At 37.6% G+C, this 266,059-nt stretch overlaps 2 protein-coding genes, 1 long non-coding RNA gene and 1 other non-coding gene across 9 annotated transcripts; all 4 read left to right on the plus strand.

Annotated features, from left to right (window-relative positions):
* Nucleotides 1–16,508: 16,508 nt before the first annotated feature.
* On the plus strand, nt 16,509–83,569 carry Spart (spartin). Of its 6 annotated transcripts, none has more exons than XM_074043537.1 (9): nt 16,509–16,613; nt 52,622–53,430; nt 60,439–60,636; nt 62,777–62,944; nt 67,991–68,114; nt 71,639–71,833; nt 73,061–73,219; nt 73,397–73,487; nt 81,752–83,569. In XM_074043537.1, exons 1-9 carry the CDS (start codon nt 16,550–16,552, stop codon nt 82,023–82,025), a joined length of 2,082 nt encoding a protein of 693 aa, XP_073899638.1. In that variant the 5' UTR covers nt 16,509–16,549; the 3' UTR covers nt 82,026–83,569. The 6 variants fall into 6 exon arrangements, with proteins under 6 accessions (XP_073899638.1, XP_073899641.1, XP_073899640.1 ...); XM_074043540.1 differs by lacking the exon at nt 16,509–16,613 and adding an exon at nt 35,219–35,325; XM_074043539.1 differs by lacking the exon at nt 16,509–16,613 and adding an exon at nt 45,531–45,686.
* A 6,152-nt stretch (nt 83,570–89,721) lies between these two features.
* Sohlh2 (spermatogenesis and oogenesis specific basic helix-loop-helix 2) lies at nt 89,722–225,194 on the plus strand. The gene is given in 21 exon segments (XM_074043547.1): nt 89,722–89,943; nt 91,662–91,735; nt 104,536–104,646; nt 104,729–104,769; nt 105,584–105,601; nt 125,764–125,862; nt 126,073–126,126; nt 138,868–138,944; nt 144,333–144,350; nt 163,623–163,638; nt 176,277–176,491; nt 184,002–184,063; nt 184,146–184,250; nt 186,200–186,299; nt 188,129–188,239; nt 214,680–214,827; nt 215,005–215,099; nt 215,680–215,773; nt 215,775–215,793; nt 219,769–220,025; nt 221,643–225,194. Coding segments are annotated over 21 exon segments (1,818 nt in total). The 5' UTR covers nt 89,722–89,860; the 3' UTR covers nt 221,664–225,194.
* LOC141413084 (U6 spliceosomal RNA) lies at nt 116,178–116,284 on the plus strand. The gene has a single exon (XR_012437908.1). It is a non-coding gene; the product is annotated as a U6 spliceosomal RNA (small nuclear RNA).
* A 20,236-nt stretch (nt 225,195–245,430) lies between the features above and the next one.
* Nucleotides 245,431–255,030, plus strand: LOC141411319 (uncharacterized). Its single transcript, XR_012436091.1, has 3 exons — nt 245,431–245,583; nt 252,735–252,789; nt 253,856–255,030. It is a non-coding gene; the product is annotated as an uncharacterized lncRNA (long non-coding RNA).
* Nucleotides 255,031–266,059: the final 11,029 nt, after the last annotated feature.

Here is a 266,059-nt window from a genome sequence, read left to right on the forward strand (position 1 = left end):
ACTAATTTTTTTGCCCACACTGTCTTTGAAACGTGATCCTCTTGATCTCTCCCGCCTTAGTACTATGATAAAAGGCATGAGCCACCATGCATGACCCAAGGAGACACTCCTTGATTCAAACCATTTTTCACTTACATAGATAGCAAAAAGAAAAGTAGCCAAATGTGCTAGCTCCCTGGGTTCTTTTTATCACACACATCAAAAAGTATGAGTGTGACTCTCTACAACAAAATTAAAGATAAGGGCAAAATAGTTTCTGCCAGGTATCAAGGGGTTGGGGGGGAGAGAGAGGGGGTGGGGGTAGAGAAATGACCCAAACATTGTATGCACATATGAATAAAAAATAAAAAAAAGGATCAGTGTGAAACACACACAACAGCAACATGAGTTGTGGGACATGCTATTACGAAGAAGTCAGTTCTAGATTGTAGTCTACAGTACTATTTTGGTGGGGAAAAGGGAGAACAGAGCAGGAAATGCCATATCGCTTCACAACTGGGCAAGCAATAAAAAATGTCTCATGCCAGGAGAGTCAGGGAGACAAGTGGGAGGTAGACTCAGAGCAGTACCTTCAGGCGTCCCATCTTCTCTTTTCAGGAGCATTCCAAAGCATTCTATCAAGACTCAGGTTATACGTGATTCACACCTTTGTATGTGTGGCCCATGTGAATACCTTCAAAGTCTTGCAGGCACCATAGCAAAGTTGTTCCCATACAAGGTCCAGAGGAGTCATGAAAGGGCTCAACAGAAGGGAACTGCAGAATACACATTTCTTTTCAAGTGCACATAAAACATTTACCAAGATAGATGCCTTTGGTCTATAAAACAAGTCTTGATAAATTTAAAAGGGATGAATATATGGTGGAAATATTTTGTACTAATGTATGAAAATGGAAAAATGAGACATATTGAAACTACTCTAAGAATTGGGGGAGGGAGAGAGTAAATTTAATTAAGATATGTTAGGCACCTTTGTAAATTTCACAATGTACCCCCAGTACAACAATAATATGATAATAAAAAATGATTGAAACCATACAAAATATATTCTCCAAACACAAGGTAATTAAATTTAGAAATCATCAATGGCAGGTAACATGTAAAATCCCCCAAATATTTGAAAAGTAAGCAACTCACTTTATAAATAATTCTTCAAAAAAGAAGTAACAAAGGAAACTAGAAAATATTTTGACTGAATTAAAACAAAAATGCAAAATATCAAATGTATATGAGTTGACCAAGCTGTTCTTAAAAGTAAATTTATAGGCTAAACACCTATATCACAAAAGAATAAAGAGTCAGTAGCCTAAGTTTTACTTTAAGAAGCTGCAAAAACCAAGGCAAATAAAGCCAAAGCAAGCAGAAGGAAGGAAGGAAGAAAACAAATTTTACTATAATACTACAGGAGTCAAGATCATGGTACCGGATAAACACACAAATCAGTGAAACAGAATCGAGAACCCAGAATAAATCCTTACATTTACAGTCTCTTGATTTTTCCATGAAGGTATCGATATGTTCACTGGGCAAGATAGTCTTCAACAAATTATTTTGACATGATTAGAAATCCAAATGGGAAAAATATTTAGCCTCACCTCATACCATTACCAATTTCCTCAAAATGGATCACGTATCCAAATGTAAGTACTAAAACTACAAAGTTTCCAGAACAAAATGTAGGAGAAAACAGAGGTAAGGGTAGGGTGGTGGCTAGACAACCTACAAAGTTTGTCTCTTAACTCTTGTCAGGCCTCGCACAGGTTAACTGAAGATAGAAATAGTCAGAGGTCAAAGAGCAAAAACATGCAGTGAAACATTTATAATAGCAGTGGGTTATGACCACACATTGTCTTGGGTTTTATGGATTCTTGAATAAAGGGAATGTCAGAATATTTAAGAATTACACAATAAAATTTTGAATTGGAGGGCCAGGTACATGACCCTACCTAAGGAATAAACTACAATTGAATGTTAGTGAAATATTTTGCCAAAGAACACACAGAATGATATTGTTGATATACCTAACCAGCAAAATGAATGATGAGAATACAACATTTAGCAACAATTGCTTTTTCTGATGGACTTTATTCAACAAATATTGACTGAATATGCACCATGTGAGCAGGTTGCCTGCTGTCCTAGAATTTACATTCAGGAGGGACTATGCTGATTTAATGAGTGATACAGACCCTTCTGATTAAGGTGAGAATTTCATAGACCTACAGAGCCAGAAGGCACTAATTGCCAACATTTTTCTAATCCTTTCAGAGCTTACAAAATAACTTCATTTCACATTTTTCTGCATTTGAGAGGTTTGCAAAAGTTAAGTGACTGGCCTGTGTTGCCCAGTGTGGTAGGCTGAATAATGGTGCCCAGAGATACCCGTGCCCTAATCCTTGGAAACTATAAGGAATGTCCCCTTACATGGGGAAGGGTTTTGGAGATGGGACTCAGTTGAGGATCTTGAGTTGGAGAGATTTCTTAGTACTCAGTGTCTGTGTTGTTCTTTTCTTGCTGAAATCTTTCACATTTTTCACATCAGGTAGTAGGATTTACAGCAAGTCAGTCTTTTTCTAAAGAAGAGTCAAGAAGTCTTCACAAAATTAAATGATTTCAAATTTTACTTCCCAAATTCACAGCTATAAAAGAAATTTCTACTTTTTAGTTATCCAAAAATGCAACCACATTGGACTTGGGCAGCTCGTTATTCCTTGGCTAATTAGCATCCTTTATTAAGAATGACTACAATTTCATTAAAACCATAAAAGAAAGACTTCTAGTGGGACAGACTCAATAGATCCTGAAACTATCCTATGACTCTAAAATCTTATTTTCTGTGGGAATTGTAGGGTTTTGCACAGTTGCACTGAAGTATAAATGATCAAAATATAACCAATGATGAGTTTCTCACTACTTGGACCCATTTTTGTTTCCAATAAATCCAAATATGGTAATCATAGAGTTGTTTTTTGCCAAAATCCCTACAGCCAACTTCCACTTCATACCACTGAGAATGAAAGAAAATTGAATTTTTTCCACAAGAAAGATTAGAAAACTAATTTCCCTAATGCTCTATGATTCACATAAGCCAACATTAACAGATTATACATACTCGAATTTCAGAATTCTAGTGATTACTTAAGCTTCATGATAGAGTTTCAGAAAGAGACAAGAAGAGCAGTCAATTCTACTCTAGAAAGACAAGTTGCATTACAATTTAAAGAGAATGATTCTTTTTGTCTTCACAGGACTTCGCCAATGTATATTCTTTGGGATAGGTGTGGGAAATTGTTTCAGAGAATCAGAAAAATTGCCTAAGAAAGAATAATAGGGCAGTCTGGACAAGGACAGGAGAAGATTCCCATTTTATATGGTCTTGTGGGTCACCTTCAATAATTTCACAAAAGTGAAGTTGTAGGAGGGCCTGGAGTCAAAAATATTTAAAATACAAACCAAATATAAGCTCTAACAGTTAAAAGGAAAGAAAACGAACCTAAAATCCACTTTCCTTTGTTTACCACTGTGACTATACAACGAGTGCTTACAACAATGATTGACACATGGTAGACTCAATATTTGTGGAATGCATGCATGTGTGCATGAATAGGAAAGTGTTTGCTTCCCTGAATGTTTTTCTAACAACTAATAATATGTCTAAATGGAGCAAGACTTATTTACTTCTGACAGAACCAACATCACTCCAAACAAATATTTTTGAGATGTCAGCATGCATAGGATACTTTATAAAGCAAAGAATACTTTCATTATAACAGATTTTCCTCTGAAGACAATGCCTTCTCCAAGGGAGCACATAACAGCTTGTTATCTGTTTGTGATGAAGAATTGTATTATGGCTTTATATGTTTCATAGCAACTAATTGTTTTCAAGGCTGCCTTGCAGACTCATTGTTATGGAAGGGGAGAGAAAGCAGAAAATTTGGGTACAATGATTTCTATCCTTGCATAGAGACATGTCACGAGGACGAGTGCAGTTATCTGTAACCAGTATGCATCATATAATGTTCTTCATTACAAATGAGTTGAAATCTTTGATTAGCATTTGATATATATGAGAAATATGGTAAGCATACAACTTCCTCCTAAATTTTAAGTACTGATTTTCCAGGAAAGTCCGAATCGAAAGAATTTGATTTCAAGCAGTGCCCTCAAGGTGACTTCCACTGCTGTGATAAAGGTGTGTTGGACATCTGGGAATGGTGTCATGGGAAGAAAGGTGCATCACACACCTCCGTGCACATGGTGACAATTGGGCAGCACAGTCTCTGCAAGAAGAATACCTAAGCCAGAGGGAGGGAGAAACAGCACGACATACAATCCCCCAGTCACAGCCACAGGGCAGTTAGGGACATACCTAGAAGGTGCAGGCAGTTAGGGACATATGGAAGGAGCGTAAAAGGATCAAGCAAGGTAAACTCCCAGGGAGCTGCAGAAACCAGGTAGGGAGGAAGGGAGCCTGCCTGTCCGAGCAGTTGTGGACTCCAGTGTAAATCTGGCACATGCACACGGTCAGGGGTAGAAGTGTAGATTTCAAGACAGGGGCAAGAAGATCAGCAATGAACAAACATCAGGAAGGGCACCTTGGGTATAGAAACAGCAAGTTGTTCACAGCAGACGCAATCAAGCTTGGTCTTCATTTTATAAATCTTTTTATCATGGCAAAATGCACATAACATAAAATTTACCATTTTAACTATCTCTATGTGTACAATTCAGTGGCATGAAATGGAGTCACAATGTTAAGTAACCATCACACTATCCATTTCCAGAAACCTTTTATCTTCTTAAACAGAAACTTTTACATATGTACATATGTATACATAACATACAATAATGTACCATTTCTCCCTTCTCTCGGTTCCTGCTAAGCTCTATTCTATTATGTCTCTATGAATTTGCCTCTGCTAGCTACCTCATATAAGAAGAATCATATAATATCCATAATCAGATATAATATCTGACTTATTTCACTCACTATAAAGTTTTAGGGTGCTGTGGAACATGTCAGAATTTCATTTCTTTTAATGGCTGAATGATATTTAATTATATATATACATATATATGTGTCTATATATATGTATATATATACAAGTGTATATATATACATATATATACTGCATTTTGTTTATTTATTCATTTGTTGATGGACACCATACATGGTGGCTATAGTGAACACTGCTACTGTGATCATTGGCATGCAAGTATCTAAATTCTTGTTTTCCATCCTTATGGATATATTATTAGAAATAAATTATTGGGCTATGTATTAATTTTACATTTAACCCTTTGAAGAACACCTATGCAATCAAAAAAACTGTTTTCAATAGCAGTTGCATCATTTTGCACTCCCACCACAAATGCACAGGATTCCAATTTCTCCATAGCCTCACTAACATTTGTAAAATCCCCTCCCCTCTGTATTGCCAATACTGTGAACCATGCAAAGGTCAACTTAGAGGCTTTGATTGATCTAACATAAATCGTAGCATATACAGATGTACTTCCTTGTATACAATGTTGAGCCATTTTCTTTTATTTTATAAATGGTACTTAGCCTACTAATGAAAGCCAGACAGCAAAAGGCAAGTCATCTTAATATCAAAGAGGAGAAATCCTTCACAGGTGTCCAAGCAGTTGCAGAAATAAAAGTTGAAAAAATGGGATAAAATGGAATGATGTACATGAAAATGTATATCACTAAGTGATATTCTCCATTTTTTTTCTTTTTAAAAAATAATTAGTTGAATTATTACCATGAGTTATAGTCTGCAATTTTGATAAATAATGTATTAATTCAGTCACATACTTTCACAAAGACTTTGCATATTCTAATGAAATTTTATGCATTACTGATTGACCTTTAGTCAATTTTACATGACCATGGAAACCCACAGTATCATTCCTAATACTTATTTATAAAAAGTTCTATTTCATTTGAGGGCAAAATGAAGTCATTCCTCACATATTTTATATAATATTAGTTATGTAAGTAATTCTGCAATTAAGAAAGAAACAAAGATTCCCAAAGTCCATATCTGCTCATATATAGCAAGAAAGATGATGGGGTTATCCAAGTACTGAAGATTTATTTTTTAAAAAAGAGGTGAACCACAAAGAAAAAGGTGCTCATATTTTCTTACATTCCTACATTATAGAGTCATTCTGAAGCATCCTTTCTGGTCATGAATATAGTTGTTTTTTTTTAATGCCAGTCACCTCTTTTAATTGGGACCTAAATGAACATCTATTTATGCTACTTCCTGCTACAATAAACAGTTCATTCTTCATTGCACTTAACTATTATCTGCTAGAAATATATGATGTGAACTTGTGTGTTTTTATTGTATAACATCATGTTGGAAGAGGATGAAACTTTCATGCCTTTCTCCTGACTTGTCTGCTCTTTGGCTACATGCACTTGTGCCCTTCTACTTTTTATACTCTTTATGATTTTGTTTATTTGTTTGGTATTTATCCCCTGATAGATTATGCTGAATTGTAAAAGAAGGACTGTGTAGAGCAAAGCATGGAGTTCTTAATAACGACTTCTTTTTTTTTTTATTCCTTTTAAAAAATTTTTTTTGGCCGCACTGGGGTTTGAACTCAGGGACTCGCACTTGCTAGGCAGGCGCTCTACCACGTGAGCCACTCTGCCAGCCCAGGCATGGAGTTCTTGAAATTACAAAGCAAAAAGAAAAACCCAGAGTGTGGTGACTTCATGTAATTATTGTCTGACTTGGTCCTGACCCCAGTTTTATAATCTTGAATTGATGCTAAGAGCCTCCAATGTCATTCTACCAAATTCTCTTTTTCATAAGTTAGAGGGAGTATCAGTTTCTTGCAACCAATAAATCTTAAATGATAGACTAAATCATTTCTGCTTATGGCTTATCTCATCTATGTGCCGGTTTTTACTAGTTTCATCTTTTAGTGAATCCCTGGAGAAAACTGAAGGGAGACTTTATGGAATGTGCATACCAGATATGGTGATATATCTAGGTCCCACACTGGGTAGTCCATTAGTTAATAAGCCAATTTCTTGTAAACAGCTCTGTACCATGAAAGGAAGTTTTTCTGCTGCTAAGAATAGTATCTTAATTGATACTAGAAATATTGGAAAGTCTCCTTTTTGACCAAGGCTGCTTCCTAGAGGAAAAAAGTAAAGATTATTCCGGGAAGAGAAAGTACATTTTAAACAGCCACTGTTTATGAGATATAATTTAGCCTTATCTTATTTTCTATCTCTTTCTAATTAAAATAGACCAATGTTTCTATAAGATGTAGCACACTGTCATTGAAAAAAAATACCTTTAATTATACCCAAAGATTTTTAAAAGTCAGTTTTCTTAAAGGCTGCATTAGATGCATGGAAAAGGATCAGGTCCCTAGAGTTGGACATAAATAAACAGAGAAGTGTTGACTAGACTGAAAACTGAATACTTAACTTTGACTATTAGGATTTAAGAGCATTTAAAATATAAAATTTCAAGTATGAACATTCATATTAATTTCAGGGCTGTAGAAGACAGCAGAATAGTTTTGTTGCATTAAACAATTCATATCTGAAAGATTTTATTAAATTTTAGGGAAATTATTATTATTTTTTTTTGGCAGCACTAGGGTTTGCACTCAGGGCCTTATGCTTGCTAGGCAGGCGCTCTTACCGCTTGAGTCACTCTACCAGCCCAGGAAAAATTATTTCACACAAGAGTACACTATCCACACATTTAGTGATCTGTGTTTGTGTTTGAAACAGGTATGTTACCTTGATATGTTTCCAATATGGGAAACAGAATGAATGAGTAATAACTAAGTTGTATCGAAGCATTTTAACTGTGATGGTTATCACAGTAATTTTTCTGTGGGTAACCACATGTAACAAATATCTTTGGTAACTGTACAAAATGCTTCATTTTATTTCCTTTTTTATGTCTTCAAAAGGAATGCTACTAAAAGGAAGTAGCACTCTTGACCCATATCTAAATTTTGGCAATGTTATAAGTATGCATACATTTTAGTAGTAACTAGGAATCTGGCTCTAAAGTGAGTAAGGATTCCTGGATTTCGCTGGACAACTTTAATCATTCAACAACTCTCTAAGACCTGTGACTTAGGTACAGGGAAAACAACAATGGACATACAGACATGGTTCCTGTTCATGGCATGAACATTTCATTAGAAAAATAGAAAATGTTTTTTTAAAAGAAGCCAAAAAATGAGACGATGATAGATTTTATGCAAAATAAAATAAGGCAGTGTAACAAGAAAGTAAAATGATAAATGCTTGGGTCAAATGGTCAAGGAAGGTCACCAGAAGAATCTGACATTTTCTGTTGAGTCCAGAGTGACATGGAAGTGTTAGTATGGAAGCCCTAAGACAGAAATAAAGTGATAAGTTCAAGAAACCAACAAACAATAGAAGACAACTTGTCTTGTCTGTGTCACAGTGAGCAAGATACAGAACAATTTACCAGGAAGTCAGTTAAGTAAAGAAGCCAGGTCATGGAAGCTTTGTAAGCTGAAATATAATGGGAGGTTTTAAGCAAGAAAGAGATTCGATCTGATTTACATCACTGGAGCCAATCTAGAAAGGTGGAGGGTAGAGTGGCTGGGGGATTCCAGTGTGAACGCCTCTGCAGTAGCCTGGGAAAGAGATGATGATAGTTTGGTCAAGGATGGAGTAGTACTGACAGCAGGGAGAGAGAGATTTAGGATATGTTTACATGGGATAGATGATAGAAAGAGAGGAGTCGAGAATGACTCCTAGATTTTGGCTTAAGTGGCTGAATGGTACAATTTACTGAGATGGGGGTCAGTGGAGGCAAAGTGGGTTTAGGGGTTGATATCAAGAGTTCCATCATGGGCAGGTATGGTGGCCCACACCTGTAATTTCAGTACACAGAAGGCTAAGACAGGTTGATCTTGAGTTTAAGGCCAACCTAGGTTACATACTGAGACCCTGGCTCTAAAGCAAGAGTCCCATCATGTGATGATGTTGTCTCTTAAACAATCATAAAAACACCACGACCAGGCAATTAAATATGGGTATGGAGCTTGGAGATCTATAGTGACAGCGTTTGTCTACATATAGGATATTTAAAGCTATAGATCTAAGTAATGTTACTTCAAGAGTGTGTGTGTGTTCCTCCAACACTGCCACCCTGAGAAGCGTGATTTATATGACTTTCCAGATTTATAGAAGTTTGGTTTTGCCCAATTTAAATTCCATATGTAAATTTTGGACAGCAAACCAATATTCTTCATGAAGAAAAAATGTTGTTATCCTGTCTACGATATAGACCCAGGACCATGCCACACAGGCTCTATGTCCATCAGACACATAAAATGAAGCAGAAGGAATGAGCAAGGGAATGGGAAAGCTTGTGTCTTGTTGTTAGGCACCTTTTTAAATACAGCATGCATAAAATGCAATAGAAATGAACAGAGAGTAGCATAGGATAAAATGATACTGCTTGTGAAATACCTTCTCCTATCCCCCACCATCAAACGCAGCCCCTCACCAGGTACACAGAAAGCCCTGCCGTAGAGAAGTTCGGGGTCTGGAACAAAACCTGACATCTGCAGCAAAACAAGGCATCCTTTGATGAATTACAAACACCAGACTGAATTTTAAATAAATCTGCCAAGGAGAGTGGTAGAGTTGCTGAATCCTGAACTCTCACAGCAATTTCTCTAGTAAGAGAATCCACACGCACTTAAGAACAAAGGAGGATGCTTCAGAAAAAATGCATGACCCAATATGTGAGCACAGAAAGCTATTCTATATACTGCTGGAACAGTTCTTTTCAAAATCCACCCTTTCATGGAAGCCATCAGAATCGTTATTTAAAAAACAAAAAGAGAAGAACACTTTCTTCTGAGAATACAGCCCCAAGGAAGGCAGCCTTAGAGCCAGCAAAATGTGATTGTGAGGTTAGAAGTAAGCCTGGCTTTCTCTCCTCTATCTACTCAAGAATGTCTCAATTTCTTTTTTGCTCAGAGTCACAATTTCCTTTAGAGAGCAAGGCTTAGGGATTTGGCACAAATGTCCTCAAGAGAAGCCACACCTTAAATGATACCAGTCTTTGGTACTGAAATGACTCTTTAAAAGCAGTGAGGCAGTACACAGGAAGGGAGACAGCATGAAATGCTCAGTATTTGATAGTGAGGATGAACCTAAATGGAGTCTCAAACTGCTAATTCACCACTTTGCCTTTCAACAAGCTCATTCTGCCCCCTGCTGGCCAGGAGAGCAGATGTTTTGGCTGGCTTTGACTTAAATTGTTCCACTGTCTGACGTTGGCCTGGCCCTCCATATCTGTGGGTTCTGCATCTGTAGATTTAATTAATTGTAGGTCAAAAAATGTTTTTAATTGCACAGACATGTACAGACTTTTTTCTTGTCTTTTTCCTGAAATAATACAGTATTACAACTGTGTATATAGTTCAGAATTTTTTTTAGATTTGGGAATATTTGTATATAAAAATGAAATCTTAGGGACAGGACCTAAGTTTAAGCACAAAATTCATTCATGTTTCATATACACATATACACACATACACATAGCCTGAGGCTAATTTTATATAACATTTTAAATAACTTGTGAGCTCCATCACATGTGGACAGATATGGAATTTGCCATTTATGGCATCATATCAGTACTTAAAAAGTTTAGGGTCTTGGAGCATTTCAGATTTTAGATTTTTGAGTTAGGGATGCTCAACCTGAATAAGTAGAGATAATTTAAAGTATATGTGTTGGTTATATGCAAATACTATGTCATGTTATATAGGGATAGTTACAGATTTTAGTACCATTTGGAGGGTCCTAGATCCATCTCCTCATGCCAAGGAGCATGGTAGAGATATTCCCTAAGGAATAATTGTGTGATTTTGATGGAAACAGAATAAGATGAAGAATCTTAATGTCTCAATCTATCAGATTAACAGAAATTGAGCTTCACCAGTTTCAGTCAAGGTTTTTAAAGCTTACGTTCAACAGAAACAGTACCTTGGAGCCAATGATCTTTTTTGTTTTTTTCAAAAGACAAATGAAAGTCATTTAAAGTGTAAATAAAGTTAGAAAAAAATACAACTCCTCCCTTCACCTTAATGGGCACAATTTGAGTCTTTATGACTTCTGATCTCTAGCAATGTGTATGCTTAGTTTTAAATGGCTATAATTATATATACATATTTATACCTACACACACACATACTGCACTTCATTTCACTTTTATCAGTCATAGTTTCTATTCTTATTACATACCAAATACAATTTCCTTATCATTTTATTTATTTATTTTGGTAGTACTAGGGTTTGAACTCAGGGTCTTGTGCTTGCTAGGCAGGTGCTCTACCACTAGCCCTTTTTTGTATTGAGTATTTTCAAGATAGGATCTTGAGAATATTTTCCCACACTGCCCTCGAATTGCAATCCTTCTGCTCTTTGCCTCCTGAGTAGCTAGGACTATAGGTATAAGCCACTGGCTCCTGGCTATCATTTTAAATGATTGCAGAAAGTCTATGAAGTTGATGGATAATAAATTACTTAAGCATCTTCACTTATTTAGGTGTAGGGGCTTTTACCAGTATTTCACCTAAAAGGTATATAGAAACCATTTACATTTCCTCCTTGAATTAATTCTTTCACATAGCAAATATGGTGACAAAGGCTTTGGAGGAAGAATAATTCGAGATCAGATTTCAACTTTGCTGCCTTTTAGGCAATGCGCCCATGAGAATATTAACTATCTCCTCTGAGCTCAGGTGCTTCTTCTTTGTGATGGTGCTAGTAAGTCTTAAATGAGAATGCAGATACAGCATGTAACACGTATTTTCAATGTGTTAATAGCATAATGAAGGGCAGCCATTGTCTGCAGCAAAAATTTAGTATGATGTACAGAATTTCCCGATTTGCTACTTCCAAAACACAGTTCAGTAACCCCGTATACCCAATGCCTTTCAGAAGCCACTGTCTTCCATTTAAAGAGGAATTTTTTGCTTTTATTTCTTATTAACAAGTAATAATTGTATGTAATAATAAGGTTCAGTGTGATATTTCAGCACATGCATACAGCATGTACTAATTAAACCAGGGTAATTAGCATTTCCCTCTTCTTGCCATTTCTTTTATGCTTGGGGTCTTTAAATTCCTCTCTTTTAGAACTTTACAAAGTATATAATAGATTACTATGAACCATAAATTACCCCACTAAGATATAAAACATTAGAATTTATTACTTGTATCTATGTTTTGTTATTTGTTATTCAAACTTCCTCTATCCTCCCTCCCCAGTCTCTAGTAATCACAATTCTGTATTTAGGTCAACATTTTTTTTAGCTTCCACCTGTAAGAGAGATCATATAAGGCTTGTCTTCCTGTGCCTGGCTTATTTCACTTAACATACTGTCCTCCAGTACCATCCATTTTGCTGCAAAGGACAGGATTTCATTCTTCCTTATGGCTGAATAATACTCCATTGTCTATCTACACAACATTTTCTTTATCCCTTCACCAGGCAATGGGCACCTAGGATGGTCCACGTCTTAGCTATGGTGTCACCATAAACAAGGGTATGCTGATGTCTCTTGGGCAACCTGACTTCATTTCCTTTGGCTTATATACCCAGAAATGGGAGAGCAGGTCATATGACAGGATCTATTTTTAGTTTTTTGAGGAATATCCCCGGTAAAGGGTGTGCTTTTTGATTGTTGGAATAGAAGCCAAGGTATTCATCACATTAAGACCAAGTAAGAAGGGAAGATGGTCTTCATTAAGCAGAGCCTGGGGGACTGTTTGGAACATTGACAGATGAGAGATTCTAGACCACGCAGGAAAGTTGGAGAGTGGAGAAAGAGACAGCAAAAGGTGTTGCCCAGACAGTGAATCATAATCCTTTCATGTTCTTCAATGAATAAAGAGTAAGAACGCAATTATGTTTTCATTTTTTTTCCCTGTGGCTGCTAAATTCTGCCTCTGGAATGTGGCTTTATTCTAAACATAAACAATGTGAATCCCTAAATGTATGCAGGTGACATCATCATCCTCACTCTTGTTAGTCATAGAAGTATACAATATTTACTCACAGACACGAGATCACTGAATGAAGAGGTAAAATCTCTTTCATAATGCCTGTTTTCTTAGAAAGATCACTCTGGTTTACCTGATGTGTATACTTTCCAAAGAATTAAGCTCCTCCCCTGGTCTTTTAAGTAGCTGGGTCTCCAGCTAGATGGGGCCAGTTCCTCGTGCTTGTAATTGTCTCAGCAACTCAATTCTAGGTGTACACAACAACTACATCACAAATCGAGGTTTCATCTTGAGTGAATCTAATTCTTAATAGTTTCTCAGGAGTTCAGTTTTTTAAAAGTTCAAATAGGATTTTTCTTACCTTCTTGACCTGAATACCCAAAGAAAAGCCAAGGACAAACAAAAAAGTCTGATTAGTACAAGGTTACAACTAAATTGAAAGCAAAATGTAAAACAGCAAAAACCACCAAGTAGGTCAATTCACAAGAGTCATGTATATTATCAGTTCCATAAATAAATAAAGTCCCTGTCCAGAGAAAATAATTAGGAAATGTCTATCTTTGCATTTCAGGTGGCAACAGAAATGGTTCAGGCACTCACACATCCAGACAGAATGGCCACTTCAGTGACTCAGTCTTATTAAGTAGTAAATCTATAAGAACTCTTTAAAAAATTAATTTTCTGATCTCCACTAGTCTATACTGATGGAAGCCATAGAGCCAGACCATATCTTCTGCCAGGAATAATTCACAACACAGCTTCTAGAGTTAAGGCAATATGTTGAAAACATTTTGGAAGTTGATGAAATCTGTTTAGCAAGATATTACAGGTATTTCTGGAAATGTGGAGTGTCAAGGAAATATTAAGTGAGCAGCTTTTTTTAACATAAAAGTATTTAAGCCATTTTATACAGTTATTCTTTCATTCATCCATCCAATCACTCATTTTGGCAGTACTGATGTTTGAACTTAGGGCCCCATACTTGCTAGGCAGGCACTCTACCACTTAAGCCACGTTCCTCCAGCCCTTTTGGCTTCAGTTATTTTTCAGAAATGGTTTCAAGTTTTTGTCTGGGGTAGCCCCAGACCAAGATATTCCCAATCTCCACCTCCCAAACAGCTTGGATTACAGGTGTGAGCTACTGTACCCGGTCTATTTAAGCCATTTTAGTGGAAGGCTTGAGGTTCCATTGTATAGATTAAATATAAAAGAAAGTTCCAATTCAGAAGCACTTGGTGAAAATAGTTTGGAACCTTGAGATGGAGGCCAACATCTAGGGTAGTGGGGCCTGGAGCATAGTTAAGTTCACCCTAGATAAACACATGTGCATGCACACACACACACACACACATCACAGGCTATAAAATTTATGCAAGTTTTTAAAATGTAATAAATAACCATGAATGGGAAAGAAGTGCCTTAGTGTCTTGGAGAGTGGGTGATAGATCAGTATGGGATAGGTAGCTGTTATCTTCAGTAAGCTGGTTTGCAAGTGAAGCTCGGATCTTTTTTAGCACAAGGATGAAATTATCCCCAACACATCCAATCAGCAGCAGCAACAGATGTTAGCAGTGCTCTGCTTCCAGCCTCCTAGATTGTTCTCTTCCTGCCAAATACCAAGATCCTCTTCATACGCAGGGAGCAGGGAAGGAGGGGTCCGCAGGTAACAGAAGGCAGTGTGCAGGAACAAATCTGATTTCAGCATCTTGAAAGAGGACCAATATTAAGACTCTAGAATTATCTTGTCTTTCTTGTTTGCTTTAATGTTGGCTCCTAACAGAACATCAGACTTGATTCCTTATACTAGCAGATGAAAAGTGTAAGATATGCCTCTTCTTCTAGCATGGGGTGATCAGCCTTTTAATGCGTCCTGTAAATACCCTTCAGAACAGTTGTTTGTTTGTTTGTTTTCTTCTTCTTTATGTGCTCTACCACAAATTTCCCAGGATAACTTATTCTGTAGATCCATCTTGGAAGATAGAGACCTGAGAACTCAATGATTGTGAAGGCACATTAACTGAAGAGATCTTCCTGAGATTAGGGCTATAACTTGTTTTGGTGTTACAAAGGAGTTTTACTTAAGAATAAATTTGTTGAACAGAATCCTTCCCTCTACAAACTTAGGCTCATGCCCTGCTTTAGGAGCTGGAAACTTGATACAACAGACATTATACCGCACCTCCATAAGCATTAGCTAAATGCTCGGCATTATTTTGTGTTCTGGGAATTGCAGAAATGCCTGGCAAAGAGTTTTGTACTACACTAGCTGAAGGATTAAAAGATAATGTGTGCTAGAGACAGTCCTAATCTGTTACAAAAATAAAACAAAGAGAAAACACCATGCTAGATATTAAAATGTAAGTTTTGCAGTGATTGAAATCCTTGCATAGAAATAGTCAAGAGCACAGAGAAATCAGGAGGAAATCAGTTAGGTCTAGGTAGAAAGCATGTTGACGTGAAAAGAGCAAAAAGCAACACCATGACCATCAGCACTTTCTGACAATGATGAGGAAGGGAGAGAAGAGAAACCGTCTCCTGAGGCCCATCACTTACACTGAGGCCATGTCCCCACAGGACCTCTGATGAAAAGCAGCTGTTCTCACATTGTCACCCTGGGTGCAGCATCAGAACCAGTTGGAATGGGTTAGAAATGTTCAGTCTTAGGCCCTGGTTTACCCACTAAATCAGGGACTCTGGGGGTGAGGGCCAGCACTATGCATTTTAAATTTTTCAATGGTTTCCAATGCCTGCTACAGTTTGAGAACAACTGACGTTATTTAATTAATTAAACTTTCTATACTGCATATCCGTGGGATGTGTGTGTGTATGTGTATGTGTGCGTTTATGTGTTTGAATATGTTACCTAAAAATTTTTTAAAGGATATTAACGTTCCTGTTTTTGCTTGTTTTAACTTAGTGGTGTTAGTGGAGAGAATAATAAACAAAAGTGGTTGCAATAAATGACAAGAAGTAATCTAAAATGATAGGAAAAGACTAACAGGAAAATATACACACTTTTAAAATTTTCTTTTACTTAACAGTTGTGTTGAGGATGAATCTCTTAAAATTCTCTTGATGTAAAAATTGTATTTGTTCCATTTGGAAGCAACCTTGGGTATTTCAGTTGCTACCTTCTCAATTCATAGATGAGAAATCTGAACAGGGTAAGGTTTTACTGACATGCCGAGGTTCATGATTATGGGTATGAGGAAGAGAGATCTCAGGTAAAAGTTTAAATAGAATAAGTGTTCTTGACTAGAAGAGGGTGATAAAAATGCTTCTCTACACTTTATGTTGTTTTATGGGCTCACTTATGCTCCTGCTGTATTATTGGAAGAACACATGCTCTCTCAGGAGGTCAGCGCCTGGACCAGCACAGTTGATAGGGCCCCAGCTGCAAGGCTGCCTTTGCCAGGGGAATGAATGAGTCTTTTCACTCCTGTTTTTTCTCTCTCCCGGGCCAGGCACATAATCAGCACAGGCCCCCACTTTCCCTCTATGTCACATTCTTCAATTCTGGAAGGAAACCATAAGCGACTTGGCCAGAAAGGATTGCTCTTCAGTGAGTAAAAAGATAAACTTATTACTATCACTATTCACCATTGATTTACTTATACTCTCTCTTCCTCCTTCTTTCAGAAGGTATTTAATGGTACGGGGGCTTTATTTTGAAGGGCTGGTTCTGCCAGTCTGCTACCAGATCTCCACATGTTCAGGTGAGGGTATGGAAACTCAGGCCTGGATCCATGTCTTCATTGTTTCTACTGTACCAAGTTTCATTTCCTTTCCTACAATGAGGGCTGCATAAATACTTGGTGAACGAGTGAATGTGAGAGAATAATGAAGGAAAATGTTAATGTAAATATAGGGAAATTTTCTTGTTTGTTGAGTGAAAAGGATAGTTCCTGAGAATTGAATCCTTTGTTTTTACTTAACTTTTAGAAGTAAAGGCAATAAGAGGGTCTGGAACAAATTAAGTGTTTCCTTCTGCCTGGGCCTCTTACTGTTTAAAGTTTTACAAACAATGAAGGTGGGCAAGATGTTGACACTTGGGAGAAAAAAGACAGAGGCAAATGACCTTGGAAGAAAAATCAATAACTGACTTAAATTAGGAAAAATTAGAAGTATTTAAATAAAAGAATCTGCAAATTATTTTTTAATTTTTTAATACTATGGTATAGTATATTAGCATTTTTAGGTTTGACTTTTAGTAATAACTAGTAAAAAGGTAAGACAAACATATATAATACACAGACAGCTTGACTTCTCTAATATTAAACTTCACATATGATAAACAACTGATCAAATTAATACTCTACTAGGAAAGGCATACAAATGACATGTTAGAAATAACTTCTTATTGACATTTTTTTATGTAAGGAAGGGAAAAAATATCTTGTCAGGACAATCATAGAAATAGTGGGAAAATAGTATTCTATTATATAATAAACATGATCTCACTAAATTCTGTCATTTTTATGATCATTTTTTTCCTCAGGCAGTTCAGGTTGATTTGTGTTCCTCTGAAAGCTCACTTCAGCCTAGCCAGAGAGGAAACACGACTGTGTTGTTTATTTTTGCAGCCTCAGCAACTAATATAGTGGTGACACACTGGCAAAATGGAAGGGAAAGGAAGGAACAAAGTAACAATCTATTTTTTGTTAAATCTATTTTTTTTGTTTTGTTAAAATATTACTGAATGTTTTCTTCAAAGAAAAGCTATAAGCTTTAAAGTTTTACAGACATGATCATTTAACTACTGGCATGGATTGATATATGTGTTAAATCCTTTCCTTGATTATAATATTTCAACCTAAAGCATATTACAATGAGACTAAGGAATGCCCATATAAATCGTGTACCTTAAATATGCAGAGGCAAATGATTTTTCAACCTTACTCTGAGAATGTTAATTTTAAAAGCTTGGGAAAATAACTCAAGTATCTATTATATACTTGGAACAATATACATTTTGATAGAACTAGAACCCTATACCAGATGCCTAGATTATCATGCTGTTAGGTGTGTTGATATCACCTATGAAGCAGCAATTGTGTTTCTCAACAAGCCTAAGAAAACACTGCCATTTACCCCTCTTTTTTCCTTCAAAGTAAACTGTTTTAAAACAAAACAAATATGCATGTAGGTTTTCAGCCTTTTATAAGTCATATATATCTTAGATCTTAACTGCACTAAAATTTTGGTAGAATCTGAGTTGAATGTCATAAATGGAGTCAGGGAATATGCACATAATAGGTGCACAAATATTTGATAGTCATTGAAATTGCCCATCCAGAAAAATCATTTTATATGGACAGAGAGTTGAAGTTGGAAGAGAAATTTAAGGTTATTTTTGAAATGATAAGAAAGGGTAGAGGGAGGCATGCCAGATAATAGAGGTGGTGAAGGTAGTAGTGGAGCTGAGGTGGTGTGACAGTTTTGGTGTAGGTATAGGACAAGGTTCCATGAAGTTTAAGGAATTTGAGAAAGATCTAGAAAACAAACAGCTGTGAAATGCAAACTGTGTTCTGGAACACAGTTTACCTGGTAGAAGTCAGGTAAAAATAGAAAAAGAAGAGAGATAAGGCTGAGTAGGATCCTTAGCCTTGAATGCTTTTCTAAAAAACTTTTAGATTTATTTTCCAGGTAATATGGAATAATTCAAGGAGGAGAGTGAACAGACTGTGTTTTATTTTATTTATTCTTTTTAATCTTTTTTAATTTGGATATATTCACAGGGGGGATTAATAGTGACAGTTCTGATTAGTCTTATATTGTATATTATTTACATTGCCCCCATCTCTCCCTCTCAGCCCCCTCCCCACCCTACTTAAAGCAATTGCAAGAGGTTTTTTAGTTCTGTTTCATATGTGAAGTCCATCAACTGTATACCATCATCTTAATCTCCTTCCTTCTCCCTTTCCCCTTCTATTAGTATCTCCCACACACACACACACATATACACTATGCCTATTTTATAGTCCAATTTATAGTTTCAATTATTAATATTTGAGTTGATGTTCAAAGGGGTGTCTCAATGCATGCTCACTGTGGGTGTGCTTTACTTTGTTCTGTTCAATCCCTTCAAATACTCTCCCTTACCCCTTTATCTCACACACCTCCATTATTCAACAGCTTTCAGTACACATCCTTATATTGTCTACCTTTACATCTTGTGGTATGCGATATTATTGATGCTCTGTCATTCTCTTTTCCTTTCTCTCTTTCCCCACATTCCCCAGAGTAGTTCCACTGTTATAAATCTGTTCTACAACTGAGTTTGTATATGATCATGCTTATTTTTGTGTATATGTTTATCTTCAGATCTATCTTCCATGTATGAGAGAAAATATGTGTCTTTTGTGTTTCTGCTTCTGGCTAACTTCACTTAACATAATTTCCTCCACTTGCATCCATTTACCTTCAAACCCCATGTCATTATTTCCTGTGGCTGAGTAATACTCCATTGTGTATATATACCACAATTTCATAATCCATTCATCAGTTGTAGGGCATCTAGGTTGTGAATAGTGCTGCAATGAACATTGATTTTCAGGTGTCTCTGCTGTATCCTGTATTACATTCTTTTGGGTAGATGCACAGGATCAGAATCACTGGATCATATGGCAGTTCTATCTCTACTTTTTTGAAGAGTCTCCATACTGCTTTCCATAGTGATTGTACTAATTTGCATTCCCACCAGCAGTGTATAAGGGTTTTGTTTCAGCACATCCTCACCATCATTTGCTGTTGTTGTTACCCTTAATTCTAACTGAGGTGAGACAAAATCTAAGTGTTGTTTTCATTTGCATCTCTTTTATAACTAGAGAAGTTGAACACTTCTTCATGTGTTTACCAGCCATTTGTACCTCTTCCTTTGAGAATTCCCTGTTTAATTCATGAGCCCATTTCTTCGTTGGAATGTTGATTCCTTGGGAGCTGAGTTTTTTGAGTTCCCTGTAGATTCTGGATATTAGTCCCTTATCAGATGAGCAGATGGCAAAGATTTTCTCCCATTCTGTGGGCTGTCTCTTGAGCCTGGTGACTATTTCCTTTGCTGTGCAGAAGCTCTTTGGTTTGAGGCAGTCCCATTTGTTCATTATTTCTCTTAGACGCTGAGCCTTTTGAGTTCTGTTTAGGAAGTCGTTCCCCATACCTATCTGTTACAGTGTATTTCCTACTGCTTCTTGGAATTGTTTCAAAGTTTCAGGCCCTATATGAAGGTCTTTGATCCACTTTGAGTTGATTTTGGTACAGGGTAAAAGACAAGGATCTAGTTTCAGTCTTCTACATGTGCATATCCAGTTTTCCCAGCAGCATTTGTTGACGATGCTGTCTTTTCTCCATTGTGTGTTTTGGGCTCCTTTGTCAAAAATCAGTTGGCTATAGATGCATGGGTTTATGTCTCAATCTTCTATTCTAATCCATTGGTCTTCCTGTCTGTTTTTGTGCCAATACCATTCTGTTTTTATTGTTATGGCTCTATAGTGTAGTTTGAAGTCGGGTATCCTGATGTCTCCAGCTTTGGACTTTTTGCTCAGAATTGCTTTAGCTATTCAAGGTCTTTTGTGTTTCCATATGTATTTCATGATTTTTTTTTCTATTTCTGTGCAGAATGTCACTGGAATTTTGATAGGGATTGTATTGCACATGTAGATTGCTTTTGGTAGTATGGCCATTTTCACAATGTTGATTCTACTGATCGATGAGCATGGAAGGTCACTCTTCTGATGTCTTATTTGATTTCTCTCTCCAGTAGTTTTTATTAAAAAGGTCTTTGGTTTATTTTGTTAAGTTTATTCTGAGGTATTTTATTGGTTTTGAGGCTATTATAAATGGGATTGTTTCCTGATTTCTTTCTGAGTCTTTGTGTTGTTGGTATATAGAAATCTACTGATTTCTGTATATTAATTTTGTATCCTACTACTTTGCTGAAAGAGTTTCTGATTTCTAGTAGTTTTTTGTTACAGTTTTTGGGGTCTCTTAGGTATAGGATCATATCATCTGCAAATAGGGATAGTTTGACTTCTTCCTCCCCTATTTTAAAAGGGATTCAAACAGACTGTGTTTTAGAGAACACTGTTCACATCTGGAGGAATGGCTCATTTTGATCAGAGAGAGGAGGCTTTCTCAGAAATCCAGATAAGAAATGAAAAGACCAGGGCTGGACATGGTGACCCATACCTGTCATCCCAGATACTTGGGAGGTAGAAATCGAGAGGATCATGGTCCAAGGCCCGCCCAGGCAAAAAAGTTAGTGAAAGTCCATCTCAACAAATAACTTAGGTATGGTAGTACATGTTTGTAACCCCAGTTATTCAGGAAGCATAGGTAGGAAGATCAAAGTCTGAGGTTGGCTGGGGTAAAAGCAGGAGACTGGATTCAAAAAATAACTAAAGCACTGGGTGTCAATGGTTCACACCTGTATTTCTAGCTACTGAGGAGGGAGAGATCAGGAAAATCATGGTTCGAAGCCAGCCCCAGGGAGGTAGGTCTCAAGACACTATCTCAAAAAAACTCAGCTCAAAAGAGGGTTGATGGAGTGGCTCAAGCACTAAAAGTGCCTGCCTTGAAAGTGTGAAACCCTGTGTTCAAACCCCAGTGCCACCAAAAAAAGAAAATAAATCACAAGTCTGATAGAGGATTGGCTCTATCAATTGCTCAAAACCAGTTTGAAGGTTTTGATGGTTGGTTCTGCACATAAAGAGTTAAGGAGACCTGAGAATGAGCTTTTATCCCCATAGGTGGGCACTTTATAGTGAGGAGATGTCTTTAGTCTATACATGCATTCCACAAATATTAATCAACAACTATTCTCTTGCAGGCATTGTACTAGATTCTGGAGCTACAGAGATTAAAAGATATAAACATTAGTCTGTGGTGTTAAAAATTAGATCTATCGTCATCAAAATATTGCAACATATATGACCAATATCCTTCATGTATGCTCATAGAAATGTGGATACTTATCAACAGGCAGTTCACAGGAGAAGAAATATGAAGAGATACTTGGCTTTCCTAGGGTTCAAACGAAGTTTGCTTTAAATAAAGTAAAAAAATATGTGGGGAGAAAGTCTGGCAGATCAGTGAAAAAGAATAACAATAAAAATACATCCCAATTTTATAGACACACTGACAGTGGTAAAAATTAAAAGTGGATATGCGAACCTGTTATTAGTGATTCTCTCCAGACAATGAGCTATAGATCTAGTGGGTTTTACCTGATTTTTTGTACTTTTTATCTTATATTGTACTTTTTGCCTACTCTAATTATGTGTTGCTTCTATAAGCTAAAAATAACCAGTAATGCTATTTCTACTCTGATAAAGTGCATTGAAGACTAGAGAATGGAAGGAGAACAGTACTGACAGTGGAGGGCAGGTAGAAGGGGTTGGAAGTGGGGACTGTTGGTTGGAGTTGCTAGTGGTTCTGCATCCCATAGCACTGAAAGACAGCCAGGAAGTTGTGGAAAAGATATTGGCTCTTATCCTAAAGATAATAGGAATCCAGAATATCTTCTGATCAGGAGAGAGACATGGCCCACTGTGACAATCTCTGAGGACAGTGTGGAGAATAGATGAAAGGGGGTTGAAGAGGGACAGGAAGGTCATATAGAAGGCCTCCACTAAAGTATTGTTCACAGGTAGTGGGGCCTGTCATGTCAACTCATCATGTTACATTCACAGCCCTTCTGTGCTTCCATTGTCTCACTGCAAACAGGCAATGAGAATAGCATCTATCTCAAAGGCAGATGCATCATAAAGATAGCAAGTGTCAGTTCCTAGGCCCCCTCACTTGTACCAAGTATTTACAAAACCCAAGTATTTATTTTTGTAATTACTAACTTTGATCTATGTAAGTTTTTTTGTCTATTCTTTAAGTGGACTGTGAAATTATACATGTTTCTGGCCTCATTTCTGACAATGTGTAGAATGGCTATCAGGATGAAGTAAGCTGATGTGTGGAGGATGTGTGGACAGTAACCACAAGCTCACACTACCTGTTCTAGGTATGTCTGCTGTTTTCATTATGTGGAGTTGGATTGGGGAATGTATGCAGTCTAGATGATCCTTGGGTTCTGGCTTTGGCCACAGGGTGCTACTCCCCCAAATAGAGACTATTTAGTTTAAAAACAAAGGAATGCAAGTTCAAGTTTTGGAATATATTGCAGTTTAGGGTACAGGTAAAATATTCAGTGAATGCAGAAGTCAGCAATCGATAGATGAGATTAGAACCCAAGAGAGAGATTAGGACTATGCATGTGGGAATTATCCAGATAGAAAATATAGTTAAAGCCACAAATGATAAGTCAGTTAGGGGAAAGTGTTAAGAATGAAAACTAAATAGGACTCAAGAAAGAATCTAAAGATAGGAACCTTTAAAAAACAAGCAGGCTCAATAGGCACAGGCAGGAGATCTCGAGTTCAAGACCAGCCTCAGAGACATAAGAGTTCAAGGCCAGCCTGGGCTACCTAACAAGACCATAAATAACTAAAATACTAGCTAAATAAATAAACCCAATCGTGATGGTAGTTACATGTGTCTATACAGAAATCTATGGAATTTCAGAGTATTATATACTGCCCCCTCAAAAAAAAAAGCAGTATATGTAAAAACTAGTAAAATCCAAATAAGGTCTGTAATTTAGTTATTAGTACTGTACCAATGCAAATTTCTTGGCTTTGATGATGTCCTGTGGTTATGTAGGATGTTATCTTTGAGGAAAGCTGGGTGAAGGATACATAAAACTATTATTTTTGCATCTTCTTATAGACTTTCTTTCAAGATAAAAAGTTAAAACAAAATCAGGCTGCTGCACTACCCTCGTTGATAGACTGGGACAGGTCCATTTAGACATGCTGAGACAGGGCTGTCTCAAATCTGCTGAATAACATGGAGTAAGCTATTGTGTGCTGCTATTATTTTATGGCTATCTTCAGCAGTGATCTAATTTCAAAAGAATGTGACCAGCTGTGCAAGCTAAAACAACTGGGACTTTCATGCTACAATCTGTCTCACTAAAAATCCCAAATCTTTATGAGGGAGAATCAGGCAGAGACAGAGAACAGTAGATGGGAAAATTAAGAGAGGAAGGAGAGATAACTCTTCAACCAATATATGACTTATTCCCAGACACTGGGAAAGAGAATTCAATTTCATTCAGATACTTCCATAGAAAGAATAATATGGGGAGAAATAAAATCCACTAGACATCTTTTTTATTGTTACTGATTTCAGAAAAAATCAATTTGTCCTATTCTGATAGCTCCTTGGGTATATAAGAACAATTTGAAGTGATTTAGTTCCATGCTACTTAAATGTGATCTGTAGATCAGCCCCTGGGGATATCCCCAAAACACAGAATCTCAGGTCTTTCCCCAGACTTATTGAATCTGACTCTGTATTTTTATTTTTTAATTAATTTTTTTGGTGATACTAGAGTTTGAATTCAGGGCCCTGTGCTTGCTAGGAAGGTGCTCTAACACTTGAGCCATGCCCCAGCCCTTTGGTTTATTTTTAAAGTAGGGTCACCTTTTTCCCAGGGCTGGCCTTAGGCCACAATCCTCCCTACTTGGCCTTTGCATAACTGGGATTGCAGTTATGTACCACCATGCCCAGCCCTGATTCTGTATTTTTAGAAGACAGTCAGTGTATGCACATTGACGAACATGAAGCCCTGACTTAGTCAATCCTGCCTTTCTACCACATTCATCATCACCAACAAAAAGTTAATACACAGGACAATTACTGCCAATGCTTTAGAAAATAAACTTGCATAACCAAAAAACAGTGGAATAAGATATTATTTTAATTCCCTAGGAAGAAATCTCACTTTTAAAAAGGTCTTTCCCTCCATGTTATGGTCTGCTTTGCTGTTGCTGGTTTGAGACTGGTAGTGGAGAAGCAGCAGGCTGTGGGGTGTGGGCTATCTCAGGCCCCAAGAAACCCTGTGCATGAGCTTTGTGAGGGGCAAGACCTACCCCAGTGGCCTATTCAGTTTCCACCTGGCCAAGGTCTTGATCTTCCTTTACAGCCTGGTGTAGAGGCCTCCTGTGAAGGATTGATTACATAGAGATCCCAAAATGGAGAGTGGCAGTAGGAAGTCTACATCTGAGATATGTCCTTAGATGACAGCAAATGTACATTGCTACTGTTGCTTTGTACAGTCTTGTTACATGACAAGCTTTAGCTCCATGACAGTATGTCTGTCCTTAATGTATTAGAGAAATACAGCAGCTCCCATGACACTTCTACACAGAGGAGTGTAACCATTACAGATTTCTTTCTCATAATGCCTCCATGGCATCTCAAATGGTCCTTTGTCTACAGAGGTATCAAAGGACTACTGAGAATTGGAAAATATCACTTTGCATTGAAAGTCATGACTACTCTCACACACCAGTACTGCTGAGCCATTAATGTGAAAATTCAGAATTTAACAGGGTAAGGGGCCAGGAGAAAAAATTTTTTACCACATTTATGCAGTAAACTTTTATTTGGCAAGTTATTTCTCATATATGGCATATATGGAAAAACATACATGTTCAAAATTTTTCACAGATCTATACAACCATGGTAGAGAGAAAAACCCATAGGATGCTTCATTCTGAGAGTGAAATGAGGCACTGTGTATATGAAGTATGTATATGTATATGTATATGAATATGAATATGAAATGCCTGCACAATTCTTGGTACCTGGGAGATACTAAAATATGTTAGCTTTCAACTCTTTGCTCCTCCTGTTCCCATGTACACAACCTTTCTCTCCCCCATCTCAGGTCACACCTAGTGTAACACTCAGTTTCTCTTCACATAACCATTAAGGATACTCTTAATGCCTTTCTTTCCACCTCTGCTCCCTGCTTGCCAATGCCAGCAGATGTACTAGGACAGATATAAGACCTGTCATTCTGGGGTTGCCCATTTAGTTTTCTATATTTTTCCTAAAGGCAAACTCCAAATATCAAAATTGTAAGTTCTAGGGGAAAATATTTTAATTCATACAAGTGAAGGTTGGGTGAAATAGGTACCATTCATTTAGCATACACTGTGCATATACTGTGTTCAAAGAATGTTTCTTTAAACTTAACAACTTCATGTTTATACTATTCCAGATACTATCCTATGTTTCTTACACATCCTTACTCACGAAGTTAGTTACACCTGTTTTAACAGTGAGAAACTGGAGGTAGAGATGGGTAAACCAAACTTGCCCGAGGTCACATAGACAGCTAGTGGATGACTCAGAATTTTAACTCAAGCAGCTGTCTTCAGCTACACTCTTGCCATCACCAATCTGCTACCTCTAAAGGGGCATGGAGTTTTGCATACATTATCATATTTATTTCTAAGCATAAGTCCATGAAGTAGTTATGGCTTTCCTAATTATACAAAGTTGAGAACTGAAATTTTGAGGATAAGTGACTTGCCTAAGCAAGTTTCATGTAGGCAGTAGGAATGACTTCCAGGATTCAAATATGGGTATATCTGATAGTGCTGAGTATCTCTCTGTTTTTAGAGCTAACCTAAAGAGGTTACCTCCATCCTTGGCAAGATTACTCTCCTTACTAATATATTTCATATTTTCCTAAAAAATATTACCTCTTGGAATAACCAAAACATGAGACAAAGTGATGTACTTGAATATGCATAGGTTTTAAAATCAAAGACTACAGTTTAAGTTATAGCTCTTAATGAATAAGTGTGAGGGGGTTAATTTGATTAAAGCATGATATATGCAGACCTGAAGTACCAAGGCAAAACCCCCTTGCACTACCAATATATTATTTTTTTAAAAATGAAGGCAGAAGGGCAAAATAGGTCTTTTTCAGCGGTGGGTACCAGTTGGAAGTGGGCAGTCACAAAGAAAGGGCAAATGAGGGTGAATATAGTGGATATATTTTGTATCCTTATATGAAAAAAGAAGAATGAAACCTATTGAAATTGTCCTAACAAGGAGGGGAGAGGAGAAGGGGGAGAATGATGGAGAGGGTAAATCTAACTGATATAATGTAACCATATATGTAAATATCACAATGTATCCCCCTGTACAAGTATTATATGCTAATAAATTTTGTAAAAACACTTAGATAACCAATCAAAAAAATGAAAATAAATTAAAGCTTTTACTAGTTACATGAGCTTGACCATGTTATTTAATGTCAATAAACTCTACTCCATATGGTTTTGAGGGAATTCAAAAATGTTGTATAAAAACCATTCATGCTGAGAATACAATATGCAATACATTAATTTTGACAAAATAACAGTTATGAATAGTGTTTGGGAATCTTGGCTTTGTGAGGTACTTGCTGTAGAGTTTACATAAACTGGAGATTTTATTTTATTTTTCTATCCAAGGATAGCCACATTATTGGTTCACGGGGGAGTGTGAAATAAAATGAATAATATAAAACAGTCAGTAGAAGATATTTCACTTGGTTTGAAAAATATTTATTACTATGTCCCCAAATTTAATTTTGCTGAAAATTATTTTATCTAAATGAGTTACTCAAATTTCATAAGTTCTTAACTTATTCTGATGAAATAATTTATGAATTTGGCAAAGTAGGCTTAATACATATATATATATATGTATGTATGTATTTTCTGTGGGTTGTTTCAAACTGGATTTTGTTAGCATTTTAATTTTTATCTTTTTGGGAATGCATAAGAAACACCCCACTGTTATAATCAAGGCTTGCAACTCAATAGAATTCACTGATCCTCAGCTATGCTGTGATCTGACACCATGGGGACTTGTCTGCATGTAAATGAAACTGAGGAACATTTCTGGGTGGCAGAACTGGCTGTTTGAAAAGAAATAGGCACCATAAAGAAATGATAAATGTTTGCGAAGATAGATATGCTTAACCTGATTTTAACACTACACAACATAAACATGTGGAACATCACATGCACAATTTTTATGCTTGTATATGTTTATTAAAAATAAATTTGATTTAAAATTTAAAAAGAAAAAAATTGGGTGCTGGTGGCTCATGCCTGTAATCCCAGCTATGCAGGAGGCTGAGGCTGGAGAATCATGGTTCAAGGTCAGCCTGGGAGGGTAGGGGGTAGTTTAAGAGACCTCCATCTCATGGGCATGGTGGCACATGCCTGTCACCCCAACTATAGCAGGAAGCATGCATAGGAGGTTTGCAACCCAGGCGAACCTACGCAAAAAGAAAGACTATCTCAAAAATAACCAGCACAAAGAGGGCTGAAAGTGTGGCTCAAACAGTGGAGTACCTACTTAGCAAGTGCTGAAGGTCTGAGTTCAAATACCAGTACTACCACCAAAATAAGAAGAAGAAAGAAACATGGAATCTCAATATCTATTTCTATCCTAAATGTAAATATTTTAAATAGGCAATAGCTTTTTTTGTTTTTTGGTAATAGCAATAGCAATTGTTCAAGAAAACTGAGTCTATAGGAAAAATACATAAATTTAACTTTAATTTCTCATCTTCAAGTGTAAGTGTTAATCATGGCAATAAGTCTTTGTAGCTTTGTTAGGAAGATGAATGTTTTTAAAGTTTGTATTGCTTTGAGAAAAAGGACTTTATGTTTAAAGAAACAATTTCAATTAGAAATCCAAACATGGACAAAAGAATAAGAAATACAGAGTACCCAAGAAATGAATATGATTAAATTTTAAAGAATTTTTTGGAAGAATTGTTTGAAAAGTTTAACTACAAAGATGTAGCCTTTCTTGCCCGAAGTATACTGCATGCATCTATGGAATTATCACAATGAACCCCCCCCCACCTTGTATTATTAATGCATGGTAATAAAAATATTTTAAAATTCCCAAAGAGTAAAGGGGACAATAACCAAAAAATACAGATAGTATTGATTTTTTAAAATGTAACTATTGGTATATTTTATCACATCTCATTAAATAGAAGATTTTTTCTTTTTTATATTTCCATAAACAGTGTCTATGAATATGGGTGCTCTATGAACTGATACACTTAAATCAGTGTTAAGTTGTGAGCAATGTTTCTGGTCAGCAGCTATAACATCAGCTTATTTGAATAATAAGGCTTAGATGGACCAGCCACAAGTATCAAGAGTCCCAGAGACAGAATTTCTGCATCATTCCAACTGTCCATGTATTGTCAGAAAAGTGTTAGCTGTTCTGGAATTGGAATCCCCCCAAGATAATAAGAATGTTCAATAACGAGTTCCCCACATTCAGTGAGTTTTACCAGCAACTCATCACATATTTTCTTCTTGGCTGGCCCCAATAAGTACTCTACACAAGAAAAAGAATGGGCCAGAGTCTGACTGATATCACAGTCAACCAGCAGTAAAAGTATTCTCTTCTCATTTTTCTTGTAATCACTAATTACAGAGTAGTTGGGAAGCTTTTATAAGCCTATACCGAAGAATACACTTACATAACTACTATTTCAATATCGCAGAAGATTTAACCAAGTTGCTGTTGTTACCAGTTCTTTCACACTTCACTTCTAGGTTCTGCCTATAAACAAATGAGTAGTGTTAAGAAAAAAGTTCTGGGAGTGACTTGCTGCAAAGCTTCATGGAAAATGGCAACCCTACTCTGTCTACTGTTTCAGCCAGATCCTTACTAGCATCTCGGGGCCTTTCTCCAAGATGGCCATATTTTCACTTCTTTCTACTCATGTCCATCAACTCACCTCTGAACAAGCAGGGAAGACCACTTCTTACTGGTCGGGTTTAATTTGTGCTCCCAGAAAGTGAGCATTGGTGACAGCCATCATCATTTACAGGCTTGGATTGCAACATTTCCATTCATATATATCCTACTCTAAGAAGCAGAGGACAGCCCCATTCATCTCAGGGACAATGCCATTAGATATCTGTAGGACTAAGAGTAGCTGTGTCCATACTCTGTCCCACTTTGAGGAGGGAATCATAGCCTGATGGTGACCTAAAACACCAGCATCTCTGGGAACATGGGAAGCTCAGGCTTTACTTGGAAAATGACAGTTGCCTTTCTCAACTGGAGGAGGAATATTCTACATGAAGACATTTAAATTTTTATGACAAAAATAGGTATAATAGGGATAATTATTGAAACTGAGTCTTCAAAAGCACTTCTCTTTTTTATATTTCCCCAAATGAAACAAAGCACGTCTAACATACAGAACCAATTATATTTTAAATATTCTACACCTCAGTTCAGTAAATAATGTATACTTTTTAAGGTTAGCTTCCTTTTGCCTTCTTTTGCTAACTAGAAACTTCTCAGGGTTTTACTCCTGCATAGTTTTATGAGATAGTTATAAATTCACTTTGCTTCCATTGCAGTAACCTACATAGGAGGAGATAGTGGCTTGCTATTCTCTCTGTTGTTCAAATGTTTCAAACTTTTATGTTGTTTTGACTTGAAATAGCTGTCACCTTCTATGCCCCCCTGAGGTCTCAGAGGCAGGCTAAGGTGGATGTCTAAATTGAAAAGGCTCCAAGGTGTTTCCCACACCTCTATGGCACTCAGAATTGTATTTTTCTACCATGATAACTTCATACAAAGCACGTGTTGTAGACTCACATACCCAACTCTCTTTTAAAGGCTGTTGTAACCCCATTTGCTTGATACACATTAGATGTTTAATAAGTATTACTTGAAAAACTGAATGAGTAAACGTAGTCCTGAAAAGATTTATCTCTGTCAAGATTTTTATAGTAAACATTTCTACTTCCCCTTTTTAGTTATTACTATAAGTATATTGGAACTGAAATTTATTTTCTTGTGAACACAGAAGTTGTAAAGAAATCAGTCCAATAGGCTAGAATTGGTCCTAAAAGTCACACTCACCTGAGTGAGTCAGGGGTCTCTAAGACCACATGCAGGCTCCATGATTCACTAGAAGGATACACAGGACTTGGAGAAGCTGTTATCCTCATAGTTTATTACAGTGAGAGAGCCTAGATTAATGTTGGCAATGAGGGAAAAGTATATCAGGCAGTCTGGGAAAATCATCATAAGCTCCAAGGAATCCTTTCCCAGTGGAGTTGCTCAGGCATGCTTAATTCTTCTAGCTATGAAGTATGATAATATGTGCAAAGTGTTACTAATGGGGAACCTCACCTAAGCCTTGGTGCCCAGATTTTTGTCAGGGGTCAATCATGTAGGCATCAAGTGTTTGTGTGACTGAACATAGCAACTCATAACCTGCTTTCAAAGCAAAAAAGAGGTATTCTCTGTAGATCACCTTGTTAGTATAAATTGTCTGATCAAATTGCTACTGTATGGCCCAAGGCCTTGGGCATAAAGTATACAAGATGCTCTTATCAAACAATTTTCCAAGGGTTCAGAACTCATTTCCCAGGAGATGGCCAAAGGCTGGTACTACAGACAAGCCCTTCTTGGGCTTTTCAGGGTCTGTCTGAACAATTAAAGTCTGCAAAGATGTTAACCTTTTTTTCAGTACTTGGGATTGAACCCAGGGCCTTGAGCTTGCTAGGAAAATTCTCTACTTGAGCTGTATTCCAGCCCAGGAGATTTCTTCTTTATGGCAAAGATGATGATGATGAGCATCTTATTATGTAGACAAACTTCCTTTATGCTTCTTTTATTATAGTCTTCTACCTTCTTTCTTCAGAGGATATCAAACATATGTTAATCAACTAATTGCCTGATTAAAACATGATATACATTACTTTTTTTAATGGTATGATTTAAAGCAGAGTAATGTAACCCAACTGTCATCTAAGGGCACTTCACTTTATAAAATTTAGATAAGATCTGTGAAAAAGAAGAAAGCATATTATGACATCTAGAAGCAGGTCTGATACTATTGGCCAGTCCTTGATGTTGCAAGGAGCTGGCCAGTGACTTACATCTAAGCCTAGTGCTTATCTGATTGAACATCACAGTTACAATAGAACATGTACGTCAAAACTCCTCTGGACTATGAAGGATCAAGAAAAAAACACATCCATTCTGAAATTGTATCTGAACAGAAGATATAAATGTTGTTCAAAGCACAAAAAAGGCCAAACACCCCCAATCCTGGCTGAGTGGCTGCTGCATCTTAACTAAATACAGATTTAGAGTGTTTCTAAGTAAGATTTATTAAGAGCCCCAATCACAGAATTATCCCTAATTCCTGGCAATATCCAATCCAGAGAAAAGCCATGCATCTTTATACCCTCCACCAAAGTGACCTAACACAAGCCCAAATCTCACGAGTCTTTTGAGACATTTCTTACTGACATGTCTCCATGTCTCATGATGTGTGTCCTCCCTGCTTCAATGAGTGATAAGCCCAATTTGTTCAAACATCAGATGTATTCTGGGAGGGCTTTGACATTGACTTTGAACCACCTCCTCTTGTAGAAAGTATGATAGCAATATATCTAAAAGTTCTTCAAAGGCTTATAGTCTCAAGGACACCTCTGATTGTGGATCTTTGTTTTCCCTAATTTGGTTCACTTCATGGATTCTTTCAGCATCATTCTTTATCTTATTTTATACATATTTGTCTTATTCTGTATCATGTAAACAAGATGTCACTATGAATCCCCCTATAATGAATATATCCTAATAAAAATTACAATTAAAAAAACAAGATGGACATTGAGGCACTCTCCGAATTTCTAGCCAAAACAAAAACAGCACTTTTGGCACACTTCACTAAAGAAGTTGGGAAATTTGGGCTTCTTACATCTTGATAGCAAAATACAATCTAAAGTGCAGAATTTGAAATGTTGTTCTTCTGCATCCTTTGTCAATTCATCAGGTCCTTTGGCTTCCCATCTCTCCTCAGTTTCCATTGCTCCTCATTCCCTACTCCAGTACTAGTGCGAATCTCTGCTCATTTCTAACAGATTAACAGTGCTGTATTCCCTCATCGGCCTCTTACTTGTTTACATCGTAGGGACTCATCATGGCTCCAGATAGCTTACCAGGTATTTTCCTAAAGCAATGAAGTTGCTATAATAAGAATTTTGTGTGCTGTTAAATTCTACCCCACTATATTGTTGTAAGTATAGGTAAATAGAAAATAAAATCATTTACTGGATAATCCATTAGCCTTTTTATAATATAATATATCAAAAGTTCAGTTTGGCTAGGACAAACCCAAATGGAATTAGTAAGAAATATGAAAGAAATTGTTCTGATACTTTAATCAATAGAATTTTTAAATGGTAGGTGTATTTTCTAAAGATTCAGTACTTTAAATGGAAATACAGAACTTACAAAGCCTATGTATGTATCTCTGACTCTAGGAGTAGAAGAGATTTTTTTTCTTCTTGTGATTCAGTTTTTTAAATGCTATACCTGTCCATCATCAATTATATTTGATGTACAGGGGGAAGTTATACTTTACTAAGAACATCAGAGTTATGGATCTGTTATCAAAGGCATGCTTTTCACATAACAAAGAGTTCAAAGAAGAAAAATGTTATGAGATCATAGGTCAAAGACCTAGCATCCTATAGAACTTTGGGACATTATTATCACATTAGCCTTCAACATAATGTGCCCACTAGAAGTTTTATTTTAAACTGAGTCATCTATTGATTTCAACATGAGCTTGGAGCAATTAGATTACATCACCAGTGATAACCTCAATCAATTTATGAGATGGATGCCCTGACACCTAACTCAATTCATAGCTAAAGTAATTTGGACATTTCTCCTTTCAATGACACTTACCATGTGATGCACTAGGTTTTCTAATATCCATTTACAATGTTGTATAATAAATGAAAAAGAAAAATACTGCATCTTTTCAGCATGTGGATAAAAGAAACAAGACAACCTGAATGAAATTGAATCTAGTATAATTTAGGATGAAACTTTTAGCAAACACATTTAAGTAAAATACAGGCTTCTGCACAAAAGTCTTTGGCACAATTATCCAGGAATTGTAATTATAATGGATATTACATGCCTAAATACCTAAATATATCATTCCTAAAGTTCACTAGCACATAGGCTTTTCTTCTGAGGACATTTATGTAATCAAAACAATGCCATATACAATATTGTTTTTGTTAGCGATACTGTAATATTGTTAAAATAGTATTCATATTTGCTCCATTTTATTCTGTGAACTAAATTTTTAATGAAGAGAACATTATTTCATCAATTTATTGAACACAGAAATAATATTCTGAAAACAGTATTTAAATTTGCTTAGAACAAAACCATTGTTTGCTAATTATTACAGTATTTCAACAAGGAAAGAAGAACATCAAGTATTATGAATATTTACTGAACTTTACATGAGTTAGTTCAGTTAATTTAGATAACTTCTCCATATTACAGATGAGAAAACAGTCTCAGAGTGATAAACCTAGTAGCAACTATGAGAAGAAAGTGGACTGGAACCCAGGCACTTGGGTTTCAGAACGAGTGGTCTTAGTAACTCAGCCACAGGTATGTGGTGTATGTCAGTATTTTTAACTGAGTCATGCATACTGCTGGAGATATGCAAAAATGTTACAAGGATTTGGGAGTTTTATAATAACCAATATCTACATCTTTAATATCCTAGCATCTTTTTTTCTACTCTCAAGTTAAAACTCTCACTTTACAGAAGAAGTCCATAGCCTCACCTCCTTAAATCTTACTCTAGTGCATTGTGTAGGGTATACAACCTCAAGAGCATCAAATAAAAGAACAATTCAAAATCCTATTTGGTGGAAGACACTTCCAAACCACAATAACTAAGTTTGTGGCTTCTTGTCTTTCCCTGTTTCAGGTAAGGGCCTTAGAAAAGAAGATATTTTGCTCAAATGTTACTAAATAAGATATACTATAGAATGCATGTGGGGAGTGAGTGAAACATAGCAACTTTTATTTAAAGACCTCCCTTCCTCTTCCAATTCTTCACTTTTATTGGAAAATGCCATTTTTTTAAAATTTTGAGACAGGGTCTCCCTATGTTGCCCAGGTTGACCTTCATCTTTTCTCCCTCAACCTCCTATGCAGCTGGGACTATAGGCACATCCATGCCTGGTAGGAACGCATTATTTTTTACAACAATCTGGTGAGAACTACAGTTAAGTATTAGCAGCTGGTCTGTAATCAATTATTCCTATCCTGGAATGCCTAGGTGGAAATGCCCAAGTCAAATTTCCTTGTAAATATGGTAATTGAACCAAGGTACATACTGGTGGAAAGATAACTAAAGAGTTCTTATCTGTGAAATGCTTTTAGCAGGGCACACCTGGACTGTCCAGATGGCTTCAGGTAAATAAACCTGGGATTTATGGATGCACATAGAATGGCCCTCTGGAAAACATCAATATCAGCCATCTATTTATGTAAGTATAAGAGAGAGAGAATTCAAGGCTGAAATAGCTCTGCTTGTGTAAGTGGCTGCTGGCATTCCTTAGAGACCTCATGTACTAGGCTATGGGTCAGAGTGTGTTCTAAGGAAGTAGATGGATTGGCAGTTTCAGATAACTCCAATATTGCCTTTTGACCTGGTGAAAGTACAAACCTGGGTCTTCAGTATAATACACTAAATATTAAAGATGGCCCTTCACATATTTTCTAATACAAGTGATTATGTTCCGATAATCTCAAATGTCATTTCAGCCTAAACAAATACAAGTTGTGTGGTGCTTGCTACTTTTACAGTTTGGGTGACCTTCTGTAAGAAAAGAATACAAAATTATGAACAAAAGTGAATCACAAAATTATAAATTTTTGTAAAGTGGACAAATATGACAAAAAAGTTTTAAAAATCCAGAAATATTACATAATTTTTTTACATTATTTAGGTAATTGACTCTTTCATAATACTATTTATTCCTTATTTGTCTCTTTTCTGTTAAACAAACTTTGATGGCAGCCAAGGATTCTGGATTGAGTTGCTGCACTGGGTCCAGTGGTCCAAACCAACATAGTTTAATCACAGTAACTGAGCTTTAATTGGTTGCAGAAGGTCTTGTAGCCCAATGAACTGCTTAAGCTATATACTTGAGCCACAGCTAGTTGGCTAGTTGACTAAGCTGTGGGTAAGTAAGTTGCTCTAGGCCTCGCTTCTATTTTTTTGTAAATGCCATCAGATCATACTGTTGGTTGGAATTCTCAGAAATTTACAGTTCTTGGAGCAGCCTGATTCATGGATCTGTTTTGTTCAAATAAACTCTATAAAATTTAATTGGCCTAAGGAATTTTCCTTTTAGCTATACTCATTGCTTCTGCATAGGAAAATGATTTTGCAAAGATTCCACAGAGAGAATAGAGATAAAATTCATCTTTTCTTCTAGCATGGTTTATCAAGATCAGTTTTTAAATATAAGTTAGGGAAGTTTATTTCAGTTTCATAAGTTTTATAATGATAATGTTTTAAGTATTTAAAATTGTTCAAAAATTGAAAGGACCACTAATATATGCTTTGGCCAAACATTGGTGAGCAAACTCAATCCTTTGCATATATTTTTCCAAATTTGATGACTGGAATAATTTTCTACAGATTGACTTCTGGCCCAATACAACTCAAACCTTGTTCCTTCTCCACCTGCACATACTTCTAGTGCTGCGTACTTCACAGGTTCAACATCCTTAATCTGAAAATGTGAAATATTCCCAAATTGAAAGCTTTTTAGTGCATGACACCATAAGTGTAAAATTCCTTACCTGACTTGATGTGATAGTCAAAATGCAGACTCACCAAAAATGCATCAAATTACCTTCAGACTATATGAACTTATACACAAATGAAATATAAATGAATTTGTTTAAATCTGAGTCCTAACTGTAAAAATATCTCATTAAGTAAATGGAAATATTCCAAAATCAGAAAATACATTAAATCTGAAACATTTCTGTTTCAGATTTTCCTTGTCTGTTTCAGACAAGGGAAACTCAACCTGCGTGATGCAATCAAAAAGCAAGACCAGTGTCTTTATGTTATGGTCAGGTAAACACCCAGTTGGTAGTAGGACTATTCCTGAAGGTCAGTGCTATGCTATTATAGCTGGCATAATAATAATAATTTAACCATACATGGAAGTCTCTGTACACATAAATATATCTCACAAAACAAAACCTAAATGTACATCCAACTCAACTTCTTTTTACCCAGATACCAAAATGTCCACAGCAATTTTGACACCAAAGACAAGAAGGGAACTCAAATGGAAAGAGTCAGTGGTCTTAACTGATGTGACTAAGATCTTCTTTTTGTGAATTTTACTAAGATACACATGAGCATGTAAATGTATTTCAAAAGCTGGATTGAAAGGAGTCTGTGCAATAAGGAACCCTATGCCTAAACAGGCAATTCATATTATGCTGATCATTTAAAATATAATGGTAATGTTTTTCAGAGCTACCAAGTTAGTCAAACTATAGGAATAACTATAAAATTATAAAATCAATAAGTGAAACTTTTACCATGATTTTAAGTTTTTGTGCATTATTTTTTATAAAAGGTATTAAAAATCTAGTTTCCTGAGATTTTCTCTTGTAGTTTAAAGTTAGGGGTTCTGTAGACCATACCATATCCCAGATAAATTGGTATTATTTAAAATTAAAACATTTAAAGTCTCTGGAAATGGTCCTAAGAGCACACAGCAAATGAAGAAACATTTATTCAAAAAAAAAAAAATCCAGGGCTGGGATGTAGCTCGATGATATAGCACTTGCCTAGCATGCGCCAGGCTCTTGGTTCGATCTCAGCACCAAAAAAGAAAAGACAAAAAAAAAAATCTAAAACTCAGTAAAAACAGTGAAAGTCTGTTTTTCTACAGCCAGCAGTTGGAGAATTATCTTTCCAAGAGAGGAAGAGTGTCAGCAGATCTCCTCCTACCTTGGCTACCTGTTGCTGAAGCTAAGTTCCAAATGAGTGTGACTGAGAGCTGGGGGCTCCCTCTTCTGCCCAGGGACCATTAGTGGATGGAGACACTACTTTTGGCCTGGCAATGCTTAGACTATTGCAGCCTAAACCACCACAAATTGTCAGTGTTTGTAAAGTCTTTTTGGTGTACTTTGCAGAACTTAATAATGGGAGTGAATAACTATTATCAGTTGGCATAAAGTATTTTTGCAATCAGGTGATTTCTGATTTTTATGACTTAAAAAATACAAGAAACATTTAGTGCATAAAAAACTAATTTGGATGATATATCATGAAGTGATTTGGGGCATGTAATTTGGAAATAGATCAAAGAATTGAGTTACAATGATACTATAAATCCTACCCACTCCATTTTATTTTGTTTATATAAACTTTCTCAGACTTTATATTTACTAATGTTAAAATAAAAATAGAATTGATGCTCATTCACAAACACTAAAATCAAAATAGAATTGATATTGATTCTTATACCATTCTAGAAATAGTGCTACTCATCCATAAATACATGAAGAAATAATTGAATGAAAAGTCCCTGTTGCCTCATCAAGGTGTACGTCCAATAAATATGTACTAGTTCAAAAATATTTATCCAAACTTACAATGCACATAAGACAAATAATTATTGTAGTTACTCAATCCAGGATACATCTTTTAAACTGCTTTTGATATAATTTACATACAAAATTTATTCATTTTAAATGTTACACTCAATGAATTTTAATGGCCATCCATCACCATAATCTAATTTCACAACAGTTCCATCCTATAAAACTTCTTGCCAATTTACACTTATAATTAGGGACCCCAGCCCTAAGCAACCACTCAATCCAGAATACATCTGTCTATATAAATTTGCCTCATTAAAATTTACTAAAAGGGATCATACAACATATACTTCTGTTTCTGGCTTCTTTCCCTGAGCATAATGGTTTTAAGTTGCATCTATGCTGTAGCAAATGCTAGTACTTTTCCATCTTTGTGATCTATATCCCATTGACTGGATACAATGCATCTAAAAAACCCATTCATCTTTCACTTTGGGTTGTTTTCACTTTTCAACTATCTAAACAATGTTACCATAAACTTTTGTGTACATGTATATTTTTATACTTTATAATTAGGTACATGTATTTGTATTATTGTTTGTATCATATATGTATTTTTCCAGATTGAGGTCAGAGCTGGCATCAATTCAAATCAAATTTTAATTTTTAAGTATGCAAAAATTGAAAAATTCTGTCCATCTAAATAAAATAAATAGTAGTGGAAGTAGGTTTTTTTCCAGATGTATATTGGTATCTGTTTATTGAGTACACTAGGCTAAAATGTCTTTGTGAGTATATCTTACACACACCAGGTACAAAACAAGTATTAAAAGATCTCTTTGAATATTCCCTGAATATACCTTGAGAATTTAACGTGCTACATTTTATTTTTATTAGCATATATTAATTGTACAGGGGTTTCATTGTGATATTTCCATACATGTATATAAAGTACTTTGATCAGATTTACCCCATTACTCATAACCCTTTGCCCCCTTTTAGAAACTTTTTTTTTAGACAAGGGACTATACTTTGAGCCACTCCACTGGTGGAGTGAAGGATTTTGTGGGTGTTTTTTGAGATAGGGTCTAGCGAACTATTTGCCTGGGCTGGCTTGGAATGGTGATTCTCCTGAACTCTGCTTTCTGAGTAGGTAGGATGTGACTCGCCCGCCCCTGGCATTTTTAAAAGGTTTCACCATTCTATTTTCATACATACGTATTAAGTACTTCGATTTTATTCACCCTCCCATTCACGCTGTACTTCTGCTCTCCCCTCTCCCACTGGTACCTACCCCCAAACAGTTACCATTTTACACTTCTGACATTCAATTTTTTAGGTCTAGGTTCCACATATGAGAAAACTATGTAATATTTGTCTTTCTCAGTCTGGCTTATTTTGCCTAACATGATGATCTTTGGATCCTCATTTTCCTGCAGATAACACAATTTCATTCTTCTTTGTGGTGGAATAATACTCCATTGTGTATATATACTACATTTTCCTTATCCATATCAGTTATTGGGCACCTGGGCTGACTCATAGTTTTGATACTGTGAAGAGTGCTCCTGATAGACATGAGTGTGAAGGTATCTCTACTGTATGCTGCCTTTCATTCCTGTGGATATATGTCCATCATATGGTATTTCTGTTTTTAGTTTCTTGAGGATCCTCCCTAATGAGTTCCATAGTGACTGCACTAATTTATGTTCTCATCAGCAGTATATAAAGGTGCATTTATCATCACCAGCATTTGTAATTATTTGTTTTCTTGATAATAACCATTCTAATTGGAGTGAGATGGAATCACAATGCCATTTTGATTTGCATTTCCCTTATAGCTAAGGATGTCGAACATTTCTTCATGTATTTATTGGCCATTTGTACTTCCTTTTTGAGAACTGTCTATTCAATTCATTTGCCCATTTATTAATTAGATCGCTTATTCTTTTAGTATTTAATTTGGAGGCATCTTTGTATATTCTGTATATTAATCCTTTATTTGATAAATAGCTGGCAAAGATTCTCCCATTCTGTGGGTTGTCTCGTTTCCTTGCTGTGCGGAAACTTTTTAATGTGATGCAATGAATTTGTAAATTCTTGCTCTTATTTCCTGAGCAATTGGAGTCCTATTCAGAAAGGTAGTACCTATATCTGTATCTTTAAGTACTCTCTAACTTTTCCTCTAATGGTTTTAAATTTCAGGACTTACACTTAGAACTTTCATTCATTCTGAATTAATTTTTGTATGGGTTGAGAGATGAGGAGCTAGTCTTCTACATGTGGATATCCAGTTTTCCCAATATCATTTGGTGAAGAGGCTCTTTTTTCCTCACATATGTTTTAGGCTCCTTTGAAAAAAATTAGATGGCTACAGCTATGTGAGCTTATTTCTGGGTCCTCTGTTCTATGCAGATGTCTAACAGATGTCTACATGTTGGGTTTTGTGCCAGCACCACATTGTTTTTGTTACTGTGAAACTATACAGCAGAATAATTTAAGGTCAGGTATTGTGAGATCTCCAGCATTACTCTCCAGCATTACTCCAGCATTTTGCTCAGGATTGCTTTGGCTATTTGAGGTCTTTTTGCTTCCATAGGAACTTAACGATTGAATTTCCTATTTTATGAAAAATGGCCTTAGAATATTATGGGGTTTGCAGTGAATCTGTAGATTGCTTTCAATAGCTATTTTCACTATACTAATTCTGCCAATCCACAAACGTGGGAGGTCTTTCCATTTTTCTACTGTCACCTTCAATTTCTTTTTAAAAGGTCCCATAGTTTTCATTATAAAGATTTCCCACTTCCTTAATTAGGTTTGTACTTAGGTATTTAATTTTTTGAAGCTATTATGAATTGGATTGTTTTCTGATTTCTTTCTCAACCTGTTCATTATTGATATACAGAAAAGCTATTTATTTTTATATTGATTTTTTGTATCCTGCTACTTTGCCAACAGTGTTAATCAGATTTAAAAACTCCATTTTAAGATCTTTTAAGTACAGAATGGTATCATCTGCAAATAGGGATAATTAGATTTCTTCCTTTCTTATTTGTATCCCTTTTATTTCCTTCTCTTGCTTTATTGCTCTGGCTAAAAATTAAGACTATATCAAATAAGAGTGGACAGAGTGGGCATCCTTGTCTTTCCTGACTGTAAAGGAATGGTTCCCGTTTTTCCACATTCATGAGGATGTTAACTACGGGTTTATTGTCTATAGCCTTTATTATGTTGAGGTAGTGTTCTACTCCTAGTTTTTTCAGAGTTTTATCTTGAAGGGATGTTGAATTTTGTCAAAGGCTTTTTCTGCATCTATTAAAATGATTGTGTAATTTCTGTCCCTTATTCTGTTTATGTACTACATTGTGTTTATTAATTTGCATATGTGGAACCATCCTTATATTCCTGGGATGAAACCAACTCGATCATGTGCATGACCTCTTAAATGTGCTGTTAATTTCAGTTTGCAAGTATTTTGTGTTTATATTTATCAAGGAAATTGGTATATAATACTTTTTTTTAATTGTGTCCTTATTAGGTTTGGATATTAGGGTATTATTGGCTCACAGAATGAGTTTGGTAGCTTTCTTTCCCTATTTCAGGGGTTAGTTCGAGAGGCATTGATGTTCTTTAAAGGTAGAATTCGATAGTGAATCTTTTCTTTGTTGGGAGACTCTTCATTATCACTTCAATTTCATTTCTGTTATAGATCTGTTTAGGATGTTTATACCCTCTTGGCTCAGTTTTGTATCTAGAAATTTATCCATTTCTTCTACATTTTCTAGTCTATTAGAATATAGGTTTTTTAAAATATTCACTGATGATCTATATTTCATTGGTATTTATTGTTATGTCCCTTTTCTCATCTCTAATTTTATTAATTTAGGTCTTATCCTTTCTTTTTGTTAGTTTGTCTAAGGATTTGTCTATCTTATTTATCTTTTCAAAGAGCCAACTTTTGTTTCATTGATTCTTTGTAGTGTTCTTTTAGTTTTCATTTCATTAATTTATGCCCTGATGTTTTTGGTTTTTTTGGTTTATTTATTCATTTGTTCACATTGTTTGAGCCATCTCTCCCTGCTGGCCCCCGCCCCCTCCCTTTCCCTGATCTTTATTTTTTTTTTTTTTGTTTGCTGCTTTTGGGTTTGGCTCATTCTTATTTTTCTAAGAGCTTGAGGTACATTTGGTAGGTTATTTATTTGAGATTGCTCTGATTTTTAACGTAGGTACCCATAGCTATAAAGTTTCCTCTTAGCATTGCCTTTGCTTTGTTCCAAAGATTCTAGTAAGTTATACTTTCATTTTCATTTGATTCTAGGAATTTTATTTCCTCATCCCCTTATTTTTTCAATGACCACTGATCATTCAGAAGTGAACTATTCAGTTTCCATGTGTTCAAATATTTTCTCATTATCGATTTTTAGTTTTATTGTGTTCTGATAAAATACACGAAATTAGCAACAGTGGTTCATTCATCCTGTATAATATCAGCTACTCAGGGAGTACAGATTGGAGGACTGAAGTCCAATGGCAGCTCAGGAAAAAAAAAAAGTAAGTTAGTGTGACCTCATCTCAACAAAAAGCTGAGCAGTGATAGTGTGCATCTGTAATCTGAGCTACACAGAAGACTTAGATAGAAGGATCACAGTCCAAGGCTAGTCCCAGGCAAAAACATGAGACCCTACTGGAAAATAGAGCAAAACAAATTAACAAACAAAATAATGGGGGAGGAGGCAGTTTGCTGGGAGCTTGGCTCAACTGGTAGAGCTCCTGCCTAGCAAGTGCAGGGCCCTGAGTCAATTACAAAAAAAGAGGCAGTATAAACTACAAATAGAAAAAATTATAAAAAAAAAGAAAAAAATGAAAGTATTTTCTGAGGACAGTATATGCCAGCTGGGCTCTGTCAGTACAATAGGTGTTCTCTAATCTCTAGCTCTCAGTTCTGTCTGTGATTTTCCTGTTTATTCATGTATTCCTCTGGGCCCAGGAATGCCCAGGTTTCAGCCTGGTGTGGTGTTCCATGATTGGGTAAGGTACAAGTCCAGGTGCCATGGCTGGAATGAGGTGGGGCAGATCAGATCCTGTGGAACAGCAGCAATTCCCAGGGTCTGGTTCCTCTGGGAGTGGAACAGCTATGTCCCACTGCAGGGGTTCTGTTTTTTGGGGGGGAAGAAGTTCCAGGTACCTGAGGGAGCAGCTGGAGGCAGGGGGAGTGAAGGGACCTCTGAGAATAGCTCATGGGGCAGGGAGCACTTTGCCAAGTGTGCCCACTCTCATGGCCTGCACAGGGAATCAAATGGCAGCTCCACTTTGTCCACAGAGAGCGTTTCCCTTTTCTACTTAGGTCTTTGGCTTGATGTTTCATTTGCAGAGTGGCAGGTGGATAGTTCTTGTCACATATATACACTGGGCCTTGGCAGTGGGCTTGGGGATGTAGCCGGTTAGCTTGCGCTCATGCCCCCCTCCAGGGATGAGGAACCCAGGAGTCAGCTGGCTTCTGCCTGACCAGAGCAAGGTTTGGCAGCCTCTCCTCAGCCTGCCTTCCAGAGAGACTTGTGGGTGGCTCTTGTCACAGAAGTGATTGGACTGGAGGAGTAGGTTTAGGGATGAAGTCAGTGAGTGAAGACTGTCAAGGCTGCTTGTTTCTGAGCCTGTCTGTTATTCTGGGCAGGGGGCATGGGCACCAGTTGGCTTCTGTCTGGCTGTTGTAAGGCTCACTTAGCCCTACGGCTGTTGTTTTGTGTTTGCAGTGCATGCAGGTGACTGTTGCCACAAATACACTGGGCCTGAATAGTCTAGGGGTGGAGAAGGTCTGGTTCTGCTTCCACAGGGCTGCTCTGGGCTCTCCCCAGGCAAAGTTTTCTTGTTCTTTTTAAAATATAAAGTTCTTATTTTTTTATTTTCTCCAGCCACTAGCTGGCACTTCCTTTACTGGTGCCTTCTTCTGGCTTACTAACTTGTCTGTCTTTCCTTATAGTCACATACCTCAGGTTTTATTTCTGGTTCATGGAGACACAAGAATGTGGTGGGTTTCTGCAATATGCCATCTTGGAATCCTATGGAAGGACTTTTTTGTAATGGCAGTATCACTTAATTCTTTGAATCGAGAGACATGAAGACCTATTTGCACAATTCTACCTAAGAGTGGAATTACTAGGTCATGTGGTACTTCTATACACAACTTAAAAAAAAAAAGGCACTGATTTCCAAAAAGTGGCTATGTCACTTTCATTCCTGCTGGTAATGCCTGAGGATTCCAGTTTCCACACATCCTTGCCAAACCTGTTACTATTTTTTGATTAGGCATCCTAATGAGTGAGAAGTCACATCCCAGAGTGGTTTTGATTTGTGTTTCCCTAAAAACTAATGGCATTGACCATCTTTTCATGTGCTTTCTGGTAATTTGTATATTTTGTTTGGAGAAATATCTACTAATCATTTGCTCATTATTGTGTTATTTTTAAAAATTGAGTTGTAAGTGTTCTTTTTATATTCTTCATAAAAATCAAAATAGTGATTTGCAAGGGCTTTTTCATAATCTGTGTATTTTCAGTTTCCTTATAGTATTTTTTGAAGAGCAGATGACTTCCAGTTTAACTCCCTCTCCCTCTGTATAATCATTCAATAGTCCCATCATTAATTTTGATGGAGGGGAGGAATAATTCATTTACAAATCACTGTCATTCTTAGACAAGTAATTTAACTAGACTTAAATTTACAGGGCACTACATATAGATTTCTTTTTAAATGCAGACCCATTCCACAGTATGTTAGCACAGCATTTTGACTAATTTTGAAGTTTAAAAAGCACGTTCACTTTAATTTTTCCCTTTTAACATTCCATATTTCTAAGTGATTTAGGCATTATTTATCCTGATGAGTGAGAAATTTAGCATTCTGTACGATACTGGTGGACATACACACCCGCTCTGAGACTTACAGGAGGCTCACTGTCCTCTTAATAAGATAGTCACAGTGGTGGATTGCAGAGTTGCTGGTTGGCTTGTTTTTCTAGACGCACAGAGCCCAGCGCTCCCTCTAGCGGCCACAGGCTCTCACTGCCCACGAGGCTTGCACAGGCCAGACTCGCGGGGGAGAGAGATTGCGCAGGCGCGGGTGCAGCCGACGTGGCCGCGGGAGTCCCTGGTCGGGGGTCCGAGCAGAGCCGCTGCACCGCGAGCTTCTCCGGGGCCTCTCGCCGTCGCTCTTTTTCACTCCCGAAAGTTTTTACGGTGTCTCGGGGTTGCAAGCGGACTGACGTCCTCCGGTACACCTTTTAGCAGGTCTCAGTGGGCAGAACTTAGTGTGGACCGGCTGGTGACGCGCTGGTGGGCAAGCCGCTCCAGTGGGCGTCCCTTGGGAGCGAGCCTGCGCCGGCGGCGCGCGCGCGTGACGTGGCACGCGTCCCGGGGCGCTTTGAGAGGGGGGCGGGGCGTTGCGAACGAACCCCGGACCCGCGCCGGAGGGTGGCGGCGCCTGGTCACCGGGAGCGGCCGGGGCTTTCGCGGTCGGGAGGGGAGCTGTTGGGCAGGCGCCCGGGTACCCGACATCTGGAAGACACAGGTGGGCCGGGGGAGATGTGGTGGGGAGCAGGCCCGCGATGAACTTTCAGTGAAGGGAGAGAATAGTTTTGAGAAGCGTCTATAATCCCATGCCGCCTTTAAGGAACCTCCGCACTCCTTGCCCGCCCCCAGGGACTGTCTGCATACAGGGCCGCCCCTCCTGCCCCCCAACTCGCGGTCTCCTCAGCATCTCCACGCGCGGCTCTCGCGGCCCCTTCCCACCCGCTAGAGCATCTCCACGCTCGGCTCCAGCCGCCCCACCTCCGCCTGAGTTTGGCTCGCAAAATCGCACTGCTTGTTCTCTCGGCCCCAGCGTCCAAAACCCACAGCATCTGGGGGTGGGCGACATGGATTCCACTCTGAATGTTTGCAAACGCTCCCAGGGATTGAGCAGAGGTCCCGTGACCGCAGTTTCCCTTGGAACGCGCGCCGTTTCGTGACACTGCATTATTGCGTTCCTGTGGGACCGGCCGCTTTCGCCTCTTGGTTGCACTTTCCTGAGGATCCTCCAGGTTTGCTTTACTGTGTTAGAACTTGATGAGGCTGCGTTCAAGATCGTTTCTGCCGCGAAATAATGGTCTCAAGTATCCAAGAATTTACAGCTTTTCTTTGAAAAAGAAAGAAAGAGGGATATATATATATATGAGCGATAGTATAGGACTGTTTTCTGATTCGCGCTTTTTTTTTGTATTTAACTTTTATTTGGTGGCTTTATGGGACTTGTTTGAAGCAGGAAGGCTTCATATTATGTTGCTTGTGGTTTGCTTCTCACCTGTGGCACTTTCTGAAAAATAATTTCCCTAGAAAGCTAGAATGGGTTAGGATGACACAGAAGGATTGCATATCTATGTTAGCTCCCCTGATTATCATTTTTTCCGTTTCTCCCACCTCAGTAGGAACAATGATTTGGAAGGGATCTGCTGCACAGTGAATTACAGCTAATAAATGAGAGTTGTACATTTCTGTATCAGTGAGACATAAAATCTCAAATGTGCTCATTTCAAAAATGTCAAATACTAGGGCTGATGGACCAGTTAGCTTGATTTAATCATCAATTTCACATTGTATTAGAAATCAGGCTGTAACAGCACTTTGTACCCCATGATTATGTACAACCTTAGTTTGTCAGTATTTAATTTAAATAAAGTATTTTTAAGAGACTCTCCCCTTTTTTTGTAAATAGCCAGACAGACATTAGATCAATTTCTGCTAGCTCCATGGAGATAAATGAAGTATTTTTAAAAAACTGTGATGTTGCCTGTTAAGTTTGTTTATTACTTTCACTTTTTTATGGGATTAAATCAAGAACTATACTTTGCTGGTATTTTAAAAAATGTATACATGCGTATAGTTCTATTTGAAGTGCCTTTTCTTTTATTAGACTGCTTAAATAATATAATAAGTATACCATCATTACCTGGAAACAGATTTTGATTTATGATTTGATTATATTGGTGAAGGTGCTATTTAATACTTCAGATTGACATTTCAAACACTTTCTATTCTCAACTTTGAAAACTACAGCATGTGAAATCATTTAATAATGATTTTTATCTTGTTAAGGCACTTAATAAGCACTTAATTGTGCTTAGGAATATGATAGGCCTGTGTTCTCTTGCTCCTGTCTTACTCTGTGCCTCTTTGTACCCCAAGGAAGGTAAAGTGTAGAATGTTCATCCCATGGTTTCTGAGGGAAGAAGGGTATTAGAATCTTTGGAAAGGGAGATTTACTGATGACACAACAAGACAGAATTCCAGGGAAAGGAGGTGTCAGTTTTGATCAGGGTCTGGGGTAAGTTCTTATATGGGCAGTTCCATATGTTATTATCTAAATTGGGGACTGAATATGTTCCCTACCATGAAGTTGCTGCATGATAAGGCCAGCCAGTGGTGTATGTATTTTTCACTTTAAAAAGTGTGGTTATATTACTGAAACTAAACCACAATTTCTGTGATGCTTTCATTGTGTAGATTGCTGCTGAAACAGTTTTCTGTCACTTAAATTTTCCTATATTATAAGTTTTCATGAGTCTGCAGGCAAAGAATTTCTAAATTGCAATGCCCAACAATGGTAGCCACCAGGCACATGTAGGTACTAAGAGCTTGTGATTGGGCTAGCTGGAATTGAGATTTCCTTTAAGTAAAATAGATACTGGGTTTTGAAGACTTAATATAAAGAAAGATAAACTATTTTGCTAATAATTTTTATATTGAATACATGTTCAACTAATACTTTCGATGTTAGTTGGATAAGTAGAATACTGCCATTGAAATTAATTTCACCTGTTTCTTTTTACCTTTTTAGTATGGTTATTGTAAAATAACCGTATTATAATTCTATTGGACAACGCTGCGTTACATAAAGTGTTTGTTATTTTTTGCAGTACTTAGGGTTGAAATCAGGGTGAGGCAGGTGCTCTACCTCTGGAACCATGCCCCAATCTTTTTTTTTTTTTTGGTGGGACTGGGGTTTGAATTCAGGACTTTGCACTTGCTGTTTTGGCTCTTTTTTGGAATAGGGTCTCGCTTTATAATCCAGAGGCCTACACTGCTATCCTCCTATTCATGCTTTCTGAGTAGCTGGGATGATAGAACAGGTTTTATTGTTTGAGAGGAGGGGTTTGAGAACTTTGAGGCAGGGCTGGCCCTGAACTGGGATCCTCCCAGTTTGTCTCCCATGTAGCTAGGATTACAGAATAAGCCACTGTGACTGTCTTTTATTTACTTTTTTAAAGTTAGTAATTAAATTTTTGTCATGTATATATTTTAAGCAAATTGCTTTTAAGACTTGAAGTAACAGTCAGAAGTTCTACCACTCCAACCTCACTTCCTCCTAAAGGCACCTTATATCAATTTTCTTACCCAATTCTTTTGGTCTTTCTGTATCTCTTTAACAGTATACTTATATTAACACTTTAAAAATTTTCAGTTTTAGGCATTGCTCATTAATTTCCCGGTAGGAAAAATGAAGTTTTAGCTCTTTCATCCTTACGTCAACCACATGCACACACATCTGTCCATCTTCCCATCTTTTCAATATGGTTTCATAATTTTGCTAATGTCAAGACTCATTACTTATTATGACACTATCAAGACAGACATTAATACACTTCTATGATTACTTTTTGTTTCTAGCCCAACATCTTGTTTTCCCTGGAGTTAATAATTGACTTGATTTTTATTACTTTTTCATGTATTTATCATTAATTAAACCTTTGAATCCTCCTACAGTTGTATAGCTCTATTCTCAAAACTTAGAAACACATGGAGTATTTTATCAGTTTAGTTTTCTAAAGAAATTTTTTTGGAGTCTCTTTAACCAATCTGGACAGGTTGCATAATTAGTTACCTTGGGAACTCTATCATCAAGTTTTGGATTTCTTTCAGCAAACATGGAATCCAGGAAACAGGATGGATACTAGCATACCATTTGACTGGGTTTGGAAGTTATTTTTACTGAGAATTTTGAATTAATTGTACCATTTTTTCTAAATTCTACTTAATTGCCTTTTAGGTTCTTCAGCACTCTTCAATCTCAGTCAGTCTCTCTCAGTATAAATCTTTGAAGATGACCATCATTTATCCATTGTCTTCTTAAATCTGCAAGTTTATGGGTTTTGGTTCTGGGAAATTTCATGAATTATTTCTTCTATTCTTTCATCCCTTATTTTTTCTCTGTTCCTGAAAGCTTTATTAGTCAGATATTGGACCTTCTAGATTAGGTCCTACTTTTCTAGTCTATTCTCTCCTGTTTTCATCTGTCTTTTTGATTTGCCTTCTGGAAATTTTCTATAATTTTTATAGCCTTGGCTTCTTATCCCTCTCAAGTTTTTTTTTCCAAATATTTTATATTTAATTTCTGAGAGCTCCATTTGTTCTTTGACTATCCTGTTTGGTGTACATATGCACATCCTGTTTTTAATTTTATGGATGCAGTGTTTCTTGAATGATAGGGTTTTTAATTTTTTTCCTACATGTTGTCCATATCAACCAAATTGCATTGCTTTTATCTTTATTTTTAATCTTAGATTTTTTCCTCACATTTTTTGATCCTTGGCTGTCTACATGCATATGCATGTACACACACACTTACCTAAGGGGGTTATGTTCCAAAACCCTTGGTGTTTGCCTCAAACCATGGATATTACTGAAGTCTGTGTGTATAGTGTTGTTCCTATACATACATATCTGTGATGACGTCTAACTTTTATAACTAAGGTACATGATAAAATGAAACAATTACATGCTCAAAAAAAAGTGAGTATGGTCTCTCTAAATCTTTTTTCTTTTTTTGGTGGGACTGGGGTTTGAACTCAGGGCTTCACACTTGCAAAGCAGGTGCTCTACTGCTTGAGCCACACCGTCAGTCCAATTTTGCTTTGGTTATTTTGGAGATGTGGTCTCTCCACCTGTTTGCCTTGGCTGGCCTCAAACTGTGATCCTCCTGATCTCAGCCTCCCAGGTAGTTAGAATTATAGGCATGAGCCGCTGGTGCTTGGCACTCTGTATTGTACTTACTCTCCTTGTAATGATGAGAGATGATACAATGCTTGTGCAATGAGATGAAGTAAGGTGAATGACAGGAGTTATGATTTGGTATTAGGCTGCTATTTAACTCCTGATGTATTGTCAGATCATCTGCTTTGGGTGATCCTGGATCATTGAGCCATGACGATGTTGATCTTTGGATGTCAGGACCAAATGATTTCCATGGTTGGGAATCTTAATAGGTAAAGGTGTTTTTTGTTTGTTTTTGTGGAAACCTTTTGGAAGAGTGTTGAAATTAGAAGTTGTTGATTGTCCTTCCTTGTTTTATGCCCCTGGTACACCCTTTGCACTTTGTTTTATAGCCTGGTATATCCTTTGCACTTTTGTGAACATAGGTTCTATAAAACATCTAAAAGAGCCTAGTTTTATCGCAATTGAAGACTTGTTTTAGATGGTATCCTCTTCTCTTAATGAACTTCTTTAACTCTCAGAAGTGTCACAGCAGCTTCCACGTTGGCAGTTGTAATTTTTATATTTCTCAGTCCAAACCTATTACTGAATCTGTGCAACTTCCCCCTTATTTACAGGAAGTAGCTTGGTGATATTTTTTTAGGGGATTCCTTGATCTGAAGTCTTTATACAAACTCAGTGCTTTCTAGTGTAACCCACTGCCATCAGTCAGGGCACATTTTCTGTTCCTGTCTTCTACCCATGAATTTAATGCCTTTTCTATCCTAACTAGGCACTTTTCATACACTATGGCCATAACTTTGAACTTAGAGGTACAACAGCAGAACTAGCGTACACTTGTTTTACCTTCACAATTTCATGGTTGGAAGATTCATTCTTACTATAGGTCTTAACAACCTCACCATTTTTTCTTTTGTTATTGAGAGCTTTTACTTTTTCACTTGAAGGAAGCACTTTGCAGCTTCTCTTTAGCACTTCCAGATTGCCTGCATCACTGTTTTGTGCTTTGGAGTCATTTTAAGTAAAATAAAAATTACTTGAATATATGCACTGAAATACCATGGCACTTTATCTGATAGCCAAGACAGCTACTGAGTGACTACAGAGGAATAGCATGGACACACTGGACAAAGGGATTGTTCACATTCTAGTTGGGATGAAATGAGATTTCATCACACTGCTTACAACAGTGTGTAATTTTAAATTTATGAATTTTTTAATTTCTATAATATTTTCAGACTGTGGTTAACTACATTTATTGAAGTCATGGAATGATAAACTGTAGATTAGGGAGGACTACTGTACATATTTCTGTGATGCATATGTATCCATTTCTTTTGTTTATTTTGTTTATATATCTACACATAGAATTGATGGGTCATAGAGTGAGCAAATGTTCAGCTTCAATAGAAATTGCCAGGTTTCCAAAGTGGCTTTGCCATTTTCCATCTTGTACCAGCAAAGTATGAGAGTTCCAGTTACTGTCTTTCTAACACTGGTCAGTCTTTACATTTTAGCCGTCTGATAAATGTATTGTTTTGAGTAACTGTGGATTTTGGTTTTGATTTCCTGAGGCAATAGTGTGTTGAACACCTTTTCATGGGTCATTCGAGTATTCCTTTTTTTAGGCTGCACAGTTGCTAGGTAGGCGCTATACTGCTTGAGCCACACCTCCAGACTTGAGTATTATTTTTTGTGAAGTGTCTGTCGATGTCTTTTTCTCAGTAAGAAAAATAGTTACCCCTTTTTAATAATCTTCTGAAAGTTATTTTAGTAGGGTTTGAGGAGAGAACAGGGCTAATCTTCATATGGGTAACCTGCTACCTTTAAATGAAAACTAACTGGATATAATCTGGCTTAATATTAAGTATAATTAATTTTAGAATAAGACTCTTATTCTATGATGTATGATAGGGAACTACTTTATTATAAGAAACTGGAGCAAAAATTACTTAACAGCTGTATTCTGATTTGTTCCTTTTAATTGATAAGTTATTTAGAATTAAGCATTTTCTTATCCATCAATTATATATTGAGTGTTTTCTCTGTGTCAAAACTATGAGTAGGCTTGGAAATATAGTAATGTTTTCTGTCCTTGAAATACATTCAAGTAGGAGAGATGAATAATAAATAAGTAAGTAGCTAAAGAAGATAATTACAGCTAATGTTTCCTATTTTGCAGAAATGGAGCAAGAGCCACAAAATGGAGAACCTGCTGAAATTAAGATCATCAGGGAAGCATACCAGAAGGCCTTTTTATTTGTTAATAAAGGACTGAATACAGATGAATTAGGTCAGAAAGAAGAAGCAAAGAACTACTATAAGCAAGGAATAGGACACCTGCTCAGGGGAATCAGCATAACATTGGCAGAGCCTGCACACGAAGGCCCTGGGTGGGAGTCCGTGAGACAGATGCAACAGAAAATGAAAGAAACGCTACAGAATGTACGTACCAGGCTAGAAATTCTAGAGAAGGGTCTTGCCACTTCTCTACGTAGTGATCAAGAGGTGCCCAAGTTATATCCAGAATTTCCACCTAAAGACATGTGTGAAAAGTCACTGGAGTCGCAGCCCTCTTGCTCACCTCTCCAGCATGCTGAAGTAGATGGAAGCACTTCAGCTACAAGTGCAGGGTCAGTTGCTGCATCGTCTTCTCTGTCCCTGCCATCTCCAAGCTGTCCAGCAGAAGCTCCCCCTGCTTATACTCCGCAGGCTGCTGAGGGGCACTACACTGTGTCCTATGGAACCGATTCTGGGGAATTTTCATCAGTTGGAGAAGACTTCTATAGGAATCATTCTCAGCCACCTCCTCTGGAGACCTTAGGGTTAGATGCAGATGAGTTGATTTTGATACCAAATGGAGTACAGATTTTTTTTGTAAATCCTGCAGGAGAGGTTAGTGCACCTTCGTATCCTGGATACCTTCGAATCGTGAGGTTCTTGGATAATTCTCTGGATACAGTTCTAAATCGTCCTCCTGGATTTCTTCAGGTGAGTGGGAAAAAGATGTAAACATAATTTGAAATATATGTAGAATACATATATTCTTTGTGAATATTTATAATGTGTTCAGGATAAAAAATACAAAAATAATTATAAGTTCTTTTAAAATACATTCTGTAAAATTTAGGATGCCAGAACATCTATTTTTGTATTTGATATAAAGTCTTGTTTTGTTTTTTAATTTGTGGTAACAGAACCTGAGGAAGAGCAGTTCTTCCTTATGTTTTTCATTCATTGTCTTAAATTTCAAAAGAGATTTATGCAGTTCTTATGGATAGAATTACACTGTCTAGAAGACTGGTTCTCAGTCAGGGGCAATATGACAATTGTCTGCAGACAACTAGGGGGTGACTGCTACTGGCATAATAGGTAGAGGCAAGAGAGCTGCTAAATATCCTCACAGAACAACCACCATTAGCAAAAAAAAAAAAAAAAAAGAAAGAATCCAAAATTTTGTCTGAAATCTCAATTGTGCCAGTGTTGAGAAACCCTAGTCTGGAAGCTGAAACTGCAGATAAATTTACCAGAATGCAATTGGTCCGTGAGCAGTGACCAGTACTGTAAGTAAAGGTTGGTGTCAGGCATTGCTGTGGATTTACTGCAGTATTCTGAAGGTGGTAGTCTGTTGACAATCTGGTTTTGTTTTTGTTTTTTGGCAGTACTGCCTCATGCTTGCTAAGCAAGCCCTCGACCAGTTGAGCCATGCCTCCAGCCCTTTTTGCTTTATGCTGTTTTTCAGCAGGTTCTCATGTTTTTGCCAAGATCAGGCTTGGACTTTAGTCCTTTTACCTATGCCTCCTGCATGGCTGGGATTACAGACTTTAGCTACCACACCCAACTTGTTTGTTGTGATGGGATCTCACTGACTTTTTGCCTGGACTGGCCTCGAAGTGCTATCCTCCTTATCTCTGCCTACTGAGTAGCTGGGGTTACAGGCACAAGCCACAGTGCCTGACCTAACAATCTGGTTTTAAATGGTTGGATGCAGGTACAGGGAGATGGTTTTTTAAATGAGGTTAGAGTTGGTATACATTGAGCACAACAAAGGGGTTGCATTGAAGAGAGATCACTATTTAAGCAAATCAGATGTGTTTGTCCAAAATCCAGATAATGTGGTTTGGTTAAGGGACTGGTTATTTGTATTCACTCCTCCTTAGGATATATTCTGCTCTCTGTTTTTTGCAGTTTTTACATGGGGTCATCTTGAAACTTGTTTAAAGACAGTTGGAGGCTCATTAGAAATGTGAGAAAGAGATACTTTGGAGCATTGTTGAAAGGAAAGATTCATTACTGGACAAGAAGGAAGACTGTAGTTTATTTTGGGAAGAAGTCTAAAGGTTAAAAAATGTAGGATAATTGTGGTCGGGGAACGGAGCTGATAAAAAAACTACAATTTCTGCTGATCTGGTAATAATGCTGCATTGTGACAATGGAATTAAATAATGTTGGGGCCTTGGCACTGCAGCTTCAGGAAGTACATCAAAAACTACTTGCTTACATGAGCTGGACCATTACAATGATTGGTGCTTTAGCAAAGGTTTGTCTTGTCTTAGTACTTTGAATTTGGTGTTTAATCATTGCCATACCTTCTCTTTTGATCCTAAATAAAAAATCAGATTACACCTAAAAATTGAGTCTCTTTAAATTAATAGCCTCTCATTTGCATGCGTTCAGGTTTTAGTAGCAGAGTATCCCAAAAAGGAGTTCTCATATGTGTTTACTGAATGTGTTATTCCTAAAAAATAGACAGTAATAAACCTGCTAGGTGATAGATACTAGATATAATTTTTCCATACTATAAAAATCACTAATGGTCTGTTTAAGAAATGAGATCAAGATTATTTGTTTTTAAGTAGGCAGACTTGGAATTCTAGGACTTCAAAATTCTTTTTCATTTGTTTTTTAAATATTCATCTAAAGTCCATTAAATCAGTAGCTAGTTTACACAGAACTTGGACGTGAGATTGCCCACTGAAAGTACAACTGGGAGAAGTCAAATTATGAAGATAAGCTTACCAGTCTATACTAACTGATCTTAAGAAAGATCTGTGATGTTTAGGAGATCTGAGGATATTCCAGTTCAATCAAGGTTACTAGATGTAATTAATTTTAAAGAAATCATAGAATAGTAAATAAAACCTTTCCCAAGCTTTAGTCATTTTAGAATAACCTTCACAGTTTTTTTGGTGAAATCTTTATCCCAACTATTACTTTATTAATTTTTTATTATCTCATCTGATTTGTTAATTCTGTCATAAACAATAACAACTTTAAAATTAAGGAAAATATTTTTCTAATGCATATTAAAATTTGTAACTACCCAAAATTTAAAAGTTTGTGAATTACCTGATAGAATTTCACATGATTTATCTTTTACTACTTTGTAAAAAATAGTAATTAGTAATTACAACCTGTCTGAAGTTTGACTTTAATAAAAGACAGAGTTACTTTTGAGACAAATTGAATACTCATAAGAGAAAAAGACTTTGAAATGTTTCTTAGACATAGCACAGGAAAGAGCCAGCCTCCAGCATTCCAGTTCCTGCATGTCTATATTCAAATGGTCAGAGATGATGGTAGTTTTTCAGCTTTCCATCACTCACGTGAAATCTCTCCTGCTCTTTGACTTGTGTACATCACACATTTTTTTTTCTTTTATTATTCATATGTGCATACAAGGCTTGGGTCATTTCTCCCCCCTGCCCCCACCCCCTCCCTTACCACCCACTCCGCCCCCTTCATCTCCCCCACCCCCTTGATACTCAGCAGAAACTATTTTGCCCTTATTTCTAATTTTGTTGTAGAGAGAGTATAAGCAATAATAGGAAGGAACAAGGGTTTTTGCAGGTTGAGATAAGGATAGCTATACAGGGCATTGACTCACATTGATTTCCTGTGCGCATCTGTTATCTTCTAGGTTAATTCTTTTTGATCTAACCTTTTCTCTAGTTCCTGGTCCCCTTTTCCTATTGGCCTCAGTTGCTTTTAAGGTATCTGCTTTAGTTTCTCTGCGTTAAGGGCAACAAATGCTAACTAATTTTTTAGGTGTCTTACCTATCCTCACCCCTCCCTTGTGTGCTCTCGCTTTTATCATGTGCTCAAAGTCCAATCCCATTGTTGCCACACATTGTTTTAATAGATGAGCTTCTCAAGTTGCTTTATAGTAAGATGGTATTCTGCGTATTGGGCCAAGCTATAGGTATAGTAGTTTGGTTACTGAAAAAATTTAATGCATTAGAAATGAACACATTTGGAATTCAGATTTAAATTTAGTCATTTCTGAATTTAGGTATCCAGAATATTAGCATAAGTCTGAGTATCTGGACATGCTGACTTCCCCAGATGACATTGCAGGAGAACTTTATATCATTTTACTTTAATTTCACAATACACAGTGAGTCCCTAAACATAACTTACACTATTCTAGCTGTCATGTCAGGTTCTCATGGGCTTAGTAAATAAAATAAAATTCTATACAGTGAATGCTGGGTTTCAAGTTAAAAATAATTGTTTTAATTCTCTGCTCTAGACTACATGCGCTCAAATAACTTCACTCTTTAATTGTTGACCCTTGAAAATATTTAATTGACCTGGATAGTCCTTGATTTTCTTATACATAAAATGACAATAATACCCACCAGATTCAAAATGCAGACAACCAAAGTGTCCGTCAACTAACGAATGAGTCAAGAAAATGTGGTACATATACACTGTTGAATATTATTTGCATAAAAAAATGAAATCCTGTCATTTGTAGAGATTGTTATGTTAAGTGAAATAAGCCATGCACAGAAAGACAAGTAGTATATGATTTCACTCAGGTGGATTCTAAAAAAGTCGATTCCATAGAAGTTGAGAGTAAAATGATGGTTACTCGAGCCTCGGTGGGGGGTGGGGGGGGTGAAGGGGAAAGGTTGATGGGACAGGAAGACAGGAAACTGTGGTGTGCTTCTGCACAGTAGGATGACTTACAGATAATAATGTTTTACACATTTCAAAAAACTAAAAGAATTTTTTCTTTTAAATCTATTTTTTTCCTTTATTGTTGTAATGGGTGAGGGTACATTGTGGCATTTACACAGGTTCTTACAGTGTACCAAATATATCATACGTGAATTCACCTCCTCTGCCATTCTCCTTCACCCTCCCTCCCTACTTCCCTTGACTCCCGGAATAGTTTCACCAGGTATCGTTTTTCATTTTTGCATTTACATACATGTGTACACATTTTTTGCACTGTAGTCACTCTCCTACCCCCTTTCCCCAACACCAGCGCCCCCCCCTCCCCGCAGGACTTGTTCTGCCCTCCTGTTGTTCTCTGATTTTGTAGAAGAAAAAAGAGAAAAGATAAAATGAAAAACATGGCATTTTAGCTTGTTTGAGATAAAGGTAGTTACACAAGGAGTTTCCTTGTGATATTCCCATGTGTATATGTATTATAACTCCAACTGGTTTATCTCCTCTAATTTTCTTCATTCTGCCTTAGTCCCTTCCTTATGGTAGTTTCAGATTTCTGTATTCATTCTTGCATAGAGAATATATTGACCCTATTCAAGTTCTTAGTTTCCTTGCCCCTCATGTACATGACCTCTCCTTAGTGTGATCAGTGTTTCATAATACTGCTGCATTGTATTAGGACTGTATTCCACATATGAGTGAGAACATGTGGCTTTTGGCCTTCAGAGTTTGGCTGATTTCATTTAAGATGATGTTCTCCAGTTCCACCCATTTTTCTGTAAATGACAAAATTTCATTCTTCTTTCTGGCTGGGTAAAATTCCATTGTCTATAAATACCACATTTTCTTAATCCATTTGTCAGTATTGGGGCATCTTGGCTCTTTCCATAGCTTAGCTATTGTGACTAGTGCAGCAATAAACATGGATGTGCAGGTGCTTTTGTTGTAAGCTGGCTCACAATCCTTTGGGTATATCCCTAGGAGTGGTATTGCTGGATTGTATGGCAGGCCTATTTTTAGCTTTTTAAGGAGCCTCCATATTGTTTTCCATATAGGTTGTACTAGCTTACATTCCCACTAGCAGTATATAAGGGTTCCTTTTTCCCTGCATTCTAGCCAACATTTGTTGTTGTGTTCTTGGTGGTAGCTCTTCTAACAGGAGTGAGGTGGAATCTTAATGTGGTTTTGATTTGCATTTCCTTTATGGCCAAGGATGGTGAGCATTTTTTCATGTGTCTTTTAGCCATTTGGACTTCTTCCTTTGAAAAGGCTCTGTTCAGTTCATTTGCCCATTTCTTCATTGGGTCATTGATTTTTGGGGAGTTTATAGCTTTTTGAGCTCCCTGTATGTTCTGGTTATTAACCCCTTGTCTGATGTATAGTTAGCAAAGATTTTCTCCCATTCTGTGGGTGGCCTCTTCAATTTAGAGACCACTTCTTTTGTTGTGCAGAAGCTATTTAATTTCATGTAGTCCTGTTTCTTAATCCTTTCTCTTAGTTGTTGAGCCACTTAAGTTCTACTGAGGACTTCATTGCCTATGCCTGTTGTTTCCTGCTTTTTCTGATACTAGCTTCAAGGTTTTAGGTTTTATATTAATGTTTTTAATCCACTTTGAGTTGATACTTGTACAGGATGACAAACATGAATTTAGTTTCAGTTTTCTGCAGGCAGATAATCTAGTTTTTTCAGCAACGTTTGTTGAAGAGGCTGTCTTTTCTCCATCATGTATGTTTTTGGCACCTTTGTCAAAAATTAGGTGGGCGTAGCTGTGTGGATTCATATCCAGGTCTTGTATTCTGTTCCACTGGTCTTCATATTTTGTGCCAGTACCATGCTGTTTTTGTTTTTTTTTTTTTGTTTTTTTTGCCATGGCTTTGTAGTGTAGTTCGAAGTTTGTGATACCTCCAGCATCACTCTTTTTGCTCAGTATTATGTTGGTTGTTGGCAGTCTTTTGTTCTTCCAGATAACTGTAGGGTTGATTTCTTAAAGAAAGAATTTTGAAAGTTTTCACCATGAAGAAATACAAATGGCTGGCAGAGTGGCGCAAATGGTGAGTGCCTGCCTCCCAAGGGTGAGTTCAAAACCCAGTGCTGCCAAAAAACAGAAAAAAGAAAGAAAGAATAAATATTCACGGAGGTAAATATGTTTAACCTGACTTAAACACTATGCAGTATATATGCATCAAACATTATATGTACAATATTTGATTCATATATATAATTTTTGTTCTTACATATCAGTTTAAAATAAATTTTTTAAAAAATTGATCAGTTTCATAAGATGTTTCGAGCATTAAATTAAATCCATATTTATGTGTGTAGTATTGGAAAACAGTTTTGAATTTATTACCACAAAAGGGATGTCTGATGAATAATTGAAAAACCTTAATTTACTTTGATCATTTATTTAGAGATAGAATCATTATTGGTTAACACTAGGCTGTTTATGGCTATCAATTTTAAGACTTGTTAGTTTTCTCCTATATGCAGAGTCTAGATCTAAAAAGTGAATAATAAAATGCCATGATTGTAAAAGGAGGGCTGTTTGGGGGGAACCAAACAAAAGGAGGGGTAGGGGGAAAGGACAGGTGATGGGGGTGAATATGATTGAAGTACATTATATATAGGATGGAGATGGCATAATGAAACCCAATAAAAACTGTAAAAGGAGAGAATAAGAAAGAATAATAGGGGTGAATTTGGTCAGAGTACATTATGGAAATATCACAATGAATGCCTTATACAATTAATATACTCTTATTTATTTATTGCAGTACTGATGTTTGAACTCAGGGCCTCGTGCTTGCTAGGCAGGTGTTCTACTATTTAATATATTCTAATTTTTAAAGTTTTTTAAAAGACTTAATGGAACAATAACATTTTCATCAATTTTTACTGCAAGATCATCAGACTAATGTGATTAATTTTTGTTGGGGATTTGCTGATATTGATGGTTCTGTAAAATATTTTAAATGTATTCAAACATCGAAATGTTTATTTTGTAGTATTATAATTTTTCTTTTTCTTCTAACATTCAGGTTTGTGACTGGCTGTATCCTCTAGTTCCTGATAGATCTCCAGTTCTGAAATGTACTGTGGGAGCCTACATGTTTCCTGATACAATGTTACAAGCGGCAGGGTGCTTTGTGGGGGTAGTCTTATCCTCTGAGCTACCAGAAGATGATAGAGAACTCTTTGAGGATCTGTTAAGACAAATGTCTGACCTCCGGCTCCAGGTAACTTGTATCATCATTTTAGGATGAAAATCTACTTTAATATGAGTACCTGCCTAGCAAATGCCAGGCCCTGTGTTCATACCCCTGGACTGAAAAAAAGAAAAAGAAAAAAAGGAATTGTAATAAACCCTTAATGTGATCAAAATTAGGAGACTGAGTATATAGTTTTCTTCTGTGTTCCTAACACCATGCTGGAAATTTGTTGTATAGTAGTTACAATTCTAGGCTTTGTAATCAAATTTCCTAGGTTTGAATTGACACTCTTCTACTTAGTGGATTTTTAATTTAGCTGTTACTGAATTACTCTGTACCTTACTTTCCTTATCATAAAATGGGAATAATAATGTCCACCTCACTGGGCTGTGGTGAGGATGAAAGCAATGTATTAGTGCTAGCAAGTGGTATAGCTCTGTGAATGTTAGCTATTGTTTTTACCACCACTCTAAACTGCTTGAGTGGAAAAATGGACTAATGGGATGAAATCATGACATTCTGAAGGTAATTTTAGCTTTAGATTCACATGGGTTATATTGGACATATAGGTGTATGATTGGCATTTTAGGAGTAGATTTTGATTGAGAGAATTTATCTTCTCATGACAAGTGAAGATTAAAAATACGTGATTTAAAATATGATAAATGTTAGCTTTTTGTTGCCGTGACAGATACCTGATAAAAGCAATTTAAAAGGAATAAGGGTTTGTTTTGGCTCACAGTTTCAGAGGTTTCAGTTTATGGTGGACTGACTGTTGCTTTTAGAACTGTGGCAAGATAGAAGGACATGGCAGAGGACAGCCAAGAAGCAGAGCAAGAAAGAAAGAGGAAGAGGCTAGGGACAAGATATACCTTTCAAAGACCTGCCACCAGCAATTCACTTCCTCCAACAAAGCTCTACTTCCACTGCTTCTACTACATCCCAGTATCATTCAGTTATGAATCTATCAGTGGAGAGCCCCTCATGATCCAGTCACCTCTCAATGATTAGATCCACCATCTTGGACCAAGCCTTCAATGCTTGAGCCTTTTAGGGGACACTTGATATCCAAACCATAACAATCACCCTCTGAACTTTCGTTATGTAGCCTGTTTCCTCTGTCAATATGCTTATCTGTCAGGGAGCTAAAACAGGTTATTTTTGACAAGGTTTCTTTTAGGTGTTCCTGCCCATCCTACTGTTTGGCAAGAGAGGAAAAATATTTTTGACTATGAGTATGAACAGTTACCTGGAACTGAGTGAGGCTGACGGCATGATAATATCTTTTATTTTGTTCTTTAGTCAGCAGGTATTTGGAATCCATTATTAACCAGGTACTGTGTGAAATGGTAGAGTAGCAACAGTGAGAACAGGAATTCAAAAATACAGTCTTCAGTGTATTCATGGGGAGGAGTTTACAAAGACTGGAACATGGTCAAATGGATCTGGTTCATCTTTGCCTTGCTTCACATTGGCATGCATAGGTATTCATTGACCTACTAAGGAGCTATTTTACCCTTTATCTTTATATTCTTGAGACCTATATTACTGCACTTTAGGAAAGAAATAGACTTTTAGGTTACAATTTATATGTTTATTTTCTTTTTTCAATTTTATTTTTGGTTGTATGTTATTTTAGTTTTTTCTACTATTCCAGAACTTCAACCATAAACAAAAACTAGTTGGTAGTATTTTTACTTTTCAAGTATTCATTCAGCAAAATGTGTGCTAATGAAACACCTATAATATTAAACTCAGAGAGCAAAAAAACAATGTCAGCCTCCCAACAATGTAGAATAATTGGAAATGAGTATTGTTAATTTATTAACCTTTAAACTCATTTTAGTCTTAACAGTTCCTAAAATTTAATTAAATACAAATGTAGCAGCATCTGATTTAAAGATAACATACCAGCAACTTCTGTTTGTTGTCTTTAATACTTTGTCTTTTTATATTTCTTTTAGGCCATATGCTGTAAACCAAAGAACTCAGAAGTGTGGTGAGATAAAACAAAAGTTTAGGGAAAAGAAAAGCAAAAGTAGTTGTTATTTAGAGACTATCAAACACTGATACTTGAACAAGTATATGAGAGCATGGTATAATGTATTCAGAGTAAAGTCATCTATGAAGGTTTGTTTTGAACTAAGCTTAGTTCTTTATTTCTTAGGCCAATTGGAACAGGGCTGAAGGAGAAGATGAATTCCAAATCCCTGGAAGAACAAGACACCCTTGTGACTCATCAAAGGAAGCTTCTGGCACTGGTGTAAGGCAGTTGGGTCCTTCAGTAGACCAAGGCAACAAGGACACACGTCATAAAGGAAAACGTGGAAAAAAGGTAAAGAAAAGGGTAATAATGTGTGTGTCTTCTTTTTTAATGGTAGCTTTCACCAGTTTCATGTATTTATATGATCATATCCAATTATAAAACATATCAACTTGTACAGAGTTACAACTGATCACCTGGAATTAGCTTGAATCTTTCCCTTTCAAAGTATTTTGTATGTAAACTATTTAAAAAAATATTCTGTGTTGGGGGATATATTTTTCCTGTTATTTGAAAGATTTTTGTATTTACTTTTTCATTTATGTTGTGTTGTTCCCAACTTTGCTCTGTTCACCAAGAGCTTGGTACTAGTGGTACTAGTACTACTGCTACTCTTTATTCTTTTTTTTTTCTGGTGGTACTGGAGATTGAACTCAGGGTTTCATGCTTGCAATTGCTAGAAAGGTGCTCTACTGCTTAAGCCATGCTTCCAGCTTTTTTTTCTCTGGTTAATCTCGAGATAGGATCTCACTTTTTGTCCAGGCCAGCCTGGACCATCATCTTCCTATTTTATACTTCCCATGGTAGCTGGGATGACATGACAGGTGCACACAATCATATCTGGCCTTATTCTTTTTGCCCTGGCTGGCCTTGAACTATGATGCTCCCAATCTCAACCTCTCAAGTAGCTAAGATTACAGGTGTGAGCCACTAGCACTGGGCTTCTTGTTTTGTGCTGTCATTTTTATTATGTCCCTTACTTTTTCATAAAACTTAAATTTTATATTGAGTGCTAGATGTTATTAGAGTTTGCCTTTCTTGTCTCAAAGAATTTACTATCCAGTGGAAAGTACAGATTAGCAAAGAGCTAATTTCTATCTATTATCTATTGCAGTCTTTAGATAGACGATAAACCCTAGCCTAGTAGATAAGTAGGTGGATGAGTGGCATGGGAAGCAGTAAAGAACTTCATCCAAGAGGACATAATAGCCAAGATGAGTTTGAAGAGAAATGAGAGTTGCCCATACAAAGAGCAAATCTGAAGAGATTCTAGGCAAAAGTAGTAGTATGAACAAATGCAGAAGCAAGCAGCAGTGTGTGGTGATCACATTACAGACATTCAATATTGTTCATTGCTGTATTCCATGTGGTAAATGCTCTTTAATTTTTGCAATTAATATCACATGAATATTCCTCATTTACTTGGAAAGTATAACTGTGGTTCATGTTATTAGGCCAGCATTATGAGAACTTTTAAGAGTCCAGAATGATATAAAGAAATACGTTGTATTTTTTAAAGATTTTTTAAAAGTTAATCATAAGAAACCAAATTCAAAGGGAACAAAAGACTATGTAGCAAAAAGTAAGTCTGCCTTGCTTTCCTGTCTACCAGTCACCTAGTTCCCCTTTGTAGACTTACTGTTACTAGCTGCTTCTTTTTTTGTTTTGCAGTACCGGGGATTGAACGCAGGGCCTTGTGCCTGCTAGGCCAGTGTTCTACCATTTGAGTTATACTCCTAGACCTTGGTTTTCAGTTATTTTTTAGAGAGGATGCCACATATTTGCCCAGCTTGGCCTCAGACCCCAATTACTCTACACCTGTGCTTCTGTGTACCTGGGATTACAAATGTGTACCCCCACTCCTGGTTTGTTTGTTGAAATAGTCTTGCTAACTTTTTGCTCAGGCTAGCCTTTAATAGTATCCTCCCCATTCTCTGCCTCTGCTTTCTGTTCTTCAAGATATATTTTATACATAGTCAAGCAAATATAAATACGCATATATATATAATTTTTGGTTTGGGCAGTACTGAGGTTTGAACTGTGGGCAGGTACTCTACCACTTGAGCCATGCTCCCAGCCCTTGCATTTTTGCTGGGGCTGACCTGGACCATGATCCTCCTACTTATGTTTTCCAGGTAGGTGGATGATGGGACCGCACTACCCGTGCCCAGATTTTTATTGGTTGGGATGAGGTCTTGCTAACTTTTTTGCCTTGGCTAGTCTCAAACCACAAGCCTCCTGATGCACAGGGTCATTAAGCATAGATGCTCAACATCACTTGAAACAAAATCAATACTAATTATGATATTTGAACATACCCTTTCTCATCTGTCAAATTGACAACATACAGAAAGACTGACGTCCCTCTGTGTTGACCAGAGTATGAGAAAAGAGGTACTGTAGTCCCCTTTATCTGCAGGGCATATGTTTCAAGACACCCAGCGAACGCCTGAAACCACAGGTAATACTGAACTCTACTTATACTTGTTTTTTTTTTTTCCTATGCATAGGTGCCTATCATAAGGTTTAATTTATATATTAAGCACAGTAAGAGATTAACAACAATAGTAAAACAGAACAATTAAAACAATATGAGGTGTGCGCCACCATACCTGGACTCACATACATAATTTTTAACACAAATGATAGCAATAAAACATACTACTTCGCTCCTTGCTTTTTAATTTAACAATATATTTGAAAACCCTTTTTAAAAATTCTTGGTTAGAAAAATCAAAGATACTGAAAGGTGTATGCAGTGAAAAGCTTCATTCTCACCTTGTCCCTGTCTAAACAGGGTACCCTGCCACTATAGCTAATCACTTTTATTAGTGTCTTATGTATCTTTGCTGAGTTTCTTGAGGCAGACAGAGCAACTTTAAATTATTTCTATCCCCCTTTTTTTTTAAGTATGAAAGACAACAGTGCCATAGACAGTGTCATATATGTTGGGCATCTTTCAAAATAGAGAATTTCCTCAGTCTTTTTACAGCCACCTGACATTTCATCCTGTGAATATATCTTAGTTTCTTTAACCAATCTCTTATTGAGGGGTACTTTACCTGGTTCCAGTATTGTTTATATTACAAATACTGCTTCAGTGAATTAACCTTGTTAGGTCTATTGATTTATATGTGTGTGGGTAATCAGATAAGTTCTTAGAAGTGATGTTACTGAGACAGAAGATAAATGGATTTGTAATTTTGACAGATTTGGCTAAATTGCCCTCTTTAAGGATGATGATTCTGTTCACTTCCATTAGCAGTGTGTAAGAGTATGGTATAATAGTCTCTTCCCACCATTGGAGCTCAGCTATTCATGGTCAATCACATTCTGAAATATTAAATGAAAAGTTCCAGCGATAAGGAACTTGTAAGCACCATTCTGAGTAGTGCGAAGAAATCAAAACTAATTCTGCTCCATGCTGCCTGGGACATGTCTCATGTCTTTCTTCAGTGGATCTATGCTGTCTGTACATGCTACATGCCCATCACGTCATAGCCATCTTGGTTAAGATGTATTGTCACAGTATGGCAGTGCTTGTGTTCAATAACCCTTACTTTACTTAGTAATGGCTCCTGAAATGTAAGAGTAGTGATGCTGTTAATGTGGCTATGCCAAAGAAAAGCTGCAAAGCACTTGTAAGTGAAAAGGCAGAAGTTCTCAGCTTAATAAGGCAAGACAAAAAAAAATCCAGTGGTGAGTTAGCTAAGATTTATAATAACAGTGAATCTTCTGTGAAATTATACAGAATGAAAAAGGAAATCATGCTAATTTTGCTTTTGTAAAACATAATTGTTCTGGTTTACTATTGTTCTTAATCTCTTACTGTGCCTAATTTATAAATTAATTCTTATCATGGATTCTTATGCATAGGAAAAAAACAATATTAGTAGGGTTCAATACTACCTGTAGATTCAGGCATTTGCTGGGTGCCTTCACATGTATTGTACTTATTTCCTCATACCATGGTCAAACACAGTGAGTGAGCAGTCTTTCTGTATTTTGGGAATTTAACATATGAAAAACAATATGCTAAAATACCATTGCATTTTATTTTAAGTGATGTTGAACATTATGCTTAAATGTCCCTTGAGTTTTGCTTTCTGTGTATTTTTTATTCATATCCTTTGTGCCTTCTGATTATTGGGTTGATAGTCTTTTTCTTCTCTGTTTCTAGGAGTTCTTTATATATTAGAGACATTGGGCTATGTCAAAGATAGAAGCTATAAACATTTGTCCCAGGTTTTCTTTAGATATTACTGATGAGTACTTTTTTCCCCATGGAGGAGAAGTGTTTTTGTTTAATGCATTTAATTTCTTATTTTTGCCAGGCAGGGTAGTTCACGTGTGTAATCATAGCTATTCAGGAGGCAGAGATCAGAAGGATAATGGTTCAAGGCCAACCTGGGAAAAAAGTTGGCAAGACCCCATCTCAGCCTGTGGCTGGATGTGGTGGCAAGTACCTGTCATCTGAGCTATGTGAGGAAGCACAGTTTAAGCAGGTCATAAAGTGAGACCTTCTCTCAAAAATAACCATCAGAAAAAAGGGCTAGCAGAGTGGCTGAAGTGGTAGAATGCCTGTTTAGCAGGGACAAGACCCTGAATTAAAAACCAGTGCTACCCCTCAAAAAAAATCTTATTTTTATATTTTAAGTGATGATGTTTTGGTATTTCTGTTGAGTACACTGATTTTCAAGTTATTTTGTAATACTGTGAGGTGTGAGTTAGCCTGTTCCTCAGTTCGTAGGATGACTTTGAGATTTGAGGTGTTGGCCCTTCTCTCATAGTAGTTGTTAATTTAGTAAAGTGCCAGTATTTCTGTGGTCCTCATTTTACTTAAATGGAATGGCAGGTCATTGTCTGTTTACAGATTCTTACTTATTTCAAACTAAACTTTTACTTGATCTTTGTCAAAACTAATTTATTTAGCTACATCCCTCTTTATTGATTGAGTCATTTAACAAATCTTCTAACCTGACCATCCTGCACATACTAATTTCCAGGGATGATATCTATGAGTTCCTATGGAGGAACTCATAGGAAAGAAAAAAAGTTAGCCAATTTGAATATAATTTGATAAATGCTGTATTGGAGTTATATTGGTATTAGACATTGACCAGTAGAAGCTTATATAAGACCAAACAGTTTTTAGCTTCATGGCAGTTCTGGTATTGCATTTCATAAGGCATGCAATAATAACTAGGTTGATTGGAGATATTTTCATTAATTATATCTAGTATTTGATGGCTTGATATTTTATTACATAATACTTACAATATTCACTTTTCTAGTGCTTAACTAACATTCACATTTTGAAACATTTTCACTATTTAGACTAAAGATACTTCAAGTGAAGAAGTTAATCTGAGTCACATTGTACCTTGTGAGCCAGTTTCAGAAGAAAAAGCGAAAGAATTACCTGAATGGAGTGAAAAAGTGGCTCAAAATATTTTGTCAGGTATTGCATTAATGTTAATTTTTCCCCTATATCTTGAAACTTTTGGAACCCAATAAAATCGTTTATTACGCAATACTTACAAAGATAATATTTTGGGGCTGGTTTAATATCTCAAGCCGTAAGAGCAGCTGTCTTGCAAGTGTGAGACCCTGAGTTCAAACCCCAGTGTCCCCCTGCAAAAAAATGAAAAAGAAAGATAAGATAATATTTGTATTTTAGCTTTAAATAACCAATGTAGAAATACTTAAAAGTAGTAAGAACTGTTTGTTGTAACATCACAAATTGTCATATATGTATAAATTCTTCCTAGCATATTACCTGTTTTATTCTTGGGAAAATTGGTAGTGAAAAGCTTCAGGTATTCCTAAACTGTCATCCCTTCTCCTCTTTCCCCTACTCCTGTAGTCTGAATATTTATGTGCCCTCATTTTTTGTGTGTTAAGATGCTAACCCCTGAAGTGATAGTATAGAAAGTACAGCCTTTGAGAGGTAATCAGGTCATAAGGAGGGAGCCATTATGAATGAGACTAGTCCTTATCAAAGAGGTCTCAGAGATGCCTTGCTCCTTTCTGCTATTCCAGGGTACAAGAAAAAGTATTGTTTGTTGAACCAAGAAGCAGGCCCTCATGACTCTGCCAGCATCTTGGTCTTAGACTTACCAGTCTTCAGAGCCATGAGAAATAAATTTGTTGTTTATAAGCCACAAGTTTATACTATTTTGTCTTAATAGTACAAATAGCTTTAAGTCTTTTTGGGGGGTGAGGAGGATGGTAGGACTAGGGTTTGAACTCAAGGTTTTGTGCTTGCCAGACCCTTACCCCTTCCCCAGCCCCAAAAAGTCTAAATGCCTATGAAAAATATGAAGAAAAAAAATGTTCATCCATCTTTGGAAGTTTATTCTGTTATAACAAAATGCCTGAAGCAGTTACCTTTATAGAGAGAAAGGGTTTGTTCTGGAGGTTCCAGTACATAATTAAGTGGCCCCATCACTTTTGGCCTCTGTTGAGAGTGACAGACAGCAATTGTGGAGAGCAAAGGAAATGTGGTATAGTAGATTGCTTATGTCATGAGCCAGGAAGCAGAAAAAAAGAAAAAGACTGGGTCCCATAATCCCCTTTAAGGGCACACCCCAAGGACGTTATCCTGGATAAGGCCCCACTTTCTAAAGGTCCACAGCAACTCCCAGCAGCACCACCTTAGGGATGAAGCCTTTAATACTAGCACATGGGCCTTTGGGGGACACTGTCCATATGCAAATCAGAATAGGAAGCAAAGCAGTATGCCACGTAGCTGTGCAGGCATAGTAACTGAGGGTTCTAGCCAGGCTCTTTGGGAAGCGGGCCTGGCTATTTAATTATGAATAGAAAGGGATTCACATGAATTAGTCTGAAACCAGAATGATCTTTACTAACTTATGTCTTTCTACTTTAATTGGTTAACATTTCAACTTAGCTTTTCAACTGCAGTAGCTCTCTGATTTATCTTTTTTTTTTTTAAATACTGCCAATCACCTTTCAGTAAGTCAAATTCATGACCCAATAAAAGGGCTTTTACCTATTACTTAAGCAGCTGTCAATTCATCTTTTTATCCCTGTACTAAAGCAGAATAAATCTTCAGCATAACCAACAAGCTAAAATAATTAGATAGAAGCTAATAAAATATTTTTCCACTTGCCAAAGAACTGTGCTTGAGATAAGAAGAAAAGATAAAGCTAAATTTTCAAATATAATTGTGATAGTTAACATTGACCTTTGAAGAGACTTTCAGAGAAATTGCGAAGAAAAACTCCACTCTTATTACCCTAAATCTTATTACTGTTAACTAAGCTACCAAGCACTACTAGGAGGTCAGTATGAGACGACTTGCTGGTCTCTCATTTACATGTAGATAACTAGATTTAAAGGCTGTTTCCCCCTTGTTCTTTGAGTTTATACTGTTGTAAGTTTGTTTCATTTATTACTGCTCTGTAAAAAAAACACTCTAAATTTAAAGGCTTAGAACAAAAAAACACACATAATGTTTTTGTTAAGGCATTTTTTGGGCCAGATATTCAGCTGCAACAGAGATGGCTTGTGGCTGCTCCATAATGTCTAAAGGCCTCCCTCATCTGGGAAGAATCCAAGGCTAGCTCTAGTGACCTGATAGTTAGGAACTGAAGTCACACATCTGGCATCTGGTATGGGATAGCTCAGTATCAACAGCTGCTGAATAGAGTGCTTACATGGAACACCTCATAGCTTGACTTCTTCACAAAATGATGGCCTGAGGTTGGTCTGGCTTCTAATGGTGACACAGTATTTCCAGAAAGCAGGCAGAAACTGCATCACCTTTTGTGACACACTCATTGAAATTTCCAGCATTGCTCGGTTATAGACAAGTAATAAGCCTGTCTGTATTCAAGGGGACATATATAGCCCACTTCTCAGTGGGAAGAAGCGCTACTGGAAAAGACAGAGCATCCTTAAAGCCAGTTAATACTAAGAAATCTCTTTAGCGATTCAGAAGAACTCTTAGCAATGCATCATTTAAAATGAGCAAAATTATATTCTGGAAATACTCAAGAGTCCTTTACTATTTAAGACCTCAGTTTCTTTATGCCAGTAACTCCTTTCCTTCTTATTCTATATCCTCAAGCCTAGAGTTCTGGGAATATTTTTCATAGGTGGTGACGGTAAGATCATTTAACTGTATATATCTGTGTACTTTTTAATAGGTAGAGTGAATAGTTAGTCTACCAAGTACTAATGTAAGTAAAAAAGAAAGAGGCATAAAATATTTAAGATTTAATCCAGGGAAAATTAACCTGATCTGTCAAAAAACTGCTTTTTACTCATGAAAGCTCTGAATAAAAATGAGTTATCAGTGATCTGAAATAAACCTAGCTGTCTGATTGGTTCCTATTCACTGTCAAAGGATAAGTACAGATCAAGGTTTTACTAATGTAAAAGTGTGGGAAATGTTAAATAACTGCTTAAAACTTACCTATGTGGAGTATTGGTTTGAGAATCCTAGACTTATGCTTTAAGAAGATAGCTACCTTACGTTTTCAATGGAGAGCCTTAAAATACAGGTTCTTTGGTTTCTAGTTTACACCTTTCTTCCTCGGGATTTCTTGGGGAAAAGTGGTGCCTGGACTAAGACAAAAAGAACAAAAATATCTGAGTCCTCCTGCCAAATGCTATCTTAATGGCACCATTATTGATAATTAGTATATAGCGGTGTACCACAATAAACTGTGGTAACATATAGAGATACCTACAAGTTGTAGTGACAGCTTAGAGTAATGTGGAATTCTGTCATGGAAAGATATATGATATAAATATTGAAAGATAAGTTGAGTTAGAAAAGGTATATATTCCAGGCAGAAAAGTATAACTACAAAGGTAGCTTGAAAGTTCATGGCATAGCATGTTTAGGGTCTGAATATTGAACTTTTATGGTTTTCTTCCTGATGTTATTTATTAAGAGGTTTAAGATATAATTGGTCTTAATACTGTGCATTTAAATTTTTTCCTTTAAAAAGGTGCTTCCTGGGTGAGTTGGGGCTTAGTCAAAGGTGCTGAATTTACAGGCAAAGCAATCCAGAAAGGTGCTTCTAAACTCCGAGAACGGATTCAACCAGAAGACAAACCAGTGGAAGTTAGTCCAGCTGTCTCGAAGGGACTTTATATAGCAAAGCAGGCTACAGGAGGTGCAGCAAAAGTCAGTCAGTTTCTGGGTAAGGTAACTTTAAATGACTTTCTTCTTTTCAGTTAAATTTTTAAAAAATTTCTTAATCCGTGATTAATCTAAACATTCATTTAAATGGTTTAATATCATAAAGAATTAAGACAAAGCATTCTTTGCCTTGCTAATCATAGTACTACCTGTAGATCAACAATTATCAGCCTATCTGGGAGCCTTAGAAGTACAGGTTTTCAGGCACACATAATCAGTTCAGAACCTGCATTTATAAGATAACTAGGTGATTCTTTATTGCATTTTAAATTTTGAGAAGCTAGCTAACGGGTTGTTTTGACCTGATGGAGAAGAAAGTATGTGTGACTTGGAAGGAGTTCTGAATGTATTTGCTATACTTTGAGTCCATGCAAGGAATATAACTCATTCTTCAGAGACCCACAGCTCACTGCATAATGGTTGAGGGTCCAGAGGGAGGGGTGCCTTGTCTAAGAAGTACTGCACTTGTGGTTCTAATGCCAGTCTTCCCTAGCACCTCTTTCTTTGTCCTTTGAGAATCACAATACTAAAATGTGATTTTTTTTTTTTTGGTGGTGCTGGGGTTTGAACTCAGAACCTTATACTTGTTAGGCAGGTGCTCTACCACTTGAGCCACCCCATCAGCTTTTTTTTTTTTACCTTGGATATTTTTGAGATAAGGTCTCGTGAACTCTTTGCCCAGCTTGACCTCGAACCTCGATCCTCCTGATCTCTACCTCCCAAGTAGCTAGGATAACAGGAGTGAGCCACAGGTGCCCAGCAAGATGTGATGTTTTAATATGAACAAACAGGTCCTTAATGGTCTACCACTAAATTTGCTGAGCTTATCTTTTTTTGATATTTAGTATTCTTTAAATCAAATTTTGGGTTGTTTCCTTTAGAGGTTTAAATACTGTGCTGCTATTTGAGATATTTGCTGAAGAATTGTAACTTCTTGAGAAGAAATCGTAACTGTGCTTGGCTATAAAATACTAAAGGTGCACCTAGCAGTTTGTGTTGCAGCAATCATAGAAAAAGGTGGATGGGTTTTCTTTTAAACAGAAGTGTCAAGAAGAGCAGCATGTATATCTAAGAGACAAGGTGATCAGTAGACTCTGTAGTCCTTAAGTAGAAATAGTAATGTTATGCAGTAAAGCAATTTTAAATGCTCATTTAAAAATTGCTGTAAATGTGAGTAGTAAAATCAAGAGAAAAATAGTTTTCTAACCTTTTTTTATGGTTATATTAGTTGATGGAGTTTGCACTGTAGCAAATTGTGTTGGAAAAGAACTAGCTCCACATGTCAAGAAGCATGGAAGCAAACTTGTTCCAGAATCTCTTAAAAAGGACAAAGATGGGAAGTCTCCTCTGGATGGTGCTATGGTTGTTGCAGCAAGTAGTATTCAAGGTAATAAAAAGGCCTAGAATTTACTTTTCTTCTCTGTTCTGCAGTGCTAGGGATTGAACACAGGCCTTGTGCATGCTAGGCAAGTGCTCTACCATTGAGCTATATCCCTAGCTATCAGAATTTTAGCTAGGAAAATCTGCTTTAAGTTGATTTACTTACTTTTAAATATGTTTACAGGATTTTCAACTGTCTGGCAGGGATTGGAATGTGCAGCTAAATGCATTGTTAACAATGTTTCAGCAGAAACTGTACAAACTGTCAGATACAAGTAAGTTGAATTTTATTTTAAAGACTGGTATCATTTGTTAAAGTCATAATGATTAGGATGATAACGAGTTATTTTTTGAACTATCTGATAAAATCATTTGTTACTCACTGTTTTCTAAATAAGGAGAAGTATAATTTTAATATATTAATAGAATTCCTGCAACTTTGCTTTATGTTACTAAATTTTAAAGTGTTCTTAAGTAGTACAAAATATAGTGGATTTACTTTTTTTTAAACACCTACAATTTCTGTATGCATTAACTACATATTTCTGGTTTTGTTTTTTAGCAGTTCTGGGGTTTGAACACAGGCCTTGTGCTTGCTAGGCAAGAGCTCTACCACTTGAGCCATGCCCCCAGCCCTAACAACCTGTTTTTGATGATGATGTTTGTGTGAAAAAAGTTTGATTAAACTATAGAATCTCTTTTAATATTAATCCCATCTGGGTACCAAGACTACCAAATTATGACACATCTTGACTCTAATTGCCACTAAACATTTATATTGAAATAAATAGATAGTAGGTCTCTTCATATATTAAGAAATAGACAAACTTAGAAATGAATAATTTGTGTAAGCTTATCTGATAAATGGAATGTGATTTCTCTTTTAACTTTGAGATTTCTGGGGAGTGACAAAATTCTAGTCCTGCTGAGTTGCTAGGGGAGGTATTTACAGAATAGCCTTCAGGGTTCCTTCTTTATCCTGGCACACGGCCCATGACCAAGTGTCCTTCCCGCAGGAAACTTGTTTATACTGGCAGACACCCTTGTTGCTCTTGTCAGACCTGTATCCAGTTCCTTTTAATACCTGTATTCCTGCTAAGATAGTCACTGTCTAGGAGGGCGCTGACTGGAAGGAAAGTTAGGTTTGGTTGTGATGGTCAGGTGAGACCCAAAGGAGGCAGCATTACAAAACACAGGAAATAGTTAAAGCATTTTAGTCAGATCTACCCGAAAAGAGGGATACCCACAAGGGCTGACAGAATGTCTGGAGAGAGCAAGGTATACAACCTTGAGTGGGGAGAGAGGCAGAAACAGAGACGATAGACATACATGCAAAAGGGAGGAAGAAAGAGGGAAAGAGGACTGGTGGCACTGTATCTTTATTAAGGTCCATGAGCATTATCCCTTTTGCTTTCCAGTGGGGGGTTGTGGATTGGCTAGTTTATAAAGAAAATATGTGAAAGGGGAACTTACACGCCTCTGGTGTTTACCATTAAGTTTCATCATAGTCAGCAACTGTGGGGTGTTTGGAGTTTTAGTCAGTGAGATGAGAAATGCTGGGCTATATCACAAACAACTACACGGGAAGGGGAAATTTTAACTAGGCCAAAGGTGATAGGATACATTGAGTTCCAACCACCTTTTATCAGGCCTGAAGATGGATGCTACAGCAATAGCTCTATTAATTTTATGACAAGTAATATTTTTTTAAAAAATTTAAAACTCTATTTTCTAGTTCTTTTTTTTTTAGTGTTGTATGATTTTTATTAGAGTATATTAGTTTTACAAAATAATGGGTTTCATTATGACATTTTTGTAAATCTAGAGTGTACTTTGAGCATATGTTCTTTATTATTTTTACCTGACTATAGGATCTTCATAGTAAGTACCAGAGGAATCAAGATCTAAAAAACACTCTGGTGTGAAGGACATGAGTTGCTTTAACTTTGAATTAGTTTGGATATTAATATTTATTTACAAAAAAAGTAATATTAATAGTGTTCATGACTCTTGGTCATTTGTGTTAATTACTTCCTTATTGACAACATTTATTTGGTTTATACTTACATATCAGGCACTGTGTTCAGTGCTTTTCATGGGTATTAATTAGCTTTCAACATTATTATTTTCTCCATTATTCAGGTGAGGAAACTAAAGCATAAAAAGTTAAATACCTTGTTAAAGATTATATCCCTAGTTAAATTGTAGGCCTGGTATATAAACCAAGCATGTCTGTCAGAACCTGTACTCTGAAGTGCAGAGAACAGTGCTGGGCCCCCAGTGCCCTTGGCGGGTAATCTGCCAGTTCAGTACTTTAGAGTTGTTCTCTAGCACTATCTAACATGTCTTTGATTCCCTTTGGCTTAGGAAATACTAAATGTAGATTCCATTGCAGGTTGGTTTGATCTGCCCAGTCTGGGGCATGCACGCCTATGAATCACAGCAATGTGGCATATCACATGGATCATCAGTTTTAACTAAAAGAGTTGAAAAAGAAAATTATATAGAGTACATCCAAAATGTTTGGGTAGAAATATAAAAACTCAAGTCTTGCAGCTTACTCTTCATACTGTGGAACTGACCTCTGACTACTGTTCATTAATTTTTTTTACGCTCCTGAGTTGATTTTTATGGATCAGCTGGAATTAGAAAAATAGCTAGGCTTTTGTTTTTGTAGCAACAACAGGATCAGACCAGAAGTCCCTTTTAGACCAAAAATGAGTTGTTTTGATTATCAGTATCATTTGTTAGCACAGATAACTAGGCAGTCACATTAAAAAGTAGGAGTGCTTGTTGAGGTTTTCTCAGAATTAGGAAGTACTGGGTTTTGGTGTAAATTTGAACTTCTGGTCCTTAGTAAGGAAAATGTAATATGATAAACTGAATATTTTAATAGTGATTCTGAGCTAATTTATTTCTATGGCATGTATTGGTATTTTTTTATCCTTTCCTCCCCCAAAAAGTAGGTGAGAATTTAGTTCCATAGTTTTGTATGTGTTACTGTAAAGATGGTTTGGTCTTAGTAGTAACTTAATTTCTACTATTAGAATCTTGGAAAGATGGGAGTTGCAATCTGAAATGAAGGATTTTATCTAAATAATCTTGTTTTTTCATCTGTGGAGATAATCTGACTCAGAAGTAGAAAACCTTTTTAAGAGAAAATGTCTTTTAAAGAGTATTGAGCCAGTAGTTACTTAGTGATAGAACTGAACAGATGAAAGATAGTGATTCCTACATTTTATTTACTACTACTTTTGTTTACATAAATTTACGCTTGTACATCCTTCTTTATTTACATTTATTGTACTGTCAAAAAGTACAGTGAGCATTTGTTTTTCTCTTCTAATCCAACTGATGATAATATAATAAAATTTATATTCTCATTGCTTGTAATAAAATAGTACTCTACCAAGTAGTTGTTTTACGTTTACATAAAGTATTGATTTATGCCTGGGAGAAGAACAAGTGCATTATCTAACTTCCTAATTTGAATTCTGGTAGTATAAGGCAGTACAGGAGGTCAGCTACAGTCTTAACATTTATTTGGGTAAATATATAGGAACTATTAAGACTGAAGTTTATTTTTGTCTGTTACATTAATACTTTTGTCTTATGTTTTGGATTTAGAAAAGTGAAGACCTACATGAATAATGAAAAGCAACAAGTAACTTTAAACCTACTATACTTGATTGCAGTATAGTACCTCTTAAATAATTTATCACCCTTCTACATAGCTTCTTGATTTCATCATTAAGCTCCTTTTGTTCCACTTTAAATTGTTTAAAAGAGAATAATATAATTCTAGTAAGTTAGATCTAATTTTATTTTCCCCTAGAAATATTTTATCTTTGAACATACATTCATGGAAAATAAGCTGAAAAATAAATATTTTCCTGTAAGAAACTTACTGCTTTATGGTACAGTGTTTTAATGGTTTTTTTAGAGTGAAATTTAAATGTTCCTTAAATTTGCAGGGGGTAAATGGGTAACTCCAATGGCTGATGCCATATTTCCCAAAACCAAATGTACATGATGTCTACTCAGGAATTATATAGAATCAGTCTTCCCTTTTCTATATGATATCTGTACAAATACTTAAAACACCACCATTTTACTCATCACCAGTTTTTTTCTTCTAAGTATTCTCTGTTCTTTAAATAATTCTCTATATAATATGTTTCTAGATCTGTCATTCTCTTTATCTTCTATCTCCATTTTGTTAGGGACAAATTAAAATTTTTCAGTCTTCTCAAAATATGGCATCAGAATTGAATCTAATAGTCCATATCTGTCATAATCAGATCAAATATAATGGGATTTCCTTCCCTTGTTTTGATCATATTTTGCACTTAAATACATTGCACAAGACAGAGTATTATGTTTTTGGTAGCTGTTATTGACTCATATCAGACTTAAAAAATGGTTAGAAGTCTGGACCTATATCTTATCTTTGAGCAGTTAACTACTTTTACCTAAAATTATAGTGCTTAATTTATATTGTTTAATTTCACTTTGATTTTGACCTGTCATTAAGTTAATTCTTCATTTTGGCTTTTTCTGTGTATTATAGTAACTAGTCTTCTAGCTTGTGTTGTCACTAGATTTGAAAGACACAACTTTCTTATGTATAGAGTTTTTTTCTAGAAATTTTCATAGACAAGGTCTAATCCCATGCTTACTTACCTTTTCTCCTGCTTGATCTTGTTCCAGTATTTAATGCTTATTAAGATTGAAGGGATTAGCAGTCTACAAACTTAACAGTGTCCTCATTTAGCTCACCTTTCCTGTTTGTCTTATCAGTCTGTTTTTCATGGTTGTCTTTCAAACCTATTCCTTACAAATTGATTCTGTTTTTTACTTTTGTGTTCTGTTTTCTACTCTTCATGGTAATCTCATCTACATGGATAGATATAGTTACTACTTTTGCACCAACAACTCTCAAATCTATTTTTTTTCTGTTAACTTTTGTCTTAATCTTTAGGGTAAAATCCCAATCCTAATTACATGCCACTGCAGATTTTAGTTTTTTACTATGTCCTGTTGTTTTTTATATTGATTCCTTCATCTCAAACCTCAATACCATAGAAAAGACCAACATGACTTCACATCTACCTCACACCTTGTTTCCTTTTTCCTTGCCACCAGTCTTAACAATTTATCATGCAACCAGAATTAGAAGGAGCTTGCTAAAGAATAAGTTCAGTCATGCCATTTGGTCATGATCATCCTTTATCTAAATTTTTTAATTTCCCATTGACTTCTAGATAAAAGTTAAGTCCTTGGTTTCACCTACAAGGCCTTTCATGAAGTAGCTACTCACTACCTGTCTACCTTTAACGAATAGATGAATAAAAAGTTATTTCTGCTTTAAATATTTCGGGTTAATATTTCTGAGAATAATTTGCAAGTTTGCAAATTATTGATTTACAGGCAGATCTATTTGAAAGATGTTACTGCTGACATGCTATCATTCATAAAATCTAGAATCTACTAATTTTCTCTCTGTAGACATCACTGAACACATTGGAGAAATTGCTGAAAACTGATTAAAATCATGTTAAGTCTCATTATTTTATTTAGAACATACTGCATATTCGTTTTCGTAGTTCATGTGTCTAAAATTTAACTTAAACTCTAATGAAAGTTAACTCATTAAAAAATAAAAGATCAAAATAAGCTTTATATTCTTGCCATAGATATTCTTTCTAGGAGTTTTTAACAATGTAGTTTGAATCCAAATGAAGAAAAAAGGACTGAGAAATTAAATTATCTAGGAAGAGAAAAATTAGGGAAAAAAACCTATTAGGAAACCTGTTCTAAGGTATATTGGGAAGGAAAATTGATAGGTAAGGTTATATTGAAAAGTAAACACGATTGTGAAAAGCCACTTAAAACATACATTTAGAATTTTCAAAGTGTTTTCAGATACACATTTTATAAGATGTTGAGATGCAAAGAGGGGGGAGACTTGGCAAAGTCATGTGGCCACTTGTGCAGTTTGTGTTATAAGACAGTGTTCTGACTCCTAGTTTAGGTTTTTTTTTTTCCCCCTAAGTTAATAGGAATTGTTGTAAATAGCATGAAAGAATAAAAAAAAATCAGAATCATTTATATTTAATATATTATTATCTAAAAATGTAGCTTTTAGAATTGTGTTACACATAGAAATATCATTAAGTGCCATGAGAGATATCAAACTGTATCAGTAGAGGAGGAAACCTTCCCAGTAGCCACAAGAAGAAGTTTATAAATCTGGAGGATTTTCTGTACTTGCAAACACAACTGTGGCTAAATTTCTCAGTTATCATGTCACTTGATTGTAGCTCACACAGTCTTGGAGAAGTATATGTACCACCAAGAGTTAGCTCACTTTTTCAGTGCTCAAACTATCACCATCCCATGGTCTTCTCATTTAGTCATTGTCATTGTCACCTGCAGTAGTTTGCATGACTGGTGTTTCCTTAACTATGAGGCCTATTGTCTCCTGTACCATCAACAAACTCTTTGGAATGCTGAGGGGTTGCAAAACAAGAGGGACTTGCGGAACACAGTTTTAGGAAGCTTTTCTGTTGTATGCCTGCTGAGAAAGTATCCAGTCCAGAGTTGTACAGACTTAAGGTTTGACTGATCATAGGTTCTGTCTATATAATTATTATGGATTATAATTACTAACATTAAATAAAAGACAGAATGGAATCATCAATCAGGGCCACAGTAAGATTATTTCATGCTTACAACACTGGGGTTGGAAAAAGCCAAGCACAGATAAGCCAGTAAGATTACAAGCCACTGTTCTAGGCCAGGCTATCAGTGATGGAGGATTTGTTCATTGAAAAACTAAATCCAGCGATAAATGTAAAATGTCCAAATACAGGTCACACAGGGCCTATTAAACTTCGTGTGCAAAAACTGTAAAATTTTTCCTTTTTGTTGTTTAAGCATTCCATTATTTGGGGAGACCTAAAGACAAGAAAAGTTTAAAAGCCAGGTCCTGGGAAAGAGGTAAAGAGTAAAACAAAACAATAGGACTATGACCATTGGTATTCTTGTACAGGAGTTCAGATTGTATTTTTTAGGCATAATATACTAAAGAAAGATATTGATTATTGTTGATAATACTCATATGTTTTATAATTTCTCATCTACTTTCCTATACATTTTCTTTTATTAACATATATTTATTACATAGAGTAATGAGTTTCATGATATTGCCATACATACATATAATATACTTTAATTATATTCACTGTTTCCCTTTCTTCTCTGCCCCTCTCCCTTTTCCCCTTCCACATCCCTAATAGTCCCCCTTTCACTTTTATGACCCCCTCCCAATTCTACATATGAGATACTTAATGAGACTGACTTGTTTCTTTTAACATGATGATCTCCAGTTCATCCGTTTTCCTGCAAACTATAATCTTGTTCATCTTTTTTGCTGAATATAACTCCACTGTATATGTACCACATTTTCTTTATCCATTTGTCCTTTGATGGGCACCTATACTGATTCTATAACTTGACTGTTGGTAAATAGTATAGTGATGAACATAGGTGTGCAGGTTTTCTGTATTTGACACTCAAGAAACTGAGGGTAAGTACACACCTATAATCCCAGCATTCAGGAGTTGAGGAAGGAGGATCATGACTTAGAGGCCAATGTGGACTACATAGTGAGGAAGGAAGAAATGGAGGGAGGGAAGGAGGGAGCGAGACAGGATAGGAATTGCTCATTCCATTCATTCATTCATTAAATACTTATTAAATATCAGTCATTGTTACAGATACATAGGGTACATTAATGAACAAAGCAAAAGATAATCCTCCCCAGTGGAGTTTATATGTGAGACAAATAAGTAAGATGTTAGCAGTGGTCATAAGTAAGTTCTATGTAGAAGGTGCTACATTATGGAGGAAGAAAGCAGTTCAAAAAAGAATTTATTGGCAGTGAGATGGGCTGTTTAAACAGGTTAAATACTGAAAAGATAATAGCTGGGTCACTTGACCAGGTGTGGCAGTGAACCTTGTGAAGTCCAGATAGAGACAAGCCAGGACAAAGGTCCTAATGCCTTTGGTGCTTGGTGTTTTAAGAAATAGCAAGAAGGCCAATGAGTCTGTAGTAGAGTGCCAATGAGAATGTAAGAAATTGACTGTTTAAAGGCAAAATCAGACTCCCCTGGATGAAAAAGGATATAATGACTAGGTTTTATGTCCTGCAGTTGCTTCAGTGAAAATTTTTCCTTATATTCTCAGAAATGGAGACTTTTTTAAAATGACTGGTTAACAACTTTTTTATAATTTACATTCTATTCAACAGTCTATTATATCATTCTCAGCTAATCTGGGATCATTGTCACACATGGTTTTTACTATAAGAGAAAATACAGCTTTGTAACTGATTTAATTCTCTAAGTCATTAATTAAGTTGAAATCTAAACTTTGTGCTTTCAGGTATATCACAGTAATCATATAACTTCTTTAAAACTAATTTCAGAAGACCTTATTTATAATTTCATTGTACATTTTCTCATCTTTTTTAAAGATACGGGCATAATGCAGGAGAAGCTACACACAATGCAGTGGATTCTGCCATCAATGTTGGGGTAACTGCCTATAATATTGACAACATTGGTATCAAGGCAATGGTGAAGAAAACTGCAAAACAAACAGGACAGACACTCCTTGAGGACTACCAGATAGTTGATAGTTCTCAGAATGAAAGTCAAGGAGCAGTAGCAAATGCAAAAATGAGAGGAGAGAAGGATGAGCAGACAGAGAAAATAGAGAAGAAAGAGGCAAAGAAGAAAGATAAATGATGAAAGTGCTGGAAATTACCTTTACCAAAGCCTTATCAAAAGGAAGAAATTTTGTTAAATAGGCAAATGTAGAATTTTCCACAGATTAGTCAGTATTTTTAAATATATTCTTTCTTATAAAGTGACTCAAGTTTTGGTGCATGTGTTCTACTTACAAGGAAAATAATCAGTATTCTAGAAGTTCAGTAAGTTTATTTTTTCCCTAAATGTGGCTAAAATATTTTCACAGTTAAAGCTTATATAGTACATGTGCTATAAACCTCATTAAACCTGGTGTGAAACTATTTTTGTATCTGCTAGCTTTCAGAAAGCAAAACAGAAACTTACATATTTACATAAAATACTGCCTATAGTAACCTTAGTTCTATTTATACTGGGAAGGAATGACTTAAAATATTGTCTCCTCTTTTTGCACTAATTGTGGATCTTTTTACATGCCCATCATTGTCAGTGTATAAGCTAAATAAAACTATAATCTTAAACTAAAATAATTCTCAGATAACATTTTAAAAAGACTTCTTCAAATTAGGAAAGAATCTGATCATGAAAAATAAAGTGAGATCCTATAAAATTATTTGGTAGCTTGCCTTGTCAGGAAGTGAGATGGTCTTTTTGAGTTAAAATGAATACAAAAGCATCTTTAAGGCTTTTCACTTGCATCTGATAGTGATCTGTTAAGAGCCTAGGAAATTTTGTAGTATGATTGGAATAGTATTAAACTTTGAAGTAATTATTATCAGCTTAGTTGGAGAAAAGTACTTAAATCATTTTACCACATCTGCTTCTGTAAGTTTTTCTGAAAGGCTAAAAATCTTTAAAAAAAACTAAAATATAAAATCAGAGTTGAATTTACAGATGGGTAAATTAACTTGGTTTTGGATTCAGTCATTGGAAGTCATTAAAAGGCCATTACAAAGAAGAGAGGTTCTGCCCAGTGCAGATTACAGGCTCACACCTATAATCGTAGCTACTTGGGAGGCCAAGATCAGGAGGATCAAGGTTTGAGGCCAGCCCAAGCAAATGGTTTCTAAGACCCCCTTCTTCAAAATAACCAAAGAAAAATGAGCCAGAGGTGTGATTCAAGCAGTAGAGCACCTGTTTTGCAAGCTCAAAGCCCTGAGTTCAAACCCCACTTCCACCAAAAAGAAGTCCCTACTCATGATCAAGATAAAGAATGAGCCCAATAGTTTCCACTTTGATGGAAGACATGATAGATATTTACTGATTTTTTTTAAGCTACAAATGTTTGTAAGTAAATAAATAATGGCATTTTATTTTTGTTTATTGATTTTTAAAAGATTGGTATTGGTTTGCATAGCTATAGTCTATTCATTTCTGAACCTCTAGTGGCTACTTAATTTACTACTTTTATTCAAAATTGGTTAAAGAATGTACATTGTGAATAAAAATTTTCTGAATTGCTTGGCCTCAAATATATTCATTTGTGCTTGTATTTCAAGAACACAGAATTAGTGGAGCTTTTTTGTAGGGTGAAGGATGATGTACTAGTTGTTAAAATGGAAATAAAATTGAATTGGCAAATAGTTTTTGTCTCTGCTTTTTTCAAGTTTAAAAAATGGAATGGCAAATGGTGGACCCCAAAGTTTGGAAAATTACCTTAGTCCAGAGGTCTGCAAGTATGTCCAACCAGCTACCTGCTTTAAAAAGTAAAGCTTTAAAGTGAAGCATAGTTACACACATTTGTTTACATATTAGCCACGGCTGCTCTCTACTGTACCACCAGAGATGAGTAGTTGCAAGAGACTATACAGCCCACAAGCATGCAGTATTTACTGTCTGACTCTTTACAGGAAAAGTGTTCTGACCCCTCTCCTAGACTAAAGGAACTGGAGCTTCTGTTCCCATAGAGTTGGAGTATAGCACTATCCAGGCATGTGAATGTATTCACCAATCTGGAATCTCTCTGAACCCTATTATTCAGAGTTCTTAGGGAGGCCCCATTACACAGACATAATTTATTGACCATTGGTGATTTAACCTAATCCCAACTCTCTCCCATCCCCATGGAGGTCAAGGTTGGAGGGACAGAGCTGAAAGTTCCAACCTTCCAACTATTTTGTTGGAAATAACCAGCCCCCATCTTCCAAGAGTCACCTTATTAACAAAAACACAGGTATGGTTAAAAGGAAATTATGAATAATAACCATTTTTCTTAGAAATTTCCAAGTGACTTAGGACCAAATATCTATATTCCCAGAGCACCCTTTGTCTGGGTGCCCCATGGGCCACAAAGCCATCAAAACTCCCTAGCCTAGATTTCATTGTCTACAGGCTTACTGCAATTTTAATGTGTTCCCTTCCAAATTCATATTGAAACTTAGTCCCCAGTATAACAGTATTAAGAGATGGGTCTTCAGGAAATAAATAAGCCATGAGGTCTTTGTCCTCATGGGTGGGATTAGGGCCTTAAGAAGAGACTGGAGGACACTACCAAGGCCCTTTTTAGCAAATGTGAGGTCATGGCATTTGTCTGCTTTGCCCTCCGTCCTTCCACTATGTGACGGCACAGCAACAAGGCGCCATCTTGGAAGCAGAGACCAAGCGTAGTAACACAACCTGCCAGTGCATTGATCGTGGAACTCCAGAACTGTGAGAAATGTCTGTTCTTTAAAATTACTGAGTCTCAGGTGTTTTGTTAACAGCAGCAGAAACACACTAACACAAGGCCTTTTACCTGTCTGCAAGTAAAAAACAACTATAAGTCATATTTATGGCTATCAGGGTTTTTCCTTACTTTGCCTCTGCTGATTGACCTTTCCCATGCAGTACTGGGTGGTGCACCTCCAGACACCCAACTGACTGGAAATAATGACAGCTAATGGTTCTACTAATGTTTATATAGTGTCTACTATTTGACAGTAGCATTCTAAGTGTTTTTATGTAGATTAATTCATTTTAGCCTCACAACTTGCCAATGATGTATATATCATTAAAATTTTCATTCTATAGAATAGGAAATTTGAAGTACAAAAAAGTTAACTTGCCCAAGATCAAAAGGAATAGTATGAATCAGGATAAAAGGTCATGTACTTCAAAATGAAAGGCCTAAACAGTAGTAACTGCTTGGCCAGCCTCTTCTTGTCATTCATGAATGTAGGTAGAGAGGACAAACAGTTTAAATAGGTTTCCCAGTTACAGCTGCTATGTTTTTTTTATTACAATTCCATTGGCTTAATAGTTGGCATAAAATTCCCCAGGATACTAGAAATAGTTCATCAGTCCTTAGTGTGAGGCTTTTGCCTCTTTCCCTGTCTTCATAGGTATGTTAAAGGAAGCTAAATGTTGGGAAAGGCTCCTGCAGTCTTTTGACACCGTCCCTCCACCCCACATCAGAATGGCTCTTGAGCCTGGAATACTTCCTTCCGGAGAGAGATAGAGACATACAGTCTGGGTATTGTATGGGAATATCTTTGCATCTCAGGCTTAATGAATGTTCCTTTGTTCAGACTATACATGTGTCCATGGCCTTCAGGCACATCCCCAGCTTTCAGTATTTCAGAATACACTGGGGAAAGGGGTGGGGTCAGTCTTCCTCAGCACAAGAGGAGTGTGGGGCAAATTGCCCTGTGTTGGCTACCTGGGGAACACAAAACCCATGGGAAACCCATATACACAATTGGAACCCATCTTGCTTTGTAAGTAATGCAATGAGTGTATTGTTCCATCCAGTGTTCAATTGTGTTGTGTTGGCTGGTGCCAACATGCAATGGGCAAAGAAGTGATAACTGGCTCATGGTGTTCTTCTTGGCATTAGGAAAAGCCAGGCTTAGCCAGGTGCTGGTGGCTCATGCCTGTGAACTGAAAAAAGGAGGATCACAGTTTGAGGCCAACCAGGCAAATAGTTCATGAAACCCTATCTCAAAAATATCCAACACAAAAAAGTACTAGTGGATTAAGTGGTAGAGCATCTGCCTAACAAGTATGAGGCCCTAGTTCAAACCCCAGTATTGGCAAAAACAAACAAACCTGGCTTGTTAACCAGGTATCACTTCATATTCTATTTCTTATGTAAGTTTGGTAAATGTTGCCCTGCTCAAAGAGAATCTAGTTCTGTCTTTTCTTAACAAGCTAAAGACTTCAGTGTTTTTAAACAGACTTCCCAATGGGTTTTGCAATTTTGTTTTTTCTTTAGCAACAGAAATAATTCAAAAAGAACATTTCATTAATTTCTGAAGAGATTTTTTTCCAAAAAAAAAATAGTTACAATATATATACAAGATTCAGGATCTTGTAGATCAGATGAAAAAATAAGACTGAAATAATGTCTTAAAATATATTCTTCTATGCAAAGAGCTGTCACCTGTAAAGAAACAGCTTGATCACTCTGGAGGTTATTCAGTGGAGAAAACAATTACTGGTATGTTCTGTAATTACCAATATGTTCTGTTAAAATTTAAAAGATACATTTGGAAGTCTGTTCTAGAACAAACTGCTAGAGTGTGCTATGAATGAAGTAAGATCTTTGAGATACAGGTTAGAGTTCCAAAATTTACATGTTTAAAAAGCCTCCAGATAATATACCTTTCCACTGTATAGGCAGAAACTGAGTTGGGAGCTTAAAGTGCAAGAAGCTTTGGTTTTCAAACTCAAAGTGAAGTCACTCTGAGTGATGATGACAAGATCAAAAGTATGTTTGTGGAAGAGAAGTGGAAAAAACAAGTGATGAGAGTTGTAAATTAAAAGGGTGAGATTGTAGAATGCGATCAGTCATTTGGAAGTCCAATCAACTAGGACCCTTTTTGTTGTCATAGTGTAGATGTTAGGGTATGAGGCCAGCCACCTTCTGAGAGGACAAAGGATACTCGAGACAAAGGAAGTCACAAGGCGAGGTTTATTTCTAGCTGGCTAGGGTCCGAGCATCCGCCTGAAGCAGCACGTTTCAACAAGGACCCTGAGAGCAAAGTTTAAGCAGGTCTTTTACTCTTTAAAGCATCAATCATCGTCACATAGGAATTCCTCATGCCCCTGGGATCACATTTTCCTGATCTTGCCCATATCCTGGTGGTGGGGTAATATTATTTATTGGGAACTGGGGAAACACCAGAGGTTTACTTATCAGGTTACAAGGAATGAGTTCTCCCATAAATTAGGGGCTAGTAGTGGAATAGAAACCTAAGGTTTAGATAAGAACAGCAGGGGAGTCCTGTTTTGGAAAGTTTATTTACAAGTGGAGACAAAGAAAGGCAGGAATGGGTGCTTATCTCTGCATGGTGCCTTTCATCTCAGTCCTGAACTTTTGCATGGCTCTAATGAGCAATTCCTCACAGCTCTGTCTGAGGTTACAGCTTTTAATTGACAGTTTACCATGTTTTACAACCCTGTTTCAAGGCTATCTTCCTCTACACGAGGTTACCCAAGGGTCATGCCAGTTATAGCTGATTTTTAGGCTAGGTGGGCTGCAAGTTAAAGTACCCCAACATAGACAAGGAGTGACTATGAAGTCTCTAAATGAAACAAAGAGGAAGAGTAAATGGTGTGTTAAAACAAGAAGGTATGTGGACTAGAGAAGCAGGTTGTTTATGTGTGGGTGGAAGACTAGCCATTTGGAAGTGGTATTAGAGATGGAAAGGATTCTTCACTTTGAACCAGAACAGCAGGAGCTTGTAGAGAAAAACCAAAAAAAAAAACATTAGTTCTTGTCTTTAACATTTCAAAATCTATAGGTTAGGTGAGCATAAGGGAAATTAAAATATATACATAACACACGATTAGCTTTCTACCATCCCCAGGTCATTCTCACCTCCCCTCTATCTGAAGAAGAGGAAAAACCCACTAATAGAAGACGTTCCTTAGCTCCAACATTTATCTTGAAAATTATTCTAAGGTTTATTTAGTACAAACTTAAAGTATAGCAACCATAGGTCCCTAATTTTTGCTATCAATTCTAATATTTTTTCCACAATTTTTTTTCAAAAATACATTGGTAACCAACCAAATAAGTATTAACCACATGGTGTGTATTTTATGCTTTTTTTTATCTTTGAAAGATTTTTTCCTTTCATACGGATATAGCATACTTATTGTTCCTCTCTTCTCATCACTAGATGACATAGATGAAATACAGTAAAATTCCTTACCAGACAGACCACTTGGGCTGATTTCTGCCAAAAAACATGGTATCCTACTCACACTTCTCAAACTTATTCAGGAAATGCATCAGTCAGAAAAGCTGTTGTCTTAGTTTCCTGTACCTAGTAACACAATAGCACAGACTGGGTAAGTGATGACAAGTTTATTTTGGTTTATGGTTCTACTCCAAGGTCAAGGGGCCACATCATCTTGCTGGCAGAGCAAGCATGATGAGCAAGCATCACCAGGTGAGAACCAGGGAACAGAGATCCCTAAGCAAACTGGCTTTTAGAGTGGACCCACTCTGGACATAAGCCATTAATTTATTAATCAAATGAGTGGATTACTCCACTTATGAGAGCAAAATTCTGATCACTTCTTAAAGGTCCTGTAGTCTCATCTCTCAATATTTTATAATAAGGATTAAATTTCATCATGACTTTTGGAGAGAACAAAACATATTCAAACTATAGAAGCTAGTGTGTTAGGTAGCAGGTAGCCATGAGTGATGCGTGAGGTGGGATGGATAGATGAAGAGATGGGGAGAAATTATTTTAATAAATATTAAAAGGGCCAGATGCAGACTTTGGAAAGAGAAAGTAAAAACTGAATCAGAGCTGCTAGCCCTCTCCCACCTACTTTTAGATGTTTAGTTATAAGAACAGGGAGGCATAAAGGGGCTATCTGTATCTACCTTCCTCTTTGAAATGTTAACAAACAGCAAGTGCTCCTTCGATGGGTAGAAAGATAAAAAGATGGCAAGTCTAGAGAGGGGAAGTCCTAAAGCACACCTATTGTCCTGTGTTTTGGATGACATCTCCCTGTTTTAGCACCCATCTTAGCCACTCAGATCCATTATCTTAATGACTGACATTGCTAGACATGACCACGTGTATTCCCCCAGCTGGGAAAGTATAATACCAAATGAAGACCACCATTTTGAGTCTTTGCTCTCATTTTCCTTTCCCCTCATTTTCCCCCATTTTTATCCTCTTAATAAACTTTGCTATCATTTTCACATCTTGCCTGAATTCTTTCACCAGATGCAAAGATAGTGGTAGATAGCTGTGCTGACTTTTAACGGGATGGGGGGCTGGGAGGATGACTAAAACCCAGATATCTCATATAAAGACATTTCAAGTTGCAGTGGACAGTCCACAGATTTGCCTCCAAAACAGAATTTCCTGGTGGAGACTCAGAAGACTTTCTGAGTTGAGGCAGTGCTCCTCGTCTGACACCCCTAACTAGGGCCTCTGGTGAAGCAAAGCAGGACACGTCCACTCTTGATCCAGCATTTCGCTAACAAGGCCTATCAGTGTTTAGGAAAGCAACAAAGGCCCACAGAAGGCAAGAAAAAGGCGGATATTTTCGACCCTTTACACTTAAAGGGATGTGCAGCCATTCACATCCCTTCCGCCCCCCAGGGCAAAGCAAGTCCTTCCCTCACTTCGGGAGAAGGACTGGTGCCACAGCCTTGGAGCCTCGCGAGACCTACTCCTCACTGCGATCCTAATGAGCGCCCACTTCTCCTTATAGCCCCTCCTTCCCCCAGCGGCGGGCGACGGCTTATGACGTACGAGGGACGCGAGGGGCGGGGCGGCGCGGAGCCGGCGTCTGTGAGGCAGTTAGCCATGGCGACGACCCCTAACGATCCTTCTTCCCTCCTGGGTCTTGCGTGTCCTTTCAGCTCTTATGCTCCAAGCTGTGCCGAGGGGAAGGGCGCGGGAGGTCCCTGACCTGCCACTATGGGGGAGGGAAGAGGCGACAGCTTGGACGGTATGGGCACCGGCCGCCTTAAACTGGAGCTGCTGGAGGAAATCCAGAAGAAGTGAGTGGGCGGTGCGCGGGCTCCCGCCGCTATGTGCCCAGCCGCGTGGGTCGCGTCTTCGCCCCCAGGGCTCCCCGGGGTGTCACTGGTGGCCTGCGCCCACGCGCGCCCCGCCCCCACGGCCGAAGCTGTGGTAGTCCAGGGGTACCGGGCACCTCCCCGCCACCTCCCAAAGCAGTGTTTAACGCGACAGATTAGTTTACTTTTCAAAGTGAGCAATGTAAATAGATTGTTCTGCCTTTAGGATCAAATCTCGCAAAGGGCATGTCTGTTATATACCGCAGTGCTTAAAATATTTAGCGGGTTTTGATGTTCCACAAAGCTTAGGCTTTTCTGTACCTTTACAAGAACTTCAGAAATGCTCATTCACATTTTGTAAAATTGGGGCCTTTGTATACTTTTTGTTGTTGTTGTTTTTCTGGGGTTTTTTGTTCTGCTCAATATGGACCCCGTGACCTTGCCAATGCTAGGCACGCGCTGAGCCACTGAGGGATATCCCTAGTCCCAAATGCTTTTTAAAGTAATATTAAGCAAGGTTGTTAGCCTGCGTAGTGGCGCGCGTACACCTGTACTCGGGAGGCTGAGGGAAAAGGGATCCTGGGCAACTTAGCCAGGCCCTGACTCAAAATTAAAAAGGGTCAAAGGTGCAGAGATGTAGCTCAGTGGAAGAGAGCACTTGCCTAGCTTGTATGAGGCCCTGGGTTCGATCCCCAGCACTAGAAAAAAATGTTTTAAATGATACTAGCACTTCACATTAAAACTTTGAACATTCTCAGTATTTTTCAGTAGATAATATTGGTATCCACATAGGTCCCATGAGAATTGGACTGTTCTGCAGTGTCCCATAGTGTGCTTTTCTTTCCTCTATCCTACTCCAGTCTCACTAGTAATTGCCCAAATTGCCCTAGTCTTAATCTTACACCAAACTATAAGCATTTTGAGGACAGGTTCTGTGTGTTCTCTGAGGCAGTAAAGGATCAGAGCAAAAACTTTAGAGGAAGTCTATATAAATTTAAGGATCTTGTTTAACCTCTTTAAGCCTCAGCTTTCTCAACTTTTAAAATTTTTATACAAATGTTCTACTTCCTGCATTTGTTAGGATGGAATAAAATGTAGTGTAAAGCATTTAGCTCTGCTTTTTACAAAATAAGCATCTAGTGGAAGTTTGCTGCTGTTGCCAAGTGTATTGGCAATGCACTTGTTCACTGTACTGTTTTTAGCACAATGCCTGTAACATAATAGGCATTCAAAATATTTATTGAATAAACTTGTCTTTATATGTACTGTGATTAATTAGTGTGCTGTTTACTGATGCCCTAAATGGTTAACCTCTGGAATACTATAAAAAAAAAATGCTCTCTGTGTGTTTTTTTTCTGGTTATAAGTTCTTACCTATTCTAGCTATTCCTTTTTATAATTTGCAGCTTTTAATTTTCTGGGTTCTGAGAATAAGATAACCCAATTCTTTAGGATCATATTTAATTAAGAGTAAATAATTTTCAATGGTTACCTGGGGACTTTGAGCTTTAGTGCATATTTAATCCCTTCTGGAAATGACTAATCAGAAGCCTTCATTTGCCTAACTGCTGATTTACAATCAAGTGTTCAATAAATGATATTTCATAATAAATTGTTCTAAAGTACTGGTGGGTTATATGTACTAGTTTTCTTATGTTATTTTTAATTAAATCATAGTTAACAAATTTTTTTAATAACAGGGACGTAGTACAACTCTCATTACTTGAAATAAGACACAAGATTACAGAACTGGAAGCCACTGACATTTTTGAAGGTATATAAGTAAATATTTATATATGTGACTCTTGTATAATTATTGTTCATCTTACTATGATACCTGTGGTACATTAAATTACATATTTTGAATAATAGTACCAAGATTTTAATGTTGGTTTTGGGTGGCATTAATAATAATTTGCAAGTTTTCTATTTAGCCTATGTCACCCTCTTCATATCTTAATTACTGAATATGGAATGTAAGTAAAATCTGTACCTGGGTTTTGGCTATTTGTATTGGAAGAATATGTGCATGGGAGAATGGGGGGGGTTGCATATATCACACATACCCAAATATCTTTAATTTTTTTAATGTAGCCATTTATTCCACAAATACTTATTGAGAATCTGTCATATATCAACACTTTGAATGGAAGACCTTTCTTTTCCCATTCTAAAGAGGTTCACTTAGTATTGGGGAAAAGTATCAAACAAATCTGAACATCAGAGGCGATCTAAATATAAAGAGACATGGGAACTTAAGGAAAAGGAACCTGACCTATTCCAGTGAGGGCTTAAAGACTGTTTCCAGAGAAGGCAGTGCTTGAACTGAATGCTAAGGAATAGGAGAAACTTCTCCTATTAGGGTGGGCTTTGGTTCTTAGACCAATTTATACTTCTGTTTTCCTCTATAAGAGAGCCATGATCAAACAGGATTAGTGGCCAGATAAGAAATAAAATGCTACTTTGCATAAGTACCAAAAGCCCTGTTAAATCTCGATTGGAGAATATGGCTTTGTTCAAGGCTACAGTAGCTTCCTGTACCTCTATATGTGTATTTTAGCTGTAACTGACACTGTAGGGCAAGCCTCTTCGCTCACTTATCAATGAGTTGCATTAGCAAGGGTAACTGAAATATTCTCATTTATCCAGTTACAGAAAAACAGAAGGCATGCTCACAGATATATATGCAATGCAATATTTGTTCCCATTAGTAAATACTGTGCCACAAATCCTCCTTAGAAGGTGTGAGCATGAAGAAAAAGTCAGGATGGCAGGAGAGCAAATTCTGTATTCAGTGGGCTAAAGCTAAAGCCTAATGTGATGCACATAAATATTTACTCCTTAACATTAATCAATGACAACTGTGTCATGTGAGGTGGTTATTATTATCCCCACTTATGGAAAGATGAAATTCAAGAATTTAAATAATTTCTAAGGTCATACAGCCAAAAAGTGACAAAGCCTATCTACTATTAATCCTCTTACTACTACAGTTGCCCTATTCCACATTAGCACTCAAGGCAGTTTTGGTTATGTACTGCTGTGTAGTAAACCACCCTATAATTTAGCAGTATTTTTTTTCAGATAAAGATGTGGTGCATGCCTGTAATCCCAGCTCTGGGGAGGGAAAAGCAGAAGGATCATGGGTTCAAAGCCAGTGTGAGCTACATAGTGAGACCCTGTGTCAAAACAAAAAGCAAGCAAATAAAAAGCAACCACAAGAACCAACTCTTTTTTTAATTTTTATTGTTTTATTATTCATATGTGCATACAATGCATTTCTCCCCCCTGCCCCCACTCCCTCCCTTACCACCTCCCCTGCCCCCTCCCCCTCCCCCCACCCCCTCGCTACCCAGCAGAAACTATTTTGTCCTTATCTCTAATTTTGTTGAAGAGAGAGTATAAGCAATAATAGGAGAGAACAAGGGTTTTTGCTAGTTGAGATAAGGATAGCTATACAGGGAGTTGACTCACATTGATTTCCTGGATACCACATTTTCTTGATCCATTTGTCAGTAGTGGGGCATCTTGGCTGTTTCCATAACTTGGCTATTGTGAATAGTGCTGCAATAAACATGGGTGTGCAGGTGCCTCTGCACATGGGTGTGTCACAGTCTTTTGGGTATATCCCCAAGAGTGGTATAGCTGGATCAAATGGTAGATCAATGTTTAGCTTTTTAAGTAGCCTCCAAATTTTTTTTCAGAGTGGTTGTACTAGTTTACATTCCCACCAACAGTGTAAGAGGGTTCCTTTTTCCCCGCATCCTCACCAACACCTGTTGGTGGTGGTGTTGCTAATGATGGCTATTCTAACAGGGGTGAGGTGGAATCTTAGTGTGGTTTTAATTTGCATTTCCTTTATTGCTAGAGATGGTGAGCATTCTTTCATGTGTTTTTTGGCCATTTGAATTTCTTCTTTTGAGAAAGTTCTGTTTAGTTCACTTGCCCATTTCAGTATTGGTTCATTAATTTTGGGAGAATTTAGTTTTTTAAGTTCCCTATATATTCTGGTTATCAGTCCTTTGATGTGTAGCTGGCAAATATTTTCTCCCACTCTGTGGGTGTTCTCTTCAGTTTAGAGACCATTTATTTTGTTGAGCAGAAGCTTTTTAGTTTTATGAAGTCCCATTTATCTATGCTATCTCTTAGTTGCTGTGCTGCTGGGGTTCCATTGAGAAAGTTCTTACCTATACCTACTAATTCCAGAGTATTTCCTTCTCTTTCCTGTATCAACTTTAGAGCTTGTGGTCTGATATTAAGATCCTTGATCCATTTTGAGTTAATATTGGTATAGGATGATATACATGGATCTAGTTTCAGTTTTTTGCAGACTGCTAACCAGTTTTCCCAGCAATTTTTGTTGAAGAGGCTGCTTTTTGTCCATTGTATATTTTTAGCGCCTTTGTCAAAGACAAGTTGGTTATAGTTGTGTGGCTTCATATCTGGGTCGTCTATTCTGTTCCACTGGTCTTCATGTCTGTTTTTGTGCCAGTACCATGCTGTTTTTATTGTTATTGCTTTGTAATATAGTTTGAAGTCAGGTATCGTGATACCTCCAGCATTAAGAACCAACTCTTAAATCTGTGGATTGACCCTGTTCATTTGATGGTTGCTGGTTGGGGTCTCTTATGGTTATAGTCCATGTTGTCATGGGCTCATTCTCCTGAAGGTTCAACTGGACTGGTCATTCCAACATGACTTACTTAAGTGACTGGCTTCTGATGCTGGGAGCCCAGCTAGGACTGCCTATTAGAAGTGCCTCTTGTACTCATGTTTTCTCACAGCATGGTGGCTAGGGGCTAGGAGGATGAATGCCAAGAGCAAGCATTCCAAAAGGCATAGTAAAACTGCCAGGCCAGTAGAAGTCTTCTACTAGAATGGCACAGTGTTAAAAGTAATATATGTATATGTATATGTATATACATATATATATGTTAATTTTTTTGTCAAAACAGTCACAGATTCAAGGAGATAAGGAATTAGACTCTACTCATCAGATCACGTTTCAGGGCTGTGGGTATAGCTCATTAGTAGAACACTTGCATAGCATGCTTAAGGCCCTGAGTTTTAAAAAGTGTCTCATAGCCCTACAACATATGAGATGGATACGTTTTTTCCAGTCATCTTTGCAAAGTAAAATTTGCCCCAGGGACCTTAAACATAAAACCATTTAGGGAGAACACTAAGTAATTCATAAGAATGAAGCATAAATTGTAATGAGAATGTGATAGGAGATGAGGTTAAGGTTTATAAAGGAGTCAAATCAAGAAGAGTGTTTAATATAATGCTAATGAATTTATATTTATCCTGAAGGCAGTGGGGCAACATTGAAGGTGTTATAAAATAAATTTATTATTATATTACCTTTTTGAAAGTGATACGTGTACTGTTGGCAACTGTGGGTGCACTTATTGTTTAGTTAATTCCTTCATACTTTCCACTCTTCAAACCTCCACTACCTCTCTCCCCATTTCCTCTGTTAGTGAGCTTGCTTTACTCTTCCAAAGAGAAAGGAGAAACTTCAGAAGAAGACTTCCACATGTTCACACCCACAAAGCTACACACCTGTCTGCATCTTTGCACCCCCTGTTCTGTCCTGTGCCTGTGGATGGTCTGGCCTAATTCTTATCTCAGGTTAACCCTCTACCTGTGCATAGGTCCATTCTACTCACACTATTCAAAGACATCACTGCAGTGATGGTCCCTTCTCTTTGCCGTAGCATCTGTTCTCCTTGATCCATTGGATCATCCCCAACACATACATGTTTACCTAACGCACAAAAGACAAAATTCTTTTTGCCCATCATTTTCCAACTCTCATTCCCTTTTACTGCCCCTGTATAACAGAACTCTTCAAAAATGGTTTTCTATTTCTACTTTTTCCCATCTATCCTTATTTAATCAAATCTGGCTTGTCACTGAATTAAGTTTTAGGTGAAAGAGCAACACACCCAAGTACAAATGACTTCATATTCCCATGGTGGCTCTTGGAGCTGTTTGGGATTCGTAGGAAACTATATGCAGAAAGCTGGTTTTATGTTTTAATTCTGAATTTCATCATCTTAAAGCTTAGTAATAAGACAACGAACAGAAGAAAACATTTAAGTGACTTTTTCTTAATGAGAAGAGGTAGTATTTAGTGCTTTTAGTGCATTTTCAACTACCTTTCAAGAAAAGCATTATCCCATTTTATGGATTAAAAAACCAGTCTTCTAAGTGACTTTCTCAAGGCTACAGAGATGATAAGGGATTGGTCTAGAATTTGAATCCAGGCTTTCTGCTTTCAAAGCCCATACTCTTAGCCTTTTCTTTCTACCTCTTATGCTTAAATTTGCTCCTCAGTGTTTTTCATCTAGAGGAGTGAACCATGGTTCACTGAAGTTTTGGGACATTTGTTCTTTTCGGGGTAAAAATGGGTCAAATTTGTACAATACAAACATAATTGACTCACTTTCTCTTGAACTCACTCCCATCATAAATTTTGTTTTCATTCAACTGAAACTTCTCTGATCAAAGTCACCAGTGATTTCCAGTTTGCTGAAATCAACTCTCAGTCCTCATTTTACTTGACCTGTCGGTGTCATTGTCACAACTGATCATGACCTTGTCCATAAAACCCTTTGGTCACTTGGCCTCTAGTATACCACACTTTTAAGTTGTCTTCCTACCTACTGGGCCCTTGTCATTTCTCTTCCTAATTTCCAGAAAGATTTAGAATGTCCCAGGTCTCAGTCCTCTGACTTCTCTTCACTTCTTAAGTGTTTTCTCTGGTCATATGGGATAAAATACTACCACTTACTGACAGGACAAATCCACATCTCCATCTTTCTCACAACCCACACAAGCTCATCTTAGAAACCTAACCGGGGGCAACTGGAGATGCAGAAAGGACAAAAGATAGAAGACAAATGTGCACAAAGCTGGGGTCAGGTGTGCTGGGCACTTGGATGGAGACACACAACAGCCACTTTTACTTCTCTTCTTTTACTCTGCTTCTTTTCTTTGTTCTTTAACACCTTACTTCTTTTCTATTCTTTAAAGTCTTGGTCCTTAGACTGGCACTGTCCCATGTTTCCTCTAATCTCTAACATAATTTGTAAAGTCTTGGTCCTTAGACTTGCAGACACACAACAGCAGCAGCCCCTCTCATGTCCTCCTCCAGCTTGTCTTTTATATACAGTGGCAAATAAGGAGATGGAGTCACAGTTCTCCGGAGTGGTAGCATTGTAACAGGAGAAACCTGTGATCACTACTCTCTGAAGTAAACAACCTAGGAAAAGCAGCCATGCTGCATTTTGCCCTCGCCCCCTTCTGTGGCTGGGGCCATGCCAACCCAGTTTTGCTTATGTCAGGTTCTCATAGGCTTCTCATAATCTGCTCCCCACACATCTTGAACCTCTCCTTTGAGTTGTCATAATCTAATTTCTAGCCTTAAGTTTCTTTGGTTATTAAGTAATATATTAATACATGAAACATTTTTAAAGTTCACCTTTACATGCTAAATTCTTTTCATAAGTTTCTTTTGTCTTCCATATTTCAAAACAAGGAAAAGAATACTTTCAATAAAACATCAGAGGCGTTTCCATTCCTGCAGAAAAAAAAACAAAGATGCCCGCTGTCATTACAATGGAATATTGTTCTAGTCAAGCAATAAAACATTAAAAATAAATGAGTGATAGTTATTTAGATAGGAAAGATACAGAATTATTGCAATTTTCAGGTTTTTATAACAATATACAGAACTTTCTACAGGTTCAACTTAAAAAACCTAGTGCATTCAAAAAAGGGTGGTTACAATGATGAAAGAAATGTTTATTTTCAAAAAATGTCAGCAATAGCAAGTTAGGAAATAGGGTTTTTGATGATCCTAACCGCAATGCTAACGCAGTCCGTAAAATATCTGATTGTATTTTTTGGGGGGGGGCGGGTACTGGGGCTTGAATTCAAGGCCTATATCTTAAGCCACTCCACTTTTATTGTGATGGTTTTGTTTTTGTTTTTTATTTTTTGAGAAAGGGTCACACAGACCATTTTCCCAGACTGGCTTCAAACCATGATCTTCCTGATCTCTTCCACCTGATCCTAGCTAGGATTACAGATGTGAGCCATCGCTCCTGGCTGATCATTTGTTTGACATCAAATATAGCAGGACCTATAAGAAGAGACAACACAGAAGACTAAGCCTACAGAATAACATTGTAATCTGAATTCTTACCTTAAAAAAACAAATTCCTAGAGGAAAAAAATCAAGACAGTTTGCACTTAGTGCATGTTTTGCTAAACGTCCGAGATTTGTTGATGGGTGACACGAAAAACAGCACAAAGGGTGTTGGGGATGTATCTCAGTAGCAGAACATTTGCCTACCATGTATAGCCTCTGGATTTGACCCCACACCTTACAAAAAAAAGAAAGGAAAAAAAGTCACCTTATAGTTAGTGAGATAAACTTATTGTTTGCTAGACATCAGGAAATTTCTACTAGAGACATATTTGTGAATTCATGAATATGTACTACTCATAATACACAGCTATTACTGTGTTAAGACCTTGACATCTGAGAATCTGTCTTGAAGGGGGGAAAATGCTAGGGGCTAACCTGTAAAAAGAACACTTAACTTTAAGTCAGATGGCCCCAGAGTTTAATATCACAGCTGTAGAACTTAAATATATATAACTTTAAATAAATTTATTCAATTTCCTTATCTGCAAATTGATTAAAAGACAATAGTACCCATATGGTTGTTTGAGGAATAATGTGTTGAGATTCTTAGCATCTTCATTATTATCCGTATGTTATTAAGAAGAGGGACTTGTACTTTTCCTGTATGGGCGGAGTGAATATTATAAATATGCTCATGTTCTCATCAACTTAATTTATTGATATGTCTTAATACCTAGAGTTTTTCCTTAACTTGAATATTATAAAATTAACTGAATGAATAGATACACAGGTATAACTGATAAGAAATTGGAGGAGAGGAATGTCTAAAAGACGTAATAAAGCTATAGTCATTAAAACTGAAAAATGAATTGAGAATAGATAGTATGTTAGTCTGCTCAGGTTCTCTTAACAAAGTATCACAAATAAGATAGGTAAAACCACAGAAATTTACTATCTCACAATGCTGGAGTCTAGAAATCTGAGGTCAGGTGTTGACTGGGTTGGTTTCTTTGGAGGTCTCTCTCCTTGGTTACTTAATGCCATCTTCTCCCTGTGTTCACATGGTCTTTATCTCTGGGTTCTGATATCCTCTGATAAGGTCATCAGTAGTATTAAATTAAGGTTCACACATATAACCTCCTTTTACCTTAAATCACTTATTTAAAAGCTACTAAATGCCCTGCTACTGAATACAGTCACATTTGGAGGCAGCAGAGGTTGAGGTTTGGGGGGATAAACTTGGTGGGGAGGTGACTGATTGGGGGAGCTTGTTAGAGGTAAAGGAATGGGAAGAAACAATTTAACTCAGAATAGAAACAAAGTCTAGCTTATTAAAACCATGTTGTAATGCCATAAAAAACAGGACAGAGTTAGGTTCATCTAATTTAAAAAATCCAGTCTTTTTAGTTAGTCTTTCAGATATTTATAAAAACAGGGGAAGACTATTTTTCTTTATGATTTTAGGGAATGGATTATTTCAAACAAAGCCTGCTCCATACACTGAAATGAGAAAGTACCAAATGATCAATGCAGGCTTCCATAACAAAATACCACACACTCAGTGAGTTAAACAGAAATTCATTTGCTCACAGTTCTGGGAACTGGCAAGTCCAAGACCAAAGTACTGGATGATTTAGTTGCTGGTGGGCCCTCCTTTCTACCTTATAGACAACTGCCTTCTCACTGTGTCCTCACCAGGCAGAGAGATTAAGAGACAGAGAGATCAGAGCAAGTTAGCTTTCTTGTATCTCTTCTTATAAGGATACTAATCCTACAGAATAAAGGCCCCAGTGTTATGACCTAACCCTTTTATCACCTTCTCATAGGTCCTACCTCCAAATACAGTCATTGAGGGATAGGCCTTAAGCATATGAATTTTGAGGGCCACATAAACATTCAGTCCATAACAGTAACAAAGCTTTCACTTTACTATTACTCTCTCCTCTCTACCAAGGAAATAACGTTAACCTGCCTGTCCCATTTGGGAAAGATTTCCGAGCAAAGGAGCTAATTGCCAGTAATGTTTTATTGGAATTTAAGGGAGCTAAATGAATTTTAGTTAAGTAGTGAATTTATAGTTCATTTGAAAATCAATTTATAGTTAAATATAACATCAGCAAAAAATGTAAATGAATAAAGACATCTTTTCCTGGTTTAAGAGTAATAAATCCCTGTAGAAATTATGTATGACTTCAGAAAAATTAACTTTCCTTTAAGAGAAAAAAAGGCATATATGAGAAATCATACAGCCAACTAGGAAAAGTATTAGTAGTCCAGATGATGGACACAAGGTCTGTTTCCACTACATTTGTATTCTTTGCAATTCAACTGGAAAACAAATATGAATAGGACTTAAAGAGGCAACTCATGAGTATGAAAAAGTCAAATTGTCTTTTGGCCAAAAAAAAATCTGAATTGAAACACATACAATTTGTTGCCTATCAAAGAAGTAGAGATTAAAAGGAAAGACAGAGAAACAGGCACCTTATACATTACTTGTAGTAGTACAGTGCTGCCTCTTTGGGAAGCACTTCTGAGACAAATTTCTTATGTGATCATAGTGATAAAAATAGTATCAATAACAACTAACTTTCATAGCATTTTCTGCATAACCTGAAGTGCCCTAAGTATTTTACATATTTAATAAATCCTCCCATTATCCTGAAGCTAGGAACTTTATCCTTATTTTATATGTGAAAAAGTGAGGGCACAAAAAGAAAACAACTTGATCCAAATCACATACATATGCTACTAAGAGGAGGGGTGACAAACTCACTAAGCTATTTTGGGGATTTTTAAATTTCATCCTGAAATCACCAGAAAATTGGGAGAACTTTACTCCCAATATGTCTCCTCCTATTTTGGGCATGTTGGCTTTTTGTCCTTGCTGGTGTCACTGCTTGAATATCTTTTTTTTAACCGTCTCTGGATTGGGTCAGGTGTCATTTCCCCCAAGAAGCATTTCCTTGCCTTCAGTCTTGATTTCTTATCCTTAATTTTCTTTCAGACTGGATGTACCATGTGTTCCATAGCACCCACTTAACCAAGAATGTTCTCAAATGTTGCAGCTGTCTTTTCCTCCTGACTAGTCCTGCTGCTCAAGGGCTGTATCTGATTTTTATTTTTGTATCTCTAGTGCCTGCTAGAGTGCCATGTTAGGTTTTTTCCTTTCCATGTTAAAAACATTTTCATCTTTTTTATCTTCAGTTTAACAAAACTTCATGACTGTAATCATTACAAATGTATTGAACAATATAAACACAACTGAATTATTAAAGTCCATGCAGGGTGCCATGGTTTATTATGTCCCACAATTCAGGTGTTGCTAATATGATCTATCGATCATATTAGAGGTTGAGGCTTTTAAGAAGTGATTTGGCCATGAGTGTGCCTCCCTTTTAAAAGGATTAAGACCTTTCCAAAAGAGGACTCTCACTGTGAAGGAGAATAAATGACAGAAATGGCTCTGGGATTGTTAAAAAAAAAAAAAAAGACCAAAGTAACTTTGTCTTAGATAAAGGAGACAGGAAGACACCCTTAAAAGCAAATATCTAAGGAGACATGAGAACAGATAATAAAGTACAGTGGTCTTTCTCCTAGATAAGGGAGACAAACATTCTTAAAGACAAACATCTAAAGAGATGAAATATAGACCCCTAAAGGAAAGTAACACAGCAAAGTTTCCCGAGATAAACAAAAAGGGGTTATCACCAAAATAATGAGTGGTGGTCCTAAAATGTATATGGCAGGTCTCAAGGACAGGATGGACTAACAAGGGCCTCCTGGAATGCCCAGTCCCATAAGGATGAGGTTGATAAAAAGTTAATTAAGCAGCTAATTATAGATGTGGCTACAAAGTAAAATAGTTGGACATAAGTTTGTTATTGCCCTATATCATCTCCTAGACTTCAGCCATTCTTTGACTTAGCTCTTTCACTAAGTCCCATCCTTCAGGATGCTTTGCTATCCTTTCAGTAAACTTTGTGCTTGCTTTAACTCCTGGTCTGGCATCTTCAGTCATTAACTACACCAGGACATGAACTCAGAAACAACACTCCAGTATCAAGAAGATCTCAGGTCCTTGTGTTTGAGAACAAAGCATTGGACAGATTGCAAAGCAGTAGCAAACTTTTATTGAAAGGAAAAGGAAAGTATGGGTACTGCAGAAGAAAGAGCAGAGGGCTCTGGCCAGATGAATCAGAGCCCTGATTGATCTTTGTTCAAAGGTCAATTTATAAGTTGTAAGGGCAAATTGGGGAGGGGGGAGCAATCTAGACAGTCTTTGCAGGAAGGACTAGGATGATTGACAGGTTTGATTGATAAAGTCTTGATATGAGACATTCTGCATATACACTTAGGCTGATTCCCAAGTTTTTAACTGTATGTTTGAAATGTGAGATGTGACTAATATTCATAAGGTCTTAAGTAGAGGGCTTTACCTGAGGTCAGGTTGAGGACAAATTCCCCTTTAATGGGAATTTTTCAGCGTGAGCCAGCCAAGAGATTTCCCTGTCTTTTGGGAAACTTACATCTGCAAAGGAATTTGCAACTAAGGGGATGTTGGAGGAGAATTCTGGGTGAGGACAAGGAGGAATTAAGCATGAGGGTGACCTTTTTCTGAGGGGGGTGGAGCCCCCTGGTAGGCTTCTTTCCCTATTTCTAGTTTGCCTCATTAATACATTGTAGTTTATTATTAGGCTTACCCAAATTTGATGATCTTTAGGTCAATATTTTAAAGTAAAATAGAGGCAAATTTATAAACTATACTCATGTCAAAAATAAACTATTATTTATTTTTTTGGTATCCATTCTTGCTTTGAATGTCATGGGAAATGAGGTAGAATGACAAAGAGAGACTTCAGCTAACCAATTATCAAGAGAATTCCATCTGGGCTCAGTGGTTCCTATTGGAAAAATGGTCAGTTTTTAGGGCTTTATTTTATTTTCCTTCCCTAAAGCATTTGGATTAATTACTTTCAGTTTCAGTTTGGAAGTGTGGTTAGGCACTTACTTTGGTCAACCCACATTTGCCTAGTAAATAAAGGTATAAAGGAAGCCTGTGTCTGGGTTAAGGAGGTTGGCAGTGGTATGTGCTATTATTCTCCCCTAGACTCTTCCATTGACCATTACGTAGCAGAACTTAGCTCGGTCTTGTAAAGACCATTTAAAGTTTAAAAATAAGCTGGCTTTTTTTTCTTTTTCTTTCTTTCTTTCTTTCTTTTTTTTTTTTGTGGTACTGGGGCTTGAACTCAGGGCCTTCACCTTGAGCCTCTCCACCAGCCCCATTTTTGTGAAGTTTTTTTCGAGATAGGGTCCCACGGACTATTTGCCCAGGCTGGCTTTGAACTGCAATCATCCTGATCTCTGCCTCTTGAGTAGCTAGGATTGTAGGTGTGAACTACTGGCGCCTGACTTTTTTTCTTCATACAGTCTGACTTTCAAGGTTTTGGGCCTTGAAGCTGGACAAAGACCTTTTAATTCTAGTCTGCATCCTACTCCCCCATGCCATTCCCAACAATAAGATAAATGCTTTGGCCTTATTATCCCAAGGATTTTAGTGAAAGAAACCAGCTAAAGAGAACAATGCCTGAAGAGATGGCTATATGTACATGGTATTATTTATCAGTTAAGTAAGGTAAAACTGGGTATAAAACTCCATTTCCTCCTTTAATAGCTCTTCATCTATCATCTTAAGAATGCTATTTGACATCTCTGAGCCTTAGTTTCCTCATTTGTAAAATGGATAATAAACTTTTTAAAAATGAGGACTAAATTAGTTAACATGTGAAGCATCTTGTGATTTACATGTAACAAACACATAAGTGGTAATTATTAAACAGAGTTCAGAAATCTTTTTCCAAAAAAAAAGTGGGGCTGGAGGCATGACTTAAGTGGTAGAGCATTTGCCTAGAATGCCCAAGACCCTGAATTCAAACTCCAATACCACCAAAAAAAAAGAAAAAGGAGATGGAGGTAGCAAACATGACATCGGATGGGAGGTTGTTCCTCTTTAGGGTGTTATATGTGAATATTTTTAGTTCCAAGTAAAGAAACATGTTTCTGCTATTTCTTCTAATGAGGACTTCCTAAGGAGGTAAAGAATAAAAGAGGTGAAGAATAAGGAAAAAAAGCAAGTATGATAGTCGTAGTGAGTAACCTGACTTATGACATATGGTAACCTGAGGGTGGGTCTGCAATCTGACATAACTAATAGAATAATGTTAAGGTATTAACATTATTTCCTTGTAGTTTTATCTGTATCGCTAATAATGTCAAGTAGAGAAACACAGTAAGATTGAGTTGGTTTGTGTTATTTTAATAAAAGCCATCTTTCATTTATTCATTAAAAATGATCTTGATTTTTTTATGAAAAAAAAATCAAGTGATCTTGATTTTTCCCCCTTTCCACTCAGGTGGTGAATGGAAAACCCGTTATGAGACCCAACTCGAGCTGAATGATCAACTAGAAAAGCAAATTATATCCCTTGAAGAGAAAATGGAAAAATTCCGTGGGAATCCTTCAGGTACAAAAGCAATAATATGTATGTCTTATAAGTTGAGTTGAAACTGATGAAATATCAATTGCTCATATTTGCTTTGTTGTAGACAGACTATCTTCTATTCGTGTCTATGAACGAATGCCAGTGGTAAGTAAAGGATGGTTGAACAAAAGGAATAACTAGGGAAATTATGTACATCTTTCCCAGATTCTAAACAAAGGTTTAAAGACTGGCAAAATCCAAATAAAATATTTTGTTAGTTGAGCTGTTTCCTGGTATTCAAGGAATCCAGTAATGAGGAACAAAGCCATCAACATAATCTCCCTCTTACAAAGTTGAGCAGGGATTCTGGTGAAGGTAAAACAAAATGGAAGAAAGGAATCTCACTGTTCTGTCAGGCTGACTGGAAATCAGAATGTGTCTATTCCTTCCATACACATGCGTACACACACTTACATATATACATCTACATGTGTGCACATACATAAATAATTATATAAAATAGTATACAACCTAACAGAGAACCCATGAAATTAAACTCTATAGTGAGCCTAGAACCTTGTGCTGACCCAGCTGCTTTTTCACCTGGTTGTCCTTAGTTATTTCTTTCCCATTTGTGGGAGTTTATTACTTGAATTTATGTTTTATACTTTATATGCCACATCCATTGGTCTTTTAGTCATTCAGATTTGCCCTTAAGATACAGAGAAAGCCCAAAGCACAACTTATGTTGAGCCCAGAGCAAGCTTAGAAATAGCCTTTTTCTTAGAACACTTGCTGTATTTTTATTTCAAAATATCAGAAAAAGCATGGAGAACTTGTGAAAAGCTAAAGTACATTTTTGAAAATGAAAATACAATACTCAGCTGAATTTGTAGGATTTACATTACAATGGCAATAATTTGTCTTTAATAAATATATATAGTATGTAAATTAATTTTATGTCCCTTATGCTTTACAGCACCCCCATGAGATAAAGGTTAGTATTTTCTTTAATGTATGTGTCTAAGCTTAAAAAGATGAAGGGATTTGCTCAGGTCTACACAGTCTGTAAGCTTGGAGCCAAATTTTCTCCCCCTAAAAAAACCTGTACTCATTTCACTGTGCTATACTGTATTGCTTGTTATATTGAAATAACAGCAGATAGTTTTTGAATAGCCATTGGTAGAGCACTAGGTTGATATAGTCACAGGGCTCCTGAGGACTAGAGCACTTATGGATATTTTTCTTTGAATAAGTGTAATCCTTTGCATTTTTGCTAATAATGAATTGAGAAACAAGTCTCTTTCTGTTATTTTCAAGCCAGAAATACTCATATTTCTATGTCTTGGAAGACCAGGATAATTAATTTTTTTTTTAAACTAGAAAACTGTAGGATTTCCTTACCCTCTGCAATAGAGTCATAGCCCCCTCTTGTGGCACTGAGAAATTGCTGCTCAAGCTGCTTTGAGTGTAGTGCCTTTTTTTTTTTTCTTTTTTGGCTTTACTTTTCTTTTCTCTCCTCCCCTCCCCGCCCCCTTCCTTCCCCTCCTCTCCCTTCCCCTTTTCTTTTCTTTCTTTCTTTTTTTTTCTTTTTTGTGGAACTAAGGTTTGTACTCAGGGCTTTGCACTTGCAAAGCAGGCTTTCTACCAAAATGGACCTCCAATCCATTTTGCTCCAACTGGAAATGGGGTCGTGGGAAGTATTAGCCTGGGCTGGCATTGATCCGCCATCCTCTCAATATCAGCCTCCCAAGTAGTTAGGATGACAGGTGTGACCGCCACTACCCAGCTGTCATGCCTTTTCTAAATTGCAGATGGATGTCAATGCTACTTGTAGAATATGAAGTATAAAATACTCCCTAAAGAATATAAAATATTCGTGCTACCTGCTTCTTGACAACCCAGCCCCAGTCCTAAAGAAATTGGGTATGAATAACCTCCTGCTGATATGACATGGTAAAGTACTTCAAAGTATATTTAAGAATAAATTAGTTGGTTTTCCAGCTGCTACCTGAGACAGACTCTGTAACACATTCATGTTGACAAAAATTATTTTTCTTGGTAGATTTGTGTTATTTTTTAATAAAGTGTGGTTCTCTCACAGGTTTAGATCCAGAGGAAGAGAATTATATTTCTCTTCAGTAAAAAAAAAAAAAAAAAAAAAAACTGAGGAAATAATAGAACAACCAAGGTGGAAATACAGACCAAGCAGAAAGAGAATGAAAATTTAGCATAAGTGGAAATTGTCCTCTGTATTCTCTGGGCAAATGCCCTGTACAAATATTTAGGTTTTCTTAAACATTGAAATGCAGGAATGGTTTTCTTTCTTTTTTTTTTTTTTTCTATTTGGAGAGGTTTATTTGACGCACAGAGCCTGCTGGGGGAATTGAAGACAGAAAGGTAAAGGGAGTGAAATTCACAAGCAAAAACTGTTGAATTGTGATTCACATGCACACTGGAAAGAGGTGAGATTTTGAATGGAAACATACCTTTGTCTGAAATAGGCAAGTCTGCTAGAACCTTAGAGAAGATAGGCCTACCATTTGGACTCCTTTATCCTTTTTTCTGTTTTGTTCTTGTTGAGGTTTTTTTTTTAAAAAAAAAAAAAAAAGAAAAAGAAATAAAAAAGAAACCTAAAGCCAAATGTAGGAAAGGGTCTAAAAATCACAACTGGTTCAGGAATGGTTTTCTGAGCAGCAGGGATTAGGAATCTAGCTAGTGGACTATCATAGAAGTATCTATCCATCTCCTTAGCAAAGAGTACTGAGATCCTGTATCCACTCAAGATATCTCTCATTTCTAAGGACAAAAGATATACCAAGTTTTGATCTTTGACATAACAGTATTTGAAATTCGGTCATGAACATAGTTTTAAGTTTCCCTTTAAGTCGGTAGAGAAAAGGGCTTAAGTTTATTGTTTTTGTGGCATAGAGTAGAATTTACATACTTTATACATTTCTGACTCTGTCATTATTGTGGGTCATTCAGTCTTTAAGAGCAGTCTATGCAGACATACTTGTGAAATTGATGTCAGTTACTTTTTTGAGTAACTTCAAAGTGTAGGCTTGCGTGTGGATGACAAAAGGTATAGATACTAATTTTGACCAGTATATGTGCTGCACCCAGCAGTGTCTCTTAGATCAGTGATGCTTATCTTTGTGTATGACAGACTGAAAATGTACTGGTTTTCTGACCATAAGTAGGAAGAGAAGGAGAATGGATCCAGGTTTGCAGTTAGCTTTGTCACACAAGGTCTTTTAAAATGACACACATTTCATTTTAAAGTATTATGTATTCATTTGATATTATTTGAAAAAATAAAGAAAAAAATGAAATCACAAAAGTAAACAGTACGTACTGGTGACGGTTCATTATTTTAGTAATTTTTGTATGCATGTATTGATTTTAAAAACCAAACCAATAAATTAATCAGCCAAAAAAGTAAGAATAAAACAGATTTCATTTAATTTTTGTGGTAGTTGTTGACATTTTAAATAGAATTATAATCTTACTACATGGGCAATTTTGTATCCCATGCTAATGAAGGCAATTAAATCAGCTTTTGTTTCCTTCATGTACATTTTTTATTTTTTTGGTGGTACTGGGGTTTGAACTGAGGGCCTTGCACTTGATAGGCAGACTCTTTACCACTTGAGCAATGCCCCTAGCACTTTTTTGCTTTAGTTGTATTTCAAATAGGGTCCTAGCCAGCCTGCACCTCAATCCTCCTCTTTACACTTCCTGTGTGGCTGCAATGATAGGTACTCCCCAACATACCCATTTTTTTCAATTGGTTGAGATGGGGTCTAATGAACATTTTGCCTGTTACGGCCTCAAGCCACAATTTTTTTGGTCTCTACCTCCTGACTGGCTAGGATTATAGGCATGAGCCACCACACCCAGGTCTTCATGTACATTTTAATAAAAGACTTATATTCCATTGCATTGGATTATCTATTTTCAATTACTTTTCTCTATAATTAAACATTTTAGGTTATTTTTGCTTTAATTTTGGATAAAACATGCTCCATGGAGAATAATATGAAAACAACAGTACACGTTAGAATTAACAAGTATTTAGAACATTCGCATTTGTTTACTTCAAATATTTTAACAAAAGTAATTTGTAAACAGAGTTATGGTCCCTTTTGTTCTCCTCCCTGTCTCCTTCCCTTTTGCTTTTCATAGGAAAGTATCATCATAGACTTGTGCAAATCATTCCAGTTTATTTTAATACCTTTCTAAAAGTATTATGTGTCTAAAATGAATATGAAAAGTGTCACACTGTACATTCTACATAGCCCTTTGTGTTTCCATAGTAACACATGAAGACACAGCAAATTTCATCTGTTGTATAATATTCCACCATATGTATATATCTCATTTTACTGTACGCTGAAGAATTTCAAAATTTTCATTGGGGCAAGCATTGTCACAGTGAGCATCCTTACAGAGGTTTCCAGATACAAAGTGTTCCTTTGGGACTTGGCAGATTTTCCTTTGGAGGGCTAGATAAATAGACTAGATTTTCAGATTTGAAGCATAAGACTTCTGATCTCTGTTATAGCTATTGAACCCTGCTGTAGTAGTGGGAAAGAAGCCACAGGCAATACCCCAAGGAAGGTGGGATACATTCTAAGAAATCTTGGTTTACAAAAAGAGGAAGTGGCTGGGTTTTTTGGTTTTGGTGGTACTGGGATTTGAGCTCAGGGCCTCAGGCTTGCTAGGGAGGCACTCTACCAGTCACACTGTTTTGCCAGCCCTTTTTTATGTTGAGTATTTTTGAGATAGGGTCTGGCAAACTATTTGCCCAGGGCAGGCTCTGAACTGAGATCCTCCTGATCTCTGCCCATGAGTAGCTAGGATTACAGGAATAAGCCACTGGCATCCAGCTGGATTTTGTCTTTAGTCTATAGTTTGTCAGTGTCTCTGCAAACTTTGGTAGGTAACAGAATCACTTGGGGCACTTTACCAAGGCCAGGTTCTATCCTTCAACCAGCTTGTCACCTCTGTGTTCTTTCTTGCTTGATGTGTCATTCTGGTACACACCAAGTCTGACAACCCTGCTCTGGGTGTACACATACATAAAAGTGGAATTTTAAAATCACAGGATATGTATACTTTGAAATTTTCAGATGATGATAAAATCACTCAGGACTGATCTACCTAAAGACACACATATCTACAGTTATTTCAATATATCTGGAATCAATAAGAGGAGTGATGGAAAAATGAGGCTGAAAATATATACAGGAGTAGATAGTCAAGGGTTTGAATTCATATTAGGGAATGTGAGCATTTTATATTTATGATGGGACACAATTAAAGTATTTTATATAGCTTTAAAAATTCCCCTGATCTCCCAATAGGGAAAGGATTCCCATATGTTGGTGAGAATTGAGGCAGAGTAATCAGTTAACATTCTTCACAGTCTAGGTAAAGGTAAGAGAAGGTGAGTTATTAAAGACCAGCATTAAATTTTGGGAGAGGGGTAGTATTATATGTGGATGGAATAGAGAGGCAATTAAAAATATTTGTAGGAATGATCTATGAACACATGAATGCAGGGAAGAGGCTAAGAGAGTATTTAAGGAAGATTGAGGGTTCTACCTTGAATAACTTCAGGATTGCAGTGCACAGGACTATAGGATTCAGAGTCAGTTGGGATGTTAGGAAGTCATGAATATAGTTTTTTTGTATGCATTACACATGTGATAGTGGTCAGTAAATGGCTGGAAATCATTCCAGGCTATGGAAAGTTGCCTATGAAAATAGAGATCATGGAGTCCTAAGTGTCACTTGAAGTCGTGAAAGCACAAGAGAAAAAAACGAAGTAAAAAAATAGAAACCCTGAGGAAACACTAGCATTTAAGATATTGGCTAAGAATAAAGGAAATGCAAATTAAAACCACACTAAGATTCCACCTCACCCCTGTTAGAATAGCCATCATTAGCAACACCACCAACAACAGGTGTTGGTGAGGATGCGGGGAAAAAGGAACCCTCTTACACTGTTGGTGGGAATGTAAACTAGTACAACCACTCTGGAAAAAAATTTGGAGGCTACTTAAAAAGCTAAACATTGATCTACCATTTGATCCAGCTATACCACTCTTGGGGATATACCCAAAAGACTGACACAGGTTACTCCAGAGGCACCTGCACACCCATGTTTATTGCGGCACTATTCATAATAGCTAAATTATGGAAACAGCCAAGATGCCCCACCACTGATGAATGGATTAAGAAAATGTGGTATCTATACACAATGGAATTTTATGCAGCCATGAAGAAGAACGAAATGTTGTCATTCGCTGGTAAATGGATGGAATTGGAGGACATCATTCTGAGTGAGGTTAGCCTGGCCCAAAAGACCAAAAACCATATGTTCTCCCTCATATGTGGACATTAGATCAAGGGCAAACACAACAAGGGGATTGGACTATGAGCACATGATAAAAGCTTTAGCACACAAGGGAGGTGTGAGGATAGGTAAGACACCTAAAAAATTAGCTAGCATTTGATGCCCACAACACAGAGAAACTAAAGCAGATACCTTAAAAGCAACTGAGGCCAATAGGAGAAGGGGACCAGGAACTAGAGAAAAGGATAGATCAAAAAGAATTAACTAACACACACACACAGGAAATCAATGTGAGTCAATGCCCTGTATAGCTATCCTTATCTCAACTAGCAAAAACCCTTATTCCTTCATATTATTGCTTATACTCTTTCTTCAACAAAATTAGAGATAAGGGCAAAATAGTTTCTGCCGGTTATTGAGGGGGTGGGGGGAGAGGGAGGGGGCGGAGTGGGTGATAAGGGAGGGGGTGGGGGTAGGGGGGAGAAATGATCCAAGCATTGTATGCACATATGAATAATAAAACAATAAAAATTTAAAAAAAAGATATTGGCTAAGGAAGCAGTTTGGTGAAGATGAGAAGGAGGAATATTGAGAAAAGATAAGAGGACAAATGGTAGAGTGGCATCACAGAAGCCAAGAAAGGAGAAATTTTTATGAATGTCCCACTAAAAATGTTCTTCAAGCAACTTGTGGTGCAGGGTAGGATAAAGCATATGGTCTAGAGTTCAGACAAATTGTGCAAAAGCGAAGAAAGTAATCTAGTACCAATTAGAGTATAGGATATTTGGAGAAAATGTGGTAGAGTAGGAGAGCAGGGCTGAGAAAATAGTATAACCTACCTCACCTAGAAACATAGCTTTGGGGATCAGACTGTTGTAGATCAAATTAAAACTACAGGATACTGAGGAAATTATTTTATCTCTCTGAGGCCTAATTTCCTTCTCTATAAAGTGGAGTAAATGAAGTTTCCTTGCAAGGTTGTTGTGATGATTATTAGAGCCAGATGAGACAAACGGAATAGCACCTAACACAGTAAATACTGTGTTAGTTCCCTCTCTCCCTTCCCTTCATCAAGGAGAAGTAAAATTTCATTTAAACAAGTGAAAGTAAACTTAACCCATTTGAAAGGACTAAGAGCAAGAGTAAAGCTCAGAGATGTGCAATATTGTTTTGCTTATTTGGCTATGAAGTAAGTTGTGGACATTGTGGGACCTTCTCAAAACAGCAGTACAATCTTGTGGTTCTCAGTACCTGTCCAGAAAGTAGAGACTTCAGCAGGGATTGAACACTTAGTAAAACTCTTACTTCCCATGGGCTGGGTAGATACACGTTTTATAGCTACTTCTGTTTGCATCCATTAGAAAAAGAACCTAATCACCAGCTAATGTTCCTTCCAAGAATTTCCAAGTGTATCCAGCAAAGACCTATAGTCATTCACTGGAAGACTAGAATCTGTCTTAAGAATTCCAAATAACTAAAAATTCAGGCTAAATAGGCTTTGTTGTCTCTGATGAACATTGGCTATTTTTCAGGTTCTGGCTTGACACTCCAAGCTTCCTCATTCATTTGTAGTTAGGATACAAAGATAAGGATTCAGCTGAGCTTTTATCAGAACTTGATGGCTCTCAGTATGATAGCCCCACAGCTGGTTCCTAAATAATATTTTGAGTAACATTTCAGTGCTTTACTGTCACTACTAAAAAAATGATACAATGTCATTTTTCTTACATTAACTTATGTAGGCCTGTGGAATCTCTATGATGCTGTACTATAACTAGGAAAGTGATTTGTCTGCTTGCTTATTTCCTTGTGCTGTTCAGCACAACCATGTGCTTAGTTGCCTGTTGATACATGAAGTTGAATTTCTTTAATTTTCAAACTGCATGAGGGTCACATAGAACATTTGTTAAAAGTGTATATTCTGAGGTTTTGTTGTTGTTGTTGTGTAGAGATACTCATTTGGTAGATCTGGAGCAGCCTGGAAATTTTTTTTTTTTTTTTGAAGCAGGGTCTTACTATGTAGCCCACACTGGCCATGAATTCACAATATAGGTCAATTTCCCTAGTCCTAGGATTATAGGCATGTACTACCACACCCAGCTTGGACACTGTAATTTTTATAGGTATCTCAATAGGTTATATTGCAGAGCAAAATTTGCTAAATTAGGGGATCTATAATCTTCAGAAAAATATTTGCAACAGAGCCTCTTTTGTGACAAGAGTTACTTAAAGAATCTATCAAGCACCACCATGTCCCTGGGGTCAACTTTATTATAAAGTGGAAGTCCTGCTCCTATTTCTCTTTGTTACTAGGTTTTCTGTCAATGCACTATGCTTGTCTTTCACTACACCCAGACAACTTGGATCCTTCAGGGAAACATCTCACCAGTGTATACATTCTGTCAATTAGATGGGTGTAGTACAGGGGATTCTTCCTTCTAAGTCATCAAGACTAACTGGTGGTGGGAGTCATGGGGCAGAAGGTGTTGGAACAGAGTAACATTATTTAGGAAAATATTTAGTCTCACTTCAAGCATTCTCTGGAAGACTCTTGATCAGTTTATAGAAAATCTATTTAGAGAAAGTTAATTTCCTGAAATCCAAATTCCTAAATATATTCTTAAGAATATGCCTTTATTTAGTAGCATTTTAAGGAATGTTCAATATATTAAAAATCCAAGACGTGGTTATAACTTAGCATTTACTATCATTGACAGGTATATTCATAAAAAGAATATGTCAGGTCATGAGTTTACAAATAATAAGGATTCTCCTTAAAGCAAGTTTTTGGTAAATTTGAAATTGTAGGTAAATTGACAACTCTCAAATTAATCCTTTGATGAATTAAATTTGAAATGTGATTTTTTGTTTTTTTTTCTGGCTTACCTTCCAAAGTGTGTTTCAGCTTTCCACAAGACAGATCATAAGGCCCCTCTCTTTGCCCTGCTTAACAGGAAAAGCTTGAAGGAAGAATTGGTTTTAAGTTTTACAAAATTTCTTTAAACCATTAGGTCAGTGTCTTTATCACACACTTAGCCCCTCATCCTCTGTTTTGGTCTTTTTAATGTTCAACATTCTGTCTTCTAGTTTTATTATGCATTGACACACTCTTCTTTCTTCATCTTATGCCCTCTACCACCTTCCTACTGTAATATTCATTTCTCTCCTTTATCATCATGCATATTCTCCTTTTAGTTGGGCTGCCTCATGGGCAACCAGCCCACTTTGGGCTCACCTGGGACCCATTACTTTGCTGCACACCCGACTAGTCAGTCCCACTGGGCTGAATTTGGTCATTTCCACCTTCAGAACATTCTTAGAAAAAATTCAAAAGTCACTAGTATACATTTTAGAGTCAGATAATTAGTTATTAAGATGAATAATTCTGGAGCATTATTGGCATTCATTAGTGTATTTCATTTAAAATACATTAAAGTAAAACACCAACCATATAGTGAAAGGATCATGGGTTTTCAAAAGTATGGCATAAAGTAAGCAGGAAGTAGAATTCACTGCTCTGGTTGATATGTAGATCAATCCAAGACTTCCCCCTACCGTCAGGTAGTCTGGTGCCAACCTCCTTTGGTTTGTGTTCTCTCCAAGGAGACAGATGTATAGTTTCAGAAAACTTAAAACAGATTTTATATGTACAGTTGTCCACAAGGGGGCACTTGGTATTTAAGCATGCCGAGTGCTGCCTTCTTTCCTTGTTGGAATTGCCTTTATTGAAAAGTATTGTCTGTCTGGGAGCTGTGATTAACTAAATTATATTATTGTGTTTTTCTCTGGTAAGCCTTCAGTGGAGTGTTTTTCCCCCTCTCTCCCCCTCCCCCCTCCCCCGCTTTCTTTCTCTTCTTTTTCCTCTCCCTTCCCCTCCCCCTCTCCTAGTTCTTTTTTGTGTATTCTTTAGTATAGCAATTAACATTGGTTTTAAAAAAAACAAAAAAGGTGGTAATAGAGCTTCCTTTCTGCTTGAGATGGAGAAATAGAATTTTTTTTTCCTGTTTAAATCCTAGGTACATTTTATATCAGGTATGTAGTGTCATGAAATTTCTTTTCTTATCCTATGTTTCAATCTACTCTTAGAAAATAGCCTTTTCAAAACAAACTAAAACAACATAGGAGAAAAATGATGATTTCAAATGCTAAGAATTAGTGTCAAAAACACATCTTTTATGATAGAAGAGTTAAATGTTTGTATGTGATTTTTTTGGGGGGTGGGGGTTAATTTCTAGTAGTGATGCTAATTTATCTTTAGTTTGTCTCTCCAGGCTGCAGTTTTCTAGTATGTGGCCATGATTGTATAATCAGCTAAGCAGGTCCTGGGGAAGCTCAAAAACATTAAATTATGTGTTTTCCCATGAGTTGGAAGTGATGATAGAATCTGTCCCTTTAATAAAGTCATTTTTCAGATATCTAATTTACTTTGTAGTCAGTAAAATTAAAAAATAAAAATCTAGAATGAATCTTAAAGTTATTATAGTATAATTTATATTTTCTGAAGACTTCAGCTGTGTACAGTAATTTTACAAGTACATAATCACAAATATCGTGCTGCTAATAGTATAGGGTATTTAATGACTGGTGTGGTTCTTATGATATTCAGAATGTGTTCTTGTTTACTTCACAGAATAATTTATTTTTATACTGGCTTTATTCCCATGAGATTGCCAGAATGAACCATCCTAGTTTTCAAAGTTGTGGTATAATTTCAAAGCACAGCGTTGCCTGTTACTCAACACATAGGAAGCAGGTACTCGGGGAGAAGAGTGAAGTGAGTCATAGGAATTCTGAACCACACCAGCTAGAAATGCTTGTGAGTACAGTGTTGAGGCTAACCAGAGAAGATAAAATACTTCATTTCCCTGTGTAGAGTCTGGAGGGAACCAAAAAGCATAGAGCTCATAGACAAAGGGGTGTATTAGAGGCTGGAAGAAGATGGAATCAAGTTGTTAATGTAATAAAGAAAGTCAACACAGGCAAGGGATCCATAGCTGTGTGGAGCTGCTGTTTAGTACATTTTCCACATGGTGTCTAAAAGGCTTATGAAATTAGTACATGATCAAATTTTTTTTTTTTAATGGTACGGGGGTTGACCTCCAGGGCCTCATGCTTGCTAGGCAGGTGCTCAACCTCTTGGGCCACTCTGGTAGCTCTGACCAAATTTTTTTAAAAATTGGTAGATTTCCTAAACTCAAACAATGGGGCAGTGCTCACTTCGGCAGCACATATACTAAAATTGGAATGATACAGAGAAGATTAGCATGGCCCCTGCGCAAGGATGACACGCAAATTCATGAAGCGTTCCATATTTTTCCAGGAACTAGAGGAAAGATCAGTTTGAGAAGAATCAACTTAGAATGTAACACATATGTACATGAAAGGAATGCGAGGAATCTCCCTGTATAGCTATCCTTAATCTCAACTAGCAAAAACCCTTGGTCCTTATTATTGTTTATACTCTGTCTTCAACAAAATTAGAGATAAAGGCAAAACAGTTTCTGCCTGGAAGCGAGGGGGTAGGGGAGAAGAGGGAGGGGGCAGGGGAGAGGGGGGAAAGGGAAGAGGGGGTAGGGGGGAGAAATGACCCAAACATTGTATGCACATACGAATAAATGAAAAAAAACAATGGGGCAAATTGTTAATCTCAAATGTGATCTATTTTAAGAGTCATAGTGTTTGACTATAAAATTATCAAATATTATTGAAGTAGTAGCACTGTTGTTCTTTTCAAAATGTTTAAGTGGAATGATTTCCATTTTAGTCAAGAGTTTTTGATCATGAAACTAATAAGGGAGACAGTGGGTATCTGGGGCCTTTGCTCTGAGAGAAATTATTTTTTTAATTAGCTACCACAGTACATCATTAGTTATATTCATTTTTACACACTCCTGTCTCTTTTCCCTATCTAAAAATTACTAAAATACTTCCACCTAATCAAATCCAGATAGCCCATGAAAAATTGAGAAATGATGCTTGATGCTATTAAACTGTTGGGTTTATTTGTATAGGTAAAATATAATGTTGGTTTTGGTAAACCTAAGGTTGAAGTGCCAAGGAAATTGTTAGGAATGGGCACCCACGGCTATTTTTAGATTTGAACATATCTATTAACAGAAAAATGATAGTTGATATTTGAAAGAACTTCAGCAGATAAGAGATTTAAGCCAATTTTGGAAGGCTTATAGCTGGAGGAATAGGAATTTACTTGAAGAAGTTGAAACAACAAAGAGCCTGCAGAGAGGGATGTCAATGACCAGGCAGGTAGTCTCCAGACCTACTTGGAGCTTTTGAACTTGGCAGCATAGGGTATGGAAGAAGGCAGGGATGAGAAAGGTGAGCAGTTGGCCACTAGAATCCCCATGCTACTCCATGTAGCCAGGATGCTTCCCTTCAATTAGGATTCTGTTTTCTGGACCTTAGAGCTTCAGATGTAGAAAAGAAAAAGAGTGAGATACAGGTCTAAGAATGATGGCTTAAGTGAAAATATGTAGTCTGAATAATGGAAATCTCGACTGTTTTCCCATGCCCCATTCCTAGAAAAACCTAACTTGAATTAAACCTTGTGAGGTGGGAGATTAGAGGATTCTTCAGCTGAAAAACTGAAATACACTAAGGAAAGACAATGTGGTGGCCCAAGCAATGCAGCTTACAGACTTCCCAGTACAGGAAGATTAGTTGACTGAGGACCCCAGGTGCCGGGGCTTTGAAATTCATCAAGGCCATACTTCCCAATGGCTGGTCTCTGCCTCTAATCAGCTACAAAGGTAGACTTACTCCTGGTACACATTTTTTACTAACTTTGGCTTAAGGTTTCCTAATAGCTTTGCTGAATCTTTTACAGACTGCATGATAGCCTAGGATACTTTTGCTTCCAGCTAGTCTTCTAGACTTGCATTTCAATGAGACTGCTCTCCCATCTTCCTTCTGTTCCTTCCTATTTCCTTTCACATGGGTATTCCTGATGATCCTTACACATTTAATCCCATCTTGGTGTCCACTCCTCCGAAGACCAGTGTAAAGTCAAGGGTACTGAAAATGATCCAAGAAAACTGGGAGTAAGACAGGGATTCGTGACTGTCTCACTGACTGTGTATCTAGCAGGGGATCTGTCCTAATTGGTAGATGTGACACCTTGGATCTGGCCCAGGTGGCAATTCAGTTGCTAAAGACTTCACTAATGATGACCTTGGGAAGTGTCATGGAAGAGGCATGGAGCAGACATTTGGAAAATATAGGACTGCTGCTAAATTGTATTGATACCTGCACAAGGATAATGAACAAAAGACTGAGAATTGTTAATAAGCAAATAATATCCAAGTGTGAACTAGAAAGCCTTTGTAGGCCTCTATCCAGCAGCAGGAGGGCAGACACAGAAGAACACAGGCTGAAGTCTTCATTGTGAGAGCTGCAGAGCTCAGGCATGTCTGTTATGTGAAAGGTAGGGAGGGCCCTAATAGGTATGACCATGCAGACTGTGACAGAATATCTAAATAGATACTCCTGAGGATGTTGACTCTACAGCTCCTCCTGGACTTCATGGGCCTGTAGAGTGGCCCTCATAAAGGCTGGAGCACCTGTTGTGCTAGAAAATGCCACAAAAGCCTTTTCCTAACAAGGGATCAGGTATCCCTTCAGGTGACACCTCACCTCTTTTTCTGATTACCAGGCCGATTAATAAGGTTGATGTTCAGCACATGTCAAAACAAAACAAAGCATAAACAACAATAGAAATGAAGAGCAGGAGGCTTAGGGCAGGTAGTCTAACAGAAAGCACATTTCTTTGCTCATTTACAAGACCCAAGCCACAAATCATTGGACAAAAGGTGGCTGGGATCCTAGGAGGAAGGGCTCCACACCACCAGTCCAAGTATACATTGTGACATATCTCCTGTCTTCCCAAAAAGAGACCTCTGGCTGATTACCTCTTCCTGTAACTATACATAGGGAAAAATGAAGAAACTAGACATTTCCAGAATGATTGAACACAGGGTCTGAGCTGACATTCCCCAGAGTGGAAATTTATGGCTAGTCCAAGTCACAGTCCCCACAGTCTCCCCACCTCTGCAGTGATAATTTTCCCAGTCCCTGAGTAAATAATTGGAATAGATGTATTAGAAGGTTGAAGTTAACCCCACACATTTGTGCCTTCATCTCTGAAATAAAAGTGATCATGGTTGAAAAGACCAAGTGGAAACTTCTGAAACCACCCCCCTCATCCTCGCCAAGATCAAACGAGAAGTCGGAAACTCTTGGGTTTTTTTTTTATATTTTTTATTTTCATGTTGTTGTTGTTGGGCCTATATTCCACATATGTGGACTTTGACTTGCTGAACCTGGCGAACTTCCTAAGGTGATGGTTTCTAGTTCCATCTATTTACCTGAAAATAACAAAATTTCATTCTTTGTGGCTGAATAAAACTCTATTTTATGTAAATACCACATTTTCTTAATCCATTCATCAGTTGTGGGCATCTTGGCTATTCCCATAGCTTAGGTATTGTGAATAATGCTGCAGTAAACATGGGTGTGCAGGTGCCTTTATTGTAACCTGACTTACATTCCTAGGAGTGGTATTGCAGGATCATATGGCAGATCTATTTTTTGTTTTTTGAGGAGCCTCCATACTGTTTTCCATAGTGGTTGTGCTAATTTACATTCCCACCAATAGTGCATGAGTGTTCCTTTTTCCCCAAATCCTCACCAACATTTTTTGTTGCCAGAAACATTTTCTTATCCAAGAGAAGACAGCAGTGATTTATGACACAATTAAACACTTAAAAAGATGTAAATATACTGGTGATTATCATAGCTCTATTTAATTTACAGATCTGACCTGTGCAGAAACTAGATGTAGTTTAGAGAAAGTTATAGGCTATCACAGACTTAGCCAATTAGTAACTTTCATTGCAGCTGCTTAGCCAGATGTTCTATCACTGCTGGAACTGATTACTGAGGCTTCAGGTACAGGATTTCCAGCCATTAATTTGGAGAATCCATTCTTTCCATTCTAAATAGAAGAGAGGATCAAAAACTGTGACTTCTGCTTTCAGTTCCAGCATATATGGAGCTTGAACAGAGCAAAGTGATAAACCCAGGCAATCACAACCGTGATCAGCTTACCTGGAATAGAAGGTGCTGGAACTGTAAATTGATAGGAGCATTTAAATGGTAAATTTTGATGAATTGCTGAAGGAAAAATAAGCAAATCTACTTTTTCTTTTTAGTGTCTCAAAAACCAATTTAATCAGATACTAACAATGGCTGACAACAACATGGTAGAATAGTGACTATATAGGAACTATAAATTGTTGCAACCCATTTAGAAAATTATTTGGTATTATATACTAAACTTGAAGGTGTGTATATTTCATAATTGAGCATTTCCACAAGCAAATCTACTTTTAAAGTTGGAGACTTCAACTCCCCCTGACAGTAATAGAAAGATCTATGGATTGATTGATCAAGCAGCCAGAAAAATCACTAAGAATGAGATTGATCTGAACAGCATAATCAACGAACCTAATGTAATTGATACTATAGACTATTCCACCCAATAGCATCAGAACACAGATTCTTCTCAAGCTCAAAGATAACATTTAACAACATAGACCATATTCTGGATTCTCACACACACCCCCCATTAGATTCTCAAGATCTGGGTTTGTAATTCTCATTGGTATCCCTAGCATAATGTCTGGCACATAGGAGGAACTTAATAATGGTTTTTGAATAAATAGTCTAAAAGACTATCTAATCAGGATGGGACTAGCAGCAAGATACAGATTCATCACAAAGAAACTATATAAAAATTTTAAGCCTCAAAGGTTACAACTGCAACAAATAAACTTTCTTTTTGTCCTAATGTCTGCCACTTGATTAGTATTACTAGCTCCCTGCTTTCATGTTACTTCTTTAATAACTTGCAATAACTTCTAGTGGTTAGATTCCTGAGCCCAATATTGCAAGCCTTTTTAACCAGGCCTTACTTTGCCTTTTATTAATTACTTGAATATTTTTCTTCAACTCTGAATCACTTCTGACTTAAGAATATGATCAATATATTGCTCTCCCATCTCCCTCTCTTTTCTATCTAAGTCCTTTCAATTTTGGTGATCTTATATGCTCTACCCATATTAATTGACATCTTTTAAAAACTTGTGAAGCATTTGTTGTTTCACATTTGGCATTTAATCACATATTACCTTGCATTTTAACTGCTAGTTTGCATGTACATATTTAGTATAGGTCCTAAAGTTTGAGATCACATCTCATTCATGTCACCTTTAATATAAAAAAATTTGTATTTCAATGGGTTATTTGTAAGTGAACTTGTTTTAGAACTTAGAATGAGTGTTCCTATTGAAATAATGTTTGAAAGGATTAGATTCTCTTTTTCATCTGTAAAAGTTATTTAAGACATCGTTTAACTGACCAATATTATTATCATAACCTAACCTTCAAATCCCAGGAGCGATGGCCTATATAAGTAGCATTTTGAAATACTTCCGTCACTCTCTGTTCAGCCCTTCAAATGTTCTTCATACTTTGGCATTGTGTATCACAAGGATAATTTGTGAACTTATTTCATAATTTAAAATAACTCAGTTTACCATCTTACATATGTTCAACTTTCATTGATTTTTCTTCTGGAGTAAGTTTATATTTGGCAGAGGGAGCTAGAAGTCATTCATAATGCCAGTGTATTATTAACTTGTTTTACATTTTACATTAGTTATACAGGGGATTTTGTTGTGACATACCCATATTACCATCATTCTCCCTCATCCCTTTTTTCCCTACTTAAAATGATTTCACAGGCTTCAATATTCTATCATTAACTTTCAAAGAATAATACCTATCTGAGTAATATCATCCTATTATGTTTTAACAAGGATGCTAATCAAATATGGATAGTAGGGAATCATCACTTCTAAGGGATTTATCACTGTTGTTATTTTGAGAGACTGGAATTTGTCCTGTTTCAGCTGATCTCATTATCCTCTTAATACAATTTAAAAAAAATGTTTAGTAATTATTAACTTGTATCTAAGAGAGAATAAATAAATCATTTACTGAATTAGCTGTATTTCAGGAAGGTGGGGTTTGAAAATATTTTGCAGTTTTGCTTTGTGGAGATTTAAATTAGCTGCTTCCATTTCTCTTTGAATGTTTCTTTTAATAGATTTAGTAACCTAGATCATGACCAATAAGAATTGAGAGAATTTAACCAAAATATTTTTAATTTGTAAGAATATGAGAAATAATTATAGTTACTGAAAATTATCAGTTATTAATTTAGGGATTAAAATCTAAAACCAAGTAGGTATAATGTGTTATTGCTCCTCCTCCTTTTCTACTCTCCTGCCAGTGTATTGAATAACTTGATTATGAATAATTTAACCAATCCTCCAGCCTCATAATTCTTTGGGCTGCTTAATTCGATTAGTTCCCCCCACTCTTTTCAATATCCTAGATAGCATGGCCAAATCCTTGGCTTTAACCTCTCCTTTTAGAGGATATTTTGTTTGGTTTGATCAGCATTTCTTCAGCCTTCTAGAGCAGAATTTCCCTTCTGAAAATTATATTTCTCCCCCCTCAATCAGTTTACCATTCAAGGAGTTTTCACTGTCTTATGTGTCCCTAGAGTCTAGAGGTAAGGAGCTTATACAGACTGGCCAACCATAGTATATCTCTTCTCCACTTATCCCAATCAAAGTTGATTGATTCAGAGCTGGGCACAGAAAACCAAGGCCACTAATTCTGGATTTGTGGTGGGATGGTCCTTTTTTGCAGAGTACAGAGCCCAGTGTAGTTCTTTGAAGGCAACATTTTGGGCTAGCCAGTATATAGTAACCCTCATTTCTACAGCCACCTTCTTCCTTTCATTTGGGACAGAGAATCTTCAGGTTTTTATGATTGAAAGTTTGAGTCACAAGTAAGAGCCTATGTGAGGCAAAACTTGAATTCCTTCATTTGGGTATTGAATCTTTGTGGCATAGAGTAGTAGCAGGTCAAGACTACTAGAACAAGGCTAGTAGGAGATCAGAGCCAGTAGTAAATCAATGTACTATTTACTTTCCACACCCAGAAGAAGATGAGAGGTATATATAATTCATTAGGTACTGGCACAGTCATGGTGGTACAATTCTGATAGCATTATGAGATACTCTTCAGGCTGATCTTAAAAGATTATTTCTGCCCATCTCCTTTCTGTGTAAGGATAAGATCACATATCTTACCAAAGGCTGTAACCTAGACAGCCTGGTCTAGGTGCCTGTGCTGAAGGGTTGGTAGATACTCTGTGGCTTGAATATGGTTTGTCCCCTCTGAAACTGCCATTGTGGTGTTGGGAGATGGGAATTTTAAGGAATGATTTGGTAGGTAAGAGGAATTAATTCCTCTTTTGCAGGAATAGGAACTATAAAGCAAGGACACACCTTGCTGTTTGTCTCTTCTATACAGTCCTGCTCTTTTCCTTCTTGTTGTAATGTAGCACTACATCCTTGCCATATGAAGCTGCTCAATCTTGAACTTCTAGCCTCTGGAGCCATATGCTAAATAAACTTTCTTTTATAAATGACTCAGTCTCAGATATTCTGTTATAATAACCAAAAATGGGCTAAGATAACAGAGGAATTCAAATTCATCTTAAATCACTTCTGGGTGGTCAATTTGAGTTAGGAAGGACCAGATGAATAGCTATTCCTTTATATGAGCTTTCTGGAAAAGGTTTTTCATACTGAAAGTCTCCCAGCAGTGACACCTGTTAACAGTTTTCCCAGAGACCAAAAAAAAGAGCTTAAAAATATGGGATGATTAGACTCCTAGACCTATATAGGCTTAGAGCAAATTGGCACCTAAAATCAGCTGATGGATTTACTTCCCGGAGCCACAAATGCAATAGCAAGTTCTCAGTTGCATTTTCCAGTGTTCAGTGCCAAGATCGTGGGGCAGGCTCTGGAGACAAGTCTAACCATTAAAAAAACCCGGCTTTGTTGTAGAAGGCCACAACTTACCTTCTAGTGGTAGTGGGCTCCCTTGTACCTTCATTACAAAGGTCTGGCCTTATGCCCAGTCATCCTACTGTCAAGTCACACTCATTGGGTCTCTAATTAAGGTAGGTTGCCATTCTTTTACATCAATCAGTTGTTTACCCAGACAACTCCCTCCCCGCTGAAAGAGGGTGGTAGGTTTGATCTTTTGCGGAAAGGAGACTTTTGGGTCACAGCTAATAGAGTACCAAAGTATGTAGCTGATTGAGGCACTCTAGGTAGGAAAAGAAAGGTAGAACTGTATCAGCAATGCACATCTGGATGAACTGATGGAAGGTATCTTATGTAGTCAACTTGCAACCAAGTGGCTGGTTGATCTCTTTGAAGGATGGCACCATATCAGAACACATATCAGGAAGTCTTTGGTCCATTTGGTTTAATGCTTCTTCTGTAGTAGGTGCTCTCTGGTGAGAATTAGTATGCAATACTAATAGACAAGAAATCTTATCCTTTATTCCCCCATCAGTAGTCTCATCCACATTCCTCTTCTCCAGACCTCTTTGCCACTAGTCATCAGTTTTGTACAGATTTTTGCTCCCTGTGACATGGTGTTCAGGTAGAGGGATTATAAGACTTCTGAAAGTCTTTTCTATACTTCTATATGTAGTACCCTAGGAAATTGCTCACATACATATAAGTCAACTTTAAAAAGCTAAAATAGGGAGAAATGATCCAAACATTGTATGCACATATGAATAAACAAAAAAATAAACAGCTAAAACAGATAGGGTAAGAGGCCTTTAGGAAAAATAGCATTCAGAAAACATAGTTTGTGAGGTAGGCATTGACCCAATAAAAGGGAAAAAAGATATGATTAGGAAAATACATTAATCATCATGCTATAGGAAAAAAGTATAGTGGTGGAAGAGGCAGTAAGGTTGATAACCAGGAGAAATGTGAAAATATTAGAGTAGGACAGTTCCAGAAACTCAGAACTCTAGACCTCTAGTCTAAGTACCCCTAAACACAATAGCATAAGTTCTTACAAAAGGGTGCTTTCATTTATTTCACAAATTGCCAGGAAACCAGTGTTACTTGGGTTGGCAGATATAAATCATGCATTTAATTGTGCATTTCTCCAACAGTTTATAATTATATATATATATATATATATATATATATATATATATATATATACTTAGTGTTATTGATATATATCAGAATAATCCATTTCATTCCCTCTTCTTATGAATGAGAAGCCTTAAACTTTTCTTTCTATATGGATGCTTTTTTTCTGCAGTGGTTTCTATCAGTATGTAAAAATGGACATAAAGCATTCAGTTAGCAATAGAATATATAGTCTTTAAAAGTCTTTCCCTACATATCTTGTTACAATGATGAAAGTAATATGAACATATGCTGTTTATTACTAAATACTAATTATTGTTTAGCATTTTACTTGGGGTCAAATTCCAGTGCTACTATTGATTAGCAGCAGTGGACTAGTTACATAAACTCTGTAAGTTGCAATTTTCTCAGCAGTAAAATGAAAATAAATATTAGCCATCTCAGGAATTATAATTAGGACTAAAAGAATCTATGGAAAGTACTTAGCATAATACATGGCATAGAGTTCAACAACTATTTTACTAATTATTATTACCATTGCTTCAACAATACATGTTATAAAATTATCAACCACAGTTCTTTTGGAAGGCATTCAGTAGTAAAGAACTTGATGGTCATTTCTTCTTGTTGCCTAGAGCATGAGTACATGTAAACTTCTATTTATATTTTCAGGAAACCTTGACTACATTACTTAAACAGTTAGAAAAAGAAAAAAGGAGTCTTGAAAATCAAGTGAAAGACTACGCACTTAGACTGGAACAAGAATCAAAGGTTTGTTGTTACTCTGTACTAAACAATTCATTTGAAGCTGCCATTATTTTTGCTGATATTTATAAATGTATTATATCATTTTCATTAAATGCTTACAAAAATATTTCCTATAATATCAAATGAACAGGACACATAAACCTTAGCTTAGTAATTGTCTTGCTAGTATTGCTGATCTTATGTGGAATTCTTCACTTTGTATCTTTTATGTAGGCTTACCACAAAACCAACAACGAACGCCGCATATACCTTGCTGAAATGTCTCAGGTAACTATTTTTTCTTTTACTTCCAAATTCTAAAGATTTATGTGTAAATTATTCTTTTTTCTTTTCTAGGCTTAAATGTTTGTTTGTTTGGTAGAGAAACTTGTTGTAATTATAGGAGAAAAGGTACCAAATTTCTAAATATATAGGATGGAAAGAAAAATATAAAACCTTTATAAAGAGGTAAAAAAGATAAGCAGTCTCCCTAATTAAGAGTTTTATTTCACCTGTTTGCTTTCTTAGTTATCCTTTTAGTTTGATCTGTAATCCATACAATTTAAACAGATAAACTGCTGACCCTCTCCTATCATGAAATTCTAATGCACTTCACTTCAAAATTGTGCATCATAAGAACTAAGGTAGACACAGCATTGCTATTGGTAGAAAGTGTGTACTTATAAATACAGGACAGGAGAGTGATCAGTAAGTTATATTTTACTAATTTTTCACAGATTTTCATTGGCCTTTCAGTTTTATTTATGACACTATTGTCATTATAGAGCTTTTTTATGTTCTTAGAGCTATCTTTTATTATGGTTTCTGCAAAGACCATCTTTATCTCAATGTTTCATAACATTGATCTCATCCTTTAGTACTTAAATGGCTTAATATATGATATTTAAATATTTAATCTAGATTAACTTTATTTGGGCATCTATTTTAAGGTTAAGATAGGAGTTCATTTTCAATGTGTGTTTCTCCAGCAGATGTGTCCAAAGAGCAGTTGGATATTTGAGTCTTAGGAAAATGTTAAATAGTAGAGAAATTTGAAGATTATTAGCATATAGATAGTAAATGAAGTCATGTGAATGAATGAAATGCATGAGGGAGAATATATAGGTAAAAAGAAAAACTAGTCTAGAATATAGCCTTGAAGAGCCTCAACAGTGATTATCAAAGGAACTAAAAAAAGAGGACAATAGTCCTTAAAGCATAGGGAGTTAAAACAAGGAGGCAAAGAACCTTGAAGGCAGGCTTACTGTAACAGGTACTCTGCTAATAATCACTGATCTAGAGTATCTAGAAGGATCAAGGAAAGGATTCAGAAGACGAGTTAGGTTTCAGTATTAGAGCCCACAAAGGGATGTATATAAAAATTTGAGAATGGAAGTTAGGGCAAGAGGGCAAGGGGATGCTTGGGTTTATAATATTGACTAGGTAAGTAGGAAATAGAGACAAGATAGGATAATTCCTTCTTGTCTTTTGCTCTACAATGAGCAATCAGGTCCAACTTCCTGACCGTTGTGACATTGGATTAGAAGTACTGCTTCCTCTGTAGCACAGGTACCCTTGTGCTTCCTCCAACTCTATGCATTGCTTGAAATACACTCCTCTCATATAAGCCAGTTCCACTTCCTTCAAGGTCTAGGGCAGTACTACTTTCTTTATGAGGCATTTTTTTTGTTTATTTATTTATTTATTCATATGTGCATACATTGTTTGGGCCATCCCCCTCTCTTCCAGGCAGAAGCTTTTCTGCTCTCCTCTCCAATTTTGTTGAAGAGAAGACTAAGCAATAATAAGAAAGACATAGTGTTTTTGCTAGTTTGAGATAAGGAGAGCTATGCAGAGAGATTCCTAGCATTGCTTCCATCACATGTGTATTCCAACCTGAATTGGTTCATCTCTACCAGACCTCTTCACTACTACCTGGTCACCTTTCCATATTGACCTCTATCAGTTTAAGATTACTATATTAGCTCCTCTGCAGTGGGCACATCAAAGACTTTCAAGTTTTGGGTTTCCTACCTTTCCCTATTCCTCCTGTACGTGTTCTCCTCTTAGCTTGTGACCCATGTCCAATAATGTTACTACATTTGTTTTACTTCTAAAATCTGCATATGAGGGAGAACATATGATTTTTGGCCTTCTGAGCCTGGCTAACTTCACTTAAGATAATGTTCTCCAGTTCCATCCATTTACTTGCTAATGACAAGATTTCACTCTTCTTCATGGTTGAGTAAAATTCCATTGTGTATAAATACCACATTTTCTTAATCCATTTGTCAGTAGTGGGGCATCTTGGCTGTTTCCACAACTTGGCTATTGTGAATAGTGCAGCAGTAAACATGGGTGTGCAGGTGCCTATGGAATAACCTGACTTGCATTCCTTTACGTATATTCCTAGGAGTGGTATTGCTGGATCATATGGCAGATCTATGTTTAGTTTTTTAAGAAGCCTCCATATTGTTTTCCAAAGTGGTTGTACTAGGTTACATTCCCACCAGCAGTGTATGAGGGTTCCTTTTTCCCCACATCCTCACCAACATTTGTTGGTGGTGGTGTTTTTGGTGATAGCTATTCTAACAGGAATGAGGTGGAATCTTAGTATGATTTTGATTTGCATTTCCTTTATGGCCAGAGATGGTGAGCATTTTTTAATTTGTTTTTTGGCCATTTGGATTTCTTCCTTTGAAAAAATTCTGTTCAGTTCAGTTGCCCACTTCTTTATTGGTTCATTGATTTTGGGGGAGTTTAGTTTTTTGAGCTCCCTGTATATTTTCGTTATCAGTCCTTTGTCTGATGTATAGCTAGCAAATATTTTCCCCCACTCAGTGGATGGTCTCTTCAGTTTAGAGACCATTTTTTTTATTATGCAGAAGCTTTTTAATTTCACATAGTCCAGTTTGCCCATATTTTCTCTCAGTTATTGGCTGCTGGAGTTCTATTGAGGAAGTCCTTGCCTATGCTTATTGCTTCCAGAGTATTCCCTGCTCTTTCCTGTACTAACTTCAGAGTTTCAGGTTTGATATTAAGGTCCTTAATCCACTTTGACTTGATACTATTACAGGGTGATAGACATGGATCTAGTTTCAGTTTTCTGCAAGGAGATAACCAGTTTTCCCAGAAACATTTGTTGAAGAGACTGTCTGTTCTCCATCGTATGTTTTTAATGCCTTTGTTGAAAATAAGGTGGACATAGCTGTGTGGATTCATATCCAAGTTCTCTGTTCTGTTCCACTTGTCTTCATGTCTGTTTTTGTGCCAGTACCATTCTGTTTTTATTGCTATGGCTCTGTAATATAGTTTGAAGTCAAGTATTGTGATACCTCCAGCATTGCTCTTTTCTCTGAGTATTGCCTTGGCTATTCATGGTCTCTTCTGTTTCTAAATGAACTTTAGGGTCGATTTTTCCAGTCTCTGTGATGAATGTCCTTGGGATTTTTATGGGAATTGTGTTGAACATGTAGATTGTTTTGGTAGTATAGCCATTTTTACTATGTTGATTCTGCCAATCCTTGAGCATGGGAGATCTTTCCACCTTCTGTAGTCTTCCACAGTCTCTTTCTTCAGTGGTTTGTAGCTCTCCTTGTGGAGGTCATTTACATCCTTTGTTAAGTTTATTCCTAGGTATTTGATTTTTTGAAACTATTGTAAATTGAGTTGTTTTCCTATATTCTTTCTAAATTTGTTCATAGTTGGTGTATAGAAAGGCTACTGATTTTTGTAAGATGATTTTGTATCCTGCTATATTGCTGAAGGTGTTTATGGTGTCTAGGAGTTTTTGGGTAGAATTTTTTGGGTCTTTAAATTATAGGATCATGTAACCTGCAAAGAGGGATAGTTGGAATATTTCTATAGGAATAGAATGCCTGTTGTTATTCCTCTTTCTTGCCTTGTTGCTTTGGCTAGGAATTCCAGAACTATTTTGAATAGGAGTGGAGAGTGGGCACACTTGTCTCCTTCCTGCTTTTAGGGGAAATGGTTTCAGTTTTTCTCCATTAACTATGCTGTTGGCTATAGATTTGTCATATATATCATTTATAATGTTGAGGTACATTCCTTCCATTCCTAGTTTTCTTAGAGTTTTTATCATGGAGTTGAATCTTTATGAATAAAGGCTTTTTCTGTATCTATTGAGATGATTAAGTGGTTTATGTCTTTGCTTCTATTAATGTGCTGTATCACATTTATAGATTTGCATATGTTGAGCCACTCTTGCATCCCTGGGTTGAAGCCAACTTGGTCCTGGTGAATGATCTTTCTGATGTATTGTTGGATTTGGTTTGTCATTATTTTATTGAGAATTTTTGCATCGATGTTCATTAAGGAGATTGGTCTATAGTTCTCTTTTTTGGAGGTGTCTTTGTCTGGTTTTGGGATGAATGTAATACTGGCTTTATAGAATGAGTTAGGCAGTATTCCTTCCCTTTCTATTTCATGGAACAGTTTAAGGAGAGTTGGTATTAGTTCTTCTTTAAAGGTCTGATAGAATTCAGCAGAGAATCCATCAGGTCCTGGAGTTTTCTTTTTTGGGAGACTCTTTATTGCTTCTTCAATTTCATTTCATGTTATAGATCTATTTAGGTGGTTAATATCCTCTTGGTTGAGTTTTGGATGGTCATAAATATCTAGGAATTTGTCCATTTCTTCAAGATTTTCAAATTTATTGAAATATAGGTTCTCAAAGTAGTCTCTGATGATACCCTCGATTTCCACAGTATTTGTTGTTATCTCCCCTTTTGCATTTCTGATTTTACTGATTTGGGTTTTTTTCCCTCCTCATTTTAGTCAGATTTGCCAGGGGTCTGTCAACCTTGTTTATTTCTTCAAAGAACCAGCTTTTTGTTTTGTTGATTCTTTGTATGGTTTTTTGGTCTCTATTTCATTAATTTCAGCCCTTATTTTTATTATTTGTCTCCTTCTTCTTGTTTTGGGTTTTGCTTGTTCTTGTTTTTCTAGGCATTTGAGATGTAACATTAGGTTGTTTATTTGAGATCTTTCTGTCCTTTTAATATATGCACTCATGGCTATAAACTTTCCTCTTAGGACTGCCTTTTATGTGTCCCATAGGTTCCAGTAGGTCATGTTTTCATTTTCATTAATTTCCAGGAACCTTTTAATTTCCTCTTTTATTTCATCATTGACCCACTGATCATTGAGCAATGTGATGTTCAGCTTCCAGTTGTTTGCATATTTTCTGCTGTTGTTTTTGTTGTTGAGTTCTAGTTTTAATGCATTGTGATCAGCTAGAATGCAGGGGATTGTTTCTGTTTTCTTATATTTACTGAGGCTTGCTTTGTGCCCTAAGATATGATCAATTTTGGAGAAGGTTCCATGGGCTCCTGAGAAGAATGTATATTGTGCAGATGTGGAATGAGCTAGGTTCATATGGTGTGATTTAATTCTAGAATTTCTTTATTGATTTTTTTGTTTGATGACCTATCTCTTGGTGATAGGGGGGTATTAAAGTCTCCCACTACCACTGTTTTGGAGTCTATATGTGCTTTTAAGTTCTTGAAAGTATGTTTGAAGAAATTGGGTGCATATAGGTTGATAATTGTTATTTCTTTTTGTTGTATTTCCCCTTTTATTAGTATGAAGTATCCTTCTTAATCTCGTTTGATCAATGTAAGTTTGAAGTCTACTTTGTCTGAGGTAAGTCTGTTACTCCTGCCTGTTTTGGGGGGCCATTGGCTTGGTAACTCTTCTTGCAGCCTTTCACCCTAAGCCAGTGTTTGTTTTTGTCACTGAGATGGGTCTCCTTTAAACAACAGATTGTTGGATCTTTCTTTTTAATTCAGATTGCCAAATGGTGTCTTTTGATGGGGGAGTAGAGTCTGTTGACATTCAGTGTTAATATTGATAGGTATTTTGTGATTCCTGCCATTTAGTTATTTTTGTTGTTTAAGGGTTTGATTGTGTGCAACTGAATCAGTGTTACTCTCCAATACCTTGTCTTTTCCTGTGGTTTGGTACTGCCTGTCCTCTTGTAGTTTTGTTTGCTTTCATTTTCTGTGTGCTGAATTCCTTGGAGAATCTTTTGTAGTGGTGGCTTGGTGGTCATATATTGTTTTAGTTTCTGCTTATCGTGGAAGATTTTTATTGTTCCATCTATTTTGAATGATAGTTTTGCTGAGTAGAGTATCCTAGGGTTGAAATTATTTTCATTCAGTGCCTGAAATATCTCACTCCATGCCCATCTTGCTTTTAAGGTTCCCACTGAGAAATCTGCTGTGATTTTGTTGGGTTTACCTTTATATGTTATTTGTTTCTTCTGTCTTACAGCCTTCAATATTCTTTCTCTATTCTCTGTGCTTGTTGTTTTAATGATAATGTCATGGGGAAGTTCTATTTTAGTCAAGTCTGTTTGGTGTACTGGAGGCTTCCTGTACCGAAATGGGCATAACTTTCTCTAGATTTGGGAAATTTTCTGTTATCATTTATTGAATATATTATGGATATCTTTTGCTTGTACCTCTTCTTCTTGTCAATGCCCTTCATTCTCAGGTTTGGTCTTTTGATGGAGTTGGTGAGTTCTTGTATATACCTTTCACAGGTCTTGAGTTGTTTGACTAACAGTTCATCAGATTTTCCTTTAATTTCTATTTTATTTTCGCATCCTGAGATTCTGTGTTCTGCTTGTTCTATCTGCTGGAGTGGCCTTCCACTGTGTTTTGTGTTTCTGTTTGATTCTTTTTTCTGATCACTTCCTCTTTAATATTTTCTATTTTCATCTTTAATTCATTTATCCCTCTATTTATAGTTTTCTCTAGTTCACTTTGGTATTTATTTTTGGTTCCTATGAGTTCATTTATTTGTTTCTGTTTCTTCTCACATTCTTTATTTTTGGTGTCTTGAAGTTTCTTGGGTGCATATTATACATTTTGTTTAACTGTGTCTAGTATCATCTCCTTGAAATTCTTAGTGATTACTTGCAAGATTTCTTCTTTGAGGATGTTTTTGTGAGCATCTCTGGGTTCCTTGGTGTCATTTATCTTTGTTTTGTTGGAGTCAGGAACTGGGTGTCTGTTTTCTTCATTTTCCTCTGAATCTGTATTAAATTATTTTTTGTGGGGGGAGAGTGTTTTCCATCCCTTTCTCTTCTTCCCATAGCTTCAGTTGGTACTGTGCAACTATGTTCTTCATAGGCTAGTTGGTGGTTTCAGTCACCTGTTTTCTTTCCCTTGGTTTAATTTTGTTTTGTGGCTGTATTGGGATTTTAGCTAAGTGTGTGGGTGCTATTTCTGTCCTTGGTCTGGGTGTAATTTAGTAATAACTAATTCACAGGTTTAATACCCGACCAGTAGTTTATATGTTATATGGAAGACCCCTTGATGGTAATATCTATAAGCAGTGGGAGTTGGGAGTTTAATCTTCATAAGGTTAGCTATGGATATTTGGGGAGTTGGATAGGGTGGCATTAAAGGGGGAGGTGGGAAGTGGGGTGGGAGAGTGGGGGAAGCAGTTCAGGGACTGTTGGGTTTTGGTGTCCTTGTATGTGTTTGGGTCTATTTCTGTTGTACTTTAGGGTGCTTGTGTCTGGAATTGCAGGGGTTTGGGTTAGTGTAAAGTTGGTATAGTAGGTTGGTTAGCGGGTGATAAGTATGTAGGAAGAAGGGGTAGTCTGTTGATAGGTTGGGGGAGAATGGGAGGGGAAGGTGAAGGCAGGGGGAAAGAGTGGCGAGGAGGGGCAGAACAAGTTGTTGGGGAGGAGAGCAATGGATTTTAGCACAAGAGAAGGAGGGAGAGTGAAGGGGTGAGAGTAGGGATGAGAAGATGATGGTAAAGTTGCTAGTATAGAAAGAAATAAAAGATAATAGGAATAGAAATAAAAACAGAAAACTCACAATAACAAAACAAACAAAATCAACAGGAAAAAATAAACAGAAACAAAAAGAAAAAAGAAAAACACCAGGCCCAGGAACAATAGAATTTCAGTCTTAGTTTAACTTCTGGAGTTATTCCTCTGGCATCCAGTCCTGGTATTGGCATATAAGCAGAAGCTCTGGCATGGTCTTACCAACTGATTGGCTTGTGAGTAGTGTTTTGTTCTTCTGTCTACCAGTTAAATTGAAATTGTGACGTGAGGTAGCTTTGCCAGATCATGCAGGGTGGTCAGAGCTATTAATTTCCCCAGCTGATATCTGTGTTACCTTTCAGCTACAGCTGCTTGGTCAGCTCCTCCCCCAACATGGTGTGGCAGTTTAAGTTTGAATGCTGCCCTCAGGTTAAGGAGATCAACTCTGCAGTCCACTAGTTGCCCTGCTTTGAAGGTGGCTTTTCACTGTGCTTGTTTACTGGGATTTCTGTGCTGGGGGTTTCTTTCTTTGCCCTGCCCCCTTTCTCTGGGGTAGGTTAAGTGTTCCATTAGCCCCCTCTGCTGTCAGTGTGTTATGATGGTTTCCTGTTTATTTTTCAGTTTTGCGGGGAAGTTTGGCTTTGGGTGTTGCTCACTGGCTCAGGAGATGAGTTCTGTGGTCCACTACCTGTCCTGCTTTGGGGAGTGGCTTATTGCCCGCCCACTCTCCGCTTTCCTGCCTTTCCAGATTTTGTTTACTGAAGTCCTGGCTGAGATTAGCTCCTTGCTCCTCCCCGTTTCTCCAGTGCACTTTCAGCCTTCCTGCCCCTTCTGCTGTTGTGCTAGATTACAGTTCTCTGTTTGTTATTCACTTTTTTTTAGAGGGGGAGGTCAGTCTGCCCAGGGGCTGTGCTGGTTTATCTTAGGGGTGGCTGGGAGAATTCTGCATGATGTGTGGCGCTCACCTGTTTGTTCTGTGTAATGTCTCACAGGCAGGTTTGGAGCTACTGGTGGCAGCTGCGGCATCAGTGGTGGTGGTGGCAGCCCCCAGATTTTCTCAGTGTAATGTGTTGTGGGAAAGCTTTCCCAGTCTAGGGGTTCAAGGTGTCGAAGGTTTGATTCTGATTGTTGCTTTATTTCTGCTTGATGGAGGAGGAGAAAAGAAAGAAAGAAAAAAGAAAAAATATCACCATGTGGAAGGAGGGTTTCCCCAGGGCTGGACCCACCTTGCTGGCTGTGCAGCAGGTTGCAGCTGTTAGGTGCAATTAAAGGCCAATTTGTGGGTTAGTCTTTGAATTTCTCCTGCATGTAGTGTGATGGCGGTTATTATTTTGGCTAGAGGCAGTCAGAGTTACCCAGGTGTAGCTCCAACTTCTCAGGGAGGTTTTGGAGTCATGGGGTTAGGCTTTCTGCTTCTGTACTCTAGTCACCATGTTGGATCCTCTTTATGAGGATTGACGTGATGAAAAGACAGCCTACTGTGGAGCCATTACAAATTTGGATTTTAATCCCAGCTCTGCCTAACTGCTGTGTGACCTTCCTGAGCCTTAATTTCTTTCCTTGCCTATAAAAAGGAAGAATCAGTATTTGATATCAGTCTTGGGGTGCTGTAGTGTTTGGAGCTCTACTGTATGTGAAGTGCTGAGTAGAATGCCGGCACACAATAGGTTCTAAATTCCAGTAAAGGGTGAGTATTATCTTCTCTTTCCTGATCTCCCTAGCCCCTCTCTCTGTGACAGAATTTCCACCTGCCTTCTGGGCCCTTATGGCTGATATTATCTGTTTGCTTGTCTCAACTTTGGGCTCCTTCTAAGGTCAGACAGACTAGGTCATTCTTTCTGTCTCCCTACAGTTATATAAAGAGTGGCAAATAGTCAGTGTTGAAAACTATTTAACTGAACTGAAATTTATTTAAATAAAGAAAAACCTATGTCATTAAGAAAAAGGTGATGTATGAAACACTGTTGAAGAATTTATTAAGGTTAAAAATGAAGTCTTTTTGTGCATAAAACATTCATTACTTTTGTTTATCTGAAAAATTCATTTATGTGAAATAATCCTACTTTGACTATACAGGATCATGGGACATACAATCAAAGCCTATTTTAACAGCTTCCCAGGAAGATGTTAATCCTATCCCCAGTATAAATGTTAATAAGAATTTTCACCATAGAGTGAATTCTTAATCTTTATAGTCAGAGACAGTTCTAGCCATGCGGAGACTGGTGACTGGAAAGGTTAATGGATGGTTGGCAGTTTTTTCCATGCTGAATACATAAATAATTGATTTTTTTGGTAGATAGCTATAGCTTTTTGCTGAGTTTGCTGTTTATACTTCTGCTGCTGTCTCTGTGGCTTTGTCTCACTCCCCATCCACTGTTTTGACTGAAACTGAGTTTCCCCATCTCAGGATTCTTCTTATTTGCACAATGTGTATATAGTAGAGATATTGCTTACTAAGAACTTACAGGCACACTGTGTTACTGAAAAGTCAGGTAGAAAGACTGACAAGAGCTTATTACAATACCTAATAAATTTAAGGTTTAGCTTCTATTTCCATAAGCATTGAATTTTAGCAATGGATCTGAGGGATTGTTGAGTATAATGCTTTTGGTTTACGGATAAGGGACCTGAGGTGATTCTGTTTCATCATCAGGCAGCTCTAGATTCTTTTTAATTTTTTACATTTTATTTATTTATGTATTTATTTTTTGAGATAGGGTCTTCCTATGTTGCTCAGGCTAGACTCAAACTCCCAGGTCCAAGCAATCCTCCTGCTTCAGCCTCCCAAGTATCTGGGACTGCAGTCATGTGCCACCACAGCTGGCTTTGTCAGGTAGTTCAGATTGCTTAAATTGTTAAAGTATCATATGATGCTCCATGTTCTCCTTCCTGAAATTTCCTTAAACCACTGGTTTTAGTTCCTGAACAAGTCTACACTCTTACTTCTACATGATAACTTTTCAAAGAATTAGAAGCAATTCTTGGTCTTTCCATTGTTTTTTCTTTGTTTTGTTCTGTTTCTAAAACACAATATTAAGTTATATTAGCCATCTCCCATGAGATAAGTTCTAAACTACCCAGGTATTTCTGAGGCCTTTTTGGAGAACTCTGTTTTGTTACTATTCATTTAAACATGTAGCCCTCAGGTTTACATCTAGTTCTTGAGATATATTCTCAAGAGCATATCCATCAAAGTACCATCTTCATCAAATTCATTCTTCTTTTCTGCCACATGAGTGATTATTGTGAAATTCAGATATTATGATACAGTTCCCCATTAAAATTTAAAAAAAGCTTTCTGTGTGCAAAAAAATCACAACAAAGTTTGTTGATGTGATCTACAAGGTCCTCTCCAGCATAGTTGTGCCTGTCCCAACAGCCTTATCTCTGCTACCATCCTGTACTGCAGTGGGACCAAGTTTCATAGCATTTCCTGTGTACATCATGCTGCTTTATACCTGAGCTCCTTGCTGTTCCTTCTATGTAGAATATCCTTTCCTAGTTCTTTACTGTCTGTCTACTCTTCCATATGGAGACCCCCTATAGCCTGAGTGAGTTGCATCTTCTGCAAGCTTATAAAGCACATGCACAAACCTTTATCAAGACCCTAATTATAATCTTCTGTTGATTTTGAGTTTGCCCAATGCAACAGTGACCTATTTGTCTTTGCGCCCCAGCTCTTAATGAAGTGGTAGCACATATTAGATGCTCAATAACATTTGCCAAATGAGTGAAGGCAGTGAATGGACTTCATTTCCTTTCCAACACAGCCAAATCTGTCACTGTTAGCAAATGATCTAACATCTTAGATCACAAAGAAAAGAGAATCTATCATATATGAAATCCAGTTGCTCTCCTTATATTAAAATTTACCCATACCTTTAACCACCACTCCTATTGTTCCTCTTGTCTTAGAGGAAACAGAATCCCACTCTTTCTAAGGCTATCTGTTATCTCCAGAACACAGTAATTACTTTCTCTTACATTTTTGATCTCTCTTTCACTGTCTGTGGTTTATTCTTTGCTTTCAGTATGCTCAACTCTTTCTCCAAAATACCCAAATTTTTATTATACCCCAACCACCTTCATTAAATTACCACCTTAGATTTTTTTCTCAGCCAAACTTCATGAAAGAGTATTTCCTTTTGATTTTCACTCCCTGACCTCTTTTTATCAACTGTGTTGACTCCATCATAGTGATCAAGCCCAGTTAATCTTTTAATAACTGCAGTGACTCTCCTCAAGCTGAGGGCACTGGAAGTCTCTAAGGTATTTTAGAATGCTGCCTGTGCTCGTGCCTTTGAATATCCCTCCCCACCCCAGCACACATACCTCCCATAACAGTAGATTTTCTTTTGTTTAAATAATGCCCTATCTTTTTATCACATTTTTATTAGTGCATATTAATTGTACATAGTGGGGGACTTCATTGTGATATTTCCATACATGCATATAATATTTTTTGATCATGTTCATTCCCTCTATTACTCTTTCTTTCCCCACCCCCTTTTCTTTTGACAGATCTGGGTTTGAACTCAGGGCCTTGTGCTTTCTAGGAAAGAACTCTACAACTTGGGCCATACCTCAACCCTTTTTGCCTTACTTATTTTTCAGATAGGGTCTTGTGCTTTTTTCCTGGGACTGCCCTGTATCTATCTATATGGCTTACTCATAACTGGACATACAGGCTCACTATGTTGCCCAGCTTATTTGTTGAGATGGAATCTCACTAACTTTTTTAGGAGGGCCTGGGCTGGCCTTGACTCAAAATCCTCCTCATCTTTGCCTCCCAAGTAGCTGGGATTGCAAGTTCGTACCACCATTCCACCTTATCCCCCTCCTGATGAGTCTCCTGTTCTCTTAAAAATTGCTTTCTCAAGTTTGTATCATTAAGTCTTTTACTTCTATATATTGCCCTTAATTTATGATCTCATTCACTTGTGGCTTCATTTGCCATCTCTAAGTTGATCACCCTCAGTTTTTCCTGATTTTCAGATTATATCTACACCATCCACAAGAAGTGTCCGTTTTTCTATTCGGGAAGAATTTCAAAATAGACAAAAATAAAAATGTTATCTTGTTTACCTGTGTTTGCCCCACCATACCTACTGCTTCTATTGCTTTATCTTCCTCAAAGGCAGGGAACATGTTTTATGTATGTTTGATGTCTACTATGAAACCTTTTAATAAGAAGATAAACAATTATATTTGTATTACAGGCTGCTGGCTCACTTCAAGTTTTTAAAAGGCAACAGATGGATCAACTTCCTAGAATGAAAGAAAATCTAGTGAAAACGTAAGTCTAGCTATATCTTTTATTTCTAATTAATTATATTTGCCTGTGACTGGTACTGACAAAATAGGTGTCCATTATATTTTGGAAGTTCAACTTGTAGATTTTCAGGAACAGTATAAAATAGCAAAGAACCTAAACTTAGATAAGAGAACCTAAAGAACTTTGTGATCTCCATTCTTACTTTTTATATATAGTTTTTTAGATCTCAGAAACATTTTTTAGTCTTCAAAGTAATATTTTATTTATTTATTTATTCATTTTTTGGTGGAGACTGTGGTTTGAACTCACACTTGCAAAGCAGGCGGTTTACTACTTGAACCACACCTCCAATCCATTTTGGTCTGGTTCTTTTGGACTGGCCTCAAACTGTGATCTTGCTGATCTCACCCTCTCAAGTAGCTAGGATTACAGTATGAGCCACTAGCCCATGGCAAGATCTTTTTTTTTCTTTTAATCTTAAATAATGTGGTAACCAAGGAGAGCTTAAAATTATATCATTAACATAAATAACAATGTAACTATAAATACAACTGAAGTGTCAGACTTAACCTTTTTAGTAAAGAAATGTGTTCATTTCAGTAGACACTGAGGTAAATTTTGATGACAATACAATTTAAATTATTGTGTCCTGTAGAAACAAAGCCAGTTTATGATAAAGAACAAAGGAATGTTTTGGGGTTTTGGAGATTATATCTACACACAATTTTTCCTGATTCTGTACTAAGTACAGAAGAATCACCCAATCACTTGTCTTATAGAACCTTATCCCTTGTAGAATAATGTATTCTTGCCACAGTGTAACTTAGTTATATATCAAACCTTCTCACATACAGGTCAAGGCAAGAGGCATTCAAAAGATACACAATCTAACAAGTTTCTTCAGTGAATATTAATGTGTAGCAACATTTTGCTCATTCTTTGGCTGGATGGATCAAAGTGTATTTTCTTGAATAAATGATTTAAATTATAATTTTCCTTATCCGTTGTCATAATTAGAAATATAATATAGTTTAAATATTAAAGTAAATCCTGACAAAGGGCTTCTCTGAAAACTGTTATACTGCTGTGTAAGGAATCCCCAAGATTGCTCCATATTCAGTGATTCATTCAAAGGGCTCAAAGGACTCAGGACTCAGAATATATTCATTACAGAGAAAGGATACAAACAAAATTGGCAAGGGAAAAGGCTCATGGGACTAAGTAGTCTGAGAAAACTAGGTACAAGCTTCCAAATTCCTCTCTGAATAGAGTCTTATAGGACATAATACTTTTGGTAATGAGCTATGACAAGTATGATAGTACATGGCGTTTTACCTACTGTAAAAACTCATTAGATGCTTAGCATTCAAGGTTTTTATCAGGAGTAGATCACGTAGACTTCCTCTGCCTACTTCCTACCAAAATCCCAGAGCCCCAGAAAATAAACAGGTGTTCAGTATAAACCATATTGTTTGTACAAACACTGTAGGCACAAGAAGAAATTCTTATCATTTAGGGTAAGTTTTATGTCAAGGCAGGAAACTGTTTATAATTAAACTCTTAGACACTAGGCAAAGGCCAAGTGTCTTTTGCAAGCAGTCTTTTCCAAGATGGGAATCTCAAGTCTGCTGTGTTAAGTCTTTTCTACACAATCACCCTTCAAAAATTATCATTTATTTTACATTTATTCCAACTTTTTAAAGAAGATACTACCTCTCTTACTGAAACTTGTTTTAGTACTGAAAGGAGAAATATTGTGAAAATAAAAATATTACCTCATTCTAATTATGCATTAGCACACATACCCATATATATCGCTAGAACATGTGTCTATGAGGGCAGTTTGGTTTTCTTTTGCCATAGGTTGGATCTCTCAGGGAGTAGACTCTGAAATGGGAATCAGCATGCCAACGTTCTTGTCTACTAACTGCCAAAATTGGTCAAATTAGTAGTGAAGGACTCTTCAGTAGATCACCTAGGTGCCAAACACATTCCCAAAAACCTTTTGTGTGGCAGCCGCTGTGTATCATGGTGCTTGTTGGCTTGTTTGTGGGATTCTCATTGCCATAAGTCTGAACCATGCTTGAGGTGCTGGTACAAAGTGATGGATGCCACAGTCTGGGATCTGTGCATATTCAGTTGGTTCAAGCTCCAATCACCACTCATGCTTGATCCCAGATCTATCACTTCTATCTTTGATGAAACCTTATGTTAAATAGAATGTCAAACATAAATTGGTGTTAATAATTTTTGAATGAGTTAATGAGTAAATGAATAGTCAAACAAAATAAAAAGCTCTTCACTATCTGAAGCTGTAAATAACCCCCAAAACTCATCTTATAGAAACATTTCTGTGCACCTGTCACTTGTTAGCAAAGTACAGGTGAATATTTTGAAGTACAAGTACAAATTTTAAAGATTCCTATCATGCACTGCTGATAGGAGTGTAAATTTATATGACCTCTTTGGAATACTATTTAGACTAATTTCTGTATTTAGCTGATCATATACCTGCTTGATGACTCAGCAGTTCTACTCCAAGTTATATACCAAACAGGATGGTATATACTTTTACACCACAGGACTTTACAAGAATGTTTTATAGCAGCTTTATTTGTAATAATCAAAACCGGAAACACTTAAATGTTCATCAATAGAACAATGGATTATTTCTGCTATCATACATATATAAAAATACATTTTTTATATATATGTATATATATACATATATATATAAGTACTAGCAGTAGAAATTACAGCTTATGCAACATTTGGATAATTCTCAGTATTTGGTGAAAGAGGTCAGAAATGTAAGAATGTGTACAATGGGATTCCATTCACATAAAGTTCAAAGTCAAGCAAAACTAAACTGTAGTGTCAAAAGACAGGATAGCAATTACAAATGGGAAAGAGACCAATAATTGGGAAAAGGACTAATAATTAGCATGAAGGCATCTTCCATTATGATAGTAATATTCTATTTATTGATCTAGGGAGTAGTTATTCCCTAGGAGTATATTTGTTTTAATATAATTCATGGAGCTAGAAGTTAATGTTTTGTCCACTTTCATATATATGTCATTCTTTAAATAATGTTTGAAAAATCAAGTATCAATGGCTATTTAATGTTTGATTTGGTTGATATTCTCATATGTGCTTGTGCTAGTCACCTTTCATCTATAACAGAATACCTGGGATAACTAGCTTATAAAGAGAAAAGGTTTATTTTGCCTCACAGATTTGCGGTTCCACTGTAATATTGACCTCATTATTTTGGGCCACAGGCAGCACACAATAATGGTAGTGCATGACAGAGAAAAACTGCTTACCTCAAAGACTACAGAGCCTATACCTCCATGACCTAAGGACTTCCCACCAAGCCCTGTCTCCCAAAGATTCCACAACTGCCCTGGGGATCAAGCCTTTAACACATGGACATTGAGCATCCAAATTTAGTAGTGCTAATGTTAAAATACTGACTTATAAAGTTTTCCTAATGTTCAGAACAAATCAGAACATTAGAAAATACCCAATTAAGTGTGAAATTCTATTTTAAAAATTGATCTATCAAGCAGGGATAGTGTCTGATTGAATATCAGCTGTTGTATTCCTACTATGTGAAATCATGGCTACAAATGAACAAAATATCTATACTGCCATTGAAAGATTTATTCTAGAGATCTTTAATGTATACTGATTTGGGGGGGAAAAGTCTCATTGGGGAAATATTCTCCTTTCAGATTAGGCTTGGAAGTTGCCCAAAATTCTACAAAGCTGATAGGTAACTTTATTAACTATATGACCCAGGGTATGTATTAACTGTGAAAACCATATTCCTGCAAGCATGGAGTTCAAAGTGATAACACAGCAGTGATTATTGAAAGTAGCAAACTATAAAATTTATTATTTTTTTTAGTGTGAAGCCTCATTTTTTCCACTTATGAAAAGTTTTGTAAAGTGATTAAAAGTTCTAGGGGAAGAAAATAACAAAGCAGACCTTAATACTCTGGAATAAAATAACCTGTGGGAAAGTAATTTTAGGACTCATTAAGAGACAGATTATTTGGACAGCTTCCTTTTGATAAAAACGCCTCTAGAATAGAGAAAACACAACCAACATAGCCAACATAAGGAAATAATTCAATAAACTATGGTGATTTTATGAAGTTGCAAAAATTAGTTGCTAGAGGGATACAATAACTGTCATGGAAAATATACCTATAATTGTAAAAAATTAATACAAAGTAGTATAGAGGGACAATGGATGATTTATATTTATCCTATTTTCTATAGGAGTATGTATATTTCATTATCACTTTATTATATTAAAAGAGAAATACCAAAAAAGATCCATCTGCCCATTATCTTGTGAAAGTCCCCAAATAAAATGACAGTGTCAATATTTGTGCAATGAATGCAATTCAGTATTTTAAAAAATAGTGAGAAGAGAGATGGTAAATCAAAATTTGCCTGGCTTTGTAGCAGACAAATCGATTTTTGCCTTCACCATTTATTATTTAATGCAGCATTATATAAGTAACCACTCTCGGACTGAGTTTATTCACCTATAAAATGAGGATGATGAAACCCATATTGAATGGTTGGTATGAGAATTAGAGATTATTGAAAAAACACTAGCTCACTAAATATTATAATTACTCATCGATGTATAGTACTTTATTGAATATAAATAATCAGGAAAGTAAACTTCCCATTTGTGAGGAAAGAAAACTACATATGACAAAAATGCAAACCTGCAAGTGACAAATAATTTTGAAAGGGGCTCAGCTACTACCATTTATTTAAAACCCACTATACTCAAGAGTGTAAAATGGTTTCCAAACTTGTTGACCCCAACTGATACCGTATTGTGGCTCAGTATGCCTACAAATATATTTATATGTGCCTGAAAAAATTTATAGTTACAATGAAATAATCCAATTTGATGATTTCATAAGGTGCAACCATGACCACTAATTGTAGTATATTTTCACCTCCCTCAAAAGAAATCCGTATCTATCAGCAGTTCCCACACTTTTCTCCCCTTACTCTTGGTAATCACTAGTTTACTTTGTTTCCATGGATTTTTTTCTGTTCTTGTTCTGTCATATAAATGTAAACGGGCAATGTGTGGCTTGTGTGTCTTGCTTCTGTCACTTAGAATAATGTTTTCAAGGTTTCAATGTTTCAAGAATAATGTTTTCAATAAAGTATGTATCATTACTTAATTCCTTTTTGTGACTGAATAATACTAGTTTTTCTTTCTTTTTTTTTTGAAACAGTCTCACCATGTACTATGCTTAATGAAATTATTCCTTCCTTCTTTCCTTCCCTCTTTCCTTCTCTGCCTCTCTTCCTTCTTTTTCTTTCTTTCTTTTCTATTTTTTCTTTGTCAGGGATCAAACCCAGGACCCTGCTCAAGCAAGTGTTCTGCCACTGAACTACATCTCCAGCCCTTCCAGTTTTTTATAAACTATATTTGGTTTGTCCAGTCATCAATTGATGGACATTTGGATTGTTTATACCTTTTCAGTAATGTAAATAATGTTGCTATAGCTATTCCTAAATTAGTTTTTGTTATATGTTTTCAATTGCTAGGTCAGGGCCATTTTGGTTATCTTTTTGATGGGTTGTCAAGCTATTTTTCCAGAGTAGCTGTACCGTTTATATTCCTACCAGCAATGTGTTAGGGTTCTCCACGTCCTTGTCAACACTTGTCCATTTAAATTAAAAAACATTTTTAACTATGCTAGTAGATGTGAAATGGTATGTTATTGTGATTTTAATTTGTACTTCTCCTTTAAATTTAGATTTTTTTTTTCCTTTTTTTCTTTTCTTGCCTAACCTGGCTAGAACCTTCCATGCAGTGTTGACTAGAAATGATAATATTGAACATCTTTAACTTGTTCCTGATCTTAAAGGGAAGGATTTAACTCTTTATAATAACATCTTTAATTAATTTTTACATAGGCGCTCTTTATCACATTTAGTGGTTAGAAGGGAATTTATAGCTGCCTGTTGGAAGAAAAGAAGAATTTCAAGAGGAGTAAGCCAAACGGAAAGCAAGCAGAAAGAAGGACATGCAGATAATATTTGTCTCGTAGAATAAATTAGGAAGCATTTTCTTCCTTTGACTTTTACAAAGAATGATATTTACAATGTTCATTAAAATTTAGTAGTGAAGCCATTTGGTCCTGATCTGAGTGGTTGCCCTGGTGATTGTAATTCATATCTTAATTTTTAACAATCTACTTGAAAATCAACTTTCTTCCCATGTAGTTCCATCGCACCCTCCTGACTTTGTACAATTATTATCATTGTATATTACTTACGTATACATTTTGTTTCCATTATATTTATAATTATTCTTTTACACAGTTTTTTGGTTTTGGTGGTACTTGGGTTTGGACTTAGGGCCTTGCTAGATAAGTGCTCTACTTAAGCCACACCCCAGTTCTTTTGTTGTTATTATTCTTGTTTTGGGATAGGATCTTGCTCACTGTTTTGCCTGGGATGGCCTCATCTTTATCTCCTATGTAGCTGGGATTACAGACACGTGTTACTGTGCCTTATTCAGTTGTTTTTAATCAGGAACTTAAAAAGAATTATAAACAAAAGTATGTTTATATTGTCTTACATATAGCTGTATAGTTGGTTTTCCTGATTTTCTTTATTTCTTCCTATAGATTTACTTTAATATCTAGTGTCCTTTCATTTTAACTTGGAAGACTCTACTCTCAAGTATTTCTTGTAGGGCAGGTTTGCTGGTGATGGAGTCCTTTAGCTTTTGTTTATCTGGGAATGTCTTCATTTCTATTTTCATTTTAGAAAGAGAGTTGTGTTGCATTTAGAATTCTTAGTATTTTTCTTTTTTCAGCACTTTGATTATTTCATCCCATTGCTTTCAGATCTTCTTGGTTTCTGACAAGGAAGAAGTTAACTTTGTGGAGGATCTTTTGTACATACTGAGTTGCTTCTCTCTAGCTGCCTTCAAGATTTTATCCTTGCTTTGATAGTTGGAATATGTTATGTCTAGATGTCTGACTCTTTGTATTTATCCATCTTGGAATTTACTGAACTTCTTGCATTTGTAGATGGATGTTGTTTCATCAAATTTGGAAATTTTTCAGCGATTGTTTTCCAAATGTTCTTTCTGCCCTTTTCTCTCTCCTCTGTCTTTCTGGGATACCCATTATACTCATGTTGGTACATGTGACAGTATCCCATAGGTCTCTGAAACTCTCTTTATTTTTCCTGAGTCTTTGTTGTCTGTTGCTCAAACTGAATAACCTTCATTGATCTGTCTTTAACTTTACCAGTTCTTCTGTCTGTTCCAATCTGCTGTTAAATTGAATTTTTTCATTCAGTTATTTTATTTTTCTACTCCAGAATATCTGGTTACTTCTTTTAAATAATTGCTATCTCCTTATATTGATATTCTTTTTTTGGTGAAACATCATTCTCATATTTCCTCTAGTTCTTTGATATGGTTTACTTTTGGTCTTTGACTATGTTTAAAATAGTGGATTTAAAGTGTTAGACTATTAAGTCAAAAATCTAGACTTTCTAAGGGAATTTTTAAAAAAAAATATTTTGTTAGTATATATTGTACAAAGTGAGTAGTTCTGCCCAGTTTGCATTAATTTTTGTATTACTTTTTTCTTATGTAAATGTTATACTTTCTTGTCTCTTTGCATACCTTGTAATTATTGTTGTTGTTCATGTTGAAAACTGGACATGTTAAAAAATATCATGTAGCTAGTATGTACATCAGATTCTTTTTCCTCCCCAGGGCTTATTACAGCTTTTTGATGTTGTGGCATTTTTTGTTTGTTTGTTTTATTTTTTGCTTGCTTAGTAATGTTTCTGAAATCATTCTATAAAGTGCATATTCTTCACAACGTGTGGATATTAAAGTTTCTGCTGAGAATGGACAAAGATGTTTTAAACAAATAAGTCTCCCTGCCTTTGCCGAGGGGCTCAGTGTCCTGATTTGGGCGTGCCTCAGCCAGAAAAATTACAACTCTACCTTAGCCTTCACTTCCTATTTGTACAGTCTCAATTACTGCCAGAAGCAAGAGCAAAGGACCTTTTCAAGTCTTTCCTGAAGAGACACATAGTCCTATGCATGCCACAGTTACACATGAGTATGAATTTCCAGATTCCAAGAAATGTGTTGAGCTAATTAATGCTCCCTAGCCTTTTCTTTTAAGCTTCCTGGTTAACATATTTCCCCCCCTCAACTGTTATTTACTGACTCAGGCAACTATGAAGTTAAGCAGTGGCTTCTAATAGTTTCAGCAAATACTCTGAGGGCAAAACAGCTTTTCACACTGAATCATTTCCAAGTCAGGTCAAATAAAATCAGCTTTATAAGTGGGTCTTTGAAGTAATCATCACACTGTTTAACTAATGAAAATTCTTTGGGAATGTATGGGGCTCAAAGGAATTCCAACCCCTCTATATTGGTATGGTGTCTGCCAAGCTATTTGTTTTCACTGTAATTATGGGCTGTTGGTTTTCATGGCTACCACAGAGCTATGGAAGGAGTAGGAATGGATAGGAATAGGGCAAATTAAATTCTATGTACCTCAGTGTTCTCTTCCACTTTCTTTTCTTAAAAATTCCCCAGGATTGCTTCAAGACTTCACTTAATTTCCAGAGTTTCTACAAACTTGCCTCTGGCCATTTTTTGCCAATTTCTCTTTGCAGTCATGGAGGAGAGAATTTTCTTCTTCATTAGGAGGAAAATGATAGGTTCTTACTTAGTCATTGTCACTGACATCACTTTCTAACTAAAATATATTATATTCAAAATATGGTAAGAACTTTTGTAAAAGTCACAATGTCCCCCCACCCAGCACAACAATAAATTTTTTAAATCCAAAGAACAAACAAGAAAAAGCATATTGCAAGCTGGGAGCTGGTGGCTCATGCCTGTAATCCTAGCTACTTGGGAGGCTGAGATCAGGAGGAATGCAATTTAAGGCCAGCCTGTGCAAATAGTTCATGAGACCCCCCCCACCAACTCCAAAATAACCAAAGCAAAAATGGACTGGAGGTGTGACTCAAGTGGTAGAGTGTCTGCTTTGCAAGTGCAAAGCCCTAAGTTCAAACCCTAGTCCCACCAAAAAACCCCAAAAAACAAAAAAAGTATATTATAGGAAACTAAAGTAGCCTCTTATTATTTCAAGTAAGAATATAAGGAAGACTGGCTTTAAAAAAGTACATAAATCAATAAGGGAAAGAGGATTCCATGGAAACTTAAGAACAGGTATTCATGGATTCTTATTGCTTTATTATCCCATGGCCTCACTCTATTTTCTTAGCTTCAATTCAGATTCCAAGGGTAAGTATTTAAACGACCCATCTCATCTCTGTGGGCAGAGCTTTCCATATTAGGCACCTGGTGGGCTGCTTCCCAGCCTTTGAAGCATCTTCCCTTGAGTTTATTGCCTCCCTAGCAGAGGTGAGATGATACAGTGGAATACATGACTGCCTAAGATTGTACTGTCTGTAGAAAATACACAGGAAGATTCCCATGTGGAAGACTATAGTCTGGAGGAGTTCAGTGCAATATACAGTTCTCCTTATGTGGCATATAATTTTTTGTTTTGTACAACAGTGACTGAAAAGTCATGATTGATACTTTTTTTATTTCAGGGGAAGGTACAATCCAGTTAATCCGAAGACAGTGAATGCCAAGAAAGGACCAGTAAAAAAGATTACAAGATCAAACCATCTTCCAAAACTCAATCCGTGATTCCAAATCTTGGTGGATTTGTATTTCTTCCTTCTTTTTTTCACCTATAGTATTCAACTTGGGAAGTTAATGTTCAACACATTTTTAGGCAATGAAATAGATAAGAGCTGCCCTTCTTTGAAGTTTTTTCTTTTATTTACATCAAAGTAATTTTCTCCAGTGACTCTAAAATGTCTAATAGAAGTACTTACGGTTTTTAAAAAATCTTAGGAAACCTTAAGATTTGACATCGTTATACTTGCTTTTAACAGTATATTCATGATCTGTTCTGATAGTAACATTACTGTCATATTTGGTTTCTAGTTGACTGTGAGTTAAAAATGTGATTTAGAAATGCCAAGCTTTTAAAATTCAAGGCTTAATTATAATTACAAATTAAATGTATATGAAATTTTGACTAACTTATCATAGTACTGTAAGAACAACTTTGAATCTTGAGTCAATTTGTTCATAGCCCCACTTTGCCATGAACTTAGATGATCTTACTCAATTCCCACACCTGTAAAATGACAAAGGCAAAATATACAATTTCTAAGGTTTCTTGCCATTCTGGAAAGTCAGTACTCATTCATCAGGTCTTGTCACTGAACACTTGGTGATTTAAATCATTTTATGATGTTTATTAATTCATATTGATGATCTGTTTCTTTGGACCAAACTTTGAAAATGCTTAGAATACTCAGGTATAGAATTAGAGATACAATGAGGATAAGAGAAGATGGTTTTGTTTTTTGTTTTTTTGATCCATAAAATTTATTGAAGTCTTTTCATGTTTAAAATGTTTTTGTCATTTAAAAAAATTTTTTTTATTGTTTTATTATTCATACGTGCATACAAGGCTTGGGTCATTTCTCCCTCCTGCCCCCACCCCCTCCCTTACCACCCACTCCACCCCCTCCCTCTGTTTTTGTCATTTAGACAGTTTTTGTAACTGTGACCTAGGGCTGGATCATACATATAACTTATTTGCCCCTTTTAATTAGTGAAATTATCCAACTTTAAATTTCCAAAAGTCACCCAGAGTTAGGTGTAGTTTTCAGTTAATAGTGTTTTCACCTGTATTTGGCATTAAACCTAAGTTCTATTCAGTACCACCAATAATGAATGTCAAATATATTTCCTTACCTCTATGAACATTTACTTTCTTTAAGGAAGAATGCATAAATTTCATATAGACAAATAATTCTTTATGTAACTTTAAAATATGATGCAGAGAAATAGAAAGCAATTTCCCATAAGTTATTTTGCATTGGAACTATTTAGAAATATTTTCCCCAGTCCTTAAGCTAACTACAGATATCAGTTACCATAACCCATATTATTATACAAATACTAAGTTTACATTCCCTATATCATGTTTCCTGGCATTAGCAGAAAATTGATAATTTAAATATTACAATAATTATAATTATCAATAAAAATTCATCATGTTTGTTTCTTTCACACAATGCTAAGCCACTGTCTCCACTAGAATGAAAAACATTCAAATTTATCTCAGTCACTGGGTTGGTATATTAGTTGACTATTTTATCATGGGGACTCTCAACCACATTCAACTGTCAATTAGGCAGGAGCTATTTTGGGTTACTTTCCAGATGTCAGGAAATGTCTGTCTTAAACAGAATGTGGGCTCTTGGTGAGATAGTTTAAAAAACTGAAACAGGAGACTCCAAAATCTGTATTCTAATACCAATTTTGTCACTTCTGTGCTTCTAACTTTGACTAAATCACTTTTCACTGCCACAGTTGCTTCATTTATAGAGTGGGGAATATTTACCCCAACTACTGTGTAGAGATTGTGGTGTAGGTCAAGGGTAGTCAGTACATATTTGTTTACTTCTTTTTCCCTGTTTCCCTCTGAAAGTGATGTGACTTAGATTTTACTAAATACAGAGGTGTAAAAACAACATTTACAAAATAAAAGATGAAAACAAAAAGTGAAGTTTTTAAGAATTCTCAACTAAGGAAAGCTTAGCTTTAAGCCTTAGAGCAGTCAGTGCAAAGAAGGAATGAGCTCTACAGTTCTTGGCATTTTTTGTAGAAGGAATATATCATCTGAGAAAAAGTTTTATGTAATTTTAAGTTATGAAGGTAATTTGTCATGTGAAATTTTATGGAAAAGTGCAATTATTATGATCAGAGCAAAATGACAGGGCTTTTGATACTCAAATATGCATTTGATATCAGTATTTCTGGTTTTTTAATTGGAAAGTTTAGAATTCATAAAAATATCAGCAAAACAATATTTAGTGTATTTCAAAATTTTAAATACCTAGATGTATCACAAAATATCAAGAATTACCATATGTTAAAAATAAATATCACTAGCATAAAAAAAGATAACAGGTATTGGCAAGAATGTGAAGAAATTGAAACCACATATATTGTTGGTGGGGATATAAAATGGTTCAGCCACTTTGGAAGACTGTCTGTTCCTCAAAAGGAACATAGAGCTTCCATATGACCCAGCATTTGATGGCTGTGTGTACATGAGAGATATAGAAATATATGTCCATATAAAAATGTGTACATGAATGTCTGTAGCACCATTATTCATAATAACCAAGAAGTGAAAATCCAAATGTCCATCATCTGCTGGATGGATAAACAAAACATGTTCAGCCACACAGTGCCTATTATTTGGCAATAAAAAGGAATAATCCTTTTTATTCTAAGCAAAATAATCCAATCATAAAAGTCCACCTATTATGCAATTCTGCTTTTATGAACTGTCCAGAATAGGCAAATCCATACAGACAGAAATCTGTTCAGTTTTTGCCTAATCAGTGATGGGGATTGATGCTAATGGGTATAAGATTTCTTTAGGGGTGTGAAAATGTTTTAAAATTAATTGTGGCAAGAGAGTCACACAATTCTATGAATATGGTAAAAAACCACTGAGTTGTACACTATAAAGGGGTTCATTGTATTTTTGTGATTGATGTATCAATAAACATATGTTAACATTTACCATACTTACAGATTGTATGTCTTTTTCATAAATTAAATGATTGAGCTATAGATCCTTATTAATGACATATGGTTTGATCTTTCTCAGAAACTATAATCCTAAAAATCTTAATGCATCATAACTGTGCTATAATTGAGGCAAGAACACAGTTTCAAGCAGAATATTCCAATTAAAAAACTTCCAATTACTACATTAGCCAGAATAATAGCAAAGAAACCATTATATGTTAATTCCCAATGTTTTCCCTTTAACCTCTTCAAACTGTATGCTAATTCCCAATATTTTGCTTTGGCTTGTAATTTTGACTAATTCTATATCCTATTTAATAATCTTGGGGAGATATTTGTAAAACATTTTTGTTTTGTTTTGTTTTGTTTTTGGTGATACTTAGGTTTGAACTCTTGGGGCTTTGTACTTACTAGGCAGGTACTCTACCTCTTGAGTACCTCCAGCTCTAATAGTTAGAGATAGGGTCTCACTTTTTGCACAGGCTGGCCTGGACCGTGATCTTTATTGCTGGAATGACAGGCTTGTACCACTACACCCAGCTTTTATCCATTTAGGTGGGGTCTCACTTTTTTGTCCAAGCTGGCCTGGAACCATTATCCTCCCGATCTCAGCCTAGTTTTTAGGTTAATATAATTATATTCTAATGGATAAGGAATTCTTTATTTGGACTAAAAATTACAAGAGTAGTTATTAGTAATTATTCCTCAAAATTATTATTATAATCAGTAACTGTATTTGGTTTCATTTTGCTGTGTGCATAAGTGAGAGCCTATCTAGATATATAAACCATATGTTATATTGCTTTTTTCCCTAAATTAAATAATTGAAGTACAGGTCCCATTTAACAGAAATAATTTATATTTTTAATTTTTAACATGCCAGAATAAAAGAATCATGCCAGAAATGAATGCTAGGTATTTCAAAAGAACAGAATATAGCAGGATACCAAAAAACTAGTATTAAAATTACTAAATATTATTGAACTATGAAAAGGTACCTCTAAAATAAGGTACTACATAAATGTGAGATCATACCATTATTGACAGTTGGACATTATTTTTATAACAAGTTAACAATCAATTAATCTGACCTATAAATTAGGTTGCAGCTTATTCAGAGAAAGAAATAGAGATTAAAATCAGTGTAGGAAACAGACACATAGAGAAAAGTCCAGGAGAATTCCAAACATGGGGCTCACACTCATCCTCTCTCCGTGGATCTTAGTCAATGCTAACTCTTTTGGCAATGATGTTGACAGTTGGAGTATTGCCAATTAGGGAAGCTGACCTGAGCCTCATTGTTTTGGTATTTGGTCATATGGGTAATTCCCCATACCCTCAGTCTCTAGTTTATCTGGAGATAGAGCTGGTACACATGGTAGAGATTTGTTCCTCACCTATTCTGGAAATGACTTGTATAAGGTCCAGTTCCCCTAGTATAGATCAAATTGTTAAACTGCCTGATGACCAAAACCTTCAGGTAAACAAAGATAACCCATATTTGGAAACACATTCCCAGGGTTTGGATATCACCTCCAATAAGAACAAAGACTAGATCTTTCTTTGGGTAAGGTTAATTCTTTACTGCATACTCATCTGTAAAAATAAGACTGTAGTATACATCTTATTCATTTTGTAAAAAGGTAATAAGATAATGCTTGAGAAGATACTTGTAAACTGTCAAGTCTAACCCACTGTGAGATATACTATTGTCATATTTTTGATCAACAGTGATCCCCTATTCTAATAAGCCATAATAACTTGCCCTGAATCCATTTAAATTTATATTTCCTCATAGATTTGTCATTTCTCGCATTCTTTATTCCTGTGTATAGATCCAAATCTCCACCTGGCATTATTTTTTTCCTATTTGAAGAACTTCCTTTAACATTGTTTGAAGGTCTGCTAGTAATGAATTTCTAACTTTTGTGAACAAAATCATTGTCATCATCAGTTTTGAATGATTAAATTTAATGAACAGTTTAATATGTATAGTTTAATGGTCAGCTGTACAGAGGAATAGGAGTAGACACCAAATGATTATTTCAAGGATGGAAGGAGAGGGAGAGGACAATTTTCTTTTGAAATGGAAGGGAACATGCAGCCAGGTGCAAGTGGCTCACTCCTATTATCCTTGCTCCCTGGGAGGGAGAGATCAGGAGGATCACAGTTTGAGGCCAGCCCAGGCAAATGGTTCACAAGATTCTATCTTGAAAATACTCAACATAAAAATGGCTGGTGGAGTGGCTCAGTGGTAGAGCTCCTGCCTAGCAAACATGAGGCCCTGAGTTCAAACCCCAGTACCACAAAAAAAATAAAAAAAAAATAAAAAGAAAGGAACATATTAGGTTTATAGTTTTAGTCTTTCAATACACCGATTGTATCATTCCATTGTTTTACAGCTCACATAGTTTCTGATGGGAAATCTGGTAATTTCCTTTAACTTTAATGTGTCTTTTATGACTGATTTTAAGATTGTTTATTACTGCTTTTCAGGAATTTATTATAATGAGCCTCTGTTTGTGCTGTGTTTATGTTCTGTGTTTATGTTGCATGTGTTCTTTGAGCTTTTTGGATCTATCCGTAGGATCAAGTAGTTTTCATCTAATTTGGAAATTTGGGCCATTTTACATATTTTTTTTCTGTCCCCCTCCTCTGGGACAGAAATTATAATCTGTGGTAGACTAGTTTATATTCTTCCATTTGATTCTTTCTCTTTTATAACCCCCATTTTCTACTATATTATTTCCCTTAAATAATCAAATATAGGAATAATTGCTGTTTTAAGATGCTTACTTGCTAATGCTAATTCCTTTATCCTCTGTCATTTCTAAGTCTGTGTCTAAGTCACTGGTTTTTCTCCTGGTTTTGGGTCTTATTTTCTGCTTTTTTGTTATAATTTTTTTAATTGGATGCTGGGCATTGGTGATTTTATATTGTTGGCTATAGATTTGGTTGGGCTTATTGTTATAAGCAATTAAGTTACTTACAGATCTATTTAATCTTTTCAAACCTTTGCCAGGTTGAGTATGGAGTAACCCTTACCCACGACATACCCATTAGTAAGGCAGAGCTAACGGGAGCTTTCTACTAAATGCCCGGAGTGATCACAAAGACACTCAGTTCTGGCCATATGGAGCTTGAATGCCTCGCAGGCCTGTGTGGGGTGGGCACTCTGCTTTATCTTAGAGCTTTATTCTATGCTTGTGGGTATTTGTACTCAGAAAAGACTCAAGGAACCCCAGGAATGTTTCTGGAGTTCTGATTTTGTACAGCTCCTTCCTCTCTACAACTTTAGCCACTTGGTCTCCCTGAACTCCAGCCTCTGTCCCTCAGCTATGTGAAGCTGCCACACCTTGCTCTGTATCTCCTTGTTGTGCTGAGGTCTGCAGTGCACCTCAGGTGGAGATCTAGAGAGACAGATCACAGTCATGGTGCAGTCACTCAGTATTTGCAAACAATTGTTTCATCTGTTTTGTCCAGTTTTCAATTCCTCCACAGCAAAGGGATAAAATTTGCTCCTGATATTCCTTCAAGGTCAGAAATAATCTATCCATTTAATCCTAAAGTGTCAAAAAAGCAGAGAAAATAAAAATTCATTTTGCCTTCCATCTACTACATTTCTTTATGTTATCACCACTTTAATCACAGAAACTTGTGCCGGATAAAATGACCAAACAGGGACTTTATTTTGTCTTCTAATGTGAGGAGGTGAGAGTAGTTTGGGAAGAAAATGCAAAAGGGTATTTGGTGATCAAACTTTCTCTACACACTCATCAATCTTTCCCATTTCTGGAACACAGGACCCAGCTACATTTCACAGGTGTGCAGCATATACTACTACTTTGTTTGGTCTTACATGTGTGAGACACTCTGTTTAGTAATGTGTGATGTGTGTGCTGCTGTGTTTGGTGATACAGGTATGAAACAGTTTGCAGCTAGGTGTGACTCTGAGACTGACTTTAGGCCACTATATTCTAATATATCACATATAAGTTATTTCTTTGGCTGGCCCATAAAAACCTCCCAGATGATTCTCCTTGGTGGTGCATTTATTTTTCCCCTGAATCTTCTTTTATGAGAATACATAGAGGATCTTGAAGCAAACTCCAAGGCCCCTAAGGGTAGTAGATCCACAGATGGAAGAAACTTGGGTCCTTGAATCACTGAACCTAACAGATTCATTCCCTGCCCTCTGCTAACTCTCACTTGATTGTGTTGTCAGTAAAAAGTGAATCCTTTTGTATGTGTCTGTATAGCCACAGAAGTTTGGGTTTTACTTATTAAAGCACTTAGCCTGTTATCATTTACATTCTATCCAACAATATTTTTAGTAAAGCTTTCAGGTATTCAGATTTTTCAGTAGATCATATCTTTCCTTACAACCACACAGAGATAAATTCAACTATTCATTGAGAGTAATGTCCCCTGGCCTGCCTGCATCATGGAATCAGAATCTAGAATATTTTATGATATTTTACAATTGATTCTGACTCAATATATTTTCAAGTCTGCTGAGCCTAACTAGAACAATGATTTCTTTTTAACTAAACATAATCTATTGGCACAAATCCATAGTGTCTGAGTAGGGAAGGATGCCCAGAATAACCTTCTGGAACTCAGAAGATTGCACAGTGTTACTGGTCCATAGTAGTTATGGAACACCAGGGGGCAGGCATGGTGAAGGTCTTTCTCTGGGAATGGGGTAGGTTCCTTAATAAGGCTCTGGTTCTGTTTCCTGGGAGGAATGTTTTTGTCTGTTTTTCTTAGTAACCTCTGGTTCCACTCTGTGGGAGTTTCTTCCTTGCTCACATTTGAGGTAAGTGCTGAGTGTTAGGTCCTTTGGGCATGCACAGCTTGCAGGATTCATTTTCCTCTTAACTTGGATGTCCAGAGGAGGCTTCACAATTCTTTTTAAAGTCTTTTCAGTTCAAGTTTGTGGTTTCTTGAATAATATAATTCCACCAAAATGGTAGCCAATTCCATGTATAATAATCATAAATTTCATGGCATGATTTGTTTCTTGGGTTTTTCTTCTCTCTTCACATGGCAGCTACCACACAGGTATTTAAATAATAGAAGTGTGAAGCTCACACTCAATCTCATCTTTGCCACAAGTCTGAGTGGCACTAGACCTTTTGTTTCTCAAGACCTTTCTGAGTCTTATCTTTCTTTTTGGGATATAGAGATAGTTGGCCTTTACCCAAATCTTTCACATCCTTTGATGCCCCAAATTTTGAGATTCTCCTTTAGATTCTATTCTCCTTTTTATTTCCCCTTGAAATTGGATTAGTTTTATCCCAAACTCATTTTTCCCTCACTTTATCAAGGGCAACCAATAACATCCAGCATATGTCATTTTTAGTTTTTTTCCTGAAATCTTTCCCTTGAGATAAACTTAGTACACACTTCTATAAACAAGAGTCTCCAGGCTTCTAATCTCCTTTATTGGTCTCTGCCTTCCATTACAGATCTGCTAACTTGATGCCACTTGTTTTAGTGTTTTGTTAAGGTAATACCTAAATTCCAATTGTTATCAAACTCTGTATTGTGATCATAATAACTCCCAGGACTTAGAAGCTTACCACAAAACTTTCTAACAGAGCAATCAATTCTGGTTTTACCAGTAGAAAGAAGTAAAAATAAATATTAAACAAAATGGTTTTTATATATGGAGTGAAGAATTGGGAATGACAGGGACACACAAAAAATTTCAAATCATTGTAGTTTCTGTTCGGCTGATGGATGGTGGGCATCCACATTTATTACACTTTATGTAACTCATACGTATGAATTTTTCATAATCAAAAATGAAAAGTGTCTCCTGTTTTCTTTTCAATCATGTTATTAGTATACATCTAAGTATTCACAAGGAAAGTGTGAATGACAATGTTTTCAACATCCCATCATCCCTCACCTTCAAACACAAGAAACACCTCCCCTTTAAGATTGTCTGAATTGTCTGGCTATAGAAATTCCTTCTGATTTAAGTCAGCTGTCATTGCTGCTGCTCAGGGAAAATGAGTTACTTCTCAATTCTGTGACTGGGCACTAGAGCTATAACCAAGGGCTCAAGGGAGCTGCTTCTAGCTTTGCTACCCTGGGAGGATGCCCTCAAAATGAATCAAAGTGGCACAGCCTAGCCTTGCTCTGGACCTTGTATAACACAGCCCCTCATCCATAGTTGTGCTGTCACTTTGGCTTAATTCTATACTTCCTAGCAAAGGTGAAAGTGGTTAAAATGAAGATTTATTAGAACTAAGTCCTGTCTTGTGTGTGTGTGTGTGTGTGTGTGTGTGTGTGTGTGTGTGTGCGTTGTTTGATCTCACCTCTTTTTCATTTTTTATTAGCATACATTAATAGTACAAGGAATTTTTATTGTGATAATTCCAGATGTCCACAGTACACTTTGAACAAGTTTGCCCCCTCTATTATATTTCCTAACACCCACCTTCATCTCCCCCCTTTTAAACAGTGTTTCAGTATGCTTTTGAAAGTGAATATATTGAGTGATGAGAACTCCACCAAGCCTTATTGCAGTTTAATGCAGAGCATCATTAGAAGTTGGAACTATTGTGTGACCTTTCATGACTATTGTTTGAGGGCAGTAGTTCCTAACTCACTGGGAAAAATATGTGCTATCAACTTCTATGTGCTAGGTATTAGGATATGAAATCAAGTAAAACAGTCTTTGCCTTATGCTCCTGCCATACAGTTATAACTGTTCAGTAGAGGTGTGAGAGATGTCTAGACTGAGTTGCTATAACAAAATACCACAGACAGGGTGGCTTATAACAAACATAAATTTATTTCTCACAGCTGTGGAAGCTGGGAAGCCCAAGATCAATGCAGCAGCAGATTCAGTGTCTAAAGAGGATCTGCTTCCTAGTTTATAGACAGTGTCTTCTCATTGTGTCCTCACATTGCGGATGGGGCAAGGGACCTCTGTCTTGAGCCCGTTTTTCATAAGGGCATGAAAATCGTTCATAAGGCTGCTCCTCCTTGACCTACTGACTTCTCAAACGTCTCACCTCCTAATACTGTCGTCTTGGGAATTAGACTTTCAATCAAATTTTAGGTCAACACAAATATTCAGATGGAATTAGGAATAGTTTGAGAAATATCCTGTTGTCTTCCCAGACTTAGCACTGTAAACTTAGTAAACTGTGGGAGAAATCAAAGCCAGGAAAAATGAGAACGTTCATGTTAACTTTAGACGGGGCAGCTGTCAGATCTGCACTTTCAGGTTAGGAGAACTGAGTGAAAGGCAGAAAGGAAAGCACTAGGGGTCCTGGCCTCTTTGATTCAGGGAAAATAGGACAGAAGCAATTTTAGGTTATAGGGAGAACCAAAGAAGACCAATAAATGAATTAATAGCTGCGGAGAATCAGAGGAAGTATTCATGGTACTTCCATGAACCAGGTCCACAGAAGTTTGGTGGCAAATGTGTCTTTAAGGGCAGCTCAGGACATCTCTGTGCTTCAGGTGGTTCATTCAACACTCCTCTATCTGGTTGTATGGGTCCTATACTGGGGACGGGTGGGGGATTCCAGGACACTGTTAGGAAACAGAAAGTAACCTAATTGACTTGATTAAACACTAGGTCTAGAAGGTCAGATTGGGGCATGACAATGTGGGTCCTAATGCTACACTGAGAAATAGAATTTAACTTTATAAGTAGAGGAGTGGTATCTTTGCACATTTTTTAAATAGGGAAAGAACAAGATTAAAACTTAGCCTTTCTTTCTCATGCCACCACCACCACAATTTGTAGTAGTTCTGACTTTGAGATACTGAGTTTATTGCTGTGATATATACACACTATTTTTTCCTTTCCTCCAAACCTCCTCTCTTGCTTCCCACTACACAATGGGTAGCATTATGAAATAAAGGACAGATCATAGGCTTGGAGCTGGAAAGACCTGAGTAAAAGTTCACATATGCCAATCAACTACTGAAATAACCTTAATTCACTCTTTCATTCAGATATTTTAGTGCCTGTTAGGAGCCAAATGGTTTGCAAGACCACCTAGATGGTGGTGGACATGACAAGCAAACTCTGTTATATACAGTGGGAGAAGAACAAAAACAAATATGCTTTATAACATTAGGATAAACAACATAAAGAAAAATATAATAAATATAGAACTAGGTTATAATTGGGAATATCCCAGAAGGTACTGCCTTATCAGAAATCTAAATGAAATGGAAAATTATAGAAAATGGGAAGAACATCCCAGCTGAAGGAAGAACAAAGACAATCTGTCCCAGTTTTGCACTTACCTGGTATTTTGGGAACAAGAAGGTGTGTGACTAGAGATTATGAGAGGTCATTAAAATGGCAAGAGACAAAGTTGGAGAGGTAGAGTCACATGATATAGAGCCTTGTTGGATATGGAAAGAGAAATGGAGGTTTTTCTGGATGGAGGATTTTAAGAAGGGGCCTTAATATCCTGACTTATATCTTAAAAAATCATTCTGGCTATCCTGTTGTGAATTTCCAAAAAGGATGGGGAGGTGACAAAGTAGAAGAGAAAGTCTTAACATTATGAAAATAGCTTTGTTTATAATTCTAAAATGGAACTTAAGTTAGTCAAGTTATTATAGACACTTATTGTAAAGATAGGAGAAGCATGTTTAAAAGTATATGTATTTAAAAAGTGACTTTAGCCTGTAACAATGCCTTATGCCTGTAATCCTAGCTACTCAGTAGGCAGACATGAGGGAGGATCATGGTTTGAAGCCAGAAGGGGCAAAAAAGTTCAAAAGACCACATCTCAACCAATAAAAAACCGAGTGTGGTGGCATGCACCTGTCATCTCAGCTACTGGAAAGCTTAAATAGGAGGATCATGATCTAGGCCACCTCAGGCATGAATTTGAAACTTTATCTAAAAAATAACCAAAGCAAAAGAAGTGGGGCCATGACTCAAGTGGTAGAGCACCTGCCTAACAAGCATGAGGCTCCAAGTTCGGTCCCCAGTACCATAAAAAAAACAAAAAATGAATTCTGTATAAGAGTTTATTTGAGCTGACTACATATCCTATATTGCTTATTGGAGTATATGCATATTGAGAAAAAATATACAATCCTAATTTAGTTGGGGGGGGATGATGTAAAGGACAGAACAGGTCCTTTACATCAGAAATGCAGGTATTTTCAAGATAGACTGAATGAGGGTTCGGAAATGTAGGTATTTTCTAAGATAGACTGAATCCTTACTTTTGTGAGTTTTTTCAATACATTTCTCTATACAGAATTATTCTTGTAATATTTATAATTCATAATATATACTCAGTTATCCATCAAAAGTATAGCAACATGTTGATATTCTCGGGAACCATGAAAGAGCATTCATCTGCCCACTTGTCTCCAATAATATGAGTATAATTCAAGAAAGTTAAATGTGACAAAGAAATTAAATGGTTTATAAGTTATAATTGTAAGGTTTACACTAGGGTTTCTCAACTTCTACACTAATGCCATTTGGGTACAAATACTCCTTTTAGAGGGCTGCCACTGAACACCCCCCAAAAGCCAGTTCACCCTCCAACTGTGATGATGAAATCTGCTTCTAGACATTGGCAAATATCCCCTGGGCAGCTGAATCCCCTTCAAGGAGGACCACTGTCTTCTAGTAAATGTCTGTTCATTTATCAACTAGCTTTCCTTCCTTCCTTCCTTCCTTCCTTTGATTGAAAATGAAAATAAGTTAATTCTTAAGAAGCTTGGACTTTCTTATTTTTATATACAGGAGTGATGACTTCCTCTCTCATAAACTTAGAAGCATTTTTATTCAAACTTATAAGCAATGGTCTGTGTTAGTTTCAACAATGTCTTTGTCACTATTTGCATCAAACTTGCTATTTTCTACCTCTGAAGCAATGGAAACCTGGTTACTATTCAGGTTGAAAATGCTTAAAGCTGCCTCAGTTCATATCCCACCCAGGTGGTCTGGGCATGACTTCATGTTTGTCTGGTACAGGTGAGCAAAGCAGCTGTCCCACAAACATTTATCTAGACACTCTCAGTGCCTAGTTAGTTGGAAAGCAATAAAGAAGTGAAATTCATGCCCATTAAAATGTATACATTTACATGTATAGTCTTCCCTCCATATAAAAGGAAAACTGGTTCCAGGTCCCTACAGGTACCAATATCTAGTCTCTTCCTTAAAATGGCATAGTATTTGCATATAAATATGCACCTCCTCCTCTGTACTTTAAATCATCTCTAGGTTACTTACGTAAGTGGAGCATACCTAATCTGAAAGTCTAAAATTCTCCAAAATTTGAATTTGGAGGCTACTTAAAAAGCTAGACATTGATCTACCATTTGATCCAGTAATACCACTCTTGGGGATATACCCAAAAGACTGTGACACAGGTTACTCCAGAGGCACCTGCACACCCATATTTATTGCAGCACTATTCACAATAGCCAAGTTATGGAAACAGCCAAGATGCCCCACCACTGACGAATGGATTAAGAAAATGTGGTATCTATACACAACGGAATTTTATGCAGCCATGAAGAAGAACGAAATGTTATCATTCACTGGTAAATGAATGGAATTGGAGAACATCATTCTGAGTGAGGTTAGCCTGGCCCAAAAGACCAAAAATCGTATGTTCTCCCTCATATGCGGACATTAGATCAAGGGCAAACACAACAAGGGGATTGGACTATGAGCACATGATAAAAGCGAGAGCACACAAGGGAGGGGTGAGGATAGGTAAGACACCTAAAAAATTAGCTAGCATTTGTTGCCCTTAACACAGAGAAACTAAAGCAGATACCTTAAAAGCAACTGAGGCCAATAGGAGAAGGGGACCAGGACCTAGAGAAAAGGTGAGATCAAAAAGAATTAACCTAGAAGGTAACACACACGCACAGGAAATTAATGTGAGTCAACTCCCTGTATAGCTATCCTTATCTCAACCAGCCAAAACCCTTGTTCCTTCCTATTATTGCTTATACTCTCTCTACAACAAAATTAGAAATAAGGGCAAAATAGTTTCTGCTGGGTATTGAGGGGTTGGGGGGAGAGGGAGGGGGCGGAGTGGGTGGTAAGGGAGGGGGTGGGGGCAGGGGGGAGAAATGACCCAAGCCTTGTATGCACATATGGATAATAAAAGAAAAAAAATTCTCCTAAACTTGAAACCTTTTTTTGGAACTTCTTTGAAAATTCCATACCTGACTGCATGTGAGGAGTTGCACAAAATTACTAAAACTATTGTATAAAATCACCTTCAGGGTATCTGTTTTGACTTGGTTCCTATTCCTGTGATGTCATATTACATATATGCAAATATTCCCAAACCTGAAAAAAATCTGAAATCTGAAACACTTTAGGTCTCAAGCATTTCAGATAAGGAATGCTCAACTTGTAATACAGATGCAGTGTAAAATCTGTTCAGTACAGTTTTCCTTTTCCTGTCTTTTTTTTTTTTTTTTTTTTTTGGAGATAGGGTCTTGCTATGTGGCCCAGCCTGACCTTGGACTCTCAATTCTCCTACTTTAACCTCATGAATGCTGGGATTATAAGTATGCATCACCACATCCAGTTCTACAATTTTTCTTTTTGTGAATATTTTTGATCCATAGTTGGTTGAATCCACAGATAGAGAATCCATGAAAATGGAAAACTGCATTTCCAAAAGTAATACAGACCGATTCCTTCAGCAATTTATCTGCACCTTTTCTTTCCATCAAAATAGTAGAGAGCCACAGCACTATTTTTGCATACTTAAGATCTAAATTTGGGCTCCAGTGCAGAACACAGCAGCAGCTGGTGGGGAACCAGATTTGCCTTGATCCACACCAGACTGCCATAGTAGAGGCTCACTGAAGATCACTTCTGTAAGTTCAACTGAGATAGAGGTTCTGCCTACACAAAACCAAATTAACCACAATTGTAGCATTGGGAGTCATGGCACAGCAGTACAGATAGACACAAGGAAGGATCCTGTTCAGGTCCTAACACTTAACAAATCGAAAGAAAATGTTTAGTGAGTTATAGCAGCAGCTACCAGAAGACTTCCTTACGGCTTCATCTTCTCAGTAGATGGGCACAATATTTAAATCACAGGGCAAAATAAAGTTCTTCTGAAATTTTTAATTTCTCCATTCTAAATTAATTCTTAATTTTTTAGTTGCTTGAAAAGCACCCTAACAGTACTGATCTTCTCTCTATATATCTTCCTATCGATGTGAGGAAGAAAAAAAAAAAAAAAACCCAACTCTTTGCTAATGCCTGACATTTAAACTTAAAACCAGCCCTTAAGAAGACAAATCTTTCAAGACAACGAGGCAAGGCCGTGCAAGGTCCTGCTTCCCTTGGAAGGGGTGGCGTGGGGGCAGTGGCAGTTCTACTTGGGGCCTAATGTGAGCGTGGGATCTTCCCGGGTAAGGGAACTTGAGGTGTGCGGGGTAACACCTCAGGAGGACACTTCTGCAGGCCCTGGTCTCCCAGAGTGGACCGTGGCGCCTCCGGCGCCAGGCCGGCGGCAGGGCCACTTTAAGGGCGGCGGAGCGTGCGCACCCACAGCTGTGCCCCGGCGCCATTAGCGCAGGCAGGGGCAGGCGGGACGCCACGCGCTGAGCTCTTCCTGCGGCCAGGCTGCCCCAAACTCTGCACGTGCGCTGCGGGGCCATGGCGGCCTCAATTACCAGCCAGGAGCTAAGCCACATCCCGGGCCAGGTAAGAGGAGGAGGAGGAGGAAGAGGAGGCAGCTGCGTTTATAGCCGCGCTGTTCCCCCTCAAGGCAGGGCCCAGGTAGCTCTCATTGAGGGGACATGCAGGAAGGCCACTTGCAGGGCGGGTGCGGGCCGTCCTCCCCAGGTGCCTGGAGCTGGGGGCGTGGGGGGCTGTGAAGAGGACCCCACTTGGCCTCCGAGGCTGCCCCAGGCCCTGGTCCTTGAGGTCGGGATGGGGCAGAATTATCTCAGGAAAGGAGGCCCAGGAAGGCGAAACCGTTTTATAAAGATAACTGGTCTCCTAGCTCTTGATGCTTGCCAACCTTAAAACCACTTTTAATCAGAAGAGTCCTGAGAGGGTTACCTCGCAGCAAAATTTAATGGGTTTGGGGCTCCATTGTGGACAAAATATGAATAACTTTTTAAGTTTTCCGGTAGGAAGGTTTTCTTGGCATAGGTACGCTTGCTTCCCACATCCTGGCTCTGCTCAGGTTGGCTTTTTTTCAGTATACAAAACTGGCATGGGGTCCTACGGGTGTCCCCACTCAGTGGCAGCTATGTGTGGGAGGCTAAGTGTGGGTACCTGCGCCCCACTCATCCTCCCGCCTCCATGGGGATCTCCGGCCTCTTCTCAAAGCGCCCTGTTGCCCATTCTCTTGGAGAAGCCCCAAATGGTATTGGCAAGTGTTTTAGATAAAAATGAAAGGCTATTATTATCCGGCAAGAAAGCATCAACAAAGCCTTGCCCACCCCAGAAAGCAAGGCCAGCTGGCGTTGGCTGCCTTCTCCACAGACCTTAGTGGACATACAGGAGAAGGGAGCCTCTGTGCCAAGTGCGGTTTTCTTATCCCTCAGAAGGCCCTGCCACTTACTGTCCTCCCTCCTCAGAACAAGCTTTCCAAAACATAATTATTTACTACTCTGAAGTGGGACCGTTTAACAGGTTTTTGTCATTTCTTCAAGATGGGGAAGCCCGCTAGAGTGCTAATGAAAAGTAGTATTTAATGGTGCGGGATTAGGCAAAGCTGCACAAAATGGAGTTCTGAATAAAATATCTGATTATCTAGTACATAAATAATTGTGGTTTCCGACCTTTGAGAGCGTGAAGCCCCAACAGAGCCCTTTGTGTGCCTTTGCCAGAAGAGCAGCTTGCTCAGTTCCTCCAGACAGAGCTGCCTAAATCCCTTGACTCCTGGGGACTCTGAGACCCATGATTGCCCTGTGAGAGTGCCGGCCTGTGCAGCTGCTGCTGATTGTCAACACTGCTCCTGGTGATAAGAGTGACATAAATAACAACTCACTAAAATGTGGGAGCGATTTGCGTTAAGCACTTCAGCACCTGCTGTTACTAATTAAGGGTTTAGCCTGCCACAGATTGCAAATGGAAATGCAGTGTTTTAAAAATTGTAGAGACTGGAGTGCCCTGCATGTTACTGTGACCGCAGAAATGAAACAGAAGGGATAAAGAACATTGGTGATGATGTCACCTGCCCATACTTAAGGGATGTATAGCAAGGTGTTAATAGGGCATGCCCTGAGTGGTGGGATTACAGATGCTTTTCATTTTTACTTGTCTTTTTTTTTTTTAAATTTCCCAATGAATATGTATTGCTTTTTAAAAAAGTACAGAAAAGAACCCAATAGAAAAAGATTTGCTATCAAGTCTAGCATTGCTCCAAATTGTGCTTACAGGTGAAAATTCTTGATGTAGTAGAAGGCAATTTTGCAACCTTTCCTTTTTATCAGCTGCTTCTCATTGCCTGTGTTCACGTATTTCACCCTCAACAAGATATTTTTAAATGAATAGATATTCAGATTTATGCTGATTATAAGCTATTCACTTAATTCAAGTTACTGGGTAGTGGACTTGAGCAGTGTTCTAATTTGTCTGATTAGTAACATTACGAGTGTGCTATGGCACTGATTCTGTGGGGCAGGGAGAAAAGCCTTTGGCAAGAGAGCAAATCACATCTTTCCAGTGACAAGGTGCAGGTGCTGAGCAGAGCACTGGGCTAGCAGTGCCTGGTATTCCTTATCCCTTTCTGATTGCCCCTGTACTTCCTCTCAGATTTCACCCCACATTCTGCATTTATGGCTCTTTCATGATGCTTCTCCACAAGATAGATTCTGGGGACAGTGGGATTAAAGTTATGCTGGAAAATATTTTAGAACACCAGGTGCAACCTAGGAAGAGCTCAAGTTAGGCAGCTGATTTCTGTTTTTCATACTTCTTTTCCTCGGTGGATCCCTTCCCAAGCTCTGTGACTCCACCAATGCTGAGAATAGTTCCATTCAGAGCTGTTTTGAGTGCCTAGCATGGACATTTTCTCTATAATTCCATCTCTCCCTCTCCCCCTCCTTTGTCAGGTGAACTGACATTTTCTGTGTTCTTTGTGCTCAGGTTAGGTATCACTTGAGGAAATATGGCAATAATGACCACCCCCAGGACATTGTACAAACATTTGTCCTTATCACAGGCTTGCAATGTAAGTGTTTTCCTCTCACCGAGGATCATAGTAGTATGTTAATCAGAGCTACTAGTAGGTGGCTGAACTAAGCTGTAGAATTTGGTCTCTGTCACAAAAGCCTTTGTTCCCTTTGAACTGCATTGTTGGAAACAGATCAGGAACGGCTTTGGTAGAACTGACACTCCTATGCCATTCTGTGTTCCAAGGATTGACAGCCATGCTCTCTCCACAGAGAAGGCTGCTAGAATGTAAGCCCCGTGAGGTCAGGGGCCTCAACTGTTCATTCATCCCATGTCCCTAGCACTGAATCTGCTCAGTGGGAGGAGCTCAATAAATATCTATGCAGACAAAAAATACCAAGCATATTTAAGCAGGCACACAAAAGGACAGGATGTTTTAAAGGACAAAACAAACCCAATAGAAAGTTTTACAAATCGTTCATACATGCTATTTTAGTGTAATTTTTCATAGCACACACTTTCATTCTCAAAAGTATTTCAATTAAAAAAAAGTCACTTAATATACACAGGTAGGCTATTTTGGGGCTTTCCTGGGTCAAACCAGGTTAATTAAAAATCAAAACTATCACTCTTGCTAATGATTGTTTTAGTGCTCAGCTTTGGGGTCACAGGAATGTACTGGTATAGAATAAATCGTGTTACAGTGGAGAGTCACAATCTGCACTCACAGTGTTCCTTAAATACTACTGGAAATGAGAAATGTTTGCCAAATGAGAAGAAAGCACATTAAAAGAGCCTCAATAGTTTAGAAATTGCAAAGTTCAAAGTTCACTTGAAAGTGTTAAGGAAGCCAGGTATGGTGATGCACATCTGTAATCCCAGCAGTCAGGAGGCTGAAGGTTGCAAGTTTGAGACAAGCTGGACTATGTACTAAGACCCTGAATTATCCCATCCCCCAAAAATTTGAAGAGGAAAATGTTGTGGTATTTTCTTTAAATGTAGGGAATTTGAGGAAAGTAGAAGGAAATTATATTGGTGAAGTAGGTTACAGAGGCCACGGTTAGGAGTCTATATTTTTATCCTGAGTTTGGTGGGGGAGGCAAGACTGGCTCATGATGGTGAACTGAGTGCACATGTAAACCTCCCCATGAACACCAAATGCCACAGCAAGTGCGATAATACTCTCATAAATATCATGGAAAAATAAGGGATGGGTACTAAAAGTTCAAGGAGACACCAATTGAATGCAGAGTCCTTAATGAGATCTTCTTTAAACAAAGCAGCTTTAATCTGAACATTTAAAAAATGTCCACAAGGAAACTTGAAATTTAGAAAGCAGATGGGATCAAATTTCTTCTAAGACAAAAATAGAAAAACTACAGCATAACAGATAGGAAGAGAACAAATGTGAGACAAAGCAACTTCAGTGATAGTCTGGGCTCGCTGTTAACAGAAAGAGAGAAAGTGGACAGAGGGTGCTCACCTGGTATTGAATTAGCTGGATGCAGAACACCTGGGCCTCTCCCAGTTGATCCCTCCCACAGAGGAGCAATGGTGCTTTTAAAAGCAGGATACAACCCAGCAACTGCACTCTGAAAGCAAAAAAAAAAAAGAACTGTCTGTGAGATGAGGGTTCCTACTGTGGGTAATTTCCAGAACTCTACCCATGATGAGGAGAAAAGGAAAGAAGCTCTGACCGGGAGGGAAATACACCAAAGTGCTTGGTTTCCAGGGAAAGCCTGTGTTTATTATCACAGTTAGCCCCAGCCTCTCTGCTCTCCAGCCTGTGCTTGCACTCTCTGGCTTACTCATACTAAACCCCATCCAGTGGTCCCATTACAGGAAGCCTCCACTGGGGAATAACACTACCCCACTGCTTACTCACATCTACCCAGTCCTTGATTCATACATGTCTGAACAACCAAGGATTGCCAGGCATCAGCAAATCAACAAATGCATAGGTAGAACAACTGTACCAGAGACAGATTTGTAAGGTTCTGGAGTCTCCAAATGTTTGTGTCCTGCAAATTCATATTTTGAACTCCTAACCCCTAGGTGATGCTATTAGGAGGTGGGTCTGTTGTGCGGAGGTTAGCTCATAATGGCTCTGCCATTATGGATAGGATTAGTGCCTTTATAAAAGAGGCCCTAGGGAGACCCCTGGGCCCTTTTACCATATGAGAACACAGTAAGAAGTGCCATCTGTAAACCAGAAATGATGCCTTTACTTGATACCAAATCTACCAGTGCCTTGATCTTGGACTTCTCAACTTCTAGAGCTGTGAGAAATAAGTTTGTGTGGTTTATAAACTACTTAGTTAATGGTTGCAGGTTTGGTATTACTTGAGTAAACTACATAAAGGAATAGAAATATACTTTTATTTATATTGGCAATACTGGTGTTTGAACCCAGGGCTTTGTGCTTCCTATGCAGCTACTCTACCACTTTGAGCCATGCTCCCCAGCTCTTTTTGCTCTGGTTATTTTGGTAGGGTTTTGCTTTTTGTCTGGCCATCCTGGACTGAGATCTTCCTGGTTTTATGCCTCTTGCATAGCTGTGATGACAGGTGTGCGATACCATACCTAGTTTTCCTTTAAGATGGGGACTCGGGAACTTTTTGCTTGGACTGACCTGGAATTTTGATCTCCCTGATCTCAAACTCTTAAATAGCTAGGATTACAGGCTTGTTCCACTTATGCCCAGTTTAGAAATAAACTTTTAAAATTTTAATTCTAATTCGTACCCTCAGAGAGGATATCACATCCTAAACATAGCAGTTCATTTTTTAAAAAAATCACAAAAAAGAAAAAGCTTAATAATTAGCAAGTCACATTAAGTTGAATTCACTGAAATTGCAAAACTCTTTAGAAGGACTGAAGACTGAGCTGGCGATCTGGAAAATAAAGTTAGGAAAGTCTAGACTTTCAAAAGTTGAGACGTGCTGGGTGCTGGTGGCTCACACCTGAAATCCTAGCTACTCAGGAGGCAGAGATCAGGAGGCTCACAGTTTGAAGCCAGCATGGGCAAATAGTTTGTGAGAGTCTATCTTGAAAAACCCCTTCACGAAAAAGAGTTGGTGGAGTGGCTTGAGATGTAGGACTTGAATTTAAGCCTCAGTATTGGAAAAAAAAAAAAGAAAGAAAGAAAAAGTTGAGATGTGAAGTATTGTTTAGGATTTCCAACATCTAACAGAAGATTTACAAGAAGAGAGATAGACAACAGAGGAGAAATGACCAAAGAAATAATAGATATCTCAAGAATGAGTAAGAACCATATGCAGACCCATCTTAGAGAACTATCAGAAGACAGGATAAAGATGAGAAAGTCCCCTAAAGAGAAAGCAGTTTGCTCTTTTCATCAGCAGCTCTGGATATCATAAGAAAATGGATCATTATCTTCAAAATTCAGAGACAAAGTGATTTTGACCTTGACAAGGTAAAAACTAGCACTGAATTGTGAGAGCCCAATGAAGATGTTTTCAGACATGCTAGGACTTCCTTTGATGCCATCATATAGTCTTTAGAATTTTTCAAGCCTACACAGTACTTCTTTCCCAGAAAGAAGCAAACATGAGCTTACGAGAAGCAGTAGGAAAAAGAGAAACAAAGTCTAAACATAAATGTTAATTTAGACATATAAAAAAATCTAATAATGATTATAATTTCTAAATATTCACAGTATAAATGCATAGAGTATAGCTGGAGAAAGACATTTTCAGAATGCTGCCTTGTTTGGAGAGAGTCTATAGGTTTAGATTAACTCTGTGTCTAAGCTGAAAATGGATATATACACTTATTAAAAGTTAAGCACTTCACAGCTCCCAGGAGCCAAACTGGAGTGATTTGAGTTACAAAATAAGTAGCTATGGCGTTGAATCGTAACCCAAAAGATAAAATAAATAGCCTTAAGTTCATACTGACATAAGTGATTGGCTAAATAAATTAATGAAGGAGAAGGGACAAATCTTCCTTACATAAGAATTTCAAGTAATAAAGAAATGAAGGAAGCAGAAAGAAACAAATTGTAATTTGTTTGCCTATAGATCTGTAGGCAAGATCCACTGATGCATGCTAAATTAGAAGGCGTGACTTTTAGGAAAAAAGGGTTATCTGCACAGCCTCAAAGTATCTCCCCCAATATTATACTACCCCAAAATGATACAAATTACTTTGAAGGTTCTAATATATATCCACAATTGTTTGCTTCTTTTCCTTCCTCCAAAGAGGTAGAGCTTGAGACACCTTCCATGAAGTGTGACTGGACATATTGACTCCCTTTTGAAAACAGAGTGTGGAAAAGGAGAAACAATGACTTTCCAGTGAAGAGCCCTTATAGACACCACTGAAACCAAGGAACCCAAATGAATATCCCTGGTGATGACTCATTGATAGACACCAGCACAAGAAGGGTACTTCTTGTCTCTGGTTGTTCTTCCTAAAAGTCTGTAAGTCCCAGTCTAATCATGAGAAAATGGCAGACAAATCCAAAAGTTGTGAGCTATTCTATAGAATACCCTAATGTCACTCCTCAAAAGTCAGGAAAAACTGAACAAGTAAAATTTCAGGTAAAAAGCATTACAAGTGACAAGGATTTATATTTCAATATAGTTTATCAATATATAATTATATGCACTTAACATGTACTGTGTAAACATAGGTCATTATGTAGTATATATTAATATGCATTTATATAAATTATATATGTAAATTAAGTATAAAATAAATTTATAAAATTTATTGATATAAATTATATAGTATATATTTATATAAATATGTATAATTAACATGGGGCTTTGTGTACCTGACCCATGATTAGAAATAGAACCTGTTAGAGAAATTGATAAATGATAAATGGGCAAAGCCATAGTCAGACATGGAAATTTTAGATCAAGTAGACCTAACGTAAGAAAACAACAGACTTTGCTATAAGAGATATATAAAAAAACTTTGTGCCAAACAGAAGATAGGCATTGTTTTCAAATAACCACAGAGCATTAACAAAAACTGTGTGTTCGCAATGATGAAAATGTCAACAAATTCTAAAAAGTAGACATAATTCAGGACACATTCACACTGTTGACAGTGTGCTGAAAGAAGAAATGAATGACTAGGGAATAACCAAACAAATCTTAAATGAAACATACTGTCCTCTTGAAAATTAAAAGACACCTTTCTATAGGAGTTGAATATAACTCTTAGGATGCAATGGGAATATAAACTTAAAGTATAAACTAGCAATGAGTGAATGTGAATACACTATGTATCAAAATCTGTGGCACACAGGAAGGTCCATTTGGAGGGAAATTTAGGTCCTGTGGTCTGCTCTCCAATAGAACTTTCCTCAGTGATGAAAATATTCTATAATTGTGCCGTGTAAAGTTATGGCAGCCACTTGCCTGTGGATATTGAACACTTGAAACAGATTAGTGCAACTGCACTGAATTTCAAACTTTAACAAGAGTTTAAATAGCTATGTATGTCTATTATATTGGACTACACAATTCTGTAGTCTGTAAAACATTACGAGAAAAAAGATGGAGAAGATTAAGTATTAATTTTAATAGGAAACAGAGCAAGATGAACCCTATAATAAATAGTATATATTTTTAAATTCAAACATTTAAAAATGTAGATGAAATGGATTTTTTTTAATATACATGAGCAAAATTCACTTAAGAAAGGTTGAAAAAATAGTGATTACCTGGGAACTGTAAAAGGTAGTCTAAACCCACCTCTATAAATGTCTTTAGGACCAGATTTTATTGGCTTGTTTTAAATAATCATCATCAAAGAACAGATGATTTCTATGTTTTTAAAAATATTTGAGACTATAAAATAATATTAAAGCTTTACACTTCATTCATAGAGGTTGGTATATAACCCTGATACCCAAATCAGATAAGGCAATATAATAAAGGGACATTGTCCGTTTCACTTGTGAACACAAAGTTAAAACTCTAACAGTGGATGAACTGAACCCACAACACATTATGAATTTGGTTTATCATAGCAGTGCAGTGATGGCTGGGCATTTGGAAATCTGTTAATGTAATTTACTCTAACAGATTAAAGGATGAAAAACAATAGTGCAGTCACATTTATGTATAATAAATTTCAGCACCCATTTCTGATTTAAAATAGTTAACCTTTGGACTGGTGGAGTGGGTCACATGGTAGAGCCCTGGCCTAGCAAGTGTGAGGCCCTGAGTTTAAATCCCAGTGCCAGAAAAAAAATTCTTAACCTTCATATAGAAGGAACCTTTACATTTGATTAAGGATTGACTAGAAACCTTCAGTAAGTATCACAGTTAGTGATTTAAAATACTCAAATATTCCCTCAAAAATCAGAAACAAAGCAAGAACATTCACTGTCATTTCTGCTGTTCACCACTGTTTTGGGTATTGACAGAATATATAGTTTCCTTCTTGTTATTTTTCAATTAGGTTCTTTTTTTTTTTTTAGTGGTACTAGAGTTTGAAATCAGGGCCTTGTATTTGCAGCCATTTTTGCTTTAGGTATTTTTCAAATAGGGTCTCACATTTTTTTGACCTGGGCTGGCCTGGACACTGTTGATCCAACTATTTATGCCTCCTACATCTTGCTAACTTTTTGCTGGAGCTGGCCTTCAAGCACAGTCCTCCTGATCTCTCTTCCAACAGAATTTTAGCATCAACTTGTCAAGGAATCCTGTTAAAGTTCTGACTATGCTTGCATGTGTTTTAAAGCCAGTGCTTTAAAAATCAAATAAAAAGCATGAATTCTGAAAAGAGACAAAAATGGTTTTTTTTTTTGAAGCTTGTATGATTGTCTACATCATACAAAAAATATATTGGAACTAAATGGAAAGTACCATAAAACACTTGAAGCAAGTTCCTCACACAGAAATCAATTGTGCATCTCTGTGTTGAGAAAATGTAGGGACTGTAATAAGATACCTCCTTTACAATGACCTCTAAGTGTTTAACTATCTAGGAATAAATATATAAGGACACATGGAAAATCTATATAAAGTAACTATAAAAATGACCCAAATTCTCTGAGCATCCCCCACTTCTCAATGGGGAGATTTAATACAAGATGTTTCCTAATTAACTTTTTTAAAATAAATGCAAACATAATCAAAATGTTAACAAGCTTCCTTGACAAGCTGATGCTGCAGTTATGTTGAAAGAGAAATTGTGGAAAAATTAGTACCAAATTAAAACATAATAAAATTATATATTTTTTAATTAAATAACAAAACATACTATAAGTAACTAGTAAGTAAAGTGTGGCATGAATCCAAAAATAGGCAAAAAGATCAACGGGTCAGAATGAATGTCAAAAAAGCTTACACAGTTCAGTTCAATACAAAGGTAGCATTTAAAGATGCTGAGAGAAATTCAGCTTGTCCAAGAATGCTTGGGGCAATTCGCTCTGTATTTATGAAGGATGAAATCAGGTATCTACCTTGTGTTAATCACCAAATAAATTCCATATGGGATAAGAAGTTAAATGCACCCCCCATAAACATACTAGAATACACCATCAAAGCCCATTTTAACATAAACAGAGATGACTTTGAAACCAAGACAAAATTCACATAATGGAAATGGTACATTTGTTACCAAATATGAAATGCTTATAAGTGGCAAGGGACCTTAAATTTAAAGACTTAGCAGAGAAGTTGGAAAAAATAGCTAACATTCAGAATATGTAAATTCTGATAGAGTGATAAGAAAAAGACGAGCCACAATAGGCAGGTGCACAAAGGTATGCATGATAAAATGAGCATGCATAATAAATAGAATACTATGCAATAAATAGAAATGCAAATTGCCACTAAAATGAAAGGTACTCAGCATTAATTAGAAAAATGCCAATCAAAAGGAGAATTGGTAATTTTTCTCACAATATTGGCAAAAATTACAAAAAGTTTAAGAATAATCAGTTGTATGAAGAGTTTGGGAAAATGAGTACTTATATATACTATTTGTAGGGAGATACATTTTTGTATCTTTTGGAGAGAAAAATCTGTCAGTATCTAAGTTGAAAAGGCAAAAACTTTCTGATCTTATAGTTTTGGTTCTAGGATATGTGCTTATTTGAATAAATGTGTAATAGAAGTGTTCATTTCAGTGTTGTAATGACATCAAAATGCAACATCACAAGAATTGTTCAATTATTATCATTGGAAATGAGGAAGACTGGATCAATATACAGATGAACAGATCTACCCCAGATCCCAACAAGATAGAAAACATGTTTGGTTTTTTTTGTTTTTGTTTTTTCAGAAAATCTGTAACATCCTGACAAATGAGAATGCTCTCAGTGAACCAGAATTCTTCAGGAATTGTTAAACTATATTGTTAAATGAAAAAATGTAATACCTCATTTATGGAAAAAATGCTGGCTATGAGTATATTATACTGATATGTTCGACATAAAATTTGGAAGGACAGACATCAATTTGTTACTTAAAGAAGGGATTGGATTAGGATATGAAGAGATAATAAAGGAAGATTTACTTTAAAAATAAAAGGTGGAAGAAAACTAGGAGACTGGCAGATAAAATGCAGAAGCTTTGCTTTTTTTTACTCTTACCTAGTTTTTTAGCCCTCACCTGTTCTTTCCTGTAGCCCTTGGGAAACTAGGCTAAAGATGGGGAAGCCACATGGGGTGGGAACCACCTACACCATCATCCTGCCCTGAAGAGCTGTGTCTTCGGCTGGCTGCCTTTTTCTTTGTACAAGGATTTCCAACCTCTCTACCCACCTCTTTCGCCTTCAGCTCTCATCACCTCCCAATTCTGTTTTCTTATGTGGATCTGTCTCTGGTCTGGCAATTCCGATTATCTTCTAATTATTTGTAGTAACTCAAGTATCTTGATCCTTGGGCATTTTCAGTGGATTGTGTTCACTGCTGTATAGAGTAAAACATAGAGAAATAAAAGGTGAAAATGGAAATTCGATTTTTCATAATTGTACTGGAAAATCCCTCCAAATGGAAATAAAGAGCGTTTTGGTTCCTAATACTGGGATTTAAATAACATGTACTTTCTATTTGAAAGACTTTGAGCGTTGCTCAGGATTTAGGAATTTAGATCTTTATCTGTTGTCTGAAAACTATTTCATCAAAATAAATTGTGTAAGAGGGTCCCCAGTTTTGGTTTTCTTAGCAAGAAACAGATTTTCTGGCAGGTCAGGGTGTTTGGGAAACTGTTTCATAAGAATGTCACTTATTGCTAAGAGGATTGGAGAAATTTGTAGGAAAACCACAGTAGAAGAGTATTCATAGGCAACATGAAATCCATTCACTGTTCCACCTATTGAGGACATGGAATTAATAGTTCCTGCCCCTGAAGTACTTATAGTAGACTGTCCACTCCACTGTAGGGTAGTCTTTGTGTTATTTTTCATCATGGTTTATTTTAACCTTTCATATGTGACATCTTCTCCATGCTCAGATAATAATTATGTGGTGCTTTTGCTTCTTTTCTTCTTTCAGGCAAAACTAGACCTCTTATTAGTTGGAGATGTTGCTGTTCACTACCTGGCTGATACTGTACAGAAATTCTTTTCAAATATAGCAGACCTAACTATCACCCTTAGTGATGTTAATGATGCAGCCACACTTTTGGATGATTGCATGTTCGACATAGTTTTCCTGAAGATGACTTCACTCCTAACTGCCGAGGAGCTGGAAGCTGTCAAGTCAATTAGGTAAAGTTTAAAACCTTGACTCTGTATCTTTAGAATAGTTTTTTAAGCACCTATTCCTATTTTTAAAATCCTTAAAAGATAATTTATTTCTGCCTTCATTTTTTTAAATGAAGCATATCTTTATGGGCAGGATCTATGTACCTGTTTTGTTATCAGTGTGACAGACCGTTATAAGAATTGTCATTTTAACTTGAGAAGTAATAGATATGGGTGGAAATATAAGAATCGATTGGTCACAGAAATTGATTTGTTATATAAAAGTATCCCATAGGTATACTTTTAAATGACTGTATCATTATAAAATGGCATATCTTTTCAGAGTTCATTAATTGTTATGGCAGTATCAAAGCAAGCAAGCATTCTCAGCTCTGTGCCCTGTTGTCTGTGGACTGAAGCTGTCTCTTGGAGCCCTGAGGCTCTCTGGTTCCATAGAGTCCAGGCCCTACCACTCCAGCATTCCTATTTCACCTTAGAGCTCACCTTAGGCTTCTTTCTAGCCCACTGGGCTCCTGGAAACTGGAGTCCAGTGGTAGAGGGTTAGAGTCCTTTCTGTTGGACTATATAGGGTTTTGAGCCACCCAAGGATATGTTTCTACAGGGTTAGATTAAAACAGATTTGTTTTCATTCTGTGAACAGACCTGATAGAGAAAGTGGAATTGTGGAGAATATTTTAATATATGAAAGACTAAAAGGGAAAGTTTAGAGGTAATATTGTGATACCCAAATAAACAGGAATGAGCAAATTATGTGAGGGGAAGAGAAGGGTTGAAATGGGATGAAGCCCAAGCTATTAAGTCATTTATTAGGGAAAAACAGACAGAGATAGGCATGTTCCTAAGGTTTCTTAGAACAGCTGATCTTCTGCATTTCTCCACCCCCTCCCCAACTCCTCCACTTCAGCTCCCCGACCCCAACCCGCACCCCGCTTGGGATGGGACCCAGGGCATCTCACATGGTAGGCTAGTGCTCTGCCATTGAACTCCACCCTTGGCCTTTTGTGCATTTATTTTGGCTTTGTACTGGGAATATGAACTCTAGATAAACAAGGAAAACCATCTTCCTCAAAGGGGATCTTACTTGAAACCATGTTGTGAACTATCCTCCTAAGCATATTTCTATTTTATTATGCACCCTTAAAAATAGCTGTTACAGCTAGAGCTTCTTTGCTTGAGGACTTATCAGAAATATCTCATAGGGTGTGTGTGTATTACTGGGGTTTGAACTCTGGGCCTCATGCTTGCTAGCAGACACTCTACCACTTGAGCCACTCTGCCTGCACTTTTTTGTGTTGGGTACTTTCAAGACATGATCTCTTGAACTGTTTGCCTAGGCTGTCCTTTAACTGCGGTCCTCCTGATGTCTGCCTCCCAAGTAGCTAGGATTACAGGCATGTGCCACCAGTGCCCAGCTCATATAGTATTTCTGCTTTTACAACAACTCTATGAGGTGGGTATTGCAGGGTTTTGTCATCCCTAATTTTGACACAAAACTCAGCTAGAACACCTTACTTTTCTTTTAATTATTTCTAAATATATGTAATTATTTGACTTTTATATTGAAGCTACCACTTTTATACCCTTGAGATTCAGTAAGTGCCAAGTGTAGTATAAACCAAACACATACATGGTTTTGGAAGGACAATAAACAAATCAGTATAGCTGGCCTTAGTCCTCCCTCCTGAATGAATGGAGCAAGGCTTTACACTTGCTCAGTATTGAAATTACATTTTAAGGTTGTGTTTAAGAACAAGATTTGTGTTTAGTTGCAGTTATTAAAATCTGGGAGATTAACGGAGAGAATTTCCTGAAATTCCCTTTCTGCCTCTCAGAACTGATATACTTACCTCTGTAGGTTCTCCCCACTGCCGCTTTCATTACTCTCAGTAGCCATGAAGACTGTAGTAAGATTACTTCATTTCTTTTTTCTTCTCTCTCTCTCCCTCTTCTTCTCCCTCTTCTTCTCCCTCTCCTTCTTCCTTTTCCTTCCCTACCCCCATCCCTCTCCCTCTCTATGTCATGGCCCTAGGGATCAAAGCCAGGGCCTCCTGTATGCTAGGCAAGCACTCTGTAGCTGTACCTCAGCCCATAGTTTAAGATTTCATAGACAAAAGAAGGCAGTTGTAGGTATTAAGTGCACAAGTATGCATGCATGATTTGCTGTAAAGTGTTCATTGCAAATGAAGAAAAGGATAATTTGCAGCATGCTCCTGGGCTGGTCTTTCTTGTCTCTGTTACACCATTCCCAATTCCAGGCGCGGATCTTAACAGCCGGTTTGTCTAACTTGCTTTGGGCCTAAATGAACATATGGATGAATGAGGGTAGATGGCATTCTCGGGCAGATAATGAGGTCTAGCCTTTGTATTCCTGTGTAATAAAGGGATGTTTTCTTTGTGGAAACTTTGCTTTTGTGATGCTGGCCTCAGAGGACAGGAATGTCTCTACAGTTTCCTTTCTTGCCCTCAGAACTGTATGAGTTTATGTTTTATGAATTATTTAAATCCTTTTAGAGGATGTTTATTATTTTTAACCCCCAGTTTTTCTTAGGATCATGAGTCCTGTATACATACTGCCTCATTTATAAGGCATTTAAAATTTCATCTTTCCTAAAATGCAATGTCTTTTGAGCTTTGACTAACATAATCACTAACCCTAAATGAAGAATCTGGTTTAGCTTTCCTTTTGTTTTATTGTTGGTTTTCCCCCTTAGATAATTTGTTATTGTCTTGTAGCGCCTCAAAATCCAGATTGGTCCAGGAAAATGTATAACTGTTTCCCTTACTCTTCTCTCTTTGGATACATTATATCCCCTGCCAGGAAATGAGAAACTTAGTAGAGAGTAAAAGTGTCCTTATTTATTTGCAGTATTAGAACATGTAATCACAAATCTATGTATGTATAAGGCTTAGAGATTTTTATTGAAAATACGAATGAAGTTTAGCTGTAGTTTAGATTGGTTTTAGTCTGCTTACAAGATTCTAAAATTTACTATTACAGAAGAACTATGTTTAAAGCTTGATATTAAACATTGATCAACTTTAAATTAATAAAAATATTGGTACTTTACAGACACATTCTCAAGAATTACGGCAATGACATGGCTCCAGGAATAGGTTAACGTTCCTGATAGTACTTCCTAACTTTATACTCCATGAGTGCATTCGAAGAATGTGTTTGTTTCCCTGTCAGCAGAAATTGATAAAGAATGTGTTTTTGTTGAACCTGATGAACTCAAACATTACCCAGTGGTAACATATTTTAAAATAATCACAATTCCAGGATATTTCACTCTTGGCTTACATTAGTTGTCAAAATTAAGCCACACTCAAAAGGGCAGGTACTCGGTAATTCAGACGCATCCTGACACTTTATCTCCCAAAGGCAGGCACAAAATGAAAATATGTTTCACATTCATCCATAAGGTATACATCCTCTCTGGAACCATAGTTTTTGTTTTTATGATGTGACTGTACAGTTTCTAAAATTCCGTAATTCTCATGAGCTCAGAGCTGTTCAGTAACAGGAAAGGAATGCAAAATGTGGTTTCAGCTTCTCAATCTGTGAATCTACTTTGGATCTAAATTCATTTTTCCCCATGTTGTTTCAATTGTCTGATCAGTCAGCTTATCACTTCACTGTGAAAACCCACTATTGTGAATCACAAGGATCTAACAAGTTGTCTTTTTCTGTCTCCAACTCCAAACATCCTTGGTTGAACAGTGCAACTCGGCAAATCTTATCAGCCAGGTACCTGGCTGTATCTATAGTTAGTTTAGAGGGGAATCTTCCTACTTATAAAAAAACAGAACAAAACAAATAAACAGTACTTTAAAATAATAATCCAGGGCTGGAGGTGTGGCTCAAGTGGTAGAACACCTACCTTGTAAGCGTGAGTTCAAGCACCAGAACAACCAAAAAAAAAAAAAAACCCCAAACAAAAACAAAAAAACCGTTCCTATCTAATGCCAGCAACAGCCCCATGCAGCTTGTGTTTACCATGTCTCCTGATTGTACCAAGAGGCCACCTCAAGTGATTAACCTACTCCACTTAGGTTTGTGTAAGTACACACTCTGATGTTTGCACATCGATGCAATCACCTAGCGATGCATTTCTCACTCTGTGTCCTTGTTGTTAAGAAACACAATGACTGCAGTTTTACTAAAAACTTTGTCCTATAAACTGGTGATAGATATGAGTAGGAACTGAGGAAAATTCTAGATCTTCACCACTTTTAGCACCTGTGTTTTGTAAGTGCAGCTATTTTGTGAACTAGCACAGTGGGAGCAGGGCACACTGATCTTCACTACAGACCAGAATAAATTGCAGGGTATTATTGCATTTCATCACAGGTGCCCTATTAGTGGCAAGTGAACTTCATGTTCTCATATTCATATAAGTCTCAATTTAGTGGAAATGATTATTTTAGTTAAACAGTTAGAAAAGAACCTCATTTGTTGTAAGTCTCAAATGGGCCAGGCCTGTTGGTCTGGCTACATTTGGTCTCAGACTGCCTGATGGAAGACTGTCTTCAAGAAGGCCACACCCTAATATGGCATTGGCCTTTGTCCCCTGAAGTCTTTGTGGTTCTAAGCAACATGAGTTTAGAAAATTGCTGCCAGTCTCGTAGAGACATCCAAGACCTTTTAGCTTTCTTAGATGATGGCTTTCAGAGGCCAGGGCTTTCCTGAACTCAGCTCACACACTTTTGTATGATTTTTTGTTTTGTTTTGTTTTGTTTTGTTTTCTAGCTACTGGGGGCTAGACCTGGGCATGGGAGGGGGATAGGACCGAGACTAGGCATGCTGCAGTTTGAGTTTATGTCTGGTACCAGTCATGTAGAGTGCCACAGGCAAGCATAGGAATGTAAGATAGCGTATCAGTTTCCAGTCTTATGCGTGGGCCGTAATGACACTTAAGCAGTATAATCTGTGAAACATGAGGAGAAATGAATTGTCCTCAGTTGATTCTAAAACACAGGGTCATTGGATGGAGAAGCACTCATAAGATCTTTGCCTGAAATTTTAAAGTGCTGAAAGCACTTTAGTTGGAGTAGATTAGAGATTTTTTAAAATATTATTTTTGTGTTTTGCTTAGTTTTGTTTTAAGAAACATTTGTTCATTAGAGAACTCTTTCTTGGTGACCCTGGAAACTAGAAACTTTTTGCTTGTTAATGTGTGCAGAAAGTGAATGAGAAGCTGGGCTTAGCAGCAGGGTGCTGGTTTCTGGGAACCTGTGCAGCTCTACAAGTTAGGGTTTCACTGGTAGTCAAGTGTTTGGGTTGGTCAGTGACCTGTGCTGATGGCAAAGGTCCAGGAATTACAGCTCTGATTTAAAACTACAAGTCATTACAGCATGCAGATCCATATTTAAGTCTTACATACTTTGGTGTCGTTAAAATCAATTTATGTGATTTTCCAAAAATAAGCATAGGGTAATTTCTAAAAGTAAAGAATCTGAATTTTCAATTCTCTAATTCTAGAGTATTTTGACTTCCAGTTTACTTTCAGTGAATCTCTAAAGTTTTTTTTTTTTAATTTTTAACTAAGCTACCCAGTCCTTTTTTCTCAGTGGTGTGGTCTGTTCAAGTCCCTTTTCCCGTTTTCTTCTTTCCTCATCCTGTTGTTTATGCCTCCATTATAGTCCACATTTTCTTATCACTTAAAAATACATGAAATGCCTACATTGTGTCAGGGGTCATTCTGTCACTCCCAGTGCCACTGGGCCACCATGCCCTCCACACCAATATACTGATGTGCCCTTCCTACCTCCACATTCAGGAGGCCAGTCCAGTCCTCGCCTCCATCCACAGAAGCCTCCTTTTCATAGAAACCATGTATTCTTTCCTTTCTTCTTTCCAGCCCAGACTCCTCAGAATTAACAGAACAGAATTAAGACCAAACAGACCTCAACTAGGGGAATGTCACATTTTAGCAAAAATCCTGTTTCTCAATCCATTCTAACACAGGCAGAGTGGTCTTTCTAAAACAAAAATAGCTTCCTGTTGCCCATTTTAAACACCAAACCTTTCCTTTGGCCTAAAAGGATCAGAGCCCGTCCCTTTCTACCTCTCTGGCTCATCTCATTTTTCTCTCCCTCAGGTCTTTTGTGCTAGGGCCATCGTAGATTTTCTTTACTTTCTCAAACTTCCCAGGTAGAAATGATTAATTTTTAGGTTCTGCTGTCTTTGTCCAGAACATTCTTTGCTGTATGTCTGCTTTCCAGCCCTTCCCTGTTCGCCACCTTTTCTGTAACTAACTCCTAGGACTGTCTGCCTAGAAGCTCCCTGAGTCTGTAGAGCTGGTGTGGGGGAGAGGACAGCATGTGGACTCTAGCTTTTCTTCATAGCGCTGGGCACATTTTGGGTCACTTAATTATTTTCAGTGATTTGCTTAATGTCTGTCCTCCCCAAGAAACTGTGCACATCATGAGATCAGGGCCTTTGTCTGCTTACTGTACAGCCCAGCACAGTGTAAGAGTTTTTCCAATTTTGGTTTTAATGAACAAATAATAACCGCGTATAACAATATACTAATAAGTAATACTTTTAAGTATTTAAGAGTAGTTTATTTTTCTTAGGCACTTTAAATTCTTTCTTTTAAACTTTGGTTTACAGCAATAGTGCCTTTGAAAATCATTTCATTTTAGTAAATGCAGAAGCTCAGCTTACTTACCGTACTCCTGATGTTTAGTTAACTATAACACCACAATTTTTTAAAGTTTTATTTTGAAAGATTTCGAGCATATAAAAGTAGAGAGAACAGAACAGAATAATGAGCTTCCACGTCCTCGAATGCAACATTAACAGATATCACAATGCCTGGTTGGTCTTATTTCATCTCTGCTCTCTCACCAAATGCTCTGCCAATGGGTGGATTATTTTAAAGCAAATCTGACATTATTTTGTTTCATACATAAATAGTTCAGCAAGCACCTAAGAAAGGAAATAAAAAAAACCTCAATGCCAATATCACCTAAAAACGAATAATTCCTTAATGTTGTCAAATTAACTAACACTTCAATTTTTCCTGCTGATGATTTAAAAAAACAAAACTGTTTATATAAATCAATATTCAACTCTCTCTTCTATATTTTGCTTTTTGTATTACTCTTTATATATATATATATATATATATATATATATATACACACACATATATATATGTACATGCATACACATTTAAAAGGTTCATTAGGCTTAAATAATTTCCCAAATTCTAGATTTTGCTGATTTCATCCATATAGTGTTCTTAAAAATGTTCCTCTTTTCTCCAAACTTATTATAAACTAATAAGCAACCCAAAAGTTTGGATAAGATTTTTCTTTTTCTTTTAAGTAAAAGTGGTCCATCTCTTCTCTCACTGATTTACTAAATTTCCATATTCATGAAATCATTGTAAATTTTAAAGAAATAAAGAAAATCACTATAGTTTAGTTCCTATAAGTTAGGCTCTTGGGTCCTGATTTTTTGAATGATGATTTTGCTTCATTATAGTATTCTTTCCTTTCTCAGATTCAGCAAGAAGAAAAATACACATTTGCTGTTTGTTTTTATAATCCCTGAAAATTTTAAAGGTATGTGCCTGCTGGATATGGCGTCTGTTTTTTTTTTTCAACTAGAAGTCATAAATTCAATATTTAATCCAAAGATTCTTAGGTTGTATTTCAGGGCATGGAGCTGATGTTACTTTAACTGAACCACTGACAATGGAAAAAATGAATATTGTGGTAAAGTACTGGAGAACATGTTTCACAAATACTGGTGAGTGAAAAATAAATTTTCAAAGGTTTAAAAATTCTCATTGACATTCTATGAAGACCATGTTTATACATTTTAAAATTGGTTTCCCACTTATACCTTTTATTTGCTGAGGATTAACTGTTTATTATGTACTCTAAAGAACATGTAATCTTTTTAATCATAGAAGAAAATAAGTATAAAAAAGAAAATATGTATGTTCTTTATCTGAGAGAAAAAATGGAATCTTCAGAGGTTTAAAATGTATAATGTGGTGTGTAGTAGGCACAGAATTTCTTGTTTTTTTTTTTTTTTATTTCTTGGTATCAAGATTGTTTTTCTTTTCATTTTTCTTTTTTCTTTTTTTTTTTCCTGATGGCCTAGCTACCATCATTTCTGTCATTAAAATGGAATTAATCATGCTTTGTCATCGTATGAATGTCCAAAAACCAGGGGCATTCACATGGAGCTGAATAGTCCGTTCTTCTTTGCAAAACACTTGCACATTAATTATTTTACCTCTTCAAATGAATAGAGTGATTATCCTTTCTCTTCTAGATTGTTAGAACAGAGAATTAGTGTCAGTGCTTCAATTAGACCTTACATTTCTGATCTCTTTACCTGTTGTGTTATGTGTATTGCTAACATCTAAACGCTAATTAAATTAGCTTTGCTTGTAAAAAAGATAGCAGGCTCCAAGTTCTGAAATGAAATACAGGAATTAATGTCGGTCAGTGACTGTATTTGGTTGTTGTAGGCCTGGGATCCTACCTGAGGAATCTTTTGGAACTAAGATGATATCAGATGGACAGATGTTGGTCACGGGGTGCAAAGTTTTAGCCATCTGAGATGAATAAGGTCTGCAGATCTGATGAGCAGCTTGGTGACTATTATTAATCATACTGTACCGAACACTTGAAATTTACTAAGATGATGCATCGTGAGTATTTTTATCACATGCACAAAAAAGGGAATAAAATAAGTAACTATGTGAGTGATCACCTCCTCAGAGGTAACTAACCTAATTGAGGTAATTATTTAACAATGTATATGTATACCAACTCCAGTTGTCATCCTAGATATATATAATTTTGAATTCTCAATTGTACTTCAATAGGCTGAAAACATCTTTACAGTTAAAATTAAGATATTTTTCTTAAAATATTCCTGAAAATATTTTCATGGATTATTTTGTATAAGGTCATATTTCAGATGAGTCAAGATTCAATACATGCCTGTTATAATCCCATAATCCATGCCACCTATAATCCCAGCACTAGGAAGGCCAAGTCAGGAGGATCCAGTGTTCAAGACTAGCTGGGCTACATAGTGAGAGACCCTGTCTTAAAAAACAACAGAGAAGATTCAATACACCTGCCTTTTTAAGATGTTATTTTTAAATATCAAGGTTAGGAAGTCTGCTTTGTAACCTCCCCTTTCTCCCTCAGCTCCCAGCCCTTGCAGTTTCAGAGTAGTCACTGGCTAAGCATGGCGGCCAAGGTCTCTTTTACAAAATGTACTTATCTGGTTCTCAGTGGAAATAGAGCAGCTGCTTTTCCTCTGTCCATCACCCTTCTATTGGTCAACTGTGTCGTCTGCTTCCAGTTGTCTCATCTTTGCTCCAAGGATGAGCAGCTGCAAAAAAATTTTCAGAGGTCATATTTTGACAATGCAGCTGCTTGTTGAAGACTCACACATATTTTCTGCCTTTTGACATTTACCTATAAATAGGAACGTGATAAAATAAACTCAGCCGAATGTGTTTTAAGTATACCTATTGCTTAGTACTAGAATCTGGTAAAAAAGAGTATATCCTGGGGTAAACAACACATAGTAATTTTGCTTTCTAACCTGAGTGGTTTTATGCTTCACAGACTGAAATCTATAAGTTGATTTCTATTTTTAAAATACTGCTTTGTAAAATCATTATTAGTGGTTTTAGAATTAAAATGGGCCTCTTTCACAACTTTCAGTTAAGAATGAGAGTGCTGCGAGGCCGGAAGAACCTGGATTGCCTCTGCAGAGCTCCTGCAGTGAACACCTGGGATATTTTCCTACTGATCTATTTACTTGGTTAGTTTTTTTTTTTTTTTTTTTTGGACTTTTTCACATTACTAAAGAATTCTGGAGAACTCATTGCTTATAGTATGCTTCCTTAAGTTTTGAAGGTGATGCTAATGAGAGTGGTTCTTTTGTGGAAGAGGGAAGCAAACCTTTCTGCATGTTGGTGTCCTGAGAGGGCACCATGTGTGCCTGCTGCAAAAGTATTTAACTTGATTTGAGAAAATGCTTTATAAACAAATACTGTTGACCACAGGGGAGCAGATCCAGTTGAAAGGTGGTAAGTTCTCCGATGGGGAACTTTACTAGTGTTAGAGTCTGGGTTATTACTAATCAATGTTAAGTAGTAATACTGATATTCAAACTGTTTAAAAACAGTAGAATTTTTTCTTGAAACAAAAATTTGGTTTCCCAATAGTTAAGCAGAAAAGAGCAGCAGACTTACCCATTTTCCTCTTACCACCTGTCTTTCTCCCTCTGGTCTTTTGCAACTCATGAATTCACCACCTCAGTAATTGACAGCTCCCTTACAAAATGATGTAGAGATTCTTTTACACACCTCATGTCGTTTTTAGTATAACCTTTTAAGTAGATGAGGCAAATCTCAATGTGTCTGTCTGTGTCTCAATGTCTGTCTCTCTTCCTCAGCAATATTAGAACCTGCTTTAGACAGTTGAACTGGAGCCAAACCCTTCTCGTGCTAACATTGATGCCTATAAAAGTTCAGTTTTTCTAAATTTCACCCTTCACTTTAAGCTGATTAACATGGGACTTTAAACAAAGCCTGGGATTGCACAAAATGGGCATAGGTGCTGAGGCCATGGGTGCTATGGATGGTGGCAATTTTAAGTCAGTCACTTCTGGAATTTGTAGAATGCAGCCATCTACTATTTTGAATAGGAAAAGACCTGGCAACCAGTGAAGTGTGGTTAAACCAAAGATGAGCTCGTAAGTAATCAGAGACAGCATCAGCTTTGTGGATCTTATTTAGCATTTTAACCTCAAGAGCTTTACTGGATCTGGGAACTGAGCTTGGGAAGGGTGATGGAATGTCTCATGATTTTCTTGTATTACTTGCAAACATTTTTCAGTTTCTACTCATTTTGATTTTTTTTTTCTTTCTTCAAAATCCTAACACTATAAGTAAAGATAAATCTTCAAATCAAGTTATGTCTCTTTAGATAAAGGAAATAGGATTTGTTTGAAAGTTTCTTAAGTTAATATTTTTAAATCAATGAAAAACTCTGAAGAAGTTCTAGAAAAATAATAAAGCCAGAAAGTGTCCATCAAATGACAAATTTTAAAACAGTTAATCTACCTAACCTACCGAACGTCATAGCTCAGTTAGGCTATCTTAAACATGGTCAGAAAACTTACGTTAGCTTACAGTTGGAGAGAACCATCTAACCCAAGACCTCTTTTATAACAAGTTATGAAACCCTTGAAAACTGCTAACAGTGGAAAGCAGCATGGAGGTACAGATGCACCTTCACACCATTGAAAGTCAAAAAACTTTAAGTCAAATCATTGTCACTTGGGAATCATCTGGAATAGTCACAACCAATGAGATCAGAATGCTTCAGTCCTGATTATGTCTTACATTTTATCAGTGTTTTTTAGAATTTTGATCAATCACTGAATTTATGATTTTAATACATTCTTTTCAAATTTTGAAAAAAAGTCTCTCGGTACCAATACAAAGTGGTTTGATATTTATTGCCCCTCTGTATGAAGCAAAAGACTTACAGAAGCATCATTTGATTTGTGAATTGGTGCTCATTGTTGAACATTGTCTAACAATTTTCCTCCTTTAATATGTGTATGATATTCTCTTGTTTCAGCTCTGAATCTCTGAGAAATGACACTGGACTTGAATTAAAGGCCCCAGTGTCAGATTTTGATAAAGGCAAAAAGATTTCTCTTCTTCATTCAAGTAAAGAAAAGTTGAGAAGGTGAATATTGATGCAGCCTTTTTAATAATAATAATTTTAAAGCATTATTCCCTTGTGGGAAGAAATTGCATTCATGAATTTTATAATTTTTGGTAATATTGCTAAAAGTCTAAATCAAACTAGCAAATCTGGCAACTAAATAGATGTCTCTCATTCCATCATTTAGTCATTCAACAAGTATCTGAGTATTATATGCTGTGGTATGACTGGAGAGCTGAGATAAAAAAATAACTGTCTTCAAAGGAAGTCAGTTTAGTGTTCAGAGAGACTTCTAAATAATCTATTAAATAAAAAATTGTGTTTCAGTAAATGTCGTGATAGAAAATAACAGAGCATACTAGGAACGTTATCTGAGGAAATGAGGGAGCAGAGAAGGCTTCCTTAATAAGATGATAGTTGCTGGGCTGCAGTGTCTCCTATCTGTAATCCTAGCTACCTGGGAGACTTTGATCAGGAGGATCACAGTTCGAGGCCAGCCAGGCAAATAGTTCGTGAGACCTTTCTCCTTTGGGTCTTTACCAGAGCAAAATGGACTAGAGGTGTGGCTCAAGTGGTAGAGCACCTGTTTTGCAAGTGCAAAGCCCTAGTTCAACCCTCAGTCCTGTCCCCCCCACCCCCCGCCACACACACAAAAAAAGGTGATAGCTAAGTTGAGCTTTCAAAAAAAAGTCTCTGTTGGTTTAGTTTAGAAGTCAGGGAAGGATGTTTCACGCAGAGGGAATAGTAGGGACAGAGACTGCCATTACCGGAAAGTCCAGCCAATTTATAGAATTGCAAATACTTTCATATGGTAGCTCTCAGGACACACGAGGAGTAAAAGACAAGAGATGAAAGCTAGTAGGTAAGGGCTGAGAGTTCATGCCATGGAACTTGAATGGCAACCTGAACTCTTGTGGAGCCACTGAGGATTTTAGCAAAGGGTGATGGTTATGGTCTGTCCCCTTAGGATGACCACTCTAGCAGGATGCTAAGTAGAATCTGGCCTGGAGCCCAAAAGATATCTGTGATGAGAACGAAGGAAATTCTAAGCAAAGGTGTTAGAAATGGAATGCAGACAACCAAGGTCATAAAAGCAAAAGGGGGGCTACCAGGGAGGTGAAAGGGGGAGGGAGAAAGCGTGGAAGAGAGGATAAAAGAAAGAGAAAGAGGGCGTAAACAGGATCGAAGTACATTATATGGATATATGGGACGTGTCATGATGGAACCCCTTACTATGTGTAATTTAATATACGCCAGTTAAAAAGAAAAGTTACTTGCTTGGGGGGGAGGGGATGAGATGGAGTGGAACAAGCGAGCCAGTTCTAGCTACTTAAGCAGGTCGTACCAGTATAAGTGTGCTGAAGGAAGGGTCCTGTGCAGCTGCAAGTGGGTGGTGGGCTAAGGGTGCAGTAGGATGGCAGCCTGGAGGGTGAAGGCTGAACATTGGGCCCCTTAGTGTTTGACTACCTCAGGTCTCACTGGAGTAAGAGGTTGCTCCTTTGGTATAGGGGAGGTCAAGTTTTGGAACGGGTTGAGAGGGTTAAGACACAGTATGTATTCAAAGCAGTGGATGTAGGATGGCTTTACAATGACTGTGGAAAGCATGGAGGGAAGAGAACCAAGGGGCAGTCTCCATATTTAAGGTTCAGGCAGCAGAATTGGGAGAACAAGAGAGTTATGAGGGCGATAAGAAGGAAACTAAGAGGGAATAGCACCAAGGAGACCAGGGTAGAAGGTTTTCGAAAGAGTGAGCATTCAGGAGCATCACAAGACAGAGATCAAGGAGGGTAAGAACTGATAATGGACTATTTGTATTTAGCAAAACCTAAACATTTAGCAAAAATCACTCTGGCATGGTTAGGGAAGAAAGGTAGGAAGTGAAAGGTGGGAACATAGAAAAAAGAAGGAGAAATCGAAGGTCTGAAGCATATTTAAGAGGAGACAGGGTAAGGTGCGAAATTTTGATAAGTCGGCCATCTGTGAAGGTGTTTATTTATTGAGAGGTCTTAAAGAAACTCGTATTCTGACTGTCTGTACAACAATTTTATTCCAGCTCATGGTTTTACAGGTGAGCAATTTGAGCAGGTCTCAACTAGGCAGTTCTTCTGCCCACATGACATTAACTCAGGCCATCTGGTAGTTTTCAACATTGGGTGTTCCAGTCGTGACGGTCCAAGACATCACATGTCTGGAGCCTTTGTAGGGATGGTTGGAGGGCTGTTTTTAACCCTGTGACTATGCCTGTTAAGCAGTCTTAAGAGTTACTTGTAGCCTGTTGCCCTTCCTCCTTTTCCTCCTCCTAGTCAGCTGTTTTACATATGGTTTTGTCTTTGTTTTTAAGTGACTTAGCATTTCATGGTATTTGCTAATGTTAGACTATGATACTCTTGGCCAATAGTTTTGAATATTTGTACTTGGGAATGCTTTTCTTTATAACTACTCTAACACCCCTTATTTTCTATATTAGAACAGATTTATAAAATTTAGCTTACCAATTCCAATATTCTTGGTGAAGTTATAGCAGGAGTTCTAGGCCATATGCCCAACCCTAGCATTTCTACATGTCAGGTCCAACCACTCATCCCAATACTAAAAATAAAGAGATGGATAATGGTGAAGGGCAGAGAAAGGAGATTTAATTGACACAGCATGTATTTGCAGTAGAAAGAGGCAAAGTATACATTTCAGCCCATCTTTGGGGTCCAAACATGAGCTTTACATTTAAATAGAGAAAGAATTAGGGTGAGGTGAAAAGTATGCATAATTATTACACAGTCTCAGGCAAGGTGTGGCCTGGGTGATCACTGTCAAGGGGTTCTGGAAAAGCTGTTACCCTTGTTATTACTTGAAGGAAGCAGTCTGGTCAGGATAAGCAAGTCATTGTTGCCTGGTGGGTGGTCTGTCCTGTGGAGGGTCTGCTGTTTCTTTCCTTGGGGTAGTTGCTGTCTCTCATAGTAAAGATTTAATATCAATCAATCCATTTCTTCCTGGATTCCAGGATGGCTGCAAAGTGACTGCAGGAGAGAATGGCTTAGAGCAAAGGACCCAGATGCAAAACGGAAACAGAGATGCTTAGCTTTTATCCTGCTTTCAGTTAATTTGTGAGCTCAAGTTAATTTGTGTTTCTCAGGAAAAGAAAATTCTAAGTACCTGTTACAAATCTCCTTCATGATGTATTTAATAACACATAAAAGTGTTTTTATCATGAAGGTGTACTTGTGCAAGTGATACTATCATTTTTGTGTGTGCCTGTGATTCTGACATGATGGGGTTTAATAATTTTCAGATGTCTGCTTATTTGGAAAGAAGGGAAAGTGAGCTTTGCCACAGTCTCCCACAAATAAAGGTTTTTCAGAACCAGTTGAGCCTTGGAAATCCTAGGAAGGTAGAACAGGGAATTCTCAGAGGCTCCAAGCTATGTCTGACCAGAGACTTCTCCCTGTGAGTTCTTGTTTGCTTGAGACACATGTATGGTGGAAACCCGAGGACTTAGTTTGGACCAAGACCTTCAGCCCCTGATCCCTTTCAGCCTCTCAGAATCACTCTTAACTGGGAAGGATAAAATCAGATTATTTCTTTTCCTGATAGAATTGAATTGGGTTATAATCACATTGGCTTCCTCAGCAGATGACAAAGATAAGACATGCCCTTTGATCATCGTTACCTATTGTTACTTTCTTTTAGAAAGGGAAAAGAAAACAGTGTTGAGCAATATTGATATTTCCAGTCATCTCTCTATTTTAAAAAGATCTTTCTTAATTTCTTTTAGCAGTATTTTATAGTTTGTTAGGTTTATCCCTGAATGTTTTGTGAGTGTCTTATAATTCTGAGAAGACATTTTTATAATTTCTATTACCCAAATTTCCACTGGTAGCATGTAGAATACATTTGTTCTGTGTTAGCCTAGTATCCTGTGACCTTGGCATATCTGTTTATCACTTCTAGTAATGTTTGGTAGATTTCTTGGCATGTTTTATATACACAGTTACTCATCTGTGAATGAAGACAGTTTACTTCTGCTTTGCCAGTCTTTGTGACTTTTATTTCTGTTTCTTGCCTGAATGCCTTGGTGAGGTCTATCAGGAATCTTTTTAAGTTTGAAGTGATACAAGGAGATATCCTTGCTTTGTTTCTGATCTTGGACGAAATATATTAGGTGTTGCTGTTAAATATGATGTGAGCTATATATTTCCCTGTATGTCTTTTATCAGTTTAAAAAAGATTCCTTTTAGTCCCACTTCAGATTTTTATCAAGAGTAGATATAAAATTTTGTCGGTGTTTTTTCTGTATCTCTTAAGAGGATTCCAGGGTGTTAAGTATAATGGCTTACACTGTCAACTACTTGAGAAGCAGAGATCAGGAAGATTGCAATTAGAGGCGGTAAGTCCAAGTAGAAGTTAGGGAGGCTACATCTCAACAAATAGTGTGGGTGGCATGATAGTACATGCCTGTAATACCAACTATGGGGGAGGCTATAAATAGGAGGATCTCAGTCTAAGGTTGGCCACAGGCAAAAAGTGTGAGACCTTACCTGAAAAATAACCTAAAAGCAGAAAGGACTGGGGCATGTCTCAAATGGTAGAGTGCCTGACTAGTAAGTGTAAGATCCTGAGTTCGACTCTCAGTTCTACCAAAAAAATGGTGCTTCCATAGTTTTCTATTAATTTGGTGATTAAATTGAATGTTAAAATGCTAAACTCGACTTTTCTTGATGATTTCTCTTTATGTATTGCTGAATTAGATTTGATAATTTTTTGTCAACAAGTTTTGCATCTATATGCATGAACAGCATTGGTCTATAGTTTTCCAAACTCTTTTTTGAGACAGGATCTCGTTATGAAACCCAACCCAGTCTCAAGTTCTTGGTCATCCTGCCTCAGCCTGATGAGTGCTGGGATCAGGGTGAGTGCCATCATGCCCTCCTGGGCTGTAATTCTTTTCACAGTAAGCCCGACTCGTTGGTGGATTTATTACATGCATTGTTTGTTTGGTGGTTCTGGAATTTGAACTCAGGCTTCATGTTTGCTAGGAAGGCACTCTACCACTTGAGCCACTTCTAGTCCTATACCTGTTTTTATCAAGTGTAGTAAAAATAAATACATCAACTTATACATACGTACATACACCCAAAAGAAATTTCATCAATTGTGGTAATCAGTGAATCAATCGATCATCAATTGGTGATTACCAGTTGTGTTTACATCATTATGCGAACTGCTAAGTGTTTCCCTGCCCTTAATTTTGTGAAAATCTGCCTCCCCAAAAAGCAAATGGTACCGCAAAGCAAGGGAAAAGTTAATGTGGGTAATTTAAGTGATCAAGTAAAAATTTGAGATTGGTTGAGAGGCGACGTTGCCTTTAGCAAAAGTTGGGCAGAGTTATAAGAAGTGTGAATCCAGCATCTGTGGTACATCCCTGAGCTCTGTGCACCCTGAGCTCGTGGGGCGTTTTCTCTGCAATTTCCTTCGAGCCACAGACCCGTGGGTGCCACGGCTCCACGCGATGTCTTTGTCTGATTTCTGCATCAGGCAAAGTTCAACTTCATAAAATAACATGGGAAGTCTTCCTGTCTCTTATTTTCTGAGAGTTTATGTAGCAATATGTTTGGTAGAATTCGACAGTGAAGACATCTAGTCCTGTGGAAAGGTTTTAGTTACAAATGTAGTCTCTTTAATTGTAGGAATAGATTTTCTATTTTTTTCCTGTTCCTGTTTGGGTTAACTTGTGTCTTTCATGAAATGTGTTCATTTAATTTAAGTTTGTGAAATTTACTGAGCAAGTTTATGTTGACAATATGCTTTTCTTATCACTTAAATATCCGTGGGTCTGTGGTGGCAACCTTTTTATTCCTGGTGTTGATCATTTCAGTTTTCTGTCTTTCTTCAGTGACCATTTTAGCAAAGGTTTATTCAGTTTATTTTTTTCCCAAGCACTTGATTTTGAGTGATTGATTATCTCTAATGTGTGCCCATTTTCTGTTTTGATGATTTCTGTTCTTTGTCATTTTCCTCTTTTAATACTTATCTCTTTCCATCTGTCTTAGGTAGAAATGTACATAATTGATTTTTTTTTCATTTTTCTTTTATTATTCATATGTGCATACAAGGCTTGGTTCATTTCTTCCCCCTGCCCCCACCCCCTCCCTTACCAGCCACTCCACCCCCTCCCTCTCCCCCCCAATACCCAGCAGAAACTATTTTGCCCTTATTTCTAATTTTGTTGTAGAGAGAGTATAAGCAATAACAGGAAAGAACAAGGCTTTTTGCTGGTTGAGATTAGGATAGCTGTACAGGGCATTGACTCACATTGATTTCCTGTGCGTGGGTGTTACCTTCTAGGTTAATTCTTTTTGATCTAACCTTTTCTCTAGTTCCTGGTCCCCTTTTCCTATTGGCCTCAGTTGCTTTAAGGTATCTGCTTTAGTTTCTCTGCATTAAGGGAAACAAATGCTAGCTAGTTTTTTAGGTGTCTTACCTATCCTCATCCCTCCCTTATGTGCTCTCGCTTTTATCATGTGCTCATAGTCCAATCCCATTGTTGTGTTTGCCCTTGATCTAATGTCCACATATGAGGGAGAACATACGATTTTTGGTCTTTTGGGCCAGGCTAACCTCACTCAGAATGATGTTCTCCAATTCCATCCATTTACCAGCGAATGATAACATTTCGTTCTTCTTCATGGCTGCATAAAATTCCATTGTGTATAGATACCACATTTTCTTAATCCATTCATCAGTGCTAGGGCATCTTGGCTGTTTCCATAACTTGGCTATTGTGAATAGTGCCACAATAAACATGGATGTGCAGGTGCCTCTGGAGTAACAGTCTTTTGGGTATATCCCCAAGAGTGGTATTGCTGGATCAAATGGTAGATCGATGTCCAGCTTTTTAAGTAGCCTCCAAATTTTTTTCCAGAGTGGTTGTACTAGTTTACATTCCCACCAACAGTGTAAGAGGGTTCCTTTTTCCCCGCATCCTCGCCAACACCTGTTGTTGGTGGTGTTGCTGATGGCTATTCTAACAGGGGTGAGGTGGAATCTTAGCGTGGTTTTAATTTGCATTTCCATTATTGCTAGAGATGGTGAGGATTTTTTCATGTGTTTTCTGGCCATTTGAATTTCTTCTTTTGAGAAAGTTCTGTTTAGTTCACTTGCCCATTTCTTTATTGGTTCATTAGTTTTGGGAGAGTTGTTTTTTAAGTTCCCTGTATATTCTGGTTTTCAGTCCTTTGTCTGATGTATAGTTGGCAAATATTTTCTCCCACTCTGTGGGTGATCTCTTCAGTTTAGAGACCATTTCTTTTGATGAACAGAAGCTTTTTAGTTTTATGAGGTCCCATTTATCTATGCTATCTCTTAGTTGCTGTGCTGCTGGGGTTTCATTGAGAAAGTTCTTACCTATACCTACCAATTCATGAGTATTTCCTACTCTTTCCTGTATCAACATTAGAGTTTGGGGTCTGATATTAAGATCCTTGATCCATTTTGAGTTAATCTTGGTATAGGGTGATATACATGGATCTAGTTTCAGTTTTTTGCAGACTGCTAACCAGTTTTCCCAGCAGTTTTTGTTGAAGAGGCTGCTATTTCTCCATCGTATATTTTTAGCTCCTTTGTCAAAGATAAGTTGCTTATAGTTGTGTGGCTTGTTTATTTTTTCAAAGAACCAACTTTTTGTTTCATTAATTCTTTGTATGGTTTTTTTGGTTTCTATTTTGTTGATTTCAGCTCTTATTTTTATTATTTCTCTCCTTCTATTTGTTTTGGGATTTGCTTGTTCTTGTTTTTCTAGGAGTTTGAGATGTATCATTAGGTCATTGATTTGGGATCTTTCAATCTTTTTAATATATGCACTCATGGCTATAAACTTTCCTCTCAAGACTGCCTTAGCTGTGTCCCATAGGTTCCGGTAGGTTGTGTTTTCATTTTCATTGACTTCCAGGAACTTTTTAATTTCCTCTTTTATTGCATCGATGATCCATTCTTCATTAAGTAATGAGTTATTTAGTTTCCAGCTGTTTGCATGCTTTTTGTCTTTACTTTTGTTGTTGAGTTCTACTTTTACTGCATTGTGGCCAGATAGTATGCACGGTATTATTTCTATTTTCTTATATTTGCTGAGGCTTGCTTTGTGCCCTAGGATATGATCTATTTTGGAGAAAGTTCCATGGGCTGCTGAGAAGAATGTATATTGTGTAGAGGTTGGATGAAATGTTCTGTAGACATCTACTAGGTCCATTTGATCTGTTGCATATTTTAGACCTTGGATTTCTTTATTGAGTTTTTGTTTGGATGACCTATCTATTGATGATAATGGGGTGTTAAAGTCTCCTACAACCACTGTGTTGGCGTTTATATATGCTTTTAGGTCTTTCAGGGTATGTTTGATGAAATTGGGTGCGTTGACATTGGGTGCGTACAGATTGATGATTATTATTTCCTTTTGGTCTATTTCCCCTTTTATTAGTATGGAATGTCCTTCTTTATCTCGTTTGATCAATGTAGGTTTGAAGTCTACTTTGTCAGAGATAAGTATTGCTACTCCTGCCCGTTTTCGGGGGCCATTGGCTTGGTAAATCTTCTTACAGCCTTTCATCCTAAGCCTATGCTTATTTCTGTCGGTGAGATGAGTCTCCTGTAAGCAACAAATTGTTGGATCTTCTTTTTTAATCCATTTTGTCAAACGGTGTCTTTTGATGGGTGAATTAAGTCCATTAACATTAAGCGTTAGTACTGATAGGTATGTGGTGATTCCTGCCATTTAGTTGTCTTAGTTGTTTGAAGGTTTGATTGTGTGTACCTAACTTGATGTTACTCTCTACTGTCTTGCTTTTTCTTATCCTGTGGTTTGGTGCTGCCTGCCTTTTCATGGTTAAGTTGGGTGTCACTTTCTGTGTGCAGGATCCCTTGCAGAATCTTTTGTAATGGTGGCTTTGTGGTCACATATTGTTTTAGTTTCTGCTTATCATGGAAGACTTTTATTGCTCCATCTATTTTGAATGATAGCTTTGCTGGGTAGAGTATCCTGGGGTTGAAGTTATTTTCATTCAGTGCCCGGAAGATCTCACCCCACACTCTTCTTGCTTTTAACGTGTCTGTTGAGAAGTCTGCTGTGATTTTGATGGGTTTACCTTTGTATGTTACTTGTTTTTTCTCTCTTACAGCCTTCAATATTCTTTCCTTAGTTTCTGAACTTGTTGTTTTAATGATGATATGTCGTGGAGTAGTTCTATTTTGATCTGGTCTGTTTGGTGTCCTGGAGGCCTCTTGCATTTGTATGGGATATCTTTCTCTAGATTTGGGAAATTTTCCGCTATTATTTTGTTGAATATATTACGCATTCCCTTTGCTTGCACCTCTTCTCCTTCTTCGATGCCCATGATTCTCAAGTTTGGTCTTTTGATGGAGTCAGTGAGTTCTTGCATTTTCTTTTCACAGGTCTTGAGTTGTTTAATTAATAGTTCTTTGGTTTTTTCCTTTAATTACCATTTCATCTTCAAGTTCTGAGATTCTGTCTTCTGTTTGTTCTATTCTGCTGGATTGGCCTTCCGTTTTGTTTTGCAGTTCTGTTTCATTCTTTTTTCTGAGGTTTTCCATATCCTGGCAGTTTTCTTCTTTAATGTTGTCTATTTTTGTCCTGAGTTCATTTATCCGTTTATTCATGGTGTTCTCTTTTTCACTTTGGTGTTTATACAGTGCTTCTATGGTTTCCTTTATTTCTTCTTTTGCTTTTTCAAATTCTCTATTTTTATTGTCTTGGAATTTCTTGAGTGTCTCCTGTACATTTTGGTTGACCCTGTCCAGTATCATCTCTATAAAATTTTCATTGAGTACTTGTATGTCTTCTTTTAAATTATTCTTGTGGGCTTCATTGGGTCCTTTGGCATAGTTTATCTTCATTTTGTTGGAGTCTGGATCTGAGTTTCTGTTCTCTTCATTCCCCTCTGGTTCCTGTACTAATTTTTTGCTGTGGGGAAACTGGTTTCCCTGTTTTTTCTGTCTTCCTGTCATTGTTGTTGGTGTTGTTACTGTCCCTGTACTTTGTGCAATTAAGTATTTTCTAGCTTGTAATAATAACAGTGGTAATATTTAGAATGGAAGGGTGAGCTGAGATGGAAAGCAAGAAGTTAAAGAAGGGGGGAGAACAAATATACAGACAAGAGGGAGAAAGCAGAACAAGGTATCAGACAAGAGAGTTTCAAAGGTATAAACAGGGAGTGTTAGTGTACTAATGAACAGTAAGCTGAACAGACATTAGACGGAGGATTGAAAATCAAAGATAAAAAAAATAAAAAATAAGTAAATGAAAGAAATATCTATATATAAAATTGAATTAAAATAAAATGGAAAATAGAAAATTAAAAAAAAAAAAACCAAAAAACTTCCAAGTTTATATGCAATGCAGTTTCAGTCTTAATAATTTGGGTGTCCATCTCAATCTCCAATCCTGGAGTTGGTGCCTCAGATGTTGTTCTGTAGTTGTCTCATCAAAGGGGATACATAAAGTAGAACAAAACTACACACTCACACACACACACACACACACACACAAAGAAAAAAGCCCCACCAAGTGTCCCCAGTTCAAATGCAATACAGTTTCAGTAAGTTTTTCGGCTTGCAGGTGTAATTCGGTTGTTCTCTCATCAAAGGTAGGGAGAAAAAGAAAAAAAAGCGTCTGGAGACAGTTCTGAGAGTGGTATCTGCAACTGTGGCTTGCCTGCCTGCTGCTCTCAGCCTGTAGCTGGCGGCGTTATTTATGCAGATCTCTGGGGTGAGCTTAGCACTCACCTGGTCCCACAGGCTTTGTTTGCTCAGAGTTCTCCTGTGCGGGGGAGGGGGGCCTCTGCTACAGGCTTTTCCCTTTCCAAGCACTGGGAAAGGCGACACTGCCCCGCGTTGTCAGGCCTGCGTGTTTATTTACAGTTCACGTGGGAAGTGGGTCTTCCCTCCTCTCACAAGCGTCCCCGCTCCCGGTTGCTGGGCGCGCCCCGCTCCCGCCAGAGCCTCTCCGGCCCGCCCGGCTCGTTTATTTACAGTCCCGGGAAGGATTCCCTTCCCCCAATCTTCAGCGTTCAGGGCGCCCCACCCTCTTTCCAGCGTGTCTTAACTGTTCTTATTGCTTATTACTCAGTTTCTCTTTTTTTCCCGGGTGGAGGTCAGTCTGTCCAGGGGGCTATGCTGCTCTGGCCCAGGCTTGTCTGTGGGGGTACTGCGGTACCGCGAAGCTCACCTGGTCCGCGTCTTCCCAAGCCATATGGGCGCCGGCCACTGGCGGCCCCGGGGGCCTCCTCGGTTCTCCGTTTAACGTGAAGTGGAGATTCTCTGCACCGGCTGGAGATGTGGAGGGGTCAAAGTTATGCCTTTTCTCAGTGATTATGCCTGCAAAGTGTGTCTCCAGCGTCTCTCCAAGATTTCACTATAGGAGGGTCGCTTTCTGCTTCCTACCTCTAGCCGCCATCTTGGAATCTCCTACATCATTGATTTTAACTATTTCTTCTTTTTTTTTTTTTTTTTGGCAGAACTAGGGATTGGACTAAGGGCCTCACACTTTCACTCTTGCTAGGCAGGTGCTCTTCCATTTAAGCTACACACCCCAGTCCTTTTAATTTAGTTTGTTTTCCAGATAGTGTCTGACACTTTTGCCCAGACTGGCCTCTGATGGTAATCCTCTTACTCAAGTAGTTGGGATTACAGTCACTTATCACTATGCCCAACTTGTTTTTGAGATAGGGTCTTGATAACTTTTTCCCAGGTTGGCTTCTAACCACAATCTTCCTATCTCCACCTTCTGAGTATCTAGGCTTCCATTTTCTTCTTTTTTAACATAAGCATTTAAAACTAAGTTTTTAAGAAGTATTTTAGTTGTAACTCATAAACTTTAATAAGTTCTCATTATCATTCAGTTCAAAATATTTTCTCCTCTCTCTTGTGAGTTTCTCTTTTACCAATGACTGCCTCACAGTGTGCACCTCGATTTCCATGTTTGGAGATGTTTCAGGTATAGAACTGTAATTTAGTCACATTGTCATCCCAGGACAGACTCTATAAGGTTTCTATCTTTTGATATTTTCTGAGACTTATTTTTGGCCCAGAGTATAGTCTTCCTTGATGAATAATTCATGTGCACTTGAAAATAATTATGTTTTTGGTATAGTGTTCAATAAATATTAATTAGATAGAATGAATTGAAAATGCTTTCATATATTATATACTTTTATTGATATTTTTGAAGGACTAAATTCTTTAGTGATGATGGCAAATTGGTCTGTTTTTCCCTTTATTCCTGACAGTTTTTGTTTTAGGTATGTGTTTTGAAACTCTGTTTTCCGTGCCTAGCTTTGTGAAGAATTGACTCATTTATCATTAGAAAATGCTAATGTATTTGTACCAGGACTATTTGTCTTAAAAGCTACTTTGGTATTAGTACAGCTTTCTTGTGATTTGTGTTTGCATAGTGCTCTTGTAGCTTGTATATGTCTTTATATACTTAGAAAGGCTGCATGTAAGTGACATATAGTTGAATCTTATTTTTATTTTTATTTATTTATTTTGTGGGTCTGGGAATTGAACCTGGGCATCAAGCATGCTAGACAAGTACTATACTACTGAGCTGTATCTCCAGCTTTTGTTTTTATTTTATTTTTAAAATTAATTTTATTTATTTATTTTTTACAGTACTGGAATTTGAACTCAGGGCCTCAAGATTGCCAGGCAGGCACTTGAGCCACTCCACCAGCACTTGTTTTTTTTTCAGTTTGTTTTCACTAGTCCAGTGTGTTTACTTTTCCCTTTTTCTCTCATTGAGTATTTCTTCTGGACTCATCAAAGATATTCTAGCATTTCTGTTTATTTGTCCCACAGGAAATTGTACCTGTAACTATTTTTTATTGGTTGCTCTAGGGATCATGATATACATATCCTCAACTGACCATAGTCCACACTAAATTGATAATATTTCCTTAACATGCAAGCAGTATGTTTCCAAATACCTTCTCCTATTTTTGTTAGTGTCATATATTTTACTTTTATGTATTTTATCAACCTCATGTTGTTATTAGTTTTTTTGACTCAAAAATTTATTGGCATAAACTAATTTTATACAGGGGTTTCATTTTAATATTTGCATACATGAATCTAACATACGTTGATGGAAATCACACTGTCTATATTAGTTTTATTTTAAACAGTAGGCTACTGTTCCACTTATCTATCACTGTGTAACAAATTACCCCACATTTGCTGGCTTGAAACAACGACGTCTTTGTCACAGATCATAGTTTCGTGGACTATCAGTCTGGGTAGGGCTTGGCTCCATGACTCTTCTCTGCATTGTGTTAGTTGTGGTCACTCATAGTGTGCAGCCAGCAAGTGGCCTGCAGGAGAGTCTAGCCCAGCTCTGTCCACATGAGGGGTCTCTGAGTGAGGAGGCCACAGGTTGTACCTTAGGACAGAGTGATGCTGTCTTTCCCCATGGGCACAGCATCTCTACAAGTTCTCCCCTGCAAGCTAGACAGGTGTCTTACAACACTGCTGTGAGACTGAACTCCTAAGCTAGGTCTTCTGAGGTGCTAGTCCCAGAACTGCCAGACTCACTTCTCCACATATCTTTGCTTAAGGCAGGCTGGGGTCAGCAGAGATTCAAGGGGAGATTGCTCTTTTTTGAGGAAATGATAATATTCAGTCACGTTAGTCTGTAACTATTATTTTTTAATGAAAATTTTAGATTCCTTTTAAAGTAAAGAGACACTATTCACCAGGTTATTTCTTTCTCCAGGTTTTGCTTCTGTATTTCCCACTTGGATCTTTTTTTTTTTTCTTTCTGAGGTAGTGAGTTTGAACTCTGGGCTTTGTACTTGCCAAGCAAGGGCTCTGCAGCTTGAGCCACACCTCCAGCTCCTTTTGCTTTTTTATTTTACTTTTTAGATAGGGTGTAACATTTTTGCCTGGGCTGGCCTAGATTGCAATCTTCCTACCAATGGCTTCCTGTAGGTTGGAACACAGGCATATACCACCACGCCCAGTTTATCTGTTGGGTTGAGGTCTTGCTAACTTTTTGCCCTGGCTGGTCTCAAACTTTGATCCTCCCAATCTATTCCTCTGGAGTAGCTGGGATTAAAGGTGTGAGCCACCATGCCTGGCGTGCCCCCACTTAATCTTGGCTATCATAATTCAGAAAGTACAGACACTGGAAATCTTAGCAACAGATATAAAGTCCTCTAGGTCTGACAAACAAATGGATGGTACTGGTTTTTTAAATGTTAACAAAGAAACCTATCCTTTAAGGTATGCTATTGTATTTATCATGTCTTATACTTTTTGCCTCTGTATAAATTCTGTTTCCATAAGATGTTATTTTCCAACAGCAAATAGTGACAGAGACAGTTTTAGATAAAAGACAACTCCAGGATTTTGACTCCAGCAGACCTACAGGGTAAGAAAACTAAGGAAATTCTTTAGGATGAAGGAAGGTAATACCAAATGGAAACTTGGATTTCCAGGAAGAACTGAATAATACCAGAAATGATAAATATACAAGTAAATACTTAAAAGCAAACATTTCCTTTCCATTTATCTAAAATGCTTAAGATGTATAAGTAAAATTTTTTGCATTGTGTTGTGGGGTTTGTTATGTCTGTAGATGTAACACATGTGACAACCATGGCATAAAGAATGAGTGGGATGCAGCATTAACTCTAAGTAGACCGTGAAAGGTTCAGATGTGCATTGTAATCCACAGAGCAACACTAATGAGACATGTAGAAGATATAACTATGAAGCAAGAAGAGAAATTAAAATTGGATTTTTAAGAATATTTGAACAGAAAGCAGGAAAGGAGGCAAAGAGAACAAAAATAGGACTATAAGAATATATGACAACATAGAATATAGGAAAAATTATTAAAATGATAAATCTTTATCCCACTATGTCCAACTTACAGTCAGATATTGTCAGGATAGATAAACAAACAAAAACCAAGATCCAAATATCAGCTGTCTCTAAGAGACAAGCTTTAAATATAAAGTAAATTAGTAGAAAAACATGCACTGAGAAACAGTAAGTATAAGACCAGATAGGCTATGTTCACATCACATAAAGCAGATTTGAAGACAAATAGCATCATTTGTGGTAAAGAGAGACATTTCATAATGATATAAGTGTCCAGCTTATCAGAATGATATATAATCACAAATATGATTGTAATCGAGCTTCACAGTATTTATATTAAAATGTACAGAATTAAAGGGAAAAACCAAAAATTCTGCTACAGTTGTTGGAGATATAACACCTTTCTCTTAGTAATTTATAAAACTAGACACCAAGAAATTAAAAAGTACAGAAGATATGAACTTTAGTGACCACCTTGATACAATGGATATTTATGGAATACCCAACAACTGTAGCCAAATGCACCTTCTTCTCATGGGCACATGGGACATTCACTGACACAGACTGTGCTGAGGCTAAGAAATCTCAATATGCTTAAAAAGTTAAATTTATGAAAAACATGTTCCATGATTATAGTGAAATTAAGTTAGAAATCATTAAGAGTACAATTTAAGAGAAACTAAAAATACTTAGAAATTAAAAAGACACTTCAAAGTGATCCATGAATAAAAGAAAAAATGGTATAAGAAAAATTGAAAATATTTCAAAGTGAATTATGAGAATAGGATATATCAAAAATTGTGTTATGCAGCTAAAGCAAAACTCAAGGGAAACTCGGTGGCTCTAAATGCTTACAATTAGAAAAGGCAAAAGGTCTAAAGTTTAGTGATAAAAGGTTCCATCTTAAGAGGCTATAAAAAAGCAAATTCAAAGTGGGGAGGCTAGATAGAGAATGAACACGATTTAACAATATCATGAGTGAAAGAAAGCCAATCATCACAAATTCCATAAATATTTAAATATAATATATTTGAAAAATAAATTTTATGCCAATAAACCCAACAACTTAGATAAAATGGGCAAATTCTTAAACAATTTACTAAAACTGATACCAAAGTAGAAAATCTGAATAGCTTTATAAAATAAATTGCACTTGCTATCAAATACCTTTTGAAAGAGAAGACTAATGCTTAGATGGCTTTACCAATGAATTCTATGAGGCATTTAAAAAAGTAATTCCAATATGAAACATTCTTTTGTTCAAACAAATTGTTAAAGTGGAGAACACTTCCTAACTCTTTTCATGATATAGAAAAAAGTTACAGAAAAAAATTACAGATTAGTATCCCTCATGAACCTAGACACAAGAATACTAACATAATTTTAGCAAGTTGAATAAGTATTGATAAAGGTCAAAATAAAGATCACATCAAATTTATCCTGAAAAGCAAGAGTTGTAATGTTTAAAAAAATTGACCAATATAATTAACCACATTTAGCAAAAATGACTATTAATAGATTCAGAAAAATTACCCAAGCTGGGAATGTAGCCCAGCAATAGAATGTTGTCTAGTTTGTGTTTGGCCCTGAATTTGAACCCAAGCACTATAAAAAAAACCCAAAAAACTTAACATTCAGTATCCTTTCTTGATAAAACAGAAAAACCCTTTCATCAGTAAATAGATGTGGAAGAGGACCTCCTCAGTCTGTTAAAGGACCTCTATGAAAAACCTATAGGCAACATTTTACATAATGTTGAAATTTTGACTGTGCCTTAAAGAGATTAAGAATACAAGAAGCATGCCTATTCTTACCATTTCTCTCTTCATTAAAGAAACAGTGCTAAGCCATTGCAATTAGGCAAGAAAAAGAAACATACAGATTAGAAAGGAAGACACAAAGCCCTTTTACTTATAGATGGCATGATTGCATATAAAGACAACTACAAAAAAATGTGCTGAATAGATACCTGACAATTTCTGTTGTTCAGGGTATATAAAGAACCCCTGAAGCTCAATTTTTAAAAAATCTGAATTCCAATTAAAATGTAGGTAAAATATTTGAACAGATACTTACCTAAGGGAAATACACAAGTACCTAAAAAAAAAAAAAAAAGAAAGAAAAGAAAGAAAAAGTTGCTCCATATGGTTAGCTGTGAGGTACATGCAAAGTAAAGCATAGTGAGTATCATGACAAATTGTACAGAAAGTCCAAAGTTAAAGTGACTGACAGTATTCAGTATTATCAAAAGATGTGAAACAAGAAGTTTCATACATTATGGTGGAAGCATGAAATGGTACCACTTTGGTAAAAGTTCTGCCAGTTTTTATAAACTTATAAAATGACACATCATTTCTATTCCTAGATAGTTTATCCAAAAGAAAAACATGCATGGACAAAATGATGTACAGAATGACCCAGCAGCTTTATTCAAAATGATCAACAACTGGCCAAATGTTCATCAATAAGGGATCAGATAAATAAGTTTTAGCACATTTATATTTCAGAGTTTTAATATAGACAGCCACATGGAAAAATCTCAAAAACATGCTTAGTGAGAGAAGCTTTATAAAAAACACATGGTATAAGATTTGATTTATAAGCTGTTTGAAAATAGGCAAAAGTAATATGGGATGGGAGAAATGTGGCTGCCTCTTGTGGGGATGGGAGACTGTAAATGGGTAAGAAATGTAGGGAACTTTGAAGGTTCTGATAATATTGATTAGGGTTTCTGTTGGAAATGTAGGCCCCAAAAGTGACCACATGGAGAGGAGTGAACTGGCCAAGAGATTCTTTTTTGCCTGATTGGTTAGGATCTTATGGTTCATGCTGATTGGAGGTTGGGGCAGAAGGAGGATTCAAGCTAGACTTGAGGCAGGACCATGACCCTGGGAAACAGAATCTTAAGTGTGCAGTAAGAACTGAAACCTATCGGTGCCATTATTGCCAACAGTTTCCAGGGTCACAGTCCTACCTCAAGTCTAGCTTGAATCCTCCTTCTGCCCCAATAAGGGTATGTGGACTCACCAAGGAATGTCTGGTGTTGGATGCAAGTAGGGCAATCAGGAGGATGAGTCCTGGCCAGTCACGTCCTCAGGGTGGTCGTGGGGTGAGTTGGAATGGGGGTCCCACCAGGATAAGTGGGGAGCCTCCATCCGAATCACGGCACCAAAATGTAAGGAAATATAGGCCCCAAAAGTGATCACATGGAGAGGAGTGATATGGCCAAGTGATTCTTTATTGCTGGGTGGGAGAGGGAGAGGGAGAGGGAGGGAGGCAGGGAGGGAGGGAGGGAGAGAGAGAGAGAGAACACTGAAACCTATCAGTGCCATTATTGTCAACATTCCTCCCTTTTTTGTTTGTTAAGGAAGGGGGGCGTTGTGTTCGCTCTGGCTTCTTCGAGCTGGCAAGGGGAGGCATAGGGAGGGTTAGTTGGCAAACAATGTTGGGGTGCTGAGCCTCATGATGGTGTACACCCAGGCTCCAAAAATGAAGATTTCCTCTTCCCTGAAGTTGATGAAGGTCTCTTGTAGCCATAGGTCATAAAGAGTCTTGAGCCAATCCTCCGACCTCTGCATGGTGGGTATCAGCCAACTCTCCTCGCATTTTGGAGAGGTTGGTATCCCTGGAGGTACAGCTGGTTAAATTTTTGATTAGCAATAGCAGACATGTAGTGTGATACAAGGGAGGAAGCTTAAGAATAGGAGAGCAAGAACACAGGCATTAGGATGGGCATTGGCCAGGAGAACCACTGTGAAATGTTGTTCCCTAGACAATTTCAAGAGTCCTCCAACTCCAGAGAGACAAATGGGTGGCCATACATTATCTAAGACCCAAATAGGAATATTAGGAGGACCATAAAAAGGTGTCTGTTCAGGGACTACATAACTGCCAGGAAAGCTGTAAGCTTGGGTTGGGAAATGGAAGATTGGGTTGATGCATTTATGTATGTGACCTGTGGGAGGCAGGGGCTTCAGGATTTAAATGTAACACTCTTGGGTAAAAGAGAGCTTTAGCTCATTATTTTGTATAAATTGACACTTTTAACCTTTTAAGTGTTTGTACCATATTCAGATAACACTGTTACAAGGTGGTCATTTGAGACACATAAGCAAATATGTAAATGAACTCTGATTTAGTAGTACTTAAAGCTTGACAAGATCAGCAGAAAACACAAATAATTTCTTTGACAAAATCTTTCTCTGTAATGGTTTTTTGTAGATGTTACTCAGAGGAGAACAATATTAAGATAACCTTGTTATTTCATAGACATAGAGGATTTGATTTTAGTTTGACATGACCCTAAAAATCTTTTAGGCAACTCTTAGACTACATTCAACTTTAACTTTATCACACACTGAAGCTTTTATTATACACTTTTCAAACTTACTCAGACCTTCATACAACATACTAAACCCTTTGATGGTTTGTCCTTATCCTTCCTATTTGAAACAATCTTTAGGACAAATCCTTCTTTACAAAATCCCTTCTCATCCATAAAACCATTCCTTTTTCCTTTAGCTTCTCAAAAAATACATTTATTACCTATCTATATCCTTTCCAGTTGTTTACTTTGTAACTTGTATTTTAAAATTAACTTTTATAAGAATTTTAAATTTATTATAGGGGCTGGAGCAACTAATTAGTAGCCCTTGTTGTTTTAAGGAATTTATGATAGGCATAAGGACTCATCGTCCCTCAGGCTTGAGGGGATATTGTTTTAAGTGTGGAAACTGTGAGGGATTTTTGAGTTTTATTTGAATAGGGAGGGCTGTCTTGGCTCACACTACACTCATCTCATCAGTCCACACTGTGGAATCTTCTTGTTCCTGAAGGAGGGGGCAGCAGAGATAGCTGCCTGGGGGGAGAAGAATTTGAGCTTTTAATTGAGATAGTAAATCCTGTCCCAGCAGGGACACTGGAGTTTTAGGTACTATGAGGAAAGAGTGACAGAAGAGGAGATCTCCCCAAGAGCAGGCCAGAGGCCAGGTAAACTAGCATTCTAGGGACTGACCAGATTTGCCCCGAACGATAACTTTTGTCATTGGACTGGGGACCAGAAGAAAAAGGTAAAACAGAGAAACAGGCTCCACTGTCTAGGAGGAAAATGGCCTTTTGTTTTTTCTGCCATTATGGCTCCTCAACATTGATGCCAAGAAGTAGAGTGTGGACAGGAAGTGGGGACCTATCAATCTATAGAAGGAGCCACCTCGCATTCCATCTGGAGGCAGGGGCACTTAGACCTCCAGTGGCTACCCTTGCAGAGGGCAAGGTCCCAGTTGGGGGCAGGGCTGTCTCCCAGGCTGTCCCCCCTTAAGCATTCTCTGCAGAAGTGCCCCTCCTGTCCACCATGGTATCAAGTTCAGGATTCAGGCCTCAGTTGGGTGGGGCCCTCTCTGAGAGCAGCATTGAGGCCATGGTGTCTCTTATCTTTTTCTCTCCTGTTAGTAAGGTCCCGGACATACACTCATAGTCATAAATACAGACATGGCTAGCTGTATTACTTGGTTCAATGACTTTTCCCATCAACCACAGTCCAAATTTTTTACAAATATCTGGGGCTGACTGTTAGAAATTTATCTTTGAGGAGAAACTCTCTCACCTGAGACTCTGAGTCCACTGTGGTATGCTTTCTGATAGCATCCTTAAGATGCTATAGAAAGGTAAGAGGATTTTTGTTTTGTTTTCTTTTTTAAGTTGTTGCTGTAAAGTAAAGTTGTTATTTTACATTGACACCTGATACTCTGGAGAGCAGGTCTCTGAACTATTCTGGGCCTCAGTTTCCTCACTTGAAGAATGAGGGATCTGGTCTAGGTTAAACTACATTTTTCCACTATGAGATGGCTGAAGTGACATTAATACCACTTATCTTCTTTACCATTTATTATTATTTATTTATTTATTTTTAGTAATACTGGGGAATTGAACCCAGGGCTTTGCACATGCTGGGCAGACATTCTCCCATTGAGCTACTTCCTCAGCCCCAAATATTATTATTTTTTACTTTGGCTGTACTGGGTTTGAACTCAGGACTTTATGCTTGTAAAGCAGCACTCTACTGCTTGAGCCACATAATCATTTCCAACCTGAGTGGCCTGGGCCAGAACCCATTGCTTTTCTAATGAGATAAGAGTCTGGTCTTGTAAAAGCATAATATCCTTTCATGTCAGTTGAATGGTTTGGATCACAGAGATAAAGGCTTGGATATATTTGGGCATCAGTACAGCTATTTAGATGTTTTTAAATTTCCCTTAGATCTGATAACTGGAAGGGGACATATGACTTGCCCTCTTTCTACCATTGCCTGTTGAAGAAGGAAGCACTCATTAAGAGGTTCTGAGTACTGGGGTGGCTTAGAAGATAGAAATTTGTATAGAGGACCTCAGTTTACTTTTTTACTCTTACAGAAAAGGTCTAATTGGAGTATGGTATTGTAATTTAAGGAGCCCTGTGAAGGCCACTTCTCTTGGTCACCCAAGGCATACTGAGGCCAGGCCTCAGTACAAAGCTGCCAACATCTACCAGCCAGAAGACTGGAAGATGCAGGTCCCATCTAGAAAGAACAAAACGTTAGGATCCTGTCTTTTAGCTAACAGCAGGCAGCCTCTTTAATAAAGGCTACCTTTTTAACAAAGAAATCATTTGTAAAGTTAGAGAAGGGCATTCAGAGGGCATTTCAGGCCAGTAACAGTGCCATATGGGACAACTAGTGTTAATATTTGGAGGGAAAAATTTATGCTGAGGCAAGGTATAGAAAATTCTAAATGAGAAGTTTAGAGACCACAAGTAATGTCTATTTTGTGATTTCTGGAACTATAACCTTGAGCTAACAATTGACTTACAAGGGTCTGATGCCCTGAGGTGTGAGGTGGGGCTAGGAGCAGGACTTGTGCAAGGCGCCACTCCCTCCACACACACCTGGGACAAATGACCCTGACTGCCTAGGCCTGATCCTGTGGCCTGTCGCCCCTCCCCCCTTCCTGTGTTCTCTGCACACGTTTATTCTAGGGGAAGTGGCGGCCGGCCGCAGCCATCGCCATGTGTGGCTGGCGGCCCAGGATGTACTGGGTCCTCTCTATGGATTTTCTTAGCTATGGAGGCGCTTTTGCTGTGTCCAGGAGCCAGCATCCTGTGCACAGGTGCGCCTGTTTGCTTTCCCTCCTCCCCTTGTGGGGGTGGAGCTGGAGCGTAAGTGTGGCAGCTGCAGGTTTTTGTAAGCGCTTTTTTAAAGCAGCTGACTTAGTTACTTTAGACTAAGAGGCCTGGCAAACTAGTTGGAATAACTTAAGTTATAAATACCATGCTACAAGTTTTTCATGGGAGGCAGGGTCCCAGTAAGCCCAGGGAGGGGAAGGCAGACAGAGACAAAGGACATGTGGTGAGACCATGGAGGAGGCAGAAAAGGTGTCCTGACATCTTAGGTAGGGAGGGGAAGGCACAGCCTAGAGACATGACACACGCTTAAGGGATTAGCCATCACCTGTGTCTCTAGGTTGCTCCCATTGATTGGTACTGGCAGGCTTTCAGCAAAACGAAACCTCCACTCTCCAGTCACCGAATAAAGCATGAGCTCTCTCAGAGCTGGAACCGCCTTGAGGCTAGAATTGGCAAGGAGTGGCTTGCTTAACTCCATGACAGGGGAAGTTTTTCAGGAAGATAGGAGGAGATAGGTATGGTAAGCAGTGCAAGAAGTCTGTTTACATGGGGAATGAGGAGGTTTGGAGAGGAATTGGCTGATTTAGAAACTGGTTTATAGGCTGATAGAATCTGTGCAGGGGAACAGAAAGTACAGAGGGAGGGTTTGAAGTCAGAGAGCCAGATTTAGACAGAGATATGAAAAGGCTTGGACAAAATGGAATCTCTCCCCATCGTCCCAATCACTCACAGTAGTTATATGTCCCATAAAAGGTTGGGATCTAAAGACCTGAAAAGGGGCCAGTGACTTTGGTTGTCTAAAGGATAAGTGGGCCAGATTTGGGTGCAAAAGCGGATCAAATTTTTTGTTTTATATCTGGGGTCAAACCCAAGGTGTCCAAATTATTGAGGAGGCATCTCAGTGGGGAGTCAGATGGCAAAGAGGAGGTGGCCCCCATAGTGGGAGCCGGTTGAAAGGATATATGGAATCACAGAGCATCCCCACGTGGCTCGAATATCCTGAGAACGTACAAGGCACACGAGAAACAGTCATCACTGCATTCAAGTGACTTGTAGGGCCCCTGGGGCCCAGAGGCTGTGGGTCATCCAGTGCCGGGCTTTGCAGATGGGCCGTGTCCGAGACCGATGACAAAAATAGACCCAAGCCGAACAGAGGGAAGGGAACCCCCCTCTACCATCTGAGTCCCAGAGATATCCGAAAAGGTGGGGTGTTTAAACCCCAGAGACACCAAAGGGAGAGACCGCAAAGGGAGCCCAGTAAGGGTATGTGGACTCACCAAAGAATGTCCGGTGTTGGATGCAAGCAGGGCAATCAGGAGGATGAGTCCTGGCCAGTCAAGTCCTCAGGGTGGTCATGGGGTGAGTTGGAATGGGGGTCCCACCAGAATTAGTGGGAAGCCCCCATCCGAGTCATGGCACCAAAATGTTGGAAATGTGGGCCCCAAAAGTGACCACGTGGAGAGGAGTGAACTGGCCAAGAGATTCTTTATTGCTGGGTGGGAGAGGGAGAGAGCCGAGAGAGAGAGAGAGAGAGAGAGAGAGAGAGAGAGAGAGAGAGAGAGAGAGAGAGAGGGAGGGAGGGAGAGAGGAGAGAGGAGAGAGGAGAGAGAGAGAGGAGCAGGAAGGGCAGGGACTTAAATACCCCTCAGTGAGGCTCAGCATGATCTGATTGGTTAGGATCTTATGGTTCATGCTGATTGGAGGTTGGGGCAGAAGGAGGATTCAAGCTAGACTTGAGGCAGGACCGTGACCCTGGGAAACAGAAGCTTAAGGGTGCAGTAAGAACTGAAACCTGCCAGCGCCATTATTGCCAACAGTTTCCATTACACAGATGTGTATGTCTGTCCAAACTCATAGGATGGGACCCTTAAGATATGTGCATTTTATTTTATGTAACTTTTACCTGACAATAAAATAATTTTAGCTACTGATATATTCAATGGTATAGTGTATGGAGTCCACAACTGAATATGATCAAATGGCTTGATGTATGAGCAGCGGGACAAGATTGATAGATAGATTATAGATAGATAAAAAGAAAGAAAGAAAGAATAAATGTTAATTGTGGAGGCTAAGTGGTAGGAACGTAAGTGTTCACTGGGTAATTCTTTTAACTTCTTTTTGTGTCTTGGAACATTTTCTTAATAAACATTGAATAAAGGTTTAATAAAATTTTTCATTTTGGAAGAGGTATAGTGTATGCTGTTTTTTCCAATAAGTTTTATAACATACCACTTTCCCTGTCACATGATATTCTACTGAATTAATATAACACAGTTTACTTAAGGAATTCCCCAATGTTGGGTGTGTATGCTGTTTTCCATTTTTTACTAATATACAGCTCTAGTGGGTATCTTTATACAAAATTTTCTCTGTTTTAGATTATCCTTTAACGTAGGTATTTATAATGAAAGTACATGTCAGAAGTTATGGAAAGTTTTAAATCCCTTCATACATATGTCAAATTGTTGACTCTTCCATCCTTTTCTGTCCAGAATAGTTCCTGAGACACCTCTGCACAAAATCCAGAGCCCCCACTGCCCAGTGGAACACTGGGATGTAGAATATATTTAAGTTAATCACTGGCTATATATCAAACTCAATTTCTTTTTTTTTGTTGTTGTTTATTCACATGTGCATGCAATGTTTGGGTCATTTCTCCCCCTACCCTCAACCTCTCCTTCTCCCCTCCACCCCCTCGCTTCCAGGCAGAAACTGTTCTGCCCTTATCTCTAATTTTGTTGAAGAAAAGACATACGTGTAATAAGAAAGACAAAGCATTTTTGCTAGTTGAGATAAGGATAGCCATACAGAGAGATTCCTAGTATTGCTTCCATGTACAAATGTGTAACAGCCCAAGTTGATTTATCTCTACCTGACCTTTTCACTAGTTCCTGATCCCCTTCTCATATTGACCTCTGTCGCTTTTAAGTTTCTGTATTAATTCCTCTGCAATGGGGACATCAAATACTTTCATGTTTTGGGTTTCTTACCTTTTCCCATACTTCCCATGTGTGCTCTCCCCTTGTCATGTGACCCAAGTCCAACAACATTGCTGTATTTTCCCTAGATCTATAGTCCGCATATGAGGGAAAACATGATTTTTGGTCTTCTGAGCCTGGCTAACCTCGCTCAGAATGGTGTTCTCCAGTTCCATCCATTTACTTGCGAATGATAGGATTTCATTCTTCTTCATGGCTGAGTAAAATTCCATTGTGTATAAATACCACATTTTCTTAATCCATTCGTCAGTAGTGGGGCGTCTTGGCTGTTGCCATAACTTGGCTATTGTGAATAGTGCTGTAATAAACATGGGTGTGCAGGTGCCTCTGGAGTAACCTGTGTCACATTCCTTTGGGTACATCCCCAGGTGTGGGATTGCTGGATCATATGGCAGGTCTATGTTAAGATTTTTAAGAAGCCTCCAAATTTTTTTTCGGAGTGGTTATACTAGTTTGCATTCCTACCTGCAGTGTACAAGGGTTTCTTTTTCCCCACATCCTCGCCAACACCTGTTGTTGGTGGTATTTCTTATGACAGGGGTGAGGTTAAATCTTAGTGTGGTCAAACTCAATTTCTTATTTAATTTGTCTGCCACTTCAAAGTTCAGAAAAGTTTAGTAATTTACCTAAGTTTTCAGCTTGCAAATAGAACCACCCTGTATGTGTCAAGGTTATCAGTTTCCAGCACAAACAGATGCATAATACTGTTTATAAAATGAGCAGGTGGGTGAGTGAAGGCAATAAGGGCTTAAATCAACTAGATCTGCATTTCCTATGTATTTCTCTTCAGAACCATGAAAGATTTAGTTTCCTTCTGATACTAGGCTGGGTGTTCTCATTCACGTATTGATTTATTTGTTCTGTCTGTACCTACCCCAGGGAAAGGAAGCAGGCTTCTCACTTTCCTTTGGTTTGGGCTACAGAATTACCTGTGAAGTCCATGTTTAAGATGTTGGAAATGTGGGCCAGTCTGTGACAGGTGGATCTGCCTGTTCTTGTCTGCTAGGTTTCCAGTGTGAATTGCAGAAGGATTTTTATGTAGCATGAGATTCTCAGCTCATGTGGGCAGAGTATGTGCAGGTTTCCCTATTTGAGGGTGTGTGTTTTTTCCCCAGTGTCTGGCTGTCCTGTACACTGCAGCAGGCCTGGGGTAAGGGAGCTGAGCTGCCATCAGCACAGGCATTGTACCTCAGTGGCAGTTCTTTGTGAGTATATGAGGAGGTGGCCCAGGAGATTGTGATTTCAGGGCTTGTGAGGGCTGCTGGCTTGTGAGCACATGGCCTCGCTCTGAAACACAGATGAGATGGAAAGGGAGACAGTTCCTTTACAACAAATCCAAGAGGAAGGGTTGTTTGTCTTTGTGCACAAAGAAGAAAATGAGACTAACTATTCCTTACTTACTGCAATTGTTTGATCAGAGAACGAATCAAGTATTGCTGTGAGCAGCTGCGCACTCTCTTGCCGTACACGAAGGGGAGGAAGAATGACACAGCTTCAGTTCTTGAGGCAACCGTGGATTATGTGAAGTGTATCCGGGAAAAACTCCCTCCAGCTATTATGGACCAGGTATTCACCTCCCAAAACCTTGACCTTTATGCTTACAGGCACTGCTTTCCTGCTAGGATTTTATTCCTTTCATTGTTTATAATTGGAAATGTGTGTGTCTTTGTACATGTAAAAAATAGCTATCTAAGCCTATTTTTATCTACAATCTCTGTGGGGCTTTTTTGTTTTTTGTTTTAGATTGCAGAAGCTTTTCAGAGCAATAAGAGGTTTTGCAAGAAGCAAAAGTCCACCCACCCATCCCTCCCAGGCTCAGTCATGCTACAATGGTATGAGCAGACTTTTGGGAGTCCAAATTCTGATGGTAGGTGCGTAGGTATTTGTTCAGGATCAGTGAATGTTTCCCATTGCTGATACGTATTATTGCAGCACAGTGATAAGCACTTGTGATATTCTCAGGCTCATGCTTCCTTCATCATCTCACTCACTCTCTGGTGACTCCTGAGGAGCTCAAGTAGAGCTTTGCAGCCCCTGACTGTAATGACAATGACAATCTAGCAGGGGCATGAGGGAGGCCAGTGTTCCTCTGTCCTAGAGGTAGAAGACCCTGGAAGATCCAGCCTTATTTCAGTTATCAGTCCTTAAAGAAACTCATTGGTACAAAATGAGGCATGCCAAATGATTGCTTATTTACTCAGATTTATTGGACAATGTAAACAAAGAAAAACTATAGGGGAGAAGCCAGTCATTCCTAAGGAGAATCATTCACCAGGGGTCCTGTTCCCCCTTTGTTCTCATACTGGAGGTCGCTCAGGGGTTTTTAGAACTTGAATAACAAAAGAACATTTTAACTCAGCAGTGTTCTTGTTGTGTTCCTGGAGAAATGTGCAAAGAGACTGTTTTGTCCTTTTCAAGTTTCTTGATAAGCACTAACTCATCTGTGAGAAGGAAGCAGGTCACGGCTAGTAAGTGCTTGAATATATGTTCTGTGCCTGCTGCAGGGGGCTCCTTTGGATGAAGCTGTGAGAGGTGAGCCTCACCTCACGCCTGTGGCACTCTCCAGGCACTTGGGCCTGCATGGACACCTGCACACACCTGGGTCCCTGTGTACTTCATAACCAGGGATCAAGTGTAGTTCGAAGATTGCACAGTGAATTCTTTTCATTTTTTGAGAAAGGGTCTTTATACATAGCACAGGCTGGCCTGAAACCTGCTGTGTCACCCAGACTGGCCGTGAGCTTTCTGTCTCCTGCCTCAGCCTCTGCGTGCTGAGATTGCAGGTGTGAATCACCATGCTCAGCTGACTGTGAGTCCTTCTATTGTTGTCAACTTGAAAAACATAAAGTGGCTACAGACATGTAAATAGTTATCACAGAAACTGGCTCAAAATTGACCATAATTACCGGGAAGTTCATCTTGCTAATAGATGATAAGTTGCTGGTGATCTTGTTGACTTTATTACATAAATAGAATCTAAAGGAAGAGAAGCAAAACATGGTGATTCATGCCTGTAATCCCAACACTCAGGAGGCTGAGGCAGGAGGATTGTGAGTTCATGACCACCTGGGCTATATAACAAGAACTTGTCTCAAAATATTTAAAAAAAAAAAGATTCAGAGGTGCAGTGACTCACACTTGTAATCTCAGCTGAGGGAGGCAGAGATTGGGAAGATCATGATTGGAGGCCAGCCTAGGCAAAAAGTTATCAAGACCCCATATGAACAAACAAAAAGGGGTGTGGTAGTGTATGTCTGTAGTCTCAGGTACACAGGCGGTCCAAGTAGGAGGATCATGGTCTGAGAATTGCTCAGGCAAAAAGCAACAAACCCTACCTGAAGAAAATATAAAACCAAGAAAGGACTGGAGGTGTGGCTCAAATGCATGGCTCTGAGTTTAAACTTCAATACCACCCCAAAAAATAAAGGGAAGAGAAGTACAGTGATCCTCCAGTATACATGGAGGATTGGCTTCAGGACCCCCTGCAGATGCTCAGATCTCTTTAAATAAAAATTCCACAGTATTTGTATCAAACCTAATACTTTCATTCATCTGTAGATGACTTACAATTCTGATGAAATGTAAATGATATGCAAATTGCTTTTACATTATATTGTTTAGGGAATAATAGCAAGAAAAAAGTGTACGTGTTTAGTACAGATGCAATTCTTTTTACGTTTTGTTAGCATATATTAGTCCTTCAAGGGGTTTCATTGTGATATTTACATATGTGCTTATGACGTACCTTGATTTTATTCATCCCCTCCGTCATCCTCTCTAGTCCCCAACCCCCTTTCCTAAAACAATTTCATGTTTGGTACAGATGCAATATTTAAAAAAATATCTTGGCCCATCTTTGTTCTAGATTGGGAGGAATTCACAGGTATGGAGTGCCGACTGTCCTCTTTATTAATTCAGTACTGACTGTGTACTGGGCATTTATCATGTTAATTTATGTACCTTTTTCATGTGTTTGATTAAATGTCACCTTCTCTGAGAGTCCCTCTGAACTACTCAGTTAAACCTGCCCACCCAGCCCCACCACACCCAGTGCAGGGCAGCCCTTGTCAACTTTCTCTGCTGGATTTATCTTCAGAGTCTTTATCCGTGCTAATATTTGTTACTTGTATGTTTTATTTATTGCCTCTCTTCTTCCAGTAGAATGAAAACTCCATGAAGTTAGAGAGCTTATTTTTCTCCTATCTTTGTTCAGTCTGTATTTCTTGTACCTAGAGCAATGACTGGTACACAGTAGTACTTGAACAGTGCTTATTATGCAAACATTCATCATGGAACATGTTTACCCACTGAGAGGCGTTTTTGTTATATGTGTTGTCTAGCCTAAGCATTTCCATGTGCTTGTGGAAATAAGAAGATGGGAAAGAACAGAGCTAGAGAAAAAGAACACAGCTACCAGTTTGTGCCTTCTATTATTCTTAAATGTTACTACCCATTGAGAAACCAGTATGGTGTGGACTCTAGCCCGAGTGTTAGATGCTGGGTGACAGGACTGCCAACCTCCTCAGTCCTGTCTTAGGTGACCTTTCTGCCAACTTCCTCCAAGGGATAGCGTTCTCCCTCCAGAGAGAAATGTGCCAGGAATGGCCTTCCCCCTTATTCTTCCCACTAATTCCAAATCCATCCCCTAGTTCTCAGCTTAAATGTCCCTGCCTCAGAGATGGAATTGTATAGATAAACAAGATGCAGTTCTTGTTCTTATGGAGCTTCCAAACTGGTGGCAGAGAGGAATACAAACACAAGCTGTGGTTTACCCAGTGTGAGGAGTGCATAGCAGAGAACATAGTGGGAGCCACAGGAACAAATGAGGTTCCTAGGGTTGGTGTCCAAAGTCAGAAGAGAAAAGGGCCGCACATAGAACACAGCCCTCCTGTTCACACAGTCAAATAAGACTCAGAATTTTATTAATCACTATAGGCATTTCTCCTGACCTAAGCATGAAGGGAGGAGAATAAGAAAGAAAAAAAAAAAAACTGCTTAAAGTAGCTATGACTGAATGTAACACAGGATGATTAAATCAGATGGCAGTCAGGCCACCGGCATATGTCTGTCAGTGCTATTTCTTGTATGTGGAATACTGTGCATATTCACAAATACTGCTTCAGGGTTTCAGTGAGTTTGGGTGTCGCATCTCCAAGAGACTGCTCTTGGCAAGACACAAATATGCTAGAACTGTAGACTTACAGCATGTTCAAACGGGAGAAGATCTGGAAGGCCAATAAGTCAAAACCCCTAATTAATTTTATGTATATACACTTTCCCATTTGGAAAGTAATATGAATCTTTTGCTAACTGGCTAAGCTCTTTACCATTCACTTTTATGTATTTCCTTTAAGTCTTTTTCCAGGTATATTTTTCTCTAGTATTGAGCTATATTGGATATCCCATTTCCTCTCCCAATTTTTTTTATTTAACTTTATGTCATATGTGCTATATCCCTCATCACCATTTTAATGGTTTTAATAGTTTATCAAATGATTTGTGGGATAATTTTCTTAGCAACTTCTAGCTGCTATATTTAGCATTTCCAGTTTAGGGACAGAAAGATTTTATGTATCATGTTATAGGAAAGACTTGTGCACATTCAGGGTTTTCTGTATTTTGGACGTTCTCCTTGGGCTGTGTTCCTGGAAGTAGGTGATGGATGAGTTACAAAATAGAGAACACGAAGCATATGTGTGTGTGTGTGTGTGTGTGTGTGTGTGTGTTTCTTAATGCACATTGCCAAATTACTTTTGAAAGAGCATCAAAAGAATTGTGATCAGTGAAGTCTTCCAAATTTCAGTCACTGTCCAAGACAGGATATTGAAGGCTAGAGAAGTGAAATGGCCACCCACGATCCCAAGGTGTCTGTGCTTAGCCTGACCTGTGAGGTAGACATGTTTAGACTTTGCAGCTTGCCTTTTCCAGTTCTTTTCCATAAATCTCTGTACGCATTTGCTTCACTTATTTTCACAAATATTCCAGATACATTTGTATTTAAAGTGGACATAAAGATGCATTATGTCACTTTCATTCTTATTACTGTTTAAAAGAAAATAGTCATAGTGTTATTTGATATTATATTGCTAACATTATATATTTAAAATACTTGTATATTTTGCTGTGTAAAATATCAATGGATAAAGATAAAAACCTATTTCAGAGGTGCAAAAATCAACCATCAGTCAACAGCAGAGTTGTTCTTTCCCACATCCTTCCTTGTTTCATAGAGATAGATGGTCACTGTTGAAACACACACACACCCTAAAAGGCACAGAGAGCTACTGCATCTCTAAAATTTCTTTTCATACACAAACACTAATATATAATGTGAACCTCAGATTAAATGTCACTACTAAAAAATCTACGTTATTTATTCATCAAAATTTGATTGTAGCAATAGTGAATGTGTGTAATGTGAAAAAATAGAGAACAATTTATTTCCAATATTGTAGTTCAGAGTTACAGAGCTGACAGATACTTGTTTGGTTTTTTTTCTTATTACAGGTCAGTCAAGCTCCATTTCAGAGAGTGCTGTTAGTGATCTGTATAAAACCCAAATTCCCAACACAGCCCTCTCTCTTAATTCCTTCCATGCTGTCAGATACTATTCTAAAGTCATCCCTGCCTATGATGCAGCTGCCATAACAAATCAGAACCTTTCAATTCATTTACCACCAGCTGTGCCCAAAGTCTCAAAGTTTCTTCCCCAGCACTGCAATTCCATGCCGGGCCAGACATGCACAACACATCCCAACTGCCTGGTAAGTCTTTGGGGGTCCGAGGGTCACACTGGGTTCTTTCTCCAGCCACAGAAGCCCCTGACTTACACTTTATTGTTATTACTCTGGTTGGAAGGCTGTTAAACTGGTACCTAAGAGCTGTAATAGTTTCTTGGTTACTCTACCTGGTGGGTGAAAACCATGTACAGTTAACCTGGGCTCTTGTTCCCCAGGCTGCAGGGCTGGTGTCTGGATATCCAGGAGCAGTAAATCTGTATGTGATTCAGCTACTTAGACAGGAAGTTACCCAATGGACCTGATTTCTCCCAGAGCTGATCTCCCCTCCCCTTGACCCCCTGATTCTACTCAGATCTCCTAGGATGCCATATCCCATTTCACCATCTTCCCCCTCTGTTGGCCCCATAACTGCTGCTGTTTTCTCTCAGTTCTCTCTCATGGTATCAAAACCTGTTCTTCCAGTCACCACCAGGCTGAGTTCAGATATTGAGTGTCATATAGATGATTATTGAGTACCCATTATGTTCTGGCACTGTGCTTGCCCATTATGCTAAGAATGTAGTTTATATAGACATGATCCTTTCTGTCCTGAAGTGTCATGGAGATGCAGGGAAGCAGGCAGTTGTGACAGGGGTTGGAGCATGTAGGAAAAGTATCCTAATACACACATTACCTAGACTCAGGAGAGGTTAGAGGTTGCTTTTTCCTGGAAAAGTCGATCTAAAGACAAAGAAGTAACCATGTAAGTGGTTTAGAGACAGTTAAAGAGGGAAGAGCATTCTACACAGATGGATCCACATATGTAAACCATGAAATCTTCACTTTTTGGAAGAACTGCTCAGGTCTAGTGAAAGACTCAGACCATATTGGCCCACTCAAAATGCACTTCTTCTGATAACTTTAATGCTAATGCTCTTTGATATTAATAGTAGCTAACATGTTTTGAGCACTCAGGTAATGTGCCACACAGTCTCCAGACTGACTGGATGATCTGATGAATCCCTGATGCACTCCTATGAGGGTACATATTGTTATCTCCACATGACATCTGTGAAATGGGAATAATAATGGGCATTCCAAAGCCATTTGCGAGAAAAATCTCCCAAACAGAATTTCATAGAGATGCCAGAACATGGGGTAGCCAGAGATTTAGGAGTGTTGCTAATTTTTGTCAGTATTCCAACAGTAAGAGCAAGTGAATGAAAAAAAGGTCACAGCATTGAGTGATTGATTGATTGATTGACTGACTGACTGAAATGGGTTCGACTTGTTGCCCAGTCTGATCATGAACTCCTGGGCAAGATATTTTCTTGCTTTTTCCTTCTACCTGGCCTATTATTTTTTAGTTGTTGATATGTATTTATTCCACATTTTTCCCCCTTTTGGTACTAGGGTTTGAACTCAGGGCCTCATGCTTGCTAGGCAGGCACTCTACCACTTGAGCCACTTTGCCAGCCCTTCCACATGTTTTTAATGCACAATTATTGTAAGAAAAGAATTACTTTAATAAATATTTTTAAACCTATAGATTCAGTTATCTACAGGTAAATATATCATTTTAGGATGTAGAAAATAGACTTGTGATATTATGAGTAAGAATGGGCTGAGATTCAATTAATGTGTTTTTTCCCTCCTTTACAGCAACAGTTTTGGGCATATTAACAGCACATGTTTGAAATTCACACTCTAGACTACCTGCTGGGCGCAGTTGGATACACGGGAAGAGTGGAACAAAGAATTATTTTGAAAGCTACACCCAGAGACCTAGTATCAAAAGAGCTCGCATTGTCTGGCTTCTGTAAATGTGCTAAAAGCTTCTGCAGGTAGATAGAAAGACAGTGAAAGTGCTAACTGCCTGCTTTCACTCATCTTTGTACATGCTTGGATCTTCCCCCAACCTGAGAGCTACAAGAACCAATGGCCTAGGTGACCTAGACTTTTTTTTTCCATAAAATTTATTCCATTTATTAAAACTTACACTACAAGGAAGACTCATGTGATCTTAATGAAGGGATAAGATTGGGAAGGTGAATTACACCCCCATGTCACTGAGCACAGATATTGCAACTTCTTATTTTTACTATCTCTAGGAATTGCTGTTATTTGTTTCAAGGTGGTATCTTTTCTAGATTTGACATTTTAAAGAGCTTCCTTCTTTATTCATCATCCAAACTAAAATATCTAGAGAGGTGCTAAGAGGCATTTGACTCTCACTTGATGACTGATGAATAAGTTGGTGCATTTGTTTTGCATTTTACCACCCTTTTGGTGAAATGTTAGCTAACAGGAAGACTTTTCTTCGGATCTTCAGTTACAGACTAGCTGATCTATGCTTTCATCGCTTCCTTATTAGGGGTATTAGGGGGAAAAAACCTATTGACAATGAGATAAAAATGCTTGTTTTATATTACATTAAAGTGTTCTTATACATGAGTCTTACTGTCAAAGTAAAAAATCCATTTTTATTTTGTTTTGTATAATAAATATGTATTACTCCTTTTAGTAATACCATGTAGGAATTTGACACTACTAGATTTTTGAAAAGTTTCCTAATTACCTTAGACATAATTTTCATGTTAAATTGTATAACTCTCTTTAAAAAGAAAGATGCCAAGATAATGGAAGTTGTGGATGTTTGACATACTTTGCAAAAGACCTAGAACTTTCCAACTAAGATTTTATGCATGTTATTATGAATGGGTGTTAATTCTTCATACTCCTGCTTGTAATTGCTTTGACATTGGAAGAGAACCTGATAAGATATTTTGAGCCCTGGCAGCAGTGCCCATGTTTCCAGCTGGTCTCAATTGCTGCTGGGCTTTTACTTTGATGGAGGTTTTTCTAGAGCTACATGTGGGCCGCAAGAGATGCTTTTCACCAGAAATTCTTCATCAGAAGACCTGGAAAGTATGACACCTGAGGCCATCTGTCTAATTGCTGTTCTATGTCACCTTTCCTCTTTCAGTAAGAAGAGGAATCTACCCAATCAGTGTTAAAGCTCTGTTTTTTCCCAAGGCCAGTTCCATGATCCTGAACTTGACACAAGTGTTCAAAGTCTTTTATAAGATGAAAAGTTCACTTCAAATAAATTATGCTCTTCCATATAAGCTCAAACTTCAGCCAAAGAGGAAAGGTTCACTGGGCCCCAAACCATAGATAAAGAGGAGGATTTTCTCTGTAAGATGAGGTTATGAGATAGTGAACTGTTATTTGTACAATGAAAAAACATCCAAGAAGCTAGCCTAGAGTAGGCGACAGATTGTAGATTTTACAGTGGTGGTAGTAGAATTATCAAGACTTGGTAGAGGATCCAATATAGGGGCTGTGAAGAAGGCCAAAGGATTAAGGGTAGATACCCTTGTTTCTTGCTTTGATGGTTAGTATTGATGTTCAGTGAGAACACAAAGAAAACAACACTTGGAGGAGTAACACTAGAAAATGACAATTTTATTGGGAAGCAGGTTGCATTTGAGGTATGGGTAAGATATACTAGTGGAGGTGGCCATAATACTTTAGGATGTACACAGTACAGGCAGAAGATCATCAGTAGTGGGAGGGGAATTCAAACATTAAATGATAGGAGTAGCCCAATGGCCCAAAAGAACCTTGTAACCCTGTGATCCTATGACACTGTGTAATTCATAAGACATCACTTGGTAAGGCTCCTTATGACTCACGACATTGCAAATATCCAGAGAATCAAAGTACATGGGTAAAAGTCTCAAAGGCAGAGGGTCAAGTTGCCAGTGACTGCTGTTTGCTTACTGGTTGTTTTCTGAATTGTAAGAAATTTAATTTCTTCAAATTTCTTTCTTCTGAAAAATTCAAAACTTCAGTCATATTGGATCTTTTTCTAATCTGGCAAAATAGCAACAAACTGCTCAGGCAAAGGCATACCTCCCCTTGTACAAAGGACATTAGTGTCTCTCTGGTCATTCGTGTTCACTGAGGTGACTTGGCTGGTACCTATGGAGGTTGTAGGTTGACTCCTGAAAGGGCAGTGGTTATTGGGAGAAATTTGTTAAAATTCAGATTCCCAGACCATACCACAAAGAGTCAGTTTGGTAAACTTGGGCTGGTACCTGTTATTGTAATTAAAGACCCTCGGATGCTGAAAACTGACACATGAGAGATAGAGAAGGTCTTGACAAGGCAATTTCTTTTGATCAAAAGGGTGCAAGCATGTACTCACTCCAGCTGAGTGGACACTTGAGCACAAAATGGCTGACCATGGCTCCTCCTCATATCCCTGACGCAGTTGTACCTGCCCCTCACCTGGTATTTGTTCAGGTCAAAGGTTCACAACCTTTCTCAATTGGCTAAAAGGCTTGGGGGATGGGTTAGTGCATGTAATTTGGTGGGCTCTGAAACTGTACAAGAATCTGGAAGAAGAAACAGGAACCCTTTAAATAATGCAAGTCACCTAAGATGGCGACCTGAGGAATTTTAATCTAAGAGGGTGACATATACTTTAATAGAAAAGATCATTTTTCTTCTACTGGGAATCTTCCTTGTAATACTGTCAGGTATGTTTGCAGATACCTGTGCACCTGAGTGAATGCAGAAAACAGAATAGAAACAAACTAAATCATACCTCAATGACTCCCAAACCTGGCAAAACTTGTAAGTTTATTAAAACTTGTAAGTTTATAAATTTCGGGACCATTTCTCAGAGATTCTGACTCTGTACTACTAGAATAGGATCCAGTACTCTGCCTAGGATGATTCTTAACAACCAAATTTAGGAGGCACTGTTACACTGAAAACACACTAATCAGATGCATAGTAAGGGCTGAAGTCAAGGTGAAACACAAAGAACACAGCTGTCCCAAACAGGGAAGTTGGAGACTCCTCCACCCAGCTGATGAAGAAGGTTTACAAGGGTGGATTCAGATTCTGCTTTAACAAAAGAGAATGACAATTGGGTAGTGCACTTGTGGGGAAGTTCAAAGGTGGGAGAGGACCCAGTAAGAGTAGAAATGCTTCAGGAGAGTGAGGCAGGGTGTCCGTCACTTTCATTTATCTAGAGGGCTGTGGAAACTGCTTGCCTAATGCAAGTGTTTTTCAGTTTTGAATGTTTTGTGAAAGTACTCAAAAGCTATTGTTTAAAGTGGAATACCACTTATACAAAATAATGAACAGTGGATGTCATTTCTGTGTGTGGTATTGGCATAAAATCTCTGGAGACCAGACCCCGAGCCTCCTGGCAATTTTCTGTCCAGCTCTCAGGCGCTTCTCTTGTTCTCCCCTTCCCTTCTGTGTGCTCCTAGTACATGGAATGAGGAAGCAGGAAACCCAGGATCACCTTGGTTAATTGGGTATCAAGCACTGGCTTCATCACCATGGAAACATGACACTCCTGTGGAAGACAGAGAAACCCTTATCTCTCTATTTTTTAAGGTTTTTATATCCCAGAATAATGTTCTTTCTAAAAAAAAAAAAATTTATTCACAGACACAATTACTTTATGCAGTATTGTGTATGCTGCTAAATTTTACTCATTGGACCCTAATAAAACTCTTTATTTTTTTAAAGCAAACATCACTAGAAGTTCCATTATAAAATGAGTAGGCTTGAGCATTGCTGACTAAAACTTCCGGGTAATAAATTTCTAAAATGCACAGATCAGCTTGTTTTGAAAAGTGGTCTGTTAAATTGTGTATCCCAAGAAATCTTGGCAAATGTATGCCTTTCTGCTTATTTTTTCCAGGTAGTCCTAAGGGTATGTGAAGGTGTTGAGAGGCAGTAATTTATAAAACATCGAATTCCTCCTCCTTTTAGCCTGTCTTGGGCTATTTTCTTGTGTCCCTCGAAAAATAGCTAAATTTTCTCTCTGGTATAGGACTTATGAGACACACTGCCATTTTAAAACCCCTGATAAAAGGTCTCAACATTGCAAGTACCTCATAGATCATTTTCCCCAAAGAGCTAAAGTAAAACAATTTTGGACCAGAAACTACTGAAAAGTAGAAAATCCCATAGCCATATGTACACCAGGTAGGGACAGAAAAACAAGAACATACTGATTTTTTTTTTTCCCTGCTGGTTGGGCTCATACTGGCTCCCCCATATTGTGGCAGTCAAATACTCCCAGGCCAGCCTTCATAGAGCCTCGAGGAAGGGGTGAAAATGCCACGGGATTCACAACCCTGAAGTAATTTCTTGATTTTTAAAAAATGTTTTTAGAATTTTTTAGTTAAAAAAGGCCCAATGTGGCGTACTGGTTTTTATCAGAAGTGTAATTGAACTACCCTTTGTGATATTTAATAAAATAATGATTTTAAATACCTTGATAAAGGAAATGTTCCATGATTTTCTTTTTCCAGTGCAACAAGAAGTTCTCCTCTTCCATAGGGTCAGTGAAGTAAAGAGCTGGGCAAAAATGTCCTGAGCTTTTGATAGAGTTAAGGGAAGGGGAGAGAATCAGGATAGAAATTAAGCTATTTTTTTCCATAGAAGCAAAATATAGTATTTGAAAAAATTTAAATAAGAACAGATGGTCTTGGCAATAAGGGATGTTTTAAAGGGTTTGTCCTAATCTATGTAACTGAGAAACTATTGCAGGATTTACTCTGGGCTCAAAATACTCTCTTGTTTCTTGAGACATGTGAGAATTGAATACAGAGGAGGGGAATTCCTTTCCTGACCACCACTGCTCTCACCCTGTGAAGCAAGAGCTATGAGTTTCAATATAAATATTATTGCTGGCCACAAGACTTCCCTGCTTCCTTTTAAGAAACCTAGCCACAGAATTAGACTGGCAGAGAATGTATTTACACTTGGTATCACAATCAATTCTCCCTAAAATGGAAAACCTATAACAAAGGATGCAGTAAAACGCTGTTCTCTGGGGTGGGATTGTGTCAGCAAAGGGCAGTTACAGGGAGATCATGTTGAGGGATTTGCACTTACAACTTTGGACTTGGTCCAGACAAGGCTGGGAAAAACACTCCTAGCATTGAATGGTACAAATTTACCCTCTAAGGAGGCACATCTGTACATTGGCCTGAGCCTGGTAGAGGTGAATGTAAAGGTGCTTGTATAATTGGTTTGCTTGTTGAGGCTAAAACAGTTTATAAAAGAAGATGTCTAGCCTGCATTTTATCATAGGTTAACTGCATTAGAGAAATTGGGTTAAAATGTTAAATCTCAGCCACTAGAATTGGCTTTGTGTCATTTGGGTATTTCCTGCAAATGCTAATGAAAGCTCAAGAATTCTAATCAGATCCCATTGGCAAAGCCAAGCTAGTCATGGCAGGCTTCCAGCTGAAAATTATTTCTCACTGTATACACTTGGATATTTTGCTCCCACTTAAACAAAGGCAAGAAATAGCCATCGGTGACTGTTTCTCCTAGGCCCAGGCCCTCCCTCCCCCTCTCTCTTCCCAGTCTCAGGGCCTTAGCTTCATAAGGAATATAGCTTTGCTTATCATCCAATGGTCAGTGGTCATCCAAATGCTACTTGTCCACTGTTTGGCTCTGTGCACTGAGTCCCTTACACATGGGCATCCTAGTGTGAGAAGCAGCTTAGTGTCTTGGAAAGAGCATGAGGTTGGAAGTCACACGGGTACGTACAATTAAAGCTTAGTTCTATTACCCATTATAGAACATACATACCCATGTATGTATTCTTTCTCCTGTTTCCTCTTCTATAAAGTGGAGGTAGCCATGTTCATTTACTTCTTCAGGTCCTGAGGATTAAGACAAATGTCTATAATGCCCTGGCATCTAGTGACCCTCAGCATACAGCAGCAGCTCCTATCCTTGTCACCCTTCCTACCTGCAACCTTTCCAAGACACTGCACAGGAGGAAAGAGTCATAATTATTGTGTCACTTCATGCCACTCTTCCCAGTTTGGTAGGGTCCTAAACAGTGAAGGTGTTTGGGTTCCTATGAGATACTGGGATTCTTTAACCCCTGCTGGTGAGTTTTAGTGTCTGCCCAAGCCACCTCCCTTTGTGACTGCCCACCCAGCCCAGCACAAATTTATGTTTGATACCTTCTTCTCCACTCCCTACCACTCTATATAAGCCCCACCAAATTCAGGATGCAGCCTGTTCTTAGTATGGAGAGGACACAGTTTATATGAATTCTATGCATGATTCCTTGTTTCTAAGAAGCTAGCATCTTGACTGGTAATCTCCAGTTCCAAGGTTTTCTTCTACCATCCCACCCCTAGCCTTAGGGACCCAGTTAATGAGAGGCAATGTGGTAGGCATGAATCACAGCTCCATCGCTCTGGTCTTACTTAACTCAGAGCTCATGCACAATCCTTTCTCTGAGCCTCATTTTTTTCCCATCTGCAAAGCTTGTACTTATTTAGAAGTTTGTTCAGGATAAAGGAAATGTGTGAAACATGTCTTTCAGGGTAGCATCTTCCCATAGTAGGGGCTCAATAAATAAAAATCTGTTGTTAATTTTTCTTGCTTACTCCTTTTTGTACAAATTTTGCTTTGCAAGCATGTAGCATTCTACTATTAGTATTACCCAGTAACTTCTGTTTTCCTGTTTCTCTTACTCAGACCCATAGGCAATACTAACAAAAAACAATACTACTGGTTATCTTTTTCAATCTTCTGAAGGACATTTTATACTAGAAAAGTAATATGGGTTTATAAAATCTAAAGCAAAATTATATAAAATAGAGTAAAAATCTCCCTTCCCTGAAATCCTTTTCTTTGGATGTAACCACTTAAAACAGATTGATGTATTTCCTTCTAGATATTCTTTTATGCATATGCAGGATGAAAACATATGAATTATATGTATAGAGATAGTTTGCTTTCTTACAAAATTGGAATCATGGCATAACCCTTTTTAATAGCTGATATATTCTATTTTAAGTACTATATATTTACAGGTAAAATACCAAGTCAAAACCCCACTGAACAATAAACACACTTAAGGAGAAGAATGTCAAACAGGTCATGTTACAGGGAGAGTACTCGTGGAGGGGATGCTAAATGAGGGTGACTATAGTCGGTGTGTTTTCTATACATGTATTAATATTGCAGATTGAAACCTGTTGAAGTCATTAAAAAAAAAAAAGAGCAATCTACACAGTGACCTGGGAAGGAAATATTCCAGATAAAAGAACAGGAACTACAATGGTTCTGGGTATTCACAGAGCTACAGGAAGGCCAATGAGCTGGAGGGCAGCAGTGAAAGAGATTTGGGGAACCAGATGTCAGGCCATGAAGACCTGTGTCAGGACTTTTGCTTCTTTCCAGGTGGATGCCAGTAGAAAATAGAGCAGACTGGTATTGCTAGGACTAGTCTGACTGCAGGCAAGCATAGACTGAAAGGAGCAGAGCAAAACTAAAGAGATGAATTATAAGCTCTATCAGCAGTCTAGGCAACCCATGATGGTGCTTTGGCCATGGATGGTAAAAAGTAGTAAAAATAATGGTTTGAGTAGATTGGTGAAGATACAAACTTGATTGGAGGGATTCAAGGCAGAATGAGAGAAAATTATACAGTGGCAGCAAAAATAACTTTTACTGTGGAGTTTTGTTACAAAGAAGGGTTTAAGAAATAAGATGGTCTCTGAGAGGAGCATAGGGTTAGAGTAAGGCATTTTTAAGATAGGAGACATTTCACCATGTCTGTGTGCTGATGGGAAATTATCCTATAATAAAGAGAAAATTTGTGATGCAGAGAGAGAATAGTTTCTAGATCCCTGTTCTTCAGTAGCTGGAAGGCTGTGCAGCCCATCATTGAGAGGAGGGGGGAAGGTAGCAGACATGGGCACAGGTACAGGATTGATGAGTGAGGTAGTGATGGGAGTTAGGAAAGGTTGAGGGAGAGAAGAAAATCTGAAATAATTTTCTAGGAGAGAGGGAAGTGAATAACTATGGAAATATAGGATGCCTGGGTAGCATGAGAGCTTGCTTAAAGTACGTGGTTAGTAGTCCAGTCAGAGAGTTTGTGTTTTCTACAGGGAAATTTGTCTGCTTAGCTTCTAATGTTGTACAGGCAGAGATTCAAGTGGGGTTTCACCAGGCACTTTTGACAAAGAAAATCATATGTAGAGAGTCAAAGGGAAAAGCAAGAGAACCATGATTATGATGAGCCAGGGATCGAGGGCTTTACACATGAGAGGGCAGGAAGGGCACATGAACAGAAGAGGTGATGGCACTGGAAGGCAGACCATCTGTGATTGGAGGCCTCAGCCCTGGACAGTTAAAAAAATTACATCAAAATAGAGGGATGAGATGTAAGGGGTAAGAACAGATTTAGAACTTGGAGAGTACCACTTGGCACGGCGGGCGTGTGTGGGTACTGTTATTGACATGGCTGTGGAAATGTCCTTGCTCCCTTATGGAAAAATGAGTGTGGTCATACACAGTTATGAAGAGGTCACCTCAGCCCTTAACTTCAGCCAGACCTCCTTTGCCCAGCACTGTCAGCAGTTGAGATTTCCATTCATATGTCCATTCCAGAAGACAAACACATAAGGAGTATACTTTGTTTTAATGACTTTTTTAGAATTTTTTCAGTTAGCTGGAAGCTTCAACCAAGAGAGAATGTACTGGAATAGAATGTATGCACAGAGAGAAAGGGTTCAAGAGAGAAAGAGATATGTGGGCACTTTAAGGAAGGGGATAATATCAACCAGTATTTGCAAAGATCAACCATTTCCAGGGAGTTACAGAGTCTTCCTAAGGTAATAAATCTCTGTTTTTGTAACAGAATTTGGAATGGGACCCTAATTAATTACTTGCTAATTGCTCATCTATTTCCAGTCAATGGCCCTCGTAGGACCTTAATGGATTAAAGACACAAAAACATGGTATGAGACTCAGATTAATGTACATAAATTCAAAAGTATGGGGTAAGCAAGAAATGCTTCAGGTACTGAGAAGGAAAAGGGAAAGTCTTCATATTGATGGAGTGTAATCAGATCCAAATGAGTCTGCCTTTTGAGTTAAATCCTAAGCAAATTTTGAGCAGGGGAGAATCAAGTTAGCATTTCAAGTATGGTGGGGGAAGCAGACTGATCTAGAGACTTCAGTGGAACCACTGGCTAGCTATTTGGAAGAAAAAAAAAAACCTAGAAAAAAAGCTGCATTCAGACCTCATCCAATAAAACAAATTCCTGAAATACTATAGATTTAGGGAGTGAGAAAACAAAACTAACATCCTTAAAGCAGATGTATATTTCTATAAACTTGAAGGGGTTAACCCTGCGCCCCCACCACACACACATTTTCAATAAATATGACTGGCAAATGTCTTGTTTCCCTAGTATGTAATGAGCTCTTCAAATCACTAAGGAAAAGACCACAACCAGAGGAAAAAAATGGGCAAAGGTCATGGACAGAATTTCATGAAGAAGCAACATAAGGAAAATAAACATGAAAAGATGTTAACAATAGTTGGTTAAAAAAAAAAAAGAGCTACTTTTCCCCTTCCAGATTTGACAGAGATTATAAACTAACACAGTGTTGGTAAGGTGGGGGGTAATCGTGTATGTGGACAGGAATTTAAATTTGCATCACTTATTTGACAGCATCCACAAAGATTTTAGATGTGTGTACCCTTAACCCCACATTTCCACAGCTAGGAATTCATTAGGAGTTCAGAGCCTCCTTCTTCAGAGGTGACATAAGGGCCACAAAAAGAGCCATTGATTTTTCTCCCTGCATCCCAACACATTCTGTCCCCCACCACTATCAGCTGGAACCAGTCCGCAAAGGGGCTATAAGTAGAAGTGATAACCCTCTTTCCCCTAAAAGGCCACAGCAACTGGTCCCATCACTCTTTTCCTGCCTCTTTAATTTTCTTGCCATCAGAAATAGAATCTTTTCACATCACTCTCCTACCACTACAGTTTTTTCTTTTTTTTTTTAATTAGAATATATTAATTGTACAAAGAGGTTTTCATTGTGGTACTCATGAACATATTTACTTTGATTAAATTAATCACTTCTGTTACTCTTTAACACCTATCCCTCCTCCCTCCCCGCTTTTTAACAGTTTTTAGCTTCATTATGCTATTTTTGTACATATGCATATAGTATATATAATATACTTCAATATTATTCACCCCCTACTACCTTTTTCTTTCCCCTGCCCACAGGTTCCCCCCAAAAAGTTCCACTTTACATACATTTACATACACAAACACATATACATCTATGGTGTATATATATAATATATGATATGATATGATATATGATCATATATATATGATTTTTGGGTCTAGATTCCACACAAAGAAAATGTGATATTTGTTCTTCTCAGTCTGGCTTATTTCACTTAACATGATGATCTCCAGTTCCATCCATTTTCCTGCAAATGACAATATCATTCTTTATGGTTCCATTGTATTATATGTACACCATGTTTTCTTTATCTATGCATCAGTTAATGGACACTTAGGATGCTCCTATAACTTGGCTATTGTGAACAGTGCTGCAATAAACATGGTGCAGGTATCTGTATCATATGCTGACTTAGTTCTTGACATCTCCTATTTGGACCCAATTTCCCACCTGCCCTGATTCAGGAACTTTCTCTGTAGTTCAGTCACCCATAGAAAAGCCTTTTGTACTCTGCTGTGCTCTAGGCCCACCCTGCTTTCCTATCTCATCCCATCCCCTCTTGACCATTCAAGGGAATTAATCAAGTAACTGTCCCCTCCTACTCTTGAACACTGGGTACTGTCCTTATAGCACAACACATGCTTAAAACTTCCCATTTAAAAAACAAAACATAAAACCCTCTTTTGATTCTACTTACTTCTAGCTACTGCTCTACTTCCTTGTTTTCCTTTTGATGGAAAATCTTTGAAAGGGTTGTTTTATGCTTGTCTTCTTCACTTCCTTACCTCCCATTCTCTTGTAAGCATTTGTTCTGAAGTGTAATTAACTTACTGAAAGATGCACACATTGTAGGCAAAGGACTCAGTGAAATATGGTGAAATGAAACACCAACATCCAGGACAAGAAATAGAGCACTATCCACACCCCAGAAACCTAGTTCCTACCAATTGCTACTCCACAAAGATAACAACTACCATTACTTTTAATAGAATGCCTTATTTTACACATTTTTTAAAAAGTGATTTTGTAATATTACTGCATTTATTTGTGTTTTCTTTTTCCCCAATATTGTGTTTGTGAGATTCATTCAAGTTGCTATACACAACAGGAGCCAAATCACTTTAGTCATTGTGAAGACTTTTTTTTTTCATTTTTCCTGAATGAAATGAACTCTTAGAGGGTTTTAACTGAGGCTAGATATGATACATCTTTGCATTCAGAGGTTTACCTGGTGCCACCTTGAAAACAAACAGTTGGAAGGTGAGAATAAAGATGAAGGAACAGAGACTGGAAACTATTGCAGCAAACCAATCACAATATTAAATTATCTGGCTTTAAAAAGAAAAGCCATTTTAGGTCAGTCCCTCAGTGGAGCTAAATCAAAGCAATAATAAACCAAGCTCAGGGCTGGACCTGGAATAATTAGGTCAGCTATCACAGTTTAGGCCCAGAAAATAATTAACACCTTCATAACAAAAATAGCCCTTGGAAACAACAGTAATTTTAAAAACAAAGATGGGGTAGTGGGAAATAAGTAGAAGTTCCAATAGTTTGAAACCTTTGATCTTAAAAGTAATACTTCATAAAGCACATAAAGCATAGCAGAAAACCAGAACGATTTCAGCTATAAGGTAATAATGACTCATCAAAAAACTGATTGATAAACACTGTGAAAACTATGGGTTGTCTAGAAATAAATAATTGGAAATACAGTAGCATGATCCATCTGTGAGATTTTACATTACTATGTACATTCATCCTTGTTATTCTTAACACTTGAGGCATCACAAAGACTTGATTTCTGGTCACAAGTGTTCTTACATGACTGGGAAAAACCAAAGAGTACATAGGGCTACATTTTCATCTGGGACTGCACAACTTTTCTTGGTCTTGAGAATTCCCAGCTTTTGAAATGGAAGTATTAACATTTTTACTCAGGTCTATATATTTGCATCTGTGCTGGTTTTCCTGCACTCTGGGCAGAAAATGGAGCTGGAAGTTGGTGGATTGCAAATGTAAGAACATGACAAATGACACCAGACCACTGCTCTATCCAATCCTGTAACTTGTTTAGGGCAGTGGCAGAGTCGGATATTTCTATGGGGGAAGCCTAGCTGCCTTATGTGGCATCAACATCAAAAGACTGATCTCAATTATTTACCAGTCAAAGACCTGTTGGTAATGCATTACCTAGACATCTTGTCTTAGCTGCTTTGTTTTAGTTCATACAGCCTTTGAAAGAATCTTCCCATTCAGCAGGCTTTTGTCCCCAATATGGTCTTGTCACAGTAACTCAAATCCTGCACATTGCTGTCCCTACACCAGTCACTCAGAAGCTTTATTTACTTTTTACTAACCTTCTAAAGATAATCCCTTTGCCTTTATCTTCCAACCTCCACCCCTAAAAATTGTGTAAGTGGGAATTTAAACCTGGGTTGGACACAAAGTCAATGAGGCAAGACTTTTGGAGTCACACAAATCTGAATTGAAGCCCTACCTGGATCATCTACCCAGTTGGTGACCATGAGCAGGTTCCTTTACCTTCTATGCTTCAGTTTACTCATCTGAAAATGAGGAGTTTTAGTAGAACCTGCCTCGAAAAGTGGTGGGCAGATGAAAGAAGAGCATGGGCCAGATGCACAGAAGCACTCACAAGTGTTAGCTGCTGTTATTATGGGTGATGATGGTGTTTTCATCTGAGGCCAGTGAGGACAAATAAGTTTTGTGCCAACAGATTCTTCCCAGCAGATCCCTGTGGGTGAGCAGCTGCCTCTGACTCTTCTTCAGGCTGCTTTGTTCCACTTCCTGCCTGCTTGAGGCAGAAATCAATGCCTTTAATGATAGCCACTGCTCCTGGGTGTGAGATGAGGCAGGGGGAGGACAGTTATAAGAAAGAAGGGTAACTGGGAAAAAATAATGGCATGTCTATAAACTCAGCTCCTCCAGTATAGGAAATCCTAGCCTTAAATTAGCTGTTGTCTTTTTACAACTGGAGTCATTAACAAAATTGTAAGTTTAGCAAAGACAGGGATGATGCCCATTTCTTCCAGGTCTCTCCACACTGCTGTTTTTTGGTAGCTAAGCCCTAGGCATCAATCTCTTTTCTGCCAGTTTATAAAAATGGATGCCATTCATCTGAGAGGTCACTCTTCTGGGGATGCCTAAAGTTCTGTGAAAATCCTAGAACATGATCAACAATTCTACCCTATTTTTTCTCGGTAATACAAAGGGAAGTGACAATAATATAGGGATACATTTTAGCTTGCTCCAATTCACTTTGAAGAAAATAATTTGCTCACTTATTATTGACACCTCATACTGTTCACAATCACCATTTCAACAACCACCTTTCTGGCTGTGACCTGAATAAACAAAGATGAGGAGAGTGCAGGGATGTTTAACATTGTCCCCCAGCAGGTGTTACAGGGCCTCTATTTTCAGCTTGACTCTCCTGCAGAAGCAGTGGTTTCTTGCCTAAAGGGGCTTAAAGGTCTCTCCTAGTCTCTTTAGCAGGTCAGAAACTGCACAGAAAACAGAATTAATTGCTCAGGTGAGATGAGTTATTTTCAATGGCTTGTGTACAAGAAAAAAAAATTCCAACATGTTTATGACACCAATCTCTGAAAATAACATTTCATGAAACATGTTTTTTCTGCATAATGGGAATAAAAAGAAGATACAGAATAATTATGAAAGGGAGAGATTCTGGAGAGGAATCCATATTAGGTCAAAGCAGAGAGTAGTCAGGGGGCTTTAGGGGCCAATTAAAATACTGCATGGAAAGACTATGCTAAGGAGACTATGGGAGAAAGCAAGGCAAAAGCTGAACTCTTGATTGCTTTTCTCCTACCGTTTCTCTTCCTCCATCTTAGAAAATGGCAACTCCATTTATTTCAAAGCCACAAAACTCCCCATACCTCCCCAGTACTGGAGATTGAACCCATGGTCCTGTTCACGACAGGCAAGCACCCTACAACTGGAGCTATACCCCTACCACTTTTATGGTTTTATTTTTTTGAGATGGCGTCTTGCTGTCTTTGCCCAAGCTGACACTGGTCACCATACCTGGCCCAAGCCACAAAACTTTGATTCATCCTTGATTCCTTTCTTTCTCTCAGATTGTTGATCAGAAAATACTCTGTCTTTCAAAATGCTCTGAGAACCTGATCACTTCACACCAGCTCTGCTGTACCCACCCTTGGTCTAAGCTGGGGTCCTCAGCTCACCTAGGTTATTGTGACAGTCTCCCAACTTGCTTTACTGCTTCCACCCTTGCCCCTCTACAATCTGTTTCTGTTCACAAACTAGCAAGAGTAGTCTTTTAATACTTAAATTAGATTCTGTCATTTCTTTGTAAACCTGCAATGGCTTCTCATCTTATTCAGTGAAAACCAAGGTTTTACCAAGAGTCTATGGTACCTTTTTTGACCTTGATCCTTGCAGTCTGTCTGACAACACCATTCCAACAACTCTTCCTCTAGAACTGTACTTCAACCACTGTGATGTTCCTTGAACATGCCTACCTCAGGGCATTTGCATTTGCAAGTCTCTCTGCATGAAGTATTTTCTTCCAGAAGTTGGCTTGGCTAACTTGTTTCATTTAGATTGTTGCTCAGAGACCTTTTTTATGGGCACCTTGATCATCACCAGCAGCTGCTTCCCCTCTGTAGTCAGTACCTGTGAGCAAATGAGCAGTGTCAAACTAAATTAGCAAACGAAATTTCTAGAAGGTTTTTATTTAGAGGACTAAAATAGGAAGTTATGTCTTAGAAATTTGTTAAGTTTACTTTTTCTGTTCACTATCCTCAGCACACGATTGCTTTGTATTGAAAAATATTTCTGTACTTGCTTCAAAGAATCAGTAATTTGGGGACTTTGGAAATTTGAATTCATTTTAACTTGACTATGTGTTCTTACAACTATGGTTTTTCTCATCAGCACTGGTTGTGTTTTGTCCACCCCTTAGTTCCAGAGATCCTTAATTACAGAAAACTACCTGGGGAACCTGTAGATAAAGCCAATTGTATTGATGAGGAAGAAAAACACAAATTAATATGCCTAACTTTTGAAGTCTACGACAACTCAGAAAGGCTTTCCCCACACTTCTTCAAGGCATAGGTAGGTGTAATGTTAGGCAGAATCAAGAGAAGTCATAATTCATTTTAACAATTTAAATCCCCAAAGTGATTTATTTATGAAGCTGGGTGTATTTTATATGCACCTAATTCAATCATGTAGTGGAAATCACTAGGTGTGAATTTCAGAATGGAAATAAGCACCCACTCTTTGTGTTCATTCAGAAGTTTTGCATCTCAAGGGGACTGAGCAGCTGTCGTGAAGTCTGATGAGCCCAGTTCCAAGGAGGAGGAAGGAAAAGGGCTTTGGTGGGGTTGGACCCAGGGCAGCAAGGCTGTTTCTATTTAGGGATCTAGGGAGGGCATTGCCTTCCTGCTTCCCCATGCCTGCTGTGCACATCCCGTATCCACCTCCTAGCCACGCTCAGGGCTGCAGAGGGACCAGGGCTGCACCTGTCACCAGCTGCTCCCTGTTGTCCAGCCTCCCTCCCAGTGCTGACCTCAGCCTTTGCCCTGACAGCTGGGCACCCAGTCTTGCCTTCCTCTGCTGTGGCTTCTACAAGGTGGCCAGTGATTAGCAATCTCTTCATCATCCCCACCTTCTATGCAGCCTGTGAGCCAGTGCTGGGAAACTCACAGGCTGCTTTTGCATCTGTAATCCAGAGGTGATTAAAGTGATGTGTTCAACTTTTACCCCTGGGCTGGGGACACTGTGACAGATCAGCAAAGCATTGTGTCCATGGAAGAGCTATTTCTTCTTCCCCCACCACTATATGGTGTCATTCTCCAAGTTCTTTTCTCTTCCCTGACCAGGAACGACAATGACAGAGTAGGACTGTCATGACTGAGGCGAGCGTCACTGGGGAGACACCCATATGTGTTATACCACTAGCTGGCTGCATGTTCCTGGCTGCTATTCAGCTTCCTCAATTGCAAAACAAGGAGTTTTAAACAAGTAGTTTCAATTTAAGTGATTTTCTGATTGTGTATTAGGTTCCCAAAATTAAGGCAACATCTCGTACTAATATCAGCAGCAAGTCTATCTGCTATTTCCACATGGCAATGCTCTCTTCAGTGTAAGGGCAAATAAATTATGAAGTTTTATTTTCCAAGTATTGGTTTTGATAGCTTTTCCATCATCTTGAGTAGACACTCCTTTGGACTTCCCCAGGTCACTTTAGCTGGGACAGAGAAGGAAGCTTATGGTCGCTGTGGATGTGACTTTAATGACCTCAAGCCCATTATTCTCTTGTGCTTAGTTCCCACTGTCACTCAGGCTCAGTCCCTGCCCTTGGTAGTTACCCAGCTGGGCCCTAAGAGCAGAATGCTTAGAGGCTGGGGCAGATATTTTACCTTCCCCCAATGCTTTCTAGGGTCATCTCTTCTTCCCTCTTTTGTTCATTTCATTAATTTCAGGAACTGCAAATGCTGGTCCTGGTTCTCCTTCATCAGACAGGAGGAAGTCTGAGTGCTTTCCAAAGCAGTTCCTACAAAGTGGCTCCCACAACTGTGTGTCTGAGTCAAAGCTCAGGAGAAAATTCTGTTCTCAGTGCCACATCTATTGCCCCAGGAATAATCTATCTCATATCGCACTATAATTCACAACATCTGTTTGCATCCCCTCAAGCATCTAGTAGCTTGACCTGTTGGAAAGGACAGGGAATTTGAGACTCAAAGACTTGGAGTTCTAGCTCTATTACATATAAACAGAGACCTTCCTGGTATAGAGTTTTATAGAAGATCAAGTATGGCAAAGGGTTCTGTGAATTTTAATGCGTTTCCGGGTGTGTGTGTGTGTGTGTGTGTGTGTGTGTGTGTGTGTGTGAATGCAGACTGTGGTGGTTAGGACCATGACTTTTTGGAGTCATACTTCTGTTTAAAGCCAGGCTTTATTCTCACTGGGTCTGTGAGTATGGCTGAGTGACTTTAATCTTTTTATACCCCAGCTTCATCATCTGTAAAATGCAGATAACAATATCTATGTTTTAAGATAGCTGAAACATTAAATAAGATAATGTATGTCAAGCACTTAGTTTAGTACTTAATATGTTAATAAGTAGTAGTTGCTTTTGTCATCATGATGATTATTTTTATCTTCATTAGAAAGAATTACTGGCGCTTTAGTTGTTGTCCTGAAAAATGGAACTTTATCAAAGAGGATGGGAGAGGTGGCAGGGGAGGGAAGGACGGGGAAGAGACTTTTAATCTACTTTCTTTTGTTATCCACATCAGAACTTTTACCTTTAGAAATAAATGCAAAAATATTGTCTTAGTTATAGTACTTAGAGTGTATGTTTTCCCATAGTTTGAAAATGCACCAATGTCTAGTGCTTCTTATCTCAGAAATGAATATCATCTCATCTGACCATTGATCCTTGAATCAAACCAAAATTTCTCAGAAAAATCATGGAGGAACCAATGCTTAGAGACTGACATCTCAAGGAAAAATTTTTCTTGTGTGAATAACATACTTGATGTAAGTAAGCATTCTGAAAGAAAACATATGAACAAATGAAACTAACTTATGAGCTTTTGTCAATGTACAAAAAAGCTTTATAATTAGGTGTGATCTTCAGGGTTGTTCAGGGGACTCTCAGAAGCCATAGCCCTGCATTAGCCCCGGGAGATGCTGCCATTGTGCATCACTTGTGTGTCCACAAGTGGCCCTTCAGAGGAAGGTTAGCTCTCTGAAAATGGAACATTTGCATCTAGTGTAGAGAACATCTTATAGTTAATTTTGCTCACCCATCTGTGGCCAGCTGCTGAGTTGGTCCAGGACTGGCTTCTCTAGGGTCACCTCTGCTAGCATGCTTGTCTTTGCTCTTTGTGATCTCTTTGATTAACAGAACTATTCTCAAAGCAGTCACAGAAATCAAGAGAACAAGTGAAAGAGTGCAAGTACTCTTGAGACACACTCTTCTGCTGTATTCTGTTGTTGAAAGCAATAAAATGGAAAGTCAATCTGGGTAGAGAAAAGAGGAAATGGACTCCACCTCTTGATAAGAGAATGTACAAAATCATCTTGCAGAGAGTGTAGAAATAGGAGAAGTGAAGGATCACAGCCATTGTTTGCAATCCGTTACATACGGTGTAACTGCTGTGCTGCTCTCTAAATAAGCTGTAGTCATTTATGTGCCCACTTGCAGTGTGTGACTTTCTGTTCCAGCACATTCTTGCCAACATTTGATAGAAAATAGTCATTTCTTCTATACATCTGATAATAATAAGGTAAGTGGTATCCTGTTGTTAAATTTTTCATTTTCTTATACTAAGGTTGAGCATATCTTTATACATTTATTAGCCATTTGTGGTTTTTTTCTGAGAATTACTGATTCTAGACATTTTTCTCTTGGAATATTTAACTTGGTTTGGCTGACTTTTGTGAATCTTTTTGTATACTTTAATTAAGTGCCATTTCACCTCAAAGTTTTCTCTCATTCATTTGTTCTTTTAACTTTGCATGTGATGTCCTTTTCCATCACATTCAAAAAATTCATTTTTGCAGGGGCAAAAATGAATTTTTTATGTAGTATAATGTGTAAATATTTTCTTTTATGAGTTGTGCTTTTTGTGATTTTTAAGCTAGTGTCAGTTTCAGGATGTTTAATATGTCATATCAAGTGTGCATTTCCTGTTTAGTTTTTAACACATCTTGGATTTATTTCTATGTATGGTGTGAGGGCAGGGATATGATTTTCCTACTATGTGGTAAGCCAGTATTCACAACCCACTTTTTGAAGAGTTCATCTTTTCCTGCTGGTATATGGTGACATCTCTATCATATCCCAAGACCCCATGGATGAATGAGACCATTTCTAGATCTCTGAAAGTTCTATTGACTTCGTTGTTTGTTGCAGCACCCCAAATTTGCTTTTTTATTTGTGATGACTTTGAAAGTGGACCAGCTTCAAAAAAAAAGTATACTTCTTTCTGTTAGCTTTCAAGATTGCCTAGCCACTTGTGTATCTGTATTCTTCATATGAATTTTGTATAGACTAGAATTTTCTTTAAAAATGTACTTCGCCTTTATCTTCCCCACTCTGAAATGCAGTAGCTTGCACACCTAACAAATGGTGTTTTCACTAGGTGTATAAAGCTAACTCCCCTAAATTCATGGTCATTCCTAGACAAGGGAACATGTGCCCTGTGGAATTATATTCTACTTCAGGATTATATTTGCTTCAGTGCCTCTAATTCTGATAGAAACATTTTTCTGTTTTTCAGTGTTCCTGAAGAGGCAGAATAATGCTATTAATGCAGAATTTTTAAAACTGTAGGAAAATTTCATTAAAAACTACCCTGAAGCCCATTTTTAATTAGCACTCTAGTACTTTTTGAGTACTAAAAACCTCAGACATAATGCCTCATCCCAGATGTCTCAGAATTTAGCCTTGTCACTTATTCATTCAGCAAATATTTTCTAAGGTCCTATTACATAGCTGTTATTGTCTCCAGGGATAGACTGGATTACTCATGGAAGAGAAGAGACAATGATTATTTTTATTTCATAGACTAAGGAACAAAGGCACAAGAAGAAAAGTCTGTTTAGTTAATTTGATTCAATACCAGTTACATCTTCTGAGTGCTTGCAGGGATTTTATGGCAGACTGTAGTGTGATATGTTAACTGCTTTGGGATGTCAGTACAGAAGATAAGGAAGAGAGGCATTCCCCTCAAAGCTGACCATGTCTTTGGCCCTTGTGCCTACATCAGCTAGCACAGCCAGTGTTAGTTGAATAAAATTTTTTTGGTGTACTCACCAATCTAGGCCTGTTCTCTACTAGATGATTAGAATCCCTTGGGCTTTTATTTTAAAATCTATTCATATAATGCACTAAAATCACCCTTTGATCCCAGAATCTTTTGATTATATGGGAATATGGATTTTGCTACAGAACATGCAAGCCTTTTTCTTGGTACTAAGAAGAAAAATATTTTCTTAGTAACAGAAAACTTATCTCATAAATCCATATACTTACATTATTTGATAAACTTGGAACTCAGTTCACAGGTATTTAAAAAAACCAGAAAACCCAAGTAAGTTTGGTGTTTCCTATGTTTGGATTCTATTTTGGATTTAGATTAAAATTCCATCTGTATTTCCTAGATTCCCTTTATGATATTTGTCATGGGACTTTAAAGAATGTTCAGTTGGATGTAGATGATGTGACACAGCTGGGGAAATCAGGACCTATATCTGTCTTGGAAAATGCATGAACTATTCAAGTTAGTTGTTACCAATTTGATAAATTTTTATTGAGAATTAGCCATGAATCTAGCACCATTTTGAGGAAGAAGTATAATGAGGTAAAATAAAAAGAAACCACAAACAAATACATCAAGGTAATTCCATCCTTCAAAGAACACCTTGTAGTTCTGCTGAGAGTCAAACAAAAATTCAGTAAGCAGCAAATAAGATAACATAAAACATAAGCCATTGTACCTTATAAAATATTGGTATGAGGGGAGGAAACAGTAAGTGACAGGAACCATGAGAGGAAATAGGACAGGATTATGGGATTTACAGTCAAATAAATCTTGTTATGAAATTCGAGTTCTACTATCACTAAGTAGACATGTAACCTAGGCCAGTGACTTAAACTATAAACCTGTTTTTTATTTGTGAAACTGGGGTATTTATGACCTTCTTCCCAGGTTATTACAAATAAAAGACAAGAATATGCATTTCATTTGTAAAGCACAAATGCTTGCAACATAGGGGACTCAATAAGGAAAACTACTTTTATGATTAATAAAATCAAAGGAACTGTGTTCAACTACACTTACCAGAAACATAGTTACGAATTATCATAGAAAACAATCCCTAACTTCCATGTGATAGACATTTTGCTAAGTATGTCCCATGCATTTTCTGACACAACGCTTACACCAATTGTAAGATAAGTATTATCACTTCCATTTTCTAACAGAAAAGTCAAACATCCATAAAAGTTGATTAGGTATTCTAAACTTTCACAACTAGTGTAATCTGGGTTTAAATAGGCCCTACATGTGATAGACATTAGGCAAGTTTAATCCACATTCAGGGTCAGAATTTGTTCTCTGAAATTTGAATGCTGCCATTGCTGTTATGAACATATTTAGCCGACCTTTGGACTTGAATTTTCAGAATGAATATTATTTCACAGAACAAAATCTTATTCTACAGAGCCAGCTTGATAATGGACTGTAGTGTATGTTCTGTAGTGCAGTTGGATATTGAAGCATAGCCTGGCCGTCTGTGGCTATTGCTGACCTCAGCTTCCTGGTTCAGACCCTAGACCACAGTCTGCAAAGGCCTGCTCTGAGGACCCCAGGGCTCTCCATACCAGTGCTCCTCTTAGCCTGCCAGAGGTATCTGGTCAGGCCATCAATGAGATAAGAAACAATGAAGAAAGCTCTACATGTAGAGAAGAACTAGAAACCTTGTCCAGAAAGCACATTAAGATGGGAAAATCAAATCAACTCCATGAAAGACTACTATAAAAAGGAAACAGAAATACAATAAAACCATTTCAGCTAGTGAATATTCTTCTTCTATAACCAACAATGAAGTGGAAGAAAACTGTTAACAAATTCCTCCAAATTGAATTAATATTCTCTTATAAGTCTTTTGGGATATTAGAAATATCTGCAGTCAAAAATTCTAAAACCAAGAACAGATAAAACAGGCAATTTGCAGGAAGCCTATAAGTTACTAAGCTCAGAAAGAAATTCAAGAATAAACCTAAAGTGGGCAAGAGAAAGCAAAGTTAAATGGAAGTCTGATAATGGACATTAAGGTAGGAAAACAGACCAAAAAAAAAAAAAAAAGTACAAAGGATGAGAAGAAAAGTGATGTGATCAGTAGGCAAAGAAGATCCAGTACCTTTATAATAAAGTTTCTGAAGAAGAAAAATTTAAAAAAACGGAAAGGAACTAATATTTAAAGCTATAACAAAATATATTATTCTACAAATAAAAAGAAAACATAAGTCTTCTTACTAAAAAGGCTGACCAGGTCCCAGAATTTAACCTGGAAATGATTTTCAATGTCAAAGAGAAACCTGTGCTCTCCTGTTTACTGCAGTGTTATAATGCCAAGACCTGGAATCAACCTAAGTGTCCATCAGCTGTTGAATGGTTAAAGAAAATGTGTACATATATACAACAGAGGACCATTCAGCCATATAAAAGAATGAAATCTCATTTATGACATCATGGATGGAAATGAAAGACATTATATGAAGTGAAATAAGTTAGACAGAAAAATGCTGCATTATGTGTCAATTAAAAACAAAATGAGAAAAATGTCTTTCAAATTGAAAGCTAAATCTGATCCTATACCATATACATGGAACATATAAAGTATCTCTGTCTCAAGCTGAATTGGCAGACCACGGGCTTTTTAGACCCACTCGTGCTAATTCCCTACAGAACTACTCAGAGTGAATTGTGTTTTGTTGTCGGGTCTTTATATAGGATTTATTAAGACTTCTCTTCTATTGCCAAGTTTTTTTTAAATTACAAATGCATGTTGAATTTTTATTTAACATTTTTCTGTATGAGTTGAGATTATCACATGATTTTATCCCTTAAACTATTTTAATGTTGAATAATATTAATTGATTTTTTTCTGCTAAATCAATTTTGCATTCCTTGGATAAATCTAAAAAATGTATTTAATTTTCTTTATTCTGAATTTATTATGACAGTTTATGCATTTGTTTTTATAGGTATAATTATCTTTTTCCCTGCCCTTGTTATGTATTGCTCTAATGGTTTATCTAGGCTCTTAAAGGAATTGAGGGATAAATTCTCTTTCCTTATTCTGAGAGATAATATATAAAAGATTAAAATGATTCATTCTTTAAGCATTTGATGGAAATCACCAGGCTGTTTTTTTGTTGGTTGGGGCCTAGTTTTCTTTTTTTTTTTTTAAAGGTAATTTTAATCATGGGAGGATTTAAATGAGGATTCAATTTCTATTTCTTCTAGAGTCAGTTTTGGTAAGTTCTATTTCTTAAGAATTTATTTCATCTAAGATTTAAAATGTACTAGAAAGTTTGTTGTGATATTCTCTTGATATCGCTTAAATAGCTGGAACATCTGTAGTTGTGATAGTCAATCCTGATTGTCAGTCTGATTGGATTGTGCGATGCCCAGGAGACTAGTAAAGTACCCCTCTGGGTGTCTGGGATGGGGCATTTCCAGAGAGAATTAACTAAGAGAGGAAGACTCGCCCTGAATGTGGGTGACACCATCCCATAGGCTGGGGGCTCAAAAGGAATGAAAAGAGAAAAAGAGAATACCTACTAACACAGGCATTCTCTTTTCTTGCTAACTGTCCACTTCTTTGCTGCCATATGGAACCATCGTTGCTCCTCCATTCCCTCTCTGCCTTGATGCTGTGTCTCACCACAGCCCAGAGCCAATGGAGCCTGCTGATCATACTGACACCTCTGAAACAGTAAGCCAAAGTAAGTCTTTTCTCCCTTTCAGTACTTCTCTCAGGAATTTTGTTACAGCAAGGATATGTCTGAATAACACACTAATGCAGTAGCGATGTCCACTTTTTTATCCCTAATATTAATATTTATTAGCTCATATTTTCACATTCTTTAGCTTCTTCTTACTTGATCTTACCAAAGATTATCCTATTTCATTAGTGGTTTGTTGTTGTTGTTATGGTACTGGGGTTAGAACTCAGGGCTTCACACTTGCTCAGCAGGTGCCCTACTGCTTGAGACATGGCTTCAGCCCTTTCTGCTCTGGTTATTTTGGAGATAGGGTCTCTCTGTTTGCCTAGGCTGGTCTGGATTGTGGGCCTTACATCTTAGCTTCCTCCTGTAGCTGGGATGATAGGCCTGCACCTCCATGCATAGCTTATTTCCATTGAGATAGGCTCTTACAAACTTTCTTTGCCCAGACTGGCTAGAAACTGCCATCCTCCCAATCTTAGCCTCCCACGTAGCTATTGATTGAGAAGGGTCTCACAAACTTTTTGCCTGAGGTGGCCTAAAACCACAATCCTCTGGATCTCAACCTCCCAGGTAACTAGGATTACTGGCATGAGCCACAAGTGCCTATCTATTTTATTAGGGTTTTTAAGGTACCAAGTTTTGTCTTTGGTGTTTCTCTGCATTTTTCTATAACATTAAATCAGCTCTGTATTAATTCTCAATGCTGTGTAACAAATGACTGCAAACTGAGCAGTTTGAATGACATCATTTATTATCTTAAATCTGAGAATACATTACTCAGCCCAGGGTAAGGTATGGATTGCTCGGATCAGGGTAGAACCATGCTTAAATGAAGGTGCTAGCAATAGGTAGCTGTTAGACATCAACAGTGGGGATATCCAAAGGAAACCTGAAATGGAAGATTCATCGGGGCCTTCAGTGCTTGAGGGGGAAAAATGTTAGGTAACAGGTAAATCTGGCTATGAGCCAAGGAAATGTAAGTGTGTGTTGGTACATGCCTAGCAACCCATTGTTCTCTAGAGCTGAAACAACCAGATGCAAAGAAATTACACTCCATCCTTCCAGTTACTGAAAACAAAGGTAAAGACTTCCAAAGTCCACTGCCCAGGATCTAGTTCAAACTGGTTGGAGTGACCAAAATTTACCTTTGGGCCATTAACATGTTATTTGGATCTAGTTGTAACTGCAGATTTTCTTTCCCCACTGGTTTTCTTAGGTGATCATGGGAAATCAATGCACCAAATGATTCTTGAGGCATGCCATAATTCTTGTACAACTTCCATGTCAATCACTCCCCATAGGCTGGTCCCAGGGAGGGAGTTAAAACTCCAAGCCCTTCATACCTCAAAAAAAAAAAACCTGTGCTAGGATAGAGCATATCATCTGCAAATAGGAACAATTTGACCTGTTTCTTCTCTATTTGAATCCCTTGTATTTCTTTTTCCTGTCCTGCTGCTCTGGCTAGGAATTCCAGCACTGTGTCAAATAAGAGTGGAGAGAGTGGACATGTTGCAGGAGGGCTCAGAGACTGAGGGGGCACCAAAACTTTTGGGAAGCAAGTTTATTAAGCAAACCAAGAGCAACTCAGTGGACTCGTGTCCAAAGGCTGAGCCCTGAGAACAAAGGGGCTTTCCTTATATACCATTTAGAGCAGTTTACAGAAACATGTGTGTGGGGGGGTACAGCTTGTCCCATACATTATCACATGTTATTTCATTGGTTGTTTTAACCTCTGGGGTGACATGGCCCTCCTCTGGTCTCCAGGTAACAATCCCCAACTCTGGTTTTCCTTTGTTTCACTGTAACACTCATTAATCTCTCTTTCCCCTCCCTGTCTTGCTGTCACATTCCCCCTCTTTGATGCTTGGACCAACTTCTGGATCAAAGAGCATCATCTTGATAGGGACCACAGTACCGGGGGATTAGGCAGAGTAACACCAGGCATGCTTTTAAGACAAGGAATGTTGTCCCTATTAAGGTCTTGAATCCACCTGGGTTGAGAACCAGCTCCTAATAGGTCATGGGACTTTATCCCTTTCAGGTCTGCACAGGGACATGGGCAAGCTCTTTATCTTGTTGGTAATCTCTTTAATTACTTTTTCTCATCATCAACCTGTGAACAGCGGTTACTCAGATTGAGATTAAGTGCTACTGTAGCCAGCGGGTGAGGCTTCGTGAGATTGGAAGCCCCCACCACTGAGTCGCCTGAGTAGCACCATTGTAAAACTTCTCTCCCAAGCAGATCAAGTCCCTACTGGGGTGGAGAATTGGCTTTTTGGGTGGGAGATACCGTAATTCCCAATAATAGATGGTTTTAGGAGCCAAATGCTCTCCCCGTGGCTGGGGGAGTGGTTTCATTAAAGGGCTCCTGTGGGTTTAGCTCCTTTGCCTCCCACGGCCAGTGGTCTCTCATGTTCGTCCTCCACAAACATAACATGAAGCTGCATCAGAGTTTGTGCTATGGACTCAGAGAGTGAGAGGAACAGGTTTTTGGTTGTAGCTGAGATGGGAAACTCACTTCGTGTCTTCTTGTAAGAAGAGTGAAAGGCTTGATATGAGGAGCTCTCATGAGTGATCATGAGTTGAAAATGCAGCAAAGTACTAGGGTCTGTTTTCTTTCCGTAGATGAAAATGTCAAAGTTTTTCCCAACTTCCCAGCCTGTTTCATTGAGGTTTAAAATAGTGAAATTTACAGGGTTACAGGTGCCAAGAGTGCAGTCGGGAGTTGCTTTCCTTTTTGTAAAAGAGTGGCAGTTCCATGTGGGGTATGGATTCCCCTTTTAGCCAAGTTGCCCACCTTTCACAACCCTAATAAGGCCAGTAGTGGTGTTCATAGTACACACAACCGGATGTCCCACTGTTACCATTTGGGCTTATATACTTGTCATTTAACCTGTAGGTCCTTTCCCAGGCTAAGGCCTGGTGTCTTTAGCTATTGCGGCACACGCATCAAAGTACATTGACACAGGTGTGTTGGGTCATTAACCTGGGTGCGGTTAACGAGCTTCCCAATGCCGGTGAAGCTCTGGACCTCTCGCCATTGCTCTCGAGGGCAATAGATGGGGTTAAACAGATACACTGACCATCATGAAAGCACACTGAGTAGGTGGTATGGCTGTGGTGCATGACCCAACAATGGTGCCTGCACAAGAATAGTAAGTAAGGGAAACCAGAGTTTTGGTAACAGCGTTCCCTGCTTGGGTAGTGTGTGTACATGAGTCACAGTCCAAAGCCTGGGGGTTCCCAGGTAGAAAACTGACCAAGATTAGTAAGAAGAATACACAGAACGGACTTATCCTCAAAGGTGAGATGGGCGACTCTTCAAGCTTCCACCGTGTGTAGACTAGTCAGCTTCCAGAGTGACTAGAGCAGAGATGATGTCACATCATTCATGGTCTTCTGTTGTCGCCTGGGAAGTGGGGTTGTGTTGAGGCAGGGTGCTAGTGTTTTGCAAGTGATCTTGTATGGTGAGACCAGATCAGGGATGCACTCCCATTCAAGGGAAGCTGGCTTCACTCGGCTGTGGTGGATCCAGGGAACAATCTACCTTAACTGCAGTGGGGTGGACAAAATAACAAAAAAGAGCCCCTCCATTGGGGCTCTATGGTTGAACATCTCATTTCTTTACCCAAACAGTGTCCCCTGGTTTATAAGAGTGTGTGGGAGTTGTCAGGCTAACAGAGTCTTTCTCTTACCCAGTCACTGATTTGTGAGGGACAAATCAAGGGCTTGTATCTGTTGTCTCAGGGTGAGGTCACCTATTTTCTTAAGGTCCCCTCTCAGGCCCTTGACTAAAGCATTTCAAAAGGGGAGAGACCCGTCTGTTTGGTGGGGCTTGACCTCATCCTGAGCAAGGCTATGGGCAGTAATTGATCCCATAGTAGGTGGATCTCCTGGCATAGTTTTTTTAATTGTAATTTTTAGAGTCTTGTTTATACGTTTTATTTTTCCTGAACTCTGGGGGTGGTAGGCCATGTGTAGCTTTTAAGTTATGTTTAATCTCTTACCCATTAACTGTACTACCCTTCAGCCACAAAGTCTGGCCCATTGTCTGACCCAACAGCAAAGGTAATCTGAATTGAGGGATGATTTTCTTCAACAAGCACCTGGCCACTTTTTGGGCTTTCTCAGTCTGAGTGGGAAAGCTTTTTATCCATCCTGAGAAGGTATAGACAAACACCAGCAAACATCAGGGATTGTTTCTGGCTCACAGACTATACCTTTCATGTATTATCTTACTTATGCTGGAGAGCTTGGGGACATAAAAATGCTGAGCCAAGGTGGTCTCAAGAACTATTTGTTCTGAGTGAGTTCCTTCATGGAACTGCTTGACAAATATGGGAGCCAGTGACTCAGGTATGGCAATGGGGCCATCAGTAAACTTCCACCATCTGTTAGGTAGAAAATTTCCTCCTTCAGTCTCAAACCAAGCCTGTTCTTGTGAAGTGTGCCATAGGTCCCATTCAGATAAGGGGCACAGGAACAAGGAAGCTGTCAGGAGGCTGAGGTTTGTCCTCCTGTGAGGGCTGCTCACTTGGCTTCCCTATCAGCCTTTTGATTTCCCTGAACAGTTGCTGTCTCCCCCTTCTGGTGCCCTTGGCAGTGTATGACTGCTACTCGCTTAGGGGCCCATACATCTTTCAGTAATTTTAGAACTTTTTGTCCGTATTTAACAATTTTTATTCCTGAGTTAGAAGCCCCAACTGGCAGTGGTTGTGTTTTTAATGACAGCGTCCAGAGTCACTACTGCATATCCTGCAAAACATTGTCATTTTGGACAAAGCTGTTGCCATCCATGAAATACTCAACATCTGGAAGACTAATAGGCTGGTTGGTCAAGGCTGGTAAGCTGGAGAACACCTCATCCATAATCTCTAAACAGTCATGCTCTGGTGGGGCCTGAATTAATCCATAATAAGGTAGCTGGGTTTAGAGTCTTAATTACCTGTAGCTGGACATATGGGTTTTTACATAACATGCTTTGGTATTTGACCATTTGGGAGTTTGTTAACCAATAATTTTCTTTATTTTTCATGAGAGTCAAAACAGAGTGGGGAACTCAGACTGTGAGTTTTTGTCTCAAAGTAAGTTTGTCTGCTTCAACCACAAAGACAGCAGTAGCTGCCAGAGTGCATAGGCAGGGCAGCCAGCCTGGGGAAACTGCATCAAGTTGCTTTGATAAATAGGCCACCAGGCAGTGCCAGGAACCTAGCAGCTGGGTCAAGACTTCTACAGCTCCCAGTCTCTCATGTACACATAGGAAGCAGGGCTGTATCATACCTGGCAGAGCCAGAGCAGGGGCATTTAGGAGTGCCCTCTAAATTTTCTTAAAGGCCTTTTTTTTTGCTTTTCTCCCCATACCACGTGTTCCTGCTCTCCCCCCTTTGTGGCTTTATAAAGAGGTTTTGCTAAGAGAGAGTAATTGGGGATCCAGATCTGGTGGAAATCTACAGCTCCTAGAAATTCTCTAATCTGTATGGTAGCACATAAGGGGGGCGGGGACTCCTCAGGGTCCCCCATTAATATGGGTTTTTTTTGGCTTTTTACATTTTTCCCTGTACTTGGAAGCTGCTGCTGCCCTGGCAACCATAACTTTATGTGCTTTCTCTAGGTGGGGCTCTAGCCACATGGGCTGACTGAGGACTGCACTCTGCCAGCAGTCAATATAAGAAACCATGTTGGTGCTCCAGGCACCCCTACAACCACTTCAAAAACTCTATTGACTGTGACCTAATCTAATGACCCCTCCAAGGGCTATCCCACACCAAAAGCAGGCCAATCTATTTCACAGAAGGTCCTAAGCTTTTGGGAGTCAGTTTGACCCAGTAATCTCCATTAAATCCCCTCTTAAAATTCTAGGGGGGGTGTTCTTACTCTGACCTCCCCCCATTCTTCCCATTCACCAGACATCTAGACAGAGACAAAGACAGAAGTGATGAGGGCTGTGGAGAGGAGGTAAGGGGTCCTCCTCTCCAGCACACAGGGGAAAACAAATAACACTACTTGCTTCTTCTGTCTCTGGCTGCTCCCCTCACAGGGATTTAGGTATCTCTTGGCCATAGTGAGTTCATATAAGCCCTGGACAGTAGGCCTTGTTAGGGCTCACCCTAGACCATATGACTTCACCATGGACTCACAGATCAGGGCTCCACACTTGTTTCACAACCAGGCTATATCTCAGGCTTGCACTTTCACAACTCTCACACAACACAGTACTTCCACCCCACTCCCTGAACCTGAAAGATACGGTTTTACCCCCAAAAAGGGTATTACTCAGGTGCCTTGTGAGAGTTGATCAGACTCCTCTTCTGCCTCCTGAGGCAGTCCTGAATTTGAACCTGGGTTCTTACCAGTCTGATGAGTGAGCTCCCAGGTTGGTTCCTGAGCCTTTCCAGGTTCCTTTGTGCAACCAGAACTCACTTCCTCGGCTCATTGGAAGAGAGCTCCCTCCCCAGATCAACATGGTCCAGTAGCACCTGGCAGGGGCAGCCCTCCAGGCAGGCTGGGGACATTGAATCAGTGACAAGGAGATAAAAACACCACCCTCCAAATCTCAGGTGGGCCTCCAGAAATGTTGCTGGAGGGCTCAGACAGAGACTGGAGGGCACCAAAGCTTTCAGGAAGCAAGTTTATTAAGCAAGCCAGCAGCAACTCAGCAGACTCATGTCTAAAGGCTGAGCCCTGAGAACAAAGGGGGCTTTCCTTACATACCATTTAGAGCAAGTTACAGAATTGTCGGGGGGGTTGCGTGCAGATTGTCCCATACATAATCACATGTTATTTCATTGACTCTTTTAGCCTCTGGGGCAATGTGACCCTCCTCTGGTCTCCAGGCAACATTCCCCAACTCTGGTTTTCCTTTGTTTTACTTTAGCACTCTTAAATCTCTCTTCCCTCTCCCTGCCTTCCTGCCACAGACACCCTTGCCTCTTTCTTGATTTGTGACGAAATGGCTTCAGTTTTTCCCCATTTAGTACAATGTTGGCTATAGGTTTGTCATATACAGCCTTTATAAAGTTAAGGAATGTGCCTTCTGTTCCTAATTTCCTCAGAGCTTTTATCATGAAAGGATGTGGAATTTTGTTGAAGGTTATGATGATATGGTTTTTGTCATTGATTCTGTTTATGTGTTGTATTTTGCTTTATAGATTTGCAAATGTTGTAACACCCTAGCATCCCTGGAATGAAACCTACTTAATCATGGTATGTGATCTTTTTAATGCATTGTTGGATTCTGTTAAGAAGGATTTTATTGAGGATTTTTGCATCTATGTTTATCAGAGATATTGACCCATAATGTTCTTTCTTTTTTTTTTTTTGATGCATCTTTACCTGGCTTTAGTATTACAGTAATACTGGCTTGGTAGAATGTGTTTGGTAGTATTGTTTCCTTTTGTACTTTATGGAATAATTTCAGGAGCAGTGGTGTTAGTTCTTCTTTAAAGATCTGGTAGAATTCACCAGGACCTGGGCTTTTTTGTTGTTGTTGGAAGGTTCTTTTTAACTGCTTCAGTCTTACTGCTTGTTGCAGATCTCTTTAAGTTTTTTAATGACTTCTTGGTTCAATTTTGATGAGTCACATGTATCAAGAAATTTATCTATTTCTTCTTCATTTTCCAATTTGCTAGAGAATAGGTTTTTAAAGTATTCTGACATGATCATCTGAATTTCTTTGGTATCTTTTGTAATATTCCCTTTTCATCACTGATTTTTTAATTTGGGTGTTTTCCTTCTTTTTAATTTTGCTAGAGGTTTGTTGATCTTGTTTGTTTTTTTTCAAAGAAGCTGCTTTTTGTTTTGTTGATTTATTGTATTGTTTTTTTGGGTTTTCAATTCATTGATTTCTGCCCTGATTTTTATCTTCTTTTTCTGTCTATTTTTGGGTTGACTTGCTCTTGTTTTCATAAAAGTTTGAGATGTATCATCAGATTATCTGAGATCTCTTTAGTTTCTGATGTAGGTGCTCATGGCTATAAACTTCTCTTTTAAGACTGACTTTTCTGTGTCCCCCAGGTTCTGGTAAGTTGTAGTCTCACTTTCATTTGAATCTAGGAATTTTAAAATTCTTTCCCAGTCTCTTCATTGACCCATTGATCATTCCAAATGTGCTGTTCCATCCCCATGAGTTTGAATGATTTTGTGGTTTTCCTTGCCATTGATTTCTAATTTTATTCCATTCTGGTCTGTTAAGATACAGAGTATTATTTCAATTTTTTTGTATTTGTTGAAGTTTGCTTTATGACCTAGGATGTGGTCTGTTTTTTGACAGTATACATCTGACAAGGGATTAATAACCACAATATACAGGAAGCTCAAGAAACTAACCTCTCAAAGAATCAACAATCTGCTGGATAAACAGGCAAATAAATTGAACAGACAATTCTCAAAAGAAGTACAAATGGCCAATAATCATGTGAAGAAATGCTCAACATCCTTGACCATAAAGGAAATGAAAATGACAATGACATTGTGATTCACAGTCAAAATGGCTGTCATCAATAACACAAATAACAATAAATGTTGACAAGGATGTGGGGAAAATGGGACACTTCTACACAGTGGGAATGTAAATTAGTGCAACCACTATGGAAAGCAATATGGACATCCCTCAAAAAACTAAAAATAGAACTACCATAAGATGCAGTGATGCCGCTCCTGGGTATATATCCAAAAGTATGTGCTCCAGGATATGATAGAGTCACTTGCATACCCAGTGTGGAGTTTTATTCAGCCATAAAGAAGAATGTTGTTTGAAGGTAAATGGATGAAACTGGAGAACTTCATGTTAAGTGTAGTAAGACAGGCTCAAAAAGTCAAAGGTTGCATGTTTTCCCTCAAACATGCAAGCTAGACCTATAAGTTAAAAGTATATATAGATACAGGTATGATCATACACACACACACACACACATATACACACATATATGTAGTAAGAGTGAACAAAATTGTATTAGTGAGTCTGTCTGAGGGAACTATGGAAAGTGGGAGAGGTAAAGAAAATGTTAAAGAATGAAAAATATTAAAATAACCATCTCTATATGAATATAATATAATGCACTGTACTATAAGATGTTGAATATTAGTGGAGCATAGTATAGAGAACAAATAAGCAATGGGGGGTGGGGAAGAAGGGGTTAATTTGATTAAAGTATGATATATATACAGGCCCATACCAAGATGAAACCCCCTTGAACTATCAATGTATACTTTTTAAAAAATGAAGGACAGGAGGGAAAAACAGGTCTTTTCCAAGGGTGGTATGAGTGGAAGGTGGGTGGGCACAAGTAAAGGGAGAATGAGAGTGAATATGGTGGATGTATTTTGTATTCATACATGAAAACAGAAGAATGAAACTTGTTGAAATTGTTCTAAGAAGGGGAGAGAGAATAACTAAGATATATTGTTAACACATATGTAAATATCACAATGTATTCCATGTACAACTATTATATGCTAATAAAATTTTTTTTAACAGTATGTGCTAGTGTGGAAATAATTCTCATTCTTAACCTCTCTGGGACAACCCAGAGAAGATTTCAGCTCTAAAAGTGCCTTTCTGTTCTATTAAACTTCACTGCTCTTAATAAAATGTTTTTTTTAAGGATATATTCATTATGGGGGGGGTTCATAGTGACAATTCCAATTAGTCTTGTAGTGTGCATTACTTACATTGCCCCCATCATCTCTCCCCCTCAATCTCCTCCCCACCCCAACTAAAGCAATTGTCAGAAGTTTCTTAGTTCTGTTTCATATAGATATATGAAGTCCATCTACCATATACCATCACTTTAATCTCCTTCCTCCATCCCCCCCCACTAGTACCCTCCAACCCCCCCCACACTATACCTATTTTACAGCCTTGGTTTTCATTATTAATATTTAAGTTGATGTTCAAAGGTGTCTCAATGTATGCCCACTGTGGTTATACTTTGCTTTGGTCCATTCAACCCCTTCCATTACTCTCCTTTACCATTTTACCTCCCATCCTCCCCCTTCTTTTTTCTGTGGTACTGGGAATTGAATTCAAGGTCTCATGCATGCGAGGCAAACACTAAACCACTGAGCTACATCCCCAGCCCCCTACCCCCATTTTATATTATGTGATATTACAGATGCTCTTTCATTCTCTTTTCCTTTCCCTCTTCCTCCAAGTTCCATCAAGTAGTCCCACTATTTCAAACATGTTCTGCATCTGAGTTTGTATATGATCATGCTTGTTTTTGTGTATATGTTTATTTTTGGATCTGTCTTCCATGAATGAGAGAAAATATGCAGCTTTTGTGTTTCTGAGCCTGCCTGCTTCACTTAACATGATGTCCTTCAATTGCATCCCTTTACCTTCAAACCCCATGTCATTATTCTTATGGCTGAGTAACATTCCATTTTTACTACTCTGTTTTATATCTTGCCTGAATTCTACTCTTGCCTGAATACAAGAATTGAGATAGCTGTGATGACTTTCTGGTAATGATGGCTCGGGCCATGATTCTTATCTGAGATATGAATCCTCTTCCAAGCATACTGATTTTGCCAGAGTTAATTTCCTTATGGTTATATGACTGAGATCCCTATTTTCTTTCTGGTTGTGGACTGGGATTACGCTCAGCTTCTATAGCTAAACACATTTCTTTTCTTGTGTAGTCCTTACAGACAGTTCCCAAAATGGCTATTCACTTTCCTCTAAACCAGCAGAAAAGCATTTTGTTGAAGCTTTGAGTTTCTCAAGCTTGTGTCTGTGACCTCTGAAACGTCTTTAAAATGGCTCACCAATTAAGTCATACCCACCCACACTCAATTAGGATGGGATTACAATGAATGAATACACAAGGACACGGAAATATTGAGAGTCATTTTAGAATTTTTCCTTCCATTAGCTCTTATGTTTATTTTTTTTAGAATCTTCTGTTGGGTTTATCCTGTTGTTTTCTTTCAAACTTCTGAAATGAAACAGTTCGTTGGATTTTTAAGAATCCATTATTTCTCTTTTGATTAGTGTGTCACTAAAAAAATATTTGAAATAAATCTATTAAATATATAGGTTTTAAATGATATCAGTATTTGGAAATTTGTTAATTTTTTTCTATTTTCTTTTTATAATTCTGTCAGTTCTTGCCTTTTGATTACTTATCTCTTTTATCATGATATGAGTCCTCCTTATTCCTAGAAATTTTTACTTGAATATGCTTATCTGAACTGCTAGTATCTGTGGTAAAATTTTCCATCCTTATATTTTGTTTTATTTTATCACTATATTTTAGATATATCTCTTACCAGCAACATATGGCTGGATTTCAAAAATTAAGTCTAGCAACTTTGTCTGTTAATTGATGCTTTTTGCACAATTATATTGTTGTAATTATAAACATATTGGGCTTCTTGCAGACAATTCTTTTGTGCTTTATAATTGTTATACCTGTTCTATATTTCTTTCACTTTCCTTGTGCATCTTATTTTATGTTATTTTTTTAACCCTATTTTTTTCTCTATGATTTTGGAAATTACACACCCAATATTTAATTTTTTAAATGATTGCCCTAGATGTTTAAGCATTCAAGTTTAACTTGTTAATATGTAAAGTTAGTATTTTTATTCTCCTTCCTCACTTAGAACATTTAAAGTTTTAGCTACCTCTGACAACATATGCTATCTTAAATTTTGGTTCTATCTTCCACATTATTATTTTTAAACACTTAGTGTTATTAACTCCACATTATTATTTTTAAACACTTAGTGTTATCTCTTCCTTGCTGTTCATTTTTTTGCCATCTGAATGCATTTTCTTATTCTAGAAATACATTTTTTAAAGAATTTCCTTATGAGAGAATTTATAGGAATTAAGCCTTTTCAGTTCTATGTTCTTTACAAAATAGCTTTAGGTCAACCTCATTCTTGAGAATAATTTTCTTTGGTACACAGTTCTAAGTTGATTATTTTTCTCTTAGAATGTTGAGGACAAGATTTCACTGTTCTCTGCTTCCATTGCATTCATTTTTAAATCAGCATATACATTACGTACAGTAGAAATGGTCCATGAAGTCTCTGTTAACACTGACTTAGTGAATCCTGATCCACTATGTCCAGAGAAAATGCAGGGTTAGGTTTCTGCTAGCTTCTGATCACAACATTTTCATCATCTGATCAGTATGTAATGTTGTCTCGTGTATTTTCTGTTTAAAGACACTTTGTTTAATATACTTTGCTCATTATAACGTTGACCTCATGGTCAACAGCACTACAACTCACGCTTTGTGGAAGGAAGTGTCCCTAACACGTGTACCTTCTCTGTAAGGCACAGCTCTGCAATTTTGGGTGTCTTTCCAAACAGTTCTTCAGCACTAAGCTGGGAGGAGGGTGCACATTTTAAATAGCAAAATCACCAGCAAAACCCACAAAATAGGAGAAATGTGGCATTACATAGACTGTAAAAAAGGACATATGTTTACAGAGCTGAAACAAAAAGGCAGAGATTTGTCTTGTTCAACCTTAGCTGGGAATGTGTGTGTTGAGTAACTTAAATATTTTTCACTTCAGACATGACTTGAATGGCCATAAAAGTGAGACAAATATTGTTTAGGGTTTTCTAATAAGTTTTAGCAAGTAAGTGAAGTTGTGAATGCAGAATCCATGAATTATAAGGATTGAGAGTAACTGGTCCTTTTTCTTTTCAAGTCATCTTTTCAGCCTTAATGCTTTGCACTTTCACTGTAATTGTTTATATGTGAAATTCATTTATTTAGGTTCTTGACACTTAATGTACATCATAAATCTGGGGTCTAATAGGTCCCATTATTTCTTAAAAATGCTTAGCTATTTCTTCTTCAAGTTTTCCCTATCTCATTCTCTCTCCCTTCTCTTCCTGGGACTATTTAGATGTATTTTTGAACTATTCATTATTTATGACTCTTAACTATTCAGTATCTTCCATCTCTTTGGCTTTCTGTGGTACACTAAGGATTAATTCTCTGGGTCTCAGTTCTAATGTGCTAAGTATCTTTTCGGCTGTAGCAAATCTGCAGATGAAGATTGTTCAGATTTTAGTTTGGGTTATTTTATCTTAATTTTTATCCTTTCTATTTCCTTGAGCATATTACATGCATATAAAACATACATGTATTTTTATCTTGTGTCTCATAATATCACTACCAGAAGTCATTTCAATTCTGATTTAATTTTTGTTTTTTTTTTTAGTTCACATTCATGATGCTTTCTTTACTCATCTATTTTGTGTGTTCTTATTTCCTTTTTTTTAACCATTAACCTATATTCCTTGGAAATTTATTAGTGGCAATTTTTGAGGCCTGGGTTGAAGATATGTTTCCTCAGTGAGGATTAGTTCATTTTTCCTTTAGTCCCTGCAGATCATTTTATGTTTTTTTAATTTTTTTAATGATTTACTATTTATTTGTGTATTCCCTTAATCCAGTCAAATTGACATGTAAATTAACCATTACAGAGTTTGATTGGGATTGCATTGCAGCTACATGCTAGTTATTAATTGCCTGAGCCTCATAACATAGATGAACAAATTGAAGCTCAGAGAGCCATGGAAATTAGAATTCTAGAACTGGAAAAGACATTGTACAAATTGTAGTTTTCTGTAGTGAGTGTCTAACTATATTACACATTGGAATCACTTGGGGATCTTTTTTTTTTTATTATTCAGCTTATTTTTATTTTTTTTTTCTCTTTTTTTTTTTAAATTTTATTATTCATATGTGCATACAAGGCTTGGGTCATTTCTCCCCCATGCCCCCACCCCCTCCCTTACCACCCACTCCGCCCCCTCCCTTTCTCCCCCAACCCCTCAATACCCAGCAGAAACTATTTTCCCCTTATTTCTAATTTTGTTGTAGACAGAGTATAAGCAATAATAGGAAGGAACAAGGGTTTTTGCTGGTTGAGATAAGGATAGCTATACAGGGCATTGACTCACATTGATTTCCTGTGCGTGGGTGTTACCTTCTAGGTTAATTCTTTTTGATCTCACCTTTTCTCTAGTTCCTGGTCCCCTTTTCCTATTGGCCTCAGTTGCTTTTAAGGTATCTGCTTTAGTTTCTCTGCGTTAAGGGCAACAAATGCTAGCTAGTTTTTTAGGTGTCTTACCTATCCTCACCCCTCCTTGTGTGATTTCACTTTTATCATGTGCTCAAAGTCCAATGCCATTGTTGTGTTTGCCCTAGATCTAATGTCCACATATGAGGGAGAACATACGATTTTTGGTCTTTTGAGCCAGCTAACCTCACTCAGAATGATGTTCTCCAATTCCATCCATTTACCAGCGAATGATAACATTTCGTTCTTCTTCATGGCTGCATAAAATTCCATCGTGTATAGATACCACATTTTCTTAATCCATTCGTCAGTGGTGGGGCATCTTGGCTGTTTCCATAACTTGGCTATTGTGAATAGTGCTGCAATAAACATGGGTGTGCAGGTGCCTCTGGAGTAACCTGTGTCACAGTCTTTTGGGTATATCCCCAAGAGTGGTATTACTGGATCAAATGGTAGATCAATGTCTAGCTTTTTAAGTAGCCTCCAAATTTTTTTCCAGAGTGGTTGTACCAGTTTACATTCCCACCAACAGTGTAAGAGGGTTCCTTTTTCCCCGCATCCTCGCCAACACCTGTTGTTGGTGGTGTTGCTGATGATGGCTATTCTAACAGGGGTGAGGTGGAATCTTAGTGTGGTTTTAATTTGCATTTCCTTTATTGCTAGAGATGGTGAGCATTTTTTCATGTGTTTTTTGGCCATTTGAATTTCTTCTTTTGAGAAAGTTCTGTTTAGTTCACTTGCCCATTTCTTTATTGGTTCATTCGTTTTGGGAGAATTTAGTTTTTTAAATTCCCTATGTATTCTGGTTATCAGTCCTTTGTCTGATGTATAGTTGGCAAATATTTTCTCCCACTCTGTGGGTGTTCTCTTCAGTTTAGAGACCATTTCTTTTGATGAACAGAAGCTTTTTAGTTTTATGAGGTCCCATATTTTGAGTTAATCTTGGTATTGGGTGATATACATGGATCTAGTTTCAGTTTTTTGCAGACTGCTAACCAGTTTCCCCAGCAGTTTTTTTGAAGAGGCTGCTATTTCTCCATCGTATATTTTTAGCTCCTTTGTCAAAGACAAGTTGGTTATAGTTTTGTGGCTTCATATCTGGGTCCTCTATTCTGTTCCACTGGTCTTCATGTCTGTTTTTGTGCCAGTACCATGCTGTTTTTATTGCTATTGCTTTGTAATATATGTTGAAGTCAGGTATTGTGATACCTCCTGCATTGTTCTTTTGACTGAGTATTGCCTTGGCTATTTGTGGCTTCCTGTGTTTCCATATAAATTTCACGGTAGATTTTTCGATCTCCTTAATGAATGTCAATGGAATTTTGATGGGAATTACATTAAACATGTAGATTACTTTAGGGAATATCGACATTTTTACTATGTTGATTCTACCAATCCATGAGCATGGGAGATCTCTCCACTTTCTATAGTCTTCCTCAATCTCTTTCTTCAGAAGTGTATAGTTTTCCTTGTAGAGGACTTTCACATCTTTTGTTAGGTTTACACCTAAGTGTTTGATTTTTTTTGAGGCTATTGTAAATGGAATTATTTTCATGTATTCTTTTTCAGTTTGCTCATTATTAGTGTATAGAAATGCTAATGATTTTTCTATGTTGATTTTATATCCTGCTACCTTGCTATAGCTATTGGTGATGTCTAGAAGCTTCTGAGTAGAGTTTTTTGGGTCTTTAAGGTATAGGTTCATGTCATCTGCAAATAGGGATATTTTGACAGTTTCTTTACCTATTTGTATTCCTTTTATTCCTTCTTCTTGCCTAATTGCTCTGGCTAGGAATTCCAGTACTATGTTGAATAGGAGTGGAGATAGTGGGCATCCTTGTCTGGTTCCTGATTTTAGAGGGAATGGTTTCAGTTTTTCTCGGTTAAGTATAATGCTGGCTGTAGGTTTGTCATATATAGCTTTTATAATGTTGAGGTACTTTCCTTCTATTCCTAGTTTTCTTAGAGCTTTTATCATGAAAAGGTGTTGGATCTTATCAAAGGCTTTTTCTGCATCTATTGAGATGATCAAGTGGTTTTTGTCTTTGCTTCTGTTAATGTGGTTTATTATGTTTATTGATTTTCGTATGTTGAACCACCCCCCTGCAGACCATTTTAAACCTAACTGAGAACTTACAAGTTTGGAGAGGTCACCAAGATAGTATGAATTTAGCCTATGAACCTACACGAGGCCCAGCTTGTATATCTAAATTCTTGGGAATATTTTCCTCCTTTACCTAATACCACATTTTGAGACAGCAGTTCTTTTCATGAGAGTATAGCCCTTTGAGGCTGAAGCTTTATGAACAGGGTTTCCTATTCAGTGTTTCACGAAGGGTGTACTCTAGGCTTTGTCTTCAGTCCTCCTACTGTAGAAGCTGTGCAAATGGAAGCTTGGAGCTCTCAGGGGAAAACCTTATCCAGTTTTGTTCCTTCATCTGGAAAAATATATATGTATATATGCAGTTCTATTATTTGGCTTTATAGTTTATTAGTATCAAAAAGAGGAGGACAAGTTTTCAAGTTGTCATGAGCACACACACTGGATTGGCACTTGAAAGCTCCAAACAGTAGGAGAAAGATAAAGAAGATGTTTTGCTCCATGTGCAAGGTTTTTAAAAATGATTTTCTTTTCAAACTACTTAAGCATATTCATTGTAATAGGGTGTTAACTTACAGGTCCATAAAGAAAAGGGCAACGATGTCTTACCACTATTCCCTAAGAAACCAGTACTTGTACTTTCAGATATGTATTTATCTTTAACTTTATAAGCTCACATGATCACTTTTTAATTATGGGTTTTTTTTTTTTGGGCGGTGCCAGAGTTTGAACTCAGGGCTTTATGCTTGCTAGGCATGAGCCACTCTACCAGCCCAAGGTCACACATCACAGAGAAACAGATACACATTATAGGTTTTCTTTATTTTCATTTCCAAATAAGATCATACTTTAAGTGTTTCTATGGTTTGTCTTTTCATGTAACAGCACTCATATTCATTCTCCTATGTCAATATATGTAGCCTAATTCATATCGATAGTAACACAATATTCTGTAGAATGTATATATACACCATTATATTCAACCACTTCCCCATTTATAAGTAGTTTCCTCCCACCCCACCCCACCCCCAGATTTTTACCACTGAGTATAGGGGAAGACAACAATTGCCATCCTTATACACAAATGCTTACATACTGGTGCTTTTATTCTTATAGGATAGATTCTACTGGATACAAGACTCTACTTATTTACAATTTGCTTTCCAAAAAAGAATCTACATGTTGTGTGAGAATCCCAATACATGTTATCAGTCTGCAGTAGATGTCAAACTGATGTGCGAAAACACATCTCATTTTTGTCCTGTTTACATTGACCTGAACTTTGAGTAAGGTTGAGTGGGTGCTGCCGTGTACTCAGCCCCACATTAGCCCTAAATTGTGCTTCCTTACAGTCAGTCTTCTCCCAAGTCTAGTCCCTATGACCACTGATTTTTTTCTTTGCCTTTCATGGAATTTTATATAAATGAAATTATGAGGTATCATATCTTTTGGGCCTGTCTTCTTTCAGTTAACATTATGCTTTTATCTAGGTGCTGGTGGCTCATGCCTGTAATCCAAACTACTTGGGAAACTGAGATCAGGTGGTTCCAGGCCAGCCTGACAACAACAACAACAAAAAGTTTTTGAGACCCTATCTAGACAGATAAAAGCTGGGCATGGTGGCCTGCACCTGTCATCCAACCAACATGGGAAGCTTAAAATAGGAGGATTGTGGTCCAGGCTGGCCTGGGCAAAAAGCGAGACTCTATCTCCAAAATAACCAAAGCAAAAAGGACTAGAGGCATGGCTCAAATAATAGAATTCCTGCCTAGCAAGTATGAAGCCCTGAATTCAAACTCCAATACTGCCAAAATGAAACAAAACAAACCATAATGCTTTAACTTGATGCTCAATATCCATTCCAAGTCATGTATCATGTAGTTACATTTGTCCATTTCAAATATAGCTGGACAGTGTTCCATTGTCTGAACATTCCACAATACGTTTATCCATTCACCACTAATGTCCATTTGAGTAGTGTTCAGCTAATATGAATCAAATTGCCTTGAAAATTTGAAGGTCAATCTTTGCGTAAATATGTTTTTATTTCTCTTGGGTACCTGCCTAGGAATGAGATTGCTGGGTGACAGAGTTGTTTCTTGTTTAAGAAACTGGCAATGCCAGGCACTGGTGTCTCATACCTGTAATCCTGGCTACTTGGGAGGCTGAAATGAGGAAGACAGGGATTCAAGGCCAGCTCTGGTAATAGCTGATAAGACCCTCATCTCCACAATAACCAGAGTAAAATGGACTGGAGGGATAGCACAAGTGCCTGCTTTGCAAGCATAAAGCCCTGAGTTCAAATCCAAGTTCCACCAGAGAGAGAGAGAGAGAGAGAGAAGAGAGAGAAACTGGCAAATTACTTTTCAGTGTGACTGTATCATGATGCATTACCACCCTGTCCATGGTGAGTTGCAGCTGCTACAGTCCTCCCTACAGTCCTCCCTGCAATCCTCCCTCTTCTATCGTTGGTCTTGCTATTAGTCATTCTACTGGGTGGGTGATGGTCCCTCACTGTGGCTTTGTTTTGCATTTTCCCTGTGACTAATGATGTTGCGCATTCTTGGGCCTTCTTTGGTGGTATGTCTAATCAAATATTTCCTCTCCTTTTTTATTGTTATTATTGAGCTGTTTTCTTTATTCTGTAAACAAATCTTTCCTCAGACATGCTTTTAGAAATGTGTTCTGATCTTTGGGTAGCTCTTCACCTTTTTCTTCTTTGATTTTTGAGACAGGATCTCACTATCTTACCCTATCTCAGTTTCCCGAGTGCTAGGATTACAGACCTGGGCAACCACACCAGCTTTTTTTTTCTTAGCAGTGTCTTTCAAGAGCAAAAGTTTTGTAATGTCATGAAAACCAACTTAAGTATTGTTTATGTTTCATGTTTTTGTGTCTTATTTAAATAATCTTTGTATAGCCAAAAGGCACAAAGTTTTCTTCTTTTCCCTACATTTTGCTTGAGAAATTTTATATGTTAGTTTTTTTTTTTCTTGCAGTACTGGGTCTTGAACTCAGGACCTAAACCTTGAGTCACTCCACAGCCCTTTTTTGTGATTTTTTTTTTTTTCTGAGAATGGGTCTTGTAAACTATTTGCCCAGGCTGGCTTTGAACCACAATCCTTCTGATCTCTGCCTCCTGAGTAGCTAGGATTACAGGCGTGAGCCACTGGGCCTGGTTAGTATTAGTCTTTGTTTTAGATTTCATACATTGAATTGCTAATGAAAAAAAATTACAAAACATTATATACCTTAGCACTCTATCTTTTTTCTATTCAAAACTATATTTTCTTTTGTGTATATATACATGAAAAAGTTTATAAGAATACATATACACACTAGTTTTTCACTTAGACTATTATCAACAGTGAATAAGATAAGTCCTAGAGTACTAATACAACTTAAGTGACATCTTAAGTATTTGTACTCATAGATCCAGTGAATGTTCGTAGGAAATTGTAATTAACAAAGTAGTATATTTTCATGTATGTGCACCTTATATAATAAGGGGATTATTGGTCGATTTAAGAAACTTCTAGAAGGAGGACGGTGGCTAAACAAAATTCTACTCAAATGAAATTTAGCAAAGCTGACTATTTTTGAGGCTAATTTTAGAATTCTTAAGTACAATTTTCATTATTTGAATGAACTACTCCATGCCTTGGTGCAGTAATAAAATATATAAATATACACTTTCAAATTATTGCTCTGAATGATTATATCAAGAACAATCTGTAATTCTACACAATAACACTTTCCACTTGGAGATACCATATTTAATCCATGGGCTTAAAAAATTCCTTGGATTTTTGAATACATCAGTAAATTCAGGCTTGTATTACAAGATAACCATACAGATAAATATCAACTTTAAGCTTCCCTCCTGCTTGCTGGTCTTTCCTGCTACCCTCTCCAATCCAGACCTGGATACAATTGTTTTTATTTCCCTGCCATTCTCCAATAGCCTCCAATAGAAGCCAGAAGAGCTAGAGGAGCTTTCAAACATGCAAATCTGTTTAAAATTCTTCAATGATTTCCGTTTCTTAGACCAAAGTCTGTATTCTGTAAGACTCTGAGCTCCAACCCCTGCCCACCTTCATAGCTGCCTCTCTCCACTCTTCCCTGCCCAACTTGTGCTCCTTTTGTAGGCTGCTTCCCGCACAAAATCTTTGCTGGGCAATTGCTCCTGCTTAGAATAATGCTGTGCCCACTTATTGCTTGTCTAACTTCAGGTTTCTGCTTGCATGCTACTTACTCGGGAAAGGGAAGCTCTTGCTAAAGCTTTTTGTGTTCTCTTGCTGCATAGTAAAACTTAAACAA

Source organism: Castor canadensis, chromosome 10, assembly GCF_047511655.1.
Source record: "Castor canadensis chromosome 10, mCasCan1.hap1v2, whole genome shotgun sequence".
In the NCBI taxonomy this organism is placed as follows: Eukaryota; Metazoa; Chordata; class Mammalia; order Rodentia; family Castoridae; genus Castor; species Castor canadensis.

What these genes read in the sequence shown, in the direction of transcription:
- Spart (XM_074043537.1), top strand. Translation starts at nt 16,550, where the DNA reads ATGTCACATTCTTCAATTCTGGAAGGAAACCATAAGCGACTTGGCCAG. An exon ending in GTCCTCCTGGATTTCTTCAG is followed by an intron (nt 53,431 to 60,438) that starts GTGAGTGGGAAA and finishes TCTAACATTCAG; the next exon opens with GTTTGTGACTGGCTGTATCC. An exon ending in AAGGAAAACGTGGAAAAAAG is followed by an intron (nt 62,945 to 67,990) that starts GTAAAGAAAAGG and finishes TTCACTATTTAG; the next exon opens with ACTAAAGATACTTCAAGTGA.